Source organism: Xyrauchen texanus, chromosome 17 (genome assembly GCF_025860055.1).
Source record: "Xyrauchen texanus isolate HMW12.3.18 chromosome 17, RBS_HiC_50CHRs, whole genome shotgun sequence".
NCBI lineage: Eukaryota > Metazoa > Chordata > Actinopteri > Cypriniformes > Catostomidae > Xyrauchen > Xyrauchen texanus.
This window is the reverse complement of record NC_068292.1, coordinates 16,884,049-17,172,406: the sequence shown is the minus strand read 5'-3', so window position 1 is coordinate 17,172,406 and position 288,358 is coordinate 16,884,049. Positions and strand designations below refer to the sequence as shown.

Below are 288,358 nucleotides of genomic sequence, written 5' to 3'. Positions count from 1 at the left end.
AGACTGAGAGAAAGAGACAGACGGAGAGCAAAAGAAGAAGTTTAATAATTCTGTCTCCTCATGAGCTACTGACACCAAATTCAGCTTCACACCGCCTGCCAACACACACACATCTACAAGAGAGATGCCAAGGCCAACATATCTGCACATCCAGCACACTACAGCCAACACACACCACTGACACACTTAAACTTAACACTAACACTGAACACCCGATATCTTCAACACTCAAACACATCTAATCAATAGAGTATGGAGAGTATGTGTGAAGTTGACTGCAGGAGACCATACAGCACCCAGTGGCCGGATCATCACAGCAGTCTGTTGTGTCTGCCTCATGAAATTGCCGCCAGGTTTTAATTTTTCAATACACTTCTGTTTTGCTGTGACCGCAGTAAGTAAAATGAGTTAAACTTGCGATATCTGCGACTCGGAAATATTCAGAACAACTCGTTTATGTGAATTATTGTTGGACTGCTAGACTTTCCAAGATATTTTTCATGGAACCTTGGAGCTTAAAAAGTGTCAAATCACACCTAACAGAGAAGTTCAGTCCAAAACGGATATTGTAACATTATTGGTGAGATCAATCAAAAAGGCGTTGAGTAGTTTTAATAATGTACTGTGTAGTCAAGTTGTGTGAAATATATGCAACGGCACTGCAATCGGTCAATGTTTTTTTAATGGACTGAAATATGGTGTGGTGTAACACTAGCTCATAGGTCAACAAATAAGCGTTAAAACACTAGTGACTTTCATTTTACTGAACAACAACTTTCAAAATTAAAAGAGTAGTTTACCTAAACATTATTTTACTCACCCTCATTCGTTCCAAACATGTATGCTGTTTCCTTGGAACACAAAACAAGAAATTCTGATGTATATTTCTGCTGCTCTTTAGTTGATATAGTGACCACATCTGCCATGCTCCAGAAATGGTGAAAAAGACCATAAAAGCATGAAAACATATTGCAAGTGTTTTTTTATGGAATCATTCAATACTTTTGTGTTACAAACAGACTAATTTTTTTTAACTATTATTCACTGATAATCTTTTTAGTGCCGGATTCAGATAAAAAAAAAATTAAGAAGTTCAATTTCAGATTTTAAATATGCCGCCAAACGGAATTGGTTCTCATGTGTGTCATAACCAAACATGGTGCACCAGCTTGAACTGCAACATGATCACAAGAAAATCAACATATTGCTTTCATGTAAACTGAAACTGACCCCATTCTGCCAAAATACAGATAAGTGGCATCCCCATCAGACAATTTTGCATCCATTCAGAGGTGATTAAATTTTGCCTCTGGATCTCTGATAGTGTGTTGGGTCAGCATCCTGTAAGCTATGGTTGCTGGTGCAATTGAAACCAAAAAGTAATTGCATTCACATAAACAATAGTGAGCGTGATTCTGAGGTTGACTTTCCCTCTAAAAATACATTTTTACTGCACTGACGATTAGGTTTAGGAGTGGGGTTTGGGTTAGGGCTTATGGTTAATGAATTGTGCATTCCTGTTGACTGTATTATGTCATTTACAACTCAAAATGCAACTCACTGTTGATGCCACTCTGTGGACATTTCACTCAGAGACAGGCGCTCACACGTGCCCACATGCACAACAACACTTTCAGCTTCAGCCACTGGGGCCAGAGCTTCAAATTTCGGTAAGCACAGATTGATTTTAGCTGCTGGACTTTTGACCTACTGTCTCCGAATTCACAGTGCGATCAATTTACCAAATGACATTTAAGAGTTCTATTGGAGAGGAAGATTTTCAGCGAGTAACTCACACTTCAGTCTGTTCCTCAAACAATGCTGTTGCATGGCTTCAGAAGACATGGAATATTGTGCAGTAGTCATATAGAGTTTTATTTAATTTTTCTTGATCTTTTTGGAGCTTGACAGACGTACTCACTATGACCTGTCATTGTATGAACTAGAGCTGCATCAAGCTTCTACAAAATTTCTCTTTTTGTGTTCCACAGAAAAAAATAACATCATACAGGTTTGGAACAACACAAGGGCGATTAAATAATTACAGAATTTTCATTTTTGGGTAAGCTATTCCTTTAGCACTTTATTTCATGCTCATTGTGTCTGTAAAGGGATCAGCACTGTTGGCCTATGATGTTTTATAACTCTAGTGTGAAGTCTGCAGGGTTTAGAGAGGTGATCTGGGCTTAGCATGTCCCACGCATGTGCTGTATATTTGAGAACACAAGATGGACAGAGACAGGCACCAGAGCCAAGATGAGAAGAAGGGCAACATACCTCTCCCTGCGGGGTGTGTGGAATTTCAACAAATACCTGGCACAGGCCTGCCAAAATAGGCAAAGGAGAGAGAGAGAGAGAGAGAGAGAGAGAGAGAGAGAGAGAGAGAGAGAGAGATCGAGAGAGAGAGTGCAAAAGAAAGAGATTAATAGAAGGAGAGACAGGCGAGACAGAGACAAAAAGAAAGAGAGAGACAGAAAGGGACACAGAGTGACTGACAAATACATAATGGAAAAAAGAGATCTTTAAAGTATGTTCCAGGTTCAGTATAAGTTAAGCTCAATGGACAGCATTTGTGGGATAATGTTGATTACTACAAAAATTAATTAAACTCAGTCCTGGTTTATTAAAAAAAAAAGAAGCAAAACTTGCGGTTACAGTAAGACATTTACATTGGAAGTGAATGGGGACTACCAATAAACGGTAAAATACTCATAGTTTCAAAAGTATATATGTAATTGTTATACATGTTAACATGATTTTAGTGTGATAAAATCACTTACTAACATAAAATATAGCATCTACGTAAACATTCAAGTTATAATGTTAACATCTTTGTAAAGTTATATCTATACAACTTCGTTGCCATGGCGACATAGTGCCAGTTTACCTGTTCTACCTGATTTTTATGACACTAAAATCAAGTAGAACAGAGATTTTATATATGTTAACTTGAGATTTATATATTGACATTTTTTCATTCCCTGTTAAAAGAAAAAGCATAGGCCTATGTTGTGTTTTGGATTCCAGTCCCCAGCATGGGAAGTTTACGGCTGGTGACCCTACCAGGCTTCTTAATCAGCTTAAAGGGATAGTTCACCCAAAAATGTGGAGAGTTGAGATGAAAGTGGAGTTTGATAGTAAAAAAGGACTTCTATATTGAACTGTTTCTCACCCACACCTATCATATCGCTTCAGAAGACATGGATGTAACCACTGGAGTCTCATGGATTACTTTTATGCTTTGTTTATGTGCATTATGGAGCTTCAAATGTTGGCACCCATTCACTTGCATTGTATGGGCCTACAGTGCATAAATATTCTTCTAAAAATCTTCATTTGAGTTCAGCAGATTAAAGAACGATATGCAAGCTAGACGCACTGCAGTTTGCTTATCGTCCAAACCATTCAACAGACGATGCCATCGCCACCACCCTCCATCTGGCCCTCACCCACCTAGATATAAAGGACTCATACGTTAGAATGCTGTTCATAGACTTCAGCTCAGCATTCAACACAATCATTCCCCAGCACCTGATTGGAAAGCTGAACCTGCTGAGCCTGGACATCTCCCTCTGCAACTGGATCCTGGAACTCCTGACTGGGAGACCTCAGTCAGTCCGGACCGGGAACAGCATCTCCACCACCACACTGAGCACTGGGGCCCCCCAGGGCTGTGTGCTCAGTCCACTCTGGTGACTCACGACTGTGCAGCAATGCACAGCTCGAATCACATCATCAAGTTCGCTGTTGACATGACCGTGGTGGGTCTCATCAGCAAGAACGACGAGTCAGCATACAGAGAGGAGGTGCAGCGGCTAACGGATTGGTGTAGAGCCAACAACCTATCTCTGAATGTCGACAAAACAAAAGAGATGGTTGTTCACTTTAGGAGAGCACAAGGTGAACACTCCGCTGAACATCGACGGCTCCTCTGTGGAGATCGTCAAGAGCAGCAAATTCCTTGGTGTTCACCTGGCGGAGAACCTCACCTGGTCCCTCAACACCAGCTCTATCACCAAGAAAGCCCAGCAGCGTCTCTACTGCCTGGTTTGGGACTTGCACCGTTTCAGACCGCAAAGCCCTGCAGAGGATAATGAGGACAGCTGAGAAGATCATCGGGGTCTCTCTTCCCTCCATCAAAGACATTTACAAAAAACACTGCATCCGCAAAGCAACCAGCATTGTGGACGACCCCACACACCCCTCACACAAATTCTTTACCCTCCTGCCATCTGGCAAGAGGTACCAAAGCATTCGGGCCCACATGGCCAGACTGTGTGACAGCTTCTTCCCACAAGCCATCAGACCCCTCAATACTCAGAGACTGGTTTGACACACACACACACACACACACACACACACACACACACACACACACACACACACACACATGTTTGGTTTCCATGTTTTATGGGGACTTTCCATAGACATAATTGTTTTTATACTGTACAAACTTTATATTCTATCCCCTAAACCCAACCCTACCCCTAAACCTAACCCTCACAGGAAACATTTTTACATTTTCAAAAAACATAATTTAGTATGATTTATAAGCTGTTTTCCTCATGGGGACCAACAAAATGTCCCCACAAGATAAAATATTTCGGATTTTACTATCCTTATGGGGACATTTGGTCCCCACAAAGTGATAAATACACGCTCACACATACACACACACACACACACACACGCACACACACACACACAAGTGTCCTGAGTTGCACTTTAACTTGTGTCATTTTATAACTGGCTGCTACCTCAATAACTGCTATGTGCATAGAACACAATCTCATAGTATGTTATGTTACATTTGGAATTTTTAGAAACTGTCATCTTTTGCACTACTGTGTACTGGTCGGCGCTGCACTGTCTCTTACTGTGTCTATTGTCCTGTTAATTATTAGTAATTTATTGTACTGTCCCGTACTTTTTGCACACATTTGCACGTGCACTTTATATAGGTATGTTATTTAGTTGTGTAGTCTCATGTGGTCCTGTGTTTGTCCTATGTTGTTTTTATGTAGCACCATGGTCCTAGAGGAACGTTGTCTCGTTTCACTGTGTACTGTACTAACTGTATATGGTTGAAACGACAATAAAAACCACTTGACTTGACTTGACTTGAAAGTCATACACAACTGGGATGGCATGAGGGTGAGTATATGATGAGAGAATTTACATTTTTGGGTGAACTAATCATTTAACCAGCAAGCATCCCATGATCAACAAGATTCATCTGTGCTGGTTGACCAGAATGTTTTGCTGTTGAACAAAGTGGCCAGGCTGCTAGACCAGCTCCAAACCAGCTTGGACCAGCATGAAAATTCATGCTTTTACATTTCAGGTAAACATTTGCCCTTTCAAACAGAACAGACCAATCAGCTTGACTTCTCGCCATGACTACCCACCTACACGAGGCCTCTGTGTAGATTAACACATCAGATTTCATGGTGCCTGGTTGTTTTGAGACTAAAACTTAAGCTTAAGGTCCTGCCCTCCCCAGGGTGTCTCCCATACCATCAAAGGGGTCATAATTGTCAGACACACTTAACCAGCCAGCCTCACAGAGACCCCTGGCTAAGCCTGTGTGTGTTTCGGTGCTGTGGCACTGAACAAGGGTTTCAAACTAAAACAATCTGATTATGGCACCACAGCATAAATAATCACAGACCCTTTAAATAGCTTTAAACCGCCCTTGTGCCTTGCTTACATTATGCTAATTAATTCTCCAAAGCATTCGTCTGGCCACTGACAGATCGCCCACTTGTTTGACTGCTCCTTACAGCAGATTTAATTAAATGGGCGGACGTTTTTGTGTGTAACAAACGGTTTGTTTCCCTGCAGACTGATTAGTGGAGTTCAAGATGAAATATTGATCTTCAATATCTGGTACTGATGTTTATATTCACGTCACTTTCAGAAGTCCTCTGTAGTAAAGACAGAGGGCTGACATTCCTCCAACACAAAGCCTGATTATTAGATGACTTAACCGTAAATTACAGTAGATGCATTGAAAATCTTTAAACTTTTTGCTGTTCCCTGCACTGGCACACATGTGTCCACACACATAGATAAGCAAACTCTGCAGATATCTTGCTCTCTTCTCCTTTGCTTGGTTTTTGTCAAGGCATTTTTTAAACCTTAAAGGTATGGTTCACCCAAAAGCTCTCATGCTTTCCCAGATGTGTATGACTCTCTTCTGGCCTTTTGAAGAACATCTTTACACGTCACATCAAGTTAAGTTCACAATGCAATAAGCCTACATATTTTTTCAAACCAGCATTACAGAAAGTCATGCCTTAATGCCCCCAGTGAGCAAGCCAAAAGTGACTGGGGAAAAGGAGAAAAAAAACAACTCAAAAGATATTTAGGTAGTAGAGGGAGAAAAAGCCTGGAAAGAATCAGACTGTGGAAGCCCATCCTCTTTTAGTAAGGAGCACATTGCAATAAATGTAAATATGCCTTATATAGTAACATAGTATGTGTAATCCATGTGTGCATTGAATAAAGCATTTATACACATTTATAAATCTTTGTTAAAGTTAGTTAATAAAAATACAATTGTTCATTGTTAGTTCATGTTACTTCATAGTGCATTAACTAATGTTAACAAATACAACTTTTGATTTTCAAAATGTATTGGTATATGTTGAAATGAAAATGAACTAAGATTCATAAATTCTTAATAAGTATTGTTCATTGCTAGTTAATGTTGTTAACTTATGTTAACGAATGGAACCTCATTGTAAAGTGTTACCATAACATGTTATGTTATACAAATATACAAAATAGAGCATGCAAAAACAAAACAAAAATAACATTTTGATGTTAAGAAATTGGTTGACGGTTAAAGGTAATTGTACACTTGTATTTGACTGTAATCTGTCTCTTTTTTGGCCCAAAACTGTGTAGTTTTGGAAGTGTGTTCCACTGCATGAGCACTAGTGATAAAAAGCCAAACCCTTTGTAAACCTGACTTTCAGTTCAGCGTTTTACAGATCTGGCAACCCAAGTATACAGCCAGTGGATCAGACTCCAGTTGAGATTGGCATTTGTTCAGTTGGATGTTTATCTCCAGGACCACACTGAACATGTGTGCTGAAAGGTAACAGGATTAACTCTGCATTCATGAAAGTTAAATTATATTGTAGTTTCCATGAATATTAACAATCATGCTTCCAAAGAACTGACACGTATGTTGCAACACATGATTGATAGAGTATAAAACTGGTCTTTTGTTGAACACTAAATGTGTAATTCCTCTCTGATTTATTTCAGTAATTGGTTATTTTAGAATTGTGTATTGATTTGTATCCTTGCTTTGACATTAGAGACATAATACCCAAAAGCAATCTGTATGTGTGCCCTTGTCTGACATCACTGTACTTTAGCCCATACAGAAAGAACAAAGTGTTCAGACAATCCTGAGTAGGAAGGATGCTTTGTTCAATGCCCCTTCAGGGATGAAAAATAGTATTGTGATATCATTATACTTTATTCTTTTAAACACTTATTTAATATAATCTTCCATATATTAAATTGATATATAAAATGATTCCAAAGCTTTCCAATCAGGAAGAATTCATTAGATTGATGAGACCACAAAGATAAACATCAAGCTGAAAATGGTAGAAAATTAGAAGGAGAGAATTTCCTAGCTAATAAAAAGTTCTCAAATTCAACAACAACGCCAGATGTCTTAAGGTTTAAAAAGCTAATCAAAATGACAGTGTGTGGTTACATTATAAATTGGTGATTAAATCTGCACGAGAAGGTTAATAAGGCCTCCTTTGAATCTAAGCCAGTCACAGCACGAGCATAACCATCTCCATGCGAGTTTCTTTTCACGCTTATATGATGAGACACTTTTTTCCCCTTTGCATTGGAACGTGTAAGCTGTCAACATTTACATCGGTTCATTTGAGTGGCCAACTCTCTGTAGGAAAAAAGAATCAGAACCCAAACAATGCTTCCAGTGTGATCAAATAGAAACATTCTGCCATCTAGTGGTTGATTTGTTCAGTGATATGAAAATTAATGAAGCTGACTTTAGGGTGAGTTAACCCAGACTTGATTTAATTAATTTAATTTAATGAAACTTAATTAAATTCAACTTATCTAATCTTCATAAATATGAGCAATACATGTGGACCATACTATAATAACCACATATGTTATCAGTCATCAATATACATTATGCAAAGGTGAAATATTACAGAACATATGGTAACCAATCTCTCTCTCTCTCTCTCTCTCTCTCTCTCTCTCTCTCTCTCTCTCTCTCTCTCTCTCTCTCTGTTTCCGTGCCTGGAGAGCATTTTCCATTGATCAATCAAATTTTTTTTTTGTCACATGTAAGATAAAGGGCAAAGGGCATCTCACTACTCATTTCAAGCGAAGTTAATTATTATTATTGTATTATTATTATTATTATTATTATTATTATTATTATTATTATTATTATTATTCACTTACACATTTCCACTTGCTGTTATACTTTGTACAGGTGCTGCATATGTCAGATCCATTTGCCAGTTTTAAAGCACTAATTCTGAAACTTATCATGGTATTTTTTATGCATTTCAGAATACATGCTTCGTTAAATTATTTCTGTTCAAATATAGGTTTGAGTGCTGCAATGACATGAACCCGAGTAAAGCAGCACACAGAGTGAGAGTCAGATTGAGCGGATGCAGAGGGAGAGAGGATGATGCATCTCTCGCGCATCATCACGCAGCTCTCACTGAAGTTTGTTCATGCCTGCTGGTGGTGAGCGCGCGTGGAGCAGAGCACGCGGAACGCACCCACGCAAGTCCACTTTCACTTGCCGCTTAGCGTTTTAATGCGACGCAGCCTCAACAGCATTTGATCGGAGTTGTGTTTTAAAAATTAATGGAGGTAAAACATTTTAGTGGAATGAAACTAACATGGAGTATAAACCACTTTCAGCCGGACTATAATGTGATGACAGTTGTGCACGAGCCGGTGAGTGTTTTGTTTTTGGTTCTTTAAACTTCAAATTTGACTTCATATGGTTTAATGTCAGTGCTTTTCATGCAACAACACATATGTTTGCCATATGGACTAATTTGTTCTGAAAATCTGATGTAGTTAATTACAGCACAAAACTAACAAGATATATCTATGATTATCGACTGGCCTAAATAAACGGTCTGATATCACGAACGTTAAATACACAAAACAGTATTTGACTATGACTAACTCAAAATGAAGGCAAATCTAAAACACTTGTGTGATATTAAATAGTAGACAAGATATCAAATGAATATAGACACTTTTTAGTTTAGATTCCATTATGGTCTTTATTAGATCACAAAGGTAAATGATTTATGTGAATATTGATAACATTTGTTAAACATCAGCTGTTACTAAATTGACCTGTAATCAGGTCAAGGTGATACATGACATTTCAATCAGGCCTCATGCCCAGCAACTAATGTCAGAGCAAAACAACAAGACTTGATAACACTTTATAACAACTAACATACACCGATCAGCCACAACATTAAATCCACCTGCCTAATATTGTGTAGGTCCCGCTTATGACGCCAAACAGCGCCAACCCGCATCTCAGAATAACATTCTGAGATTATATTCTTCTCACCACAATTGTACAGACTACAGAGCCGTTACCTGAGTTACCATAAACTTTGTCAGTTCTGGCCATTCCCTGTTGAACTCTCTCATCAACAAAGCGTTCCCGTCCTCAGAACTGCTGCTCTCTGGATGTTTTTTGTTTTTGGCACCATTCTGAGTAAATTCTAGAGACTGTTGTGTGTGAAAATCCCAGGAGATCAACAGTTACAGAAATACTCAAACCAGCCCATCTGGCACCAACAATCATCCATTTGATTATCTAATCAGCCAATCGTGTGGCAGCAGTGCATAAAATCATACAGATACAGGTCAGGAGCGTCAATGAATGTTCACATCAACCATCAGAATGGGGAGCGGCATGATTGTTGGTGCCAGACTGCTGGTTTGAACGGACAAATTGTACGATAACTCTGATAACCGCTCTGTACAATTGTGTTGAGAAAAATATCTCAGAATGCTTTACTTAATTGTGTTTTGGAGGCACGAGGGGGACCTACACAATATTAGGCAGGTGTTTTTAATGGTGTGCCTGATCGGCGTATAGGCCTAAGTGATGTAACTATAATATAATACATTATTAACAAAAAAACAAAATATGTGTGATAGTTTAGCAGCAGGCACTGAAAATGTTTTATAATTGTATTGTTTATAATTATTTATTGTTTATCATTTTAAATACAGAATGAACCTGAATACAAAAACTCATTTTAAGGGTTAGATCAGTTAGAAATAGCTACAATCGCAGGTTACCATTTAACAGTGTATGTCATTACATTACAGTACAGACATTTCAATGTCCTTCAGTGGTGGGTTAAAAAAATAAACAACCCAAAGCAGCTGCCTTAATTTCTTAGCAAACCACAAGGAGAGGCGATTGTATGCTAAATTTGTATTTTTTTTGTGATAAGATCAATGTAATAGTCCATCTTTCATCATCGCAAAGAGGATTTTCATTTCATTTCTCTTTCTTTCATCTAGTGCTGTTTAGAGTATTACTATTTTGTAGTTGAGTGAGATTATCCTTGGGGTCATTAGTTCAGCTCTTTTTTCACAAGATGAGAGTGAATAGGTTGGTTTAATGCAGTTATTTCTGTATAAATGACACTACAGCAACATCATGATCACTTTCTTTAGGAATATCATTGTTTAAGTAAATGTAGTGATGTGCAAATGAACAGTTAATCTCAAACTGAAAGAGTGTCTTTTGAATTTTCATCCTCCATGTGATGAATTGGAGAGACAGAGAGAGAGAGAGAGAGAGAGAGAGAGAGAGAGAGAGAGAGAGAGAGAGAGAGAGATCCCGTTAAATCTAAAGGGTTATATTTTTCAAAATTATTATTAAATTATAGCTATTATGTACCAGTTTAACTTTGGATGCATCATTGGAAAGTAAATCTTTCATATGTGTCTGATAAATGACATTTTATTTATTTTTCTTGAGTGCAGAGGTTGAAAGGGGGAAAGATTGAAGGAGAGAAAAGGGAGACATAACAATGAGATGAAAAGATTTATGCATTATTCCAGTCCAGTGATTAATCTTCAAGAAAGAGAGAGAGGCAGTGCTGTAGGAGGTATAGAGAAAATTGAGTCACAAATGATGGATATTGAAAAAGAGATATTTCCATTAAAACTTGCTTGAGGAGACTCAGCAAATTATCTCAGATGTCTGGACTGTGGAGAGATATTATCCACTCCAAATATCATCAAACAAATCTAGAGGGTAGTTGCCATAAAATACTGAGGGAAAAGTTGATGGCCTGTGTTAACCTTAAAAATGTGCTTCATGTCACATCTAAATTAACTGGTTTGATTTAAGTCAAAAATTTTATTTAATATAACTGAATGTTATTTAACAACATGAATACAATAGGTTACACCAACAAAAAATCTTTAAGGGGACATTGATGAAATAGAAATAGCTCCTTAAAGTAGCTAACAATTGCAGGTTGTCACGTTTTGCTGTGTACTGTAATCTTAAACTATTTATAACAGCATTTTGCTTATTTCTTTATTATGATTAGAAATGGTTGGAAAACTGCATATAAATATAAACTTTCCCTGACAAGCACTTAAAAGAACATACATCCCCCCCCAGTGTTTTTGCAGAAAGCTGCATTCTGAAACTTCATGTAAATGACAATGCCAATTTCCTTACACTGTTTAAGGGATTAAAAGAAAGTGGTTTAACACACCTAGGTTTCTCTTGGAGAATGCAGCTTATGTGGTCATGTAAATGCAAAAGTGGCCTTCTTATAGGTTTTTGAGGAGCGTGCATGTGCGTGAACAGACTGGATAACAAAAGTCAAAGGATGGAGTCAATAAGTCATCACAGCAAAAATAATTAAACATTTATGGGAGTTGAGTGGGAGAAGCACATAAAATATTGGCTAAACTATACCATTTACATGAATGTAAAATATTGACAGTCCCTCACGCTCGACTATATGCTGGTACTTCAGGGGAATCACAGATTTTTATATAAGAAGGAAATTCCACTATTGCAGTGCAATTCCGCTGCAGGTTGCGATAGAAAGATAAAGAAACAAGCACAGCAACAACACTGGAATATCTGGAAATAAAGCAAATAGTGCCCAACCAATATATCAGTTGGCTGATATTAGACTTTCACCAACATATCGGTATCGCCGTATATGTTTACTGATATGCGCAGATATGAAAACTTTTTTCTAGAACATATAATGAAGAAAACAATACTTTAGAATTGGTGTCATAACATAGTTTGCCCAGCAGAGCGCACTCCGACTCATTGTTTAGAGAGCTGACTCTGAACTGACCATGGCTCTGCAAACAAGGCGGCGTTAAGCGGTGCGGAGTTGAGCAGTGTCTTTGCGGTAAGTTGCTAACTAGTTTGTGAAATTCATACTGGAATAAACAATGACCCCATCATTTTCCCTTTTCATGTCTGTTTGCTGTTAGCCAGCTATAGTTTGTCAGAGCATCTTTTTGCAGCTCAGCAGACAACGGTGCAGTGGTGGATCGTGTATGCTGAGTATAGATTTCATGCTACTTTGTTAGTTGGAGAGACGCAATGCTGGAAAGTAAATAAAGTCCATCTTTTACTCCGTGACAACAAGCTTATAGCTAAATAGCTTACCACATAGCTTCTTTCATTGCTTGTCAGCTGAGGAAGTTAATGTGTAAACATGTATTCATCAAACTGTTTTGTTCAGGATTCACAGTTTGGTGCCCCCTTCAACCGAACAATTCCAGTCATTGCATTTATAAAATGTAATATTTAAAAGTCTGTTTTTCCACCGTTTTAAAGTTTAAAGGTGTAACACCGCTGCCGCTGTTTTTCTCTTGACTCGGCAGGTGTAAATGCTTCTTGTTTTACAACCTGCCAATAATTGACTGGCAGTATTACAGTCAGAATTTGACTTATACTAAACATACAGTACTGATGTTTCTTTAGCTATTTATTTTATTTGTATTTATTCTTTATTTTAATGGTCAGTATTTGACTGATACTAAACATACAGTACTGATGTTTCTTTAGCTATTTATTTTATTTGTATTTATTCTTTATTTTAATGGTCAGTATTTGACTGATACTAAACAGTACTGATGTTTATTTAGCTATTTATTGTATTTTTATTTATTCTTTATTTTCTCAGTGTTCATTTCTAGAATTTGTTTACAATGTATAATAATAATGTCAAATATTCTTTGATAAAAATATTTGTATAAGAAAGCAGCCTTCTGAATACCTTTGCATAGTCATATCATATCATAGCAAAATCTTATCAATAAAACTGATTTATCAATCTACCTCTATTTTTTATACATTCTCATTGGCAGAGAGAGAGAGTCACATGTTCCTATCATTAGGGTACAACAGGGCCCAAGACCCCACTTTAATAAAAAGTGTTTTATAGTGACCTTTAGCCCCTGCAATAGGGGTGCTTTTTACCCCCAAAACTATCCTCAATCTTACTGGACAGTTATTGAAAAGATTTTAATTTAACAACCTTATACAAAACTGAAAATGACAAATGAGTGTTTAATCTCTAAAGAAATATATTAATTTCAGGGATTTTCACATAAATTTACAACATTTTAAAAAATAATATATTTTTTTGTTTTCAAATTGCCTTAAAATCAACCTATAGACACCACATGCAAAGATCTCATGGATCAGTTTTGCAGTGTATAGTGACAAACAGGGTTTTTGAAAAGTGCTGTGGTAGTTTTTGCAGCTATTTAGTGTTTTTGGAGAAAATGAAATCAATGGAGCCTTTTTGTATTCAGTATGTTGCTTAATCTTTACATGTGCCAAGTTCTGAAAACCATACTGAAGTGAAGTTATGTATACCATAGACAGATGCTATAGATCAATCTACTCTGACCCTGTCATAAATTATGCACTTTATGTGGAATTAATGTGGTCTTGTAGACTTCACGAGACCGTATATGGTCTCAAAGCCCGCACAAAGTGGACTTCACCATGGACCACTACCCAACATTATTGAGCTTATAACCCATAAATGGTCAAAGAGTCATTATAGTGTCCTATAGAAAAGGACAGGATCAGGGTGAATAGAACAAGTTCTATACAGTAAGTGAATACTAATTTCTGGAAATGCTGGCTCATCAATGGTACCACAACAACAGGTAGTTTCAAACAAATACAGCACTCCCACGCATGTTAATAAAACACTTTATTAGCTCTTGAGGTTGAAGTGTTGCTGTCTCCGTAGTGACAAACTGCAGCATAGAAACCAGTGATTCTTAAGAGTATGGGGCTGAGCGTGATATTATTTTCATAATTTGTACTTCCTACGTACTTCCTTTATTTAAATAGTCTGGTGTCACATGGAGGATGAAGGTTAACTCTTTAAACCCTGTTATGTAGATTGACAATGTTGATGTTTTGTTTCATCTTGTTGTGTAACCTTGAGCCTGATTTGGATAGACTTCGATAGTTGTCTGTTAATTGCAGTCTGTGAGATGTACACCCTTAAATAAGCCTGGCACTGCTGCTCTGGCTCTTTCCCAGCAATTATTCTAGAGCGTCCCCATATCACACTGACCTTGAATCTGTGGCGGTCTCTTATCTCACAACTCTGAATACTGCACACGCTGGAGAAGATCAGCAGTGTTTGAGTAGCACTCAGTTCTCATAAGCACCATGGGAGCTTTCACCTGACACCTCCAACATGAAGACAAGAAAGAGATAAGGAGGGAGAATTTAAGAGAGAGGGAGTGAGAGACATGTACACAATGTCAATACACGTGAATTCCACGGTTGATAACTCCAACAAGTTTTATAGGTGGTTGACAAATAACATGGACATTAACTTTTTTGCTTCATAACTGTAACGGTTACCCTGTCTTGTCTCACTGTTGCCCTTTGTTTGTAATTTTGTCACTTTTGTTATTCCTTAGTTTTCACGTTTGTCACCCTTGTACCTCCATAGTCTTGTTTTCCCTCGTGTTCACTGTTCATTGTTTTCACCTGCCCTTGTTAATTTGCCTTTGGTTTCTGTTAATCACCTTGTCACCTAGTTTGTGTTCTGTTTGTTCATTGGCCCCTTTTTCCCATGTTTTTGTATTTATATCCTGGTTTTTGGTTTAGTCCTTGAATGCTGTTGTACGTAGTTTGTGCTCGCTCCCATGCCTGTGTTCCTGTGTTTTGTTTTCATTTGCCCATCGTGGTAGTTTTGTTTATTCATGCCTGTTTGTTTCCTTCAATCAAATAAACCCGCATTTGGATCCTCATCCCTTGTCTGACTCCGACCTCATTCATTACAATAACATTTGTAGGTGTAAATTTACAGTTTTTATTACATCCATTAGTGTTGTCTCAATACCTACATTTCAGCATTCTGTACCAATACCAGTGAAATTTCACTGTTCTCGATACCTATTTCAATACCACAGCAAAAATATGCTAATATGGTAATGGGCTATTGAACTCACTCAATAAAATGTTATTTAAATAAAATAATAAATGAATAGAAATGCATGTTTGCTTCAAATGTTTCTCAATTAAGAATGCATTGCTTAAGTATAAGTTAAAAAGAGAACTAATGAAATTTGTTTTATTATTTCCCAAATCCTTTTTCCCTTTTAAAGTTTTATGTTAATTTCATCATCAAAATGGTGTTTAATCAAATTAATTCTTAAAACTTTTAAAATAGAACAATTAAAGCATACCATTGCATTTTTATCAAACTTTAATTTCGTACAAAAGCACGCTTGTGATACAGGTGAAACTCGGAAAATGTGAATATCGTGCAAAAGTTCATTAATTTCAGTAATTCAACTTAAAAGGTGAAACTAATATATTATATAGACTCATTACAAGCAAAGTAAGATATTTCAAGCCTTTATTTGATATAATTTTGATGATTATGGCTTACAGCTTATGAAAACCCCAAATTCAGAATCTCAGAAAATTAGAATATTACATGAAATCAATAAAAAAAAAAGGATTTTAAATACAGAAATGTCGGCCCTCTGAAAAGTATAATCATGCATATGTACTCAGTACTTGGTTTGGGCCCCTTTTGCATTAATTACTGCCTCAATGAGGCGTGGCATGGATGCTATCAGCCTGCGGCACTGCTGAGGTGTTATGGAAGACCAAGATGCTTCAATAGCGGCCTTCAGCTCTTCTGCATTGTTTGGTCTCATGTCTCTCATCTTTCTCTTGGCAATGCCCCATAGATTCTCTATGGGGTTCAGGTCAGGTGAGTTTGCTGGCCAATCAAGCACAGTAATACCATGGTCATTGAACCAGGTTTTGGTACTTTTGGAAGTGTGGGCAGGTGCCAAGTCCTGCTGGAAAATGAAGTCAGCATCTCCATAAAGCTTGTCTGCTGAAGGAAGCATGAAGTGCTCTAAAATGTCCCGGTAGACGGCTGCGTTGACTCTGGACTTAATAAAGCACAGTGGACCAACACCAGCCGATGACATGGATCCCCAAACCAACACAGACTGTGGAAACTTCACACTGGACTTCAAACATCTTGGATTGTGTGCCTCTCCATTCTTCCTCCAGACTCTGGGACCTTGGTTTCCAAATGAGATGCAAAATTTGCTCTCATCAGAAAAGAGGACTTTGGACCACTGAGCAACAGACCAGTTCTTTTTTCTTTAGCCCAGGTAAGACGCTTCTGACGTTGTTTGTTGTTCAGGAGCGGCTTGACAAGAGGAATACGACATTTGAAGCCTCAGTCCACTCCTTGTGAAGCTCCCCACACATTTGAATGGCCTTTTCCTGACAATCCTCTCCAGGCTACTGTCATCCCTGCTGCTTGTGCACCTTTTTCTTCCACACTTTTCCCTTCCACTTAACTTTCTATTAATGTGCTTTGATACAGCACTTTGAGAACATCCAACTTCTTTTGCAATTACCTTTTGAGGCTTTCCCTCCTTGTGGAGGGTGTCAATGATGGTTTTCTGCACAACTGTCAGGTCAGCAGTCTTCCCCATGATTATGAATTCAACTGAACCAGACTGAGAGACCATTTAAAGGCTCAGGAACCCTTTGCAGGTGTTTAGCTGATTAGAGTGTGACACTTTGAGCCTACAATACTGAACCTTTTCACAATATTCTAATTTTCTGAGATTCTGAATTTGGGGTTTTCATAAGCTGTAAGCCATAATCATCAAAATTATATCAAATAAAGGCTTGAAATATCTTACTTTGCTTGTAATGAGTCTATATAATATATTAGTTTCACCTTTTAAGTTGAATTACTGAAATTAATGAACTTTTGCACGATATTCAAATTTTTCGAGTTTCATCTGTATATTGCTTATTTCTTTTAAAAATGTATTATTATTCATTAATCATTATTATTTGTTATTATTAATATTACTAAATTGACTACTATATTTTACTATACAGTTGTAATATATTTCTGTTGCAATATCTTAAATTTTAGGCATCTAGCTTTTATTTTGACATGTGGTTTGGATGGAAGCTTTACTTCTTCTGATGGATAAACTGTTTGCTCTATGGCCCAGTCAGTGTGATCATTAAAGCTCAAACGCTGTGATTTAATTATATACATTTACTACATGTCTTCGTGTAATATGCGCTTCACAGTGAATGAGTGCTCTGCTTTGTCATTTCATACAACGCAAATTATTCTCAGTGTCTGTGGAGTTTCCAGGGTATCAGTGGTTTGCTTCACACATTCATTGAAAGCACACAGCTTGAATGCAGGCGAAGATTGCAGCCTTTCGCAGTTAAATAATTACACTAGGAGATATCACTATGTTAATTTGATTAATTGTCCATTTCAATGTTAAAAGAGTAATAGAACGCAAATAAGCATTTGAGCAGTTGAAAGCGGTCGTGTGTCAGTCAGACAATGTGCGGGTACTGGATTAAGTTTGTTCTTTGTACTACCAGTACTGTAGAAACACACTGGTATCGTGACATCTTTTTTATTTTAATACAGACTCGGTACCAAAGGTACTTTTGACAACACTACAGCCAAATATAGCTGAAGTGTGTCATTTCTACACTACTAAACAGATGAAAAAAAAATGAAACCTATTCCAGAAAACTCCCAATCTTCCATTTCTTGTACAAACAGGTAGTCCCACTGCACTGTACAATTTCTGTGCCACTGTACAATTTCTGTGCCACTTGTGTGACCAAACAGAATTTTTTTAATTATTTTCAAACAAGTTTCCTGAACACTCCATTCCATCAACCTACAAATGACTTATAATTGTCTCTGCATATTATTGTCTCTGCTTTTTATTGGGGTCTGATCTATGGAGTTGTTTTATTACAAGAAATATGAAATGGTGATAACTGATGATAAATATAGAATCATGACAGCTGCTTTTGAAAAAAAAAAAAAAAAAAAAAACAAGAGCATACAACACAAGGGAAATGAGGGAAATATGAATGTTGTCATTCAGCTGAATGGCTCCTAGTCAGTGGTGTATTTACAGCAGTGCAGGTTTATGTGTTAATCAATAAGGTCAGTGCTCCAATGAGACCCAGGCAGACATAGATAAACAGAAGATTTATACACGACAGTCCTGCATTAGTTTTATTGTATGTTGAGGTTAAAGTCAGAGGCCATAGGCTGGTGGTGAAGTATGATACAAAAAATACTTGTGTCCAGATCACTCAGTAAGGAACACAATTTCTGACTTCTAAGCTTCTGAAAAGCTTTTAATTTTTGGTTTAGTGAGCATAATATGTATTTCACTCTATTTAAATACCTTATTATTAATTGTTCAAGGCAAAAGCCAGTGCAGGCTGCAAATGGAAAAAGAAATTAATAAAATATTAAGGGCAATGAGATTTTCATAGGTTCTTGCTATCGGTCTTTCTTAGTTTTGGAAACTGTGTTGCTCGTTGATGTTAACTGTTTCCAACAGAGAAAATGTCTTTGAATTAATTTAATAGTTTTACATTTAGCAGCATTTTACCATTATGCTTCCATAACTTTCTCAGCTTAATAATTTTTAAAGCTTTATCCCTCACACAATTCTGTTGGGTTACTGTGTATTTGGACAAGCACAGAGGACATTACAGAAACTTAACAGAATACTAACATTTACTTTATTCACATGAAAAATGTATACATTTAAATTACTAGAGCTTGCAGACCCCCCATTCATGTTAATTTATTCCTTTAAACAGAAAATAGATATCTGGTTCATGATGACGTCAGTTTGTTGTCTAATTCTTCAAGGGTTCCCTCAGGAAAGTGTTTACAAGAGAGAGGTTTTCAAGATATGATTGTATGAAGTTTGATTTACTGCTCTTCCACTGTATGGCTACATGGATGGGTAGCAAGTTTGCCCAGAACAGAACCACATTGCTTAAATAGTCAGTTGTGAATATAGTTAAACATTTGACAAAAGTCATCCTGACTGAACTTTTATTGATCTCTTTTGTAGCAGAATTCTGCTGACTAAAAGGGGAAAGACAGAAGGTGACCTGTGCCTTTCGTTAACTGCCAGGATTGGTAATTACCCATATGTCTAAATTAGAGGTTGACCGATAGTGGATTTTGCTGATACCGATAACTAAGGTGGTGGGAAAGACCAATAACCGATTAATTGGCCATAGTTTTTAAAATCGATTTACAGAATGCCAAAAAAAAAACCTTCTATGGCGGGAACAGAAAAAGAGTTAAAAATGAATAAAATCCTAGATGCGGTTTATTATTAACCAAAATCCCAATAATAACCAGACACAATTAAGATTTGGTGCAGAAAGCGGGACTTTTGTGTATATGCAAGCCCGAAACACACCAGGGACTCTTATTGTGAAATGACTAAATTATGAAAAAACAAGCAGCTTTTGGTATAGATTTATGAACGATAACTAATAATTCCAAAAAAGCAACTCTTGGCACTGACTAATCGGTAAAACCAATATATCGGTCTACCTCTAGTCTAAATATCCATCTTATTTTCTCTTCTCATCCTTTGCATCTATTCCTTTGAAAGTGGACTTTTCTCAGTACAAACCACTTTCTGAAAAAGATTCTCTTTTTTCATTCATTCAGTGAGCTTCAAGCAGCAGGTTTCCAAAAGGAGATACATGAAAAGGTAACATCATATATCCGGCTTGAGCTTTAGTTTCCTCTCCCATATCACTATTTTTAATCCTGATATATTCCTATTACATGCATACATGAAAATGTAGTATCCTTTAAAGATCTTCTTGAGTACAGTTGAGAAAATACAGAACTAAATACTGTTTATAAATCTGTAAACTTAATGATTTGTACATCAGCTAACACTTGTCTGGCCTAATGTTCACTTTTAGAGATATTTCAAAACCATGTTTTGTTGACATCCAAACTGGACTTGGACTTGAGGAAAATCTTAAATGCCATGAAGACAGCCAATGAAAATCACCACATTGGTTCTGTTTTCTTAAGGTCAAGGTTCATCTAAATATCATAACTCAAACTCACTCTAAACCTCTTCCCACTGTAAAGTATGCACAGAGTCTTGCACGTCATTATTCCTTTAGCACTTCAATCAGAAGTGCTTTCTAAAGCAAAAATACCCTTTTATGGGGAGAACTAAGCTCATGCTATGAGACTGGGAAATCTGTTTAAACCACCTGAACGAGGACAGTAATCCTTTGGACATGAAATCGAGACTGTGACAGAATGTCACTTGAGACTGCTTGCATTGTTTTCTAAGCATGTTAATGGATCATTTGATTATTGAAAATGGACCTTTCTTGTGTTCCAGGGTTATATTTGGTCTATCATGAAGACAAATACATGCAAGACACAGTTGTGGACATTTTTTAAATGTTGGCACATACAGTCAAGAAGGGTTTTCCTATTAACGGCATGTCTCTCTTGTGTCTTCAAACATCCCTCCATTTAAATAAGGAAATGTGAAGAGGTCCTAAAGGGAAAGATTGGTCTGTATATGCATGCTATTATTTTCATTTGCTTCATAATTTGCAATAGATGTGTAATAGACTGTTTTTAAGCATGTCAAACATTTGCTCTAGTCAATTACTTTGACTTTACCCTACATGTTCTAAAACTTAAAACTAATTTCTGCATTTGCTTATGTTTTTCCTTTATGTTATATAGGTTTTCAGCTAAACTTTTCCCCTGCATTCTAGACTCTCTGCACTCTAAGCTTTTCCTGTTTTTTATTTTTTTTTTATTTTGTGCCTATTAGTTGCTTGCTTTCTTATTTAGATATAAGTTACACATAACTTAAAAATAAAAGCAGGTATAAAGCAGTCTCTACGACTTTCCTCTCTCAGCATTGAAAATCCTCACACCCCTTCCCATCATGTGATCTCAACAAAACTGTTGCTAAAGCTAAGAAAATGCATTGAGACTGATAATGATCGATAATTTTTTCTTCATTTTCTGCATCTAACAATTCTGGAAATGTATGTTTCATAAAATCAGTCAAGGACTGACAACTGGTTAATCTTTATTGATAGTTGGACAGTTATCTATCAAGTAGAGACACTACTCGAATCTTCAAAAGAGGCACAATTATCGTCATTGCTACATTACAGATGATGTCAGAGATGATCTCTATTGCGATTGTGTTCCGTTTCTGGGCAATGATTGGCTGCCGGGATTTGAATGACAAACAGGACACTTTCGGGCCACAAGGCTTGCTGTGGAACAGAAGTTAAGACTCATATTAAACATATATCACTGGAGCATTCTCACAAAAGCATATTTTCATCATACAGTTTTTGTATAATTTCTACACTGGATTTATCAGACAGTGTCTCTGTCTGGCAAACTGTTGAACTGAGCTCTTTTTGACACCAACTCTAAGAAGTGTTTGCATTACACAGCTGCTAAACACTCAAACACGGACGTCTGTAGTCACCAGTTATGGGCGCTGCTCGGGTGAAGCGACGCTTCAGTGCAGTTGTGGACACCCCCCTGGATGAGGAGGAAGTCATGAGTCTGGCCCAAAGCGATGAAGTTACTTTCTCCCATGCAGGAGAGCTTCCCTCTCCCAGCTGCAATGGCGAAGTGCTTAACTTTCACCATAGCAATGGAGGAAGGAGTGAAGAGAGGGATGAGGAAGATGGTGATGATGAGGAGGATGATGATGGAGAAGGGGGAGGAAGGAGTGGAGGAGGAAAACGTGGCTCAGTACTCAGGGGTGAGGTTGGGGCAGAAGGGAGATGGGAGAGGAGCAAGGGAGCACCCTCTCCTTCTCTCTTGCCCTCACCACCCCGTGATCGCCGTGGCCAGGGCTGCCGGCCCCGACGGCATTTGTAGGCAAGGATGGGCGCTGCAACGTCACCTTTGTCAACATGAGCGAGAGGGGCCAGCGCTACCTCACCGATTTCTTTACCACCTGCGTGGACATCCGCTGGCGCTGGATGCTAGTGGTCTTCACCCTCTCCTTCTTGCTATCCTGGCTTCTCTTTGGCTTCACTTTCTGGCTCATCGCCGCTGCTCATGGGGATCTAGCTCTCCCACCATCATCCTCTTCCCCTTCATATATTCCTTCTTCTCTGGCTCCTATGGAACCTGCAGAGGATTCTGTCCCAGTGCAGACTGTAGTAGAGACAGAGGAACGCTGCTTTCAGCAGGTGAACAGCTTCATGGCAGCCTTCCTCTTCTCTCTGGAGACGCAAACATCTATAGGCTATGGCTTCCGGAGCGTTACCGAAGCCTGCCCCCTGGCGGTGCTGGCTGTCGTCTTGCAGTGCATTGTGGGCTGCATTATCGACGCTTTCATCATCGGGGCGGTAATGGCTAAGATCGCCAAGCCCAAGAAGCGCAATGAGACACTGGTGTTCTCCGACGTGGCCATAGTGGCAATGAGGGACGGGAAGCTCTGTATGATGTGGCGAGTGGGAAACCTGCGCAAGAGCCACCTGGTGGAGGCCCATGTACGAGCACAGCTACTGAAGGTGAGCAATATTGACAGTGTGTTTGTGTCTTGTTAATGTTGAGCTGATATAGCAGTTGTTACTTATATTGACACCTTGGGTTGTGGATGCAGTATCACGCTAAAGCAAAGGTTTTCACTTAGTGATGCGATTGTAGATATGCACTTTGTGCTGTGAGCCATGATTCATTTATTCCACAAGTCCAGTAACAGTGTAATAACATACAATAAATACAGTGATCTAACTAAGATTAAGGGCCCTTTTTTTGTTTCTGTGGTAGGCAGAGGGCTATGCGCTATGACAGCGTGCTACGTCCATTCCAATATTCATGAAAAACACAAAATCAAAGTGCATTTTTCAAGCATGGGAAACACACAGTTGGGTGGAAGTAGTTGCTGCTGTCTGTGAGCAAACATTTGGTGTGTTCATAAAAATATATAGGAGGTCCATATGAATGAAGTGGCGTAAGGCTTTATTTGCTATTTATTTATTTTTGAATAAGTCAAAGTGCTTATGATGTTTGAAAACCACATCAGTTTTCAGCCTAAACGTATCTTTGTGTTTGTGTAAAATTTGTGTATTTGCAGTTTGGGAATTTTACCAGCAGGTGCTATCAAAGTGCATGTCCAAACTCTGGAATTAGAGTGGAACATAAAATGATGTCCTGACAATTACAGTTAAAGGAATTGTTCACCCAAAAATGAAAATCCTCTGAACATTTATTCACCCTTATGCCATCCCAGATGTGTATGACTTTCTTTCATCTGCTGAACTCAAATGAAGAGTTTTTAGAAGAATTTCTCAGATCTTTTGGTCCATACAATGCAAGTTAATGGGTGCCAAGATTTTGAAGCTCCAAAAATCACAGACGTCAGCATAAAAGTAATCCATACAACTCCAGTAGTTAAATCCATGTCTTCAGAAGTGATATGATGTGTGGGTGAGAAACAGATAAATGTTTAAGTCCTTTTTTACTATAAATTCTCCTCCCTGCTCATTCAGTCTCCACTTTAACTTTCACATTCTTCTTCTTGTGTTTTTGGTGATTCACATTCTTCATGCATGTTGCCCCCTACTGGGCAGAGAGAAGAATTTCTATAGAAAAAGGACTTGAATATGTATCTGTTTCTCACCCACACATATTATATCACCTCTGAAGATATGGATTAAAACACTGGAGTAATGTGTATTACTTTGAATGAAATGATGAGAGAATGTAACATTTTTGGTGAACTAACCCTTTAATACTTGCCATGTTGTTGTGTGTCAGTGGATCAGTATGATTCAACTTTTTAAAATTTAACAGAGCCAAATTTAAGTAGTCCTGATGAGCACCACCATTTCAATGCATATATTAAGAGTATGTCATAGAGATTTACCTGACATTCTAAATAACAGTTACTTTTCAAAATAAAATGTTTCTATTGTCACCTAATGTATTGGATACAGCCCATTTAGCACCAGCTACCAACTTCTTGTAAACGGTCTATATTTATTTATATCGCTTGCACTTTGTGCGCACAATTTCGCCAACCCACTTACACCTAGACTAAGTGCATGCTTACATTAAAATATGTATATATTTTTAAATGGCGATGCTCACTGACTTTGCACATGTGGTGTATTGCATAACGCTATGCTTAAAACATAATGGTCTTTAAGTAGGGCCCAAAGTGAGTAGTACTTGGCTGGTCATATGATCTCAACATGTTGGCTCCATGTGAAATAATTAGCTTTTATTAGGCTATTAAAGTAACTGGAGTCTCATATGTACATGCTTTTATACTGTACATGTTTTTCTGTTTAATAATACATATTTATATACAAATTTACTGAGTGCCCTTTTATTTGAGGGATTTTAGAGATAAAATGGACAGGAGACTGGTTGTTTCATTGAAATTAAGAGCATGTTAGCAGTTTATTTTAGTAACATGCTTAACTTACCACAATTCTAAAGGAAATGTTATGATAGCTGTTCATTTTGCCTTTATATCAGAATGATTGGAAAGATCAGAAAAATTAAAAGAGGAACAGAGAGGGCCTAAGTAGCTCAGTGAGTAAAGACGCTGACTACCACCCCTGGAGTCACATGTTTGAATCCAGAGTGTGCTGAGTGACTCCTGCCAGGTCTCCTAATCAACCAAATTGGCCCGGAGTCAAATGGGTTAACCTCCTTGTGGTCACTATAATGTGGTTGTCGCTCTTGGTGGGGTGTGTGGTGAGTTGTGCGTGGATGCCGCGGGTGAATGGCGTGAAGCCTCCACACGCACTATGTCTCCGCGGTAACGCACTCAACAAGCCACGTGATAAGATGCGCTGATTGAAGGTCTCAGACGCGGAGACAACTGAGATTCGTCCTCTGCCACCTGGATTGAGGCGAGTCACTACACCACCACGAGGACCTAGAGCGCATTGTGAATTGGGCATTCCAAATTGGGGAGAAAAGGGGAGAGAGAAAAAGAAGAGGAACAGAGAAGTCTTTAAAAAAGGACAGTACCATGGTACAGTGATTGCACCAGATGGTAATACTATGGTATTTTGATATATACAGTATATTATGGTGAATGATTAACATATTCATGTACCATGCTATACGCTATGCACATAGTTCTTCCATGGTACTACCACTTTCCGTTGTACATGTTCTAAAAAAATACCATGGTACCATGAAAATAAATACCAGGCATAAAGGTAGAATACATAACATGATGGGAGGGAGGGGGAGAGAGAGAGAGAGTATTTGAGTAAATTCTAGAAAGCTGGACATCTGGACAGTTGGTTTGGTAAATGAGGGCTTGTTTTGTTCTGCTTCATATCGAAGGTTTATAAGATTTGCTGAGAGGATTAATTTTACCAGGGCAAACCATTGTCTTTCTAAGCTTTCCTGTGCATGTGTGTTTATTTGACTTACTTTAATGGTCTGATTATATTTATTTGTGTCATTATGTTTTTACTCAACAGTCACTGAAATTCTTTTGTCTTAAACATGGATGAGTGATCTGTATGTTTCTCAGTGTGATGTGCATGAAAGTCTCTAACTCTCTATGGCGGCTGTAGGAATGGAAGTCCCACCTTGCAGTTAAAAAAACCGATCACCCTTTTATACAGAAAAAATAACTTCTCTTACCTTGATCTGATCTAAAGAAGCACAATTTATGATCCGAATGCTGTATTTTATTGGTGATTTAATATGTTATTTGCTCATTATCTTGACCAACTGTACTGAGGCTTTACATACACGGTCGCCTAGTGCAATAACTTGCCTTAAGGGGCCAATGGATATGTGTGTGCTTGTCTGAAAATCCATCTGATCAAAATAAATTGTTTTATGAAATGACACGCTATAGTTGTGTTACAAGTTCAGTCTTGATAAATTGTTTCATCATTGAAAAGATGTTATGTTATTTTTAAAAAGTAGTGGGCTAGTACTGTAGGCACTGGTCAGGTTGAAAACCACAGTGGTAGGTTAGTCAGGGGCTGAAAATGGATATTAAGAGTTATCCATTTCCCATGTTATTGCTGGGTTTAGTTAAAATACTGGAGACAAAAGACATAAAGACATGTCATGTCACACAACCATAAACATATTGTTATATATAAAGACTTGGCTTAAAGCAGTGTTTCTACTATGAATTAATGTCTCTCAATCTCCAATAAGATAATTTGTTGTCAATGTCATTTTACTGATATTTGAAACAATAGAATTCAAAAGAATGAAACCAGGAGCAAAATGACAAGATTTCAGCAACAAGTCTGCCGTCACTGATAATCAAATTACAGCAAATAAGCAATATTTTATGTTTAAAACATAGATATTTGGAGGTGGATTTTGGACCAATGAGATTTCACTGTGGGTGGGGATACCCTGCACCTGCTACCCTGGTAAAAAAAACAACAACTGACAAATCAGTTGGTTGCTCATCACTTATCACAACAATGCCCTTAATAACTTTTCTAGTTAGGACATAAAGTGAGAATTACATTGAAGAAATTTTATCATAAGGCGTTTTATCACGTCATCAAAAGAGTTCTATTACTATGACAGCTACCTGAAACTGCTATGAATAAATAACCTTTCTTGCAGCCACGGTTGACCCCTGAGGGTGAGTTCCTGCCATTGGACAACGAGGACATCAACGTCGGCTTTGACACAGGAACAGATCGCATCTTCTTGGTGTCACCTGTGACTATTGTGCACGAGATCAATGAAGAGAGTCCGTTCTTTGAGATGGACAAATGCACACTAGAAGGAGACAAAGAACTGGAGGTGGTGGTGATTCTGGAGGGCATGGTGGAGGCCACTGCCATGACAACCCAATGTCGGTCTTCATACCTGGCCTCTGAGATCCTCTGGGGTCACCGCTTTGAGCCTGTGCTCTTCAAAAGGAAGAACTGCTACCAGGTGAGAGACAGGGAGGTAAGGAAAGGGAAATAGGACTATTGAGAGGAAATACAGAGGTTGTATTGTAATGTCTGTTGAATTTCCATTACCTGAACCTTTAACACTATTCTTTTGCTTTCTTTCTAACACTGTTATTTCATTCAGAAAATGCAAATGTATTAATGCTTGGCACTTGTCATGTCCTCCCTCCCCCACCTCTAGGTGGACTACTCCTTCTTCAACAGGACATATGAGATCACGGACACGCCCACTTGCAGCGCTAAGGAATTAGCAGAGAAAAAATACATCCAGGGGTCCCGTTCCTCCTTTTGTTATGAGAATGAGGTGGCTCTGCAGCTCTCCTCCTCTGTCCCTTCCTGTCCTGACCGATTCTCTCCATCCCCCTCTACTTGCCCATCTCCCTCACCCTCTTTTGTATGCCCGACACCTCTGCCACGACGAGAGTCCTGTAGTGAACACCCGCACATACACTGAGCCATGCATCTGGCATTAAAGAGCATAAGAAAGCAGTGGTCAAAGAAAGAAAGAGGGAAAGAGAAAGACAAAATGGAAAGGGGTCAGGATGGAGGGAGGCTTTTGAAAAGGGGGTAGGGAGAGAGAGAGAGAGAACGATGGTGTGGACAAAGGGCTGGAAAGAGAGACTTGGACAGTGGACTAGGGTAAAGAGGACCATAAAGGGACAATGTAAGACATTGGACTGATTAATGGCAAGAGGTCATGCTTAAGATAGGGAGTGCTGAGAAAAGAAAGAAAGCACAAAATTTGGAGAGTAGGGGAGGGAGAGGGGCCTCTCGCTGCCTGGGACACAGAGAACGAAAAAGAAAGACAGAGGGGCGAATTCACTAAACAGTTGCGGCACTTTTGTATGCAGTGTAAGATGCAATCACCTGCGTCTTATGCACTAACCACCCGCAATCCAGTTGCACTGCATGGTTTAGTGCCATGCCATGCATATTTAAATGAAGTCATTGTCATTCTTTTCAGAGCAAACACCTCCTTTCTATGTAAATTAGGCTTGTTGTAAATTGTGGCTTATTCACAAAAGTCAGCACTATTTCTCTACTACTCCCCATGGAAAGCAGGCGGTAAGTGGAATTTTATTTAAAAGAGATGTCGTGGACATTTTTATAATAATCATAGCAGAAGTAATTTATCAAATGATGATGGAGAAGAGCGTTATAAACTGCACATGTGATATGATTCTGGTACCTGGATCACAGTGGGGAAGTGATGTTGTACAATCCCAGTAATGTACACCAGATCACAGTAGTCTGCTGCATCACTGACAACCTAGCACTAAAAACGCAAATGTGAATGTCATTCAGCACTAAGTTATTGGCCGAATTTGCGCCGTTACCAGATTTGCACAATTACTTTTATAAAGATGGGAACTAAAACAACACAGACAGCACTTGCAAATAAATGACGATCTCATTGTTAGTGAATTCCCCCTATAAACTTAAAAACTAGAAGCTTTGTGGAGAAGGAAATGTTTAGAATGGGGAAAACAAAAGGTAAAGATATGCTTAGGAAGCTAAAGTTCGAGTTGTTGAAGTTTGAGTCAGAGCCAGAGATTATTTAGCAGAGATGGGTCACTTCTATTTAAATGAATGTGAGAAATTGGAATGCCCAACCAAGAAGATCTAGCTCCCAATGGATGTAGACGCCAGGCTTACAGGTAAAAGAGCCAATCACCTTTTAGATACAGACATCGCCTGTCAATCAACTCAGGGATGGGCATGCGCATGTGCTCTACAAACCAAGACAATTTAGTTTTTCAGCATAATATGAGGTAAATAAGCACAATTTATGATACCAGCGTTGTCATATTGTATAGCTGATTTGAAATATGTTCTTTGATTGTAATCTTGACCAACCGTTTTTGAGATTTTGGTCTTTCCCCATTCAAGTAGATAGGAGCTGCACTGTCTGGCTGGAAATAGCCTCCCGAGAGCGTTTCAAAGATGGCCGACAGTGGACTGACTTGCTAGAAAGACTTTGGTCACAGCGCAGGGGAATGTAGTGGCACAGGAGATTCAGGTCAAATGCATTGAATACAGGTCGAAGACCCACTGACCAAAACACAAAGTGAATTAGACATTGGGGAGAGGATCGAACAGAGAAACTGACAGAAAAGCACATTTTGACACGAGGAGGGCTGCAGCACTGATCCAGTGAGCTGATTGGACCTGGCAATCTTTTTGAATCATCCCTGATCTGCAGTTGCTCCAGCATGTACCTGACAGAGACACAACAGTGGTCCCTAGTGGCTGCAACAAGTATGAGTGATTTCAGAGTTTAGAATTCAGAGAACGTAGATAGAAACAACAATTAAACATTATGTACTATGGCAATATCATGCGCAAGTAGTAATTTTTGTCAGTGATTATGAATTTTCTCTCTCAAAAAAAATCTAATTACTTGTTGCAAGAATGTTTGTCTTGAATTGAATGTCAGAGTAACTGCTAGAGTCACTGCAAAACAAGAAACAACTGAAAAGTTGCAGCGTTTTCAAGTTGTTTCTCTCATGTACTATATTTTTAATAGTCAATTTATTCAAGTCACATTTTGTATCATGGTACACACAGAAGTCAGGTGACTTCAAATTGTGTGAAGCACTTTGTAACATATGACAAATTTGTCACAATTACACAAAAAGGAATTGCTTAGTTTTTTGTTGTATGTATGGAATATTACATTGCACTGAAGAATACATATATATATATATATATATATATATATATATATATATATATATATATATATATATATATATATATATATATATATATTTTTTTTTTTTTTTTTTTTTGAAGGGTGTGGCTTGAAAATAAGAGAAAATACTGTCTGATCTGGCTAGTTCAACTCATTGGGCAGCATGTTAAAGGGAATGTTCACCCTAAAATTACAATTCTGTCATCATTTACTCAGGTTATTCCAAACCTGTAAGACTTTCTTCCATGGAACATAGAGATATTAGGCACCATTAATACTTTTTTCTCCATACAATGAAAATGAATGGTGACTGAAGCTGTCATTCCACCAAACATTTACTTTTGTTGCATGGAATAATGAAACATGAGGATGAGTAAATGGTGACCGAATTTTCATTTTTGGGTGAACTATCCCTTTCAAGTCCTGAAAACTGATGAAATGTAGGCTACTGATTCTGTGTTGATATTGACAGAACACCTGTAATAGTGCAGTTATGCTTAGATAAATTGCATGGTATTAGTATTAGAGACACAGTTTTGTTGTTAGCTCAGAGGTGTGTATATGGCCAAATTAAAATGCATATTCTGGGCAGAAGATGAAACGTGTTCTGTAACAGTTCAAGATTGTATAAAACTTTCCTATCTGTCCAGTCAAACTGATGGTAGTATTTTGGTGTTGACTAAAATAAACATGCACTGGATTGAACTCTATTCAGATATCAGGATACATTTAAGGCTACATACTGTATAGTTGTTACTATAATAGGAAAGTCTTAGATATGTAGTATCTGAACTCTATTGGAATAAATTATTATTTTAAATTATCCTCTCAATTTGCTATTGACATCTGTTTTATGCATTTATCTATTTCTATCTTATGTGTGTGTGTGTGTGTGTGTGTGTGTGTGGGCAGGTTTAAGAGGTTTACGAGGACTTTCTTTAGGTAACAAACTGGTAATTGCAAGGGTATTATGCTATAAATGTGGTTTATGAGGACATTTCTTGTGTCCCCATAATTCAAATCGTTTAAAAAAAATACTAAACTATGTTTTTTTGAAAATGTAATTGTGAGGGTCAGGGTTGGGGATAGAATCTATAGTTTGTACAGTATAAAAATCATTACATATATGGAGAGTCCTCATAATGATAGCTGCACCAACATATTTGTGCATATGTGTGTGTGTGTGTGTGTGTGAGAGAGAGAGAGAGAGTGTTACTGGTTACCCCAGATTGTCATCTCTGCCATAACTCCACCTCAATCACATGCACTTTGACCTCACCTTTGTTTTTAAACACTTAAGAAAACCCATTACCCAACTAATTATCAGACACTTTCAGCACTCCATCATTTGGTAATGCCTGAGATCACCCTGGCATCCAGTGGTTGTATTTTTGTTTTATTTTCTGAATGCAATGAAGTTATTGGTGAATCAGTGCCCAGACCTCAGTGCTGTTCCATTTCTCACATTACTGTGTAAGAAAAAACTTTCTTTATAAACATTTGTAGAATAAACGTGTTTTCTTGACTAGTCTCTTCATTTCTGTTGCATTGCCATATTTTTCTTATTTGAGCTTGAAAAGGTAAGATATTTAAGCAATGATAATTATGGAAGAGTAGTAATAACTGTAATAATAATAGTAAGTAGTAATAAATATAATTACTGTTTCATATTAATAATAAAAATACGTTTCCATTTTACAAATAATATTAACAGTAAGTAGTAGTAGTAATATAGTTTTCATTTAAAAATAATAATAATGATAATATAAGTAGTAGTAGTATATTTTTTTCAATAATAATAAGTAGTATTTGTATAGTAATTACAATAATAAAAGTATTTATAATAATAATAACAATTTCATTAACAGAAAAATAATATATCTTTTTTATTAATAATAATAATTATTGCCCGTTCTCTATCTTTTTTTCTTTTCTTTTTTTTTTTTGGTCTTAAGCCAAGAACGGTAATCCCCTGGTATCCTGTTCTAATTCTGGCCGTTATTGTGGGGAGCGGCCATCCAGGCCTCGATCTTCAGATTTCTCGGCATTAATGCTGAATCTGGGGCGTCCAGCTTCAGGCGTCAATCTCGCGTCAATCTCGCGTCAGACAGACTGCGCTGCTGTCAACAAAGAGCGCGCAGTCTCGCTACCCCACCGCGCGACAGTCCTGTAGCCGCACCTGCTACTTTTCTTCGATTGGCCTCAATCCACGTCCATTTGACCAAGCCTCGCCCATTGCACTTGCTTCATTGGTCATTCTGTCCTGTCTATCTTATTATCACGAAAATGATTGGCTGTCAAGTGAGACTCTGCCAGCACAAAGGCGTTTCCTTTCTGCCCTATTCACTGGGCGGGTTTAAAGGGATTCTCCGGACTTTGATTGGCTTCCATTTTCTTTAAGGCGGGACTTTGCGCGTCAGTCCCAAACGCTATTGGTCAATAGTGAGGAAGCTTCTGTGCTGCGGTGAAGTCCGCCGCGTGCCCTCACTTCGCTATACTGTCTATTTTATTCCCAGTGTGAATGAGTTTGCGGCTTCACGAGAGCGCTGTAATGTGAAAAGCCGCATTTGCACTATTTATACTCACACACTGAAAAGAAAAACAAGAGGGCACCCTTCCTTTAATTTCACTGCTCTAGTCATATCCAGAGTGTGGATTAACACATTTAAGGTAAGACACGCGTTGTCTTGTATTATGTCCATTATTCTGCGCCGTGCGCGTGATCGTGTTTCAGCGGCTTTAAAAGGCCTCGAAATAAAGCCGAAAATGACACCGGAGAGGGAAAGTCCACCTAAAAGCGTGTAGGCTACAGGAGACCTGCATAAAAATGCATTATAGAAAACAGTTACGTGCTGGACTATTGACAGGCATATGCTGTAATACAACGTTTTATAAATTATGCATTAAGTGTTTCCTTACTGCACGCTCTTTAGGATGTCGTACCGCAGTTATATTCCTTTATTTAGTTGTTCTTTATTAACTACATCGACGTCTCATCTTAGAAATATTGTAATCACCGTTAAAGGGTGTTTCCCTGAGCCATCTTAAGTATGTATAGCTAAACGGTGCATGCGGTCTACACCTTTAACCTATTGTATGGGATATTAGCCGCTCATATCACAGCTGCTGCTGCTCTACGTGTTTGTCACAATCTTTTACTACTGCATTAAGTCTTCTATTATGGAAATAGATACGCTTTGAAAACACCGCGTTACGCAGAGCAGATGCAGACAGTCACCCTCTGCCCGGCCACCGGCACTATGACACACGATGTGTCTCAAACCCTAGTGAACTGGCTTACTAGGCTGCATTTTGAGGCATCATATGCGCGTTCTCATCGAGTCAGCTCGGAACGCGCTTATAATACCCAATACGTACAGGCAGTATTAATAATGTTACCATGGTAACAGAAGAAGAAAACGGGCTTTGTTTTTTCCGCTTAAGGGGTCGTTTAGACCGAATGTGTTCTTGCGCTAAAATACGAATGGAAAACAACACAAGTGTCTCGAGACGCTTTTTAAAAAAAAAAAAAAAATAGCTGAAGTTCTTTTTAGCTAGGTCAAATTCGTCCGTCTTGCGCATGATTACGTATGAAAGCGATTTAAAACAGCGCGATAGGACGCTGGAACGCGTCGGTGTGAACGACCCCTAAAGTGGTGTTCCTCGAAATTATGGGCTGCAGGAGTCATGGTAAAAATCAAGACATACACTATGTTAATTCCTTTTCATTTAGCATTTTCTGTTCATGCGTATGATAATTTCACTATTTAGAGAGAAAAAAATCCCTTATTTGTCTGTGAGAGAGGACGAAAGATAATAGACCCTCAATTCCTGTCATATTTCTCAAACACAAGCCCCCACACACTCAAGACAGGTTCAACTCTTCACAGTAATTTGAGTCACTGAGTGTGTATCTCGTAATCACTGTGACAGTGAAGTTGTTGATGGGTAAGGTGTGCCACCTGTGTCCCCCTTGTTTTAATGAACACACTCACATGCATACCATCATCGCATACAATGTAAATACTACACTGTAAAAAGAGGTAACCTGCAATTGTTACATCAATTACTTATTTTTAATTGATCTAATCCAACCCATTAAATAGCTTTCGTTAATGTAACCTACGTTGTCAAGTTGATTTAGACAGATTAAATAAAATGTTTGACTTGAATTAAACCAGTTAATTTTATGCCACATGGTCAGAAATGTACTTTTCCATTAAGGGGCAATATTTGCCCTCTCGATTTGAGGCATTTTTTACCACTTTATTGGACATTTTTCCAATAATAATAATAAAAATATATACATTTATATGGTTAGAATGTATTACCTCTAGCCCATAAAATTAAATCAGGTTGTTCAGTCTGTCCTGAGACATTACTGCTGTCAAGTAGTTTTAGCACTTCTTAACTTGCTAACTGACATTTACACAGGGTCTAAAATTAATTAAAATATTATTAAACTCATTATAGTATTAATAATTATAAAAATATTTATTACAAAAATCTTGCCATAACACTGAGTTTTGCATTAGTTTTATTCAAATGTATTTTTCCCTATTACTGTGGAATTATTTTGCCGTTTTTCCTTGTATTTCAGAGACAAACATCACAGTTTATTCATTCTCAGAAGATACATTGTCATCATTTTGTTCCACACATTTCTTTTGATGTCTTAATGTGAGGAATATTTCACATGTATCTCATGGAATGCTGGAGGCAAAAAAAAACTTTAGGCATCAGAGATAAATATCTGATGGTATAAAAATGGTAAACTGTAAATGGTAAATCCAAAATGAATTTACCAAAGTGGTACATTTTCCACTGAGGTAAAATATGTTTAGTTGCTCGAGTCGTGGCAGATGTTTCCTTTAACAAACAGTTTGATTTGAATCGTGCACATCACGTTTACTTAGCAAGGGTCAGATTGTTGTTCTCACTATTCAGTGTGAAGCCTGTAATTATGCAGTTGCTAATAATGTTTCCGGCTAACTGGTGAATATTTCCGTTTTTATTTACTTGCCAAAGGAAATTTGTTCTCGCATTTGTCGCACGTCGTGTTAATTTTGGACCCTGTTTACATTGATACAGTATCTAATGAATATATAACTAAGTAGCTATGATGACACATATGGCTGACTTTTCTTCTGAAACTCTTTCTCCGTTCCTTTCTTTTTTGAACATCCATTCTTAGGTTAATTTCCGTAGATAAATTAATGGACTAAGTAGTAACATCCATAACGTGCACTTAGTTTGCACCGTGCACTGGCTGATGGACCAGACCACTTTTGTTGTGTTGAGGGTGGGGAGGGAGCCGCTAACACCAGAGGAGACAAGGCAGATTATTGGGGGAACTCCCCATCTTTATGAATGGAAAAGAGAGTCTTACAAAGTTTTATTCCTACCAATAGCATGTTATTACTAAATATAAAGTTTTCATGAGAATAACATGGGATAGTCTTTGTGGGCCCCCCTCCAGTGAGGGCCCACGATACTCAGGTCCACCATTACCCCCGATGCCCTTGATGTTACCACATGAACCACATCTTTAAGTTATCTAACAGACACTTTTTTACAGTGTATTGCAGGCATTTATGCCTAATACATCTTACCAGTGATGTATTCGAGATTGGGTTCTTTTTTTTCTTCTTTTTTTTTCTCATGAGTCTCATGAGGTTATAGTGAGATATAGTTAGACAGTAGTTTGTAATGTAATCTAAAATTAAATGTTTTACAATGACAAAGTAGGTTAAATATACAGTATACAGCCTGATCTTGTTTGCAAAATGAAATTACGTGCCTTGCAGTGGTGGTTCTAGCTTACATCGCCCTGGGCGAACCTCCCCTTTAGCTGCCCCATGCCTAAATCCGCCACTGGTGTCTTGTTACACGTTTGTCTGCAGTTTCCCAGTGAAATGTCCAACGGTGGCCTTGAAACAGCGTATTTCAGAGTCCAAGCTCCAACACTCCATCAGGTTAGCTACTGTGGAAGCTAATCACATTATAATAAGTGTGAAAATGGTGGTTAGTCTGTAATACAATTGTTCAAATGGATAATTTTTCAAATAATGCTTTATAGTAAATGTTTTGATAACATAGCAGTTTGTGAGTAAAAGTGTGAAAAATAAATGTTTTTAAAGTCATAATTGGCCGTTGTAGTCATGATTTGTGTGAAAGTGATTAAAAAGCACAGCTGTCGTAGCGCCTAGTGTTAATGTCACCCAAAATTTGCAGCGAAATTTGCAGCGAAACGTAGCATTCTGTATGTGAATGTCAGTTTGCAAAAATTTATTTATAGTAACGTTCATTCTATGAGACTAGGTTGATATATAAAAAATGCTGTAGGCCTATATATAAAAATATAAAGTTCTCACTGTGTTTTATATTGTGGTGGGCATGAAAATAATGGAATGATGATTGAGCGATATCTCAAATGTCTGTTGTATCATATTTGATTCAGTTGGTCAGAAGTTTACACACACTTAGGTTGAAGACATTAAAACAAATTTTTTTAAGCACTCCACAGATTTCATATTAGCAAACTATAGTTTTGGCAAGTCGTTTAGGACATCTACTTTGTGCATGACATGAGTAATTTTTCCAACAATTATTTACAGACAGATTGTTTCACTTTTAATTGAATCACAATTCCAGTGGGTCAGAAGTTTACATATATACAAAGTCAACTGTGCCTTTAAGCAGCTTGGAAAATTCCAGAAAATGATGTCAAGACTTTTGACAATTAACCAGTTAGCTTCTGATAGAAGGTGTGCTGAATTGGATGTGTACCTGCACCTGTGTATGTATTTAAGGCCTTCCTTCAAACTCAGTGCCTCTATGCTTGAATAAAAAGAAATCAAAAAAAATTGTGGACCTCCTCAGATTTGGTTCATCATTGGGAGCAATTTCCAAACACCCGAAGGCACCACGTTCATCTGTACAAACAATTGTACACAAGTATAAACACCATGGGACCATGCAGCCATCATTCCGCTCAGGAAGGAGACACATTCTGTCTCCTAGAGATTAACATTGTTTGGTCTGAAAAGTGCAAATCAATCCTAGAACAACAGCAAAGGACCTTGTGAAGTATCTATATCCACAGTGAAACAAGTCCTATATCAACATAACCTGAAAGGCTGCTCAACAAGGAAGAAGCCACTGCCCCAATACTGCCTTTAAAAAGCCAGACTACAGTTTGCAAGTGCACATGGGGAAAAATATCTTACTTTTTGGAGAAATTTCCTCTGTTCTGATAAAACAAATATGGAACTTTTTGGCAATAATGACCCTCGTTATGTTATGGAAGAAAAAGGGTGAGGCTTGCGAGCCAAAGAACACCATCACAACTGTGAAGCATGAGGGTGGCAGCATCATGTTGTGGGGGGTGCTTTGCTGCAGGAGGGACTGGTGCACTTCACAAAATAGATGGCATCATGTGGATGGAAATGTATGTGGATATTTTGAAGCACAATCTCAAGACATCAGCCAGGAAGTTCAAGCTTGGTCACAAATGGTTCTTCCAAATGGACAATGACCCCAAGCATACCTCCAAAGTTGTGGCAAAATGGCTCAAGGACAACAAAGTCATGGAGTGGTCATCACAAAGCCCTGACCTCAATACAATAGACTATTTGCGGGCAGAACTGAAAAAGCAAACAAAGAGGCCAACAAACCTGACTCAGTTACACCAGTTCTGTCTTGAGGAATGGGCAAAATTCCAGCCACTTATTGTGAGAAGCTTATGGAAGGTTACCCAAAACGTTTGACCCAAGTTAAACCATTTAAGCGCAATACTACCAAATATTAGTACATTGTATGTAAACTTCTGACCCACTGGGAATGTTATGAAAGAAATAAAAGCTGAAATAAATCATTCTCTGTAATATTATTCTGACATTTCACATTCTTAATATAAAGTAGTGATCCTAACTGACCTAAGACAGGGAATGTTTTCTACAATTAAATGTCAGGACTTGTGAAAAACTGAGTTTAAATGTATTTGGATAAGGTATATGTACATTTCTGACTTCAACTGTACATGCATTTTAACATAATTTTTCTAAAAATAATGAACGGAATTTTAACCAGGCGCATGTCACTTCAGTTCACCAAATGCTAATTTTTAAATATCAGTAACATTATAAATTGTATAGTTACTGTTACTTTATCAAAATCAGCAATGATTTCTCAGCAAAAAGACGTTTATCATTGGGAGGACTTGTCCTCTTTTATGATGTTATGACTTTGAATCTTACACAGGGATAGTTTACCTAGTATCTTAATGGGACCGTTTACCAGAAATGTTCAAATGTACAGGGATAGTTTTTCCTCATGTTGTTCCATTGTTGATCACTTGGATAAAAGTCAGCAAATTTACGTAAAGTTGATTCCAACATGCAATTGTAATGGAAAAATACACCTGAGTGATTGACATGCAAAGAGTAAACCTGCTCACATTAGAATAGAGCTCTGGAAACCTGTGGGAATTTTTAGGACATGAACTAAGAGCAGATGACATCAAGAGATCAGCTAGTTCATACACAATCCCTGTGTGTTACTCAATTTGTCAAAAAACTTGGATGATGTCCCTTGATTTTTATTTGTTGATGTTCTTGCTTTCATAATGAAAGCTCTTAAAATGTAGATTGGTGAGGTTACTGCTCCTGCCTCCAGTCAAGCGGGATGTATTGCCCAGAGACAGTCAGTTCCAGCTTTCGCCAACTCCTGGACCTCACACTGCGGCAGAGTGTATTAATGTGTAGAAGCCTAATTGATTTGAAAATGGATTTACACTGAGTATAACAATCCTTCTTTAATCACAGGGAGCCTGTTTATGTGATTGGCCAGATATTCTGTGGACCAGAATGAGATTAATATGAAGGTTTATGCGATTATTGGGATAACAATAAGAATTTGTTTAATTTCAGCAATTTTGTGAACATCTCAATTGCTGTCATTAAATTGTATAATGTAAATATCTCTATTAAATCAGAAATCAGCCAACTTGCTCTATATATATTGACATCTGCCATTGATATCCCAATAACCCATATTGGCCAACCACTACTTGGCTTGTCTGACTGTTAAGCAGGTTTAGTGTTCAGCTAGCGTTAGAATGTATTATTCACCTCCCCATAATTCAATAATGTAGAACGGCCCGTCTGACAGTATGTATACCACTTTAGTCTAAGGCATAAAGTAGAATGGCCTGTTTTTCCATGTAAGATTATGTGTGTAGACCTCATTCCCACTCTTTTCTTTCTGGCCTGGTTGTCACTTCACTGATCCATCAAATTCAGAACATGTACATTGTCCTTCTATCCTCCCCAGAAATACATTACATGCATACACTGAAGCACATATACAGAGAAACACAGATGCATCAAACACATAGATAATAGTGTGCTTACTTTATCTATTATTCACACAGTCAGATTTGAACAGCTTATACACATATGCTTACACACTCTCTCTCATCTACATACTGTTTGCTGAGGTTGACTTGCTCAATTTGGCAATTCTTTAGTATAACTGCAGTATTAAATGTCACATTACCGTAATCCTCTCCCGATTTCGCTCTCTAATGCTCTCTTTCTGTCGATTTGTCTCTCACAATCACTCTTATTTCCCTATTGCACCTCTGTGATTGATGGACTGCCTGAATGCCTCAGTTGTTTGATATTATTCTAATAATATTGAGAACATTATGATAATGGTTATGATTATATTAAGGTTAATGATCTGTCTCTTGCTGCGTTTTCTCCTTGAACAGTTACAAAATAGAGCCTGAAACTCTCATAAAATGAAGATGTTTTTCTTTTTCAACAAATAGTCAGCAAAAGGTTGTGCTTAAAGGAATAGTTCACCCAAAAAGGACAATTCTCTCATCATTTACTCACCCTTATTACTTATATTACCTAGTGAAAAAGAGTTTGTCTGTTTCTCACTTCAAACCGATCGTATCTCTTTAGAAGGCATGGATTACACCACTCAAGTATTATGCTGTCATTTTTGGAGCTTGAAAGTTTGGACACCATTGACTGATATCTCCTCCAAAATATCTTAGAAAGTCAAACGAGTTTGAGATAATTTGCTCACCTTTTGCTTAAAGGTGAGCAAATGATAAAACAGTTAAAATTTTTGGGTAAACAATTCCTTAGTTCATTAATGCATAGTTCTGCCAAAAATAAAAATTCTGACATTGTTAATTCACTTTCATGTTGTTCCAAAGCTGTTATGTCTGTCTTTCTTCCGTGGAACACAAGACAAGATTTAGCAGAATGTTTAGGACTAACTGCCTCAGTCCCCTTTCACTTTCACTGTATGGAAAAAAAGATCTGAGTCAGCATTTCAAAATTTCTCCTTTTGCGTTCCATGGAAGAAAGTCAATATGACAGTGAGCAAATGATGGCAGAATTCTTATTTAGCGTGAACTATCCCTTACCCTCAGGATGTCAAACTAGTTATTATGAGTTATTTTATATTCTATTAATTTTCTATGATGTTTGCTGTTTTTTAACCCTGTTTTTGTATTTATTTGTTATTTTCTAGCAATAAGTTAGATAGAAAAAATGTAAGACTAAAATAAAAATAGAGCATTTGAATAAATTATCCTAAACTAAACTGTCACACAGTAGAGGACAGCCACCAATTACCACCAATCGCATATTTCACATAAATTAAAGTATTTGATTGAATTTTTCTATAATCTACAATAAATTCAGTAACATGGTTGAATCTTAATAATGACAAATGTAGTCAACACTACTAGGACGTTTTTTTATTATTTACATGTCATTACATTTTTATTACTTCCTGCCATGTTGTAAAAAGGATCCATGCTTGTTATTTTTGGGAGTCAAAATTTCAAGGAATGTTACATTTTTGGGTAATTGAGGGAAAACCATGCAGTAACAGAGTTGTTCTTAAATTATGGGACACTAATAAATATATTGTGTTCGGTAATTAAAATGAGTTATTAAATGTCAAATAAATGGTTTATGACAAAATTATGACATTGTTGCACAATATGATTTTAAATGTTGTATGATTGTAATAGTTCAATTGAGAATGTAAAAACCTATGAGTTGGGCCGTATATCACTATCTTAAGGGGGGGAGGGTGTTGGGTGAATGTGCCAGCTACAACTTCTCTCTCTTTCTCCTACACAGTGCTACAACCATGTCCAAGCCAGCAGGGGGCGGTGTTAATGATGTCACCCACTTCCTCTCTACGGGGGCGGGGCCTGGGTCACCAATCTCTGCGTTCTCTGCCTCCAGTCAAGCTGATTGGGCAGTTAAGAGGCTTGTCTGGGTGCCTTCAGAGAAACATGGGTTTGAGGTAAGAAGGGCAGTGAGAGGGAATTTTCTGTCTAACTGGAGTATTTGTCCACCTTTTTTATTTTCGTTGTGTTCTTGTATTTTTTCACCCAAGGTTCTTACTTGTAAAGTAAAATCATTGGGGTAGTTTGACATATTAGATGCCATGACAGAAGGCTCTACTCTGGGGTTCACCATTTGACTTTGTTAGGTGTTCCTTGCGTCACTGTTTCTATTGCTCATAGTTAAGGTCAGGAGTTTGAAGAAACCCATAACTATTTAACTTTCACACAAAACTCATCCTGCACGTTTAGCAATGTCCTGGCAACCACCGGAACACCCGGAACACCCTTGCAACCACAGTGATATCCATCCAGAGCAGCCCAACATCATTAAGTCATGTGCACCCCACCCACCCAACACGTGGCTGAATCAGGCCTTGAGTACTTTGATATGACACACTATGAATAGCACAATACACTTGTTGCTGCAGTGGTTGATAAATGCTAAACGGCATTGCAATGCAAAATTTGGCCTCGTTATAATGTGTCCCATGTTGAGATTCAGAATGTGACTGGCAGCAAGACAGAGTAAGAGAGAGAGAGATCTCAGTACTTCCTGTTAGAGGTCATTCTCTCTCTCTCTCTCTCTATCTATCTCTCTCTTTCTCAATGTCTCAGAATATCTATTTCTGTTTCTCAACCCTGACACACTCCCCCTCAGACTCTCAGTCTCCATCAATCATGAATGTATTCTCTGTTTCCTGCAAAGCAAGTGTGTTTGGGTGTGTGTGTGTGTGTGTGTGTGTGTGTATGTGTGTGTGAATGAGAGAGTGAGAGAGGGAGTCAGTGCCCTGTCGAAGAACATTAAAGACCCCAATGAAATCTGTTAAAGGGACATTCAAATTTCAACATGTGACCTGCAGTGTCAAAGCAACCAGAAGTAAAAATTTTTCAAAAAGAGTTGCCGATTACTGGCGACATGAGCGACAGCAACCATTGACGAATGAAACAGAGTTGAGCCAAGTTCAACTTTATGCAAATGAGTAGTGAGAAAATGCAGCAACTACAAATCGAAGTGCAGACAGGTAGGAATGCCAACTCGAAACCAACAGCACTTGGAGACCTCCAGCATTTTAATAGCTAAATCGTTTTAATCTTTATGCTAGTTTATTCCTAAACGCTAACAAAATTTGTTTGACTTTGAGCCAGTCACGCCAGACACAAATTCACGGATGGGCATTACATTTTTTTCAGAGGGGCACAACTGAGATACACCTAGTTCCCTAATTGCATAATAACATTAAATGATATGACCGATTATGAACTGGATATGTATGATACAATGATAATGATCGATAGTAGCCTGTTACATAATGTACTGACGCTATTCAAATTCATAACTGACGCTAAAGATTTGTGCTGTTTAGTCTCGCGCAGCCTCTCGATGAAACAAATAGGCCTAACTGCAGCTCACACAAAGAAACTCAGTTAGCATACTGCGGTAAAAAATTCAAAATGTGTAAGTTAGTTTTTATATTTATAACATGAAGCAACACCATACAACCAAGTGCTGAATACCATCACGATTGAAAATGTAACACTGATTTCGACAGTTCAATAAACAAGTAATTCATATTAAGTCACTTACATTTTAGATGCAATATTGACTTTTTGTTCTATTTTAAAACAAAGATCCCAGCAGAAACAGAACGCATCTCACAGTCAACCGTGTTTTCAGTACTAAATGATTCAGTGTTTTAAACGAATCGGTTGAGTCAAAGATTCAATGACCCATTCATGAACGACTACTTTATTCTTGATGAATCAGCTGTTTGAACGAATCGTTTGAACAAATGGCTCAATGACTCGCTTAACACCGCAGCCGCTTATCCCTTACCCACCTGTGGCCGTGATGTCCCTTGCTTGAGGCTATGGCTTTGGCAGGTAACGTTAGACCAAATAGTATCGCTGGAATGGCTAGCCTCTGCAGTGTTGGGAGTTGGATCGACCTCTTGTGAACTGCTACACCCTGGGTCTTCTCCCCTTACCTCGCTGCGCTCTTCTGCCAACTTTGGTGGTCTTTGATTAAAGAAACGCCGTATATCCATGGTAACTGTCACACGAAATAGCTCAGCATAGTTGTTTAAAAAAAAATAACAGCTATCGTTATTAAGCGCTACTATGCTTAGGACACAAACAAACATTCCCGCGCTCACTATCGACAAACCAATCAAATATTATTTTTTAAATCAGACCAAACACATTTTTATTTTTATTCAGGAGTTTATTCATCATGTATATACAAAACGACAACTTACCAACTTGTAACGAAAGTTACAGTAGCCTATTGATAAAAAAATATAAATAAAAGTGCAAACAAGCAAGGACTGGTGGTTGGTCGACTCCCGCGGGACTACTAACATTCACGACTAGATTTGATGGTCGAGTGCGGGCGCGGGCGGTAATGGGTTGTGGGAGAATAAAACGATTCGTGGGACTCCCTATCTAAATAAAACATCCAAAAACAAATACATTGTTATTCATCTATTGCACAAAAGTAATAAGAACATCTAAACAAAATACGCAATGGCCAATCAGATGCATTTCATATAAAATCCACTCATCGCTCAAAACGTTGGAGTTTTTGTTCAGTGCTGAATTCTGCATGCTGCATAATAAAAGAGCTTTGTGAGATCGCGATGAAATGAGATGTGAGATGTGACGTAGAGTTGATGAAGGGAGACAGGATCGTCCAGGGCGGGCACTAGTGACTCACAGGGCGGGCCAGGCCCCCCAATGCCCGCCCATGGCGCCGGGACTGCTTTGAGCAGAAATGTAAAATGTACAATGTTTCCAGGAAAATGGACCAAAAATATTGATGACTCATCTTTGCACTCATTACATTTTGTCCGTTTCGAGCTTAAAATGTCTACGTTCACATTGAGGTGAACAACACCACCCTCGTGGAGAGAGCTTGCACGGCCAACACAGCAGAGGTTAGTTCACTTACTGTCTCTGTACTGCGGATGCAACCCGATCACTCAAAAGGTGAACATTTGCAAGGTCCAGATGGCATCCCGGGTCATGTCCTCAGAGCATGCACGTGCCAACTAGTGGGTGTTTTCACAGACATTTTGAACCTCTACCTATCCCTGTCTGCAGTTCTCTCATCCTTCAAAATGTCCACCATTGTGCCTGTATCGAAGCAAATTAAAATCACCTGCTTAAATGACTGGCATCTGGTTGCTCTGACTCCCATAATCAGCAAATGCTTTGAGAGACTAATCAGAAATCACATTTGCTCTTTGCTGCCTGCCTCTCTGGATCCACTACAGTTTGCTTACTGTGGCAACCGTTCCACTGATCCACTGATGCCATCGCTTTCACTCTACACACTGCTCTCTCCCAACTTGACAAAAGGAACACATGTGTGAGAATGCTGTTTGTGGACTATAGTTCAGCATTCAACACCATAGTGCCCTCCAAGCTTGACAATAAGCTACGGGCTCTGGGCTTGAACAACCTGCTGGTATTCTGGACTTCCTGTCTGGCAGATTCCAGGTGGTCAGAATAAGCAGCAACATCTCTACTCCACTGACCCTCAACACTGGAGCTCTGCAGGGCTGCATTCTCAGCCCACTCCTGTACTCTCTCTACACCCACGACTGTGTGGACAAACACAGCTCCAACATCATCGTCAAGTGAGCAGATGACACGACGGTGGTATGCCTGATCACTGATGACGACAAAATGGCCTACAGAGTGGAGGTTCGTTAACTAACACGCTGGTGCCAGGAAAACAACCTCTCTCAACGTCGACAAGACCAAGGAGCTTGTGGTGGACTTCAGGAGACTGGACAAAGAACACAGCCCATCACTATTGATGGAACACCGGTGGAGAGGGTCAGCAGCTTCAAATTCCTCAGAGTTCACAACTCTGACAACTTCACATGGTCCGTCCACACAGAGGCCGTAGTGGAGAAGATGAATGAGGAAGTTTGGGATGAGTCATAACATCCTCAGATCGGTCGACACTTGCATGGTGGAGAGCATTCTGACTGGCTGCATCACCGTCTGGTATGGGAACATATTGCTGTCAACCGCAAAGCGCTGCAGAGGGTAGTACGAACATCCCAGCACATCATTGGAGGTGAGCTTCCCTCCCTCCAGGACATCTATACCAGGCGATGTGTAAGGAAAGCACAGAGGATCATCAGAGATGCCAGCCAGATGGACTGCTATTACTGCTACCACCTCGCAGGTGGTACCGCAGCATCAGAGCATGACTGCTGAACTGCTAACAGCTCCATACCCTAGGACCTTAACACTAATTTCACTGGACTCTCTCTCTCTCTATATATATATATATATTACGTCTAGCATTATTAATTTCTACCCCATCATGCACACCTGAGAATGAATGGCAACACAATATTATATGCCAAACATCGCGGCATGTTATGTATACTATGTATTCTGTGCATGAATACTGTGCTTAATTCAATTCAGTGCAATTGCCTCTAACTTGTTCAGTTTGTGTATTGTGTACTATGTATTGTGTAACTTGAAAACTGTGTAAACATATGTGTATTGTTATTCTGTATAGTGTTACAGTATATTGTTATACTGTACATTGTTATTCTTTTGAGTGTACTTATACTTATTATATTTGCATGTATGTCTGAACTATCTAAAACACCCTAGGCGAACGAAGCCGGCATTTACACTACGCCCAACGTCGTTTTAAAATGAGTTTGTTTAGGTGGATGTCTCTGTGTTTAATGTACTGTTCCTGCCACAAGTAAAGCCAGTAATGCAGGTTTACCACCTGCCTCTAACTAGCAAAAGCACTCACAATATGGCTTGAGTACTGCTAGAGTTTTTTTCATACTGACGTCAGACATTTGACATCAGGTAATATGACTGCAGTAATGGATTACTAGTCAGACGTATGCAAGATGAGTTCACAGTGACACATTGGCTGTGGAGTTGATACTATGTGTTTCATTAAAGGCACTAGACAATGAATGCTTTCATTCTGTCTCCATCTTTCATGTTTCTCTCTGTCTCTCCTGCCATCAGTCTGCAAGCGTGCGTGAGGAGCGGGGTGACGAGGTGGATGTGGAGCTAACGGACAGTGGGCGTAAACTGACACTTTCGAGGGAGGAGCTCCAGCGGATGAACCCGCCCCGTTTCAGTAAAGTTGAAGACATGGCCGATCTCACATGCCTCAACGAGGCCTCTGTTTTACACAACCTACGAGAAAGATACTATTCAGGACTGATATATGTGAGTGTGTTTTCCCCTCTGGTCAAGCTTTGGTTTTGAGTTCTTCCCCACATGTATTAAAGGAATAGGTCACCATAAAATGAATATTTTTTAATTATTTACCCACTCTCATGTCATTGCAAACCTGTATGACTTACTTTCTTCTATTGAACACAAGAGCTGTATTTTTGAAGAATATCTTGGCCACTCTTTTCCATAGAATGAAAGTGAATGAGGACTGGGAGTGTCAAACTCCAAATTGACAAAAAAAAAAAAAAAGCACCACATATGACACAAGTCTTCTGAAGCCATTTTATGTTTAATTTTTCTTTGTGAGGAACAGACTAAAATTTAAGTCGTTATTTACTGAAAATCTTGAAATCTGCCTTGACCCGCCTTTCATGAAAGAATTGCTCTTTTGAGTCAGGTTGTTTCAATTAATTGATTTATTAATTAAAAATGATCAAAGTTCAAGAAAACAATTTGAATATATCTTTATAAATATGACTGATTCATGGAGGTTCTTGAGTTCTCTGGTTCAGCTCACTGAATCAGTGATCATATTGGCGAACATGGAGGGTATTATTATCAGTAAATAATGATTTAAATTTCTGTCTGTTCCTCACACAATGCAACTGCATGTCTTGAGAAGACTTAGAATATAGTGCACAAGTTGTTTAGACTACTTTTATGATACTCTAACGTTGTTGTTTTTTATCAGTTTGGAACTTAACAGCCCCAGCTCTCATTCACTTTCATTACATGGAAAACACTGGCCAGGATATTTTTCAGAAACTCACCTTTTCTGTTCCATGGAAGAAAGAAAGTCATATCGTTTTTGAATGATATGAAGGTGAGTAAATAATTGTAGAACTTTATTTTTTGGGTGATCTATTCCTTTAAGAAATCAGCATTTTCTGCACTGAATTTTAAGGAAAACCCTTCGGAACTCTGCAGGTGGTTTTAAACATAACAAAATGTATTAAACAGACCTCAGAATATGACACACTTATTGATAGCTAAAAGCATAATGAAATAAACAAAACTATTTCATAAACAAACATACAAAGGACAGGGAATGTGTAGAACTTTCATGATTGACAGATGTCACAATTCTGCAGAAATCTGCAGTTTTCTGCGGATTTCTGCCCACGCAGATTCCGTCTTGGCCTGAAACACACGACTATGCCCTGCCATCACATGTGAGTGTGTGTGTGGTTCTTTCTGAGTAAGCGAGAAGTGTAGTGTTACACACGCGCGCACATGTTTGTTCATCACATGCTCACGGTTCAAGTTTCTGCTCAGGTTTCATGCAGAATGCAGCCAAGCAAGTACAAATACACATGCACAGCTACAATCATATACACAAACTCACACACACAGAAGATTAAGGGCCATTATTCATCGCATCTGTCAATCATCTGAGTGATTTGAGTCCAGTTGTTTAGTCTGTTTACTACTCTCGACAAGAGTTGTCAAGTATGTATCAACTTATAAGATCATTTGTATGTAAATGTTTGCGTGAAAATATGTTACATGATTTTCAGTTTTTGTAAATTTCTTAAGAATTTTTAAAACCAGCAGGGGTTCTTAATTGGTAAGTTGTGACCCAAAAATGTTTCCAGATATGCTTGCAACAGGATGGAAAAAACAACACTAAATGCAAATAATAAAATGCAACTATAGTCATGTACATTTAAGATAGTTTGATGGAACTAATCCCTCCCTTGTCGTTTGGAGGAAAGCGTGTGCTTCCTCCCGACCCTGTCGATTATCTAGACCAAACCCTCTGAAACTCTTCTACCTTCACCTTCGCTCACCCCACCAAATAGCAAAATAAATAGCTTAATCAACTTTTAAAGACAACATTGCTCAAACTCATGTGTCTGTTGGTAGACACATGGCAGCCCTTGCTGGCTAGCCAAATTAGTCAGATGCCAACACTAGGAGGTAACATGACATAGCATACAGGTTTGGTATTGTTTTAAGTCGCCACTTGGTGTTAAATGTAAAATTTAGGTCCATGCAGGAATCATTGTTCTGGAAAGCTCTAGTTTTTCAAAGCCAGGCTTTTAACAATTGGCATAACATCTGGTCCACTTTGTAGCTTATTCTGAGTAAGAACCAGCGACTTAGACATGTAAAGGGACCAACAAATATTTTTTGGTTTTATGCGCTGTTTAGAGGCAGGTAAATCTGAAATCAGTGACATCTCAATAACATGCCTCTGTGGAAAAAAAACAACAACATTCTAATAAAGCCGCAGTAGCCTATGGATGCCGTCACAGAGACAATTAGCAGAAATATTTGTATGCTTTTTTATTTGTCTATGCAAAAGTAATAAGTAGCAATTAATTCACTGGCATTACTCCGGAAAATACAACAAAATATACATATATAAGAAGACGAGTGGAAAATCCACTGATTAGTTATTTCTTAAAAGAGCTCATTGAGCCGCCCATTTCCTTTGTTTCGAAAGATTATGTGGTGCTTTGTGTTCAAGTGAACTAATAAAATTGTGTGCACCACACTCCCAGAAGTTGTGTGAAGGCAGCCAATTAATTTGAAACTTGTGATTTTGGCAAGTGCTTGCCAGTTAAGTGTACAAAATGTGACTGTCAGTGATCAGACTGTGGGCATGCTTCTGAAGCTGAAACTAGGGCAGCTATTTCATGAAAAGGAAAATTTTTCTATCCGTGTGAATTCTTGTGTTTGTGTGTGATGTCCCACAGACGTACTCTGGGCTGTTTTGTGTGGTGATAAACCCCTATAAGAACCTGCCCATGTATACAGACTCCATCATAGAGATGTATCGTGGGAAAAAACGTCATGAGATGCCACCACATATCTATGCCATATCGGAGGCCGCCTACAGGAGCATGCTGCAAGGTACCATGGCAACCAACTAACCTGCTGTGGGCTGCTTCAGTTTTTGTGAATTTATTCATACACCTCTGCATCGAAATTTTGAAAAAGAGCCAGTTTCATGTTTGTGCTTGAAGATGGATCAGGTCTTTTATATACTAACTAAGAGTGAGCAACCCCAGGCACGACTGAGACAATGAGATTTAGCAATTTCACCCTCCATCCGACTCTTTAGGGTTTGTCAACCCAACCGGGGTGTGTGTGTGTGTGTGTGTGTGTGTGTGTTGGGGATTCAAGGAAAGAGGACCACACCAATTATGTCACTGGCATTTACTCATTTCTGATTAATGGCATAACGTTAATAACTGTGTCAGAGAGGTGATTCACTGTCCTTCTCTTTTGAGTTTTATTTAAAGACTTACTTAACTGACTTAGAAGCGAATTCGGTAAATAGTTGCGCCACCGCAGCGCACAGTATTTAAGCACACACACAAAAAAATAGTCTTACTAATGAAACACCCACAATCCAGTTTAACTAAGTGTTGAATGCGCTTGAATAGCACTGCATCATGAGTGTTCAGATTAAAGACATTTTAGTTACTGTATTTTCAGTCTATGCTGTACTATTACAGCTTGCTGGAAAAAAAACGAATTGTGGTGCAAACTGTGTTAACCACTAATTTTGTAGATGTATTTATATTATTACCTAATTTGCATAATTCCTTTAGCGAACTGATCACTGAAACCATGCATGTGCAAGTAAATTATGCTATTAGAAGCTGCAAATCATTCTAAGTGAGTTTGTTCTTTACCGCACAAATACTGGATACAGCAAACACACCAACTTAAGAAGTTTACAAACTTTATTTATTGAATTGAGATTTTAAGATTTTTAGACACTTACAATATGACATTATTTTGTAATTGCCTAAGGAAGTTTTCTCTCACTTAATGTACTTTGTACTTGGCATAATCATTGAAACTATTGTAATATTTAATTTGTCTTGCTAACATCCCTCTTCATGTGTTTTTGTTCCTCCCACAGACAGAGAAGATCAGTCCATCTTGTGCACGTGAGTTTCATGCTGTGTGTCAGTCTGTGTGTGACAGCATGTTTGCGTTTGATTGTGTATTAGTGGAATAATAACAAGATTTAAAGAGTAATATCACGTGAAATAGAATTTTCTCAGATCCTTCGAGATGTTTTCTGTTTTGTTTTTTTTTCTCCCCTTTTCTCCCCAATTTGGAATGCCCTATTCACAATGCGCTCTAAGTCCTTGTGGTAGCATAGTGACTTGCCTCAATCCGGGTGGTGGAGTGCGAATCTCAGTTGCCTTCCACGTCAGAGACCATTAATCTGCACATTTTATCACTTGGCTTGTTGAGCGCGTTACACCGGAGACATAGCTTCACACTATTCTCCGCGGCATCCATGCGCGAGAACCACATTATAGCGACCACGAGGAGGTTACCCCATGTGACTCTACCCTTCCTAGCAACCGGGCAAATTTTGGTTGCTTAGGAGACCTAGCTGGAGTCACTCCCTGGATTCAAACTCGTGACTCCAAGGGTGGTTGTCAGCATCAATACTCGCTAAGCTACCCAGGCCCCCTGAGATGTTCTATGTAAACATACTGTAACTTTTAGAAACCAAAGCGGCCTCCAAAATAGTCTAAACATACCATTTATTGAAAATAAGCTTTAAATTGTCTCCTTTTGTACGTCTTATCAATGTCTCTGAAATCACAAAGCTGAATACATTATCATAGATGAATGCCACCCACATTCACATATCAACAACACCTGATTGTTTTAACAAGATCCCTGACAATTTTGGTCTTCTAGGCACATTAAATTAGACTAAGACTAATATTAGAAGTGGACCTCATGGAAGAAAAAAAGTATGATATGACCCCTTTAAACTTCAGATCTATTTAGACACATTTTAGATCTTAAGCTCTTTCAGAGGACAAAAACCACTAGAGTGTATAAAACAATAATAGTTTAATATTTTAGTGTGGATATGTGACTACAGCTGTTTGAGATTGTGCTGTGGGTATTTTACCTGGCTATAAATCTTATTAGAAGCAGCAGATGCTTATAGGCCACAAAACGTGTTATGCAATAAAGGCTGGAGTTTTTGCCTGTTTAGTCCTTCAGAACTGATCAGAGCTCAACCATGAGAATTATTTTAGATTTGTACTTGCCTTATTTTCATTGTCAATATTTTCACTGACCCCACAATACTAATTATAAATGTTTTTTGTGTTTTGTTTTTTTTGCCATCAATTTTAAATGGATATTTCACCCAAAAATGATTTTTTTAAAAATAATTTACTCATGCTCGTGCCATCCCAGATGTGTATGACTTCTTTCTTCTGTGGAACACAAATGTTTTTTTGAAGAATATTTCAGCTCTGCGGGTTCATACAAAGTGAATGGTGGTCAGAATGTTGATTGTCCAAACAGGAAATAAAGGCAGCATAAAAGTAATCCATGACTCCAGCGGTTAAATCCATGTCTTCTGAAGCAATATGATACGTGAAAAATAGATCTATACAAATCTCCACCTTTGACCAGCCACAACCAGTAGGTGGCGATATGCACAAAGAATGTCAACTACAAAAAAAAAAGACAAAGAATTTGGAAGTGAAAGTGAAAATGGAGATTTATGTTATTAAATTACTTCAATATTGATCTTTTTCTCACCCATCATATCACCTCTGAAGAGCTGAGTCCTATGGATTACTTTTATGCTGCCTTTGTGTGCTTTTGGAGCTTCAAAGTTCTGGTCACCATTCACTTGTATGGACCAACAGAGCTGAAATTTTCTTCCAAAAATCTTTGTTTGTGTTCTGAGGAAGAAAGTCAAACACATCTGGGAAGGCATGAGGGTGAGTAAATGATGAGAGAATTTTCATTTTTGGGTGAATTATCCCTTTAATATGTGTCAGAAGGAAATACATTTAAATTTCATGAAACATGTTTGTTTTTTTATAAGAAAAGATAGAGAACGTAGTTTATAAGGTTTTACATTTTCAAAAATAGATGGAGATGATACAGCTGTAATGTAACTCCATAACAGCTATACATTCCTAAACACATTTGGCATTTGTATGGTGATTTATTAGTTTTTTCAGCCCATCTATCTGATGCTTTCAAGACTGTCACAAATCATGCATTCAGATCAGTTTAAAACAACAATGTTCAACAAAAAAACCACTCAAGTCTGCAACAAATTTAAGTACAGAATGCAACAAACATATGATGTTGAAACAACATACACTGGCTTGATAGGGCAAATGATGGATTTCTTCAACTGGATTGAAACACTCTCGCACCTGAATCATCCTTATTGTTGAGCTTTGCTGATATATACAGAATGAATACTTCATTCAGCTAGTGAACCTCATTATTTTTCCCTCTTTATTGGCATGTGTTGCTAATATTGTTCCAGCTTAAGTGTGTAGGGTTTGTGTTTACCTGTTTTAGAGGGGAAGGGATTACGGCGGAGTCATTTCATCTCCAGGCAGTCTAAACTTACTTTTACAGCAGAACATGGTTTATTTGTTCTGTTTGTGTTTGTGTTTGTTCAGAGGGGAGTCTGGTGCAGGAAAGACAGAGAACACTAAGAAAGTGATTCAGTATCTGGCACATGTGGCATCTTCACACAAGTCCGGCTCTCTGGGTCGGCCCAAAGACATACAGGTGAGGACAGAGGACTGAATATGTAACAGAAGGTATTACGTAATTCTCATCAGGCATGCTTAGTATTTTAAAGAGATAGTTTACCTAAACTTAAAATTAGTTAGAAGATCATATGGGTTGGGAATGACAAGAGGATGAATAAATGATGACAGAATTTTCATTTTTGGGTGAACTAACCTTTTAATGCTCACATCTGCTTACAACACAATGTTAGGAGAGAAAAAGCAATCATTTCTGCTTTTCTGATGCAACTCATGCTTACTTATCTATTCGTTTTTTCTCTCTGCTGTCACTGTTGCTGTCATAAGTCAAAACTTAAAAAAAAATTATCTTCATTGTTATACCTTGGTCTGTAATATTTCAAATTTCCCTCTTCTTGCTCACTCTATTCTCCCGGTCTCCTCTCTTTCCTGGGTCCTGCTGGTTCTTTCTTGTCTTTTATGTTCTCTCCCTCTCTGTCCTCTGCTCTGCTGAAGATGGAAGGTACACGCTCTCTGGGTCGTGGCAGTGGTGCTGTGAACAGGGTGAGTTGGGGGGGGCTTCTCAAGTCTCTGAATGACACATCGGCTTCACAGGGAGAAGTTTACAGCAATTCGAATCCACGTCCTGCCATGTTAACCTCATTATGTGTAAATACCATACAGTATGTCTAATAAATGTGTGTAGATTTATTTGCGTTAGTGCTTATGTTTTTTAACATGTTTTTTTATGTTTTCACTCACCTACATATTCTTTTCTTTTTTATACCCTGTGTGTCCTGTGCACCTGTTCGCCCACCTCATCTCTCTCTCTTTTTGTGGACTCTAACAGATTGTACAGTATGTGAGTATTGCCTGTAAATGAATTTGGAGATGGTAGTGCTCTAATACTTCCACTGTGGGCCTACAGAGGGCGCTGTATGCATATTAAAGCTTTGCATTGAAATTCGTTGACGTATATAGAACATATAAGTCCATATGGGGTGAGAGCAAAACCTCAGTGCTTACACTTTTTATTTGTTTCAGCTAAAGGCTTTTGCTGATTTGCATTTTTATGAGTTTGTTTTGTGTGTGTGTGTGAGGGTTTGTGCGGGTTCTAAGGGTATTATGCTATAAATGTGGTTTATGAAGATATTTCTAGTGTCCCATAATTCAAATCACTTAAAACAACATACTAAAAAACAATTTTTTTTAATGTAAAAATGCAGAAAGGTTTTTGTGAGGGTTAGGTTTAGGAGTTGTGTTGGGTTTAGGGGATAGAATATATAGTTTGTACAGTATAAAAATCATTATGTCTATGGAAAGTCCTCATAATGATAGGTAGACCAACACGTGTGTGTGTGTGTGTGTGTGTGTGTGTGTGCGCGCGCGCGAGTGTGTGTGTGCGCGCATGCGTGTGTGTGTGTGTGTTTTGGATCTACAGTAGCTAAAATTTGTGGACAAATTTGACAGTAAATGTTGCAAGAAGTTAGCTAAATCTGACAAAACCTAAAAAAGGGAAAACATGGTTCGTAATAAACAAAATCATGATTTGTTTATTGTGGTGACTATTTGCACCCTGTGTTTATATGTGTATTGCATTTGTTTTGATATTTTGTGTGGTGGCACTTATGTGTGGGCGACCTGTGTTTGTTTCCGGCTTGTGACATTTTTCAATACCACTCTCCCCATTGTTTCATGTCTCCATTCTCACTATCTATTAATAAGGGCAACAAGCCCAAAATAAAATAGAAATATATGCAAATTATAGAGAATGTTATTATCATACTATTACAAGTGTAGGCTATGTGTCATGTTAAATAATGTACTATACTATAAATGTTATTATATTATACGTTTACTAGTATATGTAGCAAGACAACGTGCTAATAGTATTGTATTATGCTATAGAATGTAATATAATGAATATAATTACAAATATTGTTATATTTTATGCTATTTTATAATAGGGTATGTTACAAGCTGAAAAACAAATACTTTTTACCTGGGGTGCAAATAACACCTGCAAAAATGTTTTGTTTTAGGGGTACAGGCACTGGCCTATCCACGGGTGGGCCAGTGCCACCCATTGGCATTCACCTGAGCATTGTCTTATGCCCTTGTTCCACACACAGCCAAAAGCTTGCTGGCCTCAAACCGCTAACGTCAGAGTCTGTTGTGCTGAAGAATGTCTGAATCAAAACTTTCAAAACTAGATCATTATAACAAAGCTATTCACTCTGTAAACACCCGATACGGCGATGAGACGCAAGATAATTTTTACGGGTATGCCGTGGTGTGCAGCGACTCCAACCTTTATTTTCCACTACTTTTAAAATATTTTTATATTTTAATTTATGTGAATTCATTGCAATTATTATTAATTAGACTATATATTTAATAACTTCTAACCTGTTAATCAAAACCAGATAGAGTGATAGAGACAAAAGATGCTGAAAACTATATTTTTTATGATAAAATAATGTTAATTACAAATATCATATGAATGAATTGATTATGCATTGCATTTTATTCGTTAGGCTACAATTAATTGCATCAAGAGCAGCTTGTTATGGTATAATCAAGCTACTTTGAAATAAATTATTTTGGATGATAAAAAAAATCCAGGCTCTTTTTTTCCCGTACGACTAAAATAAAAATTGTTATTTCCAAATATCATATGCAGGAATTTTTTGCTGTAAATTTTGTTGTCATAACTTTAGGATAAGTCAGGTGTAGAGAGCTTGAATATAATTTCTCTTCCTAGGAACCTGATTCCTTTATGCTTTTACTCTCTTACCTTGCTAACTCTGCAGCATCATCTCTTCCCCACTTAATGAGACACGATCAGAGACAAAAACTAATTTTAGTGCCAGTAAACCAGCAGAGACATAGTGACAATACCCATTTCCATCTTTTCATCCGCCCAAAGACATGCCAGGAAATTGTGCTGCAATGGGTAAAACTGTTTTAAAAATTAAAAATAAAAATGTAATGGTAAGCTAAATCCCCGAATCTCCATATAATAAATAATATCTGTTCTAAGCTACAAGGTGTCCTATCGTACCATTTGTTACACATATAAAAAATATAAAAAAAGAATGTACTCAAACATGAATATTTTTGATTAACATTTTAATATTCTTAAAGTAGGCAACCTTGGCTAAATATCCTAATTACGCCCCTGCAAACAATTAACTAATTATAAAAAAAATACAATAAATAAAAAGTTTACCGATCTCATGCAATCAATCACTTCTCTTGGCCCACTCAACAAAAAAGTTTCTGCCTACGCTCCTGGTTACATGGTTAGTGTTTGTGTTATGGTTTGTCAGCAGTAATAATAATTAGCTTAAAGGGTAACTAAACCCTAAACCAACTTTTTTTAGTTAATGATCTGTAAGCATGGGGCTTTATTAGTACTGGTCATTGATTCAAGTAATTTTTTGACATTTGTATATAAAGTGTTTTAATTCTACAATATATGGTGTAAAAACGTCTGAGTGCTGCCCTCTTCAGGTTGAACGGTGGCTACTGCAGTTGAATTTTCCTATTGGCTGTTTGCAGTACTTCGTGACGTAAGCGGTGACAGCTGACGTAAGCAGGTTCCAGCTCACCACGCCAGATTCATGTACATGTCGTCTTGCGACCGTGTGAGGAATAATAATAACATAGAGTCTGACAGCAGCTGTCAATTAATCCGTCACTACTAATCCGTCACAATTAACCCCCCCCGCTCAGCCCCACACTCGGTTCGTTCCCTCTATCCCCGCCGGGGTCTGCCCACTTTTCCTGCATTTTCAAATATTTCTTGTGGGTGGAGTCAGACTCTGAGCAGGTGTTTAGTTACCCTTTAATTTGAAAACAGTTGAAGTCAATGAAAAGTCCTCATTTAGATAGCAAAGTCAAACAAACCTAGTGTGTGTTTGTGAAAGAGCGAGTTTTTTTGGCTGCACCCCTTTCTTCTCTCTGTATCATTTCAAATGCTGGTGCTGGTTATGGGTTCTTTGATTGCAGTGCTTTCCTGTGGGCTTTTAGCTGTAGTGTGGGTAATATTCCAGCACTGATGTTCTATTCTTTCTTTCCAGGGGGAGCTGGAGAGACAGTTACTGCAGGCTAACCCCATTCTAGAGGCCTTTGGCAATGCAAAGACAGTCAAAAACGACAACTCTTCCAGATTTGTAAGCTCTACAACATTTGTCATCATAAAGACTCACTTGTAATCTCTTAGCACGGCTTGACATAATTTTTGTTTTGTATGTTTTTATTTTATTAGGGCAAATTCATCAGGATCAATTTTGATGTTGCTGGATATATTGTTGGTGCAAACATTGAGACCTGTATCCTTTAACAATGGTGAATCATGCATTTGCAGAGTTTTGAGCTTAGTAAGATTACACATAAGTCACCACAGATTAGAAAAATTCCCCATGCAATAGATCATTAAACAAGTGTAACACAGTTAAAGGATGGGCAAGGAGGAGGCGAGAACCGGCTTGTCAACATAAATAATATTTAATGAAAACTTAAACCAAAAGCACAAACATAAACACACACATGACGGACATGCCCGTAATTCTCTCTCTCTCGAACCATCGTCACCGGCCGCCTTTATCCCTCGCGCGCCTCATCAGGCCGATTGGGCATCCCTCCTCCTTCCCGGGTTTCAGCACCAATGTAACGCAGTTAAAGGATGGGCAAGGAGGAGGCGAGAACCAGCTTGTCAACATAAATAATATTTTATGAAAACTTAAACCAAAAGCACAAACATAAACACACATGACGGACATGCCCGTAATTCTCTGTCTCTCGAACCATCGTCACCGGCCGCCTTTATCCGCGCGATATTCCGACCCGGCCCCGCCCCCCTCCGCTCCACAACAAGGAATATGTATAAGGAGGAGGTGCATCCCATCTGGGTGTGTTGGTGCATTTTTCTTTAACCTGAGTGTGAATCAGATCTGCTCGAAAAGTCTCGAGCCATTCGCCAGGCAAAAGATGAGAGGACCTTCCATATCTTCTACCAGCTCCTTTCTGGTGCTACGGAGACCATGAGAAGTCAGTAGACTCATACAAACACACACATATACACAGAAAACACACACCTAATAAATTCTCACCTACATATTAAACCTTAAATACTGTAAGTGTTGACCTCCTCTGTCACACATATTGAAATTCCCATAGACACAGAAATCGTTCTCTATTAAGTTGAATTTTATTCTCTTAATTTATTTATGCTAACTTAATTATGCCCTTTCTGTAGAGGAGCTTCTGCTTAGCAGTGCGGATCAGTACCGTTTCCTTTGTGGGGGATCACTTCCTGTCCCGGGTCAGAGTGACTCAGAAAACTTCACTCAGACAATGGACTCTGTGACCATCATGGGCTTCACCCAGGATGAATCCACCTGTAAGAGAAAGGGGGGTTTAAACAATATGTTGACTCTTTTACTGTCCTTTCCATCCTTTGGTCCTTCCTGATTGCTCTCTCTCTCTCTCTCTCTCGCTCTCTCTCTCTCTCACTCTCTCTCTCTTCAGCTATGTTAAAAGTGATTTCTGCAGTGCTGCAGTTTGGGAACATCACGTTTCACAAAGAGAAGAACACAGATCAGGCCTCTATGCCCGACGACACGGCTGCACAGAAACTCTGCCACCTGCTGGGCATCAGTGTGCTGGAGTTCAGCCGAGCCATTCTTACTCCCCGTATTAAAGTGGGCCGCGAGTATGTCCAGAAGGCCCAGACCAAGCAGCAGGTGTGTGTGTGTGTGTGTGTGTGTGTGTGTGTGTGTGTTTGTGTGTCTAATTGGTCCAAATTCTCAGTCCTCATAGCTGTATATTATATTAAATATGATCTGGTTGACTGTGATTTTGTCACTTTATGCAACATTTTACTCTTAAAATGTTTTCTCGCACTCATTCCCACGGCTCGGCATCGCTTATGTGTAGATTGCATCACTGTATTACTATAGTAATATTGTAGTAACCATGTTTTTTTTTAGCAGACACCATAGTTTTAATGCAAAACCATGGTGTTACTACACTATTATTGTGGTTATATAGTAATCAGGGTTAATTTTTTGGGTTACTGTAAATTTACAACAAAATACCATGGTGCTAAGGGAAGGTTAAGGCTAGGTTTAGGGGTAGTGGTTAATATAGTGTGTCTGTGGGACTGGAAATAAACACAATAAACACACTGCAATGATGCCCATACTGTATGTTAATATTTAAATATAGGTGCAAATAGTAACTGACACTATTTGCACCAGGGAGCAATTAGAATCTACTATTATTTGCACCAAGTTTGGTGTCTTCTCTGATGAGAACATCTCTGATGCTGTGATTATGACGTGAAAATGAAACGCTTATCATTGAAGTGTGTTTTTTTTGGTCGGCGTGCACAGGCGGATTTTGCAGTGGAGGCTTTGGCAAAGGCCACTTATGAGCGTTTATTCCGCTGGTTGGTGCACCGGATCAACAGAGCCCTGGACCGCAGACAGCGACAGGGGGCCTCATTTATTGGGATCCTGGACATCGCAGGATTTGAGATCTTCCAGGTGGGCGAGGCGACTTTCTAGTCTTAATGACTGTTCATTATTCAGATTATAAATATAAATAACTCTTTCTCTCTCTTTCTGTTGTAGCTGAACTCATTTGAGCAGTTGTGTATTAATTACACTAATGAGAAGCTGCAGCAATTGTTCAATCACACCATGTTTGTTCTGGAGCAAGAGGAGTACCAGCGTGAGGGCATCGAGTGGAACTTTATCGACTTCGGTCTGGATCTTCAGCCCTGTATCGACCTCATTGAGAGACCGGTTAGTGAGTGTGTGTGTAGCTGTAGACCTTCATTCTAATCATGTAGGTTCAGATTGCAGTTTGGTTCAATATGTGGATGGGTTCTGTAGTATTTACATTGTGTTTTTGATTGGTTGGTTCCACAGGCCCATCCTCCTGGCGTGTTGGCATTATTGGACGAGGAGTGTTGGTTTCCGAGGGCAACAGATCGCTCATTTGTGGACAAGCTGTCAGCTGAGCAGGGGTCACACCCGAAGTTTATGCGGCCACGCCAGCTTAAAGCAGAGGCTGACTTCTCCATCATGCACTATGCTGGCAAGGTCAGAGAGACACTCATCTGTTTTACCTTTTTTTATCTACATTGCTCCTCATTCTCTGTTAAGGACAACAAAATATCATCATCCGTATTCTTTTTTTAAGGAACAGTTCATCAGAGATTGAAAATGTTCCCATTATTTACCCTTCATCATGTTGTTTCTTATACAAAGCTAAAAAGGAAGAATTGTGAGAATTCAGGGTCTTTGATTTTCATACATGTTGATATTCACTCACTTTAAAGCTTAAAAAAGTCAAAATAAGAACTCAAATGTACTATAAAACTAGTCCATGCAACTTATGCACTATATTCTATGTCTTCTGAAGGCACACGATAGATTTTGGTAAGAAATAACTCCAAATAATATTTTTTTTTAACTTAAGAATTATGTCTTCCTCCATAGATCTTTTTTGCACGTCTATAATTTGCATACTCTGGCTTTGTCTAACATTTAAATTTGCTCAGTTTGCAAAGAAGCCGGTTACAATGAGGCACGCTGCAAGTTTTCTCTAAAACCATCCACCTCCCAAGCACCACCTGTCTAGATCTGCAATATGGGGATTGTATATACTGTATGCTTATACATGCTCAATGCTGCATGTCTTGTGTTTTCTCTAATAGTGCAGCAGTAGCAGCAACAGCATGTTCACATGCCAACACAGAATGTCTATGTTCTAGCAGTAGCAAGTCTCCATAATTGCTGTGCAGTTGCAGCAGTTTTGCAGATCTAGTCTGCCAAGATCATAACTGTCATTACATCTTTCCGAGATTTGTCATAACTAAAATAACATTATATCAATGAAAATAATTTTAATGGGTTACATTAAATAAACATAGATCTTTGAGGTATCAATTGCAGGGTACCACCTTTTTCAGTGCACTAAACATAAATTTTTAAACTTTCTCATCAGGTTGATTATAAGGCAGATGAGTGGCTGGTGAAGAATATGGATCCATTAAATGATAATATTGCATCTCTTCTGCATCAGTCATCTGATCCCTTCATCTCTGAGCTCTGGAGAGAGGGTAAGAAGCAGTGATATTGTGTGTGTGGTTATTCAGGTTTTTGTTCTGGGAGGTGTTTAATTCACGCTATGTAATTATTTATCTAAAGATTAAGAAGTGGGGAGAATTGTTTTTTTTATTAAATGTTTTGGTTTTAAATAGCTTTAATCAAGCACATCAATCAAGCTATAATATTCACATTTTTTGTACTAAATCATCATTTAATTTTAATAGTTGTTTGTAATTGTATTACTAATGTTCAGCACTACTATGGACTAATCATTTGCTTTATGATCTCTCTATTTCTTTATCTCTCTATCTATCTATCTATCTATCTATCTATCTATCTATCTATCTATCTATCTGTCTGTCTGTCTGTCTGTCTGTCTGTCTGTCTGTCTGTCTCTCTCTCTCTCTCTCTCTCTCTCTCTCTCTCTCTCTCTCTCGCGACCTCTTTTGGTTCCCTACCTGGGATCTCTCCTCTCATCTTCTCTTCATCCTCTCCTCTCAGATATTCAAACGCTTCCTCGTGTGTACTTCTTTGATTCCTATGCCACGCTGCAAACCAATGGCACTGACAGCAGTAGGTTTTTCTTCCCTAACATCACGCACGAGTTACATACACTCCTTTCCTTTTAACCTCTCTATCCATCTCTCTGTCATTCTCTCCAACTCACCCCAACTGTTAAAGAGTAACAAAAGTGTGTCCATTAGAAAACTCACAACTGCCCCGCATTCCTTTCTTACAGTTATTTCTCTCTTTCATTGTATTTGGTGTGATGTGTGGGTTATAGTTTTGTGCAGTAGTTTATGTAGTTTGCCTTGTGTAGATCTGTATAGAGCTCATATTAGCTTTTTTTATTGTGGATGAAGTGATTGCTTGTTTGTGGTTTATACTTTTGAAAGTGTCTTTCTTAGTGTGCTTTGATTTGTACTAATGTTATCAGCACATACTGTATGTTAAATTTGTTTCTGTTTGGATAGTATTTAAGGAAAAATACCAATTTACTCTAAGACTGAGTCATAGCATTTGGATTCAACAGCTGGGAATTGATATTGACTTCTACCCAAACAGAAAAGAATCCTGTAGATTCTCTCATTTTTATGGTTTTAACAGCACTTAGATTAGATGTAATATACACGTAATACAGATGTTATGACTGTGTAATAACATCATTATTGTGAATAATCGTGTGTGTGTGTCAGTGGAGAGGATTGTGGGTCTGGATCAGGTGTCGTCTGGTGAGGGTAGTGGCACAGTGAGTTTTGGGGCAGCTGGATTGAAGACAAAGAAGGGCATGTTCCGCACGGTGGGGCAACTCTACAAAGAGTCCCTCACTAAACTAATGGCCACCCTCCGCAACACCAACCCCAACTTCCTGCGCTGCATCATCCCCAACCATGAGAAACGAGTAAGGAAGAAGTAAATTATAAATATTTTAAATGAAACATTGAGGGGTTTTTGCTGTTCTTTTCATTTCTGTTTGTCTGTCTCAGGCTGGGAAGTTGAGTCCTCATTTAGTTCTGGATCAACTGAGGTGTAATGGAGTTCTAGAGGGGATCAGGATCTGCAGACAGGGCTTCCCGAACCGCATCCAATTCCAGGAGTTCAGACAGAGGTCTGTGTGTGTGTGTGTGTGCATGTGCGTGCGTGCGTGTGTGACAATATATGTGTGAAAATTGTGTTTGGCACAATACATTGTTTTCAGTAGTGCTTACAGTAGTACATTTACACTTTACATGTAGCTATAAATTACATGCAATAAGTGTGAATACTTTCACTTTTTGAAAAAAAAAGCTGAAGATACACTTCTTCCTGGAGCACTTGACTAACTAATAAGCCTTTTTGGAAAAACGATAAACACTTTTTTCTGTACTTCATTCAACGACATATAATGATGTCTGAGATGATTCAAAATAAAAATAAAAAGTGGTATAACTATCAAATAAATAGTACTAAAATATTTCCATTGTACCTTGAATAAATGTGATAGTACATAACTTTTACATCACCTGGCGATCTTTTACTTTAAGCCCCAAAGGAAATATAAAAATTACTTGTAATTTGGAAACTGAAAATGTTTTTATCATAGAAAAAGTGTATTTAAATTGTAAATTATTTGCTTTTTTTGTGCAGTTTTGAAATTTTTAGCTAAATTGTAACATATTGAGTGTCATGTCTTTGACCCACTTACACTTTTAATCTAGTGTTGTACTGCTCATGTATTTGTAGAAATTTGTGTTGTGTTCTCCCTTGGATTAATTGCCTCTGCTTACATTATTCTCATTTGTAAGTTGTTTTGGATTAAAGTTTTTGCTAAATTTATAAATCTCAATGTTCCCTTTTTCGATCCATCTCAGGTATGAGATATTGACTCCAAATGCTATTCCTCGAACCTTTATGGATGGGAAACAGGCATGTGAGCTCATGGTAAGTGATGTCACTCAAACTCATTAACCAGGTCAGTGTTTGATGATCTATTTTCAGATATCTGATCTGTGGAATGGTTTCTGCTCTTCTTTGAGATCAGTCTTCTAGAATAATAAAATCAGTGCCATGTATCTGAGCCTGTAATGGTGTTTGTAGAATATGTGTTGTTACTGTATGGTAAATGTGATTGTGAGTATATGTTTCATTGCTGTTCTCAGATCAGTGCTTTAGAGCTGGACAAGAATCTTTTCCGGGTGGGACAGAGTAAAGTGTTCTTTCGGGCTGGAGTTCTGGCTCACTTGGAAGAAGAACGAGACCTGAAGATTACTGACACCATCATCCGATTCCAGAGTGCCGCACGTGGATACCTCGCCAGGAGGTACACATCTGCATGTGTATAGTGTGGTAGGCTAGTGGCTATGTATATGTTTGTGTGTATTAACTGGTTTGTGTTCTTTCAGGGCCTTCCATAAGAAACAGCAGCAGCTCAGTGCTCTACGTGTGATGCAGAGGAACTGTGCAGCGTACCTGAAGCTCAGAAACTGGCAGTGGTGGAGACTCTTCACCAAGGTAACACACAAGATAAACACACTCATGAGACATGACAACACTTTTTAATTTGTTATCTACTGGCAAATAAAGTTGTATTATATATATTTTCGCTTGGCGTAGAGGTCGTAGCTGTGTTTATCATGCATAAAGCATGGCTATTTACCAATCAGCATTCAGGACCGGAACTATCAATTTGTGGTGGCCAAACGTTTGGAATAATGTACAGATTTTGCTGTTTTGGAAGGAAATTGGTAATTTAATCTACAAAAGTGGCATTCAACTGATCACAAAGTATAATCAGGACATACTGATGTAAAAAAAAACAGCACCATCGATATTTGAATAAAAGTCATTTTTGCTCAAATCTAGTCAGGCCCCATTTCCATCAGCCTTCACTCCAACAACTTATCCTTGAGTAATCATGCTAAATTACTAATTTGGTACTAGAACATCACATGTCATTATTTCAAACACAGCTGAAAGTTATTTGGTTCATTAAATGAAGCTTAACATTGTCTTTGTGTTTGTTTTTGAGTTGCCACAGTATGCAATAGACTGGCATGTCTTAAGGTCAATATTAGGTCAAAAATGGCAAAAACATTTTTTTTGCCATTTTGTCAATGCTTGAAATTGCCAAAAGACTTAACTGAATTTCATACAAAGTGTACACTACAGGACATCTGGCTCTAACAAGGACAGAAAGAGATATGGAAGACCAGATGAACAACTAAACAAGAGGAGAAGTACATCAGAGTCCTCAGCTGATAGCTTCATTGAATTCTACCCACTCAACTGTTGTTTCATGTACAACAAAAATAAAAGTCTCAGGGGTGCAGGTCTTATAGGAATAATTGCAAAGAAAAAGCCACTTTTGAAACAGAAAACCTAAAAGAAAAGGATCGAGTGGGCAAAGAAACACAGACATTGGACAACAGATAATTGGAAAAGAGTGTTATGGATCTTAACCCCATTGAGCTTTTGTGGGATCAGCTAGACTGTAGGGTGTGTGAGAAGTGCCCAACAAGACAGACACATCTATGGCAAGTGCTACGAGAAGTGTGGGGTGAAATATCACCTGAGTATCTGGACAAACTGACAGCTAGAATGTAAAGGATCTGCAAAGCTGTCATTGCTGCACGTGGAGGATTTTTTGATCAGAACTCTTTGAAGTAGTTCCCAATTTTTTTTAAATTGTAATAGTAATTTTTCACGTTGTTAATGTCCTGACTATTCATTGAGATCAGTTGAATGCCTCTTTGGTGAATAAAAATGTATTTCCATAAGATCAAAATCTGTACATTATTCCAAACATTTGGCCGCAAGTATATACTGTATATGTATATATATATATACACACACAGAATACATGCATACTTATGTAATAATATTATATTACCCAACACCTGGCAGGTACCTACATTTAGTGCAAAGTAGAAGTATGTGAAATGGAATATAGTCACGTTTATTGTGTTCATTTGCCTTTTGAACTTTTACCACTCCTCCAGGTGAAGCCATTGCTACAGGTGACCCGTCAGGATGAGGAGATTCAAGCTCGTGAAGCTCAGCTACAGAAAGCCAAAGACCAGCTGAGCAAAATGGAGCTTGACTTGACTGAACTGGACAAAAAATCCCAACAGGTACAATTATTGATCTCTCTCCAAAATGTGTGTACTTACTTTTTATTTCCTTGTTTCCTTCAACTTTTGTTGCACATGATGGTATTTTAGTATCTGCATGTTGAAACTAATGCTGTAATTTAGAAAGTAATTTAATTATGAAAAATTCTTAAAAAATTATGTTACTCCATTAATATTCAGTATACACTCACTGGCCACTTTATTAGGTACATCTGTACACCTACATATTCATTATCTAATCAGCCAATTGTGTGACAGCATTGAAATGTATAAAATCATGCAGATATGGGTCAGGAGTTTCAGTAAATGTTCACATCATACATCAGAATGGGGAAAAAATGTGATCACAGTGATTTTGACCGTGGCATGATTGTTGGTGCCAGACGGGCTGGTTTGAGTATTTCTGTAACTGCTGATCTCCTGGGATTTTCACACACAACAGTCTCTAGAGTTTACAGAGAATGGTATGAAAAACAAAAAGCATCCATTGAGTGGCAGTTCTGCGGACAGAAACGTATTGTTGATGAGAGAGGATAATAGACAGACTGGTTCAAGCTCACAGAATGGCTACGGTAATTTAGATAACCCCTCTGTACAATTGTAGTGAGCAGAATAACATCTCAGAATGCACAACATGTCGAACCTTGAAGCGGATTGGCTACAACAGGAGAAAACCATGTTTGGTTTCACTTTTGTCAGCCAAGAACAGAAAACTGAGGTTGCAGTGGGTCTACCATTTGTAATGTGTGGTTATTTTGGTTACTGTCACCTTCCTGTCAGCTTGGACCAGTCTGGCCATTTTCCTCTGACCTTTGTCATTAACAATCCATTTTTGCCCACAGAACTGCCGCTCATTGGATGTTCTTTTTTTTTTGCAACATTCTCTGTAAACTCTAGAGACTGTTGTGTGTTAAAATCCCAGGAGATCAGCATTTACAGAAATACTCAAATCAACCCATCTGGAATCAACAATCATGCCACGTTCTAAATCACTGAGATAACATTTTTCCCCATTCTGGTGGTTGATATGACAATTAACTGAAGCTCCTGACCCGTATCTGCCATATCTGCCATCCCCTATATGATTTCATATATAATGTATATCTTTTCCCCCTATATCGATAAAGCCATATAATAGACCTTATTTACTGTAGCACCATCTTTGATTTTTAATGGGAAAATAAATGACAGAACTGAATCCAGTGGTATCGAGATGTTTTTAAAAGTTTAACTACTTTTAAATTGACACTGCATCTTAAAAGCGAGAACTCATTGCACAAGACATTAAAAAAATTGCATGATGCAATGCAACGACCAAAGACATCGCTCTGCGGGTGTATACACGTATACACCAACAATTAAAAAGTAATCCAAGAACAGAATCTGTGTGAACAGCCTTAGATAGATTGACAAACTCATTTGCATAATGGATTGCTCTGAAATGTAGGCCAATGATATGCTTCTGTTCAATGATATAGAAATAAACAATATATTTACTTCTAAAGCCTATTTTTCTTTAATGTATTTTCAGTGATATTTACTCAACTGCCACAACAATATAATGGTTTTAAATTATCTTCATTGTCTCTTACAAAAGGAAGGCAATGAATATGTAACTATTAGCAATTAATTTGATTAATGAATAAGATTGTTATGTACATAAATGACAGCCTTAAGGAAAATCAAGGCAAGAAACTGTTTGACTTGCGTATTCTTCTTCATACATGTCAGCTGATGGAGGAGAAGGCGGTGCTGACCGACCAACTGCAGGCGGAAGCGGAGTTATTCGCAGAAGCAGAGGAAATGAGAGTGCGGCTGGCCAATCGTAAACAGGAGCTTGAAGATGTGTTGGGAGAGCTTGAGAGCCGATTGGAGGAGGAAGAAGAGAGGGCTGTCCAGCTGACTAATGAGAAGAAGAAGATGCAGCAACATATGCAGGTGAGGAGGATGGTGTCACACACAGTCAGTCATTGTGGAGTGTCTCATGTCCAGGATGAATGCCTTCTGTCAACATCTCTGTGTTTCCTTCTCTCAGGATCTGGAAGAGCAGCTCGAGGAGGAGGAGGGGACACGCCAGCGCCTCCAGCTGGAGAAAGTCACTCTGGAAAGTAAAGTGAAGAGTCTGGAGGCTGAGAACTTGACTCTGGGAGAGCAGAGAGACAGATTAAGCAAGGTATTTAGAGAGAAAAGAGGGTTGATTACCATAAACCATTAGAGTAAATTCAGATAACCAGATTACAATACTACAGCAGTTCATGAATCTCTTTCTCTGTCACTTTCACAGGAGAAGAAGCAACTGGATGAGAGACTGAATGAAGTGACAGATCAACTCACAGAGGAAGAGGAGAAAGTGAAGAGTCTCAACAAGCTGAAAAACAAACAGGAAGCTGTTATTGCTGATTTAGAAGGTATGATGTTATCCTAGGAATTTGAGGAATAGTTCACCCAAAAATGTGTGGAAGCACAAAAGGTGATTTATTTATATTTTTAAGAATATGGCCACTCTTTTTCATATCATGAAAGTTAATTAGTACTGGATCTACCAAGCTCTGAAATTACAAAAAAGCACCATAAAAATATTGTAAATGTAGTCCTTTTGTGACTTGTGCATCATATTCCATCTTCCAAAGCCATACAATAGCTTTGAGTGAGGACCAGACCAAAACTGAAGTCATTCTTAGCTAAAAATCTTTTCCTTCTCTGTAGATCTCAAATAAAATATTGCGACAGTATGGTGTTTGTCTTCAATGGCATTGAGTGAATACAGCAGCAAGTCCAAATAGTGCATTTCAGATCATCAGTGTAGGGGAAGATTCAGTGAAGAATCAGTGAATTACAACTTTTAATTTTGGTCAGTTCCTCTCATAAAGATATGAAATGGCATTAGATTGTGTATGTGTCATATGGACTTCCTTAACCCTCCTATTGTCTTAAAAAACTGCACCCTCATCCTTCAGGTCATTTTTGACCTGTATTAAAAAACATTCAAAATGCATAAATCCTTAATTAGTGTACTAATTGCACTAAAGACTGCCCTTGATGAAAATCTGTTTTATTGTAGTCCTAAAGTATATAATAATATATACTTTAATTATTATTTTTTTCTGATGGTCTTGACAAAGTCACAATGTTTGGTTCCAGTTCCAACTATGCGGTATTTATAACATATTCTTTAACTATCCCGGGTCAAAAATGACCCTAAGACAATCGAAGGGTTAATAATACTTACTGTATATGGTGCAGTTTGGAGCTTAACAGATCCAGTCCCTATCCCAATACAGGTTTGGAATGATTCTGTTTCTCTCTGACACATTTATGAGAAAAGCTCAAACAGGTAATAATGTCATACATTGCTTTATCTTCCATTAGAGCGTCTGAAGAGGGAAGAGCAGGGTCGTCTGGAGCAGGAGAAGTGGAAGAGACGGATGGAGGGAGAAGCAGTGGATGCACAAGAGCAGCTGTCTGACCTCAGCTTACTTGTCACAGAGCTGAGAGGAAGCCTGAGCCAGAGAGAGAAAGAGATCACCACACTACAGACACGGTACAAATAAACCAACACAAGTCTATGCTGGAGTCAATATGGGCCAGTCACTTTACTTTGAGACAATACATTCAAAATTGCTCTTCCATTGTTTCTCTCTCAGCCTGGAGGAAGAGGGTGCCCGGCGTACAGAAGCTCAGAGGGCTCTGAGAGAGGCCATGTCTCAGGTGTCTGAGCTCAAGGAGGAGGTGGAGAATGAACGAGGGATGAGGGAAAGAGCTGAGAAGCAGAAGAGAGACCTGGGAGAAGAGTTAGAAGCCCTGAGGACTGAACTAGAAGATACACTGGACACCACAGCTGCTCAGCAAGAACTCAGGTGTGTACGTGTGCATGTGTGTGTGTGTGTGTGTGTGTGTATAATGTTTAGATAAGCATCTTACTTCACTCATGGCCTAAATAGGCATTTGATTCTGGTAAATGGCAATACTTTTAGTTCTGGTAAATCTTAAAAAATGTGACTTAATGTGATTAAAACTTATGATAGGGCAAAGGAGATTACTGTTTAAGAAAATTAGTGTTTTATCTATAAATGTATCTATTTATTTATTTATTAGGACCAACAGCTAAATATTTCTACAGAAACTATGCAACTTTATATCTGGAAAATGAGAGGAAAGTGGGGCTGGGCATCTGCTCTAATGTTCTTATTCAATTATGATCCATAAGGACTCAATACAGCATAAGTTGATTCTGATTCCAGATTCATTCTGATTCTGATTTTAATTTGATTTTGATTCAGTTAGGAATAGTTCAGATACAATGACAATTTTTAAGAGAACTAGTATGGGTAGTACGGATATTAAGTCTAAATTAATGTAAGCAGCTCCATTGTTCATTAATATATACAAAACATGCTTTTATTTGCATATAATGGCATAGTCGATATTGAATCACTCGACAGCTTTGTTTAACCAGTTTAAATGTGTGTGTGTGTGTGTGTGTGTGTGTGTGTGTGTGTGTGTGTGTGTAGGTCTCGCCGTGAGGCTGAATTAGGAGAGCTTCAGAGGTGTTTAGAGGAGGAGACACGTCGTCATGAAGCCCAGCTCTCAGAATTGCGCATCAAACACACCACTGCTATTGACTCCCTACAAGAGCAGCTGGACAACACCAAGAGAGTGAGTCTGTTTGTGTTTGTGTTGAATACATGTGCATATGCAAGTTATTGTTATACTGCAGGTTACATGGGTAGCATTTTCTGCACTGATGTTTAATCTGTGTGTATGTGTGTGTGTCCACAGTCCCGCCAGTCTCTAGAGAAGGCGAAGGCTATGCTGGAGGAGGAGCGCTTGAACCTGAGCGCTGAGCTGAAGACTCTGCAGGGAGGGAAGATGGAGAGCGAGAGGGGCAGGAAGAGAGCAGAGGGACAATTACAGGAACTCAACGCACGCCTCTCACAGGCCGAGAGAGAAAGAGAAGAGAGAGAGGAACGACTCAGTAAACTACAGGTAGAAACGGGGATGGGAAAAGAGAGAGGAAATGGGCTTACTTGATGTATGGCTTTATTTAGAAGACTTTGGGGTAAATTAGATTCTGGGAAAGTGTTCTTTATAAAATAAAATTTTAATCACACAAGAAAGAGTGCTGTTGTGCCGTATATATGTAATAACAGCATGATTGCAAGAGTGACACTGCTTTTATACAAGAAACAATCAAAAATTGGCCAGTGACAGTAGTTCATGCATTTCTTCTCTGCCATCTAAATAAGCTCTAAAGAAGCCAAAAGGCATTGTGCACAACTCCGCTCCCTGCACTCTTATTCTCTGGCCGCTAGGCTCCTTACAGGGTCTAGAAAGTTTGACCACATTACTCCAGTATTAGCATCCCTACACTGGCTCCCCATAAAATGGAGGATAGATTTAAAAATTCTGATATATGTATATAAAGCTCTATCTGGTCTCGCACCTCAATATCTAGAAGTGACCTTCTTGTCCCATATTCTCCTACTAGAACACTTAGGTCAGCTGACCAACTTCTGCTGAAAGTTCCTCGTTGTCGCTACAAATTGAAGGGCGATCACGCATTTGCTATTGTAGGCCCAAACTCTGGAACAAGCTTCCGCTTCATATCAGGACAGCTCAGATGCTCTGCCTTTTTAAATCTGCTTTAAAAACACATTTTTACTCATTTGCTTTTGAATACATTTTAATTATGGATATAGATTATAGGCTCATGTATTTATTATTATTTATATAAGGGTATATTATGCATATTAATTTGTGACTGAGATGTGTATTGTAAAGCACTTTGGGTCAACTCTTGATATAAATGTGCTCTTTAAATAAAGGTTGAGTTGAGTAGTTCCTAAACAAATCAGTGTTTTTGAAAAAACCTTTTTAGTGAGAAAATTGTTCTGATTAACTTCCATTGTTTCGGTGGTGAAAGACTCTTTTTTTTTAAAGAAACAGTTGAGTCAATGATTGACTCATCATAACATAAAAGATGCTCATTTGTCATTTACTGGCAGAAATATACAATCTCCAGAAACTAATCAGTGAACGAAATCAAAATGAACAATGAATTAAAATCAGCATTATTGGAATATCCCTTGTCCAGTCAGATATCAGGACCAGAACTAACTGTAGTATAAAGTGAATAACTGTATATACAAAATAAATAAAAAAATATTTTGATGGCATATCATTTTATGTTTTTGGAAACAACTCATTCTGTATGTCATGTGTATAGTAACATGTTTCTGATTAATTCATACTGAAAAATGAAATGTATTATTTTATTATTATAAAAACAATGCAGTTATATGAATATACCTCCTTATATATATATGCATATATATATATATATATATATATATATATATATATACCTGACTTTAAATTCTGTATCCAGGTGGGTTCCGTTTACTATCTCAAATTAAATTACATTTGAATTAAATTCTGAATGAGGCAAATCTTTCTCTAACTTCTCTCTCTTTCTCTTTCTCTCTCTCAGTCAGAGCTTGAGTCGTTATCCAGTTCTCTCTCCTCATCTGACTCAAAATCTCTTCGCTTGAAGAAGGAGGTCAGCAGTCTGGAGAGTCAACTACATGATGTACAGGTAACTGTGTGTGTGTGTGTGTGTGTGTGTCTGTATGTGTGTGTGTATTTATCTAATAGCTTCTGCTTTATATTAATAGGCTCACAGGGCTAACCTGAAGAGCTATTGAAGAAACTATTATGACATAGTGCATCATGCTTGGATGGATGTACAGAAAATGAAATCCTCCCGAGATTCTCCACCAACACTAATTGCTGTTCCGTTTAACAGCAGATCAGTGAGAGGCTCTGAATGTGATGGCTTAATATCTTAGCATACTTAATTTATGTGTGTGTGTGTGTGTGTGTGTGTGCGTGTGTTACAGGAGCTCCTGCAGGAAGAGACGCGGCAGAAGTTGGCGTTGGGCTCACGTGTTCGCTCTCTAGAAGAGGAGAAAGCTGGACTGATGGAGCGATTAGATGAGGAGGAAGAAAAGACCAGAGAACTCACACGGCAAATTCAGAACCATACACAACAGGTATTTTCAAATGAAGAATGTAAATTTAAAGTACCGTAATTTGCGGACTATAAGCCGCAACTTTTTTCCCACGCTTTGAACCTCGCGGCTTATACCATGACGCGGCTAATATATGGATTTTTCCCGCTTTCAAATTTTATAAAAAACCAAAAAAAAAACATTCTGTGACGTGCTCAGTTTTTTGGCAGCGTGAAGCTTTCATTAGACCAATGAAATTGCCGAACGGGTTAAGGTCAAAACAACTTTTTTGTTTACTGTTTAGATTAAATCGAAGCGCTCAAACTTCCCATCATTCTGATTACGGTAGTAATTTTGTCACCCTCACCATGGCAAAGACATGGAGAAACGCATATGATGCTGCTTTCAAGTTGAAGGCGATTGATCTGGCTGCTGCATGGGAGCTTGGTCTTAATGAGTCGATGATAAGACGCTGGAAACAGCAGCGTGAGGAATTGACTCAGTGCAAAAAGACAACTAAATCTGAGGCTATTTGTGGTTTCAGTGCACAGGACGAGGAAGATAGTGACCAATGACTTTATTGGTAGGCTACTGTTTACTGCAAATGTTTTATTACAAGCCGTGTGTGGCAGCGGGGGATTGGTCAAGCGCCCGTCCGGGAGAGAAAAGCTGTAAGGTTGCTTACACCTGCGCTAAATTATATCTAACACCGGTGTCTAATTTCAAGTGCCCTGCTTCACGTGTCCTCCTTGGGAAAACTGTCACACGGGCACCAGTGTGACAGTTTTCAGCAGGGCACTTGACGTTCCAGGTAAGGCTTTTAATGGCCACAGCAATGTTTACAATCAATTTTATAAAGTTTCTCAATTCTTCTATGCGCCAACACTACTGACATGTGTCACTCTCTCAGCTCTGTGGCTGCTGCATTTTATGCCGCTCTCCCCATGCTTACTGAAATCAGACACCGGTGTTAGACATAATTTAGCTCAGGTGTAAGCGCCCTTACCGCTTTTCTCTCCCGGACGGGCCCTTGACCACGCCCCCGCTGCCACACCGTGTTTCGTTAAAGCCTATTTATTTTTGTTACAAGCCGTGTTTCGTTAAAGCCTGAGTAAAGTTCATTTGTTTCAATGTACCGGTAGGCACCTGCAGCTAATAGACAGGTGCGGCTTATTTATGTTCAAAATAATATTTTATTTAAAAATCAGTGGGTGCGGCTTATATTCAGGTGCGCTCAATAGTCCGGAAATTACGGTAAGTGTAAAAACTATTCACTAAGGGAAAGATAACTTTTTGTTGTGTCTGCGCAGCTGGCTGATTTAAAAAGGCAGACAGAGGAAGTGAACACCGCTGTGGAGGCCGGGGAAGAGGCCAGGAGGAAGATGCAGAGAGAGCTGGAGAATGCTATACAGAGAGAGAGAGCCAAAGAGGAAGAGAAAGAACGCCTAGACAGACAGAAAGAGCGACTGAGAGAAGAGATAGAGGACATGACCATCGCTCTGCAGAGAGAGAGACAGAACTGCACTACTCTGGAGAAGAGACAGAAGAAATTTGATCAGGTGAGGAACAGACAGGAGGAACTGATGGATGGATGGAAGAGTGAAGAGTCCAATTATTTAAGTTCATCACTCTTTGTCTTTGATATTTGACCATCAGAGTTTAGCAGAGGAAAAGGCAGTGAGTGCTCGGCTGTTGGAGGAACGGGACCGTGCAGAAGCAGAGAGTCGAGAGAAAGAAACACGCTTCTTGTCTCTCTCTATAGCACTGCAGGAAGCCACAGAGCAGAGAGATGAGCTGGAGAGAACCAATAAGCAACTCCGCCTCGAGATGGAACAGCTTGTCAATGCCCAAGATGACGTGGGCAAAAATGTACAGCTTGTTTTTTACCAATGCTCTTATATATGTAATAACATGCTGATTATGTTTATTAATATGTAATAACATGTATATTGAGTTTATTAATATGTAATAATTAGGGCTGTCAATTGATTAATCGATTTTTTTTATAGTAATAATTATATGACATACCAAATAATTAATCGAATTAATCACAATTTATTACATACATCATTATTTGCTGATAAAGGCCCCCAAATATATACTGAGCCACATTATTAGGTATACCTGTACATCTACTGTACTTATTTATCTAATCAGCCAATCGTGTGGCAGTAATGTATTGAATTATGCAAAATGGGTCAGGTACTTTAGTCAATGTTGATACAGGAGCAACCATCAGAATGATGAAAAATTTGATCTCAGTGATTTAGACCTTGCCATGATTGATGGTGCCAGACGGGCTGGTTTGAGTATTTCTGTAAATGCTGATCTCGTTGGGTAATTTCACACACAACAGCCTCTAGAGTTTACAGAGAATGGTGCAAAAAACATCCAGAGAGTGGCAGTTCTGTTGGCGAAAGCGGCTTGTTAATGAGAGAGGTCAGTGGTGAATGGCCAGATTGTTCGAAGCTGACAGGAAGGCGACAGTAACCTAAATAACCACACGTTACAACAGTTCTACAGAAAAGCATTTCTGAACATACAACACATCGAACAGTAGGCGGATGGGCTACAGCAGCAGAAGACCCCTCCAGGTACCACTACTGTCAGCCTAGAACAGGAAACTGAGGCTGCAGTGGGCACAGGATCACCAAAACTGGACATTAGACGATGGGAAAAATATTGCCTGGTCTTACAAATCTGGATTTCTGCTGAGGTACACAGATGGTAGACCCACTGCAGCCTCAGTTTTCTGTTCTTGCCTGACAGAAGTGGAACCCAACGTGGTCTTCTCCTGTTGTAGCTCATCCACCTCAAGGTTCGACATGTTGTGCATTCTGAGAAGCTGAGTTACCGTAGCCTTTCTGTCAGCTCGAACAAGTCTGGCCATTCTCTGTTGACCTCTGTCATCAACAAGGCGTTTTTGTCCGCAGAACTGCCGCGCATTGGTTGCTTTATTGTTTTTCACACCATTCTCTGTAAACTCTAGAGACTGTTGTATGTGAAAATCCCAGGAAATCAGCAGTTACAGAAATACTCAAACCAGCCCATCTGGGACCAACAATCATGCCATAGTCTGAGATCACGTTTTTGAGATCCCCACATTAACTGAAACTCCTGACCCATATCTGCATGATTTTAGGCATTACACTGCTGCCACATGATTGGCTGATTTGAAAATCGCATAAATAAGATGATGAACAGATTAACCTAATAAAGTGGCTGGTAAGTGTATGTCATTCATATAATACATAATAATTCTAAGATTTATAAATGTAATATTTAAGGCCTATAATAAATATGTAATACGAATTAAAATTCAGTTTAAAATAAATTGCATTATTGTGGCAGATGAATAAAGCATTGATTAAACAATACAAATAGTGGCTTTAGAACTCAATATATTGTTTGTTTTATTCTCATATCATTCAAAAGCAGTCTCATCAATGTGTCCAGTTTAACTGTAGGTGTGAGAACTCAGTTCTTGTGTTCTGCTGACGCAGCTTTCAAAAACAGATGTGCTTCAAGCCTAATATATGTACACTTCAAGAGGCCGTTATTTTTTATATAATTGATCACACTAAATTAATGCATTCAATTTACAGCCCTAGTAATAATGCAATAATGTGTCTATTATTAAAAAATGATGCAATTGTCTTTGTCTTTCTTACTTTTTTTTCTCTGTCTCACCTCCTCAGGTTCTTGAGCTGGAGCGTTCTCGACGGGCTTTGGAAACAGAAGCCCAGTCTCTGAAAGAACAGACCCAGGAGCTGGAGGATGAGCTGACAGAGGCAGAGAATGCTCGTCTGAGACTGGAGGTTATGCTTCAAGCCCTCAGAGCTCAGTTTGAGAGAGAGATCAGCACCAAGGAGGAGAAAGGAGAAGAAAAGAGAAGAGCTCTCAACAAACAGGTACCTGTCCATTGAAAAACCGAGAATAAATAAAAAAAGATGCCAATGCTTCCTATTTCCTTTGTTCTCTCCATGATTTTACTCATTGTCTTATCTCTTGGGTCTTGTGCAGGTACGAGAGCTGGAAGTAATGCTTGAAGAGGAGAAGACTCAGAGAGCTCAGACTCTTACGTTCAAGAAACAACTAGAGACAGAGCTACAGGAGGCAGAGTCTCAGGTGGAAGCAGCCAATCGGGGCAGAGAGGAGGCAATGAGGCAGATGAAACGTCTCCAGGTTTGTCAGTTGAAATAATCAAGAATAAACTGCACCATATTTGTAGAATGCATGTTGCTGAGAGCTGTTTTGTAAGTAGTCACTTGTCAGGACTGATGCTTTGAAAATGTATAGATAAGTGAGGATGTTATGGAACCGCTATTACTTATGTCAGGATGCGAATTACACAATGACCTATGCCACTTTACCTTAAGGTTATATACGTTAACACATGCACATGTAACATGTATTACATTCCAAATTAGGTTGAAGAAATAAAAATGAATATTTTTTCACACATTTGTTCCTCTTGTTTTATGTTAATTTATAAATACAGTATTGTTCATTGCTAGTTCACGTTAGTTCTTGATGTTACATTACACATTTTTTATATTAAACTGTATTAGTGTATGTAGAAATTGACATATACCATTATTAAAAATGGTGTAAAAATATTGTTCACTCTTCATGTCAATTAATTGTGTAATGTTAATGTATACACCCAACCTTATTGTAAAGAGTTACCTTTATATTTATCAAAAAAATGAATCAAACAATACTTCATGGATAGACTGCCTAAATGTAAATATTATCAGGCACTTTCTCAACTACTCCTGAATGAACTTTTCTTCACTACATTTTTAAAAACTTCACTCTTTGTACTCTTTCTCTGGCCATCAGGATATTTAAAAAAGAAAAATGAGTTGATTTTATTTATTCGTTATTCTATCTGACGTGGGAACATTTATTTTATTTTCATTTCAAATTGAGCACTATAGTTAGACCCCCCAATTTGATGTCTTTTGGGAGGTTCAAACCTTGATTAGGGGGTGTCATCCCCCCCAAACCCCCTGTAATTCACACCCTGACTCATGTGTGTTTACAGGTTCAATTGAAGGAGCTTCTTCGTGAGCTGGATGAGACCAAACTGGCTCGAGAAGAGATTGTCGCCCAATCAAAGGACACCGAAAAACGGCTGCAGACGCTGGAGGCAGAACTTGTACAGCTAACAGAGGTGAGTATAAATATATCTCTGACAGACTGACAAATTAAATTGCAAATTGGATTGCTGTCCACTGTAGGCCAATGATAGGCTTATTATTAATAATGGAGTGGTGTTGGCGTAGTGGGCTAAAGCGCATTTGAAAACTGTTCGCTGGTTAGATCCCCACAGTCACCACCATTGTGTCCTTGAGCAAGGCACTTAACTCCAGGTTGCTCTGGGGGGATTGTCCCTGTAGTAAGTCGCTTTGGATAAAATGTAAATGTAAATGTAAATAAATATATTGCCTTCTAAAGCCACTTTCTGTCTTATCAATGCTTTAGTCGTCTGCCACAATAATGTAATGCATTTTAATTATGTGAATGATTATTTTGTAATATATATTATATTTATAACTGTAATATACTGGTATATATTATATTTATAATTATTTGATAATTATATATTGAATTATTGTTATTTTTTATTAAATTTTTTAGCGATTAATTGCCACATCATGTAATTAATTCTATTTAAAATGGTAATCTATTGACAGCTCTATTTTTAACTCTTTTTTTTTTTTTCACCCTCTTTAACAGGAACTGGCTGTTTCTGACAGGCAACGAAGGCAAGCTCAGCAGGAGCGAGACGAAATGGCGGATGAAATCGTCAACAGCTCAAGTGGAAAGTCAGTATCTGTGTGTTGAGGTGTAATGCTCCTGTAGAGCAACTCTGTTTTAGTGAGCGAGGGGATGGGTCTTTGTATACGCTTGAAAGCATTCACATTTGAACAAGAATTCACAATATATTTAACATCCGTAATATAATGTATTTCCGGGTAAAACATAAATTCTTCTGGAAATAATAGTGGGTGGAAAATCCATCAGAATATAATTGACTGGAAACATGCTAGGCTACGATTAGGGATTTGCAATATATTGAGTAGTCACGCTATATTTCCAAAGAGTTTGCTGGCAATGTAAAACAAGAACATCTTGTATATTGTGATAATTTTAAAGCGGCTATTAAGTTTCCTAAAGATTGTATCATTACACTGGTTTAATTTAATCAAAACTCTGATTACACAATTTGTTTGTGTCATCACTCAAACTGCTCAGAGAAGTTCCCATGTGGTATTTTTCATGTATTCATTTGTTTTAGAAAAAATAAATGTAGGTAAATATTGCTGTGCATAATTATTTATTGCTATATTGGTGCAAGTAAATGAAAAAAAAAAAAATGATATATATATATAAACATATATTCTATTATATTTATATATTTATAATTTATTATATTATATTAATAATATATTTGTATTTATAATATAGATGGAAATACAGTAAAGAAATATATGGAAGTATCTTATAAACATATATCATTTAAAATTAAATTGCTTATGTTCCTCATTTTGAAACTCACTTGACACTAAATGTAAATGTAATAATATTAAATATAAAAATCACCATTTTAAGCAATTTCTGAGCAAATACAAAAATAACAAGGTGTCGAATATTGTTAAAAGGCTAAAAAATAAAATTTGATTATTTTTATTTTATTATTTTTAGCTATATAGCCAAACCCTATCTATGGTAGTTTACATAAATTTTGCCTGCCCATGTGGAATTGTGTGTGTCAAAGAAAGAGTACATTGTGATTAAAAATTATGAAATAATTTTTATACTAATTGTGCACTGATGACATTTAGACTTAGGAAGGGAGTTAGTAGAGTCAGTTTTAATTTCATGTTGACTTTACCATGTTTTTTTCCCTGCAGATCTGCCCTGTTTGAGGAGAAACGGCGTCTGGAGGCCAGAATCACTCAGCTAGAGGAAGAATTAGAGGAGGAACAGATTAATGCTGAACTACTTGTTGAGAGACATAGGAAGAGCACCTTACAGGTAAACATAACAGCACACTCACACACACACACTATACTATTTTTTATTTCAACTTCACGTAGTTATTGTTGATTGTGATAATGGTTTTACATACAAAAAAATGTTATTATAAAAATAATAATATACAATAAAATACAAATAAAACAGAAAAAACATTCAACAATACAATAAAGGGATAGTTCACCCAAAAATGAAAATTCTCTCATTATTTATTCACCCTCATGCCATCCCAGATGTGTATGATTTTCTTCTTCTGCTGAACACAAACACATATGTTTAGAAGAATATCTCACTTCTGTAGGTCCCTACAAGTGAGATAAATGAATGGTGAACAAAATATTGAAGCTCTGAAAAGCACATAAAGGCAGCATAAAAGTAAGAGGTTAATTCCATGACCTCAAAAGTTATATAACATATGTGGGTGAGAAACAGATCAATATTTAATCCTTTTTTATTACAAGTCTCCACTTTCACTTCATATCGCCACCTACTGGTCGGTGCTGGTCAAAAGTGGAAATTTATAGTAATAAAGGACTTACATATTGATCTGGTTCTCACCCACACCTATCATATCACTTCTGAAGACATGGATTTAAACACTGGAGCCTTATGAATTAACTTTATGCTGCTTATTGAATTTACTTTTATGGTTTTTGAATATTTAAAGTTCATCAGAAGAATGAAAGTAATACACATCTGGGATGGCATGAGGGTGAGTAAATGATGAGACAATTTTCATTTTTAGGTGAACTATCCCTTTAATAAACATAAAGAATATTGTAATAAATATATTCACAGACACAGATATACACAGTACACAGAGTGTGCTGATCAAATATGAGTTTTGATAGTATGTATGCGCTTGTATACTATCTTACACAAATACACAGATACATCAATAGAGGACCATATCTATTTCTCTCTTTCGGTTAGGTTGAGACACTCACTGTCCAGTTGTCAGGAGAGAAGACACTGGCACAGAAGAGTGAGAGCGCACGTGAGATCCTTGAGAGGCAGAATAAAGAGCTGAAATCTCGTCTCAGCGAGCTGGAGGGAGCTGTGAAGGGCAAACATCGGCTCAGCGTTGCTGCTCTGGAGGCCAAGATAGAATCTATGGAGGAACAACTGGAGCAAGAAAGACAGTAAGACACAGGGAGTTTTGTGCTAAAGAAAAACAACAGAGGTCAAATGGATGGATAACATGTAAGGGATAATGTAAAGTCAGCTATTCATTATTAGAAGGGGTTTGTTTTGCAATAATAAACAGCTGGCTGTACATAATCCCACTTTTATACACATTGGCATGAAATATTGACTTGAGTATAAATTATTTTATTTTGTGAGAAGAAAGAAACTGAAGAGTGATATTAGAAACATGAATCTAGCAAAGCTTTGGATAAAAATCAGTTTTCTGGGGTAAGGATACATTTTTTATCAATTGAAGAGTTTAGTGGTCATTATACTAAAATAATTAAACACAGAATGATCAATTAAGCAAGCATTCCAGAGACCGTTGTTATAAGACATCAATATTAATTTTCTAATATTCTCTCCCATTTTTCTCCCAATTTGGAATACCCAATTCCCATTGTGCTTTTTAAGTCCTCGTGGTCACGTAGTGATTCCCAGCTGCCTCTGCGTCTGAGGCCGTCAACCCACACATTTTATCACATGGCTTGTTGAGCGCGTTGCCATGGTGCAGGCTTCACACCATCCACTGCGGCATCCACGCTCAACTCACCACGCACCCCACCGAGAATGAACCACATTATAGCGATCATGAAGAGGTTACCCCATGTGACTCTACCCTCACTAGCAACCGGGCCAATTTGGTTGCTTAGGAGACCTGTCTGGAATCACTCATCACACCCTGGGATTCGAATTAACAGACTAGCAAACTCCAGGGGTGGTAGCCAGTGTCTTTACCACTGAGCTACCCAGGCCCCCTATAAGATATCAATATTTAGACGGTGAATGTTAGCTGGGATAGGCTCCAGCCCCCCGCGACCCTGTACACAGGATAAGCGGTTGACGATGGATGGATGGATGGAAGATCAACAGATCAATCATCTGTTGAGTCTGATCTCACCCTCTCCCTTCTGTCTCTCCACAGAGAGCGCACCGTAGCCAGTAAACTGGTGAGAAAAACAGAGAAGAAACTGAAAGAGGTTTTGATGCAGGTGGAAGATGAAAGGAGACACGCAGATCAGTACCGAGAGCAGGTACTCCTCCACATCCCTCATTCCTCAACATCTCCAATGCTTTTCACTCTATGAAGCTCAACAGTCATCATCCTAGGTTTTGGAACTATATTTCCCATTCACTCGCTGCAAAAGTAATTCAGTAATGCTTTTCTCCTTAAGCAGTTCGTCAATAAAGAGTTCCAAAGTTTGAACCGAGTCAGCCAGCTTTGATATTAATCACATAATAACATTTGATTTGAAATCATAATGATTATTACCACAAAAAATGATTTTAACTAGTCCTTTCATTTCTTTAAAAAAGCACAAATCTGGGTTACAGTGAGGCACTTACAATGGAAGTGAATGGGGCCAATCTGTAAACATTAAAATAGTCACTGTTTCAAAATTATAACCACAGGACGTAAACAATATATGCATGTTAATTTGATTTTAGTGTGATAACATTGCTTTCCAACCTTTTTTGTGTGAAGTTATATCCAATTTTACAACTTTGTTGCAATGAGGACATAGTGCCATAAACCCTATGTAATGGTTACCCTGTCTTGTTTCACTGTTCCCTCTTGTTTGCCATTCTTTGTCATTTGTTGCATTCTTTAGTTTTCAATTTTGTCCCTAATGTAACGCCATAGTCTCTTTCTTAGCGTCCGTGTTTTCCGTCATTGCTTTCACCTGTCCCTCGTTTACTTGCCACTTGCCTCTGTTAATCACCTTGTTACCTTGTTTGAGTTCTGTCTGTTCATTGGTCCACTGTTCCCGTGTTCATGTATTTATATCCTGGGTTTTTGGTTCAGTCCTTGTCTTTCGTTGATTGTATGTGACGTTGTTTCCACTGTTGTGATGTCGCTGTATTCCCGTGCTGATTCCTGTCGCTGTATTCCCGTGCTGATTCCTGTCGCTGTATTCCCGTGCTGATTCCTGTCGCTGTATTCCCGTGCTGATTCCTGTCGCTGTATTCCCGTGTTGATTCCTGTCGCTGTATTCCCGTGTTGATTCCTGTCGCTGTATTCCCGTGTTGATTCCTGTCGCTGTATTCCCGTGTTGATTCCTGTCGCTGTATTCCCGTGTTCAGGTGTTTCGTGTTTTAGTTTCATTTTTACCCATCGTGGTTGTTTTCATTTGTGCCAGTCTGTTTATTTCCACTCCTGTTTAATAAACCCCGCACTTGGATCCACATTCCTTTGTCTGACTCCGTCCTCATTCGTGACACCCTAAACCCTAAATGACCATACAAATTACGATTTTAACAACTTCACATCTCATTTAATACATGAGTTTTAACAGAAGAATTAATGTAAGTGCGTTTGTAAAATTACAAGGTTCACATTTCTGCCTTTAAACCCTCCAAAAATTGTCCAAATTCACTTCCATTGTAAGTTTCTCACTGTAACCTCTTTTTTAAAGAAAAGGAGGGACGAGTCTAGATACGTTTTTGTGGTAATCAACATTATGCCACAAATTCTGTCGATTGAGCTTAACTTGTGTTGATACCGGAATATAATTTTTTATTTGTTTGCAATTGCTGTTGTAATCACACTGGCTTCTCCGTGATATTTTTAAATAATCCATTGTGATTGGTTGGACATGAGTGGGAGCTAAATTGCGCACATTCCCTGTTTCCATTTCCATGGTAACAGTGACTTCAGTATTGCGGGTAGTTTAGTACTTCACAAGAATTTCACCAATTATCACCAACTTTTTAAATCTCTCTCTGTAGTTGGATAAGTCTATGGGTCGCCTCCGTCAACTGAAGAGGCAGTTAGAGGAGGTGGAAGAGGAGAACTCTCGCTCCAATGCTCAGCGCAGGAAACTACAGCGAGAACTGGAGGAAATGAGTGACAGTATGCAAAGCATGAACCGCGAGCTCAACACTCTGCGCTCACAACTCAGGTAAATGTACAGAAAAAGCACAAGCTGTTATGACTGTGTTATGCAGTTTGCCTATTTGTTTATCAGGAGTGAGAGCCACACATTCATTTATTTTCTGTTGTCTAATTGCTTATACATAAATAGATTTGCATATGAACAATCCATTTCTTGAATTGTAAGTGTGTTTCATTCACCCATTGACTCTTCTAATGCGTCTGATTGTATGTGCATCCTTTTTGTTTGTTTGTCTCCTACACACATTCAGCGCCACAGAACGGCAGAAGTCAGAACAGTAGGTGTTTCATGTGTGTAAAGGGCTCAGACTGTGTGTTGTGTGGTCTTCTCTAAGCAATTCCCGTCCTCTCTTGATTCTGGTGGTGTGTAGAGTTGCCCTGGGAGATTAGAAACTGTTTCCTTGTTCTTTGCAGGTGGTTTAAGTAATCAAGATTCGATTTTGATTATCTCATGTTTATTGACAGTGTAATGTGAATAACAGTTTCTCTGTTCCACCAATCACAGTTCTTTCTCCTTCAGTTTCCTCTTTCTTCCAGTTCATAAATACTGTATATAGTGGGGTCCATAAGTCTTGAGACCACTAGTGAAAATGCTTCTGTTTAGCATTTTTCTAATTTAATAATAATAATAATAATAATAATAATAATAAATCATTCTAACTTATATTATCAACATAAAAACTGGAGTGAAAAAAATGTATGATATGTCCCTTATTTGCTTTAATTACAGCATGCGCTGGAGCTGGTGTGGACTCCACAAGTTTGTGTAAAACCTAATGATTCATGCTATCTAGCATGATTTGAAATTGTTCCAAATAGTATCTTGTGTGCTTCAGTGGAAGTAATTAACTCTATCCTTTTTTAAAAGGTGTTAAAGGAATTGTTCAGCCAAAAATGAAAATTCTATCATTATTTACTCGCCCTCATGTTGCTCCAAACCTGTATGCATTTTTTTCTTCTGCTGAACACAAAAGAAGATATTTTGAAGAATGTTTTTGTCCATACAATGAAAGTCAATGGGATGCTAAAACTAAATTGGACCTGATTGACTTTCATTGTATGAAAAACACTGAGACATTTTTTTTTAAATATCTTCTTTTGTGTTCTGCAGAAGAAATAAATGTATATAGGTTTGGAGTGACATGAGGGTGAATAAATTATAATATAATTTTAATTTCATTTAATTTCAATTATCACAAATTTGCTTGCATTTGATAAGTGACATAGAAGTAATGCAGAACCTATATTTTACATCATAAATTTTCAATGTTTGAAATTTTTCAAAATCCTAAAACTTCCCAAACTTCCCTCTTTAAAAAAAATCCCAGATTGTCAATGTGATCTTAGATTTCAGGACCCAACTTTGTATGTATATTTTATGTATGTTGTGTAAAAATCGCATATCAATACATTTTCTATTACTTTCCCATTCTCAGGCGAGCTCCACTGCCTATTTCCATGCGTGCTGGCCGTAGGGCTCTGGTGGATGATCTCTCTCAGGAGAACTCTGATTCGGAGGATCCAGGTGCTTCTCCCACCCCATCCAGTGGCCCGCCGGGGACCCCCACAACCTCAGAAAATGCCCTGGGCCCCCCGCCCCCCTACAGTCTTACAGACGCTGAATAAGAATGGGAGAGTGTGAAAGATGGACAGATTTAATCACATAGCTTTGCAATCGCACACTCAAGCTGCAGAACATCCGTGCAGTCACAGACAACAACAGAACTAGAACACAGAAAACTAGTTAATGAAACTAGTGATTGATTTATCAATGTATTATGAACAGAAGAATTAGCATGCAAGATGGAGAAAATCAGATTCAGTACTCTTACTTTTTAAACCAACTAATCAGTGAGCAGACACTGTGGTTTTTGTTTTAAGTGGGGGAGAATAAAACACTACTGTACTGTATATTGGCTGAGCCTCATATCAGTGCAGTATATATATATATATATATATATCGGGCTTGTTGTGGCACAATTGCGATGGCCACATTAAGCTCTCGATCAATTAATCATGAGCCATTTGTTTAAGGGAAATTTGCATGTTGATGGCAATCAAATGGAAAAGGCCATCAGGTATTGCACAGATGATCCGTATTAAAAGTTTCATGATCAGGCTAAAATTCATAAGCTTTGCTAGCACAAGCCATTGAACCTTCAAAGCACTGAGAACCTTTCTCTCTCTCACTCCTAAAGTCATGTTTCAAGAAACTGAGAATTGAACAGGTACAAGGTACTCTTTGGTATTTAAAAAAATCTTTGTTTAAAATGTTTAGCAGTGATAGCAGATTCAGATTAATAGAACATTACTTTTCATCAAACAGGAATTGGCAAAGCTGATGCTAATGTACATGCACCAAGCTATGATTGTATAAAACATAAGTGAGAAAGAGGGAAATGCGGTAACACTTTACAATAAGGTTCTATTCATTAACATTAGTTAATGCATAAGTGATCATGAACTAACAATAAACATTATATTTTTTAGTTACAATACAATTGTTCGTTGTTACTTCATGTTAGTTAGTGATTTAACTAATGTTAACAAATACAACTTTTGATTTAAAAATGGAGGCCTATGTTGAAATGAACATTAACTAACATTAACTATGCTGAAAAAGTAACTAATGTTGTTAACAAATGGAACCTCTTTGTAAAAGTGTTATCAGAAACGCTTTCTATTAGATGAGTATGTAACAAATTTGAGCCAAACATGCTAGCTTTTATATCTTAGCCATAAACTGTTATGAAAGGTCATAAGAAAAGAATTGACAATTAGAAACTAAAGTATAAATAAAATGAAAAACATACAGTGGTACACAAACAAATCCTGGATTTTAAGCAGAAATCAATGAAAAGCTGCCAGTGCTGACAGATTTCACTTCCATGTAGATTTAGCAGTAATAATTCTTAGATATTTCTAATTTACCTGCTATATAATCTCATCAAAGAATTAGTAGTATTCCACTCAATTCTTATTAAGTTTAGGGTGTCCTTACCTTATTAGATACTGTGCTTCGATAGTTACCTAGATAGCTAGGCTTTTGTTGGTATAGTGAAATATAAGTAGTTAGGATTTCTTAATTTATGTTTTAACACATCGGCTCCAGTTTCAAACTACTGACTTGTTGTAACTGTAATCAAATAAGAAAATTCCAGTATGCAGTCTATTTATTTTGTTTTGTATTCTTTTTGTGTCTGCACATAGACATGTCATGTTTGTTGTATAGTTTGCAATTTCTGTGAAAACAGGACTAAGTTAAAGGCAATAAAAGGTTAAGGATGGGTTTATATCTTAACAAGGTATAGTTTTAGTCAAGAACACTGGACAGAAAACTAACGAGAAGCGGCATCTGCTGAAAATCACACATCTGTAAATGCTTTAGAGACCGTTTTGAGACAATGGACACAAAAGTATTGAGTGAGAAATCTGTATTGAGATTTCAAGGAGTTTCTTTGTCGTGGTGTGAACGACATGGATGTGCAGTATGATTCTTATTACGTGTTTTTCACTAGGGTTGGAGGCTGCTAGTTATTTTACTCCTTAATTATCTAAACAATATCAATGTAACATTGTTTTTATAAAAATTATATTGTTTTCTATTTTCTTTTTTTGGAATGTGGTAAATACTGTATTTACGGAACAAAGCTTTCAACACAATCTAGGGAAAAGAGATGACTAAAGGCACATTATGTTAGTTGTATGCGTACAGTGCCTGTAGTTTAGGCTTAGAAAGGAGGACATACAGTACCTGCAAAATCTTCCAATGGATTCCATTGAAAACCATTGAATGAATTAAAGAACTAGAAGTGTTTCTGATAAATATACTGCATATTTACATCTCCCTAAACACAAACAATACAACTTTAGACTTCCTTATCATCGATCCTTTTTTCATACAGAAAGTAATTTTATGCATTTTAAATGGCAATTGGGCAATTATTATTATTTTAGAAATGATTAGGAGTTGTTGAATGGTTAACACAATGCTTGATATTTCAGCCATTGTTACAGGAGAGTAATTGTCTGGCTTACAATATTCAGCATACTGCAGTGTTTTCTTTTAATGAACAAATCAAGTGAAAATTTTGTCTTGATCGTTTGATCATTTTGATACATTGCTTCTGGCATACAAGCTAGTTTTTAACATGATACATTTTCTTAAACTTTTAACAGCGTTAAAGTGTGAATAATAATTGTGTACCAGCATTCAAATTTCTGCCCTTACCTTCAAAATGTTTTAGTAAATAATGGATTTGTTGACATCTTGTTAAGCCACAAAATGTGCTTATTCACTAATAAGGTTTACTGATTTACTGATGTGTTGAAAGGTTTATTATTACACTGTTATTACCGCAGTTATTACTTACTTTCTGGTCCAGACACAGTTTTTGTCCTCTACATAAATCAGTAAGCTGGGCTTCATATGATCAGATTCCACTGTACCTATGTAGATTGCACTTTACTTTTACTTTACTTGAATTGTTTGACTTGCACAAATAATCTTTGGTTTTAAATTTGGTGTGTTTTTGTTCGCCATTCTCTAAAATCAAGACAATGTTATGCAATTGTAAAATGTTGACTAAAAGGGAGGAAACCATGCTGTTAAAGACAAACTAATCTGAATTAATTGCATAAAGAAGCCAAAAGATCTCTCCTGAGCCTTGTACAAAAGATCTTTGGTTCTACATCTTTGTCCACGTTAGAACATTTTTCCTAAATTATAACAGCCTATCATTTTTCTGATATATCTGATTGTTTGTCTTTAAAGCGACTCAACATTGCTGCTATTTTTTATTTTTTTTATTTTGTCACTGACAAATGTTCACAGAAATTTCATTATAATTTATTTGTAGATTTAATATATGCATTTGCAGAGCTGTTCAAATCTCCAAAGCTCAGATTTGAAAAAATAATCCATTTGAAAAACATATAAATTCATAGACCACTCATATTTCTCTGAATACTAAATTCCAGTTTAATTAATGAGCCTTGTTATACTCAGCCTGTGATTTTTTTTTTAATGCAGCTTTTAACAAGTGTTAGAGAAGTGGATTATAGCATGTATGAAAAGGAATCAAAAACCCAGTGGAGATGCTTGTATGTAATTAAGGTTTGTTTCTGAAGAGGACTGTGTGCTTTTTTGCATCTGTGGAACTTGAATTTTTAACCATGTTGTTTATTTGATCTTATGGTTTACTTAATGATAAAATGACACTGGGGTGAATTTTAATATACCATTGGTTTTGATGTCATTGTGGTTTATTTTTAATTACTTGAAAAAGCACACACTATCAACCATTCACCTTTAACACAGTGTATATTCATATTCAAAAATATATTATGCAACACAACTTTACACATACATTTCCTTTCATTGCAGACACTCCATTTAACTTTAATTAAACATTAATTAAAAACTAATTTCACATCACAGACAAGAATATTTCACAGAAATTATCAATAAAATCACATCATGGTCTTTCAGTCGGCATTAGAATTAAACAACCCCAAATATAATTAAATTTAAGAATGCAGTTAACAATTACACTACTGTTCGTTTATCAGCAGCCTACTTTACAAATGTGTTAGTCATGCTATTTACCTCTTCATCTGACACAATATTACTGAACAACCAATCATCATCTAGAGGTGGAGTTGCAATTGGTGTGGGGTGGATCTTATGAAGTGTAGCAGGGAAAGATCTAGCCACACCCTCAAAGTTGTGCCTGCTCAGATTGCCCCTAAATTTAGAGTAAGAACAAAATTCTCCTTTATGGAAACAAAAACCTTCAAGGCAAGAGCCATGCATTATTGGGCACTGGAGACCTGATCCACTCCTGTTGCGATTCTCAATCTGTACAATATTTTTGTCCGCATTTCTGATATCTGCTTCTTGCAACATAAGAAACCGATCTGTTTCTTGACTATGCAAATGGCCTTGGTATGTGTCAAATAGAATCCTTTTTGACTGGGATTCCAGCTGATTCTCAAGCTCTGGGAATATGTGGTGGTCAAGAGGATTGTTTAATATGATACAATCTGTGACAGTTTGGCTGCTTACAGACAAACCTGTAGCTGAATAACAAGCCTCCTTTCCATTTGTCATCATGCTTGGTTCAAGCTGACCAAAATGGTCTTCTAGGTTATTGTTGTTACTCATAAAATAGTTTTTTTGATTCTGATGGAAACTGCACCCAAATGGCTCTTGATTATAGAGAAGATTAGCACTGAATCCTTGAGCGTTTTGGTCCAAACTGGACATGGAATTTTCTAGCAATGTAATAATTTGTGAGCAGTTTTGTAACTCTTCATTGTTAGTCCCACCATCAGAACTCGTTAGGTTGCCCATGTCATATCCTGATTCAAGAGAGCTTGGAAATATGTTGCCATGCTCTACACAGCTCTGAGCCTCTTCAATATGGATCATCAGATCTTGATTTTCACAGCAATCTAGTAGGTCAAATCTATCCACTGTATCCATTTGCAGAGCTTCTGCGATGGTGCTGTCAAGTGTACGGGCGCTGTGGTCAGCATCTATGAGCATTTGAACCTCGAAATCACATGAATCCAAAGACAATAGTGAAATCACTGGAGAAGGGGGTGACAGGTCTGGATCTTCAACTTCTGCATGGTGGAGCTTCATGTCAGAGTATTTGGGAGTGCATGGTTTTGAATTTGTTCTCATTCTTTCAATGCTTCCAAACCAGGTGGACTCGCTGTCTTCTGAGTGATTGCTGGTCATCTGTGTTAAGCTTTCTGAATCAGTGGATACTGGTTGCCTTTCAAAACTGAAGTCATTGTCCTTGTCCGTTGAGCTTCCAGGGTTGTGTTCCAGTTGATTCCTGTTTTTCAAAGACTTGTGGTCTTTTTCAGTTCTCAGAATAAAGTCTGTACAATTCAGTGACGTGCACTGTAGGAAACTTTTATCAGTTACTTGGGCCTCCATAAGACTTTCCAATGTCCAGAGGTCACACACATCTTCTTGTTGTTCTAGATGTGCTTTGGTTTTGTCAGCGTTTATAAAAGTGTCAATAGCTGCAGAAAACAGATGGATCAATAATCAGTACATTGGTATACACATTAACCTTATTAATTCTGATGAAGGCCTGTGTGCCAAAATGCATCGGTTTTATTTAAATAAACAATATCAATACTTGTTTTCAGGGGACAGACTTATCTTGACTTGTATTTATTTTTCTTTACTCAATAGCAAATTGATTTTCTTCTTTTAAGCAGAAATGTAAAACATTTTGGTGAGGTTCACATTTAAAAAAAGAAGAAAAAAAAATATTTGCCAAATTTTCATTTGTTTCTAAAGTAAATCTATCTAGTTTTCTGGTTACTTAGATATTTTGATTTCATAACACTAAAATATTTGTTTTTAAATATCTTTTATTTTTTTTAAACCTTTTTTTGAAGCTCTGGGTGATTTGTCGGTGACTTCTGTTGTGATCTGAGATGCTTCTTTTGGTAGATGATTTTGTGAATTGTCCGTTGAAAATAAAGCAGAGGCGAGCTGATGGTTGGCTGCCTCTATTTCAGCAAATTTCCTGTGTTGAGGCAGAGGTACGTGAATTATTATTAATTGAAGAAAACAATTGCAAATCTTCTTAACCAAATCTTCTCCTTAACTGTACATGATGGGATACATCTAAAAACCTACCTCTGTATCATGTTGTGCAGAAACCTGCGATGATTGACTTGACGTTTTGATGGCTTTTTTTTGCATGGTCTTTGCAAAGTCCTCATCATGTGACCGGCTGCTGAGGTCACAAAAGTAAAAAGATCACGACCCCATGGCACTCCATGCTCGAACTCCGGTTCAAAGGTCAAAATACTGGATGGGCGCATAGCTTAGGGGAAAAGATAAGAGCAAGACAAAAATATGAGTTTGGTAAAAAATGTCTTATACCACACCAGATGCAGTACAGCCATTAATAAGACACAGTAAAAATACAGTATTTGCAGGACACTACAGGTTTTGAAATTACATAATGATTTAGATCTCTGCAGCTTTCTGAATGAAAACACTATTACTCTTCACTTACCTTCTGCCACTGTGAATGAGTCCACTTTGAAAAGACACACAGAAAGGAACAGAAGGCTTTGCACAGGTGTCCTGTCATACACAAGAATATAAATGCACCCTCACTGACAGAGAGAGAGAGAGAGAGAGAGAGAGAGAGAGAGAGATGAAGAATGAGTCAGGGGAGGGTGGCATTGGTTCATTGATGATGCCACAGAAGGACCGATTCTTTGTCCTCTTTGATAAAGGGTGGCAAGACAGCACCATTAAAGAGGACAGAGAAGGGCAGTCCTCAGAGCGAGAAAGAAAAGCAATTACCTAGAAGTCAACTGGTTCTGGCCGTGTGGTCTCCTTGTGCATTGTCAAAAAGAGCGCTTGTTGAGTGTTAGCAAACAGAGCGCACCAGTTAAGCACTGAACGGACCTTTAATTGATCTCTTTAATCTCTGATCCTCATTAAAACATTCTCCTGTCTGAGAGCTCTGCTGGTTGCCACAGATAAATTGCTTTTACATGTCAGCCGTCAGATGTCAAAGTGTTGTTTTTACAAATCTATGGGGGCGTTCGACATAATAGAACATGGTCCAGAAATAAAGGACATAATGGTATTCAGAGCAACGAGTATATGAACTATAGCTTTAAATGGTTAATGGCTTTAATGGGGGAAAAAATACAAGGGTTGTTGACGCATAACATGTCCATGGACATTTTTTTAATCAACACCATTTTTTTTACTTTTGTTCAATATTTATGTTCAGCTGTTTATGGAAAGTGTATATTTTAGGTGCTGTCTCTGTATCATTTCTGGTTGATTTTAATTGTCCTGCATGGTGCAATATTCCATGTTGTCTCTAAAATAATATGGTCACAAAATTATCATGCATATTCAAATGTAAAAGATTAGCAAAATGTTCTTTAAAATTGTTTTAGATGTAGTAAATCATGTGTGTGGGTGTATGTATATACATGTAGGGAGACCGGGGCTAGTTCAGATTAGATTCATTTTTAAATTTCTGTCTGGCTACAAAAGAATTTATTCAAAAAAGGTTTAATAAACATTAAAGGAATATTACAGGTTCAATACAATTTAAGATTAATCAACAGCATTTGTAGTATAATGTTGATTACCACAAAAAAATATGTTTTACGTGTCCCTCCTTTTCTTTAAAAAAAGCTCAAATCTGGGTTACAGTGAGCACTTACAATGGAAGTGAATGGGGCCAATCTGTAAATGCTAAAATACTCACTCTTTCAAAAGTATGGCCACAAGATGTAAACAATATAAATGTTAACATGATTTTAATTTGATAAAAGATCGAGCCATGACAAGTAATGAATCAACAAAAATATCCAATTTAAAACATGTGACATTTTGCCCCAACCAGGTATTTATGAGCAACACTCTTATTCTGAGAACACCTGTTAATTATAATCCACTTTCATTATATTCTTTCATTATACTGTACATCTTTCATTAGTCTCTTGCCTGAATGTATGCTGTATGGTGAGGTTTTATTATGTTCATTTGTTTATCCAACAGCTATAGCAAAAATATGATGACATTGAAATTTTAGTTTGGAGGATGTGATTAGAAAAGAAGAAAATATTCTAATTTAAGGGGGTTTTGAACTTGGTGTTCAAACCAACACTGTACAAATCCAATGCTACATACAGTTTACATACTATACTATACCATCAATATCGCATGCAATTATACATCTAACTATATTTTGAAACTTTATACGTTTTAAACTGCCACTTGTTAGAATTTTTATTTAAATTCATTGTGAATATTAATTACCATTGGTCCGTTATCATTAAAGCACAGTGGTAACATAAGCTGTGAGGCACGGAGAGAAGAGTCATCACTATATTTAGTGCAGCTACACACATGTCCCTGTCATTGCAGCTCATGTTTCCTTGGGTTTTGAAGAATCTCTACTTGCAGCCCAATGTTAGATGTGAATATGTGAGTAAGTTCAAGAGTGTGCTAGCAAATACATCTCTATGTTATACTCTTGGGTTTATCATCTTTGAGCCTCATACTTCATGTTTGGTCAATATTTCAAATATGCTATACAGTATATATATATCTGTCAGGAATACATATTTCTTATTTCTGCATTTCAATTGATTGTCATGTGGATGGATTTCAACAAAAAGCTGCATTTCAATTGGGACTGAAATATTTTGGAGTACAGAATATTCTTGGATAATTTTATTAGCAAAACACATATTTTAATTTATACATTACCTCTTATATTCTCTTGTTCTAACCATGTGTTCTTTTCTCATGTTCTTGTATTGACTGATAAACTCTATCAAACACTCATTCTTGCTCCAAAGAACTTTGTACCATAGAACAAACCATTCTGATTGGCCTATGTTTGACCAATCAGCCTTATTTATTTTTTCAAGACTCAATCCATGGGAGTGAACCTTGTGATTTGACAGTCACACATAAAACAGGACAGCTACACGGTAAGTTATGTTTTTCATTGCACTCGTATAAACTTGAGATTAGTGAATATATATATATATATATATACTATATATTGTCATATCAGCATACCAATGTATACCTATATATATATATATATATACACTTTGATTGACATTTGTCAACATCAGGCAATACCAATGTGCATACCTCATTATTATAATAAAATTAGCTTTCTCGTCCCTGTCCAGGAGTCATCATGAACAGAGCCTGGGCTATGTTTAAATCTTATCCATACATCTGCAATGTGGTGGGATACACAACACTGTTTGCAACAGCAGACCTCATTCAGCAAAGCATGATGGGAACAGCATTGCACAAAGGGACTGTGCACAAGCAAGATGAGGTGGGATTTACTGTGACTGGAAAGGCAGAGACAGATGCTCTCACACTGTATAATTCAGAAATTGACTCAGATGGCAGGAAAAAGAGTTTGGAAGAAAAGGAAACTTTAGCTCCAGTACAACGTGTTACACAGCTTCACAGCATTGACTGGGCCCAGACTGCTCGGGTGGCACTGGTTGGGTTCTGTTTCCATGCCAACTTCAATTACCATTGGCTACGGGGACTGGAGAGGATATTTCCAGGGGGAGGGACCAAGAGAGTATTGCTTAAAGTGTTTCTGGACCAATTAATTGCAGCCCCCACAACAATAAGTGCTTTCTACATAGGTGAGAATCAGGATTTCTGCAGCTATGAACATATTTTTAGATGTGCACACAGAAGTGAATAACTAATGAATGTATACAGTTAAAATCAGTAGAGAAACATGCATGTATGACTGATTGATTGACTGACTGACTGCATGAACAAACAAATCAATCAATCAATCAGTCGATCAATGAATGAATGGCAACAACTTTTTTAACAATGCATTTATCAAAAAGGGCTGAGCACATTGGAAGGTGCAGATGATCCCCTTGAGGACTGGAGAAATAAATTCTGGACTTCTTATAAGGTAAGTTCTGGAGAGAACAACAGCCATTTGTGTACTTTAGTGTGTGTATTAAAGGTCTAAAATGATTTTGACGCATACTTAATTTAGTCTTTGTTTCCCCCTCCGGTAGACTGGAGTGGTGTACTGGTCAACAATGCAGGTAGGGCCATATTAGTCTATTCATCTGTCCATCCATCCATCTATTAGGCCTACCTGTTTTCTAAGATGTTTCCTAACTGTCTCCCATTTTTTTTTACCTCTCAGGCTGTGAATTTCTCTCTGGTCCCACCAGTGGCTCGTACGGTCTATGTTGGGGGAGTCTCTCTTGCCTGGACTGTCTTCCTGTGTCATTTCAGGCAGCAGAGGATTAACACTCTGAGTTAGGCTTTATACAGTTGCTTGCCATAGAAGTCAATATAAACATGGACTTGCTACAGTAACTTCTAAATTTGCAAAAGGACAAATGGATGTGCATGTACAAATATTACATATAAGATGTGCAGCAGAGCTGGCTGATGTTACAAACTGCTCTAAGAGATTTGACTAAACCCTTTTACTTTGTCTCCATTTTGGAATAAGTAAGATGCTAATTTTTACATCCACAAAATAAACCTTAACCCAGTTTTCATGCCTTATCTGTTTACTTTAATCTAAGAAGTAACCTTACAGCATTTTTTGTAATGACTTATTAGGTCTTTTAAATCATGTGAAAGTGTATTTCAGTCTAAGTGGCTCAAAAAACATAAAGCTTTTACTTGTGATATTTTACAATCACCTCTGCTACCAGCCCTTAAAGGTGCACTCAGCTATTTTGTTATTTATGTTCTCTTGGACTTAGACTGACACCTAGGGGCATGGATGCAGCATTCAAATGCAATAGTTTTCAGTTACCGAAGTCGTTGTAGACATTCACTATGCACAGTAAACTAGGATTCATTTAATCCATGAATGAAAGTGTCCAATAACAGGGCAGTTACTGAGATTAAGTGAGTAGTATTCAGCTGGTCATGTGATGCTAACATGGCTGCCCCCATGAGGCGCCCCTACCCCATAGAATAAAACAGCTTTCATAAGGTTACTGATATGACTAAAGTTCTCATCTCACGTGAGTGGCCATGAGTTTATACATATATTTCAAAATTACTATTAATTTCTTTAGAAGTAAAACTTTTAAATTGAGGGAAATTTTAAGGCAAACTATCTGTAAATGTAATAACATTTTCCAAATAGAAAAGACTAGATAAAACATCACAATGATGATTCCTATTCAAAAAATAAATCCTAAGGTGCTTCAATATAAACTTCATAATAGACCACTTTTAATCAGGATACACTTAAATTTAAAAGCCGATGAGGGTAATTCTAAAAAAAAAAATTTGTAGGGGAGTTCTCCAAGTAGGATTTCGCTTAGGGCCCCCAAAAACGGACCACCATTGATGATGACACCAAAATTCTCTTTAAAGATTTATTTTCTAAGATGGTGTTAATAGTGTCACAAAACACACATCACTGATTAGACTAAAATCTATAAATCATCCCATTAAATCAATTTATATTCCAATAAAAATCTTTCACATGGACAAATAACCAATGTAGCAACAATAACTTAAATCAAATGTGTGAAAAGATTACAGTCTTTTGTAAATTAATTAGAAATTAATCACTTTTTCAACATGGTGAGAAAATCACATAGGCTATATGCACATTTGAGCAGCCTCTATTTCCTCTGAAATTTGACCTTGTAATTTCCTTACCACAACATTTTGTATTTTCAAAATACAAAATTTTTACATTGATAACACCAATGTCATGAAATCAAGTAACACACGTTATTTTTTAATTATTTAAATTATGAATAACTTTTTTGTTTTGCTTTATTGCACACTTGTCAGCCCCTGCACTAATACTTGACCGAGTAAAAAAATAAACACATAAATGATGGTAAATGTTATAGAAGTGGTGCACCAGATGAAGGGAAAAGGGGGTTTAAATCATTACACAAAGCATTCCATATAATTTATTAAAAGCTTAGATAATAGATTGATGCCTTTTAAACAGGGTTGGGCAATTTTAAATCTTTTTCAGGACTGAATAGTCAAGGGACATATTTGTCACCATATCTTGATCATGATGAAAGACGTTCATTATTTAGGCTTCTTGCTTCAATCAAAAACCTGGTTTAGTACGATTATTTAGTATAGTCTATGAAAAGTGTTTTAGTTTGTTTTAAAATGTCTGCATGACAAAATCTTGCTTGGACTCTTGCTACCATAGTTCCTGGTAGCAGCAACTAATCACGCTACTACTAGAACACTATACTGTACAGTGTACACTACAGTACGTGGGGATCTTGAGCGACAGGAAGTCCGGACCTTCGAGTGACCAATCAGCGTGCATTTTAACAGTCACATGATTCAAAGTGTTTCATAATGTCGCTATACATATTCTCGCGAGGTTTGTTACCGCCCTTTTCACTTTGATTTCAAGATGGTAGGTGGCTTGTGTTTTTAGCGAATGAACCAGTGGCCAAAATCTCCCTCCATCGTCAGTCATTTCTGCAGTAATGTTGCCACAGATTATTTTTAGGAATAATAAATGTCGTTACGAGTTGATAAATATGTGTATTGTGTGGATTCAGTGTAAATTTATACGTAGTTGCAAGCTAACGCCCATCCGGCATCATAGCCAAGACTTCCATTCTTGTGTCATGTGTGGACAAATACTTAGGAATATCTGAACAACTTATGTATTTTCATTCGTTTTTGTATATCAAAGTATAGATACAAATGGATATCAGTTTTATTTAGGCGTCTGGGCAGAAGTACAAGTCTTCCAGTAGACTCGTGTTGGCTAAGCTAGCTGCAGTAGTTCTAGCTGTAAGAAGCCACGAGTTACAGCCTGAAATTATAAATATAGATGGTTTTAAAGAATATGGTTTCCCTTCACATTGTGTATTGGAACCATTGCTGTCCAAACATATGTAAACGTGGTCATGACACTTGATTCATTCTCTGGCTTGTAATGACACTTTTAGTGGGGTGTATTGATGAATATTTTCTTTGCGTGATCTTACAGGGAGTTGACATCAGACACAACAAGGATCGCAAGGTTCACAGGAAGCAGCCCAAAAGTCAGGATATTTACTTGAGGCTCCTGGTCAAGGTAAGGACCATAATGAAAACCACCAGTATTCACTTCTACAAGTTTTGTCCCTCCATTCCTTGACTTCTGTTGTGTGATATTAATGCAGTATTTGTGCATGTGGATGTAGTTGTACAGATTCCTGGCTCGTCGTTCTGATGCTCCCTTCAACAAGGTCATCCTGCGGAGACTCTTTATGAGCAAGACCAACCGCCCACCTCTGGCCCTGTCCCGTCTGGTGAGTCTGCATCCCAACATGTTTTTGCACACATCTCTTGCTTATATTGGACCCGTCTCTGTTTCTTTATATGTTGAGAAGGGCTGTCAATTTAATAATTGCGTTTTGTTTAAAACAAGGCATTTAATCATGCCATATGACCTGTATGTAAATTCTGTTATAAGGGATCCGATTTGTTCCGCTAGATCTTACATGGTGGTATTATTCACCTAAGATCATCATCTTAAATCATATTGTCCTCATATCTGTCACAGCGATTGCACTTTGGAAATTAAAAACAGACGTTTGTGCGATTTCTGAGTAAAACATTGAAATCTACCAACGCCAGCTGCAGGGCAAATGGGACTTAATAGAGTAGATGTAATGGGTACTAGATACTAGAAATACAAAATGCTTTAGCATTATCTGAGTTTGTTCTGAAAAATTTAAAGAAGCACAAATCACTCGTAATCTCTTGGAAATGGTGTGTTTTAGCCCCACGAACAACACTTAGGTTATTTGTTTTAGCAAAATTGGAATGAAGTGCGCATCGAAAGCTGTTTTCTGGGGTGCTAAAAAAAATCTGGAAGTGCTGTCATCAAGCATTTGTTTGTAAACGGTAACTTTATTTTCTACTAGACTCTATGTCTTTAAAATGCAATGATCATGACCAGATACGAGACAGCCAAAGACATCTATGTGCATACATAGTCCAATAATTAGAAAATAGAGCAGAAGATTCTCTCTCTCTCTATTTAAAAGTACTTTATTAGCATGATTGTGTTTCCATACAATATTGCCAAAGCATTAATACATGAATCGGATAATGACAAGACAAATAATAATGAGAGAGAATTAAAATAAGGTGCCAAGTAATGATTCAAATAAAAACTATAATAACAATATACACTATACAATATAAAATAAAATGTGCATCTCTCTCTCTCTCTCTCTCTCTATATATATATATATATATATATAATTAGTATATCAAGTAATTCAGCTATTGTTAAGCCTTGACATTTCAGAAAGTACAAACCTGCTTTTTTTACCATTTCTCTTTCTTGAGGTCTCATGCAAAGTTTTATTTGTATTGGCTCTGCAGATTCGTAAGATGAAACTTCCAGGCCGTGACAACCAGATCGCTGTTGTTGTGGGAAACATTACTGATGACATCAGGATTCAGGATGTTCCTAAACTGAAGGTAAGGACAAATGTTGAAAGTGTTCAATGCTCGTGCATAGTTGGAACTTGGGCTGGATGACTTTTGGCAAAATGTTTTGGCAGAAATTCTCTACTGCTAGAAATACTGTTCAAGAAAGTGTGTTCACACTTAAGTAATCTTTAAAAGAACCAGACTAAATAAATTAAAAATACAGTGAAATGTAGAGGGTAATAACAGATTCACATCATCTTCACATTGTCTATTGATCAGAATCAGCTTTATTGCCAAGTATATTTACACATACATGGAATTTGTCTTGTTGACAGGAGCTTCCAGTGCATAACAATACAAAAAGAGCAGCAAGACATAGATAATAAAAAATAAAAATAAATAATTATACATATACGTACATACACTCAGACACACACCTACATACATACCCACATACACACAGTGCAAATCTAATACAAATCCGTTATATAAAGAACAAAATACAGTATATTATGTACAGAGCAATATAAGTAATGGCAGAAGTGGATATGTTGGATAATATACAGGTGAAACTCGAAAAATTAGAATATCGTGCAAAAGTTCATTAATTTCAGTAATTCAACTTAAAAGGTGAAACTAATATATTATATAGACTCATTACAAGCAAAGTAAGATATTTCAAGCCTTTATTTGATATAATTTTGATGATTATGGCTTACAGCTTATGAAAACCCCAAATTCAGAATCTCAGAAAATTAGAATATTGTGAAAAGGTTCAGTATTGTAGGCTCAAAGTGTCACACTCTAATCAGCTAAACACCTGCAAAGGGTTCCTGAGCCTTTAAATGGTCTCTCAGTCTGGTTCAGTTGAATTCACAATCATGGGGAAGACTGCTGACCTGACAGTTGTGCAGAAAACCATCATTGACACCCTCCACAAGGAGGGAAAGCCTCAAAAGGTAATTGCAAAAGAAGTTGTATGTTCTCAAAGTGCTGTATCAAAGCACATTAATAGAAAGTTAAGTGGAAGGGAAAAGTGTGGAAGAAAAAGGTGCACAAGCAGCAGGGATGACCGTAGCCTGGAGAGGATTGTCAGGAAAAGGCCATTCAAATGTGTGGGGGAGCTTCACAAGGAGTGGACTGAGGCTGGAGTTACTGCATCAAGAGCCACCACACACAGACGGGTCCTGGACATGGGCTTCAAATGTCAAACGTCTTACCTGGGTTAAAGAAATAAGAACAGGTCTGTTGCTCAGTGGTCCAAAGTCCTCATTTCTGATGAGAGCAAATTTTGCATCTCATTTGGAAACCAAGGTCCCAGAGTCTGGAGGAAGAATGGAGAGGCACACAATCCAAGATGCTTTAAGTCCAGTGTGAAGTTTCCACAGTCTGTGTTGGTTTGGGGAGCCATGTCATCGGCTGGTGTTGGTCCACTGTGCTTTATTAAGTCCAGAGTCAACGCAGCCGTCTACCGGGACATTTTAGAGCACTTCATGCTTCCTTCAGCAGACAAGCTTTATGGAGATGCTGACTTCATTTTCCAGCAGGACTTGGCACCTGCCCACACTTCCAAAAGTACCAAAACCTGGTTCAATGACCATGGTATTACTGTGCTTGATTGGCCAGCAAACTCGCCTGACCTGAACCCCATAGAGAATCTATGGGGCATTGCCAAGAGAAAGATGAGAGACATGAGACCAAACAATGCAGAAGAGCTGAAGGCCGCTATTGAAGCATCTTGGTCTTCCATAACATCTCAGCAGTGCCACAGGCTGATAGCATCCATGCCACGCCGCATTGAGGCAGTAATTAATGCAAAAGGGGCCCAAACCAAGTACTGAGTACATATGCATGATTATACTTTTCAGAGGGCCGACATTTCTGTATTTAAAATCCTTTTTTTTTTTATTGATTTCATGCAATATTCTAATTTTCTGAGATTCTGAATTTGGGGTTTTCATAAGCTGTAAGCCATAATCATCAAAATTATATCAAATAAAGGCTTGAAATATCTTACTTTGCTTGTAATGAGTCTATATAATATATTAGTTTCACCTTTTAAGTTGAATTACTGAAATTAATGAACTTTTGCACGATATTCTAATTTTTCGAGTTTCACCTGTAAATAGACTTAACTGCATATTGCACATAATTATTGCTCAATGGGGCAATTTAACTGTTCATGTGATGGATAGCCTGAGGGAAAAAACTGTTCCTGTGTCTGACTGTTCTGGTGCTCAGAGCTCTGAAGTGTCGGCCAGAAGGCAACAGTTCAAAAAGGAAGTGGGCAGGGTGAATGGGGTCCAGAGTGATTTTTTACAGCCTTTTTCCTCACTCTGGAAGTGTATAGTTCTTGAAGGGGGGGCAGGGGGCAACCAATAATCTGCTCAGCAGTCCAAACTGCCCTCTGTAGTCTTATGATGTCTGTTTTCGTAGCTGCACCAAACCAGACAGTTATTGAAGTACAGAGGACCGACTCAATGACTGCTGAGTAGAACAGTTTCAGCAGCACCTGTGGCAGGTTTTAGGTACTGGTGAAAAATGTTGCATAGTGAGGATGTCTTCAAATATAATGCCATAAATTGTTTTATCAATTAATGTCATGCAAAGTCCAGTAAACATAAAAAAATCTAAATATCGCGCACGTGAGAAAGGCAGAGCTCTGTGACTGCGAGAAAAGGCAGTTTAATGCAAAAGCAATTATTGACAGATAAAAATAGCCGTGTCATAATTTTACTACTCACTTCTATCTGAATAACAGAAATCGTTTATTCGCCAGGCAACCCCTGACTGGAACCTGCGGTACAGTGAATTTTTGCCTAACTGTGACAAACAGTACTCAAAATTTTGCAATGGTTGACAAATCTTTACAGGTATATTATTTTAACAGCACACAAACATTGACTATGTTTACATGGACACCAAAAAGCGGCTTATTGCGAGAAAGAAGGTTATTATAAGAAAACTGTATTCCTGTTTACATTCTGTGTTGCTATATGTATTGGTTTGGTCAGTAAGCAGCTTTCTTCACAGCAAAGTAATTTTCCTCCAATGCTTGTGTAAATAACAAACATGGCATCTGAGGAAGACTTTTTAATAAAAGTTGCTTCACTTAATTTCTAGATATTCCAGAGTTGTTACTGTGTTTGTTTCCTTCACATTCTATCGCAACCTTCAGCCTAATTGCACTGCAATAGTTGATACCCCAAAAGTATGAGCGCATATAGACCTTTTTAACTCTAGTGCCATCTTTGGCAGTTAAAGCTACTTTCATTTTAAATTGGAATAACATAGAGGCTATGAGGGATAGACTTACCATCTCTTCAATGGCACAAACTGTATAAAAGCTCCTAGTTCACATCTGATTTTCCATAACTCGCGTTGTTTAGAGTTCTTTGTATACTGAATGTTCTTGAAAAGATATTTGATCAATGTTTTGTCAGCGGAAAAATTCAAAAGCACTTAAACTGCATTACAGCCCATTGAAGAGATGGTAAGTCTATCCCTCACAGACTTGTTGTCATTCCCATTAAAATTCAAAGATGGAGCTAGCTTGAATAAGGTCTATAGGTGAACATGAGACAATATTTTACATTGGTGTGTATAAATGGGTGTAGATGTTGGTGTATGTGGTTTAAAAAAATAAGTAAAAAATGTTTCCCTCTGTACTCCAAAAATATTGAATTCTTTCTGCTGTGTTAACATGTTGTTGGGCTCCATGATGCTATGATGTTTGTATCCGTTCTGTTCCACCCACGTGCACTGATCAGAACATGGCTAATGTGTTTACATAGCCCCATTAAGCCACCTTCTCTGAGAGAAAACTGTGTTAAACCACTTAAGCGGTGTAAGGAAATTAGCATTCTTTGTTACATGGTGTTTCAGAACGCAGCTTTCTGCGAAAGCCCTGGAATTACTTTTCTTATGTGCATGTATATTAGGGGTGGGTAAATGTATAGATTTTCTGGTTGAATGCAATTTTCATTTGGACAATCTTGGTATTGATTCTTTTAAATCCCAAGATCGATCATTTGCAATCTGTGCAACCCTCTACTACCATGAGAGGAAACAAGCATTTGCAACCAAATTTAGCACTGTGACAAATGTATATGCTTGGCAACTGGCTGGTTAATGTTTAGATTTCACTCGTCAGTAATTGTGTTTAGTTGAGAAATGTTCAGCAGTGAGATCCTTTCACAGCGATTGTAAATGTTGTTCCGTGTAATGTGCGTCCAAAGACGAGATCCACGCAACCCATTTGTCATTGAATACTGTCTCTTTTAATACCCTTCCTGTTCTTTACAGTCAGTTGATCAAAAAAAAAAAAACATTTAATTCTAATCGTGTATAGATAGCACAGATGAGATAAAGCCGTTCAGGTCTCGTTAACATGCACTCATATACAGACACTTTACAGAAATGCGTTTTTAAAGAGTGTTTGACAAATCAATGTAAATGCTTGTAAATAGTACAAATTATGCAATTAAACAATAAATATGTAACAAACAAAAAAACATATGAAATATAATCAAATTTATTGATTGAATACTTTTATTTATTTATTTTTAAACAAAAATTATAAAAAAAAAAAATGTCATTGAATTAGTCAAAATAATATTTTCCTAATGTAGTAGGTCCCATGTGTAATTAACAGCATTAGCTGGGAGATAATTTATTTCATATGTACCGGTAAGCAAAAAGGGCATTATAACTAAAACTCTAGAATACTAAAACTAAAAATCTAATCAAGAGCTTGTGAATCAGAATTGTAAGCATACCCTAATTTAAGCATAGTCATTGTGACCAATGAGGGGAAAGCATGCCCACATGTGACTTTTATTGACACCATATTGGTTATTTATGAAATAATGCCTTGTGAAATTGAATCAAAACAAGGGGGGGAAATGCATCATTGTAACAATTTTAGCCCGTTTCATCCGTGTTGCATCTTATTCTGGCATTATTTGTGTAAAAATGTTGCTGTCAAGAGCTGCACATATTGAACCTTATTTTTTGTCTTATGGTCAAAAAGAGCAATCGTTATTCTCCTGATAATTTAAAATTGTTTAATTTTCACACTTTACATTGCTCTAATTTTTATTTCAAAATTGAATCTGGATTCTGTCACGTTTTTGCGTTAATTCTGTTAATTAGTAAAAAGAGTGACCAAGAGGTGCAAAATGCATACTTGAACTCTAGAGCACCCTCCTCCAGGAGTGTCTACACTAGTTGTGGAAGCTGTTCTCTGATTGGTGTAGGAAACGAACAATGGTCCCAGAACTCTGCCCGCTTCTTGTTAATTCTTTTTGTCTCTCTGCTTTTTGTGGTTGTGGTTTGTGCTTGTCAGTATTATGTGAGAGCATAAAGATTAGAGTTAATAAGTTAAAGATGCAGCAAAAGATGAAAAAAAAAATAATTTTATGCAGTTTACTATGTAAATGACTGATGTACAGTGGTTATAAAATTGTCCATTTGCAGTAATAATTCAACCATGATGTTGATGCAAGGCTAGGAATGTTTAATGGGAATACTTAGACTTGTACAAAACATTTTTGTAGTTGATTTCTTTTGTGTAAATAAACACGCTTCACTCTCACAGGTGTGTGCCCTGAAGGTGACCGCTGGTGCTCGCTGCAGGATCTTGAAAGCCGGTGGACAGATCATGACCTTTGACCAGCTAGCCCTTACAGCCCCTAGAGGACAGGGCACAGTTCTGTTGTCAGGTGAGCATTTATGCACGAAAAAGAGGCGGTAGCAGGTTAAGTGATAGCATGAAAATATCTGAAAACGTTTTAAATCGTTGAGTTATATTATGATCTATACAAATGATTATTCTTCAGATAATTATCTTAATATAAATACATGGCACGTGCAAACAGTCTCACGTGTTCACAAAACAACCAACAAACATTTAAACTTGATTTTACAGCAGTTATCTTTCAACTATAAAATTGAACGTAAATGATTTGCTTAATTGTTAAGGAAAGGTTACAAAATGTTTTTTTTATTATTCCTTAGGGAATTTTCTGCGCAAGGCGTCACTCACATTAAATACGTAAACACAAACATAGTAACTCCTGCAAATAAGTGATAATAAATGCATATAAACCAATATAATAAAAACCAAAAAGAATAAAGTTATGTATTACACTTATGTTATTGCTCAAGAATGTGTGTAATAAAAGCAAATATATGACCAGCTATTCTGCCTGCAATAGGAGAATTATACAAGTTCAGGGCCACTGGTAAAAAAACTTCCTGTAACTTGAGTGATACATGGTCATATTTAGATTTTAAGTTTTAAGATTAACTTGGCTAAAGGTTATTAATCCCATTGTTCTGTTTGTATGCAGGACCCCGTAAGGCCAGAGAGGTGTACAGGCATTTCGGTAAAGCTCCTGGAACACCCCACAGCCACACCAAGTAAGACATCATCATGCACTTTTAATTTAAGCCAAGCTCTTGGATAAAAATGTTTTGATGTTTTACAGTTTAACTCAATCATCTCTTTCCTCCTCAGGCCCTATGTGCGTTCCAAAGGCAGGAAGTTCGAGCGTGCCCGTGGTCGCAGAGCCAGCCGAGGCTACAAGAACTAGACAGCTGTCTTTGTTTTGTATTCAATATTGTAATGCAAATAAAGATGGGATAATATTCTAATTCATCTCTTGTCACTTTTTCTTGATCTGAATGCATGCTTTGTCCAGGGGAATATACCTTTTCTCATTTGTCTATACTACTTTAGTAGTATTTGGAAGTACTTACAGGTGAAACTCGAAAATTAGAATATCGTGCAAAAGTTCATTAATTTCAGTAATTCAACTTAAAAGGTGAAACTAATATATTATATAGACTCATTACAAGCAAAGTAAGATATTTCAAGCCTTTATTTGATATAATTTTGATGATTATGGCTTACAGCTTATGAAAACCCCAAATTCAGAATCTCAGAAAATTAGAATATTGTGAAAAGGTTCAGTATTGTAGGCTCAAAGTGTCACACTCTAATCAGCTAAACACCTGCAAAGGGTTCCTGAGCCTTTAAATGGTCTCTCAGTCTGGTTCAGTTGAATTCACAATCATGGGGAAGACTGCTGACCTGACAGTTGTGCAGAAAACCATCATTGACACCCTCCACAAGGAGGGAAAGCCTCAAAAGGTAATTGCAAAAGAAGTTGTATGTTCTCAAAGTGCTGTATCAAAGCACATTAATAGAAAGTTAAGTGGAAGGGAAAAGTGTGGAAGAAAAAGGTGCACAAGCAGCAGGGATGACCGTAGCCTGGAGAGGATTGTCAGGAAAAGGCCATTCAAATGTGTGGGGAGCTTCACAAGGAGTGGACTGAGGCTGGAGTTACTGCATCAAGAGCCACCACACACAGACGGGTCCTGGACATGGGCTTCAAATGTCAAACGCCTTACCTGGGCTAAAGAAAAAAGAACTGGTCTGTTGCTCAGTGGTCCAAAGTCCTCTTTTCTGATGAGAGCAAATTTTGCATCTCATTTGGAAACCAAGGTCCCAGAGTCTGGAGGAAGAATGGAGAGGCACACAATCCAAGATGCTTGAAGTCCAGTGTGAAGTTTCCACAGTCTGTGTTGGTTTGGGGAGCCATGTCATTGGCTGGTGTTGGTCCACTGTGCTTTTTTAAGTCCAGAGTCAATGCAGCCGTCTACCGGGACATTTTAGAGCACTTCATGCTTCCTTCAGCAGACAAGCTTTATGGAGATGCTGACTTCCAGCAGGACTTGGCACCTGCCCACACTGCCAAAAGTACCAAAACCTGGTTCAATGACCATGGTATTACTGTGCTTGATTGGCCAGCAAACTCGCCTGACCTGAACCCCATAGAGAATCTATGGGGCATTGCCAAGAGAAAGATGAGAGACATGAGACCAAACAATGCAGAAGAGCTGAAGGCCGCTATTGAAGCATCTTGGTCTTCCATAACACCTCAGCAGTGCCACAGGCTGATAGCATCCATGCCACGCCGCATTGAGGCAGTAATTAATGCAAAAGGGGCCCAAACCAAGTACTGAGTACATATGCATGATTATACTTTTCAGAGGGCTGACATTTCTGTATTTAAAATCCTTTTTTTTTATTGATTTCATGTAATATTCTAATTTTCTGAGATTCTGAATTTGGGGTTTTCATAAGCTGTAAGCCATAATCATCAAAATTATATCAAATAAAGGCTTGAAATATCTTACTTTGCTTGTAATGAGTCTATATAATATATTAGTTTCACCTTTTAAGTTGAATTACTGAAATTAATGAACTTTTGCACGATATTCTAATTTTTCGAGTTTCACCTGTATACTCCTGTTTCGTTTTTACCACAAGCAGTTTATTTTCCAATGACCTACATTTTTAAAGTTTTTACATTTGTAGAAACTAAAAAATAGTATTATTTCAGCATTGTTTTTATAACCCCATTACTGCAATATTGTTACCTTATATGCACCTGATGCACAGAAATGAATGTGACTTACCACATCAAGTGGAAAATGAAACTCAATGTCAATTATGAATGTGTATTGTGTACAAATGTTGGGGCATGTGCAGACGTACATATTTCCAATACAGTTTCAGAATTAGCTCAAGTTCATTAACAATGAATTATAAAGCATTATAAACATCAAAATTAATAATTAAACTTGGATGGAATTTTCCACTATTTTTGCACAAGACAAACTTAACTCAATAGTTTTAAAATTGACGCTTATACATTCATTTTTTTAAAAGATCAAACTAAAATGTCTGGAGGTTGCAACCTGTTGATATACAGGTGTTGGTCATATAATTAGAATATCATCAAAAAGTTTATTTCAGTAATTCCATTAAAAAAGTGAAACTTGGATATTATATTTATTCATTACACACAGACCGATATATTTCAAATGTTTATTTCATTTAATTGTGATGATTAAAACTGACAACTAATGAAAATCCCAAATTCAGTATCTCCGAAAATTTGAATATTACTTAAGACCAATACAAAAAAAGGATTTTTAGAAATGTTGGCCAACTGAAAAGTATGAGCATGTACAGCACTCAATACATAGTTGGGGCTCCTTTTGCCTGAATTACTGCAGCAATGCGGCGTGGCATGGAGTCGATCAGTCTGTGGCACTGCTCGGTGTTATGAGAGCCCAGGTTGCTCTGATAGTGGCCTTCAGCTCTTCTGCATTGTTGCGTATCGCATCTTCCTCTTCAAAATACCCCATAGATTTTCTTTAGGGTTAAGGTCAGGCGAGTTTGCTGGCCAATTAAGAACAGGGATACCATGGTCCTTAAACCAGGTACTGGTAGCTTTGGCACTGTGTGCAGGTGCCAAGTCCTGTTGGAAGTATGTGCCATAAAGTTGGTCAGCAGCAGGAAGCATGAAGTGCTCTAAAACTTCCTGGTAGATGGCTGCGTTGACCTTGGACCTCAGAAAACACAGTGGACCAACACCAGCAGATGACATGGCACCCCAAACCATCACTGACTGTGGAAACGTTACACTGGACTTCAAGCAACGTGGATTCTGTGCCTCTCCTCTCTTCCTCCAGACTCTGGGACCTTGATTTCCAAAGGAAATGCAAAATGTACTTTCATCAGAGAACATAACTTTGGACCACTCAGCAGCAGTCCAGTCCTTTTTGTCTTTAGCCCAGGCGAGACGCTTCTGACGCTGTGTCTTGTTCAAGAGTGGCTTGACACAAGGAATGCGACAGCTGAAACCCATGTCTTGCATACGTCTGTGCGTGGTGGTTCTTGAAGCACTGACTCCAGCTGCAGTCCACTCTTTGTGAATCTCCCCCACATTTTTGAATGGGTTTTGTTTCACAATCCTCTCCAGGGTGCAGTTATCCCTATTGCATGTACACTTTTTTTCTACCACATATTTTCCTTCCCTTCGCCTCTCTGTTAATGTGCTTGGACACAGAGCTCTGTGAACAGCCAGCCTCTTTAGCAATGACCTTTTGTGTCTTGCCCTCCTTGTGCAAGGTGTCAATGGTCGTCTTTTGGACAGCTGTCAAGTCAGCAGTCTTCCCCATGATTGTGTAGCCTACAGAACTAGACTGAGAGACCATTTAAAGGCCTTTGCAGGTGTTTTGAGTTAATTAGCTGATTAGAGTGTGGCACCCAGTGTCTTCAATATTGAACCTTTTCACAATATTCAAATTTTCTGAGATACTGATTTTGGGGTTTTTCATTAGTTGTCAGTTATAATCATCAAAATTAAAAGGAATTTAACACTTGATATATATAAGACTGTGTGGAATGAATGTTTACATTATCCAAGTTTCACTTTTTGAATGGAATTACTGAAATAAATAAACTTTTTGATGATATTCTAATTATATGACCAGCACCTGTATATGGTTCTGATCATTTGTATAAATGTAGTATTTTTTGTAGTATTGCTTGATATATTAATGAACTATTTTATATACAAATTCAAAGTTAAATGAGAGTTATGCATGTAGCCTGCTATATGAGTTCTGGATGACCACCAGAGGCAGTGCTTCACACTGGATATTCTCTCTCTTTGCTCATGCTCAGTTCGAGTCTAGTATCAACAAAGTCACCTTGTGGGGGCCTTGGGTAGCTCAGTGATAAAGAGGCTGGCTATCACCGCTGGTGTTTGCAAGTTCAAATTTCCAGGTTGTGTTGAGTGACTCCAGCCAGGTCTCCTAAGCAACCAAATTGTCTCGGTTGCTAGGGAGGGTAGAATCACATGGGGTAACCTCCTCGTGGTCTCCATAATGTGGTTCGTTCTCGGTGGGTCACGCGAGTCGATAGCGTGAAGCCTGCACGCGCTATCTGATAAGATGTGTGGCTTGGGCGTGGATGCCGCGGTCGATAGCGTGAAGCCTGCACGCGCTATCTGATAAGATGTGTGGTTTTGACGGTATCAGACGCGGAGGTAGTTGGGATTCCTCCACTGGGATTCCTCCGCCGCCACCCGGATTGAGGCAAATCACTACATGACCACGAGGACTTGGGAATGTCAAATTGGGAGAAAAAGGGGGGAGAAAAAACAGGATGTCATGGGGTTCTCCCCTATTTAACCCTGTGACTTCCAGCAAATTGTCCCTACTGCCCTAGAGTACAGTTACATAGGTAAACCTTGTTCTGTTTGATCATACTGACCACCAGAGGAAGTGCTTCACACTGGCTGAGGCCCCAATAGAACGGCTGTTTCAAAAGCACCCAAGGCAAACACATTAACTACAGTATAATATCTTGAGAAAGTATCTGTAGATGACCAAATGCCGCACAAATGTCACTTAGGGGGATGTCCCTCAGTGCTACCCAAGATGTGGTGATAGATTTAGTCAAGTGGCATATTACACCAGTTGGCATTGGATGGTGGTTAATCTTATAAGTCTGGGTGATTACCTCAACCACCCAGTGCAACAACCTCTGCTTCAAAAGAGGCTGACCATTTTTGACCCACTGTAGCAAAGATAAAGTGCAGGGTCAGCCATGATACAGCCTTGCTCAAGGGCCCAACAGTGGTGTCTTGGTGGTGTTGGGGCTTGAACCCTTGACCTTCTGGTCAGTAACCCAGAGCCTTAACCGCTGAGCCACCACTGCCCTACACTACCCTAATATACCCATTTGTCTGAGGAAACATCTGAATTGAAGCCTGACCTGTTTCTGAGATTGTTGAAGGAGGAGCAAGATGCCTTCATTGACTGTGAGTCCAGAGTGATGCCTATGAACTTCACCGATTGACTCGGAGTTAGCTGACATTTGCTGAAATTTACTGTGAGGCCCAGCTGGGAAATCAGCAGGTTGGTTTCCTCTGCTGCGAGCTCTTGAGATGGAGAGCAGAGGAGCCAGTCATCCAGGAATGGAAGAACCTGCACCCTGCTGGATAGGATTGGAGACAGTGCTGCATCCATACACCTGGTAAAGACCCGAGGGGATAGGGAAAGGCCAAATGGGAGGACTCAAATCTCATAGATCTGATCCTGGAATGCAAAGCGGAGGAATTGCCTGTGTTGTGGAGTGATTGGGACATAAAAGTTAGCATCCTTGAGATCTATCATGCTGAAACCACTGCTGCTGCCTGACTACCTAAAGAGCATCAGTTGTGCACAGCAACACCTTGAGGAATTGGTCGAGGCTGCATAGGTCGAGTATGGGCCGCAAACCCCCGTCTTTCTTTGGAATTATGTAGTATACTTAATAAAACCTATTTAGCCATGCTGACCATTTTACTGGTTCTATAGCATCTTTTTCTAGGAGCACAACTATTTGTTGTGCTAGGGCCATTGAACTGTTGGGGTCTTTACTGTGGTCATCTTTACCCCATTGAAAGCAAGGTGCCTTTGTCGGAATTACAGCTTGTACCCTTGAGATAGCATTACTATGACCCAAGGATCTGAGGTGGTTGTTCTCCAGTAACTGAGCTGCTGATGTGATAAGCATCCGGCAGCCAGCCCCAGACCTTCAGGCCCTGGCCTTTAACCTCCCAGGGAGGATGCTGGCCAGGTGCTCTACCCCTTGATGTCTGAAATAATTGTTGTCCCTGTGCCCAAGTTCGTTGAAAGTATTGATCTACGTGCTGTGGCTGGTTCCAGTGAACAGCACCTGAATGTGTTAAAGGCTGAGAGCAAGTCAGATACCACCCCCCAGGGGGCTGTCGATATTGAAATTGAGATGATGGAACTCCTCTTAAGTCAGCCATCTAAACTCTGCATTCTGGTGTTTGTTGTGCCGCTGGACCAAACAGTTGGCCTGGAACTACTGGGAGGTTGCATCGTGTCCTCCAAGTTTCAGACAGTGGTGATTGTGCGAGCCAGACTTAACAAAGTGCCTGTGTAAGTGTTAACATAAGTCTACCAAGCTTTCTCGACATGAATGCCTGCAGTGAAGGGGCCAGCGGTTTTGGGCTGAAGGATCCCCCCCAGGGACTGGAGAGAGTGAGATAGAGCTAACATAATATGGGAGAGTGAATTCCCAATACGACCCATGCATGCTGCTATATTGTATGCCTGGATGAGAAGATCATCAGTAATTCTGCATTGAGGTCCCATGCAGCAAGCATTAGGCCTCAAGGCCTCCTCTGGCAAGAGAACAGAAGCGGCAATAAGCGAGTCAACTTCAGGTATCTGTCCCAAGCCATAAGAATCCGCCTCCTACATTGCAGCCAAGGCCCTGCTCACGCTGGTATGGTGTGTAAGAGATTTGGGATTCACCCACCACTTCTGTAGCTCATCAATGTAGTCCTTAGATGGGGGAACACTAAGAGCAGAAGGTTGCAAGGCTCTTCTGAATAAGACACTGGTGGGGCTGCCACCGTAGGGGCTATGTCTATGCTTAAACATTCTAATGCAACACGGAGAGCTTGTCCTGATCTGACTCTAGTCCTTCAGCAGACCTGTGCATGGTGTCTTGGGAAACATCATGGGAGAGGTGAGAGTGAAGTTCAGATAAGACATCCTCCTTTTCCTCCTTATGAAACTGGCTATGAGAGGCCACCATCGATAGGACATTATCCTCCGAGATGGAAGGTTCCATTTTGGGGTTTTCCACTACCGATGCTAGTGCATCGCCATGTCGTAGATTTATTATCAGAGACTTAATCTGAGCAAACTCAGAAGTAAGCACATGAACTTTCTTGGTTAATCGTCCTCTTTAAGTCTCTTGCTAGTGGAGGCACTCATTTCTTCCGCACTCCTGCACTTATTCACTGTTTTACGCGGCAGGGACAATGCTTCCGTCAAGAGTCCTTCTTCTGAAGCTAACCTAAAAGCCCTATGCTCCCATGATATGGTGGTACAGTTCATGCAGTCCTCTTCTGTAAGACCCTGTTTCAGGTGCTCTAAGCCTAAGCAGGTGGGACAGCAGTCATGCCCATCATCCTTCTGGAGAGTGGCTCTGCACATGGTGCAGTCGTGGATGAATTGTTCCATTCTGACACGTACAGCACTTCCTGGGGGCTGAGTGAAAACACTTTGTGACTCCTTCAAAAGCCCAAAACCAGGATGTCCTACACAAATATATATAATCTAAATAGCTTATGTAGTAATAGTATGAATAAAATGTGATTTATTTTTCTTTTTTGCAATGCTAACTAATATGCTACTTACCCAAATGTTTGTTGAGTTAAGTCACACAAGCTTATCAAGACCGCTACACAGTGCGCAAATACTCTACATCAGTATTGTACAGCTGATTGAATCTAGTATGCTAGAAAACAGGCTGTTAGCAAACTCATGGCTGTTCCATGGAGTGAAAACACACACTAGCCACTACAGTTCTATTCCAGAAGAATGAGAACGAATTCTGACTCACCAGCCAAGCCATTTTTTTCCATATACCGTCTCCGGAATACACACAGATGAATGTAGCATGGTTACTCACTTGGTTTCCCAGCTGTATCAAATCACTAAACGTATGCAAGTTGTTCCTAATGAATTCAACCTGCAGTCCGCCGCAGCCTCTGGAGGATGCTTTTGCATGTCAGTGCTTGCAATCACAACTACCCATTTCCTGATGATAAATGCATGTAGTGAAATTCAACAATTCAGATTTTATTCACTGATAGAGTTTAGCTAAATAAACCAACAGTTTTGGGTACTGAACTTCTCATTCAAAATATAAGCTTTGACACATGCAGATTGCTTCAGAGTTGTCCTCAATTAAAATGCAAAAATGCCATCAAATGTCATAATAACTTGAGGCACATTTAACCGATGACCATGCAAATGTTGAAGGGAAGCATCACAATTGAAATGTGTACAGTGGAAACACTGAAAAGAAGCATTCATTTCTAGTGCTTGGCAGGTATTCAAAGAAGCATTGTTATTGATGAATACACTTTTCAGAAACCTTCTGCCTTTGATGTCATATCTGTGGTTTTTATTTCCAGTACACAGAGGACAGATTTAATTGGTAGTTAGGAGCAGTTTCAACCACATGTGATGGTGTCATGATCAAATTTATGTATATTAATTTCTGCATAATTTCTAATTGAAGGTTTAAATAACGCAGTCTGAAAACCTTGAGTATGGCAGGTTTTCATGCTCTGTAAAGTCCTCTGTGAAATGACATTTAGGAGCGCTATCAATTTAGGCTTTATCTTGGTTTGATAAATTTTTCTATATGACAAAACTCTCTAAATGAAACAGATCTATGCCATGATGTAAAAGTGGTTGACAAAACTAGCTGACAGAGTATGTCTGCACAGGGACATACACCCATATAGGTAATGTTGGTATATTCTTCTATTTATGAAACACCCCATTTTTTGACTCATTTCAATAGAGTAACAATGTGTGTGGTGAAATGTTTCGACTGACACAAGAACATTTTGTCGTCCCACCACTAAGTTTCATGGAACTATATGGTCACTTGAAGGGAATAAGATGTAATGAACTGAACAACTCAAATTCAAACGAATCCTGTTTTGAATTGTATTCAGAATAAATGGTACTGGTGGGTTTTGAACACCAGTTGTGGTCCCAAAAAGTATTTGGACACTTGAGTCACATTTAAAAATGAATACATTTTTTATTGAAATAAAAAATATCAAATTAAGTGGAATCTGAAATGTTAAGCATTTTTGCAAGTATAGTTTTAACCAAGTGGTCTCAATGTGATTTTTAGTGAACATACAGCAGTGGCGTCGCGAGGCAGGTCTTTCATAGTTACCCCTGGACCGATAGCAAACACCCAGGGGACCCCCAACCCCCTCCAAACAAAGGCAGTTAATTGTTCATAATTTATTGAACCCTCTATTTGTTTTTCTCTTTGTCTATTTAACATTTTTATTCTAAAGCAGCCTACAGCTGACCTTCAGGGAGTCTTCAAGTGTTTTTGACACATACACACACAAACACAAAACCTGTGTTTACACACGCAAACCTGATATAGGTTTACACCACTGAAGCGGTAATCGATTGCATTAGTGAGTTAAAGTTAGGTTTAGCTTCACAAATCACTTCTGTACCCTGCTTTAAAATACTTTTTTTACTCTTTTGCTTTTGTGATTGTAACTTTTTAGTGATATAGATCATTTTTTTGGTCAGAAGTAATCCAAATTTAACCAAAAAGCAACCAGATTAGATTACATAAAATATTTAATCCAAGAGATTACGTTACTGACTGACCACAATTTTAATAATGTATTTTGTAATCAGCACAGCATAAAATATTAATATAAATAAATAAATAAAAACATACAGTATATGTCTATATACACAAATATACACTTATAGGCCTCTTTTTATTCATCATGTAAGTGAGAGCTAATAGTAAAACAAATGTCTGAGGAGTAATTATTAATTTAAAAGAACAATTTTTAATAGAAGAAAAGGATATGAGAACCAGATGATGCTTTTGGTCTCTAATGAAGAACTCTGTGTGTCTCTGTGCATAAAAAACAATGACTGATGGTGTCAGCAGGAAAGGAATAAATTATTTCTCAGTCAAAAACCCTCATAATCTGTTAATATGTTCCATCCTCTCCACTATCTGCATGCATATGATATTCCTACTCACGACAGTCTCTTTTTTCCACATCAGGGGCTTGTGTATGTCTTCCCCAGCTCTCTTGTTATTCAAATCAGCTGTATCAGCCACTTACAATGGGTAGGAAAGACCCCATCACAATCTCTCACACACACGCCCCCTCTGATCTGAGGCCAGAGGTATAGAGGGGGAAAGAGTGAAAGTGAACTCTGATATCAGTAATATGAATGTGACCACAACTTGTCCCAGATACATAACAGGGGCTCATGTCAACTGAGGTTAATAGCTTGATGTTTTTGTGTATGATGAGGGGCTTACGGAAGTGTATCATCAAACAAGACCTCTCAGGGTGTCAAAAGGAACAATATGAAAAACATCAAATATAAAGAAATGATGAGCATCTAAGACTCCTATCTGTGAAAGCATCTCAAGATCTGTGGTTATCCTCCCATAACATACATCCTGAAGACATTCATACATATTTCCATTTACACAAATCCAGCTTTTTGCTAATTTACATATTCAAAAGCCAGCTTACTCTTTCCATTTGGCTGTTACTGCTTCACATTACATACAATCACTAACAAGCACCTTGTTTATCTAGACCTGTTGGTTATAAGTAAACAAATTTTAAAGAAATGACTAAGAAATTTTAAACTCGTTCTAAGAAAAGGTTTAGCATTATTTGTTTGCAGATGACACTTATTTTGATACTTTGTTATATGTGCAATTCACACATTGTTTAAGTTTGACTAACATATTTGAATACTTTTTGGGGTCACTGTATGCAGTCTTTGTTTTAAAAAGTGGTGAGGACAGTGGGACAGTTTAGAGGGGTGTTTGTGAAGTCTTGAAACTCATGAATGTTAATTAGGTAATGCACAGATGATTTCAAATAATGTTGACCAGTGCTGATGAAGTAATCCAAAGTATTTAGAATACGTTACTGACCTTGAGTAATCTAATGGAATACTTTACAAATCTACAACTGCTGTTCCTAGAATGTTGTTAGTCTGTGGATAAATTCATGGATCAACAAATTTCTACACATTATGATTGATTGGACTTGGGGTTAAGTTTTTGCCTTTAGGACAAGGTGTTCCCGGTTCTTATCCACCCTTATATAACTTTTTTATTGTAATAAAGCACAATTACATCTGTACATCTTTGGATGTATATCCTGAATCGGAAAACATGTATTTGCATTTCGCTTGCCGATGTAACTGGACAAGAGCTGCAGAAAAGTGTAGTGAGAGGAGCACATGTCACATCGCCGCTGTCACATGTCACTCTTCCTCATTTATAACAGCCACAATGAGCAATTATCTTAACATTCAAAATAACACATTCCAGTGTTGGATCGCTACTTCTCGTACACACAATCTAAATAGAAACTCCTGCTGAATAACTGGCAATATTTCTTCTGCAATAGACACTGACCTGGTGAAAGCTATTTCAAAAAGTGGTAGGGACGAAATTGCCAAGGCAAAAAGTTAAAGGGACATGTCCCACCCATGAAACTTTGAGAATTATTACACAAAGTATTCACTTTGCATTGTAAAACGGTGGCATGGACAACATGTACTGTATCTACTGCTGCTTGCTGGTGTGTCACAGGAAGACAAGATGAGATAGGAGTAAAGAAAAAAGAAAAAATGGGAGGGGAATGATTGAGTCAGCCACAGCATCTTTGCTCTCTTTTGTTCATCAAAACAACTCCAACCCCCATATTCATGTCACCCGCTCTCAGTCTCTCTGCCCTTACTGGAAGTGGCGCCATTTTAGAATATGCTGATTGCACATCCGCACATCAACGGCTCAGTCAAATGGGTTCTGAATTATCGCACATCTGACACTAAGCTGACATAACAGAAAGCAACACTTGGCCACGTAAATAAACAACCAATAACGCCATGGAGCAGGGCTAAAATTAGCCCACTGTTTGAGGGTGTGTTTGTGTCAGTCATCAAAAATCACATCTTACAGATTTCTAGTGCCATAGAGACATAGATATTAACTGACCAGACGTAAGATGCTAATTCGATTTTGCATCTGTAAATACAAAGGTGCTGAAAAAAAAAGAATTTTCTTCAGTATTTTGTATTGTTTTCCAGTCAAAATCCTTAAAACAAGATAAACTGTCTTGAGATGCATATTTGTGCAAGATAATAAGATTTGTTTTCAGAGAAAATATTTTGAATTGCATACATTTTTTTTACCCCATTGTTTTAAGCATAAACCTAAAAAAGTTTGTTAGACTTACCAAATAAATAAATTAGATAAATTGCCAATAGGCAAAGAAAAATAAACATAAAAAGATACATTTCTCTCACTTAATTGCTCACTTAAAAAAAACATTTTATTTTTATTTTATTTGAATTCTTTTTATTTTGCAGTGTTCTGGTTTTACTGTGGTTTGTGCATATTTTGCATCCTTTATCCACTGGCTATGAAATAGATTGCATGCAGAGACAGCATACATTTTCCCCTTTGCTTTTTGTTGTATATAAACACATTTGTTTCCATTCCCTCAAGTTGATGGCATACCTTCTGATAAACTTTTTCACGTTGTGAGAGAAAATTCAAGAAAGACCTGGTGAATCCGTGGGAGAATAAACCCTCAAGTATTGCTTCTCTTATTTGATTTTCTCACTTTTTCTTACTTTTTCCAATTTACGTCACTCAGACCACATATTAACAGTTTCAAGATAAGTAGTTTCTGAAGTTATGTGACAATGAGAGGCAGAGAGGGAGAGGAACTACCTACAGCGAACAACTCCTCCCAACCACACTGCAAACCTACAAAACCACCCACGACAATACATATTCAAGAACAGAGACCAGAGACAGCAGACAGAGGCCGACAGAGATTAGACACATGACATTCTTTGTGAAAGTGACGACAAGTAGATAAAAGGACCCAAAAGAAAATAAAGAAGATTTGTTTGGAAGAATTAAACATGTATTTGGAGAGGAAAGCACAGTTGCTGGTTGTTCTGGGGTTAGCGCTGGTTTTTGAAGGTGAGCTTTCATGATGGAGTTGTGTGAATCATGGAGGTATTGCTTTATTTCTCTCTGATTGCATTTGATGTTTTCTCCCTCAGAGGTGCAGGTGCATTACTTGTGGATTTTACATGGGAGATGTTTTCTGCATGCTTTACAGGTGGTGAGAGTCGGAATCATGAAGTGTTTGTGGCGTATGGGTCTGTAGCTGTGCTGCCATGTGTGGATGAGCCCTCTGTGCTATCACGTCCTACTGCAGTCTACTGGAGCAGGATAGTTGACAAGTAAGATCTATGCTTCCATCCATCCTTCCTTCTATCCATCCATCCATCCATCCATCCATCCATCCATCCATCCAACTTATTCTAGAGACTATCCAAACAACCAATGCTGATGACAATGTTATTTAGAGGTTGGGATCTGTCATCCTATTTTATGAAACAAAAGCATATGTGTAAATCTAATGAAGACATGCACAGTATGTACTGTTCACCTTTCACCTCGTTATTCATGTATTGCATGAAGAACCTGATTTTTAGGACCATTCAATATTTTACATAATTCTTTTCATTTATTTTCACAACCATTGAGCACATTTCTCCTCCAAATATTCATTAATGTAATGCATTCAGAAATTGTATTATTTATTTATTTTGTTTTTGTGTTTTGTATTTTCCATTATTCTCAATGGCGATTCTCATTCATTAAAAAAAGAAAGTGACAATCTATTAAGACATTTTAACATAAGCGCATTTAGGATGGGCATTTAAAAAATTATCTCTCTGTGTTCTTTGTACTCTTTCTGTCTTTCCTAGTGTGCGGAAGTCAGTCTGGCGGCGAGAGAAGAGTGGGTTAGAGTTTCGACCAGTGACAGACCCATCACGTGCTTACTGCCCCTATCCAAACTTTGGAAAGGGGGATTACAGCCTTCACATCACTGGAATGACAGATAAAGACGGAGGAAAGTATGTCTGTGAGGTGGAGGGAAATACTCGGATGGTAAAGAACATCATGCTCAGAGTTATTAAAGGTAATACTCACACACATTCACTTCCCTTGTGACAAGCCCCTGGCTATGTTCTTTCTTTGGAATTAATCAAATCAATGAAAGTTAAGAAGTATCCTCATGAATGTCTTTCTGTCTCTTCACAGTGTCCTTTTCTCCTGCCATTGCGGTGGAGGGCTCGGTAATGGAGGTGACGTGCCGTATCAGTCCTGAGCCAGAATTGGGAAGACAGCAAGTACGCATGAACTTAAATGGCAAATCAACTAGTAAAAAGATCCTGTATAACGTGTCTCAAAGAGATGCAGGAAACTGGACCTGCCAAGTTTCATACAAAGGTGTATCAGGAGAGGCAACTGCATCCCTACAGGTCAACGGTGAGTGATTATATAAAACTGAGGTCTTGGGATTATTAAAACTGGGATTATCATATCTCCAATAAATGTTTGAGAACAAATTAAACTGCAATAAAAGCTATTAGCCAACAATGGATTAAGAAAAATAAGCCTAAATGAATGGTGAATCAAATTTTTCCTTACCCCATAAATAGTTATTCGTGTTTTAAGCTATTTTGTTTTTTAAATTTACTGAAAACAAGACTTAAAATGTTATGTCAAGTTCACTAATCTTGCTTTAAGGATGTTTAGATATAATTACTGGAAAACAAGTCAAACATACTGAGTAAGAAAGTCATAACCCTAACCCTAACCTTCAAAAATGTTGAAGACTCAGATTTTAAAAAATGCCATTGTGCGCATGATTAAAATGAACTTCTGCTGTTACTCAATTTATAAATCCACCCCTCTGCAGGAATCATCACCCCGCAGAATGACTCTTCAGTGGTGTATGCCGCAGTGGGCACCTCTGTCTCCTTACCCTGTGTCTTTACCGAGGGTCCAATCCCAAACTCTGTGACCTGGGCGAGAACTTCCAAAACAAAACCCTCCTCTCTTCTACTGCCTTCATCTTTCAACCAGTCTCTTGGGTCTTCAGTGTCCCTCCCTTCTTGGGAAAGATCATCTTGGATAAAAAGTGTGGAGTATGGAGATGAAGGGATATATACATGCTCAGGAATGATGGAGGGATTGAATGGAGTGAGAATTAAAGTGCAACGAAGGATGCAGCTGGTTGTTACTCAAGGTGAGTGGAATCATGCATCACTTCAAGCTCAGAATACCCCAAGATGGACTATAAGAATATGTGACTTTATAAAAGCACAGACAAAAGGCCTGTTCACAGATGTGGCTAAACTCTATTTAAGCTCAATTTATTTTTAATAAAAAAGAATATTTGCAAAGAAATCTGTGCAACACAACGCTTCCTTAATTCTCTAAACAAATAAAAAATAGAAGAAAGATATAATACCTTTAATGAGTTGTTCAGCATTCCACAATTAAAAATCAAATTAGTCTTTGAAAATGTGACAAATTATTACAATAGGCTGCAACATTTCAGATTCAATTCATTTATAAAAGAGAAAATAAAGAAACTGGAGCACTGCAAGAAATGCTATATTTACTGAAACAGTTATGTTTCGGACACATTATTGAATTATAAATAATATTGGATTTCTGGCAAGAGCAATGTGTTTTTTTCTTCTCTGTTCATGAAATGACATTTTTCAAAAATGACAATAATTTTTCGGATTCTGAACAACTAATGCAAGGTATTCAAACTTGTATCGTTTATTTCCTGTGTCCACAACCTGCAAGCATTCAGGTGTGTGAGGGTTATTTATTGTAGAATCATAAAATGACTGAACTCATATCCTGTGTTGTGTGAAAGTTTGAAAATCTGAATTTCTCTCTTGTTTTACTTTAGTTCAGAGTTCCTCTGCATCGAGCAGTTATGGACCTGTGACTCTGACCTGCCACCTCAGCGACTCCAGCGGCATCACTTATTATGAATGGCTCCGTGTAACCTATGGAGTAAACAACACTCAAACGGTGACCTTTGTTAAAAAGTCAAAGGACCTCAGGATTCAAAAAGTGACAGAAAAAGACATTGGTGAATGGGTGTGTCGGTACTATGGGATGCAAGGTGTTCTGGGCAACATAACTTATCAACTTCACATGACGGGTAGGTTAAACACTTAAATAGAGAACCGTTATGCATAACAGACCAATAAATTAAAGAGTTCCTTTGGAATCAGTATATTCATGGATTAATAAAACACATTGCTCTGTTTTGTTGTTTTGTACAGGTGCTCTAATGGGTGAAAGGGAGTCTATGTCTGGAAAAAATGTGGCTATGGTGATGGGATTAGGATTTTTGTTCTTGGTGATATTCCTGATTTTGCTCCAGATGTACAGAAACTATCGCAGGGTAAGTTCAAATATTCTTTAAACTTGCACGCTATCATCTGTTGATTAAATGACAACATTTACATTCACTTATGAAAGTTACTTTATATATATACATATCTATATATTTCTATTAAAGTTTTATTGAAGAGATATTTTATTCTTTCTAAAGGCATGTCTATTTGATCCATATAAAAGCACAGCAATGGCCATTTATTTTTAATTATTTAACCAGTTAATTGAAAAAAATTAGCAACCAGAACAACAACCTCATGTTCCTCTAGAATGCATTTTCAAAAGTCTGGTTTTCACTCTCATTCTACATTGTAAAAACATGTTTAGTCAGGTAACCTAAAAATGTGGGTAACATCTAAGTGGTATTGATCAAGATTATTAGACTAAATAAACCTAAAAATGTGTTTACACCAACAAAAGTAATTATGTATGAGCAAAATCAAGTATAAATAGATCATTGAGGTAACAATTGCAGGTTACTACTTTTTACAGAGTATCTGTTTCATCTTCTGTCTATCTATTCCTCCTTGCAGAAGAAGATGATCCTTCTTTACCCAGCAATGGAAACCATCGTCCATCAAGCTGCTACTGAACAAGAGAGGAGAGAAAAGTGCAAAGCAAAAATAAATGAAGCTTGCGGTGGGGAGACAAAATCAGAGAGTGTGTGAATGTGTTGGTTTTCTTTTCATACAGGTTGTGTGAGTGGCAGAAACCTTTGTGCGTAACTCTATATGCGATTGTATGTGGATGTTTGTAATGCAGACAACTGTAGCAGTCCACTTAACTGTAAATATGTCATGTGCATATAAATGTAGACATGTTGTATAAACTCATTTCTGTACAAATATAATTGCAAATAATAATGTTTTTCTACATATGTAACTAAAGCAATAAAGTGAAAACATATTTAATCAATATTATTTTAATTTAAGTCTTTTTTGTGTACATACAAGTTATGAACATAAAATGCAAGTCTTTTAAATTGCTATATGTGGTCGAATAATATATAAAGAGAGAAAACATTCTGTACACAAATACATTTAAGTGCACATATTTCTAACTATAGATAACATTTAGTTAAAATAAAATGCAAGCTTTAGATATTTGAATATATGCATAATGAATACATACAGTATATTGCTATTTAACTATGACAGTCATGCAACAATCATTAAAGAACATTACAGAACATACATTATATATTATATTTATACACTGCTTTACACACAACTCTGCTCCCCTCTATACATGTACAAGACAAAAGAGTTGAATACACTAGATCTCTCCACACTTATCTACAACTCACTGCATATCTACACCTCACTGCATTCTCCATAGTCCTGTCTATCGGATCTCTTTGGCTCTGATCTCAGAGGGTCATTTGTGGTCAGTGTCTGATCAAACCAGTCTTCTTCATCAAAGTCCTGAAAGTCAAAAACCTCCTCATCATCAAAACACCAGCCAGGCCAGTCCACACTGATTCCCTCTGGGACATTATTGCTGCAAGAGAAAGAACAGGGGATAATAGATACAATTCTTAAGAGAGGAGTGTGTGTGTGTGTGTGTGTGTGTGTGTGTGTGGGGGGGTAGAAGTTTAGAAGAAGTTTAGTTAACTATAATAACATTCATTCATAACATTAAGAAACATAATAAAATAATTAAAATAATAACATAATGTTCATTACACACGTTATTATAAAGTGTTACCTTGTGGTCGGTGTAACTCTTGGCATGACTACATACAGTTCATGCTGCGTACATATTTTTCAGGCACTTTAGAGAAAGCCTGACCCCTATTGGTCCTCATGGAGAACTTTATTTACAAGACTAAAAAATGTATATGTAATAGATAATGCAGCAATAAAGCTTTATAACAATGATGCGATTTTCATACAGTTTCCAGGCAAGATGTAATTTAATAATTTACAGAGAATTGTTCGAGACTGTACACAGATGAATTGTGTGTGGGTAGAGAATAGAAATAAAGCACATGAAACTGTCATGTTTCCCAGCACAGAGAGAGACCTCTCATTTTACAGTCATATCTCACAAATGTAACAAATATAATTGCTTAAAATGAAAATGATAGATTTACAATAGGCAGTAAGGGTTATTTTGGGGTATAACTTAAGATGGGAAAAAATTATATCTTAAGTAAAAAAAAAAAGTGCCAAGCAACAAGACTCAATATAATATTTAAAACAAATTTTTTTTGCTGATGTTTCTTCAAAACGATAATGTAAATTACTTTTCATATGTTAAATAAGTAACAGCACTTTGGTGCACTTACACACAGGCAGGACTGGTCAAATATGTTTTTTAAAGGTGAAGAGTGTCATTTTTGCACTACTAGTGGAACGGAATTACAAAAGTGAAGTATGTTTTTAGACAACCTTTGCCAATACCCCTTAGACTAATCACACCCTTTCACACTCTCAATGGACAAATAGGCCATACTAAATAAAAGGTTTTAAATGTCGTAATGAACAACACCACTTTAACAAACACAGAGATATCTGGTTGTCCGATAACATCACCTCATGTGCTGGGGGATCCAGCACATGAGGTAGAATGGTTTTTCTGGTAACTAGTAAGCGTAACAATACAAATTCCAAGTATCTTGCAAATTTATCTGAAGCTCGACAGTAATGAGCTAACTTGAGTGTTCCAATTCCAAGCATCTTGGCAATTTGGCATCTCCATTGAACCCCACAAATTCCCCCAAAATCCTCCAGCTTGTAAATCCAATATTCACCCTTGTTTCCATCTCTGTGTCTTTCAAGAAGTCATAAAATTTTGCCGAAACTACATTTCTTTTCCTCAATAACACATCTGCCATGGATGTTTATATTCGCCTGGCTGAACAAATAGCCACGATCCAAACTCATGTTATAGGTTGAGTTAGAAAGGTATGCGTGGAGCAGAGTGGGCTACTTAAAATAAAAACATCCATGTTTTATATTGCCTGGGAGGCTCAGTGTTTATACTTGGGTGAGCTAATCCCATGAATGGCTTACTAATACGGTGAAACTCGAAAAATTAGAATATCGTGCAAAAGTTCATTAATTTCAGTAATTCAACTTAAAAGGTGAAACCAATATATTATATAGACTCATTACAAGCAAAGTAAGATATTTCAAGCCTTTATTTGATATAATTTTGATGATTATGGCTTACAGCTTATGAAAACCCCAAATTCAGAATCTCAGAAAATTAGAATATTACATGAAATCAATAAAAAAAGGATTTTAAATACAGAAATGTCGGCCCTCTGAAAAGTATAATCATGCATATGTACTCAGTACTTGGTTTGGGCCCCTTTTGCATTAATTACTGCCTCAATGCGGCGTGGCATGGATGCTATCAGCCTGTGGCACTGCTGAGGTGTTATGGAAGACCAAGATGCTTCAATAGCGGCCTTCAGCTCTTCTGCATTGTTTGGTCTCATGTCTCTCATCTTTCTCTTGGCAATGCCCCATAGATTCTCTATAGGGTTCAGGTCAGGCGAGTTTGCTGGCCAATCAAGCACAATAATACCATGGTCATTGAACCAGGTTTTGGTATTTTTGGCAGTGTGGGCATGTGCCAAGTCCTGCTGGAAAATGAAGTCAGCATCTCCATAAAGCTTGTCTGCTGAAGGAAGCATGAAGTGCTCTAAAATGTCCCGGTAGACGGCTGCGTTGACTCTGGACTTAATAAAGCACAGTGGACCAACACCAGCCGATGACATGGCTCCCCAAACCAACACAGACTGTGGAAACTTCACACTGGACTTCAAGCATCTTGGATTGTGTGCCTCTCCATTCTTCCTCCAGACTCTGGGACCTTGGTTTCCAAATGAGATGCAAAATTTGCTCTCATCAGAAATGAGGACTTTGGACCACTGAGCAACAGACCAGTTCTTTTTTTCTTTAGCCCAGGTAAGACGTTTGACATTTGAAGCCCATGTCCAGGACCCGTCTGTGTGTGGTGGCTCTTGATGCAGTAACTCCAGCCTCAGTCCACTCCTTGTGAAGCTCCCCACACATTTGAATGGCCTTTTCCTGACAATCCTCTCCAGGCTACGGTCATCCCTGCTGCTTGTGCACCTTTTTCTTCCACACTTTTCCCTTCCACTTAACTTTCTATTAATGTGCTTTGATACAGCACTTTGAGAACATACAACTTCTTTTGCAATTACCTTTTGAGGCTTTCCCTCCTTGTGGAGGGTGTCAATGATGGTTTTCTGCACAACTGTCAGGTCAGCAGTCTTCCCCATGATTGTGAATTCAACTGAACCAGACTGAGAGACCATTTAAAGGCTCAGGAACCCTTTGCAGGTGTTTAGCTGATTAGAGTGTGACACTTTGAGCCTACAATACTGAACCTTTTCACAATATTCTAATTTTCTGAGATTCTGAATTTGGGGGTTTCATAAGCTGTAAGCCATAATCATCAAAATTATATCAAATAAAGGCTTGAAATATCTTACTTTGCTTGTAATGAGTCTATATAATATATTAGTTTCACCTTTTAAGTTGAATTACTGAAATTAATGAACTTTTGCACGATATTCTAATTTTTCGAGTTTCACCTGTAGTTGTCAATGAACAACAAACTGGGATAGTAGAACATAGTTTGACATCAAAAAGGTTACATACTTCCCCTTTTAACTGCCACATCCTTTAATAACAGCCTCTTTGCAAAGCCTGCATTACATTGCGAAAGATTTACAATTTACCACAAAAACCGTTAAAGGGATTCTTCACCAAGAAATTTACATTTTGTCATCATTCACTCACATTAGTCAGATAACTTTCTTCAAAGGGACACAAAAGAAGATGTTAGGCAGAATGACATCCTCAGTCACCGTTCACTTTCATTGTATGGAAAAAGAAAGATGTAATGAAAGTGAATGGTGACTGAGGGTAACATTCTAACTTCTTTTGTGTGCCATGGAAGAAAAAAGTTGTACGGTTTGAAACAAAATGAGGGTGAGGAACATTACCCATTTATTGCAGTGTAGCAGAACTCATTCACCATCTCAGTGGTGAAGAACGTAGACTCACCTCTCGTTCGTTACATCCTCATATCTGTCCACGTTTCCCTCTCTCCAGCTCCATGCATAAATCATACTGCGTACTCCTGATTCCTCTTCCTCTACCTCTCTCTCGCCATCACTGGCTGATGGTATTGGAGAGGCTGAGAGTGTTGGAGAATTTTGGAGAGAAAAAGTACTCCCTTTTGCCTTTCCCTCACGTTTTCCAAATCCACGTTCCTTTTCGCGCTCCTTTGCTCTCTGCAGCAAATCCTGGAGGGGAGAAGGGTGAAGTTGGTGGTCCAGACCAGGTGGAGGCGAGGGGCTGAGTCTGTGGTCAGGCAGAAAGGAAGAGGGGTTTTGGATGGACGTCCATCTCTGTCCCTTCAGTTTGGGTTTCGTTTGAAGGTTCCCATCATCTGTTTGCTCATGCTTAAAAGGAGTCTGTAGATCTGGTGATGGTCTCACTTCAGGAACTTGCCAGAGGACACTTTGGTTGTTCTTTAAAGATCCCAGCTTTAACACTCTGTAAGTATCCTGGGGTTTAATGGAAGGGTTGGAATCCCTTGGCTGGTTGACATCAGAGTTTGTTTTGGGAGCAAAGTCCAATGATCCATCCTCACCTGAATCCATCCTGGAGCTATCAGGTGAGACAGAAGGTTGTGAATTATTGGGACGCTTTCTACGTAACCGGGGAGACTTCATCTTCCTGGAGAACATGCCGGATTCTGTGAGAAATCCATCATCCTCCTCTGATTGGCTATACAAAGATTTCCTCTTGGTTTCTTCATCTTGCAAATGTAGGTCTATTTCTGCAATTACACCATACTGTGTTTGATATTTATTTGATAAAGAAGTGCTTGGTGTGGGTTGGCTAAAAGTGTCATTTATTTCAGTATGTCCACTGGTCAACAAAGATTGTGGTATATTTGACTGGTTTTTCACAAGTAAGTCCCGCTGTGTAATGTTCTTAGAATTCCATGTAACTCGCCTCTCTGTAATCTTCTTAAATGGGGCATCTCCGTCTTCCCATTGCTTCCCATTACTATTACTTCTCTTTCTCCCTTCAGTTTTTGAATCCTCTAAAGCAGTCAGTACACTTTCATCCTTTTTTGCAACCCTTCCATGAGCTGAATGGTTCAGACCATTCTGTTGATCAATAAGTGGAGAGCTCTTACCCTCCACCACCTGTTGAACATTACTTTTTTCCACTTCCTTTAATGTTTGTGTTCCATTCTCAGAGATGCTTTCCATTTGCTTCAATGGGTGAAAATCACTGTAAGAATCAGATTGGCTAGTAGAATCAGCTTTGACTTTAGTAGCCAGTTCGCACTCAGTGAGAGTTCTTTCTAATCCATTTAACTCAGTCTCATCTGTTGTCTTCAGTGTTTTGTTGGCCTCATCTGTTTTCCTCAGGGTGTATAAGGCCATCTATTAATATCAGGAAAAACAGTTTATAATACAAACCTTCAAGTATGTCTGAGAATTTTGAGAGATTCTGATCAAAACATTAAAGTAATTAACATTTCCTGTGCCACTATTGTGACCAGACAGAATTGCAACAATAAAACATAAAATAATGTTTTCAAACAGGTAATTTCCAGATCATTACCCCCATTGCCATTTGTCGATACAAACAAACAGTCCCATCCCAAACTCACAAATGGCTAACTTATTAAGGTGTCTTAAGCTGGCGTAGGAGAAATTCTCCACTGTAAATGGTCCTGCTTGACCCGCTCCAAACGGGATTTGAACCAGAGTCTCCGGCATGGAAGGCGGGTGCGCTAACAAGGAGGCTAAAGGCTACAGCCCCTAGCATTAGTCGCTAGTGGACCTCTTGAGGTCAAGGGACATATCGCACAGCTATCACGTACCAGCAGGCTCCCAATACATACGCATTCACAAGAGCGCTGAGTTCACATGGTCTCTCGTGTGACGTATTTGCGCTGATATACATACTGATACATAATATACAGATCTAAACCAAAACCAACAAAGCTTCTGTATAGCATTCCTCATTCTCAGTTGAAAACAGCGCTGTTCTTTCGGGTGTGTCACACGTATGTTAGTTCTAACGCGAACATGTCAAAGCGATTACTTCACGTTCATACCGCTGCTGACTGAAAGCAATGGATAATAGTTCAAAAGTATTTAAATATATTTAGCTTCAAAGGTCGGATCACCATCCACTTGCATTTTAAGTACCTAATGATCTAAGACATTTTTCATATTTTCTTCAAATGTGTTCAGGTGAAGAAAGAAAGTCATACACACCTGGGATATCATGAGGGCGAGTAAATGATGAGAAATGTTTCATTTGTGGGTGATCTAACCATTACACAATTTTTATTCTCAAGTAAATTGATTTTGTTTTAAGGATGTTTAGATATTTGCACTGGAAGGCATGACAAATATTGATTATGAAAATATTTTTGTTTTGTTTTTTGTAGTGCACCTCACCTTTAAATGCCACATGAAAGTCTTTTCATTGTTTATAAAAGTAGAATGTTATGCATTCATGTAGGGATGATAAATGGCAGCTTGTCAAGGTGGGGCATGGACTTCTTTTTGCCATGATATCTCTTATAAGATTTGTGTTTTAAGCTTGCAGTACCTGAGCCTCACGCAGAGCAGACAACCATGACGAGCAGCTGTCTGGGCTGGGTGTGGACAGACAGTATACACTGACAGCACAACCCAGATCACCAACCTCCACCAGCACAAATGAATCTGCCACACAGAGCAAGAGAGAGGGAAAGAAAGAGCGTATGAGAGTCAATTTTGCATATACACTTATTCATGCGATTATCTAATCAGCAAATCAGCAGTGCAATGTATAAAATCATGCAGATATGAGTCAGGAGTTTCAGTTAATGTTCACATCTGCTGCCACACTTTTGGCTGATTAGATCATTGCATAAGTAGATGAACAGGTGTACCTAATAGAGTGGCCGGGGAGTGTACATAATAAATCTTGCTAAAGCTTTTCTCAGAACAACCTGCACTTTTCTGCACATTTTGTAATTACTTTTAACCAACTTATGTCGAAGTGATTTTTAGTGGATGTATGAAGTCAATTCCTGTGAAATTCACACAGGTGTCCTAGCATAGCATCCACAGTTGTAGTTTATCTCATTAACTAAGTACATGTTTCACATGTTTGACAACCAGAAAGTGTCCATATCCCTATTGCCTTCATTTTTAATTCAATATATGCTATACTGTGTTTTGTGTTATATATTATAAAGTGTGTTTGCGGTACCTTTCTTTTAAAAACAGTTCCACTTGGTTTGGTATTTTATTATATAATGCAATGCCATTTATACATTTGTATGTGTGGCTAAAGTGTCCAAATAATTGTTGTATATACTAATTCCATGTTTAGGTGATTTGCATGTATGAATTCACAATTGAGATGATATGTTGTGACAATGAATTAAGACTTGTGTGTGCAGATCAGTGAGGCAACATGGGTAAAGTCATATTGTGATCCAAAATGCCAAGTGAGGAACCTTCTTATCAAGTGTGCAAAACAGAACTCTATGTTTGCATATCATGCATTTCAAATCTACTACTGAGACTTAAACAAAACAATTTACAAATTAAACAATAACAAATACAAACATAATAATATCCATATAGTGCATTAACCTATGGTGCATTAACCTATAATGTTAAGCACATAGTGCATCAATTAATATTAACCATAAAACGATAGACCAAATGCTTGTTATCATAGGCTGATGCACAAAGTGAATATCATCATCATTATCAGCATCACCACCACCCTAATATGCAACCTATGACAATATGCATCTGGTGCTTCAAGCTATGATAATATTTATATGGAGTATCAATCTATGAAAATATGCATAGATTAAATTCATCTGGTGCATTAATCTATGACAATATGCATAGATAATAATAAGAATCTGCCCTTGCATACTGATCTGAGACCACTTAAAATCTCTACTTCAGATATATGAGCTAAGGATTGTGGCATTATTCTATATATAGAGTTTTCTGAAGGACAAAGTGTTCATCACACTCACTGCCATCTTTCAGCTCAATGCAGTGGATTTTCTCCAGAGGCAGAGGGGGGCGCACTACTTTCAGCTTGTCAGATTTCTTCTGAGTTTTAGTCATCAACAGCACATCAGTAAAGAGCAGGACCACAAGCTCCTAACATAAACATAAATTAATGTTAGCTCTGTTAACATTAAGACTACAATAATCATCAATAGACATAATATCCTAATTTGTCTTGCTACTTGCCTTATTGTCCTTCCTTCCTCTGACCTTCAAAGTTTCTTCTAATAACTGTTTCCGTATTACCTTTGGCCCCACCCCCCTCAACGGGGTCATCAAATCAAAGTAGCAGTACTCTCGAACATGCTGTCGATGACAACATCTCCCTGTTAGCTAGCTGTTTGAGACCATTTCAGCATTTTATGGTCTGATGTGCTTGTGTTTTAGTGGTTAGGATCTATTTTTACCTTGTCTATTTCTTCACTCAAACCTTCAATCTTGTATCCCTCTATTCTTTGAGCAGCAACAGAGAGGGCGAGTTCATCCTCTTTAACTTGTAGGTAGTCATTGATAGATTCCAGAAAATTATTTACACTGTTCAACTAAAGAAAAAGAGAAACAGAGAGTGAGAAATTGTGTTCAAAATCTTTATTTTTAGCTTCAAGGATAGAATAAAGGCAGTACAAGTGGCAATTCAGTGATATTTAAGAATAGAAAGACAACCTATTCAAAGTATCCAGCTCAAGAATCTTTGCATTCCTTATACATTTTCCTTATACTCGCCATTTCTTTGTGGGAAATTTCACACATAATACATGTGTAATCATACACAGGCCCCAAAAAGCATTGAATTCAGCCACATTAAAACTTCAAGTGGAATATGCAAATAAATTATTGATTTATACTTTACATTTTTAGAGGATGTAAGACACTAAAGTCGGCAATACAGGTAGTTCATCACATTAACCATGAACATGTTCTACTAAGCTGGACAACCTGAAAGTTTCCATATGGTTTTTATATTGTTCAATTGTGGTGCTTGTGCCATCTCTCTTTCAAATGAATGCCATTTGGTTTGATATTTTGTTAACTAAAGCAATGACATTCATATATTTTTTTTACAATAGATAGAGTTTCACATATCTCAGCATGAACAGTACAGTATATGCTTTGATTCATGCCCATTGTAACTCACCATTCTGTGAAGTGCATTTTGGGTGGGGAGGTCTTCTGTGGTCTTCAGAACAGCTTTTAGCAGAAGGGGGTATTTGGTAATTCTTTGGTGAGGTTTAGCCTGAATATCGCCGAGCCGCATTCGCCCACATTGTGGATGATTTTCCACCCACTGCAAGACAGATTTCATGAGGATATGTATGAAGAAAATCATGCAGAAAGTTATTTTCATGCATCACATCAGATTGCAATCTAAGTTCATGTGCATCGGCGGTTCGACCTGTGCATCTGAACTCACGCATTGCTGAGCTGTTTGTTCTGCTACATCACAAATGTAGCATGTATGATCACTTTCACAGTGTTCACAGTCTTTTCACTATCAACAATCTTCTACACTTATAAAAAGAGAATTTTATTGTGGTGCTACTGTACAGTATATCTTATATTATTAACTTGCAAAATTACAAAAATAATGACTTTTCATGTCTTGAACATGCTCCTTATCTGCCACTGATGGGATAAACATAATCCCAAACTCATGCCATTCCTTGAGCCAATGTTGCAGCATCGTGCATGTCGAGATGCTGAATCAAAGAGAGCAATATTTCGGTAGCACCAAAGAGCCACAGAGTTTACCCTTTTCTGGGAAAACAGCAGGGCTGACACTTGGATGCTTTCTTCGGTGGTTGACTTGGTCGCTTGCTATCAGTCCAGGGGTTGGAGATCCCCTTGATCGTTTCACTATTAGTCAGGGCAGGGGGTATAAGTAGTTTCTGGCTTATAATTTTATAAAACACTTACATTAATTCTTCTGTTAAACTTGTGTATTATTTGAGCTGTAAAGTTGTTTAAATCATAATTTTTACAGTCACTTTAGGGTGTGAGGATTTGCTGATATTACATCATCATGGTAATGAAGTTGTAAAAGTGGCAATATCTTTACACAGAAAAGGTTACTAAGTGATTTTATCACACTAAAATCATGTGAACATGCATATTGTTAGTCTTCTGGCTATACTTTTGAAACAGTGAGTATTTTAATGTTCAAAATTTGGCCCCCTTTCACTTCCTTTCTAAGTGCCTCACTTTAACCTCAATTTTTGCTTTTTGTTTTTAAGAAAAGGAGGGACGAGTCTAAATTAATTTTTGTGGTAATCAACATTATTCCACAAATGCTATTAATTGAGCTTAACTTGTATTGCACCCGGAATATTCCTTTAAGACCAGAATGAAGTCTATATCTCCCCTGATATGAAGTTATTTCGAGTGTGCCCTTCAGGAAACCGTTCACCCCTATAATCTACCACTACAGTCAACAATCACAAAGAGCTGATCTGACAGTAATTTCCACCCTGCACACTTTGCATACTGGTCACTGGTGCAAAAACACAAGCTGGGGAACTTGATGTTGAAAACAGTTCATTTGAAAAGTGGAAAACAAGCTCACACCTCACTATCCATTTCTATATTTGGCAGCCATATACAATAATTGTTCCATTTGTATCTTAGCTTCAAGAAAAAAAGAAGAAGGTATTTTTAGAACAAAATTGCTTCATTAGCTAGTTTCTGCTCAACTACTTTTTTGCACAACATATTACCATTCATTATCTATCTCCTGTTAATGGTTTTTCAAACAATAATTTTTTTTTGCACAATTTTTTAAGCACAAATTTTTTTAACCATGCATTAAATCTTTTATATCATATACATGAAAAACAATCTATGATGATCAAACAAGAATTAAACCGTACTTCAGTACAATCACTCTTCACTCAAACTTACTGTTTGCAGTCTTAGGAAGTAGCAATACTCATTTACAGTTATAGATATGGGTTTACCATAAGATATGTGTGAAATTGTGGGTTTGTGTCAAGCTGTCTGCGTGTAAACTCCAAATTGATCTCCTCTTCCCAACAGTATTTAAAGTAAGCAGAGAAACGTTCAGGAAACTGTAAGAGATGAAAATCAGACAAAGAAATATTGAAAAAAGAAAAGAGGTCCAATTATCTGGATGGCTAATGTAATTTGGATATTTTGAATAATTAACTGAACAGCAGTTGTATCATACCTGCAAACATCCACCTTCAAGTCTCATGGGGTCAAAAGGTTGTCCAGTGAGACGGACCTCTTGTAATATTGGATACATCACTTCTTGCCAAAATAGTTGATGTGCATAAAGGATAGAGGGAAGATTGGAAAAGAGCATTGTGGGTGTAACCTGAGAAAGAAAGAAAGAAAGAAAGAAAGAAAGAAAGAAAGAAAGAAAGAAAGAAAGAAAGAAATGGAAAAAGAGTAATTGATACAGGTGATTGCAAGCATGGGTGCTGTCACCCACACACACTACGTACAGAGCAAAATTATTTTCCACTTTGTCCACTCAAAATTAACATCTGTTTCCACTGTGACATCACTAGTCAGGGTTCATCAGAATATTGCAGATTATATTAAATGAACAGACTGAGTGATCTCTTTGACTAAAATTGGTAGTGAACGGCACACTATTTGACCACATTTCTGCTGTCACACACAGCTGTGCCATTAAAGTCTGCCTGCCATTTAGATATGCTGAGTATGTAACTGTAGAAAGTCATTTGAGAAGAGAGAAGTTCCATGGAAACATGTGAAATGTGAGACCAAATGCACATACTTCTTGAAGAAATCCATTTCCATGACAGTGTGACAGTGCAGCCAGCACGAGCTATGAAGAAATGGAGATGTGCATTAGCTTAATTAACCATGTTAAATGCAAAATTTATAAAAAACAAAAACATTACAGGTTGTATAATTGTTCAATGTAAAAGGACAAATGCATATCTATTATTACTGTAAACTGATTGTATATATGTTCGACATATTAATAATTATAATACAATTGAAAAATGAAACAAAACTATAATCAAACCAGTGTAACGTTATGCATACGTCTTTGGCAATTTTGAGTTTATTGATGTAGGTGAGCTCAGTATTCAGCAGTTCCCACAGCGCCTCCTGCTGGTGTCTCTGGGTTTTCAACATAGACTAAACATGAAGACAGAAATAGAGAACGTTCTTAATTTTCATATATTCTGCATACAGTAAACATACTTCTACTGTCCTCTTTGCTCTGCTCTCAGAATTTTTAATAATTTCATTTTAAAGTCATCAACATGAAAACAAAATCGGCTTTACTTATTGTATTTAACACACGTTCCTGGTCTTATTGTGCATGATTTCTCAATGTTTGCGCAATATTCAATGTGACAAAAACAAAAACAAACGTGTGTATAGACAGAGATTATTTAGCAAAGACGGACCACTTTTATTTAAAATTAATGGGAGAAATTGGAGAAGCCAACCAAGAAGCTCTAGTGCCCACCGGTCAACGGATGTAAAGAAAGGAAATCTCGCCTAACAGGTAAAAAGAACAATCGCCTTTTAGATAGACGTTGCCTGTCAATCAACTCTAGAACGCGCATGCGCACTAGCTTTACAAGCCGAGAAAATTGCTTTTTTTTTTTTTAGGGTAATCTGAGGTAAAGAAGCACAGTTTATGATACCAGCATTTTCAGATTGTATTGCTGATTTGAAATATGTTCTTTGATCGTAATCTTGTCCAACCATTTTTGAGATACTCCCCTCATACAAGTAGATAGGAGCTGCAATGCCATGATTGGAAAAAGTTCACGTCTCGAGTCAACACCGATCCACAAGATACAATATCTTAACCTGTCTCTCAGATGTGCCTGACACTCTGGATCGAATTGAGCATATGACCGGGAGTAATCCTAGAATTGGTGATATCTGCTTTTGCAAACTTCTTTGCAATGAACCGCTCCAACTAGTTCACAAATCGGACTTGATTGAGGGGGGCGAAACGTTTCAGTCGAAGATGTAAACAGATTTTACTATTGATTATTGTGCATGCAGATTATATATGAAGTGATCTATGATAAGCTGGATCATGGTTCTGTAAAAAAGGGTGAGTTGATTAAGACTAGTTGAATCACTTTATATGCTTTAGACATGTGTAGAACATCCGCGTTTGTAGGCCTATATCAATGTCAGTAATGGGTGCTTTAGGTGCAAAACTTTAATGTAGGATCTGTGTAAGATCACTGAATGAAACACTGATGACGACACCCTAACTGTTATAAATTAATAATGTAATAATCAGCAATATGCCCTTACATATGGCTTTATTGAATATGTTTGTACGCTGGCGTATTAGCATTATTTATAGTGACGTCATTACGTGATAACGTAAATTAACTGGTGAATCGTTTTTTTTTAAGCAGTTAATTGAAACAAACCATCCCAAAGAACCGGTTCGCGGAAAATAATCTGACTCAATTATTAGAAGAATGCCACTGTTCCTGAAGCACTTCCGGTATCATTAACGGGTCCCTTAATTAAGGATCCGAGTTATTTTCCTCAAATAACGTCAAACCTTTACCTGAAGTGACAGATGTGTTATTGATACTGAGCGTCTATGTTATAAAGGCTATGAAATTGTATCGTAGTTTCTCACTATTTTTTCCACTGGGAGAGCTTTGAGAGGCTAAAATGTGTGGGACTCAAAAATAAGGGTAATTCTGAACTCACTTTTTAAGTCATTTGTATATGAAATTCTGTTTGATGCGATCTTACAGCACGACTATTATGATTATTCTCTCTTCAAAGGGCCCTTCGGAGGGTGATTTATGCTGTTTGGAATGTAGTTTGAGTTAGAAAACTAGCAGGAATTGTTCAAGGAACAAAAAGAAGTCACTTTCTTAAACTGTCTTGAAATGGTCTATACACATTTATGCATAAATGTACATAACATTTGATCAAAATTAAAAAATTTGCTCTGCCTCTAAACTTTCTTCTTCTTTTGGCGTTTTGTGGCAGTAGGCAAACAAACGATAGGTGCATTCCCGCCACCTACTGGGCTGGAGTGTGGACCATTGATGGAATGGGGGGGAAAATCCTGGTAATGATGAAGTCTGGTAATGATTGTGTCTTCTCTTCTACTACCAAAATTCCCTCTTTCGCCGCCTCCTTGATTTTGAATATGATTAAGATGTCTTCCTCTTCCCTCCTCATTCCAAAGTTCTTGCCATTTCCCTTTTATAGCTAGTCTGATTTTGGCATTAACTACTTCTTTAATTAATGGGATGTCAATTTCTATATATGGTAATTTTAGCACCTGCTTAGCTTAAATTATCAACCACCTCATTTCCTACTCCCACGTGTGCTGGAACCAACAGGAAACACATCTTAATTCCTAACTTATTTACTCTATACATACCAAAAAGAATTTCATTTAAAATGTCTTGTCTTGAGGATCTCCCACTAATAAGGCTTGATAAAGCAGAGAATGAATCTGAGCATATCACCACATTCAAGCCAAGCGTCCTCCATCCACCTGATAGCTAATAATATTGCTACCATCTCTGTTGAATACACTTCTACTTGGTCTGATGCTCTTTTACCAATTTAACTTGAAAATGTGGGGCATATACAGCTGCTGATGCTTGACCTGTTTCAGGATCTTTAGAGCCATCAGTGAAAACTGTAACCATTGAGTAGTAATTCTGCTCTAGGTACTGTTTATCCATTGCATCCTTTGCTATTACTCTATTTTTTATCATTAAACATTTCTTGCAGATTAAAATCCATTAATGGTAAAGTGAACAGCCAAATAGAAATAGGTTACACTACTACTGTGGGGCTCACTTCTACATTTATTATTCCACATGATTGGGCTTCTTCTGCAATCCATCCAAAACGTCTTAGCTTGGCTGACTCATATTCCCAGTATTTTACCAATGGGATGAGCTTCATAGTGACCTTTTACCATTATCCAGTAAGTCAACATTAACTTTAGTCTTCTAATATCAAGAGGCATTTCACACATTTCTACCTGTAATGCAGGAATAGAAGATCTGTGAGAACCACAACATATACGTAATGCCTGTGACTGAATTATTTCTACTTTCTGCAGCAAAGATTTAGACGCAGACCCATATGCTATACATCCATAATCTATAGTCGACTTAATTAATACACAATATTTTCTCTTCAATGAGTGCCACCCCACCCCAGCTAAACATCTAAGATATTTAAAACTTTTTGCATTTATCAACTATTTTTGTATGTGAATTTCAAATGTCAGTTCCCCTTCTGTCGCTCTCTCCACGTTGTGTCGGAGAAGCGACACTAGGGGTCTCTCTTGAGCGCCGATATTCACCTCTGACCTATTGAAAAGGGCCAATGAGAGTTGGCAGTCAGTATTTGCATACCCCGCCCCCACATACGGGTATTTAAGTGGGGCAAATACGGAAGTTTAGTCAGAAAATTTCTTCGGAGCCGATGGTCTGTCTGCAGTTTGCTGCGAGTTACACGCCATTAAAACGTTCCTGTTTCCTCTGACGATCTGCATGCTGTTGGATCTTGACGGCGCACAACAGCGGCTTTCTCTTCTCATTGCACGGCATGCATTGTTGCCCCTGAGCGCTTCGACAGCGCAGACACACACACACACTGTGTACTAAAAGAGTAATTTCCCTAAAAGAGTAATTTCTCTAAAAGAGCAAACACAGCAGCGTTGAACGTCCTTTTGAGGACGCGTCTTTTTCAAGATGCCCTTCCGCCCCTGTGTCGTTCCTGGATGCGGTAGAAGCCTCTCTGCTTCAGACGGCCACAGACGCTGTCTCGTGTGTTTGGGCCGCGATCACACCGAGGCGGCGTTTGTGGATGGTTCATGTTCTCACTGCGAGAACATGACCATGACCACGTTGCGGTCGTGGCTTGCTTTCAACAGAAAGCAAGACACCCCAGCCGCACCCCGCATTGCTCCTTCTTCCCACGGGATTGAGGACGATGCGGTTGGCGCTGGGGGCGATTTGGGGGCGGGTGCAGTTTCGCCGGGTAGCCCCCCGCGAACCTCCCATTCCCCGACACGCTCGCTGGTCCCCGTCCACGCTCGCGGCGATAGCGGCTCGCCTCACGGCCTGGCTGTCTATCCTCCCGAGCCCGAAGCAGATGAGCTCGCCACTGCATCGGATAGTGCGGTGTCTGATGCCGAGGACTCCCCTGGACTGCCACCTTCGGGCCAGCAGGCCCAGGCTGAGGCTGACGCTCAGATGTCCGACATGCTTTCCCGGGCCGCCGTGAGCATGGGGTTGGATTGGAACCCTCCGTCCTCCCCACAGCCTTCACGGTTGGATGATTGGTTCCTGGGGGCAGCCTCGCATCCCCCCGGTCCCGTTTTTCCCGGAGGTGCATGATGAGCTGCCGTCTACGTGGAGAGCCCTGCTCTCCGCTCGTCTAGGTGCCACCCGCTCCACTCTCTCCACCCTCAACGGCGGAGAGCGCCACGGATACGAGGCGATTCCCCAGGTCGATAGGGTAGTTGCGCACCATCTATGCCCCGGTAGCCCTACCTCCTGGCGTGGTCGCCCCGTACTCCCATCCAAGCCCTGTAGGACAACATCCTCGCTCAACGCGAGAGCCTACAGTGCGGCTGGACGCGCTGCCTCCGCCCTGCATGCGATGGCCCTCCTGCAAGTCCACCAGGCCAAAGCTCTCAGAAGCATGCACGGGGTGGACCTGATCCTGATGTGCTGCAGGAACTGCGCTCAGCGACCAACCTCGCCCTGAGAGCGACGAAGGCCTCAGCGCAGGCACTCGGACAGACGATGGCCACCCTAGTGGTCCAGGAACGCCATCTTTGGCTCAATCTGGTCGAGATGCGTGAGGCCGACAAAAACCGCTTCCTGGACGCACCTGTCTCCCAGATTGGCCTTTTCGGCGACACCGTCGAGGACTTCGCCCAACAGTTCTCCGCGGTGAAGAAGCAGACGGAGGCCATCTCCCACATCATGCCCCGCCACAGACCTGCCGCTATGGGCCCTGCCCCGTCTGCCCGCCGAGGGCGTCCCCCTGCGAAGAAACCAACTCCTGCTCCGCCACAACCCGGGCCCAGCTCTCAGCCCCAGCGTCGAGCACCCCGCAGGCGGCGCACGCCCCCTGTCTCACGAACCCCCTCTAGGACCCGGAAGGCTCCCAAGCGTTCCTGAGACAGCCGACCCAGAGCCCAAGACGTTAGCTCCGGAGGTGGTAAGACCGCTTTGTCCCCCGGTGGAGGGCCGGGAGGAGAATCCTTTGACGGGGGCTGTGGTACCCACATTCTCAATAAAAGAGCTATTTCCTTTGCCTCTGGGTCACCTGGCCCGCAAATGCCGTTCTCACTGCAATCTACTTTCAGATTACGACAGTCCCGATACACCGGACGCGGCGATCCCGCCTTCTGCCTGCCTACGACTGCCCCCCGGCCGGCCGGTTCAGACGAGTCCAGAGGACCCCGGCACAGTGGTCCCTCTAAAACTTTTCCAGAGGCTCCTGGGGCATATGGCGTCCTCCGCGGCGGTCGCGCCGCTGGGGTTGATGCATATGAGACCACTCCAGCACTGGCTCCAGACTCGAGTCCCGAGACAAGCATGGCACCACGGCACGCATCGGGTAATGATCACCCCCGCCTGCCTCAAAACACTCCGACCCTGGACAGACCTCTGCTTTTTACGGGCAGGAGTGCCCCTGCAGCAGGTGTCCCGACGCGTTCTGGTCACAACCGACGCCTCCCGGTCCGGGTGGGTTGCCGTGTGCAGCGGGCACGCAGCAGCGGGCCGTTGGAAAGGGGCCCCGCTGCGTTGGCACATCAACTGCCTGGAGTTGCTGACCGTCCTTCTTGCTCTCAGGAAGTTCCTCCCGTTAGTTCGGGACAAACACGTCCTCGTGAGATCGGACAGCACCACGGTGGTGGCGTACATAAATCGCCAAGGCGGCGTACGCTCCTGCCACATGTCACAACTTCGCCCGCCGTCTCCTCCTATGGAGCCAGCAGCAACTCAAGTCGCTGCGTGCCACTCACATCCCGGCAAGCTCAGCGTCGTAGCGGACGCGCTAGCACGACAACGCCTGCCCGGCGGGAGTGGAGGCTTCACCCCCAGTCGGTCCAGCTGATTTGGGAGCGGTTTGGCAAGGCCCAGGTAGACCTGTTCGCCTCCCAGGAAACCTCCCACTGCCCGCTCTGGTACGCCCTAACAGAGGCTCCCCTCGGGACAGACGCACTGGCACACAGCTGGCCCTCGGGGCTGCGCAAGTACGCATTTCCCCAGTGAGCCTTCTTGCACCGGTGCTGTGCAAGGTCAGGGAGGACGAGGAGCAAGTCACGCTAGTGGCCCCCTACTGGCCCACTCGGACTTGGTTCTCGGAACTCAGGCTTCTCGCGACAGCTCCTCCCTGGCGAATTCTCCTGACAAAGGACCTCCTCTCTCAGGGACGGGGCACGCTCTGGCACCCGCGCCCAGACCTCTGGAACCTCCACGTCTGGTCCCTGGGCGGGATGTGGAAGAGCTAGCCGGCTTACCGGCGACCGTTGTGAATACAATCAACCAAGCCAGAGCCCCTCTACCAGGCACCTTTACGCCCTAAAGTGGCGCTTGTTAGCAGATTGGTGTTCTTCCCGAACTGAAGACCCGCAGAGATGCGCGATCAAGTCAGTGCTCCTGTTCCTACAGGAGAGGCTGGACAGGAGGCTGTCCCCGTCCACCCTCAAGGTGTATGTTGCCGCCCACCACGACCCTGTAGACGGCAAGTCTTTGGGTAAGCACGACCTGATCCTCAGGTTCCTGAGAGGCGCCCGGAGGTTGAATCCCTCCCGGCCAGGCCTAGTTCCCTCCTGGGATCTCTCGGTAGTCTTGGCAGGACTCCAGAGACCTCCCTTCGAGCCGCTTGAATCAATTGGACTCAGGGCCCTCTCTCTTAAGACGGCCCTGCTGATCACGCTCGCCTCTATCAAGAGGGTCGGGGACCTGCAAGCGTTCTCCGTCAGCGACACTTGCCTGGAGTTCGGTCCGGCGGATACATCTGTGATCCTAAGACCGCGACCGGGCTATGTGCCCAAGGTTCCTACCACACCATTCTGAGATCCGGTAGTGAACCTGCAAGAGCTGCCCCGGGAGGAGGCAGACCCAGCCCTTTCATTGCTATGTCCAGTGCACGCCCTGCGCATTTACCTGGACCGCACACAGAGCACCAGACGCTCTGAGCAGCTCTTTGTCTGCTTTGGGGGATGGCAGAAAGGGAATGCCGTCTCCAAACAGAGGCTCGCCCACTGGGTTGTTGACGCCATCACACTGGCTTATCACACCCAGGCCGTGCCCCTACCCTTGCGGGTCCGAGCTCACTCAACAAGGGGTGTTGCGTCCTCCTGGGCACTGGCCAAGGGCACCTCCCTAGCAGACATCTGTAGAGCCGCGGGTTGGGCAACACCCAACACCTTCGCGAGGTTTTACAACCACCGCGTTGAGTCGGTTGTGTCTCGTGTTTTGTCAGGTCCGAGCCCGTAGAACTCGGTAACACGTAGACTGACCGGCCGGGTGGATCGCTTGCACCCAGCGCCCTTTTCCTGACGTCAAGGTAAAGTAGTGCGCCTTCTTCCCAGGGCGCCCCACTCCGAGTCGGGACCCTGGTCGATTCCTCCCCAGCCCTCCGGGTCCGCGGTTCAGCGGAGGAACTCGCCGACCCAAGCCACTGCGGGTACCCTGATGGCTACCCTGTACTGGTATAGGTGCTCCACAGGTAAGTCCTCCTGCTCGGACTCCCCCTGTGTGTAATTCCACGGTTCTGTCCCCTTACGAGCGGACCCCCGTGTCTCCCTTAGGCAGTTACAGCTGCCTCGGTCGCCGTGCTGTAGCAACTCCCCCCTTGCAAGGCTGGATCTACCACCGCACCATACTTTCCACACGAGCCCTAAGACGGCCGTGTGACGTGTCTACCACTTTTCCTCCCCAAGAAAAAGGGCAGGTGTGGTCTCCGCAGGGTCTGGGTAAGACCCCCTTCCCTATATGCGTGTAAGGGCCCCGGCCGTGATTGCTCTATGCGAGAAACATTGAGAGAAAAGAGGCCCAGCCAGGCTGGCCCGTTCCCATGTTGGAAACATCGCCTTGTTCCCCTCTCAGGGTAACTAGAAGGATCCCGATGTTCGTATGTGGCATTGGGGAAGGGTACGTGCAGCCAGGTACAGACGATGCGCGGCACTGGATGAATCCCTACCCGCCTCTGTATCGGCAGTTCACGTACACGGTTCAGCACATGGCAAGATTGGAATGGGTCCCCTAGTGTCGCTTCTCCGACACAACGTGGAGAGAGCGACAGAAGGGGAACGTTCGGTTACGTATGTAACCTCCGTTCCCCGAGGGAGGGAACGACACGTTGTGTCTTTCCTCCGCCATGTCGCTGAACCGAGCCACTGTTGTGGCCGGACCATTTCCGGCTCCTCAGAAAAATCCTGACGAAACTTCCGTATTTGCCCCGCTTAAATACCCGTATGCGGGGGCGGGGTATGCAAATACTGACTGCCAACTCTCATTGGCCCTTTTCAATAGGTCAGAGGTGAATATCGACGCTCAAGAGAGACCCCTAGTGTCGCTTCTCCGACACAACGTGTCATTCCCTCCCTCGGGGAACGGAGGTTACATACGTAACCGAACGTTTTGTGTCTAGCCAAACCCCCAGATATCTTATCACATTCACTTGCTCTAAGGGTTTGCCTTATAGCTGCAATCTCACACTAGGACATTCTCTCTTTTTTGAAAAACAAATAACCTGTGTTTTCGACACTGATAAATGTAGACCCCATTTATCAGTCCATTTTTCCATCTCATTAATTGCACTCTGCATACTTTTAGCCACATATGAAACATTCCTCCCTCTCTTCCACAGTGCTCCATCATCCGCAGACAGAGACTTTTCAACTCCTGCACCAACTTGGGAAAAGATGTCATTAATCATTATATTAAATAGGATGGGGCAACACACACTACCTTGTGGTGTACCATTTTCGATATAGTATGTTTTGGAATACGATGATCCCACCCTGACATGAATAGATCTGTCAAAAAGGAAACTATGAAACCAGTCAAACATTCTCCCTCCAATACCCATCTTATCCAGTTTAATTAGAAACCCCACTTTCCATATCATATCGTAGGCTTTCTCCATGTCGAGAAATGCCCTACTAAAACTTCCTTGTTAACTAGAGCCTTCCTGATGTCACACTCTAGACAGAAAACCGCATCCATAGTGTTCCAACCTTTTCTCTAAACCAACTCTCTCTATACCTTCTCATATTGACTGAAATATTATCATTACTATGCACTGTTACAAAAGCTTTGGCTAAAGCTTCAGCTTTTTCAGTGTCCAAAACAGCTGGTTTGTTTTAATTTATAATTACCGGAATGCTATTATTTCTTTGTAACCCATTCATTTTCTTGATCATACCCCACACTGAACTGATTTTGGTTTCTTCCCCAATACTTTCACAATATTGTCTCCAATAATTTCTTTTTGCATCTTTAATTACTTTCCTAACTATTGCTTGTTTCCTCTTGTACTCAATAAAGTCATCAAAAGCATATGTTTTCCTAACCTTTTCAAGTCCTTTATTTCAAAGTTTTATTGCTTTGCTACAGTCATCATTCCACCAAGGGACTGCCTTCTTCCTACTACTTATTTTACCTTTACCAATTACTTCCTCTGCTGCCTTACAAAGACTATTATTTATTATATTTTTTAGTTCTTCTTCTACAGATTCTCCTATTTCTCTCATCAAAAATCTCACTATCTCCTTAAATTTATCCCAGTCAGTTGACTTCAATTTCCACCTAGGCATTCTTTCCTCTACATTCACAACCAAATCAATTCCTATTTTGCATGTAATTGGAAAATGATCACTACCTATTAAAATTTTATCCAATGAATCCCACCCACACCTCCTTGCCAGGTTTCCAGAAACAATAGTTAAATATAAGGCAGAAAACTTCCCTTTTACTAAATCAACTCTTGTTGCCCTTCAATCATATACACAAACTAAATCACATCCATCTAACTTATCTTCTATGATAATTCCATTAAAATAATTTTTTCACTTCCCCATAATGTACTATGCCCATTAAAATCTCCACACCATACCAGTCTATGATGGTAGACCATAGACCATACCAGTCTATGATATGACCCACACCTGTACAACTACTTCAAATTCATTTCTTACTTCTACTGTTCTAAATGCTATTCCTTCCATTACAAATGTAGCCACTCCTCCTCCTACTACAGAAATGTGGTCCCTTCGCACATTATTATAACCCTCCAATTTAAAATCCAAATGAGGCTAAAGCCAAGTTTCCTGAATACAAATTACATGTGGTTTGATATTTTGTTCTGCAATAAATTTGTTAAATTCTTGACCATTCTCAATTAAGCTCATTGCATTCCACTGCAAGAGCAATAGCACCATTAGGATCCACCACATGGTGCCTGAAAACTTGCCATTTGCATCTTTAATTTATCATTTATCTGTTCATCTGATACCCCCTCAACATCCAGGAATTTTTCTGCTGCCCTAATAATAATTTTAATCCACTCTGTTCTACTTTCAGTTTGCGTTGAGCAATTAATTACCTCAGCCATAAATGAAACCAATGCAATCTTGTCAACTACCATGAGTTTTCCATTCATATTTACTCTGCTATGGTCTGATTCGTCAACTGGAAGACTCAATTCCAATCTGCTGTCACTCTTAGGTTTTGACATCTGAACCTTTTTAAGAACCTCTGCATATGTCAGACCTTCTGACGCTCTCACAGTCTGAACTTTCACAGCTTCTTTCCTGTACTGGGAGCCCCCATAGCCTGCACTGTGCTCTCCACCACAATTACAACACTTTGGCTTCACATCTTTTTCATATTTACTGTACTCATGATTTCCTCCATATCTGGCACATCTTTGTATGTAGGCCTCTACATACAGCAGCAACGTGTCCATATTTCTGAAACTTATAGCATCTCAGTGGCAGCGGAACATATGGTCTAACTGCATAGCTTAGAAATCCAATATATACTCTTTCGGGCAGTTTGTCTTCCTCAAAGTGCAGCATAACCGAAAGGTTGTCAACCCTTTCTTTGTCACTAATACACTCCAACCGTCTCACCTCTTTTACCACTGCTCCATTTTTGCCTTTTTGGATTTTTTCAACCGAAATATCAGTCGGAACGCCAGATATTACTCCTCTTACCCACTTCTTTCTTTCTAAAACTGTGCATATTACCTTCTGACCTAGCAATGTTTTTAATCCAAGTACTGCCTTTTTTTTTACTACAATCCTTATATATTATAAGTAATTTACCATCCCTCAAATTATTCGCACAGTCAATCTTTCCAATCGATTCCATAATAGCTTTGGTAATTTTCAATGGATTGATTATACCAACAACATCAGATGAAAACTTCAACAGTAACTTATACACTTCCTTCCTTAGTCTTGAAGAGCTCTGCTCCTTATCACTATCTGTTGGCGAGATCTCTCTCCAGCTCTTCTTCCTTTTTCGTTTTTCCACCACTGACCATTTAAAATTTCTCCCACCTCTACCTTCCATGCCATACGCTTTACCTTCCATCTCCGAATCACTTCTGGATACTAAGCTAATTCCTTACATCAACGAACCAGTCACAGCCCAGTGTAGCCAATCCACCCTTTTCGGTTGACGTCATAAAGCCCTCTTATTTCCCAACCCCTCCCCTTCAGTCACCTGGCTCCATTCTGTAAAGTAACGCCCACTTCTCATGACCCAATCAATTTGTTGTCTTTTAATATCCTTTTTCACCTGCAAATTCATCAGATTACAGATGTAAAATTTATTGCAAATTCATGCGGATTCATGTTCAATGTTTACCCATGAAAATAATCTAACTTTTCCTCCCTTTATTCACACTTTTCTTTCTCTTTCTTCCTCATCCATCCATCCATCCATCCATACCTCATGAGAGCGCACTATATCAGTCCAAGTCTGTTCCAGTGCTGTTTCAGTACCTCCCTCCCCCCACATCCACCTCAGGTCAGCAGGTACAGTGAAAGAGTCCAGAACCTGCTTCAGTGCATCCACCTGTATGCCACCTGATCGATCCTGAGAGAGAGAGAGTATGAGTGAAAAAAAGGGAGGAAACATTTGAAGATGGGTTTAGAGATGTGTAAAGAGAGACAACAAAGTCAAAGCACCCAGCTAAAAAAAATAAAAATTATAATTCTTCTACATTTACTCTTAAATTATGAATTTCATTATATTTTAAATAAAATATCACAACCAAGTAGGACAGAAAGAGAGAGGAAAAAGTAGTAAAAAAAATGTGAGTAAATATATTAATATATTGTATTTCATAAATTGCTGCTTAGTATTAATACCATAAAAATCACACAGACAGAAAAAGTGCCCCAGCATATTACTATGAAAACAGCAAGGACATGTTCACTTGTCTCGTCAATAATTACCCCCTGTGTGGCATTTTTGTCAGACACTCCCTGGCTGAAAAACACTTGCATTAATGCACCTCTGGTCTTGACACCGGTAGATGTTGTCTTGCTCAATGTAGAAAAGTCCAGAGCTGCCCTCTGCTTCTTTTTCTGAAAAGGCAAATACTGTGTATGAATCTAACACATAGAATTTAACTGACTCAACCAAAGCCATATCAGCCCAAGTTATCCATATCCAAGATAGGCTATTCTAGGCATTCTGGGCCCACTGACAGAGTATTACTCTGGACCCCTTACATCAAAACTACTGGAATTTTTGTGGGCCCTTATAAACATTTGCATCTCTTACCCCATTAGCTAAGTGCCTTGACCCTAACCCTAACCCCGACCTTAACCCTAACTAACCATAAAATCAGAGTAAATGGTTGATAAGAATGTTGTCCTAGGATCCAACTCTAGGGCATTGATTGGTTGAAGGATGTTGATCCAGGTTACTTAAGTCACATAAAGCCACGTATAAGGCTGTTTTGAACACGTGAGCACCACTAAGTTGCAGATGCATATGATGTGGTAAATGTTACATTAGTGGAAACTGGTATTGCATTTAAAGAGTTCCTTTTAATCTTAGCAGTTGAGTACCTGATAGCCTACAGTATTGTGTTTCTCTTGTGCCCTCCGTTGGCTGGCTGATATAACTGGAAGGAATCCATCTGTGGTGTCATTGTCTGTTTCCTTCTCTTCCTCTCGCTGTCTATCATTCATGTCACCTGGGGCAGTTTCCTCAGGGGCCATGACACTGCTTGGTTCCGGTTCTCTTGATGGATGAATGATAGTCAGAGATAAGGTTACAATGAGATGACTAATAGCCTAATGATTAATTATTAACACTTCTGGAAGAAAGAAAGACAAAGACAGAGAAAGAATACATGAGGAAAATAGACCAGAAAGCATAACTCAGAGGGGGACCAGGGACAGTTTGTGAACTGGGCAAATGGGGCGAGTGCTCTGGGGCCATATATAGAGAATCAGAACAAGCCACTATAGATAGACAAACAATGTTTAAAAGCATGCCAGTGACTGGCGACACAATGTTAAATAACATAATAACAATACTAAATTAAGTTAATGAGTAATGTTATCTGTTCCTGAACCCTCCTCTGCACCAACACACTCTGAACACCTTATTGCAGCTGTCATGTCGTATAGGCCACAAGTCATAGTACATTTTCATCTTTTTTGCAGAAAAGTGGTAACCTACAAGTGTTTCCTCAAGGATCTACTGTAAATGTACTTGGTTCAACCCATAAAAATTACTTTTGTTGGTGTGACCTGATTTGTCAGGTTAATTTAGTCAGATTAAATAACATTTTAATAAAAACAATTAATTTAGATCTCACAATTGTGACAAAAGGGCACCTCCAACATGGCTGTTTGAGGGGGGCAAATTGAAGGGGGCAAATAACAGCATTGAGAGATAAGAGAATCCTTGTGCTATGCTTCATTGATTAATGTGCATTATAGGGCTGGACATTGATAAAGATTTCCCAATTCAATTCTGATTCACAAGCTCTCAATTCAATTAGATTCGTATTAATTTGGGAATATTTCAGTTATAATTTTCATTTTGCTGGCATGGGAAAGAAATTCTCTCTCAGTGCTGTTAATGTTGTTGTTTATACAGGGGATCTTCTAACTTGGTACATTAGGACTTTTTTTTTTTTTAATCATTAAATTTTTTTAAACGTACAAATTCTATGTATTCCATCAATAAATGTTATCTCTTGAAATTGCATTTATGCTTCAACAAATGCAAAGCCGCATTTACATGATTTGCGTCAGAGTCGCCAATGCACCTCTCAAAGCCAGCATCAAGCTCTGCTTTGAAGTTTGATCTCCATATGAAAAGCGCTGCATAGAATGGCCGAGTTCGCAATGACATACTGCTCATTCTACTACTGCTTCTGCCATATCAATTATTTACATTTATTTGTAAAACACATGCTAAAACAGTACTTTCTCTTTAAGGATGGTGGCAGTTTAATGAGCGTCTCCAGTCAGGCTTCCTAAGCAACCAATTGGCCCATTTGCTAGGGTGGGAAGAGTCACACTGGGATAACCTCCTCGTGGTTGCTATAATGTGGTTCTCGCTCTCAGTGGGACGCATGGTGAGATGTGTGTGGATGCCGCGGAGAATAGCGTGAGCCTCCACACGTGCTAGGTCTCCGCAGTAACGTGCTTAACAAGCCACGTGATAAAATGTGCAGATTGACTGTATCGGCAACTGAGATTCGTCCTCCGCCACCCGGATTGAGGCGAGTCACTACGCCACCATGAGGTCTTAGAGTGCATTGGGAATTGGGCATGCCAAATTGTGGAGAAAAATCCCCAAAAATAAAATAAAAATAATCCTCCTAGAATCAATTAATTAATCAATCAATTACTGGATGCACTAAAATTCATATTTTCAGTATTTGGATTTCTTTTATTTATTTTTCTCCAGAATTTCATTTCAAGAGGATTTTTCATCAAATTAGGATTGGATTGAAATTATGATAGAAATTCCATTAGCGTTAATTTAACATTTTATGGCAATAGCTAGATGAAAAATACCAGAAATCCTACTGAAAATTTGTGTGGAACCAGAGTTAGACTGAACACATGAACGCAGACTTGAAAGCAGTTTTTTGAGTCAGACTTTGGTTGGGAGACTGAATTACATGAAACACGTCACATAACAGAAGCTCTTTTTTTTAAAAAAAAAAGACTTCTATAACACATTGTTATTAGCGGTTGGCTATAATCTGAAGCATGAAACACTAATTAGGATTAATTAACTGACTCACCCACACACCTCTGACAATGTGCCCATAGTGTTTTTAATTAAATACATTGTTTTGGCCTGAATATTTCCATTATCTCATACTAACAGATTTATATGGCCATTGTGGACTTACTGCAATGTTTGCTCAGTATGCTGCAATGTTAGGAGAGAAAAAACATAAAAACATTTACCAGCCAGTGGTTAATCACAGACATTTTTAGTTGCATAGTGGTGGTGGCGTAGTGGGCTAAAGCACATAACTGTTAATCATACAACCATCATTGTGTCCTTGAGCAAGGCACTTAACTCCAGGTTGCTCCGGGGGGATTGTCCCTGTAATAAGTGCACTGTAAGTCGCTTTGGTAAAAGCGTCTGCCAAATGCATAAATGTAAATGCATAGCACAACATTTTGTAGCATATGCAATTGATTTACTTACATTGTAAAAGGTTGTGCAAATGATTTTAAGAATCGATATTGGAACGTTCAAATGTACTAATCTTGATTAATCTGAAAATAGATATTTTTACCCAACCCTAGTGCATAACACATAAGACTTTCAACAACTCCAAACCTCAACAAAAGGAAGTGATACCACTTATCACAAGACCAACGGTGACCTTAAACTTCGAAAAATCTCATCTCTCATGACAACATACCCGCCCCCCACCCCCATTCTTTTATATAAAGCTATTAATAATTACTATAGACTGACCTTAACCCAGACCCTTACCCTTAAAAAAACCCTTTGAATTTTTATAATAATTAAATGGATATTGTAATTTGTTTTGGTTATTTTTTTTAAAACAAACAAAAATAAATTCAAATGAAGAAGACACAAAATGTGTAGATTTTGTCACATACAGTAGCAAAATGGTTAATTTCTGAGGACAAAAATGTCGGCAAACTATAGCTAAGTTTGTAAACACAAGTCTCACATGAGGAAAAAGCCGGGACAGCACTGAGGACTTAATATACAAGAGACAAATGGTGACAAGTTGAAGCGTATATACACACACATACCTGTACACACCATATCTGATTCACACAATTCATGTTCCATCTATTCTAAACTACAGCACATGTGATTCACATTTACCCAGACATTAATTGAATTAGTATATGATTCACGCACACACATATTCTGAGAAAGATTTGAAAAACCACCCATGTTTGACATCACTTTTTGGCAAAGCACCAGTACCGTTCAGACTTGTCTCGTCAACATAACTATCATCAGTCATTAATGAGGGTAAAATACTTTGCACTTGGCAGACACAAACACACATGCACGCGTAACCATAGACACACTCCAACATACAAGTAGCCAATAGACAGAAAATGCACATTTATACTTAACATAAATTAAAAATCCATACACATGTAATTTAAATTAAAGTACAGAACATCAGTGATTCAGTTGTGGAGGTAAGATTAGATGTTAAAAACGTATGCATGAAATTAAGATTAACATGAAAGATTAAAAAATACTGTTATGTTTAATGTTAGTTCATTTTAACTATTGCGTTAGTTAATACAGGCTAATTGTAAAGTGTTACTGTTGTAGATTTAGTTGTCATTTATATGAAGAAGCTACACAAAACCTGTACCTTGATTTGGCAGTGTCCATTTTCCTCAGACAGACATTCTGTTCAGGTCCCAATGCATTTTCTCTCCATCCTGGCTTCCTGGGTATGTCTTTCTCAAGCCTTATCTTTTCTCTTTCTTTCTTAACCCTTCCTTTAACAGGTTAAACAACCAGATTTTCTGGAGAGACCGGATTTCTCAGCCTCTGCCCCTTAGATCTCCGACATATTTGTGCATGGGGAGGATAAACCTGATTGGTCCATTAGTGCTTTCTGATGTGATTGATGGCAAACCAGCTATTTGATCACAGGTATATGACGTATATGACAACATGTAAAGCTATAGTTGTTTAGGTAGGGATGATAGGTTTGTGGTTTAGCCCCACACTGACAAACATGCATGTCGGTAATACAGACAGTATGGGATTATTTACTTAAGGGGTTTGTTTAAATCCATATATTCAAAATATCAGCAATATAGCAATGGGCCTAAAATAATTGTTTTATGTGTGATCAGAACATTAGTTTAGAGAGTAATATCATATGGGAATTCATTTAGTGGATAGGAATCCAGAAAAGCAACATGCATAAGTTGATAACAGCCATGCATACATGTACACACACAAACATACAGTAATTGCACAAGCACCTTCATCAAAGGAAGGTATGACTGGGTGGTGCTTACCTAATTATTAAGGGTCTGCTGACAAAACTGCTGTAGGTTTAGTGCTGCTGAATCAGGAAGTGTTGACAATATTGCTGTTTTGCTAATGAAACTGTTTCAGTGATTATTTCAGTGAAATCAAAATCACTTTGGATGAAAGAGTAAATCATTAATTTGACCTGAAAATATAAGCAGTTAATTTGTAGACCTGGTAAACACATACAGAAACAAGTGACCCAATAATGTGGTTTGCAATCATTTATATACAAATAAAATTAATATAATTTTATACAAAAGGGCACATGATGCATATCACTGTAAACCTAAACAGCAACCTTCATTTAAAAACAATGTTCGTTTAACTCAAAACATGTAAAAAATGTCCACTAACTTACATTTTTTAGTCTATTCAACATTTGACATTGATTTAAGTAGACATACATTTTATTTTTAAGTTGTTTCCAACTAAAAGTAAGGTTTTGAGTTAAGTTACTTTAAATTATAGATTCACTAATAATATTTTTCAATTTGTAGCAAGCGCCCTCTAGTGGCGGTTTTTGTAATTAGTGACGTCATGACAACACTTTCTGAGTCATTAAGGACCTGCTGCAGCCTGCAGAATGAGGCGGGGCTACATATGGGGCGGAGCTATAAGTGTCGTCGTTGCTGGTATTATCATTGTTTGAGAGATATTGTTTGGTTGAGCCAAACCATTTTATTACTTGTATGTGACATTCAATCCTAAATTCCATGGATTTTATCCTGCGTTAAAAGTGAGGAACAAATTGGGATTTATAAAGGCTGAAACTGCCATGAAAATGTTCTTAAACAAATTCCAACTCAAAATGAAATGTGGTGTTTTTTTGTGTGTCTGGTGCTCATGCCTGTGTGCCTCATGCAATATTCTTTATTTTCCGCTGTAACTGACAATTTATTGACTGGGGTTGTTTTCTGTGTGCATGTCAATTAGAAAGTATATTTTAGGCCAATGAGATAACAGCACACATTTGTGAAGTGAGGAGGACAGATAATCCTTTACAATCCTTCAAAAATAATTAATATACAAATCAATATAATTTACAATATGAGTAAAAGCATCGCAACCATTTCAAGAATGGCATGACAATTTTTATCAGTTCATCAGCCTCTTTTTGATTTACAGACTTGAATGACAGCAGACACATCAACACAATTTGTTCATCAGTCCATGTGACTTAGTCCTACTACATTTATTTGAAATGACACATGAGGTACAACACAAAGACACTTACGAGTCATAGCACTAAAATCAAAATTATCTTTCCCAATTATTTCAACACTGACTAGGACCGCATTAGAGTTGAATCTTCACCATAAAGTAGGATTAGTAATTTTGCTCTCTCAACATGACTAAAACAACAACAGGCTGCTCAGTCAGACTCCTACTACATCTGTTTTCAGTGAAGCATGAGGTACAACACAATTTCATTACACTTACGAGCCACAGCACTAGGGATGTGTGGCTTGATCCTGAAGTATCCATACTTCCGAAATTGATGTATCAAACATATCAATCCTCACACAAATATATTGATTCAAATTTGTTTTTTGTTTTTTTGAGTAGTGATATTATTATTTGGTTACCATGAACATGAACAATAATCATAAGCTTCAAAGTGAATAAAAAATGTTTAGGCTATATTAGCAAATACTTGTGCAGGACAGGAACTGTTTCTTCCTCCGGTCGTCTTAACATGCATAAATGCTGAAAGACACAAGCAGACAAGCACTTCAAACTAGAGGAATCAGTGCCTTGTGGAGGTAATGAGAGAAAATCAAACAGCTTCTGGACAGTAGTGTAGTCTAGGGCATGCGCCCCACATATCTTTCTTAGGATTTCGCGTATGCCCACCTGAAATAAGTGATGATACACGTGGCCTCCAGAACAATGAGAAGTCTTTTAAACCAGAACTTTTTCAATCTGATAACGCAATGCCGCAGCAACGTTGAGTGAATTGTGTGTGTGTAAATAAATACACACACACACAGAGTCCACCTGTGGCAAATTCAGTTGGTTGGACATTATTTGTAAATATATAATAAATACTATATTAGTTCTCACAGCTGAAAATTCATATCAGAGCAAAAGCCAAGCCATGAGGTCAAAGGAACTGCCTGCAGAGCTCAGAGACAGGATTGTGTCAAGGCACAGATCTGGGGAAGGCTACACATTTTTTTTAGCTGCATTGAAGGTTCCCAAGAGCACAGTGGCCTCCATAATTCTATAAAGGAAGAAAAATGGAACAACCAGGACTCTTCCTAGAGCTGGCCGTCCAGACAAACTGAGCAATCGGGGGAGAAGGGCCTCTGTAAGAGAGGTGAACAAGAACCCAGTGGTCACTCTGGTTGAGCTCCAGAGATTATGTGTGGAGATGGGAGAAACTTGCAGAAGGACAACCATCACTGCAACACTGTACTGATTTGGGCCAGATATAATGTGTGAGTGGCCAGACTGAAGCCTCTCCACAAGACATGCAAAAAAGCACATAAAGACTCTCAGAATGAGAAACAAATATATCTTGTCTGGTGTAACATAGATTGAACTATTTGGCCTCAATTCCAAGAGTCATGTTAGTAGAAAACCAGGCACCACTCATCACCTGCGCAACACCTTCCCAACAGTGAAGCATGGTGGTTGTATCATCATGCTGTGGGGGTGTTTTTCAGCACAGGGACTGGAGGACTGGTCAAGGTTGAAGGAAATCTGAACACAGCAAAATAGAGAGATATCCTTAATCAAAACCTGGTCCAGCACGCTCAGGACCTCAGACTGGGCCGAAGGTTCACCTTGCCCTGACCACACAGCCAAGACAAAGCAAAAGTGGTTTAGAGACAACTCTGTGAATGCCATTGAGTGACCCAGTTAGAGCCTGGACTTGAACCCAATTTAACTTCACTTCAGTCTATTACGATGGACTTCAGAGGGTGAACTGATGCCAACTCCCAAGTCAAGTATATTTTTATTTGTATAGCACTTTTTACAACACACATCACAAGAAGCTTTACAGAAAATCATGCACTAATTTCTTTTTTAAATGTAATATCTAACTGTAAGTGTGATCATTGTATATCATGCTTTTTATTATTAGATTGTAAATTGTGTCTAAAAATCTAATAACTAAATTATAATTGTATTTAGAACCCCAGTGAGCAAGCTGAAGGTGACTGTGGCAAGGAACAGAAAACTCCATAAGATGTTTGTTAATGGGAGAAAAATAACCTTGGAAGAAACCAGGATCACTGTGGGAGCCCTCTGGCTAACATCATGAATATAATGACAATATTAGTTATTTATGTGCAGTGCAGTTCATGGTTTAAGATTAGTAAATTAAGTAAGCGTTAATGTCCAATGTTTAATAAAAATATTTTTTTATGAACTAAGATTAATGACTAATGTCTTTGAAGTCCACCCTGGATTAACTGCTGAAGTTCACATTGGCAGATGAAGGCTTTTGTTGTCAATTAAATGATAGTTCATATACTCCATTTCTAGAGTGTAGTCCATCAGTAGACAAAGGTGATTCAGGTAGAGATCAGTGAGGTGTTCAACCGGCAGGTCAATTCGGTGAGGTTTGTTGGGGTCAACCACAAGTTCAAGGTTCAGACAATGGCATATTAAGTATCCGATGTCTTACAGATGGGGTGGGCATCAGTTCATCCTCTGAAGTCCATTGAAAAAGACTGAAGTGATGTCTGGCTAGCACCGGCAGGGAATCCCTCTTTTAAGAGCTTAGTTGGTATTGGATCTAACATACATGTTGTGGCTTTTGATTTTTGTATAAATTTTGTTAGCTCTTCATGACCTATGACAGCGAAGGATTGAGGTTTCTCATGAGTAAAATTACGAGACACTGTTTTCTGAGGTGCAGTGACAGTTGTTGCATAGTTCCAATTTTATTTCTGATTATTCAATTTTATCATTAAAGAAATTCATGAAGTAATTTCTATTGTGCTGTTATGGAATATCTTTAGCAGGTCAGGTCTACTCCAGAAACTCTGTCTATGAATAATATAATGGAATACATAGACTTTCAATTATTTGCCAACAAAGGACAATGCATCAATGTCAACTTTTGCAGTTAATCCAGGCTGAAAATCAAAGACATTAGACATGAATCTTATATGAAATCTTTGTATAAACACTGGCCCTTAACACTTACTTGGTTTACCAATTTTAATCCATGACTTTCACTATACATAAATAAATAATATTGGCATTATATTCAGCAGGAAACCGATGGAGTGCGTACTCCAGGTAGGGAAGGAGGTATTGCCCCAAGTGAAGGAGTTCAAGTACCTTGGGGTCTTGTTCACGAGTGAGGGGACAATGGAGCGGGAGGTTGGCCGGAGAATCGGGGCAGTGGGGGCGGTATTGCACTCGCTCTATCACACCGTTGTCACGAAAAGAGAGCTGAGCCAAAAGGAGCGGGAGGTTGGCCGGAGAATCGGGGCAGCGGGGGCGGTATTGCACTCGCTCTATCGCACAAGTTGTCACGAAAAGAGAGCTGAGCCGATAGGCAAAGCTCTCGATCTACCGGTCAATTTTTGTTCCTACCCTCACCTATGGTCATGAAGGCTGGGTCATGACCGAAAGAACTAGGTTGCGAGTACAAGCGGCCGAAATGGGCTTCCTCAGAAGGGTGGCGGGCTTCTCCCTTAGAGATAGGGTGAGGAGCTCAGTCATCCGTGAGGAGCTCGGAGTAGAGCCGCTGCTCCTTTGCGTCGAAAGGAGTCAGTTGAGGTGGTTTGGGCATCTGGTAAGGATGCCTCCTGGCCGCCTCCCTAGGGAGGTGTTTCAGGTACGTCCAGCTGGGAGGAGGCCTCGGGGAAGACCCAGGATTAGGTGGAGAGATTACATCTCCAAACTGGCCTGGGAATGCCTCGGGGTCCCCCAGTCAGAGCTGGTTAATGTGGCTCAGGATAGGGAAGTTTGGGGCCCCCTGCTGGAGCAGCTGCCCCCGCGACCCGACTTCGGATAAGCGGTTGAAGATGGATGGATGGCATTATATTCATGATGTTAGTTAGAGGGGAACTGGCTCCCACAGTTATTTCTCTCCATTAACCAACATCTTACGGAGTTTTGTGTTCTTTGCCACAATCACCTTCATCTTGATCACTGGGGATCTAAATACAATTATAATTTAATTATTTATTTTTATATCAAACTAAACAATGATGACTAAGACTATAGATATTACAGTTTCATTTTCATTTTGTAAAGCTGCTTTGAAATTATGTGTGTTGTGAAAAGCGCTATACAAGTAAAAATGACTTGAGTGATGTACAAAAAAAATATTTAAAGCATTTTAGCATAACAAAATGTGGAAAAAAAGAGGACTGAATACTTTCTAAATGCACTGTAGGCAGCATAAATCCACATGACTCCAGTCAATCAATCAATTAATGTAGCAAACTGATAGGTTGGAGTAAGAAAAAAAATAAATAAATAAAAAGTTTTTAACTTTAAGTCGTTGCTTCGGGCGAGCGCTGGCATGCTGTTTGAAATTAACTCTTCCTATGTTGTATACAAAGCATGAGCTTCCGACTTCTCACGTGAACGGGGCATTGCACTTACATCACTGATGCGGCGACTGCTGGCAGGAAGCGATTTTCTTAGTTAACAAAATTTGAATCATCTATTTGTTTTTTACACAAACCTATCGGTTTGCTAAAGAAGACATTAAATGATTGGCTGGAGTCGTGTGGATTACTTGTTATTTATTTTTATTTTCTTATGTTTTTAATTTTGGAATGCCCAAGTCCCACTACTTACTAGGTCCTCGTGGTGGCGCGGTTACTCAACTCAATCCAGGTGGTGGAGGACAAAGTCTCAGTTTCTGTCAATCCATGCATCTTATCACGGGGCTCGTGCACGACACCGCAGAGGCTCACATCATGTGGAGGCTCATGCTATTCTCCGAGATCCACACACAAATTACCACACACCCCAATGAGAGCGAGAACCACTTAATCACGACCATGAGGAGGTTACCCCTTGTGACTCTATCCTCCCTAGCATCCGGGCCAATTTGGTTGCTTAGGAGACCTGGCTGGAGTCATTCAGCACACCCTATATTCGAACTCGCGACTCCAGGGATGGTAGGCAGCGTTAATACTCACTGAGCTACCCAGGCCCTCTATGTGGATTACTTTTATGCAGCCTTTTGGACAGTCAAACAGCCTGATGGCACCTATTTACGTACATACATTTTATGGACAAACTGAGCTGAAATCTGCTTATAAAAATCACTTTGGATCTGCAGAAGAAATAAAGACATACTCATCTGGGATGGCTTAAAAGTAAATCATAAGAGGATTTTCATTTTTGGTTGAACTAACCCTTTAATAGTTAGGGTACTGAAAAGTTGCATTCACAGTTTAACTTTGGTTAGGTGTGTTATAAGCCTAGACTGAATCTTCACACTCTTCGCAGCAAAATTCACAGCAGAATTGCAACAATTCTCATTTATGAATGCTCTTCAAATTCGCCAGCACTTTTATGTTGTTTATTAAATATTTTGGCAAATTTTGTGATGCTTTTAGCAACCAATTAGTATAGTACTCTTAGTTTAATTTAGGACATTTTAAAATGTTTCAATACCATCTGCAAAAATTCTGCAGATTTTCCCAAAACATCTGAGCAGAATTCTATATCAGAATCTACCATCTGGGCCTAAGCTATCCTATCTTTAGACTATTGTGAAGGTTACTAAATCTATGAATTTGGGTGGGAACTGAAGGGTTTTAGATGATTCACAATGTTTTGGCTGAATAACACATTCAACATGTTCGATATTTAACACTAGATTAAAAATGTACTTTCAGGATCAATATAGTGTCCATACAAGTTGAACCACTGTGCTTTGTGAACTTCCTGTGCTGCTGAGAGAAGACACCTCAAGATTCTTCAAAACATGCAGGTAAATAAATGTATTCCCACATTTCTAAATCATACAGATTTTAAACTTAAACTTCACCCCAAAATTGTCATTATTTACTAGGGATGCACAATATGTTGATATATTCTTGTTACGATGTTTTAGCGCTAGAGCGGGTAGTAACATGCTACATTTACTCCATTAAATTTACTTGAGTAACTTTTTGAAAAAATTTTTTTACTTTTACCTATTTACAATGGGTGGCATTCCTGTCGTTACATTACTGGGTTTAATTTTAGTTCATGTGTAATTTAATGAGAGATTATTGAATGAGACTTTTAAGAGAACAGAAGTTCACACAACTGCACACGCTGTCACAGACTGTCACTCAAGTCATCACTGCTGCAGCATCAAACTCTTCAAAGTGAAACACATTCTTTGCTCCGCACATTGTTAAAAAGAATAGTTTCGTCATGCAATGCCTTCATTTAACACCAAGACAAGTGGATATTTCAAGATTAAAATCTCAGCTTCAATTTAAAGCGGCATGCTGAAGTAAGTTTTGGCTCTAATTCTAACACAGGCTTTTCTGTGTGAATGTGATGGTCATTTTCAGGGTGATAATGTAATTGGGCTCTTATGACATCTGTTTTTAATTGTAAATTTTTAAATCAGTGCAGCAATATATTAGTGCGCTTTGTCCCGTGTCCCGCATGTCATGAGCAGTATTTACGCATTTACTGGAAACTATTACAGCTACTTCGGGCGGATTAACTGTATAAATACATGTAAACATCCAAGTTAAGTGTAAATGCCTTTTGCTCACGTAATTGACAACTGGAGAGAGAACGGACAGCATTTCTGCGCGTGCACAGCGAGATGTGCGGGCACAAGGCGATGGTATGGCGAAGAGAGTGGCTGAGTCCGAAATAGTTCACTCATTCCCTATTTCCAATATCGTGAATGGCAGTTTGTGCACTATATTTCAGCAGTGAGTGAGTGAATGAAATAAGTGAGTGAATCTCTGGGGCTGTCGCAGAAACAACATTACATATGAACTTTTAAAACTTACTTTTTATTCTTATTAAATAATATATTAATTAAATAAATCTTCATTCTGTTTGTCATGTTTAATGTATACTTTTTGTTAATATAAAGAGGAAACACATTTGATCAAATAAAGAGTACATTTCAAAATGTGTCTGTATGTTTTGTCTCTCTATATTTTATTATGTTATTTTAATCAAGTAATGATTTGTCCAAAAGTAATTGACTACATTCTGCATGAAATAAAACATTGCAGGAGTGAAGGAAGCAGTAAATTCCCAGCTCGTATGTCTTCCCCATGGTGGGTTGTGGGCAATTAACCGTTGTTGAGTGCACATCAAATGTACCCTCGATATTAGAGTGCATTGTGGGTAAGAATGAATGAACAAAAGTAAGGAATGGGTGGCTCATTCAGAATCAGGCTGCGTACTTTGCGTTTAGTGTGCGGCGGTACTGCTGTACAGAACTAACGATCTAAATACTTACGACACTGAAAACTGTAACTACACTGAAAGAAAATCCACACAGGACTTTAAAAGCTATGAAATAGCGAAAGAAGGCATTAATAAAATGTGATCTTGCTTTGGTTTATATTTCAGCATTATATATAATGTCCTTGTGGGACATTTTCATGTTTTCACTGTAATAATTTTTAGAAATGTTTCCAAACCTCTCTTCTTATTTACAAATTCATCCAAGTCTGATAAAAGCCCTTAAAGGGAGAGTTCACCCAAAAATTTAAATTATCATTATTTATTCACCCTCATGCCACCCCAGATTTGTATGACTTTCATCTGCTGACCTCAAATGAAGATTTTTAGGAGAATTTCTCAATTCTGTAGGTCCATACAATGCAAGTGAATGGGTGGCATAATTTTCAAGCTCCAACATCTACATAAGGGCAACATAAAAGTAATCCATAAGACTCCAGTGGTTAACTCAGTATCTTCAGAAACAATGTGATAGGTGTGGATGAGAAACAGATCACCTTCACATTCTTCTTCATGTGTTTTTGGTGATTCAAAATCTTCTCTGCATAGCCCTACCCTCATGTTGGTCCAAACCAGTGTGACCCTTTGTATTATGTGAAACACAAAAGATGTTAGACAGAATGTTAGAGACTGATAGTCTCGATCACCATTCACTTTCAAAATATGGAGGGAAAAAAGAATTCTCTGAAAGAAAATAGTGACTCGGGCAAACATTCTGTCTAATATCTCCTTATTGTGTTGCATGGAAGAAAGACATATGGGTTTGGAACAACATGATGGTGAACGCTGACAGAATTTTCATTAATAATAATTCTAGAATACATGCTCAATGTGTATTATGTAATGGAATATAAGGGAGTTAACATCTATTATGTCATTTGTGAAAGTAACGAGTTACTCACTACTGAGTATTCTTTTAAATGGATGCATTCTTACTCTTACGTCTACTTGAGTAATTATATTTTTCAAAGTAATTATACTTTAATTTACTTGAGTACAGTTTTTTCTATTCTACCCACCTCTGGGTTTTAGTCAGTTGCTGTAAGAAATTATGGTATTTCCATATTATGTTTGTTTCATGAGGCAAAAAACCGAAACGTGTCAAAAACATGTATGTATGTTACATGAGGCTAGCGTTTTCGGTTATTATGTCACTTATCTCATCGGGCTTTAATATAAACAGTGAATTCTTGATACTCTTCACCCCAACAAGTGTCATGCATGAAGCAAATGCTGCTATAGCGCTATAAATGTTGCATTTTTAGGCACGTGCCATGACTCACAAGTGAGAAGATGCGCTGCTTCCAGCCTGCTCGCAGCATGCGCAAGAAAATGTCCTCTCACAAGAGAAGCAAAGTATCAATGGGTATCACTTGTCATGCTGCGGGATGCGGAGTTATAAATTGTTCCTTAATTTTGCCACTCTTTTTCTACTTCTGCATTTCAGGACTAAAGATTCAGAAGAGCATTTCATTTCAGTGTTGTGTCTCATCTTTTGATAACAATTGTACTTTATCTTTTAATGTTAAAATATTTTTACTGCATGCTGTTTGCTTATTTTTTTTTATTATAATTAAGTTGCAAAATTTTCACATTTAATTTAAAGAACTCTCCTGAAGAGAGGAAAAGAAATTTTGGTGGTATTCTGTTGTTGTAGCCCATCCCCCCTTATGGTTCGACGTGTTGTGCATTCTGAGATGCTATTCTTCTCACCACAATTGTACAGAGTGGTTATCTGAGTTATCATAGCCTTTCTGTCAGCTCGAACCCATCTGGCCATTCTCCTCTGTCCTCTGTCCTCTGTCATGAACAAGGCATTTCTGTCCACAGAACTGTCGCTCACTGGATGTTTTTTTTTTGTGTTTTTTTTTGGTTGTAAACTCTAGAGACTGTTGTGTGTGAAAATCCCAGGAGATCAGCAGTTACAGAAATACTCAAACCAGCCCGTCTGGGACCAACAATCATGCCATGGTCAAAATCACTGAGATCACATATTTTACCCATTCTGATGGTTGATGTGAACATTAACTGAACCTCCTGACCCATATCCGCTAGATTAGATAATCATATGAATAAGTAGATGTGCAGATGTACCTAATAAAGTGCACAGTGAGCGTATATGTGCACGTGTTATAATTGAAAACACCTTTTTCAGCTATAGAGTAGGGAGAGACTTCAATTTTAACATGACTGAAGAAGCAGTCTGTATTAGCAATCTGTGCACAAACAATCTTTATTGCACAAATATAGATTTGAACTTTTGATTAATTTCTTTGAAGCACCATATTACTGCAATAGCCCATGTGAAGCTGATATGAATGATACACAGTAAACTTACAGCTATACAAAAGTGCTGCTATAGACAACACTTTGTGGTGAAAATAGTCTTAGCACTACAACATGAGCAGACAGAAACATTATTGGGTAAATCTCATGAACATGTCTATAGATTATATTTCACCCCACATTCAATGCAAAAAATAAAAAAAGATGATTATATTTTGTTTATTTTTGGTCATTAAGATTTTATAAAAAAAGTGTTTTTTATGTATTTTCATACACCCCTGCTCAATTTCCATAATACAAAAATGATCTAATTCTAATTACTGAAATGTAAAAAAAACTATGATATATTATATAAAATGTTAATTATACATCATGGAAGTATTTGTTGCACTGCCTTTAATTTTTTTTTTTTTTTTTTTTTTTTTAATCTTTGTATTTGCATTGTACAGTGCCATTAATAATCAAATATCACCATTGAAAATAATGGGAATGACAAAAACCTAAAATTTAAATGTCCTGATTAAATATAATTTCTTTTTTTAATTTACCCTATTATATTCGAAGGGGAACTGGAAAACAGTACACATATGAGGAACATATGCAGAAACTTTCAAGAGTCAGACATCTATTCCTACAATCAAACCAACAGAAATCTGCACAGCACCACCCTCATTCATATATACAAGCAATTACCACACTCAAGCCTTTACACTATTGCATCAACGCATAACACAGAACTATGGTATGTTCATAAACAATATAAAAAAAAGGAAAAACTTTAGTGTGAAATCTCTGACGAAACTGGAAATATGACCGGTGTTATAATACAACTATAATTACACCTCCACTCTAAAAAAAATGTAATGGTATTTAGTGAACATTTAAAGAAATACTTAAACCTAAGATTAAGCCTCATGTGGTAAAACCTGTATGACTGTCTTTGGTCTAAGGAACACAAAAGGAACATTTTTAAAGTATATCCTGGTTTCTTCTTTTTTTTTTTATAATGGCCGTGGAAGGTGATTCCACTTTTCACTGAATAATGCTGACTGAATAAAGTCACATGGACTACTTTTATGATCCTTTGGGGTCCTTTTTGAAGCTCAAAAGTGGAATCACTTTCCACTGTCATTGCAAAAAAAAAAATAGAAAAAAAAGAAGAAACCCGGATATACTTTCATAATTTTCCTTTTGTGTTCTGCAGATGAAAGAAAGTCATACAGGTTTGGAGTGACATGAGGGTGAGTAAATGCAGACAGAATTTTCATATTTGAATGAAATATTTCTTTAAAATCTCTTTTAATGCCCTTTTCTCCTTTCATCTTCAATGGCCTTCAGTGTGAACCACTTCTGTCCTGTGAAAGGAACTTGTTCTCAATGCTATCTGCACAGCCAGCTAAATACATGGTTTTCAGTATGTCTAAAAATATCTGGATGAGGTGACATGACAAAATGTTGTTCCCTCCTCCATTCCCACTGTCACCCCAAACCTTCAGCATCTGGTACTGGGCATCTTTGAAGGACCGGTGGTCTCGTTCTGCCCTTTCAATTTCCTGCTCAGAAACACCAAGCCTCCTTACAAGTTCTCTAAATCGTCCAACAGGGACCTCGTCCAACACAAAATAGAAGAACTCGTGAGCTAAAAATGTGAAAGTCAGAGAGAGAACAGACAAGAATTACTCATCATTTACTATGTGTAAACAGTAAACAGAAATATACAGCCTTATCTCATAAAAAAAACATAACTATTCATACATTTTTGCAAAACCCCAAAACATACCGCTGCATACGTTCCAATGTACTGATGATGCTTTAAAAATGTTATAAAGGCGATCATAATCACAACCAACATAAACCTAACACCAAGCCATATCTCTTGCTGAATTTAAAAATGATTTGTGATCCATTGTTATCAGAGAAGCCATTATTTAAACTTAGCATGTTTCCTCATTCTCTAATGACATATTATGGTCATTTTATGATTTAGTACATTCAAAATATTACATACTGTATAGCACATTTAAAAGGCAAAATAAAAGTGTTTTATCTGCTCACCCTTAGGTTGCGCTTTTCCATTTAACTTATCAAAATCAAATCCCTTTATTGTCACTCAACCATATACAGTGCAATTGCAACAGTGGGTGAAAATCTTGGGTGCAGTTCTGAGCAACACAGCAGTCATGACAGTGATGAGACATATACCAATTTACAATAAACATCAGATTTACACAACAAAATGTACATATCTAATATACACATAATTACACGCAACACAATATACAAATAATAATATACAATGTACAGTATACAATGCACACACTTCAGTAGGTTGTATTGTGCTGTATTGACATTCAGGCTGTCGGTTGATAGTCAGTTGCCAGTGTGTTGTTAAGAGAGAATATAATTTTTTGACAGTCCAGTGTGAGATTAATAAAGTGCAGTTCTGATATATTTTGATCGTGAGAGATCAAGAGTTCAAAAGTCTGATTGCTTGGGGAAGAAGCTGTCATGTAGTCGGCTGGTGCCGGTCCTGATGCTGCGATACTGCCTGCCTGATGGTAGCAGTGAGAACAGACCATGACTCAGGTGGCTGGAGTCTCTGATGATCCTCCAAGCTTTTTTCACACACAGCCTGGTATAGATGTCCTGGAGGGAGGGAAGCTCACCTCCGATGATGTGTCTGGCAGTTCGCACCACACTTTGCAGGGCTTTGCGGTTGAGGGCGTTGCTGTTGCCATACAAAGCAGTGATGCAGCCAGTCAGGATGCTCTCTACAGTGCTGGTGTAGAACCGTGTGAGGATGTGGTGGTTCATTCCAAACTTCCTCAGACATCTCAGGAAGAAGAGGCACAAGTGAGCCTTCTTCACAACGACCTCAGTGTGAATGGACCATGTGAGTTCCTCTGTGATGTGAACACAGAGGAACTTGAAGCTACTGACTCTCTCCACTGGTGCTCTATTGATGGTGATGGGGCTGTGTTCTCTGTCTTTTCTCCTGAAGAGAGGTTGTGGTCCTAACACCAGCATGTCTGAGTGTGCACCTCTTCTCTGTAGGCTGTTTCATCATTGTCAGTGATCAGACCTACCACTGTTGAATCATCAGCAAACTTAATGATGGCATTGGAGCTATGTGTTGCCACACAGTCATGTGTGTTCACGGAATACAGGAGTAGGCTGAGAAACACAGATCTGCGGGGCTCCAGTGTTGAGGGTCAGTGAGGAGGAGATGTTGCTGCCCATTCTAACCACCTGCTTGACAGGAAGTCCAGGATCCAGCTGCACAGCGAGCTGTTTAAGCCCAGATTCCGGAGTTTCTACAAACAGCATTCTCACATATATGTACCCTTTTTCCAGGTGGGAGAGAGCAGTGTGTTGTGTAGATGCAATGGCATCATCAGTGGAGCAGTTGTTGCGGTAGGCAAACTGCAGTGAGTCCAGTGAGGCAGGCAGCACAGAGCAGATGTGATCTCTGATTAGTCTCTTAAAGCATTTGCTGATGATGGGTCAGAGCAACAGGACACCAGTCATTTAAGCAAGTGATTTTGGATTGCTTTGGAACTGGCACAATGGTTGATGTTTTAAAGCATGTGGGAACCACAGGAAATGTCCATAAAAACACACTCTGATGATGCGGCTGTGAATGACGTTTGGACCTGTGAATTTGCAGATATTCACCCGTTGGAAGGATCGGGTTACTTCAGCTACAGAGACGGCATGCTACTTATGTACATTTATACATACTACTCCAAGTGTTCTGAAGCTGTACAGTAGCTTAAAGTTTAAAATGTAATTTATTATTAACTAATAACCTTCCCTTCTAATCTTGACTTGTTTTAATGGGTGGAATATCCAAGGCAGCACTTTTTTGGCTTTTGCAAAGTGTATGCGTTGGCATATTTGTCTCATGAGACCAAGTAGGAATATACACAATGCAATGCATTAGGGATGACAAAAGTACTGGTACTTCGGTAACCTAAAAAACATTTGTCATGATGATAGCAGTCTTTGTGCTGAATCGGTAGCACTGAGCAATGACTCAGACAGCTGCTTTCGAATGCTAATGTGTATTTACACCCATGAGTGCTCACGCCTCAATGCAACTGAGCACATCAATGATCAAAGTGTTTCTTGGTCAAAATGCCATCACCTTGATCCTTTTTTGTTTTTCCTTTGACTATTTATTAGAATAATTACTAGAAAAACTTGAGGCAATGTTTATTAAACTGAGAAAAACTTGAAGGCTACATGACATGGTTTTTATTTATTATACTGTAATTAAATAATTATAATTCTTAAACAGTAATTAATTTTTGTATTTTTAATATTTATATTCATATTTAACTTTTTAAATAAAAGATGTGTTCATTTTGCTGTGGTTTCAAAATTGGTACCGAGAACTGTGAAATTCCACTGGTAGTGGAAGATATGTTAGTATTGTGACAACCCATCTGAACAATGCATGGCAAAAAACCTACAGAGATTTGTGCATAGAAAAAAATACACACACAAACATACTTTTGATTTCTCTTGGGACACAGTCTGGAAGTTCTCTGCACAGTTCAGTTTTACACGGTTGGTTTGTGAATGGGACGCTCTCTGTGTCTGGTGATATCGTGACAATCATCGGCTGTGGAGAATATTCATAAAATATAACATTTACAAAATAACATGCAACAAATAGCACAATAATCACAACAACACCAAATGATTAGCATGTAACACAACATTACATGTTCTTGAAATGGTAAATAAATGCTCTGGAATGAGGATTTTCAATCAATGGGCTGTGAAGGAAGTGCAGGGGATGCATGGACTGATACACATATATATACATTTCTAAAAAGTAAATAAATAAAAAACAAACTTTTTTAAAAACTTTTTGTTATGTTTTTCTATAGCTTTATTTAAAATGTACTGTCAGAAGAAACAATCTCTTTACTAATATTTAGTTGGTACAGTTGATTCTACATTAAAGCATTTAGCACACAAAGGTAAGCTAGTTAAATCAACTGGTCAACACTTATCTGACAGAATGTAATAATGATTGTTAATGTTATTGCAGAAATGTATACAGTGTCATAACAAAATGTCTATATTTTTAGATTATTTTTATAAATATTATTATATATCCTGTATTTTATATTTTATGCTATTATAATATGTTTTATATTTACTGTAAATTAGAGAGTCTGGTTGGGGTGTCCCTGGTTTAGAAAAAGCTGACAACACCTGCTCTAGAACATTAGTGTGAATTTATCATCAAACATGAATCATCTTCTATGAACAAAAACACAAATTATGTGTTTAGCGTCAAGCATGAATCATTCGCAACGAGAAGAAGGATGGTGTGGTGCTTTTGTCATAGGTCAATCGAGCATTTTACCTTGTCTTCAAACTTCACCTCAGAATGAGGTAATGATAACTGGGGTGACAAAGCCAGTTGTCTCTTCCTCCAAAGCCTGATGCCCTCGTATACCATAAACAATCCCACTCCTAGAACCGTGATACACGCGCAAACGGGGACCAGTACCTCAGGCAACGTGTCTGAAACATCAATGTAATCAGGAACAAAAATTACAACATTAAAATAACTAGAAATTATTAAATTTACCTCTAATATGACCAGTGATTGCCTGAAGCACATGTGTTGTTTTAAGACAAAGTGGAGACACTGCTTAGTCATGGCAGAGCAAATTCAAACAAACATGATGAAACAGAGACTGTTATGACAAACTAAATGATAGATGGGAACTTCCTAAGATTAATCATGTTTTGTTCAAGATTGCAGCCCTATACAGGTACACTGTAAAAAGCGGTAACCTGCATGTTACCTTAAGAAGCTATTTTTAACCCTTAAAATGAGTATTGTTGGTGTAACATAATGGAGTCAGGTTGATTCAGGCATTTTTAACCTAGTTAATTTAGTTGTTACATTAAAAGTTAACGTGCATGTGGTAAAATCTAAATTAACTGGTTTTATTCAACTCAAAAACACTTAACATGGGATGGTCAATTAGAAATAGTTCCATATAGTAACAATTGCAGGTTACCACAGTTTACCTTTTGATATTCTGAAGCCAAAGTTGGTCAATTATTAAAATGCTGAATGCACGCACCCCGTTTTAAATGGATGTTAATCAGTACTCACTAGTAGGTTTAGTTGGGTTGTCAGATCTAAGAACATTAGGTGGAGTGCTGGAGGTGCACAAGTATTCACAGCCATCTGTACGACATCTGTAAGGCATTAAGTACATTTAATAAATTGATTTCGTTTTTGGTGTCAAATCAAAAACAATCTGTTAAAGGTGAAGTGTATGATTTCTGGGCCACTATCATCACCAAATTGAATTGCAAAAATAATGACTGATTTCAGACGAGTTTTCAATATTTATTTGTCGGACAAACAGATCTGTGGCCCCAAACTGAAGCTCACTATTGGAGGAATCAACCTGAAAATGGTGTACTTATCTTTCCAATATCTTATCTTATATACAGTAATGTCTTTGCATATTAAGCTGGCAAAAGGAAAAATATATTTTAACTTAAGAAAACGTACACATATCTCCTTAACTTAATCATTGCTACAGTATAAGGGACCAACACCAAGTGCTAATTCACATCAGTGTTTAAAGATCTATGTATTGGCAGGTGTTATGAGCAGCAAAATCTGAAGATAGATCAAGTAGAAATTGCAATAGGATGCTTCATGTTACAAAACATTAGCAAACATTCTCACTATATAACACTTGCATGTCTTAAAGTGTTATTCATTTAGACTTTGATAAAATAGTTTGCATGAAATAAAACTTCCCATGACAGCAGAAATTACAGGCTTGTCAATGTCTAAAGAAACGTGTTGGTACATTCATTAACTTGTGGCTCCTCACAATAATGCGTATTGATGAATACTGTGACACTCACTCAACACATGGCTCGCAGTTGTTTTTGTCCACAGGGTAATGTTTTTCTTTGCATTGGCACTTGGTATTATTTTGCCCAACACCTGATGGAAATGAAAACATTAACATCTGCAATGTGAACACATGATTAATAAATAGCTTCATTTAATTAAATGAATTATGCTTGAAGGACTTACATTCTCCAGTTTTCAACTGATTATATCCACACTTGCTACAGGGAGAACATTTCCATGTCAAAGAAACAGGCTTGTCTATTATATTCATGTAGTATCCAGACTCACACTCGCACACACTATTGCTGTGCCTCTTACATTGTGATTTCACCACTGCATTTTCTGTGAGTGATTGATAAACAGATAATTAACTTAGAAACAACAAAAACCAAAAAGGTGATGGTACACAGAATGTTAGACTCAATCATCATTCACTTCAAAATGATGAAAACAAGATGAAGAAAGTAAGTCATAGGTTTGAAACAACATATAGGTGAGTAATCGATGACAGAATTATCCCTTTTTTCTCCCACCTATTAAAAAAGGTTAATAACAATAAATAAATTATTAAATTACATTACTTTTTTTGCAGTTCTCACAAGAGGAGCAATTTTCAGAATAGTTTGATGAATCGATGTATGTCCCATTCTCGCAAGGCACACATTTGGACCGTGTGCCCGATTTAGGGCATACTTTTTCCAGCTTAAATCCTAAAGAAATGAGTGTAAAGAGGAGGAAAGAGAAATGTTGTTCAGTTTTCAGTGGAAAATGCACCCTGTTGAAACCTCATCTGTGAGTAAGGTGTTGTAACAGCTTTCATGAGCTGTTTCACACACTCTGCCACCATTCATTGAACTCTATTGCTGTCAAATGAAAGATTTGGTCATTATAATAGTAAATTCATTTTGCTATACCTGGATGACATTTATCACAACAGAAGCCCGCAGGATTCCAGTATTCACTGTCAGAACAATTCCTCTGCACAGACCCAACTCTACTTATTGCAGGATCTAATGCTCCAAATGATTGGCTGATTAGAACCTAGTGGGGAACACATGATCATTGGGTTATAAATGCCTGGGGAGTTCAGATTTGCATACTACACTACTCTTTCTATTTCTGCAGTATATAGAATGTATACTGTGTATAGTTTGCACATTTTCTGTATGCATGGAATATCTGGATGACCTATTACAAAATTTTCAGTATACAACAAAGCACAATGCATGGCATATTGAACCACCCAATACAACGTGCTCGACCTTTAATGTCCAATGTGAAAAATGAAGAGTCACAAACTTTAACAACTCCTTGACTACTTGATCATTTAGCATGGGACATGATGAGCTCATTTGACCATTGAAATGTTTATCATTACATACTGCATACTGTTTAACATACAATTAAATAAAATAGTATACAACATAGAGTCTATACTACGTAGTACACAGTAAGCAAGTTTTCATTCAGGGATTTAAAAAAAAAAAAAAAATCTTGAAGAATTATTAGCTCAATCATTACAACATAACAAACTTTGATTTGAAGCAAAAATATTTGGAAAAAGTATGACGGTACAACTTAAATTCTTTAATAAGGGAATAAAGTACTCATCCCACGAAGCATTGTAAAATTATGTAATTGAAACAATGGCACGTTTACACATTAGATTATTGTCATCGAGACTTGATAACATCATTCGCAATGCCTCATGGGAGTGGGCGGTTGCTGCTGAGCTCTTGCAGTTTACATGATAACAGCGACGTGTATCCTTCTTCAGGATTATGGGGAGAGCAGTTCTTCACCAGGAATTAGTTAATTAAACAGGATTTTTACATTTTATTAGCGTTAAAAATAAATTTCTACACGGAGAAATTGAAGGGGATGTTTACTTCTGAAGCCCTTAATGTCACCATAATTGATCAACCAACACATATGCAACTATATGATATGTATAATGTTGACTGCATAGTCAGCCTCAAGGTGAAAAACAAACAGATATAATCTTCTGCAGATAAATTCAACTTTATGACCCGATACTTTAATGATAGCCTTTTGAAAATGACGTCTCATTGTTGATATAAATGCTTTGAAAATACTGTCTTACCATCAAAAAATTAGCGCTCAGCTGACATTTCCTCCAGTGCCTCATGGCCACTCTAGAGTGCGCTCAAGCAGTCCGTCTCACTTCATCAAAACACAATGGCCGGACGCGGGGGTGGACTGGTGAGAAGAGAGGGGGAAGTGTGGGAAAGACGAAAGAGTAATTAACTTCAATATCTATGAACATAATTCTTCTGAGAAAAAGCTGGAGTTTTGATTAACTCTGACTTTACGCAAGGCACCTTCCTGGCATCAACCTTACTGTAACCTGTGCCAGCATGACGAAACTGAAAATGAACGATATCTAAACCGCACATCAGCACAAAGCATTTCAAATACAGATTTTAGTAATAGCCTAATGCCAGAAGTGATCCAAGACAACTATATCACAACAGACGGCAAAGACGTTACTAAAATCTTTCCACTCTTCAACCTACTGTGGGTTAAAACGCCCACGGCCGATCCGAGCGGAGACTTCACACGTGAGCGCGCGTGAGCTTACCTCTATTCATGGCGATCCTCCTTTATTGCTCTAATCGAACTTTTATCATGCCAGATTAACTCAAAAATATAAACCACAAAAAAAAAAAAAAAGCTTTTTAAAAAATGTGAAGTCTGCGAAGTATCGGTATCGTCCGTTGACTCGGGGAGCAGCGAAAAGGGCAGTCTTTAACTAGAAATGGTATGCGTCACAACAATCCGCTCCTCCTCGTGTGCCATTTTCAGACGCAGGAATTCTGCGAGCGTCAGGATGAAACCGAAACTTCTCAAACTTTAGCTGCAAGCGGTCTATTAATGTAACATACGATGAACGAGGTGCAAAGGATAAAGGCTTACCAGTATTTACAGGGGCACACAACAAGACCCCAAAAGCAACGTATTTTAGGAATATAGACGTTGCAATGTTGTGACTGCTTGAGAATATAGGCTTGGCTTTAATCAAAATTATTTGACCTGCCACAAACACGATTTAGTGGAACATTAAAGACAAATGAAATGTATGTCGCGAAACATTCGTTTTTATAAAGGTAGCCTACATGGATCCAACCAAACAAGTCATATATAATAAATGCATGTCTCATGGATAACAATTGCTGTAATGTTCAAAAATAATGTAATTTACGTTCTGTTTATATTTATTCATTTATCTATAGATAGAACATAGGCTTCGTAAATCCTTTAAATTCTTCACTGCTTAGTTGAGGAAAAAGTTAGCAGATATTTTGGTTATGAAAGCAGACAGAATTGTTTTAGGTGCACTGAGGCAAAGAAATAACTTCCTCGCCTCAGAAACCACATCCTGTCTCCACTTCCCCTGTGATCTGCCATGTAACCATGGAGATTATACCAAAACCCACGGGTCGTACTGAGAATAACTAAAAACATAAACAAAACACTTCGTGAGGGTAATTGCCATTGGATATTTAAAATAATAATAAAAAAAGCCATTGTTTGAGGGTCTTTATGCAATTTGCATATTATGGTTCGGTACTCTGTTAATCACTCAACAGTGTATTTTGTTGAGCTTTTCTTTCAGTTCTCGGTATGTGGCAGTTGAGACACTCTGTCTGAGGTCAACTGAGGCCATTTGTGACCTTTGAGACTTCGTAAATCTCTAATAATCTTGATTCTCTATTGCTTTTAATAAGGAATGAGAGATGTATCTCTTTACTAGTGGCTCTCATTATTGAAGATAGTGAATACTGGGGAGTTTTAACATGGGGTGACACTATCATTGGAGGGTGATCTTTGTACTTTACTCTAATTTACACAATTGAACAGATTTTTAAACAGCTTTCATTTCTAACAGATACATTTGACAATATTGTAGGACCTGAGACCAAAGTTTGAGACTCAAAAAAGACTAAAAATGTGTTACAACACTCCCTGGTTTCCCCTATTTAGAAAGGTAAGCATGTAAATGTGATAATAATGCAATTACTAAAACCAATATTGTAATATAGGCCTGCATGTGGTTGGATTCTTGTGGTCTAATATGAAAATTTCAGGGATCTCCGAAAGTACAAGTGTCAGCAAAGAGAGGGAAAGTAGGTATAAATGTATTTATACTCTAACAATAGAATGACCTCAGATTCACTAATAAATCGTTCTTTTAAATAATGTGTTGTCAATGATTCACACAAATCATTTCACTAATCAAACTGGAGCTCCTGAGAAACTCTAGCATCCAGTTAAGGCAAGTTACAGTTGGTTACTTGTGAGTAAAACTTGTATAGCTAAAAGAGAAAAGTCAGAAATCTGCTGATCAAAAGTATGTCCAAATAACACATTTAAAATCATCAGTAAATTCTTACAAAAGTATATTGTGCTTCTTTAGCTAAACAGACAATGTGTCTATCAAATAGCATTTGCCGATTGGCACTTTTAACTGTATGGCACAACTTCCATTCCACTTCCTTGCCCCCGCCAGAGTCCCCTGTTGCCTAGCCCTTGAGTCCTCTGGTCTATGGCCACCACTGGGTCTCCAGATCTACCATCGCCTATTTGGTCTCTAGCTCACCCACAAATGCCCATGTGTTCTCCAGCTTGCCCGTCTCTTGGTCGTCTGCAGATTCCCCTGTGATCTCCTAATCGCCCAGAGGCACCTCCAGGTTGTCTCCCACACTACTGGTCTTAGAGCCTGCTCCTTGCCTGCTCTCACCCTCTTTGAATTCGTTTTTGTTGTTATTTGTTTTTTTCATTGTTCGGGCATCTGTAGCCGCCCATTGAAAGAGGGTAACATCTGGGACTTCCCTTGTGGCCAGTAAGGGGAACTATGTTGGACTTTTATTTAGATGTTTTGTATTGTCTCCCTTCCCAGTTCCTTTCCTGATTGTTTCCAGCTGTCTCCTTTTCCTCTCTCTCTCTCTCTCTCTCTCTAAAAAGATTTGACTCCTTTCTACAGATCTGTGATGGAAGCCTGGAAAGCTTTCTCTGTCTCAAGACCTGCTGGAATACATGCAGGTTTTTGGCTGATGGAAGAGCCATCGTTCCAGAACCCCTTTTTGCCTTCCAGACACTTGGTTTCTGTCATTTTGTCATCACGGCTGATAGCTGCTGGATGTGTAAAACTGGGACATATTCTAAGCATCAGTACGGAGACCCTGAGTGAGAGAACTGGGATAAAATCTTATCGACTTTTGAAACAACTTACTGATGAGGTGCTTGGAGAGCTGAATTACGATCAGACACTTTTTATCAATAACTCCAGTCATATTAAAGAGTGGATGGCTGGACGTGATTATGATTTTCCATCCTTGGTGATAGCTGCTGGTGTAAGGGAATGGCATGAGGAGGAAAACCTTATATTGTCTTTCAAAACTCCCCAGCTGGATACTTTTGAGTCTGTTGGGAAAAAAGCTCTGTATGTGACTTGTGTGAAAGTGACCAATGCACATCTTCTCTCCGGAGTAAAGTCGTCTAAATGGACTGATTTTTTGGAGTGAACATCTCCCCCAAAGGTAGCTGGCGGTCACTGTACAAACGCCCCATTGATAAACGGACTGGTGATTTACAGTGGAGGATAGTACCCAGTGCAATAGCTACGAACAGACATGTGGTGCACCTCAATCCAAATGTAGAAGTGGGTTGTTTATTTTGTTCTGAAAACGAAAATATTTTTCATCTCTTCGTGCAATGTGTACGGTTGGGTAATTTGTTCTCCTTTTTATCTCAATGGGTATCATCTTTAGGTGAAGATTTATCTCCTCAATTGTTTATCTTTGGGCCGAAGTATTTCGCAAGTCGTAAACATGTTTTGGTTTTACTAAATTTTGTGTTTGGAACTGCCAAACTCACTATTTGGAAAACAAGAAAAAATAAGATGCTTGGTAAAGACACATTAGATCCTTTGCCGATGTTCAAGGGTTTGGTAGCATCAAGACTCAGGATAGAATATGCATACTATAAATTGGTTGGGTGCTTACCAGTGTTTGTGAATACTTGGGCCATAAATGGAGTGTTATGCACAGTTAATGAAAATGATGATTTACTGCTGAGTTTTTAAGTCATTGTGTTGTTTTTAAAATATATATATATATATATATATATTTGGATGCATCTTTCGTAATTGAGACTTTGTAACGCAGATTGTTAGTGGTAACAGACTTGGTGTTACCTAAATGTTGTAAATAAAGGTGATTTCAATCTCTCTCTCTCTCTCTCTCTCTCTCTCTCTCTCTCTCTCTCTCTCTCTCTCTCTCTCTCTCTCTCTCTGTGTGTGTACAGTACACAGCAGGGGTGCCCAACGCTGCTCCTGGAGAGCCACCTTCCTGTAGAGTTTAGATCCAACCCTAATCAAACACACCTGAACCAGCTTATCAAGGTCTTCAGGATTACTTGAAAATGACAAGCAGGTGTGTTGGAGCTAAACTCTGCAGGAAGGTAGCTCTCCAGGAGCAGGGTTGGTCACCCCTGGCATACAGTATACCCCAGTGCTCATGTTTCTTTGTTAAGCTTTGGCTGTCTGTAATATGCTTATTTCATGGTGAGTTTTATTTTGATTTTCTTGTTTCTTTAGTGGTTATCATACACATTTGCAACAGGGTGTTATAAACTAAAGGATTTTAAACAAAATATTGCAAATAAAATACTGCACTTCTGTAACTGTGAATGTATTGCACAATACAAACAGAATGGTGATGTGGTATTTAACACATACTGATTTGCCAGTTTGGGTTCAGAGAACAAGTCATCATAAAAGAAACGTGTGTCATTTTAAGACCTGCAAATGTTTTTACCGAAATATGTAAATTCTAAGAAACAATAAAATGGGTTTTGGCAGTTTTCGTGAGCTGGGAAAGCACTTACTATAAGGAATTTTGTTGTCTTATTTGCTGTCAAAACTTAACATAAATTAAGGATGTGACAAAAAGTATTGGCAGAATCAGAAATGTCTCATGCAGCCAACACCGTGTCACTGATTCTCAATTAAAATGCCACTTGTCTAATCAGATTTTTGGAGGGCTGGGACTAACTGTTGTATAATTAAAGCTGAAATGTAATTTCCATGTCAATAGTGTCACCAAATGGAATTGCAAAAATAATCACTGTTTTCAAACACAAAAAAACTCCCCGTCTTTCATTGGTTGTGCTAACAAATATTCCCACCGCAAACTCACACCATTGGTCAAGCCAAATGGGCTGTTCAAACAGAGGAATGTTCTTATAGTGCCACATTTTTACACTTTAAGTTAAAACGAACATGCAAAATATCAAAATGACTTTGAACTCAAAAATGGGAAAAAAAATGTAATCATAGTAAAGGTGTATTCATGTAATTGTTTCATGTGACTTGCATTTTTAATGTATTTTTGAATAACTTTATAGATCCAGACAAAAAATTGCATCATGTCATTGACTTACTTGAAGACCGGAGCCCTGTAACGTTATAAGCATGTCAGCACATGATGTTATCGCTGTATGAGTGAGCTAATGTCACAATTCCTGTAGCTTAGGGCTTGTAGTGAGGTTGTGGCAAGACCTTTTACAGTAAACATGAAATGCACTCACGCTTGTGTGCTCTGTGGTGGGATGTCTATCTGAAGGACATACCGCTGCACTATAGGTATCAGTTCCACAGAATATAACAGATGAGTTGCAGTGACATCTCACTGGTTTGAGAATCAGTTGGAGAGTCCGTTAAGATAAACCAAAGATGTATACAGGATAATAATATTAATGATAATAATAATAATGTAATTATTATAAATAGAACCTACATACATTTCATAGAAACATAGTAAGTAAGAAAAATGCAATGTGAACAAGGGAAAAAATAAAAATTAGAAATATTTTTGTTCTGGCCAAAAAGAAAACAAAAATGTGCACAGCTTACAGTGATCATGTGTTTTGTGCTGTGCAAAATCTTCATTAAACTGAGCCAAGAATACAATTTTAAGCTTTGTGGATTCTGTCCTTTGGGGCATTGACCACAATGGCCAGCATATCTGCTGATGAATCACTCATCTCAGAATGAGTCAATTCTTTTTTTTTTGTCACCTTTTTACTCAGAATGAAAGACAAGACCGTTTTCATCTGAGAGTTTGTGCTCATGTGTTTTTTTCAAAGATAGACAGAGAAAAAGAGTTTGTTTTGGAACTAGTTAAAAGTTAAAAATGACAGAAAATGTCTTATGGAAAGTTTGGGGTAGAGGAAAAAGAGAGATGTTGACAGACAGTGAGATGCTGTAGATATCAGGGGGTCCTATAAGACAGAGTTAAGTCATCAAAAACGTTGGTTTAAGAATGACTCATATGACATTTATGATAAACTGATTGAATACTGAAGTCTTGTCCCCTCACCTTCAAAGTCTCAGAGGGGCCCGACTCACTCACATCTCTTGGCTCTTTCTCGCTGACTTCCATCTTATACACAGACTTACGGTAAGACTTTGCTCGTCTCGGTACACACTAGAAGGTTGTGTTGTTTAAATGGTTTGGGGAAATGATGCCAGCATGTTGAAATGAACTGTCTATGTGATGCTGACAGGCAGTACTGACTTTTGAGATGTTATGTTATGCTAATTAAAAGTTATATTGAATTTAAATTATAGCTTGAAATCTGTGTGCTTAAGCAGACCTAGCTGAATCTTTAGTTTAATCTTTGAATCAACTGACCTAAAGGATGCATTCATTCATTTCTACTGTAAACTAAAACTAAGAAATGCAAAAATGGAAAATTATTGTCAACGTCTCTGTACCACCTTAATCAGCTCTTAAAACCAGCTCTTATAAACAGGTTAATCTAGCCTAAGTTGGTTTTCTGGTGTTAGCTGGTCTCCCAGCGTGGTCAGGCTGGGCTAACAGCTGTTTTTAGAGGGGTTTCAGTTAGGAGACTAGCTGAAAACCTGCTTGGCCAGGCTTGGAGACCTATTTGACGATCCTGGTCAGGCTGGCAAGACTATCAAACCAGTTTAGGTTCAATACGGTGGCTATTTAACTGTTTAGCCATTCATCTTAAAGTTTTGCCATTGATTTCAATCTTAATGACTTAATGAGTAACATTAACATGCATTTCATGCATAATTACAATTTATAATAATATTCTTTAAAATACTATTTGGCCATAAATAGATATGAAAACTATTTATATAAATCATTTAACTGGAAGTATTTTTTTATCTGCTGCCAAATAATATATACATTTATATCCATGCTCAAATGTTCTAAAAATGAAAACATACTTACATGGTACGTTGTTCTTTTTTCTCTTCCTATCAGATGTTTACCTTGCTCAGTATCCTCCTGCTCTCATCACATGCCCTCTCTCTCGTCCAATCACAGAACTGCAATGAAAAAACAGAATATATAGAAAATAGTCAGTGCTGCAAGAAATGTAAACAAGGTAAATGAAATCCACTGCCTCGTTGCTTTGAATAGAATCATAGGGAATTTAAGAAGAGTTTAATGTAATATGCACTTAAGCTGCACTTGAGATAATGAAATTGAATTGAGGAGTTGAGTTGAATTCAGAGAAATTATTTTACCTTTGAGCTAAATGATCTCAAGATAGTTACAGAAAAAGCAGTAGGCTACATGTATAATGTCTACACACAGTACAATTTCAGATAAATCTTGACTAGCCAAGATTAGGCATGTAAACAATAAAAAGATGCTAATATTAATGAGAAAGAAATCTTCACAGCATTAATTGCACGCTGTCTATACAGATTGTTAAGTTGGAGATTCTTTGAGGCAAATTTTTAATTGAAACATTATAGTCCCCTAGCCTATAAGAAAAATGTCTCTGTTTGGTTGTATGGTTTGATGACATTTGCCGAAGGTCTTAAAATGACACACATTTCTTGTAAGATGACTTGTTCTCTGAACACAAACTGACAAATCAGTATGTGATAAATGCCACATCATTCTGTTTGTATTTTGCAATACATTCACAGTGTGTGTTTGCCGTCATTTGTGTATGTGTTCACAGGAGAAATGATGAGTATGAGATGCAAACCAGGATTGCACGATACTCAGTGCGAGCCATGCCACAATGGTTACTTCACAGACAACTTCAATAATTTATACATGAGGTGCTTTCAGTGCACAAAGTGCACCAAGGAACGTACGTCCACTCCAATTCTTTATCTTTAATGTCATAATGGAGGTCAGGTCCTCTCAGTTCCCTTTGTTACGATGATACCTTTGGTCTGTTAACTGAATCCTCAGATGAATCAGTTCAATAATATGAAATGTCATAAACTAGAAATGGTAAACATGACTGTAAAACATGATGGGGGCTTTCCCTTTTTTGGGGTCTTGGTGGGTTTTTCATTACATTGGGTGGGTGGGGGTCTGGGAAATGTCTCAGTCTTTGGTAACAAACAAGAAGTCATGAAGCAAGTGATGAAAATACAAGCAGAAATTTGGAAAATTCTGCACCTGAGAGATAGAATATGATAATTAGACAGGAAAGGAAATAGCTACTTGCTAACAAGTGTTGGATATCTTGATATGCACATCTCATGCTAAATAGAGTCAATTTGAAGATTAAAAAACAAATAGAAGTAAAACAAAATTGAGCAAAAGACTTCAAAGATCATCAAGCAATGGAATTTTGGAAATAAAGAAGTGATGAACAAAAATAAGTTGAGATGCAAAGTGAAATTCTTGAGATGGTGAAAGAATTTAGGTAATTCTGCAGATAAATTAAACCGTGTATGAGTTTATTTTATTTTGACACTTCCACCCAAGTTGGTGAAATGACTGTGCTTAGGTTATTGCTCACACATACACCACTTAGTAACACCTTATCACACCATGATTTTGTAGATATGAAGTATGCGAAGAACTGCACGCTGACACATGATGCCGAATGTAAATGTGATGAGGGATACCAATGCAGGGATGCCAAATGCCAAATGTGTGTGAAAATCATCCAGACTACTACTACTACTACTACTACTGCTACAATGATCACTAGGCCTACTCCACCCACAGGTGAGTGTCTGAATCCCTCATAAACAAACTGAAGTGCTGCTGTTAATCTGTTTAAGGGTGATTCTTCAAATAGAGGCACTTTTGGCTACTTAAAATCTTGAAAAATGAAACTTGTTTCATCTGTTAAAACCTTTATCTGGAATTTTGTGTGTGTGATTGTAATGATGTGTGATGGTAATTACATTTTTCCAACACAATCTCATCACAACTCATACTAATTAGTAAGAATTAATTAACTAATTAAAAATAATAATTCGTACAAAATGGCAAAATCATAAGATATAATACGACTTAGCTTAAACGAAAAGGGATGACTTTTATTTCCATAGATACCAACCAATCAACTAACATAATTTCTAATCAATACAATACAGGCATCAAATTTTATACAACACTTTATCTTAAAGGAATATTCCGGGTTCAATACAAGTTAAGACAAAGTCTTTCTAGCAAGTCGGTCCACTGTCGGCCATCTCTGGACCGTTCCCGGGAGGCTTTTTCCTGTCATGCCAGTTCAGCTCCTATCTACTTGAATGGGGGAATACCGAAATCTCAAAAACGGTTGGACAACATTATGATCAAAGAACATATTTCAAATCAGCAGTAAAATCTGACAACACTGATATCATAAATTGTGCTACTTTACCTCATATTATGCTAAAAACAAAATTTTCTTGGCTTGTATAGCAAATGTGCATGCACGTTCTTGAGATGATTGACTATGTCTGTATCTAAAATGTGATTGGCTCTTATACCTGTAAGATAGGACTTCCTGTCTACATTCATTGACCGTTGGGCGCTAGAGCTTCATGGTTGGGCATTCCACTTTCTCCCATTCATATTAATAGAAGTGACCCATCTCAGCTAAATAGACTCTGGTTAAGCTCATTCAACAGCATTTGTGGCATAATGTTGATTACCACAAACATTAGTTTCGACTCATCCCTTATTTTCTTTAAAAAAATCTCAAATCTGAGTTACAGTGAGGCACTTACAATGGAAGTGAATAGGGACAATTTTTGGAGGGTGTAAAGGCAGAAATGTGAAGCTTATAATTTTATAAAAGCACTTTCCTTAATTCTTCTGTTAAAACTCATGTATTATTTGAGTTGTTTTAAATTGTAATTTAAAATTTAAAAACAGTCATTTTTGGGTTTTAGGTTTTTTTTGTTTTTATTCCTCCCTTTTTTTCTCCTCAATTTGGAATGCCCAAATCCCAATGAGCTCCAAGTCCTCGTGGTGGCGTAGTGACTCCGGAGGACGAATCTCAGTTGCATCTGCTTCTGAGACTGTCAATCCACACATTTTATTATGTGGCTTGTTGAGCGTTTTACCGCGGAGACATAGGCATAGTGTGGAAGCTTCACGCTATTCTCTGTTGTATCCACGCACAACACACCGTACGCACCACCGAGAGCGAACCACATAACGACCACGAGGAGGTTACCCTATGTGACTCTACCCTTCCTAGCAACCGGCCAATTAGGTTGCTTTGGAGACCTGGCTGGAGTCACTCAGCATGTCCTGGATTCGAACTCATGACTCCAGGGGTGGTAGTAAGCGTCATTACTCGCTGAGATGCATCATCATGGCATCATAAAATTGGCTATAACTTTACACAGAAAAGGTTAGTAGGCCATTTTATCACTTTAAAATTATGTTTACATGAATATTATTTATTTCTTGTGGCTAAAGGTTTTGAAATAGTGAGTATTTTAACAGTTTAGGATTGGCCCCCATTCACTTGCGTTGTAAGTGCCTCACTGTAACCCAGATTTGTGCTTTTTTTAAAGGAAAGGAGGGGCAAGTCAAAATAATTTTTGGGGTAATCAGTATTATGCCACAAATGCTGTCGATTGAGCTTAACTTGTATTGAACCAGGAATATTCCTTTAAGAAAGGAAACATCAGTGAACAAATGTGGTTGCTCATTCCATATGTATTAATGCGTTACAAATGACTGATGTCTGTCGATAACCTCTGATACGCTCCTACGATCTCATTCCAAATCCCCATGTTTTCTTTTTTCCATGTTACACAACAGTTATTTTCCTGTTAAAATATAATTATTTTCCTATTAAAATCATTAGACTTTATGGTTAGGTTCATGTTTGGGTTCGGAGTTTAACTTAGGAAATATAAAAACGGTCATTCAAAACCAAGATGCTTTCTTCTTCCACGGTACACAACAGTGATTTTCCTATTAAAATCATGGTTCGGTTTAGGGTTTGTGTAATAATGGGTAAAACTTTACAAATCGTCATTAAAATGTTGTTCATTAATTTGATTGTTTTTCTTTATTTAAGAAAAAGTCTTCCATTTTTTTACGAGTCAACTCAAGGGATTTTTTTATGATTTTCTCGTACTATCATTACGACTTTTATAAGCGTTAAAAAAAGTAGTCAATTTCTTGACTACTAAGTTATTTGGAAATGACTAATAAAGTTACTCCCAGATCATGATGTATTAATCTTAAAATTAATCACACTTCTGATCATCAAACTGTGACTCTCATACCCTGGTAAACCCTGTCACTTCTCATTTCCATCTTAACCATATCTAGCATTTTTGGGAAAAACGCAATTGTACTCTAAAATGCTTGGTGTGACGGTAATGACAACAATATAGGCAATTCTCTTTTATATTTATATATATATATATGTACAACACAAATTTTACACACAGTAAATGCCAAATGAATTGAAAATATGATATTTAAGTTCTTAGAAAAAGGAAAATATTCCTGATTTTAACTTTTCATAAATGCGTTAAAGAGAAAGTTCATGTAAACTTTAAGATTCTCTCATCATTTACTCACCCTCATGCCATCCCAGTATGACATTCTTTCTTCTGCAGAACATAAATGAAGATTTTAAGAAGAATATCTCTTTAGGTCCTCACAATGCAAGTGGATGGGTGCCAATAGTTTAAAGCTCCAAAAAGCACATTAAGGCAGCATAAAATAATCCATATGACTCCCGTGGTTTAATCCATGTCTTCTGAAGCGATATGATAGGTGTGGGTGAGAAACAAATCAATGTTTAAGTCCTTTTTTTACTATCACTGTCCACTTTTACTTTTAAATTTAAAATGTTCGTCTTTTTTTTTTTTGGTGATTTGCAAGCTTTGTGCATATCACCCCTACTGGGCAGGGAGGAAAATTTATGGTAAAAACAGACTTAAATATTGATCTGTTTCTCACCCACACTTATATCACTTCTGAAGACATGAATTTAACCACTGGTGTCATATGGATTACTTTTATGCTGCCTGTAGGTGCATTTTAGATATTCAAAATCTTGGCATCCATTCACTTGCATTGTATGGATCTACAGAGCTGAAATATTCTTCCAAAAGTCATTTTTGGGTGAACTATCCCTTTAAAAAGTCTGGTAGGGAACAAGCCCAAAATATTGAAATTCGTGCAAATGTAACATTTCAAGATTTCAATAGTAATGAAAGAGACCGGATAAAAATGCTATTATAGGTGTTTTTCTTTCAAAACATCTTTGGGGACAGAAATATTGCCCTAATTGAAAAATCACTCTAAAATAGTTGCTGTCGAATTACTGTCAAATATCAGAAAGCTAGAAGACAAACACACACAGATAGTATATCAGGTTTATTCGCTATTGACCTGTTCACTCTTTCTCTTTCCTTTTCTCCATCCATTTGCTCCCTTTCTATCATCCTCTTCCAGACAAAGTGTGGATCTTGGTGAGTCTGTGTTTTGCGTGTGTGTGTGTGTGCACTCTGTTCATCTGTTTCCTTCTCATCAGCAGACATGCACGACCATATGATCGGATCATGTCCACATCAACCTGTGAGTGCCACTCATCACTGAACAACCCATCAATGCCCTAATTCAGTGGTTCTCAACTGATGTGTTGCAGGTCTGATCTGATAGTGTTGCGGACAGCAGGTTGAAAACAAAGCAAAATGCAAATGATAAATTGATCACATAGGATTGCAAAATAAGTAGGCTTTTTATTGAACTTTTGGAAGGATGAGAAAATACTTCTCGTATCTTTTATTGTTGACATCGAAGGCCATGCAGCAAATCAAACACTACAGGATTTCAAATGTATCTATCGTTGCATGATATATTTAACAAATATTAACATATCTACAAAAGAAAAAAGAAAATATGACCAAAAATACATTAAATGTGTGTTCATTTGGGATAAAATCTCACTGCACTTCAAAAGCAACAGGATCACAACAAATAAACCATTTCAATAAGTAAATCACATTTATTTTGCATTCACAAAATTGTCACAATTTTGCATATTTTTTTAGCCTATTAACTTTTTTTGCACTTGAATTCAGTGTTTGATTTTCAAGACATTTAACTTTACTTTTGTATCATAAACTATTTCGACTTACACTTTACATTAATGTTCCCTTTGTTAAGGGCATAAAGGGATTCATGAATCACTAATAAGTAATTTATATATGCATCATAAATTGATATGTGGTTATAACAAGATTAATAAAAAGGGCAACATTCATGCAATACTTGCCAAACACTAAGCCTTTTAAGTTACATGTTATAAAGGTTTAAAAAACCACTTAAATACCTAATAAACACCTAAATATTTCCTATTAATCAAAAGCATAAAGTCCCCTAATTCAAGATATATGCTGTCACAATTCAGAAAATGAGATTATAAAGAGGGATTATGGCACTTTGCTAAAATCCACATTATGATTAGATTAATGACTGTAGAGGGAATGGTGTTGTGGTGTGAGGAACGGCAGCTGGTGGATAGTTTGGTGCCCTCCTACCTTGTGGATTTTTTGCCCCTAGGGTAAGATGGTGGGGCGACAGTAGGGAGCGACAGTACCGGCCAGAAATACTACATTGAAGATGAATAATACCAAGAAATTGACCCTGTATTCAGATTGTCCCTTACCACATCCTTCACAGTTTAAGCAATAAATGGTGTTTTGTGTTATTAATAATAAAATGTGTATATCCTTTCTTATATGCTGAGAACTGTTCTGACCCATGACTTCTAAAAAATATTTTCTTCGATTATTTATCTCCTTTATCTTATTTATGTATACCACTGTGTTGGTTTATGTTATGTTATGTAAGTCCCTTACCACACCCTCAGTATTAGCATGTTTTACCACAATGTGTGGATTTTTTACACGAACCCTTACCCACTGTTTAAAACATTACCAATTTATATCAATGTTAAGTTAACGATCTGAAATGATTTCGTCCTGATGCCATCTGACCAACTTATGGGATGTTGTTACCACATATCAATGATTTATAATGCATTTGTAAATGGCTCATTAGTCATAAATAAATAAAAACAAACCTCTTTATAATTTCTTAACAAAGGGAAAATTAAGGTAAAGTGTTACACAATTTTGGTAGGCTACTATACTGGATCGTCAATTGATGTCAATTAATACAAATTTGTGTCCCAAAGCAAAACCAGTTGAGAACCACTTCCTAAATTCACAAATAACAGCTCTTTATACTCTTGTGTGACTGCTTCATACACTGACATACATCATTGCTTAAATGCATCTATTAAAGTATGTAATTTGCTTTTTAATATTGTCTGTCCTTTTGGGTCATCAGGTTTCAGGTCCTCCCAAAAGAGTGACTCTTGCTCCAGCCAGTGCACAGAGGAAGAGGAAGTACCAATGCCAGTGCAGGAGGTGTGTGGGAAGACAGAGAAACTGGAGGAAGTCTGAGAAGGGAGGAAGAAGACAGCTGATGCATCTGTGGATCGAGTATTTGCTCTATTACAAACCTGCTGCTGCCATTATCTCAAGAGGAGAAGAGCATCGGCACTCAGGCGGCCTATCTGAAGGTTCTGTGAGAATGACTGTCTGTGCACACCATCCTGAGAAATGCTAAGACAGAGAACTACTTTACAATTAACATTGTACATTTTCTTCTCTGTGCGATTGTTTGTATTTATAATTGGGTGGTTGATGCATATTGTTTTTTATCAACATAAAGATTTTAGGTTAAAATGTATTTGAATGTACCATATAAGGTAAAGCGTATCTGGTCACCATTTCTTTACACACCATGTAGTCTCTCAAACAATTAAAGCTGCATGCAAAAGTATTTATATATTATATATACTTCACATTTACTGTATATTTATGTTTTCTGTATTACTATTATATATATATATATATATATATATATATATATATATATATATATATATATATATATATATATATATATATATATATATATGTTTTGTTTATACATTATATATGTAATAATAGAAAAATAGAAACAGCTAAATGCTGTTTAAAATGATTTCAGATGAAATATTGCATGTCACACATTTTCCCAAAAGTATTTCATGTCAACTACCCGATTGCATAAAATAAAATGACTCCTGGAAAAAATATGAAAAAATAAACTTTTATTGATGCTATTGCACTTTACAATCAATACCAGCTGTAAGAATTTGTATTCCTGTGAATATAAAACATATTAACATGATAACACATATAGCTTTGTGTGTTCCTGAGTTGTGCTTGAGTTGCTTGTGTATTGAACTCAATAAGGAACAATGTTGACATTTCCAGACCACCATCAAAATGTCATCAAATGTTTTTTTGATGGCATATTTCAAAAGTGTACCACAGAAATAACAAAGAAAAGAGGAAGAACCCTGACATCATTAACCATCAGGGACTTAACGTGATAAAAGACTGAGAAACTGCGTGAGAGCAAAAAACTGTCAGTACAATGATAACAAATTATTATAATTTTAATAACGGCTTAGAATAAATAAAAACATACTATTTAATAACAGCAAATGTTAAATCTCAAGATGCTGTCCTAAGCTTTTCAGCAGGGTGCAGTTATTGACATCACTATTGTATTGGACTTTATTTAACATAAATAGCTAATACATGTTACAGTATATACAGTATCTCTTAGGTCTTCCAAGTGTCTTATGCCTGATCTTTGCCTTCAAACTCTTCAACAAATATTTATATTTGGCTGAGATATAGATTTGGGCCCGTGGGTTATTAAGTCATCATGACGTGAAAGACCAGAAGCAACCTGGAAGCTTTGATCTTGATTCTTCATGTTATCATCAACAACATCCAATAAGGTCAAGCCTGCAAGTCTGGTCTTTTAGAAACAGTTAAGCATGAAGTTATGGGTGATATTTCAAAGTTGCATGAATGCAAGTCTCATCCATACTGTCTGTGTTACCTAATCCAGCCTCCTGCTCTCTAGATTAAATCCCCTGCCAGGGTTAGAGTTTTAATACTGGCTACTCATGAAGCATCAGTTAAAAATAAAACACACACACAGTAGTTCACCAGTTCAGAAGGAACTTCCATAATCTCTCACAGCACCTCTTCTTTAGAAATATGGCACTCTTTCCCTTGCTCTTGAGAAGGGAAGATGAAGAAATCATTCTCTCTACTTCCTTCCTCCTCAGATAGATGGGCTGGGGGAGACTGAGGGTGATTTATAGTTTCTTTCTGGAGTTCATGTGTTTTTTTCTCTCCTCCATCCCATCCAAACTGGTTGAGCAAACTAACAAAAACTGTCTGGGGACCGTAGATGTGGAGAGGGCCTATGAGAGAGGGACAAGTTTGAGTCTTTTCATACAATTTGTGCATTTCACAGACATTTAGGAATTAAGATCTGTCATAATACTTTTGCACTTTTTTCTATTCTTCTTGGCCTATCTAGTTATGGGTTCAATACAGTTTAGTGGCTCTGCAGAAACATTAGAGTGACCTTTATCTGTCAGTATAGTTCTGTATTCACTTTCTCAGAGTGCGAGTGAATGTGTAACTAATATGAAATCAACTCTAAAAACAATGAAACAGTGATTTTATCAAAAGAGACCAGCCTAAATAATGTAATAGCACAATAAACATATGCTAGAATACATACAGTAGGCTATGATATATGGAGGGTTATTTACTGCTACTTTTTTTACTTGATCTTGATATAATTTACTCTCGTCGACAAGAAAAATTGCAGATGAAGTAAGGCACTTACAATGAAAGTGAATGGGGCCAGTCCATAAACATATAACCACAAGATGTGAATATTAAATGCGTTAATATGACTTCAGTGTAATAAAATTGCTTTAAAAAGTTATATCCAAAATTAAAATTTTGTTGTCATGGCGACATACAGTTCCGCTGTAACCTCAGTAATCTGGCAAATGCTGTAATGCTGGTAAATCCCTGATTTTACAACACTAAAATCAAGTAAACATGTATAATGTTTATGTTCTGTAGTCATAATTTAGAAACCGATTCTATTTCAATGTTTATGTAATGGCCCCATTCACCTGTATTTTTAGTTCCTTATTGAAACCGCAATTTTTCCCTTTTTTAAAAACAAGCGGAAGACGAGACAAAATTGTATTTTGTGGTTATCAAAATTATGCCACAATTGAGCATTCCTTACAAAATGTTAAATGCATTTATGACACTGCAACTGTTTTGCTTCTTAAAGGAGAAGTGTTTTATTAAATATAGAAAATCATAAGAGAATGAAGAAATAACTCTTTATAGCACCTAAATTGCCAGGTCGAGGCACAGCCTGTTCAGAGCTGGTTGGTTGATGAAAAGAGCCATCTGTGTTATGGGCATGAGGCTGCTCAATTGGTTGGTTTGGAGGAGGCGTGGTCTCACTCTGCATCTTAAAAAATACAGGGACAGTCAGAAACTAAGATAACTGGGATAACTCATGACTTGTATAGTGTTATTTTACTGCACAAATGTGCTCTCACTCACTGCTTACCTCTAGATTAACCAATGAGCATTTTCTGACAACTACAGAAGAAGACAGACAGTTTCTTAGACAATTTCTAAGCAGTCAGCCAACAATCCAGCAAAATAACTGAGAAGAAATTTGTTTGTGTTCATGCGTGAGTGTGTTACTCACATTGCTTAAAGCATTCCTTCTCTTTCTTTCTGCAGAGTCGGAGGAAGATGGCAAGGAAAACGATGGATAACATTACTGATATAAGTCCAAATAAAATCCAAACCAAAACTCCTAAAAAATACATGAGGGAAGTGATTTAGAAACAGCAATGCAAGAGAGGGAGAAAGTAATAGGAAGAAAGAAAGAAAGTTACAGAATAAAGAGAAAGATACATAGAGAAATAGCCATGTCTAGATGGTAGCCCTCTTTCTACAAAAGGTCTCACAAGACTCACATTCGTCAATCCCAGGAACCCTACCCCTAACCTTAAAGTTAGTCTCATATCTTGCAGGAGTTTTGCAGAATGACATTTAGCATCTAGACACGAGAGAGACAGAGAGATACTTTTGACAATGTTGCGTTGGTGGAAATAAGCATTTAAGCACAGCCTTCCTTACATCGGGTAGAACCAAAATAATATTTAGATCACTGGTTCTCAACTGGTTTTGCTTCATGACCCAGATTTTATATAGACAAATTGTTTCTTGTACAAAAATAAACAAAAATGTCCTTAAAATAAAAAATTAAACTCTATTATTGTTATTTATTAAAGGAATAGTTCACCCTAGAAGAATATCTCAGCTCTGTAGGTCCATACAATGCCATACAAAGTGAATGGTGACAAGAACTTTGAAGATAAAAAAAGAGCATATAAAGGCAGCATAAAACTAATCCATATGACTTCTGTGGTTTAATCCATTTCTTCTGAAGCGATATGATAGTTAAGTCCTTTTTTACTATAAATTTTCCTCTGTGCACAGTAGGTGGTGTTATGCCCGAAGAATTGCCAAAAACAATGTGAAAGTGGAGATTGATAGGAAATAAGTTACTAAAAAAGTTTCTCACCCACACTAATCATATCGCTTCTGTAAGTAATCCATATGACTCCAGTGGTTTAATCCATGTCTTCTGAAGCGATATGATAGGTGTGGGTGAGAAACCACTGGTATCATATGGATTACTTTTTTGCTGCCTTTATTTGCATTTTGGAGCTTCAAAGTTCTGGCCAGCATTTACTTTGCATTGTATGGACCTACAGAGCTGAACTATTCTTCTAAAAATCTTAATTTGTGTTCTGAAGAGGAAAGAAAGTCAAACACATTTGGGATGGTATGAGGGTGAGTAAATGACGAGATAATTTTCAGTGTTGGTTGATCTATTCCATTAAGACATTAATTAACCACACAAAACAACACAATCATTGCCTATCCTCATTTCAAGTGAACCCATTTATCATGAAGTCTGGGTCATATTTTTTATATGATGATTTCTATCAAGTGATGAATTTGCACCAAAATACTGTAGAGTTTTACTGGACTGTGCGCACAGTCTTTGGATATGAGAAGCACTTTCTTCACCCTTGTAAAGTTGATAAGTATATGTTGCTATCCTAATTGGACCAAATTTTGGATATGGCCCTCCAGAGGTTTATAATATTACCACTAAATAGAAGACAAACAGTGCTCTTACCCAGCCGTCTCTTTGGGTCATGTGGGCGAGTGGTTGAAATGGTGACAGAGGGGAATTTAACGGAGGTGGAGGACTGGTCTGGGGTGGATGCTGTGATCGGCTCACAAGTGCGACAGTGGCCTGTGAATATATCTTGGCCTGTACAAATGAAACCATCCCGGCAGCGACACTGTACATCTGATGTGTTTGTGCACTCCTTTACCACCTCCTTATTGAAGTCTAACACACACAAATGCACACACACACACACACACACACACACACACACACTTATTTAGAAAATGAAGCACGTTTTTGCTATACTTCCTGTTTATAATCTTAGTTCATCTTGTTTATGTGCAATGATGGTTCAGTAGGTATCTTAAGCATTCATACGAGGTTTGCAGCTCTGTAAACAGCGGTGGCAGCTGTTTTCTCTGTTCTTCTGACTGGTGAAGAATCCCGGGGAACATGGAACACACCTGTGTTTTGATAGGTAATATCCTGAGAGATTGACAGACAGGAAGACAAAGAGGAAAATAGGAAGTGGAGAACAAGAAGATGAAATAAGACAAGAATGAATGAACAATTAGTAAAAATGTAATGTTTTAATTCAACTTACGCACACACACACACACACACACACGCACACACGCACGCACACACACACACACACACACACACACACTCACACACACATTTGTGTGTATGTTTTATGGGGACTTTCCATAGACATGATGATTTTTATACTGTACAAACTATATATCTATCCCATCCTAAACTTAACCCTCACAGAAAACTTTCTGCATTTTTACATTTTCAAAAAACATAATTTAGTATGACTTATAAGCTTTTGTCTGTCCCCCCTCATGGGGACAGACAAAATGTCCCCACAAAGTCAAAAATGTCAGCTTTTACTATCCTTATGGGGACATTTGTTCCCCACAAAGTGCTAAATACATGCGCACACACACACACACACACACACACACACACACACACACACACACACACACACACACACACACACACACACACACACACACAGAAGAAATACAGTACCCCCAAAACATGACAGAAATATCCAAAACTAGCTCCATAAGACTGAGAGTATGCGCAAACTGTTTCTATCAACTGTTTCTGTTTGTTATAGTTTATAATCAGATTTATAATCACGGCTTTGAAGTTTAATAAATTATTTTGCCATTTCTTTTCCTCTATAATGGGCCAGTAACTTAACAATACTGAGAATTACCTTAAAGGCTCTTGAAAATCGAGACCTCACAATTCATGCATGTTAATAATTTTATGTCATGACAACATAACAGGGGCCACAAAAAGATGCTTTGTGGGCCGGATGCAGCCCATTGGCCGCTTGTTGAATACCATGGCTCTAGAGCTATTGAAAGTGCATTGTACAAACAGTCTCAGACACACAGGTTCTGGACCAATGGGAAACTAGGAAGTAATTGTGTGTACATAAACAATGTTGACTGCGTTTCGCGGGTTGCATTTTTGCTCTAAAATTAATTTTATTTCTCTACTGGCGGTTAGGTTTAGGGTTGGGGTTTAGGTTTGGAAGAACAGTTAAATTCACCATGAATTAAAAATGGACAATTTCTTATTTTCTTATTGGATGTTGCCGTTTTTTTATTATAATTGATTAATCCGTGAAAGTAATTTTTTTAAAGGATTTCCCTCTTAATCTTTAATAAAGAACAACAACTTGCCCCCCCACTCGCAACAACTTCACTTCTCTTACGACGTTACTCCTGCCCTGAGGGCTGAGCAATTTGATTGACCAATAGCCAGGCAAGTTTCAACCCATCCCCTCCAGCCCCCATCATTCACATGAAAAGATAGCAAAAATGGAATGAGTCTTTTGACATGTCCCGCCCCCAATTCCTGTTTCAGTATGAAATACGTCAAAATAGCTAATCGAACAGCACTCGTCAAGGCACTTCAATGCAACTTTGTTCAGTATGTTTTGCCGTTTACAGCTAAAAATACAATTTGCTTTCTTTTCAATAACACTTCCAGCTTCAGCCACTGGGGGCATTGGTTCGAATTTTGGTAAGCAATCTTTCAACCTACTGTTGCCAAATTTACAATGAGATCACCAAAAAGAACTACAAAACTATGCCACATAATCAATATTCATGAGTCAAGCTGAAAAGTTTTATAAAGTTCACCCTTTTCAGATTGACAAAAATAACTGTTTTAAAAGGAAGTTGTTATGTTCAAACAAACATAGCAATGCTTTGAAAGTGCCACAGAGCCAGAGTGTTCACACTTTTCAGGGAATCAACCAACCAATGGGTTAATTATAGCTGTTTTTGCATACTGAAATGGGACAGGAGAAAATATTCTAACAAAAATTACACACTTCATCTTTAAAATGTACAACAATTTGCAACTTTGCACAAACACAGACACACTTTTCCCAGCAAACATGATTGCTCAACATCTAGTCGAAACTACATTGATTGGCATAACCTATATAAAAGTGTAATAGCTACATTTTCTTTTGACTGTACCCAGACTTCAGCTTAAAGGGCATATGCTTAATTTCTGCGTGTGTCAGTGCTTAAAGGCGGATGTGAGAGCTCGCACACACACTCACGTACATGCACACACTCGTGCACATAGTTGCTGACTGATGTCTCTCGAGGGGAGAGATGAGAATCTGCATCAAAAACAGGACGTTAGAAGTTCAGACAGGCAGTAGCATTCTAATGAAGGAAGTGGTTTATTCTTCTGTGTCAAAGACACACCATTTCCCATCACGAGATATGAGAGAAAGAGAGAGAAAGGAAGAAGAGCGCACGATGTAGAGAAACATCATAAAAAACATTGATTTCTTGGGCAATTTCGTCAGACCACATGCGTAATCCTGGGAAGTGTTCTGCCAGAAATACGCGCGCCAAACAGGGACGGTTTCAGAGAAAGTGATGCTAGATATAAGATACTGACTCTGAGAATAACTGCCTCAAACAGGCTCTGTCTCACCTGCTGGACACAAAGATGTATCTCCTGGCAAGGCTCTCGGATATCTGATTCTACCATCCTGCACAAAGCAAAAAACAAAGAGTGGGTGATTGTGTTAGCTTGCCATGGTAACAGAGTCGACACAATAAAAAATATATGTAGCAAGTAATGGATGCAACCAATAAACAGTGTTATTATAGTTTGGGATTTTTAATTTAGTTTTATATTCAATTTGTCATTACAATTTAGTTTAGTTTTCACAGTTTGTCTGTTAGCTTCAGTTTAGTTTTTGTTTTCTCAGTGTTTTTTAGTTTCAATTTAGTTAGTTTTAACATTAGTTTTAGTATTTTATATGGCTACAAAAGCTGAGGGTTTACAGGGGTAATTTAAAAAGTCAAACATCTATTCTAGTTATATTTATAAACAAGTTAACTTAATGTTATGATGTAAAATTGTAGAAGAAAATGAATTTATATATATATATATCCCACTTTACCAGTAGTCCCTGCAGTTTAAACACATCTGGGATTTGGTCAAAAGAGGATCTTCAAAGAGATTCAGTTTTTAATATTTCTTAATTTTGGTTTTTGACTATGGTAGAAGACATCCTAAGCTTTCTTCAAAGGTATAAATGTTACTGTAGGTTATATGGCATTTGGATCATAATCACAAGTGTCAAGAAAAGATCATTTTCCAAAATGGTCCCACTTTGCCCATATTCACCAAATTGTGTCAAAAACTTAAATGAATTCGAGATTATTTTATTTTAGTTAGTTTTGGAGTTATGAAAAAGTATTTTAGTTTAGTTTCAGTTATTTCCATTAATTTCAGTTTTTATTTGTTTTTATACAAAATATATTTTAGTTAGTTTTCGTTTTCATTGACTAAAATAACACTGCCAATAAAGTCACGCTTTAAGCACAAGAACACATTTACACTTGGGTCCTGTGCTAAAAGTCGACCAAGATCATAGTCTGATGATTCATTTTGAATCCAGATTTGTTTATTAATTTGAACACAGAGATCTTCTAAATGTCTGTGTAACTCACTGTCTTAGCATATGTAGAATGTTCAAAACAATTCATTTACCATAGGGAGGCCATACATCAGATGACCTGTCAGCATCACCATGCATACAATTAACACTGTAACAACCATCTGTAAAAAATACAATTATATCAGGAAAATTGTCATCAGCATAAACAGCAAACATACATGTTATTATCACACCCTCTTTATCGATCAAAACACTTAAAAGTGCTGACTGTTTGTGATATGCAATCAAACTACTGAAAGAATGAACTTATTTCAGCACAGAAATATTTCAAGTTCCACAAGATCATCTTTTGCACCGCAAAAAGAGGTAAGCTGAGTGTTCCTAAATAGGGGGTTAGATTGATGGATCAGATGCAAAATTGTACATTAATAAGATGTTTATTTTCTTTATGCATCGCATCTTATGTTATTGCTGAAAGTTAATAAAATGCAGCAATAAACAAGCAAAAAATCTGAATGACTAAAACATGAAGGTAAAAATAATCAGTACCTCACAAGGATCCAGATTGTCTTCAAATGCTTTCCAACTCAATTACTACCACTTCTGCCAGTCTGTCTTACTGTATGTTCAACTTTTCTCATTGTTTCCTCACCTGCTGTCTCTTCCTGTCATTCTCCTCCCTCTCTTTCTCACACTGCCCTTCTCCTGCTTACTATTTTGGAGAGAGAGAAAGAGAAAGAGGCAAGTGCAGCAATAGATAATCGCTTTATACTCTGCATCTCCGTGGCACAGTTTCATTTGTTTCATTATTACTATTTTGATTAAGACCCCAAGATACATTCACAATATGAGTGTATTTAAAATTGTGTTAGTTTTGGATTGTCTCATGACAATATACAGTCATGAGACAATCCATATACATGCATGAATGAATACACAGAACTCATCTGCAATTTATGGTTTTATGTCCAGCAAACTCCCTTTGAATTATGCTCTCAGTCAGACTTAATGTCACAATCATGAAGCATTTTAAAGACAAAAGGTCACATCTAACTATTTAAACTCAAACATCCACATGCACACAAATGTCTGTGGGGGTTTTTTCTTTTCATTTTCTGCCATTTCAATGCTTTTTTCCAGTATTACCTTATTAAGTGAGTGCGTGACAGAGTGACAGAGAAACAGATACTAGAGGAAAAAAACAGAATGAAATAGAAAAACATGAATCAAACACTATGACACAAAAACTCCACCGCTCAAAGTGTGTTTGTTCAGCAGTAACCTTTATTTTGAAATATTTTTAAAGCTCCAGTCTTGAGTGCACTTGCAATGAAGTGAGCAATTCCTGTTTGGCTTTGAGTTACATACATAAGTATTTATATATACGCCGATCAGCCACAACATTAAAACCACCTGCCTTATATTGTGTAGGTCCCTCTCGTGCCACCAAAACAGCACCAACCCACATCTCAGAATATAATTCTGAGATTATATTCTTCTCACCACAATTGTACAGAGTGGTTATCTGAGTTATCGTAGACTTTGTCAGTTCAAACCAATCTGGCCATTCTCTGTTGACCTCATTAACCAGGTATTTCCATCCGCAGAACTGCCGATCACTGGACGTTTTTTGTTTTAGGCACCATTCTGAGTAAATTCTAGAGACTGTTGCGTGTGAAATTCCCAGGAGATCAACAGTTGCAGAAATACTCAAACCAGTCCATCTTGCACCAACAATCATACATGCGATTATCCAATCAGCCAATCGTATGGTAGCAGTGCACTGTTTTGGCGGCATGAGGGGGACCTACTCAATATTAGGCAGGTGGTTTTAATGTTGTGGCTGATTGGTGTACATATAGTCCTGTTACTCTTTCAAAGGAACTCTTTCAATCAAGCCACACATATTCCATTGTCGCAGTCTTTTTAATTTGTTTGGACACTTCGTAAAATGTCCACTTGGACACAGTTGGGTCCTAGGGTACTTTTCAACTGTTTAGTTACTCTGTAAACTATATCTACATTTAATAGAACCAGACAGAATTTTATTGGAGCATTTTGTTGGGACACGGAGGCACATGTGTAAATTCAAAGAGAACCCTTGGAAGAATTTAACTTAAAATTGAGTTCATTCTCTTGTCCAGGACCAGCATTTGAGCATACACTACTCAGCTGCAACCTAGACTCATAGAATGAACATTACTAATGTTTACGAGACCAGTCTGCTACTCTCCCCCTACACTCTCCTCTGTATTACAGTATCATAACATTCATACTCTTATTGCATATAAGCATTCTTTCTAAGCATTTTCTCTTCTTTTTCAAATTCCGTTATTATTTCAGTGAAGAGATTTTGTGTGGATTTTATGCTTTCTTTGCAACCAAGGCAAATCTGAGGCATCCAAAAGCCCTTTAAGATATAGAAACATGGTGAATTCAGTTAGTTCCAATGAGTCATTTTTCCTGGCTGCGTACTATTGTCATTTTCATACAAGACCAGATTTGTGGTTATGCTGCAAATTGAATTGTTTACAGAATTCTCATAAGAGACTTTTACCTTAAGGTCATATAACAACAAACATCAAGTAAATTGCTGTGGCAACAACTTAATCATTGCAGAAATCTTGAGCACACACTATACATTTACACATGCATACATAGTCTTACACAGTTTAGCAGAGTGCTCCAAAACAAGTAAAATCTAATTTTCTGTGGATGAACAATGGCTCAGTTATTTACAATGCATTTTATTTGGAAATTCTGAGGAAAAATCTGATTAGCAATATTCAGTTCACAAAGAAACAAACCCTCTTCCCCAAAATCTCATTTTAACATTCTAAATTAACAACTGAAAGGTCACCTGAGATCTCTCTCATAAATTAATTTAGTTGACTAACTGTTCGAGTTACTTTTTTTCTATATCAAACTAAGATTTTTACAGACACCAAAATCGTAAGGCTGTGATTAAATCGGCACTTCCATATAACCCCTTTATACAGTAAACACAAAATGTGTTTTAAAGGGAAGTTGTCTTATATGATCATTAGAAGAAGAAAAAAATAAATAAAACAAAATTAATCTGCAAATACACGACAGAAATTCAGTGTGCTCAAGGGAAACACCTAAGGAAAACATACAATGCCGTTATCAGTCAGTATGCAAATAACAGAACGAGATAAAAAGAAAAATAACCTGAGGATGGTTCATAACATATTGTTCATAAGATGAAGTTCTGTTCTGGCTCATCATAGAAAGTGATATGTACTGTAAACATAAATGTTTTAAAGCTTTCCCCCTTTGCTTTGTTTTTCTGCAACGGAAATTTACACACTGGATATACAGCACCATGTATTCAAAACCATGAGGTTTTCATTTTCACTGTGTGAAGTTTCTTTCATTTATTTCACATTTGGCACTTCAAAAGTCTCTGTCAGACTTACTCAAAGAGTTTTTCTCTCTATTTCTGAAGTCAGCCTGTGGCTTACATTCAAACTCTTTCTTTGACTACAGATATAAATGACCATCAAAGCCAACGGGATGTCAGTTTGTCAGTTTCTTTTAAAACTATTAGACTGAGTGGGCGTTTGATTAGAATTAGACAAGACTCTCCCAAAAGGCAGAGAGGAGCTGATTATTACAAATTTAGTGATGTTGCTGAAAACATTAACTCAGAATCAGATAATTAGCAGGAAATAATGCTCAAGAAAATTCAATCTTCATTAGATCTAACCCTCAGCATCTCACTCTCCAGATCCTTCTTCAGTAGGTATAACCCATCTGGATCTTGCTCTAAAGACCCCCTGAAATCAAATAAGCAAAAGTTTGGTGGATTTTAGTCAAAAACATTGATCATTCTAATACAAAAGGGCATATAATTTGTCCAATAAAATGCTTCTGAGAATGAAAATGTCCTTTCCATAATACCAAAAAGCAAACTATACTTTTTGCTGGGCCAGGGAATAGATTTATAGTAATGTGCAAAAGATTTAGGCAGTTGTGAAAAATGTTGCATAGTGAGGATGTCTTCAAAAATAATACCAGAACTATTTTTCATTTATTAATTAACATAATAAAAAGTCAATATAAAAAAGATAATTCATTATTTGGTGTGATAACCTTCGCACTCAAAAACAGCATCAATTCTCCTAGGTACACTGGGACACGTTTTCTTGGTTGTTGGCAGATATGATGTTCCAAGCTTCTTGGAGAACTTGCCACAGTTCTTCTGTCTATTTAAGCTGCCTTAATTGCTTCTGTCTCTTCATGTAATCCCAGACTTATTAAATGATTATATAATTTACATTCTATAAAGAACAAAATACAGTATATTACTCTGTACATAATATACTGTATTTTTGTTCTTTATATGACGGATTTGTATTAGATTTGCACTACGTCTGAGTGTATGTACGTATATGTATAATTATTTATTTGTATTATTCTATGTTTTTCTTTAATTATCTATGTCTTGCTGCTGTTTTTGTATTGTTATGCACTGGAAGCCAAATCAAATTCCTTGTATGAGTAAGCATACTTGGCAATAAAGCTGATTCTGATGTTGAGATCTGGGCTCTGTAGGGGGCACACCATCTGTTTTAGGACTCTTTGTTCTTCTGATCAATTCTATTTGCAAAGGAAATGCTGAAATCTAAAACTGATATTTCCTACTGATACACTAATAGCAGAATATATACAGATTTAATATAAAATATGTCGACGCAGGGAAGAAAATTGCATTCGTCAGGCCATTTCAGGGGGTCTTTAAGAAGATCGTCTTTCTTCAATAGATCTAACCCATCAAGAATTCACTCTCAACAAAATAATTCTCCAGTTGACCAACCATCCCCATAGTGATACATCCCTATAGCAACTTTTTGCCTGACAACTATTTATTCACCACTCAGTCAAGTGCCTTAAACATGTTTTATATTGCTGATAAGTGGTTAAAATTAGGAATGGGTTTAGGTTAGGGGATCTGAAATATCGATATGATAGTATAATGTAACTAAAATAATATATTTATAAGTATAATGAAATGCGATTAAACACGTGATAAATCCGAAGATTGAAGGGCACATGACTGAATTCTCCGAACAGAGGCAGGGGCGGTTCTAGGGTCACACCCTGTCAACACCGGGCTCGTCGGTTGATGTGACCCAAAGGCTTGAGGATGTCTACACTACACATCGACGCAAATGTTCTAAACTGTTTAATTTGCAAGTGTAGCGCAAAATGGAACGGGACACCCGTTCATTGTCGGTGCATCCACTTCCAGTATAGACAGCATCACTGGTTAAAATAGGGTTCTGTTGCTTTTGACGAGACCCGACACACCACTCACGTCCGGTGTAGACAGGTTTGTCTGTGTATATTTGGGGCTTAGCCTAAACCTTTGTGGATATGTGGAATATAAATACACTTTATAATAAAAGTTGAAATGACATCTGTGAGATGTCATTTATATAGTAAATCTCTAAAACACTTTTTTGACACTTTCACCTTTCCATAATTAAATGCACATTGTACACAATTGATAGCCTATTGTTAATTCGTTGGGTGCTTTAAGTTTTTTAGGAGATAGCAGGCTGTAAATAGGCTAAAATAGTTGCTTATGTGGAAAAAGAGTTGCTAATTTTGCCAAAGTTTGCTAGGCATTATGGTGACTTGAGATGTTTGGCAAAAATGCAAACATCCTGGCTTGTGACTTAAATTTAGCAAATTCCTGAAGCACCTCTGCATACTGTATTACCCTTTTATTAGGGTTTTACTGTATATCTAAATATTTGGTACTTACTGCATCTGGATAGACCAACTCTACACAGTTTCACTTATCTCACCAAGACAAGGCATTTAGTCATTGGAGCTCTTCTTGCATGCATGCACATACACAACATCCACAAACAAGTCAGCGTGAGGGTGCTGAATTGAGTTAGTATTTGCTGTTATCGATAATAAAGAAAGACTGGTCTCATTCATTTATAAACATATTACTTAATTTTCTAATACTTTTATATTTCAGAATGAATTGTAACAAAGCACTGGTACTTTTGACATCACTACATGATGATAAAAGCATTTGCGGCTCTACTGAAAACAATCGTGGCTTAAGTCCTGGTAACCCAGCCCTAAAATAGGAAAGACAAGAATGTTTTTATGATGCAGGCAAAAAGTCTTCCTAAGTAGACCAATCGATAAATCATTTTGTTTTAAAGGAAACAACTTTCTAGTATCAAGGAGACCTCTCACATGAATCACTCTTCAGCATATCTGCAATGACAGATTTCATGCTCTGTTGTCTTGATCGACAGTAGTGGTGTGTTCTTTTAAGAACAGCAGAGACATTCCCAATGATAACTACAGGTCAGACAAACAGAATGATTTTTACATCAACACAAGCCATCAGAGTCACCAGCAAGGTCTCAGAAAAGCTCAAAGAATAGTAAAAGGTGAACTATAGATGCATGGAAAGGTGAAATATGGATTGAATATGGGGTTGCACATCTAGAGTAGTGTTACACATACAGCAATTTATATGAACGTCCTATGAATCATGGGTGGGAATCAGCAGGGACCTAGAAATACATTATTTTATTGATATCTCGGTCCCAATACAATAATATTAATTCTTTATGCTTAGTGTATATTTATTTCAAACTGATATATATTGCTATCTTTTACTCACTTGTTTCTCTTTCATCTGCACTGGACTTCTGTGCTTTGCGCAGTTATTCTTAGTTCATTCTGAGTTTGGTGTTTTTGTTACGACTACTCACACGATTCTTTTTTCCACAGACTTTTGAAATCATTTGAAATATTGAGCTATTCAAACTATCTCAATATTTTCCCCACCCTTAAGAGAACTACTATCATAATTTCTCTCCTACAGCAGAAATAAACGTTCCTACAAATGCTCAATATAATTTAGCTCGATAGCAAATGAAAGGAGCGGAATTGTGAGAAGGAAATAATGAAGTGGTTAACATGCTCAATTCTCTAACACATACTTTGAGCCATAACATTCTCAAGCCTCACTCGTATGACCTCACCCACCATCACTCATGTTTTCCACCAGCAAGAGTGGAAGAAAGAGTTCATTAATCTAAGAGCACATAGAACTGAGACTCTAAAGCTGCCTGTCAACAGCCCAATGCCATTTGCATGAAATGTCACATATTTCATGTGAATTCGGGGTTTGAGCAGCAGGAAGACAGCACAGAAATGGGGGACGTGCAGGCTACAGTTACCTCCACCCTTCATTAGCATCAACAGCCCAGTATATAAAACAGCTCAGACAGGAAGCATAACACCCCGATCAACCCACGGCTTACAGCAGTGCGTAATGGTTCTTGCAGCAGTAATAAGTGAGCGAATGTCCCCTCGCTGCTCAAAGTCTCTAGGAAATGGAAACTTGGTGAAAATTTTTTCAGTGAATCTCTACCAGACGTATGAAATCAAAAGTGATTGTATTCAGTGCTGAAAATCTGATGACTCAGACAGTTGGAGGACAAGATCAGAAAACATGATTGATACCCGTTTGCAGATGGACTCGCAAATAATCTTGTGAGGACTCGGTTAACGGCCATTAAGATGACATGGTGTAGGAGTGAAAACAGCATAGCTGCTCTGCACAAGCACAAGGGAAAATCTCACATAGAGTATTTGTTCTCCTTTGGGCATTGAGCACAGTATGATGTAATTGCATTTACCACCACTAGAGGCAGTGACTGGATTCACTAAAAAAACGTGACTCTTGTTGGTTAACTTTTGATGATGGTTGCCATGAATCATGATGTTAGATTCTTGTCTTCATGCCAACACTATCTTCAGTCCTGTTTCAACATCATTATCTCCCTCCCTCTTCAGATTTATCCCGTTCTGTGTCTCTGTTTACATCTGCACCTCCTCCAGGTATGGGAGAAGTGGATTTACTGCAAGGAGGGTTGAAATGATGTTTAACCAAATAATAAAATAGACAAAAAAACACTTTTCTTGTGCTTCATAAAACAGAAACATGACAAATCTAATTTAAAGCTGAAGTGTGTAATTTTTTATGTTAAAATTCTTTCTCTTATCCCAGATCAATGTGCAGTGCAAAATATTAGTAAACCATTCGTATGTCGATTCCAATGAAATGTGTAAAAGTTAACATTACATCTACATGAAAATCCGACAATAAGAAAAAGGTACAAGACTGTGTGCTTACTGTCTTAATTGAGAGCTTCGTACAATCCTATGAAGCACTGCGAATGACGCAATCAAATTAAAATCAATGTAAAAAAGAAACCTATTTATTTTAAGATGTGTTCAAATAAGAAACAATATGTTTAGAATGGACATCTCGATTGTGTCATTCAGAGCGTGTAATTTGAGAGAGTGGTAGCTGCAGAGATTGTTAGGCTGGCTTTGTTTGTCATGATTCTCTGATTGGTCTAGAATTTCTCCTCAGGATCATGGGTAATATAGTTCTACACCAGTAATTCTGCTATAAAACACAATTTTTATGAGCTCAATTTCTCTTAACTCAAGATAAGTCAGTCTTTAAAAGTTTAGAACTTATAGTTAAAAAATGTCTCGCCTATGGAGAAAACGGATGGGTTTTTTACTTCTGGAACACAACTGTTATGCTCTATTTTGGTCAAATTAACGTGTAAACATGCTGGAAGTAGCCAATCTACAATTGCATTAACTAGGTCTATTAGTCCGACTTAAAAGTGGATGATTTTAGTTGGATTACATGACCAAAGTTCAGCCATGAAAACGCTTTATTAGGTAACCAATCACCTTGCGTCTCTGTCTTTATGTAACATTTAAATTGCTCAGTTTCACAGACAAGACAGTTTCACTCCAGTGTGCAGCAAGAGTTTATCCCTGAAACCCACCTCCACCCCAGCACCAATTGTCTATATCTGCTACATTGAGATAGTTTGTAATGTCTAATTGTGCAGCAGCATGTTCATACATGCTCGATACAATATGTCTCGCATTTTGTCGAATTGTGAAGCAGCAGCATGTTCACATGCTTAACTCAGAAAGTCTGTCGATGTTCTAGCAGTAGCAAGTCTCAATATTTGATCTGCAGCAACGTAATAGATCTAGTCGACCAAGAACAATATCCTTTCAATATGTCATACCAACATTATCATGCAAAATCTTTCTGAGAATATTGTTAACGTAACATATTAAAAAGACAAAATTAATATAGAAGTACTGTCTGAGGTGCAATCAAAATATACTTATGATTGTTTGAGCATTCCGACCAGCCTGAAACAGTAACATTGGCTCAACCTTTGGTCTGAGTTTGGGGTGGGGCTATCTGCTTGATTCTGTGTTTGGGAAACCTGTTTGAAAACAATTATAATTTTTTTTTTCAAATCGTTATTTTGTTAATAAATAAAATAATTACACTAGTTTGGTGACAGTAGGGGAGCAGAAATTACACACTTCAGCACTAACTGGCACAGAATGTGTATGTGGAAATTTGCATACTTGTTTCCACTCTGGGTGATGAGTCTCCTGCAGGTCTCCATCTGCACGTCCAGTCCTCTCTTCATACTGCATATCTCCATGTACTCATGCAGGTGTCGGTTCATGTCCGACTTTGCTGTGGCCAACTCCAACTATAGAGAAACAGACTGAGTCAAATGGGTCTGATGGGACATAGCTTTAAAGTCTTAATATTTTATTTGCATTTATTTACACTTTTAAACACTGCATCTTACTAATCAAGAAATGACTTACAGTAGTCTTTATGTGTAAAATATGTTAAACAGGGCTGTATGAATAGGATAATGCACAGTCAGTCATTATTGAAAATAAATCTCAACAGGGTGAACAGGACACAGAACAGAACAAGGCTGTGCAACAAAAATAACAAACCATTATGAGGACTGGGTTTCGTGTCACAGATCTTAATATACTGCATATTTTAGCACAGCTGGAACATTGTATTGAGCAATGAGTATCAAGGACCAGAATTTCCCTCTTTATAATTAGTGATAATGACTGGCTGACTGTACATTATCCTGCTTATTACACAGCAACTCACCAAATATTGATTTGAGCTGAAATTACTTTATTATGTTATAAGAACGACCACAGAGTGATACAAGAGACATACAACTAACTAAAGTCATTGGCAGTCTAGGTCAATTCTACAATTCTACAGGTCAATTATACAGTTCCCCTTCTGTCGCTCTCTCCACGTTGTGTCAGAGAAGCGACACTAGGGGTCTCTCTTGAGCGCCGATATTCACCTCTGGACTATGAAAAATGGCCAATGAGAGTTGACAACCAGTATTTGCATGTCCCGCCCCCAGACATACGGGTATTTAAGCGGCGCAAATACGGGAGTTCATTCAGAAAATTTCTTCGGAGCCGATGGTCGTGTCTGCAACTGCTGCGTGTACACACGTGTTCCTGTTATCCCTCTGCTGCATGCTGTTGGATTCTACGGCGCACAACAGTGGCTTTCTCCTGTTTGCACGGCTGTGCATTCTGATGTTATCTGATGCTGAGGACTCCCCTGGGCTGCCGCTTTTGGGCCTGCACGCCCAGGCTGAGGCTGACGCACAGATGACGGACATGCTTTCCCGGGCAGCCGACAGCGTGGGCTTGGATTGGAACCCTCCATCCTCCCCACAACCATCACGGCTCGACGACTGGTTCCTGGGGTCTGGGCGCCGCTCACAGCCTCGCCCCCCCCCGGTCCCGTTTTTCCCAGAAGTGGACAACGAGCTGACGTCTTCGTGGAGAGCACCCCTCTCCACTCGTCACATCGCTACAGGCTCGTCCTCCCTCGCCACCCTCGATGGCGGAGCGCCATGGGTACGAGGCGATTCCCCAGGTGGATAGGGCGGTTGCGATCCATCTATGCCCCGGTACCCCTACCACCTGGCGAGGTCGCCCCGTACTCTCTTCCCGGACCTGTAGAACAACCTCCTCGCTGACAACAAAGGCCTACAGCGCCACCGGACGCGCCGCTTCCGCCCTGCATGCCATGGCTCTCCTGCAGGTCCACCAAGCCAAGGCACTACGCGACATGCACAGGGGTGGCCCTGATCCCGACACGCTGCAGGAACTGCGCTCAGCGACCGACCTCGCCCTGAGAGCGGCGAAGGTCACAGCGCAAGCGCTCGGGCAGGCGATGGCCACGCTAGTGGTCCAGGAACGTCAACTGTGGCTGAACATGGTCGAGATGCGTGAAGCCGTCAAGACTCGCTTCCTCAACGCCTCTGTCTCCCAGTTCGGCCTCTTCGGCGACACCGTCGAGGACTTTGCCCAGCAGTTCTCCATGGTGAAGAAGCAGACGGAGGCCATCTCTCACATCATGCCTCACCGCAAGCCTGCCGCCACGGCCCATGCCCCGTCTGCTCGCCGAGGGCGTCCTCCCGCGGCCAGAGGGCAAGCCCCTGCTCCGCCTCAACCCGGGGGAAGCTCACGCCCCCTGTCTCACGGACCCCCTCGAGGACCCGGAAGGCTCCCAGGTGCTCCTGAGAGAATGCACCCAGAGCCCAAGACGTTAGCTCCGGAGGTGGTAAGACCGCTCCGTCCCCCGGTGGAGGGCCGGGAGGAGAATCCTTTGTTTTTTCATTTGCCGCACCCCCTAACACGGGCTGCGGTACCCAAATTCTCAATAAAAGAGCTATTTCCTTTGTCTCTGGGGCACATGGCCCGCAAATGGCATTCTCACGGCACACGGCACTCATGGGGCTCCATGGACGCGGTGTCCCCGCCACGACTGTTCCCCGGCCGGCCGGTTCAGACGAGTCCAGAGGACGCCAACACCAGACCTCCTCCTCAGTCACGAACCCGCCCCCCGCCGGGTGCACGGAGCAAGGTAAGTGCTTTGAGTTTATTCTCAGCACCAGAGCCTCGGGACGCCACGTTGCCTCCCGACGCCGCGTTACCTGTTCCGCACCGCTGCGAAGCCCCGCCGGGTATGTCCAAAAAAACCCGTCCCTTTGGTGCCCCTAGCACGGAGTTTAGACACGTGGCTTTCACTGCCCAACCCGTCACGCTGGCTGCACCGGACCATTCGACTCGGTTACGCAATTCAGTTTACCAGGTCTCCGCCCCCCTTCGTGGGCGTACATTTTTCCGCAGTACATGGCCAACATGCCCTCTTCCTGCGCGAAGAAATCGCCTCCCTTCTATTAAAGGACGCGATATAGCCTGTCCCTCCAACTGAAACGAAGAAGGGTTTCTACAGCCCTTACTTCGTTGTACTCAAGAAAGGCGGCGGCTTACGACCAATCTTGGACCTACGATTCTCAATCGGACCCTGTCCAAACTCCCACCCAGAAACAAATTCAATCTGGCGTCCGGCATCTAGATTGGTTCGCAGTGGTAGACCTGAAGGACGCGTACTTCCACGTCTCAATTCGCCCTCGACACCGTCCCTTTCTAAGGTTCGCGGTCGACGGCCAGGCGTATCAGTACAAAGTCCTCCCCTTCGGCCTGTCTCTGTCCCCTCACATCTTCACCAAAGTCGCAGAGGCAGCTCTTGCCCCGCTCCGAGAAGACGGCATACGCATACTCAATTACCTCGACAACTGGCTCATACTGGCCCACTCCCGAGAGTTACTATGCCCACACAGCGACCAGGTGCTCAGCCACCTCAGCCGTTTGGGGTTTCAGGTCAACTGGGAAAAGAGCAAGCTCTCCCCGGTCCAGAGCATCTCTTTTCTCGGTCTGGAGTTAGACTCAGTCCCAATGACAGCATGTCTCTCCAACGAGTGTGCTCAGTCAGTGCTGAAATGCCTCTCTTCCTTCAAGCCAGGTGCCATGGTCCCGCTAAAACATTTCCAACAGCTCCTGGGGCATATGGCATCCTCCGCGGCGGCCGCGCCGCTGGGGTTGATGCATATGAGACCACTTCAGCACTGGCTCCGGACTCGAGTCCCGAGACGAGCATGGCGCCGCGGCACGCACAACATAAAAATTACCTCTGCCTGCCGCCAGACCTTCAAACCCTGAACAGACCTCTGCTTCCTAAGGGCAGGAGTACCCTTGCAGCAGGTGTCCCGACGCGTTCCTCCAAATTGGGTTGGGGCGCCGTATGCAACGGGCGCGCAGCCGCAGGCCGGTGGAACCGAGGCCCGCTGCGCTGGCACATCAACTGCCTAGAGCTGCTGGCTGTTTTTCTGGCCCTGCAGAAGTTTCTTCCGTTAATTCGGAACAAACACGTCCTAGTCAGGACAGACAGCACCACGGTCGTAGCCTACATAAACCACCAAGGCGGAGTACGCTCCCTCCACATGTCACAGCTCGCCCGTCGTCTCCTCCTTTGGAGTCAGCAGCGACTGGAGTCACTGCGCGCCACTCACATCCCCGGCAACCTCAATGTGATAGCGGACGCGCTGTCAAGACAAAGCTTGCCTGGCGGAGAGTGGAGGCTCCACCCCCAGCCAGTCCAGCTGATTTGGGACCGGTTCGGCAAGGCTCAGGTAGACCTGTTTGCCTCCCAAGAAACCTCCCACTCTGGTATGCCCGGACAGAGGCTCCCCTCGGGGCAGATGCGTTGGCACACAGCTGGCCTGCGGGGCTGCGCTAGTACGCATTCCCCCCAGTGAGCCTTCTTGCACAGGTGCTATGCAAGGTCAGGGAGGACGAGGAGCAAGTCATTCTGGTAGCCCCTTACTGGCCTACCCGGACTTGGTTTTCGGACCTCACGCTCCTCACGACAGCCCCTCGCTGGCGAATTCCCCTGAGGAAGGACCTTCTTTCTCAGGGACGGGGCAGGCTCTGGCACCTGCACCCAGACCTCTGGAACCTCCACGTCTGGCCCTTGGACGGGATGCGGAAGATCTAGCCGGCCTACCACCGACCGTCATAGATACAATCAATCAAGCCAGAGCCCCCTCTACCAGGCATCTCTACGCTCTAAAGTGGCGTCTGTTCGCGGACTGGTGTTCTTCCCGAGCCGAAGACCCGCAGAAGTGCGCAGTTAGGTCAGTGCTCCTGTTTCTTCAGGAGAGGCTGGAGAGGAGGCTGTCCCCCTCCACCCTCAAGGTGTATGTCGCCGCTATCACGGCCCACCACGACACGGTAGACGGCAAGTCTCTTAGTAAGCACGACTTAATCGTCAGGTTCCTAAAAGGTGCCCAGAGGATAACTCCTCCCGGCCTAACCTGTTCCCTCCTGGGATCTCTCGGTCGTCCTTACGGGACTCCAGAGACCCCCCTTCGAGCCGCTTGACTCAGCTGGACTCAGGGCCCTCTCTCTCAAGACTGCCCTGCTGATCGCGCTCGCTTCCATCAAGAGGGTCGGGGACCTGCATGCATTCTCTGTTAGCGATGCTTGCCTGGAGTTCGGTCTAGCAGATACTTTCGTGATCCTAAGACCGCGACCGGGCTATGTGCCCAAGGTTCCTACCACGCCCTTCAGGGATCAGGTAGTGAACCTGCAAGCGCTGCCCCGGGAGGAGGCAGACCCAGCCCTTTCACTGCTGTGTCCAGTACGTGCTTTACGTATTTATCTGGACCGCACACAGAGCACCAGACGCTCTGAGCAGCTCTTCGTCTGCTTTGGGGGACAGCAGAAAGGGAATGCTGTCTCCAAGCAGAGACTCGCCCACTGGGTTGTCGACGCCATTTCCCTGGCTTATCACACCCAGGCCGTGCCCCCCCCTTGCGGGTCCGAGCTCACTCCACCAGGAGTGTTGCGTCCTCATGGGCACTGGCTAGGGGCACTGCCCTAGCAGACATTTGTAGAGCAGCGGGCTGGGCAACACCTAACACTTTTGCGAGATTCTACAATCTCCGAGTTGAGTCAGTATCGTCCCGTGTTTTCTCAGGTACCGAGCCAGTAGAACTCGGTGGCACGCCCACGATCTGACCGGGTGAATCGCTTGCACCTAGTGCCCTTCCCCCTAACCAGGGGAAACAGTGTGCCTTCATTCCCAGGAGATCTCAGGTTTGGGACACTGGTCGATTCCTCCCTAGCCCTCGTGGGTCGCAGTTCAGCGGAGGAACTCGCTGACCCAAGCCACTGCGGGTACCGCAAGCTACCCTGTACTGGTATAGGTGCTCCACAGGTAAGGCCTCCTTCGGACTCCCCTGTGTGTAACACCACGGTTCTGTCCCTCTGGCGAGCTGACTCCGTGTTTCCCTTAGGCAGTCATGGCTGCCTCGGCTGCCGTGCTGTATGTTCCCCCTCTATGAGGCTGGATCCACCACCGCACCGACTTTTCCACATAGGCCCTAAGCAGGCCTCTGATGGTTTTGCCACTTAAACTTGCCTCCCCTCTCGGGTAGGCGTGGCCTCTGCAGGGTCTTCTCCGCCCTGGATAAGGGCTAAGACCCCCTTCCCTCAATGCGTGTAAGGGCCCCGGCCTTAGTTGCTCTATGCGAGAAACATAGAGAGAAAAGAGGCCCTGCCAGGCTTGGCCCGTTCCCAGGTTGGCGGCCAGCACCTTGTTCCCCTCCAGGGTAACGATAAGGAATCCTGACGGCTTAAATGGGGCACTGGGGAAGGGTACGTGCAGCCTGATACAGTTGGTCGTCCTGCACATAAGAATACCTGCTCGCTCCTGTATCAGCAGTTCACGTACACGGCTCAGCGCATGGCACTTTTATAATTGGACCCCTAGTGTCGCTTCTCTGACACAACGTGATTTGCCACGTGCCACGTCGCTGATTTCCGGCTCCTCAGAAAAATCCTGAATGAACTCCCGTATTTGCGCCGCTTAAATACCCGTATGTCCGGGGGCCGTACATGCAAATACTGGTTGCCAACTCTCATTGGCCTTTTTTCATAGTCCAGAGGTGAATATCGGCGCTCAAGAGAGACCCCTAGTGTCGCTTCTCTTACACAACGTCTCGTTCCCTCCAGCAGGGAACGGAGGTTACATACGTAACCTAGACGTTTTGCTGTCATTATGCAAAAAATTTTGATCACAGAATGCCTCAATTGACCAATCAGAATCAAGTTTTCCATGAAAGCTGTGAAATAATAATCTGATAACACATGTATGAAAAGTAAAATTCAGGTTAATGTAAAAAAAACTCAATTCATCTGTACTTAAATCATCTCACCTCTATCTGGTCTATAGTCTCCTGATATTCCTTCTCCCTAGACTTAAATAGACACTCAGTGTCCTTAATCACCTCCTCCAAACACTCTTCCTGCTCAGACAGAGAGTGAGAGAGAGAGAGAGAGAGAGAGAGAGAGAGAGAGAGAGAGAGAGAGAGAGATACAGATAAATTTTCTTAGTGCTAAAGCACAAGCACTCAGCAGCAGATGAGATTTTACCAGAGGGAAAATAAAATACTAGATTAATGACCCCGCTGATGGCAAACTCTAAACACTTTGAATCCTTTGAGCTTTCCATGAAACGCAACACAATTCCAGCCAACATCGCATGAACAAATGTCAGTAATGTTTGGTATTGAACTGCCCCTCAGCAAGAGTAGCCTGACCTAAATCTGTGTATGTCTGCCTGTGTCTTATGCCCAAAACTCATGACTCAACATGACTGGATGAACAGTAGCATGCTATCCTATCTGGACAACCTCTTTCACACTCAGAGTGAGCAGGTGAACATGAGATTCAACCTATATCACATTTTATAATGTTGTTACTGTTTCTTAAAAATACAGCACTCATGGTGCAAGATGCTAAAAATAGCCCAACCATTCAAAAACAGCACATTCAGAATTAAAGTCCTATGTGAATGTGTGACACACTCGCTTGCTAAATGAATTGGTATGGACTGTAGGCAAGTGACAGGTTTATGTTTAATGAAATGTAGATATAAAACAATCAATATAAATATTTAAACTATTGATATTGTCTATTCAATTATTGAATAGCCTTCCACAATTATGTAATATCTTTGAAATATGTTAATTTAGCCAATTTTCTCAGCAAATATTGCAATTTACGATTAATTGTGATTAATTTGATTAATCAGCATATCATGCAATTAATTAAATTAAAACATTTAATTGAGTGTTACAATCTTGGATATTAAAAAAGAATAAAAGTTGTTCAACTCAAACTCAAAACTCTTAGTCTGAGTTCATCATCCACAGTGCTAAACACAGGCTTCAACTTCATAACACTACAACAACACAACAAGAACACCCTCTGCCCAGTGTAAACAATTACAAAAACGGCTATTGTTAAGCTTGCTTTTAAAGCACTCTTTAATCTTGAAAACAGTATTTAGGAACATCAGGTTGCAGGAGAGTATGTGTATGATAAAAAGACAAGAAATACTGCACTTTGTGGATATTTTCAGAAGCACTAAATGTCAGAAAAAGGACATGAACAGAGCTAGACATTAACGTTTTGGCGAACCAGACACTGCGGCTTGTGGTTTTCACTTGACACTAGCCATTCTGCATATTCACAAGCCAAAATCCCAACAAAAAATTACATTCCCTTTATGAAGTCAGTGCAGTAAATCTGATAATCAATGTAATGTGTTATTTTTTCACATTGATTTAATTTGATTATTTCTGATCCTTTATGTAAACAATTTTTTTCTAGAAAATGCTACCAAATTGGTGAATGGAAGGGGCAGTGCCAACTATATTGGACCAGACAGCAAACCCACATTTCAAGTATAGTTATTAATTTCACATGCAAAGAGGTTAACCACTCATAAAAGTGGTAATTTACATATGGTATGTCTATATGGAAGTCTTACTGGAAATGGTTTGTGAAATGCTAAATTATGAGCAGTTTTAATGCTAGAAACTTGGCTAACATTGTGGTCGGATCTCAGAGAAAAAAAAATGATATGAAGTGTAGGATATTGCCCCTTCAATTCATTAATGATGGTGAAGAATCCATGTATGCAAAAATGTGATTATTGGATAAGGAAGTAGTAAGCAATATGTCTTATGTCTATACAAGCTTTTCACACACAAATCAGATGAAGGAAAACATCACTCAACAAAATTTAAAAATCTGTCCAAGAATGCAATGCACGTACCTCGCCCTGACTGGTGTCGGCTGTTAAAGTGCATCCTGGGAAATCCTCCCACAGCAGCAGCGTCTCCTCTGTCTCTTCCCAAGCCAGAGAATCACAGTCATCCTCAAACTCACATTCACGCCTAATAAACACACATACACACGTCAAGTCATTATGTTAGTACAAATATTCACAATACATTTTGCTCCCAATATAAAATTAAGCACAATCGAAAATGGTTTTGATGCACCTTTTATTTACCATTAAAATGTCCTAAAATGTTTATCATTAGCCTAGGTTTACAATTCACAACTCTAAAGTATGAGAGCATTAAGAAAGATGTTTTAATAGAGCCTCTAATTTAAACATCAGTAGCAAAAATAATTATAAAAAAAATTATTAAATAGTTAAGTTAAGTTTTGATTCATTTCTGTAAATCAGTTCCCGGACCATAGCCCCCGGACATATGGGTATTTAAGCGGGAGTTCATTCAGGATTTTTCTGAGGAGCCGGAAATGGTCCGGCCACAACAGTGGCTCGGCTCAGTGACGTGGCAGGGGAGACACAACGTCTCGTTCCCTCCATCAGGGAACGGAGGTTACATACATAACCTAGACGTTCCCCTTCTGTCGCTCTCTCCACGTTATGTCAGAGAAGCGACACTAGGGGTCCACTTATAAAAGCGCCACGCTGAGCCGTGTACGTGAACTGCTGATACAGGAGCGAGCAGGTATTCTTACGTGCAGGACGACCAACTGTATCAGGCTGCACGTACCCTTCCCCAATGCCCCATTTAAGCCATCAGGATTCCTTATCGTTACCCTGGAGGGGGAACAAGGTGCTGGCCGCCAACCTGGGAACGGGCCAAGCCTGGCCGGGCCTCTTTTCTCTCTATGTTTCTCGCATAGAGCAACTTAGGCCGGGGCCCTTACACGCATTGAGGGAAGGGGGTCTTAGCCCTTATTCAGGGCGGAGAAGACAAAAGTGTTCGGTGTTGCCCAGCCTGCTGCTCTACAAATGTCTGCTAGGGCAGTGCCCCTAGCCAGTGCCCATGAGGACGCAACACTCCTGGTGGAGTGGGCTCGGACCCGCAAAGGAGGGGGCACGGCCTGGGTGTGATAAGCCAGGAAATGGCATCGACAACCCAGTGGGCGAGTCTCTGCTTGGAGACAGCATTCCCTTTCTGCTGTCCCCCAAAGCAGACGAAGAGCTGCTCAGAGCGTCTAGTGCTCTGTGTGCAGTCCAGGTAGATACGTAAGGCACGTACTGGACACAGCAGTGAAAGGGCTGGATCTGCCTCCTCCCGAGGCAGCGCTTGCAGGTTCACTACCTGATCCCTGAAGGGCGTGGTAGGAACCTTGGGCACAAAGCCCGGTCGCGGTCTTAGGATCACGAACGTGTCTGCCGGACCGAACTCCAGGCAAGCGTCGCTAACAGAGAACGCATGCAGGTCCCCGACCCTCTTGATGGAAGCGAGCACGATCAGCAGGGCGGTCTTGAGAGAGAGGGCCCTGAGTCCAACTGAGTCAAGCGGCTCGAAGGGGGGGTCTCTGGATTCCCAGGACGACCGAGAGATCCCAGGAGGGGAACAGGTTAGCCGGGAGGGAGCTATCCTCCGGGCACCTTTTAGGAACCTGACGATTAAGTCGTGCTTACCAAGAGACTTTCCGTCTACCGTGTTGTGGTGGGCCGCGATAGCGGCGACATACACCTTGAGGGTGGAGGGGGACAGCCTCCTCTCCAGCCTCTCCTGAAGAAACACGAGCACTGACCTAACTGCGCACTTCTGCGGGTCTTCGGCTCGGGAAGAACACCAGTCCGTGAACAGACGCCACTTTAGGGCGTAAAGATGCCTGGTAGAGGGGGCTCTGGCTTGATTGATCGCATCCCGTCCAGGGGCCAGACGTGGAGGTTCCAGAGGTCTGGGTGCGGGTGCCAGAGCGTGCCCCGTCCCTGAGAAAGAAGGTCCTTCCTCAGGGGAATTCGCCAGGGAGGGGCTGTCGTGAGGAGTGTGAGGTCCGAAAACCAAGTCCAGGTAGGCCAGTAGGGGGCTACCAGAGTGACTTGCTCCTCGTCCTCCTTGACCTTGCATAGCACCTGTGCAAGAAGGCTCACTGGGGAAAATGCGTACTTGCGCAGCCCCATGGGCCAGCTGTGTGCCAGCGCATCTGCCCTGAGGGGAGCCTCTGTCCAGGCATACCAGAGCGGGCAGTGGGAGGTTTCTTGGGAGGCAAACAGGTCTACCTGGGCCTTGCCGAACCGGTCCCAAATCAGCTGGACCGACTGGGGGTGGAGTCTCCACTCTCCGCCGGGTAAGCTTTGTCTTGACAGCGCGTCCGCCATCACATTGAGGTTGCCGGGGATGTGAGTGGCGCGCAGTGACTCCAGTCGCTGCTGACTCCATAGGAGGAGACGACGGGCGAGCTGGGACATGTGGAGGGAGCGTACTCCACCTTGGCGGTTTATGTAGGCTACGACCGTGGTGCTGTCTGTCCTGACTAAGACGTGTTTGTGCCGAATTAACGGAAGAAACTTCTGCAGGGCCAGAAAAACAGCCAGCAGCTCTAGGCAGTTGATGTGCCAGCGCAGCGGGCCTCGGTTCCACCGGCCTGCAGCTGCGCGCCCGTTGCACACGGTGCCCCAACCCAATTTGGCGGCGTCAGTCGTGACCAGAACAGCGTCGGGACACCTGCTGCAAGGGTACTCCAGCCCTTACAAAAGCAAAGGTCTGTCCAGGGTTTGAAGGTCTGGCGGCAGGCAGAGGTAACTTTTATGTTGTGTGTGCCGCGGCGCCATGCTCGTCTCGGGACTCGAGTCCGAAGCCAGTGCTGAAGTGGTCTCATATGCATCAACCCCAGCGCGCCGCGCGGAGGATGCCATATGCCCCAGGAGCTGTTGGAAACGTTTTAGCGGGACAACGGCGCCTGGCTTGAAGGAAGCGAGGCATTTCAGCACTGACTGAGCAAGCTCGTTGGAGAGACGTGCTGTCATTGAGACTGAGTCTAACTCCAAACCGAGAAAAGAGATGCTCTGGACCGGGGAGAGCTTGCTCTTTTCCCAGTTGACCTGAAGCCCCAAACGGCTGAGGTGCCTGAGCACCTGGTCTCTGTATGCGCATAGTAACTCTCGAGAGTGAGCCAGTATGAGCCAGTCGTCGAGGTAATTGAGTATGCGTATGCCGGCTACTCGGAGCGGGGCAAGAGCTGCCTCTGCAACTTTCGTGGAGACGCGAGGGGACAGAGACAGGCCGAAGGGGAGGACTTTGTACTGATACGCCTGACCGTCGAACGTGAACCGTAGGAAGGGTCGATGTCGAGGGCAAATTGAGACGTGGAAGTACGCGTCCTTCAGGTCTACCGCTGTGAACCAATCTAGATGCTGGACGCCAGATAGAATTTGTTTCTGGGTGAGCATTTTGAACGGGAGTTTGGACAAGGTCCGATTGAAAACTCGCAGGTCCTTTCTTGGGTACAACGAAGTAAGGGCTGTAGAAACCCTTCTTCGTTTCGGTTGGAGGGACAGGCTATATCGCGTCCTTTAATAGAAGGGAGGCAATTTCTTCGCGCAGGAAGAGGGCATGTTGGCCGTGTACTGCGGAAAAATGTACACCCACGAAGGGGGGGCGGAGACCTGACAAACTGAATTGCATGACCGAGTCGAATGGTCCGGTGCAGCCAGCGTGACGGGTTGGGCAGTGAAAGCCACGCCTCTAAACTCCGTGCTAGGGGCACCAAAGGGACGGGTTTATTGGACATACCCGGCAGGGCTTCGCAGCGGTGCGGAACAGGTAACGTGGCGTCGGGAGGCAACGTGGCGTCCTGAGGCTCTGGTGCTGAGAATAAACTCAAAGCACTTACCTTGCTCCGTGCACCCGGCAGGGGGCGGGTTCGTGACTGAGGAGGAGGTCTGATGCTGGCATCCTCTGGACTCGTCTGAACCAGCTGGCCGGGGAACAGTCGTGGGGCTGAAGGAGGGGACACCGCGTCCATGGAGCCGGGACTGTTGAGGCCTGAAAGCAGAGTGCCGTGAGAACGGCATTTGCGGGCCATATGCCCCAGACAAAGGAAATAGCTCTTTTATTGAGAATTTGGGTACCGCAGCCCCCGTTAAGGGGTGCGGCAAATGAAAAAACAACAGATTCTCCTCCCGGCCCTCCACCGGGGGACGAAGCGGTCTTACCACCTCCGGAGCTAACTTCTTGGACTCTGGGTGCGTTGTCTCAGGAGCGCCTGGGAGCCTTCCAGGTCCTGAGCGCAGTTCCTGCAGCGTGTCGGGATCAGGGCCACCCCCGTGCATGTTGCGAAGTGCCTTGGCTTGGTGGACCTGCAGGAGAGCCATGGCATGCAGGGCGGAAGCGGCGCGTCCGGTGGCGCTGTAGGCCTTCGCTGTCAGTGAGGAGGTTGCTCTACAGGTCCGGGAAGGGAGTACGGGGTGACCTCGCCAGGTGGTAGGGGTACCGGGGCATAGATGGATCGCAACCGCCCTATCCACCTGGGGAATCGGCACGTTCCGCCGTCGAGGGTGGCGAGGGCGGACGAGCCTGTGGCGGTGTGACGAGTGGAGAGGGTGCTCTCCACGAAGACGTCAGCTCGTCATGCACTTCTGGGAAAAACGGAACCGGGGCGAGGCTGTGAGCGGCGCGCAGACCCCAGGAACCAGTCATCCAGCCGTGATGGCTGTGGGGAGAATGGAGGGTTCCAATCCAAGCCCACGCTGTTGGCTGCCCGGGAAAGCATGTCGGACATCTGTGCGTCAGCCTCAGCCTGGGCGTGCAAGCCCGAAAGCGGCAGCCCAGGGGAGTCCTCTGCATCAGATGCCGCACCCTCTGATGTCGCGGCGAGCTCATCGGCTTCCATCGCAAGAGGGTCGGCTGACTGGCTGTGAGGCAAGTCGCCGCCGCCTCGAGTACGGACGGGAATCAACGAGCGTGCTGGGGCGCGGGTGGTCCGAGGGGGCGTACCTGGCGGAGCTGCACCCGCAGCCATCCCCAAATCGCCTCCATCGCCAGCCGCATCGTCCTCAATCCCGTCGGAAGAAGGAGCAATACGGGGGGCGGCTGGAGTGGCTTGCTCACGGTTGTAAGCAAGCCGCGACCGCAACGTTGTCATGGTCATGTTCTCGCAGTGAGAACATGAACCATCCACAAACGCAGCCTCGGTGTGATCGCTACCCAGACACATGAGACAGCGCCTGTGGCCGTCGGAAGCGGAGAGCACTCTACCGCATCCAGAAACAACACAGGGGCGGAAGGGGATCTTTATAAAGACGCGTCCTTAAAAGGTTAAAAAGTTTTGCTCTTTTAGAGGAAATTACTCTTTTAAATAAAATCACTCTTTTAGGGAAAAAGCTTGTGAGAGTTTTTAAATCTGCACTGTTGATGCGCCCAGGGGCAGGAATGCACAGCTGTGCAAACAGGAGAAAGCCGCTGTTGTGCGCCGTGGAATCCAACAGTTATGCAGCAGAGGGATGACAGGAACTCGGTGTGTAGTATGCAGCAGTTGCAGACACGACCATCGGCTCCGAAGAAATTTTCTGAATGAACTCCCGTATTTGCGCCGCTTAAATACCTGTATGTCCGGGGGTGGGACATGCAAATACTGGTTGCCAACTCTCATTGGCCTTTTTTCATAGTTCAGAGGTGAATATCGGCGCTCAAGAGAGACCCCTAGTGTCGCTTCTCTGACACAACGTGGAGAGAGCGACAGAAGGGGAATGCTAATTTCCTTACACCACTTAAGGGAATAAGAGACAGTGGTTTAACATTGGTATCTCTCAGAGAACACAGCTATAACGTGGTCATGTAAACGCATAAGCAGCATTCTAACCAGTTTTTGAGGAGTGCTCATGTGCGTAAAGAGACTGGAAAACAAACGTCATAGGATCATAGAGCCCAACAACAGAGAATTGAACATTTCTGGGAGTACAATGGGAAAAGCAAATACAATATAAACTATACCCATTTATGCACATCGATGTAAAATATTGACTATCCCTCAAGTTTGCCTTTATGGTTGTACATTCAGGGAAACCCAGAGTTTTATGTAAGAGGGAATCCCACAATAATGCATCGCAACTTAGCTGCAGTTCGTGATATTAAGTTAAAGAAACAAACATAGCAACAAATCTGGAATATCTGGAAATAAAACAAAGCAACAGAGAATCAAATATTGAAGTCTTCCTCGAGTAGTATGAGCCTCCGCATGCAGAGTCTTCGCAGTGTAATGGAAAATGAGCCACGTGATAAGATGTGCAGATTGACGGTCTCAGAAGCGGAGGCAAATGAGACTTGTCCTCTGCCACCTGAATTAAGGTGAGTAACCGCGCCACCACGAGGACCTGCTAAGTAGTGGGAATTGGGCATTGCAAATTGGGAGAAAAGGGGATAAAATAAATAAATAAATAAAGGAGGGGGAAAGGAATGGGAACTTGGGCACCCACAAGGCTATGGCTCAAACTACATTAAACATTACCTTGAATCTGAAAACAATAACCCTTTAAACCATTTCAAAGCAAATACATATGTCCATTCATTTTTATAAATTATCTTTATTACCCAGTCCTAGACAAAATATAAGGTGGAAAAGAACAGCCAAGATGCAGTTCACAGTTTGGAACCGCAGCTCTGACCAAATATTGAACTGCTTATGAAAGTGCTCACAGTTGGGTTAACATCCTCTGCATCTCTTCATTGATCTGCAGGGCTGAAGGGGTGCACACGTCCTCCTCTCTCGCACCACCTCCATCACTCTCAGAGGTGCTGACTGGCTCATCTGTCTCACTGCCATTGACAGGCTGAGATGCTTTTTTACGGGCACGAGAGGTGATGGCATTCTGAGGGCTGGGAACCTGAAACAGAAAGAGAGGGAAGGTAATACCACTGAACTTAACTTAAAGGAGTAGTTCACCCAACAATGAAAATTCTGTCATCATTTACTCAGCCTCAGATTATTCCAAACCTGTATCAGAGCTTATACAAGGATGGCCAGGGGACAAAACCTGGTGTGCCAGTTGATGAAACTGGTGTGCCAGTGCTGCGTTGTCACTACTTCTTACGGTTGTTCAGTATGTACAGTTCATGTTTTTATGCCTTGCAAACTTAAGCATTTGGTTTTCTGTGAAATATTGATCAAAACTGTTCCAAATTCTGCTGATTTCACCAAGATTGTTAGAATGGCTTGATAAGAATAAACTTGATAAGTAGTTTGGCTTGAGAGAGCCGTGTCTGAAAGTTTAAATAGTTTTGAAGTTTGATTGGTTAACTATTGGTTGGTTATACAGACATTACTGAGACAAACAGCCAGTTGGCTAGCTAGATGAGAGAGAGAGAAATAGTGAGAGCAACTTAAAGGAATATTCCAGGTTCAATACAAGTTAAGATCAATCGACCACATTTGTGGCATAATATTGATGACTACAAAAATTTATTTTGACTCATTCCTCCTTTTCTTCATAAAAAGCAAAAATGTAGGTTACAGTTAGGCACTTAAAATGGAAGTGAATGGGTTTAAAGGCAGAAATATGAAGCTTATTTTATAAAAACACTTACATTAATTCTTTTGTGTATATTTTGAGCTGTAAAGTGGTTTAATTCATAATTTTTTAGGCCGTTTTAGGGTTTTCGGCATTACATCATCATGGCAATGAAGTTGTAAAATTGGATATTTCGACTGTCTTGTTTTGTGTGCTCCGGATTTGCTTCACATTTGTCTGCCATTTCAGAAAAGCAATAGGGTACTCTGAATGCAGCCTTCGAATGCATCCTTCTTTCACAGGAATTCAGAGGATGCAAGAGATGCATCCTTCATTGGCACTCACAACCCACTATTTCTCAAAAAAATGACGTTGATTTATCCAAAATATGATGTTCAAATGCAAGTAATGTTAATTCCCATGTTGAAGTACCTCGGTAGAGGGGAGTGAAATATACAGTATATTGGCCCCATTAACTTTCATTTTAAGTGCCTTACTGTAACCCAGATTTATTTATTTATTTTAAAAGAGGGACATGTAGAGATTAAGTTTTTAAGTTATCAACATAATACCACAAATGCTGCCAGTTGAGCTTAACTTGTATTGAACATATTGAACAACATCTCCAAATATTCAAAATAAATCTCTCTCTCTCTCTCTATTCCTTGTCCATTTTATTTTAGTTTTTTTGACAGCTTTAATAGGCCCATTTGAACCTTCCATCAATGTAAATCTATGTGATTTTCAAATTTTTTGATAGTCCACTCTATGAAAACTGTTATTTGGTTCAGTTAGAAGTTTTAGCAACCCTTGTCAAAAGCAGTCTGAAGGTCTGTGCCGAGTTAGGTTGCTTGAAATCTCTAGGAGGAGTCACTGTCAACAGCAATGGAATGGCATCCGTGAATGTCATTTATAAACGTTACTAGGCAACCAGTAATGGGAACGCCCACTAGCGCCCTAACCGCCAGCCACTGGCGTCCTGCAGCGACAAAGTCGCTGGCAGTGTGTTCGCAGCTTGAGAAACATTTCAGTCAAGTGTTTCGAAACCTTTGACCGGTAGTGTATATCTGATTTTCTTTCTTCTGTTGAACACAAAAGGAGAAGTTCAGCATAATGCTGACATCTCTGTTTGTGGTCTACAGAAGAAAGAACATATTTGGAACAACTGAGGGTGAGAAAATATTGACAAAATTAAACTTTAAAGTGAGCCATCCCTTTAATTGTTTTCTTGAACCAAATATAGTGCTAGACCAAACATATGAAGAGGTTGAACCGCTCCCTTGTCCACACATCATGCAATACGGATCAGTTCTCAGAGCCATTAGTGCACGCATCAGCAGAAAAAACACTGCAGCTGAATCAGAGAGTGAGCCAGATACACAGAGAGGCTCTTTATACATATGAATTGTAAGGGTGCAAGATAACAGGATAAATTACATCCATATAAACAGATAAAACCATCTTATAGGGGTGAAACATGTAGCATAATATTTAAGGCAAAATCTAAATGTGAAAGGGAGTTCAGGTGTTGAGTTTATGCCATAAACATGTCCAATGTTTTTTTTATTTTTTATTATCAACATCATCATTTCAGTTTAAAATGTATATGATATACGAAGGAAATGGTATTTTAGATGACGTCACAGGTCAAATAAAAATGTTGACCATTTTAATCACGTTTCCTTCAATATATCCTTTTTATATCAACCACCCAGATGTCTGTGTGTGAGAGAATACCTTATAGATCTTGATCGGATCTTCACAGTTTCTTTGTTGGGCAACGTCACACAGGCGAGCTGTGATATCAATGCGTCTGCAGATGTCCATGTCCACCTTCATGGCTTTCTCCTGGATTTTACTGTCCAGCTCTGACAGGTTCTGTATGTGTACAGATATGTGTGGGTATTTTGTGTCATTTGAAGCAAATGTAATTACATTACTGATAGTCTCTTCCTGTTAATAACATAAGTAAATTCCTATAAAGCCTTCCTTTTAGTATTGATGACAATGGATCTCATCACAGTTTCAGATGTAGCCTACTACTGTGAAACTGAAACTGCAGTGACACTCAATAAGGCAAACCGTGATGTTTGTATCATTCCTTGGACAAACAGCTAGCAGCAAATGTGTGTACTAATTGTCATTTACAAAAACAAGCTATTTTTAGCTCTTTGAACTTTATGATAAATCATTTCTGGGAAGGATATTTGATAAAAGGTAGGGTATTGTCTCATTGTCAGAAAATGAATTCAATGAAACACTTTCAGAAGCTTCAAATAAACAAAGTGCAAATTATGTTTGTATTAATTATATAAAAAAAGGGTGGGCAATTCTAACTATATTCTGAGCATGTGTGTGTTTGCGTGTGAGCATTTATGTGAACATTCATAACACAAACTTGTATCCTTCTCTGAGTTATTCCTTCAGAAAATGTTATGATTGTGGTGGTGCTCTCAAAAATGAATCTAGCAGCTATGAATGCACATTACAGTTCTTTTCAGAAACAAACTGACTTTGTGTTTATTTAAATGCTACATGAGCGATGCAATTAAATCAAATGGCTGCTGCAAAATAAATAAAAAAACAGCTTAGAGCAGCATGAATTTCCATGTTTGGTTCAGGCTGGTTAATGCTGGTTAGTGCTACTCCGATGCTGGTCAACCAGTGTGGTTCTGATGATCCAGTTGGCAATCTGTGGTTAAAGACCTCATTAAAGCAAAATTGTAATTTTGTAGTTTTAGTCCATGCCTGTTAGCTGTGAGGTCATGTATATGCTTGTGTACTCCTAAAAGTTGACAAAATTAACTTTTAGCACATATACATGGACAACAGACAAATATTGATGACTCATCTTGCACTCATGGGCATGTCAACATTTTTATCCAATAAAATGCTGTCTAGAATTAGAATGTCCCTCCCCCTTCCCATACTAACTCCTTCTGACTAGCAATAACAAGGAGCAAATCATGTCACTGTAATGTAAATTAAAGGCTATTGTTTTTAAAAAAGGCACTTTGTTTCAATAGGAAATGTGTCACAGGAAAGAAAACTGCACTTGCCATTTCATGGGGACTTTAACAACTGAATCAATCATGGAACAAAATATAACATATCCTGTAGGGATCAGCTATTCTGTTTTTGGGTTTTTTCCATCATGGAAGTCTTTATTAAAGGTGTATTGTATATTAAGGTGTTGCATTGTATTTGATGAATGTGCGGTTTGGTATATCTGGAGCATATTTACAGGAGGTTTGACTGAGTGTTTTGCCTCTCACACTCACATTAATCATGAGTCCTTTAAAGAGCACAAGTTCGGCTTTCAGCTGTTGCACATTGAGGGCCAACTCATCCTGACAAACCTCGCTCTCCTGGAGGTCCTATACATTGAAACGTATATCCAAAAACATTCTTGTTAGTACACAATTATCTGGCCATACAGAGAAACACATTTCATACTTCCTACAACCCAGGTAAACCTAACTCATAATGTCCAATAGTCTTAGAGTCCACCTACTTAGCCACAATGAGCAAATAAAGGGTCAGGACTCAGGATAAGTTGTAATTAACATCTTAGATGCACACTTAACATCTACAAACAGCACATTAGTTAAAAGAAAGACCTTCTCTTTTCTTTGAACTGATGTGATGTTTGCAGATGGCTTTAAAAGGTGTTCCTCACCTCCTGTAGATCATTGACTCTCTGCTCCATGTCCATTCTGATGGTGTATTCATCTTCCCATCTGAGAGCAGAAAACCAGAAAAAAAAGAACCAAACTCAGAGCATGTGTGCCAACAACAACATGAACTTTAGCTGTTTTTGATTTGACCAACTAAAGATTTGAATAAATCATGCCTTACGTATCCAGAACATTTTAAAGGGATAGTTCACCCAAAAATGCATTGTATGGACCTACAGTGCTGAGATGTTCTTCTAAAAATCTTCTTTTGTGTTCTGCAGAAGAAAGAAAGTCATGCACATCTGGAATGGCATGAGGATGAGTAAATACTGAGATAATTATAATTTTTTTTGGTGAACAATCCTATTTTAAGTGACTTTTTTATAGCATAAGTCTAAAAACGAAAAAAAGAAAAAAACAAACATTGACCTGGTGATATTAGCCCAAGTTAGTTTATCCCACCCACCGCAGAGGTCTTGACGTTCCCGCCTTATCCAACAATTAAAAAAATGCAATAATGTTAGAATTTTTTACATAATAAATTGAATTGACATTCAATTCACTGTGGTAAAGAACCATTTTTAGTGACTAATTTTAATTAAAAAAAAAAAACATACTAGTGCAATCGTAACACATGATTTGCCCTCCTATTAAAAAAACTTAACATTCCATAGAATTGACACCAAATTTTTGTAAAAGCGTTGCAAATCTCATATAAAATGAATACAATATAAAACAGCATATAATATTTAATTATAGACCTCCTGCAGTTGTCAAACAATATGTCCTGGTGATCAAGATTGCCTTGACCATTTGTAAAATACAAATTGTCATATTTGACAACAACTAGCAGTAAAGTGCAGCTGAAAAGTGTTTATGTAGTCTTCATGTGTAATTATTTTTTTCTGTGACTGTGCTAGCTCAACTTAAGTGTAATGACTGCATACTTTCAGTCCTTTAAATGATCCATCCGTTCAGTCAGGGCTAATTTAATGTGTAGTTGTTCAACAGTAATATTGTCCAGTGCAGTAGTACAGTGAAATGAGGTGGAACAGAACAAGCCCCGGTCTTATGTAAGAGCAGTTTAACATTCAGAGCACTGCAGCAGCCTCTACATTTATTAAACATCCTCGCTGGATTGTAAGGTTGGTCTCAGGCTATGCATTACTGCCAATTCATGGTGCACACACACAGTTACTGAGGGGAGTGACAGATCATAAGAGCGAGGGGGGAGAAAGGGTGGAGAGAGAGAGAGAGAGAGAGAGAGAGAGAGATGCTTCTTCTCTGCAGCCTGAGTCCTTATGTATGTACTGCAATGCAGAAACAACATAGATCACTGCATGCTGCTTGATGTTCTGGTTCAGATGGAGTGGTTGAGAGAGAGACAGAGACTTGCATGAGTCTAAATAAGACTAATGACACGAATAGCATGTGTTAAAGAGTTAGAAAGATCCAATAAATGGTACTTTCCATGAATAGAGTACAAAACAGGACCTGAAACTCTGAAAAGGGTATTTTGTCCTTTTTCAATAAATGGTCAGTAAAAGGAGGTGCTTAACCTTCAGCAAACATTGTTTGTCAACCTCAGGAGGTCAAACCAAATATTATGTGAGCTGATATATTTCTATTCATTTTTCAATGCAATTTTTGCAATCCTGTTACCCAAATTTGGGACATGTCTACATACTTTTTAAAATACTTTGTGATTGTATTATTTTCTGGCAATAAATATTAAACAAACATAATAATTAAATAGACCAAATGTATTTAATAAAAAAAAAATGCTTGAATGTTTTGTAGCCTAAATTATACTATTAATCGGTATAGCCAAGCAAGATTTAGACCAAATGTAGTGTATCGTTATCGATGAACTTATATTTCCCAAAAATTACAGAAAAATATTATTTTGATAATAACAACAAGCATAACAAGGTGTAACAAGGTTGCATGCTGAGCTATTTTTGCAATAGAGTGAGAATTAAAATGTGGGTAAAATGTTGAGTTTTGGCATTATCGGACAATTTGAATTGTTGGATAAAGTTAAACAGGTCCAGAGGGATATAGACATTTGATGTGTTGAAAACCAACTACCATACTTCTCATGCTAGCTAATAGCTCATTTTATAGACATTAGTTTATCTATCCAATAGTTCTCAAAACAAATGTAATGGAATTTGTCCCTCTAATGCCATTAAAAATGTCATGGGACACCAAAATGTAACGTATACGTGGAATGTACCAGATAGATCAAAACAGACTTTCTAGGATGATTGCCACAGATACCGAAAGTCTGCTTACTAAATTAGCAAGCCAGAAAATAAATAGAAATGAAAAACAGAAAGCCATGAGAAGAGGTGAAACCAGAGTAAATGGCAAAGCAGCCAGAGAGAAAGATGCTGAAAACGCGATAACATCTGCTATGAAGACCGAGAGTGAAAATGACTTTTCTGCTTTTCAAAAGTGTCTTCACCTGTCCTGATGAGTCAACACACATACAGTAATGAGTGTGTGTGCTGACTGTCCATTCAGCCCTAAATTAATGACTGACAGCAGGTGGAATGTGGCGCTCTGGCTGCTGCAGGTCTGGACATAAACAGCCGTTGGCTTTCCTAATGGTTTGAATACCTCTGCTTATGAGAACACTGAGCCATTATGAGTAGAACTTCTATATTTCCATTTTGCTGGAATTTTGAACACCGGTAAAGGTGTTTACAAACAACACAAAATCGGCATAATGGGTAAAAATGTACCTGTGTGAATCTTATGCTGCTAAAGACCTTGCACCAATAAAAGAATGCCTTTTAATGCGTTTACATGACCACACATGTTGTCGGCTTATTAGGTGCTCACTGTGAATTTGCTTGATATATTTCCCTTTGAAACAGGCCGTTTGAGCAGGATTTTGTAACATGATCACATAGGAAGTCGGCATGTTGTTTTCCGACAGTTCCAGTACACTAGGATCGGCCACATAATGCAGACTCACTGACGAGCTTTGATTTGCTACTTGCTATATGGTTGCAGGTGGTATTAGGGGATGTGACGTTCTTAATCTAGAGAACATTTGATTGGACAAAAAATAATTGTTGTGTAGGAAGGACATAACATTTTTGTCTGTTTCCCAGAAGACAACGTTTTAAACACATATCTATCTGCTAATAGTGAATTTTGTCTACATTTAGGAGTAAACTAACAAATAGACAACCTCAAAGCTAAAAAACATGGACTAAAAGCCTCAAAACTTTCATTTTGATTAAAGGTGACCCAGTATATTTACCTCCACATAATTTGAACACAAGAGTTTTACTAATGAAGGACAAAATTTGCCACTTTAAAATCTTGTATTAGATAACGACAGTTTCTGTGACCCTCCATTTAAAAATCTCAGAGAATATTTAGTCCCACGTGATGCTTATAACCTCAGTAGCCTTGAGAAATAAAGATCATGTCTACTTCATGTCTCTGCACATGACTGCCAGCAAATGATAAATGCACATGTGCTCCATTTCATCATACAAATGTTGCAAGTCACAACTCGTTTTTTCTTAACAGATTCCAGCCACAGGATCACTAATATTTTGTTGTTGTCATTAAGACCTATTTTAAGGCACTAAAAAGTAAAAAATAAATAAAAATAAACCAATTCATATTAGCAGCAACAGTTTTAATTAATGCCTGAATTAAAGCTAGATAATGTATTCGCTGAGCATTCACTTCAATTAATGCAGCCTACTCTGCATTACCAAAGTGTAATGCACGGTTCCATTATATAAGAGAGAGAAAGCTTTCCTCTCAGTACCAGGAAGTGGACAGAGCATTAGAACATGCTAAAATAATCCAGTGTGCAGGTGACATATCCTCCTGAGACCCAGCATTTGGCATTTATTTATTTTTAACATTATTATAGTGTTTACTGCTAAAGCAAAATATTGCAAAGACATTTATTATAAAGAATAACATTAACAATAATTGTATAGTATTATGATGTTAATATTGTAATTATATTATAATTGTATTATTTTTATAATCACATACTGTCAGTATAATAAAATTGTTTATCTCATTACCTTGGCCACACCCCCAAACATTTGGTATAATAGAAAAGTCCTGAATGTCCTCTTAAAGATACACCATAAATGCCACTGATTTAAAAACAGTGACATGCAATGTCTCAGAAATATTAACTAAAACGTATAAACACTAGACTGGGCAAAAATTATTTGCTGGATTTCATGAGGATATTCAAATTGATTTGGCTATGATTTTTCATTAAGTGCCATCATCGCTCACATTAAACAGAAAGGTTGGGGGCTTTGCAGAAAAGGCCTGAAATAAGCGCCCAACACTGAACCTTTCTTATAAACAAACATTTCAGCCTGTCAAATATACAACACATATCCTATTCTCCATATTCACCTTCGCTTGTACTCATCCCTCTCCCTTTTGATTTTAGCCAGGACGTTATAAAGTGCTCTGATCTCTGGGGTGATGGTATCTATCTGGACGCCCACTCCATCCGGGTGGACCCATGAAACTCCTGGACTGGTGACCTGAGTCTCTGACCCGCTTCCCAGTTTACAGGTGTGGCTGAAGGACCAGATAGTGCCTGGGAGGAACCGTGGAGGAGGGTTAGGCGATGTCCCGGTGCCAACACTGCTGACATGAGGAGTGTTATTGGAGTTGTTGGTGTTGGCCGAAGCGGCTTCGGTGGTGGGTGTAGAGAGACTAACCGTGATGGTCGGGTTTCTGTTGGAGTTTGGGTCTGTTCTGCTTTCATCATCAGCTTTACTGGGCTCAAGTTTGAGGACAGTTGTGAGAGAAGGCACAAACAAACTAGTGGGTCGTTTAGCAGAGTTGTTGGTGTTTTGGAAGGGCAGAGACCCAGGCCAGACAGGAAAAGGCCCAATAAACTCAGTCTGGACCCCAATGTCTTTGGTCTTTCCATCCTCCAAGCACCCACCTGCATTATTGCTGCCTAAAGCCTGCTGCAGCTGTAACTCCAATATCTTATTGCGTCTCTCGAGTTCATGCACTTTGGCAAGAAAGCATCGGAACCGCAGATTGAGGGTCTTCAGGACACTGATGTTGGAGCCCAGGTCGTTTCTCAATGCCATGGCTATAGGAGGAGGAGGTTGGGACCAGTGGAGGGATGGGTTGAAATTTAGGTAAGGCAGCCCAGTCTGGGACGATGCTGGAAGGTCAAGTGCGGTTTGGGGGACGCCAGCTGGGCCCAGTCCCAGTCCGGAATGCTCTCCAAGGAAAAAAGCGGTTGGGTCAGGAACTCCGAGGACGGCAGCCTCGGGGAGTAAGCCGGAGGGTGAATCGGGATGGCCAAGTCCTCCTGGGTTCTGATGCTGCTGGTACTGCTGATAATTGTGATAATGATGGTGATGATGGTGATGGAGAGGAGAATTCATGCTACGGTACGGGAAACTGAAGCGCTGCAGATCGGGCATGAACACCAGCTTTACCTGACACTCTAAACACTAAACAGCTTGATTTCAAAAGTTAATGATGCTCGCCGTCACAATGATGTAACGACGTAATGTCCACATTTAACCAGCTAAAGCCTTATATAACGAGTTAAGAGTATTACTGATTGCGCGTGAATGCCGAGTAAGAAGGATGAATACACGCTGATGGAGATCTTCACTGCAGCAACACGGATAAAAGAGCAAAATATGGACACATTTTGGATGTAAAATGGATACTAAAATCAAATAAAGCACTATTCTAACAAGCTAATTAAACTTAAATGACTATTCTAAACAGAAATACGTTTAAAAAAGGTCCAAACGCAGGTATTGCGGCATCCCAACCTGAAACCTGAATCCACTTGAGCGCGTCTCTCTGCAGGGCTTCAGCACGCGCACTAGCGCAATATCAGCAGTAGCCTGGTCTTCAAACTGCTTAACTTCAATATTCCACAGCTGTAATGTGGTGTTTGTTAGATGACATCGCACAATTGTCCTGTTGTATACAAGCCATCACTGGTCAAAAGCAAACACTAGCGCCTTTTGTCTTCTTCCTCCTTGTGGGTTTGTGTCTGAGGAGAGGTACTTAACGGTAAACACAACTATTACGTCATGCATCATAATAACAAGGCAAATCTGACATCACAGATCTACAACAAATAAACCTTTTACTTCAGTGTAAACACGTGCAATCCCTTAGGATAATTTGTCTCCCTTTATATTTCATATTTGAATATATCTTTGTACATCTCCTTATTTGGACATACCTTTATTTATCGTTTTGTCTTCCTTTATAAACTGTGAGTTTTAATTGGAATATATATATTTTTTCTTTCTTTTTTCCCCAAATAGGCTAATAACTATGCAGTTAATCATGTTTTATTTTTTTATTTATTTTTTTACAGTGTAAATATATTATTCATGAGAACAAATTTGTTGAATCTTTGCCTAGATTCAATATCCTTTTGAAATATTTTACCTTGTACAATCTCTAAAACTCATTAATAATGGCAATGACTAAACGTTTCTAAAATATTATTATCTTGTTTTTATTTTTGGCTGAGATTTTATTTTATTTTTATTTGTTTTCTTGATTCTTTGTCTTTTCCCCTCTTTTCCCCCTGTAATTCTCTTACACAGTACAAATGTTCTTAATTAATTATTAATGTGTTATAAATCTACTTTACTGAATCCTATTGGCTTCTGAGGTCTTTTTGGAAAGTGCTAATTAAGAATATGAAAGGTGTTTTTTTTAATAAATAATTATAGTAAACTTTATTTACATTTCACATTTATTCAGAAATAGTGTTTTAAAATACTTTAGACTGAAAGGGGTCATGACATGGTTTTTTTTTATTGTATTATTATGTTCCCTTAGGTGCAATTATAGTATTAATATATTTTTTTTTAAGAAAAACTTTTAAAATCTAGTGATTTATGACCTTTTCCCACCCTGTTTCTCATCCTCTGATTCAAACAGTCTGTTTTGGGGGCGTTTTCCATTTAAGACTTCAGTGTTAACGCCCACTGTTATGATTGGCTAACGTCAGTGCCTATGTATCAATTATTGACGCCCCAGCCAGAACAATATGCAAGTAAACTAAGTAAAAACACTGTGATTATTCATAATGAATGAAATTGCGCTTTAAAAAGTAGTTTAAAGTTTAAAATAGATTACTTACAGTTTGCGTCGTCGTTGTTCCCAGAATAGTCGGCACGGACTTATCTTTGAGCAACAGTTTTCTGGCAAAGCCAGCATCATATTGAGATTTGTTCTCAAAACAGTCATCCTTAAAATGTACAGAACAAACGCTTAAGTTAACACTGCCGTGACTGGGACGTCCGCAAAAAATAAACTGCATCCATTTTTCCCTGACGTCTGGATCTTTCGGCAGCTTATTCAGAGGTTTTGTTTGACCACAGCCAGGAACAGCACATCTGTGTGGCATCGTAATTTTCCTGTGCACAAGTAGTCTCTGTCAGAGCTCGCTGTCCATCGACTGAACACTTGTGAGGCGCACGGCGATACGAAATCAGCGTAGTTGTCTTGCGCTTAAAGCGTAGTTATCTTGTGCTGGAGGCGGTCATATGCAAACGCTGGTACGTCACTTCTAACCGTCACGTCACTTCTAACCATGAATCCAGAACGAGCTGTATTTTGAGCTTGATTAAATAAATGATTCGTTTAGAATGGGGAGGACGTCTTAAAATATTAAACTTGCAGGACGTTTTAATGATACAAAGACCTCTTATATACCAAAAGATCAAGGCAAATTTGGTTTCTCATGTCATGACCCCTTGAATAGAAAGCTTGAAACATGTAGAAACTGTTTTATAAAATATAATAACACACAAGACATTAATGAATTAATACATGGGATTCAATAATAAACATACATAGGACAAAACAAATAAGACAATGTATTAAATGTTGAGCACCTATGACAGCATAAAGATTACGTGGATGCAAAATTATTTATGAAATTGTGTGTAACATTGCATACTGAACAACACTTATGGAAAAAACATTTGACTTCACATTGTATTTTAACTACAAACATATACTTTGAGTTAAATAACTTTGAGTTAACTAATTGCATTAAAGAGATCTTTTTACAAACAATAAAAGTGAATGGAGACAGAAGCTAACATTCTGCTTAACATCTCCTTTTCTGTTCCAAGGAAGATAAAAAACATAATGTGAGTATTGAAAGTTAATGATAACAGATTTTTCATTTTTGAGTGAACTATCCCTTTATGAAGTACATGCCATTTATCTGTAAAACTGCATTTGTTTGGTATAGTAGACATGGCTCAGCATCACTCCTCACATGTCACCAAGCTGCTAGAAGTGGATCCTCCAAATTCTTTCTTTGTCTCTTTCTCCCCTTCCTTCTCTTTCTCTCTTTCTAAATTGGCCTGTATATCTAAGGTTGCAGTATCCAATGATGCCCACACGGCTGATGCATTGCCCTGACCGGACCCTCTCTTCCCTCTACTCTTTCGTGAAGACTCATTTTTCACGCGCTCCCCAGATGGCTGACTAGTAGGTGTGCTTCTTCTTCTCCAGCTGTGAATATAAGACAGACTGATGCTCCCACGATGCCCTGTGTTAAAGAAGGGGATAAGAATGGAGGGAAAGAACAAGAAACAGGCAGACATACATATGAAATAAATATAAGGATATGAACAATTGTTTGCTACCTTGTATCTAATTGCATCAGTGGTTTTATGGGGGAATGAATAGAATAGCCACTTTTCCACCATCAAGCAGAACAGTTCTGAGTACAGTGAGGAATGGTACCAGTAGCATTTCCACTTGAGCATGGTTCAGCATGGCCCGGATTTCTCAGCAGTCCTAAAAACTGGAACATGCAATCATCCTCCATAGCGCACTCACTCTAACATTGATCTTTCTGGTGGAAAAGCGGCTATTGTGATTACTGAACTCCTCACCATCAGAATCGCTCCCCTCTCTGCTCCTTCCTCTCCTCCTCTCTCCATCTTTCCCTCTAAAGAACAGCAGATCATAGACATCCTCTCTGAAGTCGCGGTTCATGATCTGATAGATGAAGGGGTTTATCATGCAGTGTGACTTAGCAAAAATGGCAGGTATCAGTGTGACCTCTGGCCTCAGGCTGGACACAGGATGTGACATATGTTCTTCCACTCCTCCATGCACTGAACCCACAGCTGAACTCGGTGAATTCCCTACTGAATGAGAATGATGATGATCTGATGTAATATTCCTCCAGGAACCAAAAGCATCTGGAAAGTGTTCTGGAGAGGTCCAGTTGATTAGGAAGGGAAACCCATAGACATCAGGGAACCCTCCACCGTGCCCGATCACAGTTCCTGACATTCCAGCCAAGAGGGCCGTTCCTCCATCTTCTCCAGGGTGCTCCTCTCGAGCAGTTAGAGCGGAGTAAAGTGAAACAATCGCATAGGGAGTCCAGGCAATCAGAAATGAGGAACACACCACTGCTGCTATCTGAAAGTTTCAGAAAAAAATTGTCGTATTTGAAACTTTAGTACACAAGAATGAGGCTTAAAGTTACATTTGAGCCATATAAAGAGAGATTTGAATAAAAATGTGAAGGCTAAAAGTGCACTCAGAAATACAGTTTTAGAATTACTTAAACTATCATGTCAAGTGGTTTATGGCTGTTTACATCATAACTATGCAGTGTAATGGCACTCTCTGGCTCATCTGTCAACCCTGGAGGGACACTTTGTTGAACCAGTAGCCTTTTTATTTTTGTTTTGTTTTGTCCACTACACCGCTTTTACATCATTTGGCTCTTGGTTGGGTGAAAGGCAGGTTGTGACGTGTTCAGTGCATGTCGAGGGACAAAAATATTAGCGTTTTATGGAATAGTTAAGTTAATGTTTTGTTGAGCTTAAAAGCACTCAGTTAAATCTAATGAGACAAAGCAGCTAACTTAGTCTCACCATGTAACACGTATTTGGTAGTCATTTCAGTAAAAAGGTATTTAATAATCTTAACAAAATGTATATTTGGATCATTTCCAAAATGTTATGGATGATCGATTAGAGTGGTACCTTTGTCAGCCGGAGATCTTTGCTGCTGTGAGTGACATTAGATGAAGGAATTGAGGCCAATAGACGACCAGACCGATACACCTGAGATGATACAACATCGTGAATGAAAATTAAAAATGAATTTCATAGCCTCAAATGTGTCAGTTCATCTGCACACAAGTATGTGTTAAATATTTTTTAAGCTTGATTAAATATAGTTTTATAATTTTAGTATCATTAAAAATATAGATTTTTTTTAACTTTATTATGTATTTTTTTATTTAATTATTTCTGATCCTATATACTGTATAACTAAAGTCAAATTTTAGAAAGGGATTTATAGTGCAGTTCTAATAATGTCATGTCAGTTGTTGTTGTTTACCTGTTATAATCATTTGTAGTAATCACAATTTATAATACCAACATCTTTTTCTCCATTTCTGCTTTTCTCTTACCGTGATGAGGATAGCAAAGTATGAGGCGATGATGGTGCAGGTTGGTATTCCAAAGCAGAGTGTCAGGATAGCAAAAATATAGACTCTGTCATTCAGAGAAGACTTCATTCGCCACCTGTAGACATGGTGGCAATATATAAATGCATCAACACAGGGAAAAATATATGAATGCATAACCACCAGGGAGAAATGTTTGAATACATCAACACATGTTTCTGTGCTGTGGACATGTTCTAATTGGTTTTTATTTTGTTTGTTGGTAAAATTATGCTTTCAGCTGCACAGAAGTAAAACTCAATTGTACTGGCCCCTTGATCATGCATTCTAAAAATATACTGCAAGTATACAACAGCAAATAATTTGGGAATAGGTTTACAACCTTATATAGGATTACTTTTCACTAAGTTAATGGTACAGTTACCAGTTTATGGTACAGCTGGTCCCAAACGGTTCAGGTCCATAACTACCAAAGCCAAATGCAGGGAGTGAGGCCCAGAACATTGTATAGATCCACACCAGAGCAATAGACAAAGAGGCATGTCTTCTCTCAATCCACTGACCTGAGTCACAGGAAAAGAGACATAAATAAACATAAACAAGCTTGATTGATGACTCCATAGTTGCTAAAAGAATTGAAATATACTGGTATTACTGCCATAATCTGATTGTGTTAGCTCAGAGGAGAAAACACAATATCAGAATCAGAGATTTATATTTTGCATTGGATATGCTTAAACGTCAACTGTAACAGGGAACAATTGTAACGCTATATTTCTTAAATCAGCAACAAGTAAAAATTGGCAATTGGTTACAAATGAAAAATAAATTGTATGACTGAATTGAGAGGCTGAATCTTTAAAACATGCAATGGACATTATTTCATTAAAGTATCCCATTGAATACTGTTCTTGATTTATAAGATGATCAAGATATTAAAAAAGATTAAACTCGTTGCAAATAATTATAACTTAGGTTCCACTTAGACGTTTGCTTAAACTCATATTAGCTAAAAGAATTAGAACAAGTAAAGGCTATTTAGTAATATTAATAAGTTCTAAGGGAAGTAATATTTTTACTTTGATGTGTGCACTTATTTTAGATTATTTGAGAATATTTTTTCAAGTGCTTCCAGCCATTGATCCAATCACATCTCTGATAGAGTAACTGTAACATTTTGATGCCACATACACACTGCAGCAAAATTTGGTTGTCAGGTCACCTTTTCTCCTGTTGTGTGTATACAGTTTGATAAAATACGGGAGTGACAACCGCATTCTACAAATTAAAATGGTAGTTCACCCTCAAAAATTTAAATTCTCTCATAATTTTCTCACCCTCCTGGCATCCCAGATGTGTGACTTTCTTTATTTTGCAGAACACAAATGAAGATTTTTAGAAGAATTTCTCAGCTTTGTAGGTACATACAATGCAAGTGAATGGGTGCCAAAATTTGAAGCTCCAAAAGCCACATAAAGGCAGCATAAAAGTAATCCATATGACTCCAGTAGTAAAATCCATGTCTTCTGAAGAAATATGATAGGTGTGGGTGAGAAATAGATCAATATTTAAGTAATTGTTCATCATAAATTCTTCTCCCTGCCGAGTAGGGGGCGATATGTACGAAGAATGTGATTCAGCAAAAACAGATGGAGAAAGTGAAAGAAAAGGGAATTATATATTGATCTGTTTCTCACCCACACCTATCATTTGGAGTCTTATGGATTACTTTTATGTTGACCTTATGTGGATTTTGGAGCTTAAAAGTTTTGGCACCCATTCACTTGCATTATATGCACCCACAGAGCTGAAATATTCTTCTAAAAAAATGTATTTGAGTTCAGCAGAAAAAAATAAAGTCATAAACATCTGGGATGGCATGAGGGTGAATAAATGATGAGAGTAATTGTTTATCCAATATTGTGCATAAACACAATTAAACCTGTTCTTCCATCAATAATTAAAAAAAACAAAATGAGATGTGCACAGCCATTCAAACTGGACTGGACAAACCGCAGCATCTCATTTGATGCGCAATATAAAAAAATAAAATGTCACTGTATACATAAGAACATTAGGGACAATTACCATACTGAATGCTACAGATCTTGAAGCAGCGGTCGAGGGAGATAAGGCAGGTGGTTATGAGGGATCCAATGCCAAAAACAAAGCCCTGAAACCCATACCACAAACATCCTGTTTCACCAAAAATCCATGCATGGGACAGACTAAAAGTGAGGAAAAAAGAGAGAAGCAGTTTCAGTAACAGTACCAGTTACAAAATCCAGAGAACAGCAAATCCCCCCCCAAAAAATTTATACAAAATATCCAGAAGAACTATTTAAAATGTTCAAATTCCCCAAAAAAATAATAATAATCTAAACAGCTCATGCCACTCTCTCTTATCCATTCTAAACTCTGGTTACATTTTAATAGTAAGCATGTGAACCAAAAACACAATCCAAAAAGCCAGACAGAGTGACTCTTTATCCATTTGTCCTGTAAGCTCTATAATGTCTGTTTTACTGACCCAAAATGTCCAATGAATATACAGCACTGTAAAGTTAATAAATTATGAGCTGCAACCTGGAAGCACATGAGAAGTATCGACCTAAGATTTTAGAGAATTTTTATTTTCTTTCTCCTAACAAGTGTATTTGTAATTTAATAACATAAAATTATAGCCTAAATTAAAGACACAAAGAAATGGCTTAATATGCACCACTTTCTTTCCTGTGCCTTAAACAGAAAGTTGGAGCGAGACATTTCAAAAGGCTTTTTGTTGTTGAGGTGGTTTTTAAATAGCCAATGGCTTTTAGTTTACATCACAGCCATAACACGACTTGCTACTTGCTATATTGCTATATTGCTAGTCTGACAGAGACAGGATGTATTAGGGTAGGGACATGCTCATCCTAGAGAGCATTTGACTCTACAAAATTTGTACTTGCCCCTCAGTACAAGATGAATCTTAGATATTTTGTGTTCATTTTCCTGGAAGGTCGTAAATATGTGTTGGCCTATGTCTGCTAAAATTTTGTTTTGTCAAAGTTTTGTGAACGAGTGAGCTAGCATTTAGGTGATCTTAAAGCTAATACACATGGACTATAAAGCCAAAAAACTCCAGTTTGGAGTCCATGCAGTTCAAGTCAAAGTGATATAGGCTATAATATGAAACAATGAAAAAAATTCCTGTTAAATGTTTAATTGTCTCTCAAGTCAATTCAGTTCAAAATTATTCCTTGCTTAGATGGTATACACCCAGATCACAAGAACCTTTGGGCCAAATGTGGAACCTAGCCATCACACATCTGGCCCAGATCTGGCATTGCTAAACCCATTTGGGCCAAACTTTCACCATATATTTTATGCCAAAGCTTGAGAATTGGAGGGAATTTTCTCTTGAGTCACAACTGATTTTGAGGTATATGGCCCATATGACAACAAATAGCTGAGAGCCATGTGTGGCTTGGCTATGGGAAATGTTAACTTGTGGTTGACATTTGGTTATCTACTGGCGGAGTAATGACATTGTTTTGGCTCAGATATGGCAAAAAAGGTATGTACCAGATTTGGGCCGTCATTCACTTTCTGAGTTGGGCCACATTCCAGCTGTTCATTTGGGCCAAAGCTGTGTCAATTGAAATTGGCTGACTAGGAAATTATGTAATAGCATCATTAATGGCTTTCATATGTACTGCCAAGCTTCTTTCTTAACCACACTTTCCTCGTCTGATACTCGTACTCTAAAAGTGAGACTAATACCCTGACAGGCTTTGGCAAACATAAACAGAGCTTTTCTGTACTTGTAATGAAGAATATGCTCATACGAAAGTAAACAAATTAGTGTTACCCTTTAAACGTTTTATTAAAACCTCATGCCTCATCTAGATATTGTGATACCTCGAGATGATGAGACATGGTGCCCCCAGCAAGCTGTAGCCGAAATCACACACAGCCAGATTGATGGTCATGAGCTCATGCACTCTGAGCTTCTTTCTCCTCTGACCATACACCAACAACACCAGGCCATTTCCAACCACAGACACCACACCTGAGACATACACACACAGAATATACAGCAATATTAAGGATATGTGAGTGCAGGTTAGTTTTAAACATCTAAAAACACTTTACAATAAGGTTCCATCCATTAACATTAGTTTATAATCCAGGTTCAATACAAGTTAAACTCAATCAACAGCATTTTTGACAATGTTGATTACCACAAAATAATTTTGATCATCCCTCCTTTTCTTAAAATATAAAAAAATAAAAAGCAAAAATCGAGGTGACAGTGAGGCACTTGCAAAGGAAGTGAATGGGGGTAAATTTTTGGAGGGTTTAAAAGCAGAAATATGAAGTTTATAATTTTCTAAATGCACTTACATTAATTCTTTTGTCGAAACTCATGTATTATTTGAGCTGTAAAGTTGTTTAAATTGTCAATTTTACAGTAATTTTAGGGTTTGTCAATATTAAATCATCATGTCAACAAAGTTGTAAAATTGGCTATAACGTTACACAGAAAAGGTTAGTTAGTGATTTGATCACCCTAAAATCATGTTGGCACATATTGTTTGTCTTGTGGCTATACTTTTAAAACAGTGAGTACTTTAACATTCAAATATCGGCCCCTGTTCACTTTCATTTTACGTGTCTCACTGTAACACAGATTTGTGCTTTTTTTTTTAGAAAATGAGGACAAGTCAAAATAATTTTTTGTGGTAATCAATATAATGCCACAAATGCTGTTGATTGAGCTTAACTTGTATTGAACCTGGAATATTCCTTTAATACATTATGTGTCATGAACAAACAATGAACAATATAATAATGTAAATATGTTTTTACAGAATATATTAATCTTAGTTAATGTTTGTTAGTAAAAAAAATGTTCATTGTTTGTTCAAGTTAGTTCATAATGCATTAACTAATGTTAACATATATAACATTTGATTTTAAATATTTATTAGTATGTACAGAAATTAACATGAACAAATATTAATAAATACTGTAAAAGTATTGTTCATTGTAAGTTCATGTTAACAAATGGAACCTCGTTGTAAAGTGTTACCAGCAATTCAAACATCTGTGTTGAGTGGTGAACTGAAACAACCAAACTAAATATATTGATCTGGCCTTGACTACATTGTAGATTATTTTTCCATCTGACATAGTCTATAATGTATTGATTCATAAATATAGCCTATACAGTGGTGTTCAAAGGTCTGTGTCCATTGTATAATTGCAATACATATTTTAATACAAATTATATTATCAGCATAATTTCAATGACCTCAGATTTTTGCACCCCACTGTAGATAAAGCAATGTACAGACCATTAAAGCAATGCAATAGTGTGTGGCCGTCATGGTGACACTGTGACTGACCTGTGATGATGAGGAAGATTGCTATGCTGAGATCAGCAGATGAAGAAAGGTGAGAGTGGAAGGCAGGAGGGATGGAGGACGGGACAGAGACAGACCCCATCCATGACCCATTCAATCCTTTAGACATTAACTACTGAGAGAGAGAGAGAGAGACAGAGAGAGAGAGAAAATTGTTGTCATAAAGTCCAGGAAGAATTCATTGGTTTTAAAATCCCTAACTAATTTGTAATAATTAATCTTTTAATTAATGAATTAATGCTGAACTTAAACATTAAACAGGAATGGAAAAAATACAGCTGCATATTCAAAAAGTATTAAATTACCATGATAGCACTTTACAATGAGGTTTTAAATGTTAATGTTAGTTAACACAATAGTGAACATGAGCTAAATACTACATATACTCTTTCAGAACTTATTCATCTTTGACAATGTACATTTCTACAAAAATACAGTTTTTTCATATCAGTTGTTTAAGTTTAAATAGGTTAATATATTGATCTATTATGAACTAACATTAAACACTAGTATGCAATAAAATATTGATTAAAATCTACTGAGAAAAATGATTTTAAAACATAACAATTATTAAAAAAAAACCTTCTATTTATAACCCAAGATAAAAGACAAATATCTATTGCATTCCAGAGTGATTGCGATTGTTTCACTGTAGTGAGCTCTACGCACAGGCTTTAGACAAGACTATGGAAAAGCATTAAAAGTTAGAAGTAGAAGCACAGCTGATAAAAGCAGAAAGAGAAAGTTTTACTCACCTTCCTCTTTGCCAGTCCTTTCCCTCCTGTGATTGTCTCTCTCAGTGTTTCTCAGTCTGCCACTGTCCGTTAATCTCAAAGTGAAATGCTTGCTTTTCAATCTTTAGCCTCTTTTGTTCTTGTTGCTCTCTGTTTATATGAAAGGAGTGAATCAATTTGGTTGTGGTCAGTCTGGCAGAGGACCTTTTGATCCTCCCTCTATTATTTTCACTCTTTCTGTATTTGCACCTCTACCTACCTCTTATCCCTTCCTCTCAATCCTTTGCATTTTAACTTTGAAAGTAGGGGATCCCACCAATGAAAGTTTGTTAGATAAGCTATTAATGATGTTTAAGTGAGAAACATCAGTCCACGACAATGGGAGAAGTGACTCTTGGCAGACTCAGCACAAGATTAATAGAGCACTACGACATCATCTGTGTATGTGGTTAAGAGAGAGAGGAGGGGACGGCAGTGGTGTGGGCATCACATATTGAAGAGTAAATGTGCATAAGTAATAGCCGTCTGAACTGAGCAACGAAAGTCTCTAATCCTTGAGCCCCATTTTTATCAATAGAATTGGACAGCTTAAAACAGTAAAAGTACATGCAAACACACACACACACATACATTTAAGGACAAGCTGTCCCATAAATCCCGGAATCCTTGAATGTTCAAAGCAATAATCAGATTCAGAGCCATATGCAAGTATTCATTCATTTTTCTACAAGATGATTGTTGGGACCCTTGCATTGTAAATAACCATTGCAAATGGCATTATTCAAAAAAAAAAGAATTCAACTTCCTTCATAAATGACACAAGGTCAAAAATGTTATGCACTCTTCAGTGAAAGCATTTATATTTACTCATCCCCATGCTGTTCCCAACCTAAATTAATTTATTTCTTAAGTGAAAAACAAAAGGAGGCTTTAGGCAGAATCTTACTCTCGGTCACCATTCACTTTCATTGTATGGAAAAAGATGCATTGAAAGTGAATGGTGACCAAGAGTAACATTCTGCCTAACATCTAATTTTGTGTTCCACATAAGAAAGTCACACGGGTGTGGAACAATGCAAGTTTACGGTCTTTCTGTGAACTATACCTTTAAAATTGGAAAAGAAAAATCAATTCAATCAATATATATATATATATATATATATATATATATATATATATATATATATATATATATATAAACATAAATTAATAAAATAAAGTTCAGTTATTCCATAGGTGACCTATTAAATGATTTATTTTTGTTTGCCCCCAGTGCACCATGCTTGTCATTGTCAAAGTGTCCTTCTAATGCAATACATTAATGGTATGTTGAAACGGAGGGAGATAGTTGAGTCCAATGTACTGCTCTTATTCCCACATCAATAACATTGATAGACATATTTTATAAAGTCCATCAGGTAAAATAATGGCCTGCCTATGTCAGGTTGCATTATTCATGGAAAACTACCCCCTGATCTACAAATGGAAAGAGTATTGAACTAAAAGAGAGTGTCATGGAGCAAAAGATAATGTGAGAGAGAGCTTAGATGAGTGCACACTGTACAAGCAACAGAAAAGGGAATGTGAATTCAGTTGAAACAGTTGGAGGTTAAAAAATATAAAAAATGACTTAAACGGCCATTATAAATTGTTGGGAACTACAATAAGAAACCAGGTCCAGTAAAATATGGGAATTTATTCTCAGGAACAGTGATCACGTTCACATGCATATTTTCTGATTGAGGTCTGTATTCTGGTTTAGCCTTTACTATAAATACTTTTACACGCTTTGTACAGCTAATGGAATATACCTGCATGCATGGTAATCAGCATATTCTTAATTATTAACATTCTTTTCCTGCTTTGTGGAAACCCTGGAGATCCTTGCTTTAGCCATTAATTTGAATTAAGTTTTGGCAAATCTGCATAGAGATATGACCACAATATTATTCATGTCCTTGACAACAGCTCACGAGAACAATGAATTGCAAAAGCCTGAATGTTATATTCCACTTGTCTATCTGCATAATGATTTATGTCCATTTCTAGTAATGTTTGTGAACAATCCATCTCACACTAAAAAAAAGTGTTTTCTTCAATAGCATGACCTTTGACAACAGCCCACTTTAACTACCCATTTTATGAATTTCATTTGGACATGCATACAATGTAAATTCAACGTAAAGTCAATATTCCATTGTTAAGTCACAGAATTTTGATTAAAACGGTCTATTAATGGCCTTACTCAAGAGTTCTCAAATCCAGAATAATGGCTAAATCAGGTTATGGAAAACAGGTTGTTTAAATGATGAGTATAATCAGAATAGAACCAAATTCCACTATCAAATCATAATTGTTATGCATACATAAACACTGTCACTGAGCACATGTACATACATGGTCTTACACTCAAACATCCCCTACTTTCAAACATGTCAATCCTCAAGTGATTGACATGTTTCTAAAGAAAGCAGTTTCTTTTTTGCCATTGACCTAATATTGACCTTAAGACATGCCAGTCTATTACATACTGTGGCGACTCAAGACATTAAGCTTCATTTAACAAAGCTAGTAACTTTCAACAGTGTTTTATAATGGCAAGTGGTGTTCTAGTACCAAATTAGCATGATTACTCTGGGATAAGGTGTGCTGGAGGCATGATGGCTGCTGGAAATGGGGCCCCATCAAGAATTTATCAAAATTTACTTCAATAGTGATGGTGCTGTTTTTTTACATCAGTAATGTCCTGACTATACTTGGATCAGTTGAATGCCACACTGTGTGACTCAACATACCAATTTCCTTCCAAAACAGCCAAATCTGTACATTATTCCAAACTTTTGGCTGCCAGTGCATGTTGCCATGAAAAAAAAAAAAAAGCTCTGGCACACTGTAATGAACAGGGGGAGAACACGAGTGTTTTTGGAACAAGCGCTCCCATCCAACAGAGCATTATACTGGATATAAAATTACAGACAACAGATTTTTTTTTTTTTCTCCAATTCTCACAAACAGAGGACTTTATTCCATCACAGGTTGTAAGCAGACAGAAATGCCTTTTGAAGTCAACGTCCATTTTAATTCTCACACAAACAGAACAGAGCGTTTACATATAAAAATAACATTGGTCTTCAAATAAAGCATGTAACTTCCTTCCAGGCATATGTGAGGCAGGCATTCAATCAGATGGGAGACTGGTGGATCACGTATCAAAAGGTGAAAAAGGTCACATTTACTCCTTCGAGGCCATGTGTGCCATCAGGTCACAGACACGGTTGCTGTAACCAAACTCATTGTCGTACCTATGGGAGAAAGTGGAATAATCAGTGCCCTTTTGAAACTACATAAAAGGCTTGAGAAGGATATGATAGATAAATAATATATATATATATATATTTTACACACACACACCAACAATTTGTGCAGTATATAGCATGTATACGTTGCATACATAGTATGCAAGGACCTACTACTACATCAAAATGCGCAGCAAATGGAGCAGTCTGTCAGGTTCTGCATTACAGAATGCAACGCACTTAACCTTCCATTTCCAGTGCCATACATTAACCCGAAGTAATGACGATTAATGTCTTTAAACTCATCCTGAAGGTAAAGACACTTTGCATATCATTCATAACCTACAAAATACCTTCCATTTCAGAAATAACTGGACTTTGCAGGATAGAAGCGATTATTCCAGGATCGAGTTAAGCTCAAATCAACAGCATTTGTGGCAGAATACTATAAAAACAAATTTTTACTTGCCCCTCATATTCTTAGAAAGACTCTGGGTTACAGTGAGGCATTACAATGGAAGTGAATTGGGGGCAATGTTTTATTAAAATATAATGTATAAAAGTCTAGCCATCTTTTCAGTGTAAAGTTATAGCCAATTTTACAACCTCATTGCCATGACGTAATGTCAACAAATCCTAAAATTACTGTAAAACTACAATTTAAAACAACTTGTTCAAATACTACATGAGTTAACAACTTATTTGATAAAAGCTTCACTTTTCGGCATTTAAACCCTCCAAGAAATTTCTATTGCAAGTACCTCACAATAACACTGATGAAGAACTGGAGCGGCAAGTCAAAATTAATATGCCAAAAATGCAGTTTGAGCTTAACTTGTACTGAATCCGGAAAATTCATTTAAATATGCAATGTAGGGAGTTCATGTGCCATGTTGCACACACCTGCATGAAATATTTCATTTAGAATGCAGAACTACAGCAGAGTAAAACTTCAAGATGGGAATAGGAATGACATAATGCGTTTATACACATATTATATGTATTCAGTATGCAATCACACCATTCCAAAATTCTCAAAGACAACTCAGCCTTACCACGTGACCAGTTTGACAAAGTGATCATTGAGGGCGATGCCAGCACCAGCATCAAAGATGGAGGAGCGACAATCTCCATTGAAGTCACTGGACACCACCTGCAGACAACAGAAATGGCTAAACTGTACTTGAAAATGTAAGTGTCAAAAGACTACATAAAAGGCATTGCAAAAATTGCTTGGCACAACTAGGAGCATTCATTCCATTAGAATAGTACACACCTGGTGATCTGTGTATCCAAGAATGCCCTTCATGGGTCCATCAGCTGCAGCCTTGACCACTTTCTTGATGTCATCATACTTGGCCTATAATTACAGAGAGCAGAGGGGAAACATGAAAAACCAAAAAGGAGTCAAATCATTCAATTTAAAATTTCAATTCTTTATGAAATTTAAGCATGTGGATTAAAGCCTCATTACAGAAGATCAGAAGTAGAAAAGGTACAGGAACACTTCAGGACATACATTAAAAAGGTTTTATTCTCAATTGATTCATGTAGGTTTTGGCAAAGAAAATGAATTCTCAATCCTGCAATGGATGAACAGAACTTAATTCAAAAACGTACTGGTTTCTCAAGGCGGACGGTCAGATCCACCACGGAGACATTGGGGGTTGGGACGCGGAAGGCCATACCAGTAAGCTTTCTGAAACATGAAGCAGAAAGTATTAGGCTAGGTTCAGATGGCCGAAAATGGGAAGCAAGAATTAAAGAGAATAAACATTTTCAATTTCCCACAGAATTTCTCTTGACTGGAAAAAGTGGCTAAAGACAATCCACTGTGCTCAAGTTGTTTTTAAAGTTCAAATCAAGTCTGACCTTTAAAGTGGCCATGTGATGGACTCATGAAAGGGAGCATTTTTTTTTTATTTGTGTGTGTTGGGGGGGATGCTAGTACTAACCCGTTGAGCTCAGGAATGACTTTTCCCACAGCCTTGGCAGCCCCAGTGGAAGCTGGGATAATGTTCTGACTGGCACCACGGCCGTCCCTCCAGAGCTTTCCAGAGGGCCCATCAACAGTCTTCTGTGTGGCAGTGATAGCATGAACAGTGCTCTGAAAGAGAATGCAGGCATAGGTGTTATTGTTCTGGGAACGCAAATAAAATGTGGTTTTATAACCATCTCATTTATTTATATCATTTGATGCGCTTCAATAAGTCAAGTGCAGAGCTTGACAAAGAAAATGAAACAGAATGGGGACAAATCACATCAGGTCACAAAATCGCTTTTAGGTCAAAAGGCTTTTGGCGAGATTGAAAAGAGCGATTAATCTTACCATAAGACCCTCAACGATGACAAAGTTATCATTGATGACCTTGGCCAAGGGAGCCAGACAGTTGGTAGTGCATGAGGCATTGCTAGAATAAACAAAAGACAAAAGGAGTCAGTCATACAAAAAGACTTCCAAAAAAACAACAAGGTCACAGTCAGTCAATTTGTTTTACAATGCTCCCTACAGGACATTGACCATCATAACAAATCTTAGCAGCACATGGGCACTGTCAATTGCATTTCACAAAATGACTGGTAGGGGGTCTAAACTCAAGTGTTTGTCATCCAGATCTATATCCTTACCTGACAACTTTAAGGGAATTATCATATTTCTCATGGTTGACACCCATGACGAACATGGGGGCATCAGCACTGGGGGCAGAGATGATGACCCTCTTAGCACCACCCTTAAGGTGAGCCTAATGAGAAAGAGCAAAGTTTTTAGAGGTTTAGTCATAAGAATCCCTTTGAGCATTTCTTCATGGTTGACAGCCTATTGGGATACATACAGAAGCCTTCTCAATGGTGGTGAAGACACCGGTGGACTCCACAACATAGTCGGCACCTGCATCACCCCATTTGATGTTGGCTGGGTCTCTCCTGCATGGAGACAAATGGAGGATAAGGGCCTTTCCTGGTGGTATTAAAGCCCATTTTAGGTACTTTTTCACCCACACTAGTGCTTTTCGTTGCTTAAGGAACTACAGTTCCCCAAAGCAGTTTTTGCCATTTTACTCTGGGGTTGATACTTTTGGGTCATACAGGGACTGTGGGAGGTTCTGCAGCCTGTGATTGGTTTATAAAAAAAATTAATAAAAAAAAAACCCTGCATTGAAAGGAGCAGCTCCACAGCCACCATAAACTAGCAGCTAGTCTACTATGGAGAGAATTGCACAAAGATTACAATTCCCTTAAGAGAAATAACAAAGTATCTAAAGAGAATCACCAATTTGAAATGTGCACACATGTGATTTCATCGGAAGACATGCTTTTATACAAAAAAAAAAAAAGACATTCTGTATGGTCACACAGTACAGATTTCTAAGTGAATTCTGGAATACTACATCCAATTTTTCCTGGGATGACAGATATAAATAAACTGATGTTTATCAAGGGTGGGTAATTGAACTTCATTATACACTAAACTCATAAAATCTAGTTTCCATGAGTGAAACGCACATGCAAATAATAGGGCTGTGTATTGATACAGATTTCCTGATTCAATTAGATTCCAATTCAAAAGCCCTCTATTCAATTCATATGGGTTTATTTTGGTTAAATTGTCCCGTTTACTTGCATATAAAAAGAAACTCTCTCCCAGCTAATGCCATTTATTATACAGGGGACCTTGTAACTAGGTAAATTAATAAAATATTATCCCAATGATATTTTATTACCCTTTCATCAGGTCACATTTTGGCTTTTTAAAAATAAATGCATTCAAATCAAGATATATTTCATATATTATTTTGTTATGCATTTGTCAAATTGCATAATCTGTACTATTTACGTAGATTTGTTGAACATGCTAAAACCAGTACAAATGAGATATAGATATATATAGATAGAGATATATAGATAGAGATAGAGAGATATATGCATGATTTATTATGCATGATTAGAAAAAAAAAAAAGTTGATCAACAACTTACTAATGAACAGGAAGGGTATTAAGAGCCCATGTTCAAATGACAAATGGGTTGCAGGGATCTTCTCTTTGGATGCACATTACGGAACAACTTTTACCCATCAACTCACTGTGAAAGGATCATGGCTATACTACACATTTACCGAAGAGTGAAATGTACAAATTTACAAGCTAATGGCCAAATATATTCACTTAAGTCAGTGTGAAATTGTTGCAAATGAGTGATTTCCTCTCATTGAAGTAGCGGGTTGCGCACTGAGTGAAAGATCGACCTTGGGATTTAAGAATATTGTGTTTTTCTGATTAAACGTGATCTTTGATCAATCGTTACCCACCCTCTAGCAAATAACATCACAAGAAAAATGGTTGATACTAGATGACATTACTGCAAATGCAACGGGAAAATTCTCCTTGTGTATTCAGTTCCTCTTAAGAGGACTCATCTAAAAGGATACTAAGGGAAAGTACCAGGACTGTAGGTGGGAAAGGGCCTATAGATAACGAGGGTCTCTCCAGGTGCAGCACTTAATACAGCATTTGTATAGAAAGTACTTACTCGCTAAAGACTGTGATAGAATGACCATCGATGATTAACTTGCCTCCTTCAGCCTTAACCTCACCCTTGTATTTTCCATGGGTAGAGTCATACAAAAACATGTAAACCTTTGAAAAGAGAGAATCAGACTGAAGATGTATACAAATGCATATTCATGCAAGATGTCGGTTTTCAGGAAGTCAAACTCAAATCACTCAATTAGGAATCAAGACTCACCATGTAATCAAGGTCAATGAATGGGTCATTGATGGCCACAATCTCCACTTTCTTGGATTGGAAAGCAGCACGGGTCACCAGACGCCCAATGCGGCCGAATCTAAAACAAACAGGACTCATTTTAAACCATTTGCTGCAACAGCTGAAATTATAAAATAGTTTTTTTTTTTTTTTTTTTTATGCCGACATGGTATTAAAAGACTAAACAATGGCTATTTTCATGGAAAGATCAAGCAAATAAAATACACCATTTAACACACGTCAGTTCTTGCATTGGGGAAGACCTAGGTTTCAGGCAAACGGTAGTACAACCAAAGTTGTTAAAGGAGCTCAAAACCTCAGGACTAATCTTCGCATTGCCAGGGTTTATCCATATTTTTCCACTCTTGCTCAACATTGAAACAGCTTTCAAGTAATTTGCTGCATCTCATCCACTAGATGGCACAGGTGCCCCATTTCTGAGCACCCCCCAAAGCCCCATGACTGGCCCCGCCCGCATATGACAGTCAAAATATGGTAAGTAGGCGCACTCTTTGCCCAATCCAGAATGCCCTTTCAACATAACTTAAGCACTTTATGCAATAATGGTTATAGCTAAACTTTAATAAAATAAGTTTAGAGGTTTTCCCAGATGCCGTTGCACTAGACGGTGGCAAACAAGTAACGTAGTTTGTCAAATTCAAAATGACTGCATTCCAGACTCAAGTTTACACCTCCAGCGGTCATTGTGGGCTATTGAGGCATAGAACACCAGAGCTTTACAAACAGCAGATACGAAGACACAAATCTTCCAAATCCCTACTCTGGTGTAATCTTTTACCCTTAAAAACTGGTACACAGTAAACTTTGTTTTCCACTGATAAGACATATACTGATATGGTAAAGATACAATCACCTAAATTTTTTTTGCATGAAGTCAGTAAAAGGTTGAGTAAGAGGACAAAGGTCTCAACATTTGACCAGTGGAGTTACCTTTTAAACCTTTAGTTTAACCAGAAAGCAAACACTTCATTGAGGGACATGGTACCAACATAGTACACTTAACCAACAGCAGACTTCCATGAAACGCACTTATATAAAATATAATTTGTAGGGGGGGAAAAGGGGGTTTAAAAAACCCTTACCAACAACAGCTGCAAGTATTGCTACACAAAAGCCCCATACATTTAAAGCTCAAAAGCAAAGGCAAGGATGCAAAAAGCACTAATAAAGGGTGCTCATTTTACTCAGCAGGATGGTACCTCTCAAAGAGCAGGGATGAGTTCCAAAGGAACACAAAGACCTTGCCCAGCTGGTTTTAAGCTGGACCCAAACCCTGCAGGACCAAAGATCAATAAGCAACAACCCACCCAGATAAGGACTAAAAGGGTGCTTGTGCCCTGTATGAGTCACCCAAGGATCAGATTTCCTATTGCATAACAGCACAAGCCTTTGAAAGGTTACAGCTGGTGCTGGGGGTCTTCTATGGCAGGAAGGAATCAGACAGTTATTTAGACGTGCACTTGTGTCATTGGGGTGTCGCACTGCAGTGCCCCTAAATGTAACAGGCAGCCAGACTTGAAAACAAATTCTGACTTTAGAGTAAAGTGGAGGCGAAGAGGCAAAGTACAAAAGATAAAACATGCCATTATTTGCATTTGATGATATCATTAACGCATGCAGAGCAATGGCACAATCTCAATAAGAGTGGCGCGACTGGCTAACACAGCCTACGCCCCCTCTTCAACCATTCATCGGATTCTGGATCAATGAGTGGGCCAATAAACACACCCTGAATGATTCTCTTTTGAGGAGATGAATTGCAATGTTGGATTACTTTTTAAAGTACTCCACTTCAGAACATTGAATTACTTTTTGATAAACTAAAATAATCACCTTGCTAGAAAAGACCTTATTCAGAGTAACACCATATATAATATTTGACTGTAAACATTTCCTAACTCAAATTGAGATTTCATAACTAATTTTCAGAAAGTGGTTTCACCAAATTAAAAGGAGCCAACCCATTGAAGAGACTGGAAGTCCTCACTTTTGTTCCTGTCAAATTAAATATGGCGATACTCTAAAGAAGGTCAAAGTAACTTGGATTTCTGGATAATTGTGTCACTTGGATTAAAAAAAAAAAAAAAAAACCCCTTACCCGTTGATACCAACTTTAACCATGATGCCTGATTTGGTCTTGACCTCTGAAAAAAGAATTTTACAAAATAAAAGCTTGATCATGCTCTATGACAATGCTTTAATATTTGTTGTATTTTGAAACAATGCAGGTGATATAGCAAAGAGCCTCATTCAACAACAACAAGTGAATATATAAACAAATAAATATAAAAGCACATTAGGTTACAATACAAACATACGCTTTGAATATACAGAGATATGATGCGACTGTCACTACGAGATCAGAGAACAAAGTACAACAGATTGAATACGTGCAAAGTTGAGATCTACACATACGGAGTGAGTGGAAGTACACCAAGTTAATGTATTTTAACACATTGTTTAAGTGTATACACAACTTGCATATTAATAGATGTCCAAAGCTCGCTTAAAGTAACTCCATTAGTGTTTCAGGATAACTTCATCGGCTCTCAATGCAACGTCGTGGCAACAATACATTCCACACATTGTGGGAGCGGTGCATTCCATGCACGCATAGTAAAATCAATTATATTAATTCGGTGAATAAAATTTATTTATTTATTATTTAGTCTAAAGTCTAAATTATGAACACGTTTTCATTCAAGAATCTGAAGTTAAATTAACGCTTCTATGAATGCTGGTTTACCGTTTGTGAGAATCTTCTGTCCGTCTTGACACTTGGTGTGAGTAGAGCAGACAACTGGCACGAGGTTCAATTATATCTGGTGCGATAAGTGTCGGCCATGCCCCCATTGGAGTTTAGAACCTAATTGCCACGCCCCCTCATAATGTCAAGGTCGTGTTGAGGTAAAGTTGGAGAAATCAACTGCATCCTTTAAATAATCATAACATATGCAGTCAAGCTAACAGCAAGTGTCTTATATAAAAAATATACATTATATTTATTAATATCTGTTGTCTTTTGTATGGTTGTTGTTGAAAGCTACAGTGGTTAGAATCAGGCATTGAAATTCAGAAATGGGCTCGACCTAAGTTGTGAAAACTCTTTAGTAGGCTATTAATTTATTCCTGAGTTCGCAACCCTCTGCTGGGTTTTGCAGGTGCACCGACTGTGCAATTAATGCAGTTAGTAGAGTCATTTTAGATAAAACACTCTTGTGAATGCTGTGAAAGTAACTAACTAGGACACTCTTAAAAGCAAGAAATTGATGTGAGCATGTTGATCCACCCTGACCTTCTAACAGTAACTGGCCCTGACTGAGAGAGGGATGGAGCAGGGGATCATATCGCTCTCATAGTGAGTGTGACATTTACAGGAAAGACCATGACCCTTCCCTTGTATTCAGCTGTCTCTCCATCCCTGAATTCATATAATTCAAACCCTCACACTGATAGGAACTCTATTGCCTTTGATCCTACAGCATCTCTTACCAGCGCATGCAAATAGGAGATTAGGCGGAATGTTTATTACAACTCTTTTTTTTATTTTGCATCTTCCACACAATGAACGTGAATGTTGAATAAGGCTGTTGTTCTGTTAACCCCCCACCCCCTCCAGAAACTTCTGGCACCCCCTCTCAGACACAACCACTTGCCCTGACTAAAGATCAAAATGAGTGTAGATAAGTTTGGACTGTCATGACCACTCTTGCAAACTCTCAGTCTTTAGGCTGTCTTTGATAGTTCTGAGGTCACCGAGATGATGAGAAGGTCAAACTGCATTGTGGTTGTTGAAATTGGATGGGAGAACTTGTAAGGTTACTATAACACATTTCAAGCATTCTGCACAGACAGCTCAGTAACCGGCACTCTGTAAAGTGGATGTATCCCTGCTATCTTTTGCCCCACCGGCAGAGAGAATGTGCTGGAGTGTCGCCAGGGTCAGGCTAAAAATACACAAACACTCGAGGGCTGACTGAGCACCCTTTCCTCTGTAGCTACTTTGTGCACCTGTGGAGTGACCTGCACAAAGCCACTTTGCACTGTGAAGACTGCCTCACATGATTCAGACCGAATCAGGCAAGCTTTTAAACGTAGCACTTACACACAAACAGCACGTCTGTCACGTCACATTACTAAGTTCACCGCAGATAGCTCAGCTTCTTGAGCTGGAAGATGTTGCCCTCTCTTCTGAGGAAGTTTAAACTCTGTTCTCTTGTGTGTATCATACTTAACTAACCCCGTTCATAGGTATTTGAGTGTGTTATACATTAACTGCTGACCATAAAGCTGCCTAGCTGGACAGCTCAGAGTCCAGGATCCCATACGCACTGATGTGCACACTACACAGACAAGTCTAGTGCCTTGAGTTTCATGATATAGTGCTATCTTGTGGTTAAATGCAAAACATGCAGCTAAAACAGTTTAACTTTCTTTAATAAGCCAGCGCTCCTCCAGCCCTTTAAAAGTCGATTGGTAGAAGATTAAAAGTCACACCCAAGTCTGATTTGCACCTCTTTTGACCCATGATAATCAAATGCCCATCCTTATCATCATTAATCATCTTTGCTTTAGTTTTTTAACTTCAGCACATTGATCGAAGAGCAGAAGCTTAAAAGCATTCTCACAATTTTACATAGAACACAAAACATTTCAAACAAATGTTTGAGGTCAATCATTTTGTTTCATTAATTGTCAGGAGAAAAACTAAAGAAATCTCCATTCATTCAAACTTTTTTAAGAAAAATCTTTTTTAGGATTTGTTGTAGTAAAAGGGTTAAGACTGTACCTAAGAATACTAAAACATTTCTATGGGCATTTCTATGGATAATTGACATTCATGATTTGTGGAAACAGTATGTAAGTACAGAACACCATTACAAAACTCTATATACTGTAGATTATTTATCAATTATTGTAAATGTCAATTTAAGGATATAGTACATTGTTTACGGTTTCTATAGGTAAAGGGATAGTTCACCAAAATATTTAAATTCTCTCATAATTTACTCACTTTCATGCCATTGAAGATGTTTAAGACTTTATTTCTCTGCTGATCATAAATGAAGATTTTTAGAAGAATATTTCAGCTCTGTAGGTCCTTACAATGCAAGTGAATGGTGACCAGAACTTTGAAGCTCCAAAAAGCATTTAAATGCAGCATAAAAGTAATCCAGTGGTCTAATCCATGCCTTCAGAAGCGATATATGAGTGGGTGATATATTTGAATATTTCAGCTCTGCATGTCCATACAGTGCTAAAATGTTGACACTCCAAAAAGTACATAAAGGCATCATAAAATGAATCCATAAAACTCCAGTGGTATAATCCATAACTTCAGAAGTGATATGATAGGTGTGATGAGAAACAGATCAATATTTAAGTCTTCTCCCTGTCCAGTAGGGGGAAATATGTTTGAATAATGTGAATTGCCAAAAACACAATAAGAAGAATGTGAACGTTAAAGTGGATATTGACTGAGTAGGGAGGAGAATTTATAGTAAAAAAGAACTTAAATAATAATCTGTTTCTCAACCAACACCAGTCATATCAATTTTATAGACATTGATTTAACCACTGGAGACTTATGGATTACTTTTATGCTGATTTATGTGATTATGTGATACCTATCATAGCACTGAATCTGCCCTTAAAAGTTTTTAATTATATTTTTTAACTATTAATTCAGGAAATTTGGTGATTCTGGTCTTATTAGATCTTTGCGCAGCTTTTGCCCACAGTATCCTTATCTCACGCCTTGAGCAATGTGTGGGTATTTATGGTAATGCACTCAGTTGGTTTAAATCCTATTTTACAGATATACGTTTCTCAGTTCATCTTCTGGAGTTCTCATCTGTGTCAGCTCCTTTTCCTTTTGGCGTTCCTCAGGGCTCTATCTTGTCCCTTATCTTGCTTATATAAGCATATATAAATATGCTTATATCACTTCTGAAGATATGGATTTAACAACTAGAGTTATATTTATTACTTTTATGCTGCCTTTATATGCTTTTGGACCTTCACAGTTCAGGCACCCATTCACTTGTATGGACCTACAGAGCTGAAACATTCTTCTAAAATCTTCATTTGTGTTCTGCAGAAGAAAGAAAGTCAAACACATCTGGGAAAGTATGAGGGGGAGTAAATGATGAGAGAATATTCATTTTTTTAGTGAACTATCCCTTTAAGTGTGAGACTTATTTTTAAGAACAGAGGACAGGGTTGCTCTTATCTGCTCTTTGTTTATCTGATTAGTTGCATCGTTACAGTCTAAATTATCTTTACAGTCTATCTCAACTTGTAGTTCTCATCGAAGAGAATTTTTGTACATAAGATCAGTGGCGTAACTACACACAGTGCAGTGTGGGCAACTGTCGTGGGGCCCAGGGTAAAAGGGGCGATGAAAATAATCGAGGGGGACCGAATCCCCTGCCAGAAGGCAAAAATGACCGGAGGGTTCACACCACCTCTCCCGAAGGAGAACAATATTGGGGCTGACAGGTGTATGTAACACAACAGATAACATCTCAGTGTCAGAAGAGGAAAAATATCACAATTGAAAAGACATGCAGTTTTTATTCTATAATCATTGGGTATTGTTGGCACATCATATTTATGTTAGCCTGACCTCAATGTGAGAAACTCTCTTAGGTCCCTTGCAAATAATGCATCACCTTTCATGTAATGTGTGTCAGCAGCTAACTGATACTGTGAAAATTCTGTGGGTTGAATCTTTGCCTCAGGTTTAGAGATTAACTTGATGGGTAGAAGTAGATCATGAAAAAATATATAAAAAATAGGCTTGTAGAAATTGGTGGAACTCCCTGATTTGCAGTGTGTGGGGGTAGATGAGGAAGACACCATGGGTTTAAAAATTGTGTCAGCTCTGCAGGACAGAAGTTCTCCGCATAAAAGCAATTAAGACACATGCAGGGTGCAAAAAGAAACACGTAATTTTATTCATGCAAAATGTACAGAAATATAAGGTGAGCAGTACTACATTATGTTCTGTAAATCATGCATTTCCCTTAAAACTATTAGAAACAAACATTTATAACTAATAGTTTTAAATCAAAACGCAGGTAATTATAACTTATCTACTAAGTTGAACACTTAATTTTTTCTAGCCTCCTCATTAAATAAATATACATATACATTGAAACAACATGTCACTCCAAATCCAATGTAGAGATACAGCAGGTAATGAACTTGTCCACCTAGTTTGTACAACTCTTTTTACGGGGTCCGAGTCCCAGAGCAGACCAGAGTTTGGTGATGACCTCTACCTAAAGCTAAGCAGGACAACAGTCATCTCATCTTCTTGGTTCAACTCTCAGTCCATTATTAGCACCCGAGGCCACTCATAGAGCCAATCCGGTCCAATTTCAGGCCAAAACATCCTCGGTTCCAACCCCTCCGCAGCCGGTCTGGTTGAGCTCGCTTCTGATTGGCCAAAGCCCCTTTTAAGAGGCGGAGCCAGGCATTCTCGCTCTGCACCGGTATGCCAATCCACTTGGGGTACTCTGCGACCTTCAACCCAGAAATGAAGGTCTGCATGGGTTCTTCTGATTGGTCACTTGTGAGGTTCTCAAGATCATCAAGGGTCAAAAGGTCATTGTAGCGCTCAAGGAACTGCTCGATGACCTTTGAAACGGCATTGTGGAGACAGGAAATTTGTTTCAATGACAGGTAACAGTCTATTTACTTAAAATGTAAGAACACACACTGTGAGAATTGGAAGCCCACCTGCATGGCTTTGTCAGGGGTGTGCAGGGCTCGGGCATGTCCGGGAACTGGATGAGCTAGCAGGACTAGAAGTACCACAAATACAGAGGAGCACAGCATGGTGCAAATGATTCTGGCCCCAGATACACCACTAATGCAAGACAGTATGGACAGATTTAGACGAACAGATTTAGATGAACAGACTAGAGAGAAATACAAACACAAAAATATTCTGCATAAAATACAGACACAAATACACAGTGCACACAAAGAAACACAAAACACAGAGAGTTAGTTGCACTGTGGAATCGGAATCGGAACTATTTTGAACACATTTAGGTACATATACAGTAAACTATTTAGATTTTCAAAAATTATGTATATGAGCATCTTGTGTCTTAGAATACACTAAAACACTGCATGGGGGATTCTAATAAAATTTAATCCTATTTTTAGGACCATTAAGATTAAGATATTTTATTGTGGCATCTCATCTTGAAAAAAAAAAATCGAATAAATATAACAGGCCTGTGTTTGGTGATTGTGTACAGATTTTTTATTTATTTTTTTACTGTAAAAAATAAAACTGAATTTTTGCATGAATTACAACAAAGATAGTACATCAAATATAAGCATGGTGTATAAATACTTTATAATTTCAATTATCTTAATTTTTTTTCCATTGCAGTAATGAGAATTAATTTTATTTGGATATTTATTTGCATAAAGGAGAGAAATATTATATTGGTTCAATCTTGCCTAATTTTCATGAAAATCTTAATGGTTAAAAAATAGCTTTCATTTTCTGTTAGCAGAATATCATTTCTTATATTCTTCTTTTGATTTCAGGATGAAATATTACCATAACAGATTGAATGTTCTTGACAGGTTTCTTTAGATTTTTACCATGCTAAACAAAACAAATTTCAAATTAAAAAATAAAGTTTATGCAAAAATATCTAAAATATTGCATATTTATTAAATAATGGAGTTTTTAAATAATTATATTTGAATATATATCTTGTAATGAATATGTAACAGTATATACAAAGGATCATTGGATATTAATTAGAAGGCATTAGATTTTTTTATAGTAAAATCTGTCCTGTTGGACCTATTTCAAAAATATAAAACATAAAAATTTAAAACAAGAAGTTTTAAAAGAGAAGAGAGTTTACTTACCAAGGATAGTTTGAGTGTCTTCTATAACGCTACTAAGTGTTTTAGTCTTGCTTCATCCCTATGTCTCTCTCTTGTCTCACTCAGTTTTTGGCACCTGCTATGAGCATCCCTGTTTTTTCCTTTCCTCTCTGAGTGCAGGAATTTGATTTAATGGTGTTTGTATGCCAGTGTGTGTTTGCATGAGCTTGGTGAGTATGGTAATCATACCTCATGTGTTAGGATGAGGTGTCTATATATGCTTTACTTCCCCCACCCCTCCACTATATGGTACACACACACACACCTCTTTTCCCTCCCAATCTGTTTCTCTCTCCCTCACACACCAATGTACTTTTATTATCTTGATGTCTCTTGGATGATGTCAGAGGTATCATAGGGGTGTTTGACGATGTTGGGGTGATCAGGCAGGGGGATGCCACCTTCTGCATGGAATATGACATCATACGCACACACAGCACAAAATTAAAGTCGTGAAATGAAACCAGGACACCACAACAAGGTGCTGTCTTCCTTCACCCTGTACTTTAAATGATCTCATTCCTTTCTTCATTCCTCATCCATCTATCCCTTGACTCCTAACATCCTTCTGTTTGCAAGGTGCAACTTAGGCTGCCAAAAGCACCACAGGCTGGAAGAATCCTGTGTCTGTTTAATGGATGCCAACATGTCTTCAGTGGACTTAACTCAAGGAGATATTTGAGTAAAGAGATATTTCCTGCTTTTCCTGTGTCATACGCATATGTTTTGAAAGCCACATGTTACGCATACACTTTTGCTTTGAATGCTAATTATTGTGTATGAAACCTTGAAGTTGTTTGCACATAATCCAAAAGATTTCTTTCTTCTTGTCATTAATCCTCTTCTGTGGGTCACTGTATGAAGTATCTTCACATATTTTTTTTTTCTGTGAGTGCCATCACTGTCTGCCAGTACCATCTGCTTACTGCCCCCCCCCCCCCTTGTTTTTCTATCAAGATAGGAATTCTCAATTGACTTTTATATTTGTGTTAAATAGTCTATTTACATAATATTGTATATATTTGAATATATATACATATATTCAGTCTCCAACAACTAAGCTTAACACTCACACAAAACCTTTTGCATTTTTAGGTGTAAAATTAAGTATTTAGTATGTTTATTAATCTGATTACTTCATGAGGATTGGTTGGTAGACACAAAGTAGGTTTTCAGGTTTTATTAAATTTGAGGGGACACACAACCACAGTAGTACATGAACACAGATTCTTAATGCAACGCTCTGTAGGATTCAGTGATTTATTGTGTCACGACGTAAATTACAATATTTGTAATTATTTATTATAATAAAAGCTACATTTAGTTTTTTTTTTTAAATAACCCATGAAAACATATTTGAATAAATGGGAACATGCAAATTGCATGATTTTTAGTTATACAAATAACTACATTTTAAATGTTTTATTTCAGAAGCTCTTTGGCATTCCAGGGTACAACTTATCAATAGTTATCAATAAAATAAAATGAATATAATAAAATAATTTTGGAAATATGTTCAGAATCAGTAGTAAATCATGGGCACGCAAAGCACACTTATTGCATGGCTTCCTGAGAATGACCCATAAAGAAAATATGGAAAGAACCTGACTACAGGTTCAAGATTAATGTGATGAATCAGGACGAGATGGATTCAAATGCAGAAGAGGTTTTAATGGTAGACTTAATCAAAAGGGCAAATCCAGAGAAGCGTCAAAAACAGGGTACAGGTCAACAAGCCAGGAGATCAGGTAATATAACAAACAGGGGGAAACAGGGCTGGGCAAACAAACACGAGAGTAAACAGGGTGATAACTAGACGAGAATACGGGAGCTGGTAAAGAACGCTAATGTGCAAACAATAACCAACAAACTAAACGTGAACAAGGCAGGTATAAATAGAGTCCAGAAACAGCGCAGGTGAAACTAATATTCAGGGGATTGTGAGCGAGTGTGGGAACTGGAAGACGTGGGGTGGATTATGGAACTGGACTCCATGACAGTACTTCCCCCTCTTCTGCGGACGGCTCCAGATGACCGCGCTCGGTGACGAGGAGTTCGGCCCCTAGGAAGCGGTGCAGGTCGATCCGGATGCTGAAGGTGGAAATTTTCCTTCAACTCATGGTCTAGGACGTCCCTCGACAGCACCCAAGATTGCTCCTCGGGTCCGTAGCCCTCCCAGTCAACCAAGTACTGTAACTGGCCGCCGCGACGTCTGGAGTCTAGCAGTGCCCGGACAGCATAGGCTGGTTGACCCTCTATGTCTAGTGGAGGAGGTGGTATTTGAGGGGCCGTAGGAGGAACCAACGGGCTGTAGAATACTGGCTTGAGCAGGGAAACATGGAACACAGGACAAAGTTTAAAGCGGGATGGAAGCAAAAGTTTATAGGTAACAGGGTTAATTCTTTTGACTATCTTAAATGGACCGATATACCTGGGACTTAATTTTCTGGAAGGGAGCCGGAGACGGATGTCACGGGTAGATAACCAGACCCGCTGGCCCGGATGGAAGATGGGTGTGGGTCTGTGTCACCTGTCAGCTTTGGTTTTCTGGGTTTGAGTGGCCTGATGCAGGCGATCATGGGTTTCTCTCCATACTCGAGTACATTTTTGGGCCCAGGTATCCACGGCAGGAACGTCACTTGGTTCGGCCTCCCACGGGAACAGAGGGGGTTGATAACCCAAGACACATTGAAACGGGGTGAGTCGGGTGGACGAACTGACGAGAGAGTTTTGGGCGTACTCAGCCCAAGGGAGGTAGGCATTCCAGGTGGTCTGGTTCTGTGAGCAATGGGCTCTGAGATATTTGCCAATTTCTTGGTTCAGCCGTTCTGTTTGTCCGTTCGTTTGTGGGTGGTATCCAGAAGAGAACTTGAGCTGGATTCCTAGTCGATCACAAAAGGCGCGCCAGAATCTGGATGTGAACTGTGTTCCCCTGTCGGAGGTAATCTCTTCAGGAATGCCAAAGTTTCGGAATATGTGGTTAACTATGATATCTGCAAGTTGGGTGGCGTTGGGCAGTCCGGGCAAAGGAACCAAACGGCTCATTTTGGAAAATCTGTCGATCACTACCAGGATGGTAGTGCAATCGTCTGAAGGCGGCAGATCAGTAATGAAGTCCATGGAGATGTGTGACCATGGTCGGTTAGGGATGGGTAATGGCTGAAGGAGTCCAGCAGGCAGGCTGCGAGGCATTTTGGATTGGGCACAGATAGGACAAGACAGAATATAGTCACGCACATCTTCAGCCACAGAGGGCCACCAGAATTTTCTAGAGAGCAGTTCTAGAGTACGAGTGATGCCCGGATGACCAGAACAAAGTGATGTATGCACCCATTGCATCAACTGGGGACGAACCACTGCTGGCACATACGTCTTGTCCGGGGGGGTCTGAGGTGGTGCCGGTTCATTCCTTTGGGCACGTTGTATAGTCTCCAATAGTTCCCATCTAACTGGGGCCACAAGGCATGAAGCAGAAAGGATCGTATCAGGCTCTGTAGGTTGAGAGTCATTATAATAAAGCCTGGAGAGGGCATCGGCCTTGGTATTCTTGGACCCTGTGCGGTAGGTGACTGAAAAGTTGAAACGAGCAAAGAACATTGCCCATCAGGCCTGTCTGGAATTTAACCTTTTAGCAGAGTGAAGATATTCTAGGTTCTTGTGATCGGTAAAAACGACAAAAGGATACCTAGAGCCCTCCAACCAGTGACACCACTCTTCTAAGGCCAACTTGATGGCCAGCAGCTCTCGGTTACCAACATCATAATTTTGTTCGGGGGGAGACAGCTTATGGGAGTAAAATGTACAGGGGTATAACTTAGCAGGCTCACCGTGCCTTTGTGAGAGAACGGCTCCCACGCCAGATTCTGAGGCGTCGACCTCTACAACGAAGGGCAGAGAAGGATCAGGCTGTTTCAACACCGGGGAACAGGTAAATGCATCCTTGAGGGCCTGAAAAGATTGTTGGGCTGAAGGGGTCCACAATAAAGTTTTGGGTTTACCACGTGTCAGAGTCGTGAGGAGCGGCTATCGTTCGAAGTTTCTGATGAAAGCGTCTATAGTAGTTTGCAAACCCCAGGAAGCGTTGAAGCTCTTTCAGCGTCTTGGGTTCAGGCCAGGACTGGACCGCTGAGACCTTGTTGGTCTCCATTTTCATGGTGCCGGCAGACAAGACATAGCCCAGAAAAGAGACAGACGCATGATGAAACTCACATTTTTCAGCTTTAACGAACAAGGAATGCTCCCTGAGCCTTTGTAGCACCCAAGACACATGATCCATGTGTTCAGACAGGTTAGAGGAGAAAATTAGTAGGTCATCAATGTATATGATCAGGAACCGATCGATCATGTCTCGAAAAATCTCATTCATGAAGGATTGGAATACTGAGGGGGCGTTAGCGAGGCCGTATGGCATAACCAAGTATTCATAGTGCCCCCTAGTGGTGACGAAAGCAGTTTTCCATTCGTCTCCTCTCCTGACGCGAATGAGGTTGTAAGCACTCCTGAGGTCAAGTTTAGAGAAAATCTGGGCTTTACTGACAAGTTCTAGCGTCGGGTGGATAAGAGGCAAGGGATACGTGAATTTCACTGTGACATCATTTAAGGCACGGTAGTCAATACAAGGACGGAGTCCGCCGTCCTTTTTCTCTACAAAGAAAAACCCTGATGCTACAGGGGAAGTCGAAGGACGAATTATACCAAGATTTAGTGCCTCTTCAATGTAGTCCTCCATCGCCTTAGATTCTGGAAGTGACAAGGGGTACACTCTGCTTTTAGGAAAGGGAGACCCCGGAAGAAGAATAATGGCGCAATCCCAGCTACGATGTGGAGGAAGGGCAACCAGAGTTTTAGCAAAAACATCAGCATATGCAGAATACTCAGAGGGGACGGATACAGGAAACTTAATTTCTGGACTTTCCACGGAGGTTGAACGAACAGGTAAACCCAGACAGTGTGAGAAGCAGTAATCATTCCAGCTTGACAGCTCCCCTGTGCGCCAGGAAATATGGGGGTCATGGAGGTTAAGCCAAGGATGGCCTAAAACTACAGAGTCTCTGGGAGAACGAACAATGAAAAACTGAATAATTTCCTCATGGAAAAGGCCCACCTGGAGCGTCAGTGGTACAGTACGGTGGGTGACGAACCCGGATCCAAGTGGCGCTCCATCCAATGCATTAATCTTGAGGGGGCGGCTCAACTGAACAGAGGGGAATACCTAAACTCAGAACCAAATGTTCATCAATGAAATTCCCGGCCGCTCCGGAATCGACTAAGGCTGGAGTGGAGAAACAGACATCGTTAACTGACAACATGACGGGAAGCGTAACTTGCTTTTGAGTAATGCCCAAAATGACAGAGGTTCTGACCTGGCTCATGGAGGATGAAGACGGGGGCCGCAGAGGGCATGAAACAATACGATGTCCTGGCTGACCACAGTATAAGCAGAGGTGCTGCGTTAAACGTCTCCTTCGCTCAGTGGGAGTTAGAGGAGAGCGACCAAGTTGCATGGGTTCAAGTGGAGCAACATCTTCCACAGGTGAGGCTTGTAATGGGTAAGGGCGCACGGTTCGTTCGGAACCACTGGAAGGATGTCTGTATGTGCGATCGCGCAACAGGTTATCAACCGAGATTGAAAGCTGGATAAACTCCTCCAAAATCAACGATTCTCCGCGGCAGGCAAGTTCCATTTGTAACTGCGGTTTTAAACCACGGCGATAAACAGTTAATAGTGCTGGTTCGCTCCATCCACTCCCTGCGGAAAGGGTGCGAAAGTCTAAAGCATAGTCAGCTGCAGTACGCGACCCCTGCTTGATATCCATAAGGCGGCTACCAATATCTCTCCCGGCTGCCGGGTGATCGAATACCCTGGCAATTTGATCACAGAACTGAACATACGAGGATAGAACAGGGCTATTAGCCGTCCATAGAGCAGTGGCCCACTGTCTAGCTCTGCCAACAAGCAGGGAGATCAAAAAATGAACCTTCTCACTGTCTGAATGTAGATGGGGATGATATTGCAAAAAGACGCTACACTGCATGAGAAAGCCCCGGCAATTATCTGAAGAGCCATCAAACCTCTCCGGAGGTAAAAAACTAACAGCGCTCGGCAGCGTGTCAGGAATTTCTACAGGTACTGGGATAGATTCATGTTGAACAGGTGCGGGGTTTAATTGATCAGATAAAGCACGTACCGTCTGTAATATCTCCTGGATTTGCTGTCCTTGAGCGGTCAATGCCTGGTCATGCCTTCCAACTGTAGATCCTTGAGCTGAAATCGCTGTACACATCCGTTCAAGGGAGCTTTGTAGGTTTTCCGCTGAATCCATAATGAAGGGTTGGTTATTCTGTGATGAATCAGGACGAGATGGATTCAAATGCAGAAGAGGTTTTAATGGTAGACTTAATCAAAAGGGCAAATCCAGAGAAGCGTCAAAAACAGGGTACAGGTCAACAAGCCAGGAGATCAGGTAATATAACAAACAGGGGGAAACAGGGCTGGGCAAACAAACACGAGAGTAAACAGGGTGATAACTAGATGAGAATACGGGAGCTGGTAAAGAACGCTAATGTGCAAACAATAACCAACAAACTAAACGTGAACAAGGCAGGTATAAATAGAGTCCAGAAACAGCGCAGGTGAAACTAATATTCAGGGGATTGTGAGCGAGTGTGGGAACTGGAAGACGTGGGGTGGATTGTGGAACTGGATAGTGAGCGAGTGGGGGGACTGGAAGACGTGGGGTGGATTATGGAACTGGACTCCATGACAATTAATATACCACCCATTTATAATCTAACTCACAAAAACAGGCACATCAGTGCAGTTTAAAATAATAATAGTCTAAGATGATTTTTTTTATAAAACCACACACACATAAGCATCGGAGTTGAGAGAGGGACTTTTGTGTTTGATCAAGTTTGACCAATGTTTTTATGGTTGTGTACCCTGCCTGAGTTTTTCACACAGTAAAGGATCACAGGTTTGTCCCGCCAGCTGCTGCCACTAGCAACCCATCCAGCAGGAGCCAGGAGACAGAGCCAGTTACAAAGATCGAATTACTTACATTACAGATATCAGTCAAAATAAAATTTCCATTTTTTAATATCATTTGATAGTCAGAGCTCAAAATAAATGTTTCTTTTAAATAATAACAACAAATAATATTTTGTTTTATAATTTTGCATCTCTCTGATTACAGTAAAATATCCCTTTTAAGGAATGCTACAAGTTAAGCTCAATTAATAATGTCTATTACTACACAATATCTTTTAGACATGTTGCTCCTTTAAAATCACAGTTAATATGAAGTGTGAAAATTGCAGTAACTACAAAATCCACACTAAAGGCTAGGGCAGTATTTATGCATTTAGGTTTCTGAGGTTGGAAAGCTGCAAATGTTTGGAACGAGCCCTTTTTGGAGATAATGGTCTTTTAATGCTCTGAAATTTTAGCACATTTTGTTGTAATAGTCCAATGAACTCTTCATTTGAAAAATAATGTAATTTTAAATTCTCATCTAACCTTTTGTAAAATCTTACCATAACAAGTGGATACATTGAAATATTACAGGCATTACAGAATTATTAGAAAAGGTTTGCCATGTTGTGAATACATGCACAGAAGGCAAACGAAATGCTTGCCTGTTGCAGACAGCGGAATGTGCTCTTATTTTATATAACACACTCACCAAAACAGCAGAAGTGTAATTGGCCTCTACAGTCCTCTCTGCCTGTCATTTAAGAGACAGTGAGAAAGAGCAGAAGAGAATGTCTGCAAGAGCGAGAGAGAGAGGGTGTGTAGGAGGATGAGTGGGCGAAAAAAGAGGGATGAGACGAGGAAGAACGATGAGGATATGGTAGATAAGGCTAGAACCCACAAGCGTGTCACCTCGGAGCATGCACATGAGACGAAGGTGGTGCGTGTGTGAGGAATGTGTGTTTTCTGTAGTTCTGTAGGAAGGCCGTCTGGTAGTGTGTTTGTATATATGCATGGTGAGAAATAAAAGTGGGCAGAGAAGCGTGTGTAGGCTTTTGTGTGGGTGAGAGGACAACAGACCGTGAGAAGATCACTGAATTGAAAAAAAAATGTTATAAAGTTCAGAAAGTTTTGCATTATATGAAGAATGTGAAAGAGGACGCGATGGCCTGAGATGGGTAGTGATTGTCAAATCCACCTGTGACAGACCTCAAGATATCACCTTACAATGCGTCAGGGCTAGATTTTGAACTGGGCCAGTGGAGCCAGTGCCCAGGGGCCTCGAACTGCCAGGGGCATTCAAATCTTCAGACTAAAGCCATCAATGCATACAGTGAGCTCACCACTAAGGCCCTGGGTGCACACAGCATGAGCTGACCTCTAGGGCCCCTGGCTTCTTGGTGCATAGTAAGAGCTGACCACTACAGCCCCACTGTGCATACAATAGGAGCTGACCAATAGGGCCCTGTGGCACTTCAGTGTAGACAGTGCAAGCTGACCACTAGGCTCCTCAGTGCATACAGTATGAGCTGACTACTAGGGGCCCAATGCTCTTTGGTGTATACAATATGACCTGACCACTAGGGCCCCTGGGATTTAGTGTTCATACAGTGAGAGATGACCACTAGGGCCCCCGGGATCTTCACTGCATAAAGAGCAATCTGACCACTAGGCTCTTCAGTGCATACAATACAAGCTGAATACTAGGGCTCCCAGACTCCTTGGTGCATATAATATGAGCTAAACACAAGGGTCCCCAGGATTTTTGGTGTATATAGTGAGAGCTGACCACTAGGCTCAAAGGCTCATTGGTGCATACAGCATGAGCTGACCACTAGGGTCCCCTAGCTTCTTGGTGCATAGTGAGAGCTGACCACTAGGGCCCCTAGGCTCCTCGATGCATACAGCATGAGCTGACCACTAGGTTCCCAGAGCCCCTCAGTGAATACAGTGCAAGCTGATATCTGAGCCCCTGAGCCCTTTAGCGCATATTGCGAGAGGTAACCACTGGGGTCCCTAAGCCCCTCTGTGCACACAGTGCAAGCTGATCACTTGGGACCCTGTGCCAGACACCTCTTTGCATACAAACTGAGCTGACAACTAGGGTCCCCAAGCCACACGGTGCATACAGCACAAGCTGACCACTAGGGCCCCCAGGCCCCTCTTTGCAAACAACGTGAGCAGGCCACTAGGGTGGCCTGTGGTAATGGGTGCATTTAGGGAGATCTGACTACTAGAGCCCCCACGCCCCTCTTTGCATAGGATGTGAGCTGGCCAGAGGTCCCTTGGCACCTCGGTGCATATACTGAGAGCTGACCACTTAGGCTTTGGGGCCCTTTGGTGCACATAGCAAGAGCTGACAACTAGGGCCCCTAGGCCCCTCTTTGTGTACAATGTGAGCCATATACAGTGCAAGTTGACACTAGGGACTCCGGGCTTCTTGGAAATGCAGCAAAAACTGAGCACTAGCAACCTCAGGCATCTCTGTGTATACAGGGCGAGTTGATTACCCGGGGCCCCTCAACACAGCTGTATGGTTCATCACTAGGACCCTTGAGCACCTGGCTAAAAATGTATTGTTCAAATAGTCTTTACATTTACAAAATATTACTGAAAAAATATCCCAAGTTGGAATGCTTAAGATTTGTCTTCTAATTTAAGTGTTTTTCTTATATTTCTTTTCAAAAGACAGATTTCTTATTTTTCTTTTTTTATTATATGAAATCGCTCCAAATTTCTCAATGCAGGATCAGGGGAGAGGGGCGGCCTCTGAAGTCATGTATCAAGGGGCCATCATTTGGACCAGATTGAGCAAACAAACAGTTCAACTAATCATGCTGTACATTTTAAGGGCTGCAGACAGCAAATAGAAACTTGGGAAACTCTTGGGAAAATCTTTCATGGTATGTTACTCAAGACATTTTGCATTAATGGCACAAACAGAGCGGTAAGATTCAGTTCAATTTGACAGCTGACATCTTCCAAGTACAGACAATAGTGAAGGCCTACACGTTTGTGCCGTCAATCCTGATATGGGCAAATGGAGGATATATATTCAAGACTCTGGCTCATTTCTCAGCTGTGAGAGGATTAACTACACAATCAAAGTATGCAGTCACGACAAGATACAAACATAAACACACAAGCAGAGGTACTCTACAGAGACACTGAAGTAATGAGAAATATAGCGGAACATAAATTAAAGGGTTGGATAAGAGGACACATTTACATATAGGCAACACCCCCATGCTGACAGGAATGCTCTTAATTGAATATCTGTCTTGTGTGCTAAATCATTCATCTGATTCCTGTTCTTTCTTCCAAACAAACAACACTGAGTGGGTTTACGTTCATACGAACACGCAATACCAAAAAATCAGCTCATTAAAAAAATCTGTCAACTAAAAAAAAAAAAAACTGTTTAAATTAGTTTTTACATTTTAGATTTATTTTATGCTTCTAATGTCAAAACAAACCCAACACAACATGCGCATATTGGATATGCCGCTAAAGGTGTTTAAATGTTGAGCGAATTGGGGTAATGGGCAAAAACCAATGGTGCCAATTGTTTTTTCCTCCCCTTGTAAACATGTTCACTGTTATTAGAAAATCAAGAAGCTATAGCATAAAAAGCACACATTAATTAGATTTTTACATTTTCTGAAGAAACTGTTTTGACCAAAAGTGCTGCCACAATGCTGCGGGTGGATGGTTGCCAGGGCATTGCCATGTGGTTGCTTACTGGCCCAAGCCAAAAGAGCCCGTCTCTTTAATATTCTGCATGGTACAGAGATAATGTCTTGAATCACTCCTTTAATGTAAGCCTATGTAATTTCTTCACTTGCTTTATTGTCCACCAATCAAAAATCATTAAATTGCTAAGAAAACACCATATCTGTGCTCAACAAGAATCATGATTTTAGGCATTATTTGTGTTCATAGCACAGATGGTGTTAAACAAGCTACATTCAAACCTACTTTTAGCAACTAGCTTACATACTAGACTACTTTCTAACTAATCTAAAAACTCAAGTATGGAACTGGTATGACAGTATTAAGTAATAAAGTACCAAACTCATTTGTACAATTGAACAAATTGGGGGATGTAGTTTGCATCAAAGATGTACCTGACACTCGTACCTCTGCAATCATGTGTACAGGTAATCATTATAATTACCCCTCTACAATAGCAGTTAATCAGTAAGGTGTCAAAAGAGGCTGATCTATACTTTACCCACAGGCCAACTGAAGGGTTTCGTTTACCCTTCAGGCACAACCTTAAATTATCTCTGTGCATGTAATCACTGCAGTGTGATTAAAATAAACCATTGCCTACACATGCACTACATTTCAACAGAATTAACAGTTTTGGGAGGAACAAGCGGTGATAATTATGCCATTCTGGGCTATCTTTTGTGGAGAAAGAAGGATTTAAGCAAGCATGGAGAAACCATTGCAGTTCAGAGGGTATGAGTTCTGGGCTTTGCAGCGCAGAACTAGATAAGTGTGTTACCATGGTTACACGGCACAGGGCCAAAAGGGTGGGAAGGAAGAGGTGATTGCGCATAGCTGAGTTTCATGCAGTGAGTGCTTTAGCCGTTTGAACTTGAAGAAATCTTTTTATTGTGTTATGTGGTGGCAGCTACGCGATATGAAATGTGAAGTCAATAGGTTTTGTTGAATAGCAGTCGTGATGAACTCAGGCTCAAAGGAACATTTAACTTCTACCTCAATAGTTTTTGATTCGATTTCTGAGGTGACATTCTGAAAGACTGAAAGAAAAGGTCAGGTTGGTTTAGTCACTCTCTACTCAAAGAAGGCGATAGCCACAATGTTAAAAGGTTTTAGACAGTTTCACTTTTTCAGAATGACACCATATCTTTCTTTTGAAACTTTCTTTTTAATCAGTGTGAGAAAAAAACAAATGCTTCCAGGAATCTACCAGCAAAACAAACTGTTTACTTGCATTCCTTTGCAACATTTCAGTTAAATGTTTCCAAGACAAAATACATACAATGAAATATACATTAATAAATGTTATAACCACAACGCTGGGGTGCAATCCAGGTAAAGTCATAAGGTAGACAAAAGTCTTTAGAGCAATACACAATATCTTTGTGTAGAACATCTGTGTACGTTTCTTTCTGATTGTGGATTGTCTAAAGGACTCGAGATCTTGGGATTCCTCAACAGCAGTGTGGTATTGGCTTACATTTTCTGTTTAAATTTTCAGTCATTCACGTTGATACACAACTGAATTTCACTGTCCACTCTCCTGTTGTCCGAGCTTATTTTTTAACTTGCTAAATTTGTTTTTCCCCGTTCTGTTCTTCTTCTTCAACAAGTTCTTCCTTTTAATTACACGTTTCTTCTCAAAATGGCTCTCCTCTTTCTTCTCCTTCACTACCTCCTTCTTTGCACCTCTGTTAACTACTTTGACCTTCTACTTTTTGTTGAATTTATCACTCTTTGAAGCTTATCCATCTAAATTGACAATTTTGGCCTTTTGGGGTCCCTCTGATTTTTCCATGATGTGTGGTAAAAAAAATTCGGTTTTAATTTCTGCATTTTGTTCATGGGGAGTTTCTCTACAGTTGAAGTGGGCTTCTGCTCCTTAGACTAAGAATCCTGGATCTTCTCTAATGAGGTTGTGGTTTCCATTTTTGTAGATTCTACTTCATCCTCTACAGAAAAAAACAATAAAGAATTAAAAATGGATACAAAATCACCTCCACAACAAACTTCAGGTCATAGGTGGGAAAAAAGGATGAGAAATTAGAGGGGAAGAACCGTGGAAGCTATTTTTACATTTTAGCCTGCCAAGCTAAAAGCTACTTTCAATTTAAAGTAGTTAAAACATGACGAGTTGTCAAAAGTTGGTACAAAAATAAAAAAGATGTCAAGATACCAGTGTTTCTGCAGTACCGGTAGTACCGAGAACCAATTTAATTTGGTACCCGCACAATGTCTGACAGACACACGACTGCTTTCAAATGCTCACACGCTTACAGTGCTGTGAAAAAGAATTTGCCCCATCCTGATCTCTTCTGTTTTTGTGTACATCACATTCCAAATATTTTCAAAAATTCAATCTGACATAAAACTGAGGTAATCTGAGTAAACACAAAATACAGTTTTTAAATGATACTGTTATTTATCGAAGCAAAAAGTTATCCAATACCAACTGGGCCTGTGTGAATTAAAAAAAAAAAGCCAAGAACAACATCAAAGGAACTGCAGGCCTCTCTCGCATCAATAAATGTCACTGTTCATGACTCCACTATCAGAAAGACACAGGCCAAAAATGGCATCCATGGAAGTATGGCGAGGCGAAAACAACAGTTAACCCAGAAGAACTTTAAGACTTGTCTAAAGTTTGCTAAAACACACCTTGATGATCCTCAAACTTTTGGGAGAATGTTTTGTGGACTGATGAGTCAAAAGTGGAACTATTTGGAAGACAGGAGTTCCATTACATCTGGCTTAAATCAAACACAGAATTCCACAAAAAGAGCATCATGCCTACATTCAAGCATGGTGGTGGTAAGGAGAACGTCCTGTCATCAATCCGTGAGTTGAAGCTCAAGCGCAACTGGATTATGTAGCAAGATATTTATCCAAAGCAGAGGAGTAAGTCCACCTCTGAATGGATCAAAATAAGCTAAATTAAAGTTTTGGAGTGGCCTAGTCAAAGTCCTGACTTGAACCCGACTAAGATGCAGTGGCAGGACCTTAAATGGGCAGTTCATACTCGAAAACCCTCTAGTATGGCTGAACTAAAGCAGTTCTGCAAAGAAGAGTGAGCCAAAATTACACTACAGCATTGTGAAAGACAGATCTCCAGTTATCGGAAGTGTTTGGTTGCAGTTGTTGCTGCTAAAGGTGGCACAACCAGCTATTAAGTTTAAGGAGGCAGTTAGTTTTACACATGAGTGATATAGGTGTTGATAACTTTTTTGCTTAAAAAAAAAACTGTATTTTGTTAATTCAGGTTGCCTTTGTTTTATGATATCTCGTTTGAAGATCTAAAACAATTAGTATGAAAAATACACAATAATAGAAGAAATGTATTTGAGCATGTGCTCTATTACTCCTTTAACACTGAAATGGACAATTTAATAAAATTTAAATCGTGATATGTCCTAGTGTGAATATTAAACCACAAAAGGCTTCAATCTTAGTCTGCATGAGCTGTGTGCTTAAAATGATTGTGATGAATGTATAAATCCAACCGCTCATATACTGGAAACTGCACAGACGTTGAGAATCTTTTGCATTGTATGAAATGACAAAGCAGAGCACTCATACAGCGTGAAGCACACAGCACATGTAGACTTTATATATTTACTGTATATAAATTAAATCACAGTATTTGCACTTTATTAATCACACTGGGCTATATAGCAGAAGAAGTGAAGTTTCTGTCAAAACCACACAACAAAATAAAAGCTCACATCAAAATAAAATCTAGATGCATGAAATTCAAGAAATTCCAACAGAAATAAATTACAACTGTATAGTAAAATGTGATTTTCACTCTAGTAATATTAATAATAAATAATAATTAAATTGTAATAATAATTAAGCAATATATCATAAGCAAAAGTGATGTACTGAATAAAAAATTAAAAAAGCAATGTTTTAAAGTAATTGTTCTAATTGTTCTATGTTTTACTTGTTAAAAAGTTTTAAAATGTAGAATTTTGGAAAATGATTTTAAGAAAAGGATTTGGGGAAAAAATAAAACCAAATCCCTTTTAGTAGGGCCCGCTTAAGCAATGCATACTTAATTGAGAAACACTTGAAGTAAACATGCATTTTATCTAATTTATTATTCACATTGAAATGTACCTTTAAATAGGCTAAAGGTATGTGTTCAGTTGCACATTAGCATTTTAACATACAGCTCTGAAAAAAATTAAGAGATCGGTTTCTCTGGATTTGCTATTTATAGTTATGTGTTTGAGTAAAATGAAAAAAAAAAAACACTTGTTTTATTCTATAAAGTACTGACAACATTTCTCAAAATAAAAAATATTGTCATTTAGAGCATTTGCAGAAAATGGATGCAGTTTTCAGACTTCAAACAATCAAAAGAAAACAAGTTCATATACATTTTTTAAACAACACAATATTAATGTTTCAACTTAGTAGGAGTTCAGAAATCAGTTTTTGGTGGAATAACCCGTGTCTTGGCATGCTCTCTATCAGTCTTTCACATTGCTGTTGGGTAGCAAGTTTTCTTCCACGATAACCTTGTACATGGCTTAATTAATGTGTCCTTCACAAAGATGAAGGTGATGATCTGCAGGACAATGCTCTATGCCACACAGCCAGGCCAATCAAGGTGTGGATGGCGGATCAACACCCTGTCATGGCCAGCACAATCTCCAGACATGAAATGTTCACACCCCTTTCATAATTTATACAAATATTAAAGATAACAGATTTTTTATTTTTATTTAGTACTGCTCTTTAGAACCTACCTTACAGATATTTACATAAAATATAATGTGTATATAGTAGTGTGTTGTCTTCTTGAGAATCAATTAATGTTTGCAGCTTGTGTAACAGAAGTCCCTCAATTGTCCTATGTGTCAAAAGCTTGATTTTATACATACATACATATATATATATACCAAATATAATTGATATATATAAATTATATATATATATATATATATATATATATATATATATATATATATATATATATATTTATATATATCAATTATTTTTGGTCGCATTTGCGAACATTTTAATCACAGTCTAGAGCCCTGCCACATATAACAAAGAGGAGAGTTGAGTAGAGCCTCAGCTTGCTTAGCCGTAAAACTGCTTGTGCGATACAATGCAAAATTAAAAACAGTAAGGTAGTGGCAAAGTGCGACAAAATGCTTCTTGTTGGAAAAAGTAGTTAACTACTGTCATGCAGCTGGAAAAGTGTTCTTAAGCTAGATACATTACTAGTCTTAGTTAATTACTCTCAAACACTGGTGAAATGAGGACACACCTACTTCTCTTGGTGCAGTGGGGATTGTGTTTGATAACTTCTTTTGCTTGGCAACAAAAAAATCCATCCATGTTGTGGGAGTGAGGGTAGAATCAGCGAGAGAGTTTGAGAGAGGGATGGGAACGTCGCTCTTTGAATCTGTGGAGAGGGGAATTGTTTATTTTTCACTTTACAATTTCTTCCTCTGGCAATTCACTTGAACTCAATTTCAGGGAGAACCGCCTTTATTATTGAAGAGGTGTCTGAATAAGGCCTCATTACCTGGTGAATCCTTCCTTGCCAAAGTCCAGTCCTGTGGGGACCAGCTTAATATTTCTCTTTTTCAGAGCATAGTCTACCACCCACTCATTCTCCTCTACCTATGGAGAAGACAAAACAAATCTCCATAAGAAATACACTACACAATATATGAGCAAACTTTTGTGATGGCTGGTGGACAGAAACACAATCTTCCAGGCATTGCAACAGGTCTAAAACAGATTCAGACAATCCTCTAGCCATCTCTACCCTTTTTCCTCCAAACAGACTGTTGCATTTAAATTCAATATCTAGTAATTACTAGCTTAGTCATGAACATGTTTTGTTACACAGATACTCATCTCTAACACAGTGGTTCTCAAATGGTTTAGCACCCTGATTTTCCTTTTTATTGTTTTTACATTTTACATATTCCATCAGACTTTGAAATTTGTGTACACGGGTGATGGTAGCAGTGCATCTCAGCATGTGTCTCACCATAATAGAGCAGGTGCAGTAAACTAAGTATCCACCAGTCGGAGAGTCTTTAGAGATAACTCCCGTACCTGAGCAGGGCGCATCCAATAATACTCTGTCGAAACCTCCCATCACCTACCATTCAAGACATAAAAAGATTAGAGACATGTATAGGGTAGTTGACAAAAACCATTTGGGAAAATGTACATGTCCTGTGGTGTGACATGCAATACACCTTGAAAAACATTTCAGCATTTTGGCAATTATTTTATAATTATTATGCATGCTATTTTTATGACCCCAATTGAGAGATTACATGGAAATGGAAGGTGATTAAAATGGTGCAAGAAATGGAAGGAACCTCACGGACAAGTTATCAGATATCAGCTACCAAATAAATGATCACATCATGCTTATTTAATTGAGTCACAAAACTGATCTAGGACGATCTAGGTCAATATAAATTATTTTGGTGGAGAAATATAACGATATATGTGGAGTGGTGGTGGCGTAGTGAGCTAAAGCACATAACTGTTAATCAGAAGGTCACTGGTTCGATCCCCACGGCCACCAGCATTGTGTCCTTGAGCAAGACACTTAACTTTAGGTTGCTCCAGGTGGATTGTCCCTGTAATAAGTACACTGTAAGTCGCTTTGGATAAAAGTGTCTGCCAAATGCATAAATGTAAATGTAAATTATTCAAATATTTAATAACTCAAATTGCATAAAGTTGTCAAGGTGAAGACACATTTGGCTAAAATGTATTCATTAGCCAAAGTTTTGATGTAAACTATGATTGAATAATAATCAGTCAACAGACACCCAAAGCAGATCTGAAAAATGTATATAATTCAATCTGACAGAGTTTGGCTTCTCCAGGTGTGCCCAACTTTTATTTTTTAATGCAAGATCTGTTTGCACTAGTTCAACATGATCTAGACATTTCATTTTGGAACTCAAATATGTGAAAACAGGCCATGAAAATAAATATTTTATCTTTTCAGAAACAATGTTTGCCCACCAATATTGTTTATTGAGGATATATATTCATGTTAAACCTTTTTATTGGAGTTATAAAAGCCATTTTATTTGGTTGTTTTTTTTAACCATCACTTACATTGGTGGCCAAAAGTTTCGAACAATGTACAGATTTTGCTCTTATGGAAAGAAATTGGTACTTTTATTCACCAAAGTGGCATTCAACTGATCACAATGTATAGTCAGGACATTAATAATGTGAACAATTACTATTACAATTTTTTTTTTTTTCAGAACTTCTTCAACTACTTCAGAGTTCTCCTCAAAAAATCCTCCACGTGCAGCAATGACAGATCCTTGGCATTCTAGCTGTCAGTTTGTCCAGATACTCAGGTGACATTTCACCCCACACTTCCTGTAGCACTTGCCATAGATGTGACTGTCTTGTCTGCACTCATCCACCTTACAGTCTAGCTGATCACCCAAAATCTCAATGGGGTTAAGATCCATAACACTCTTTTCCAATTATCTGTTGTCCAATGTTTGTGCTTCTTTCCCACTCAAACCTTTTCTGTCTCAAAAGTGGCTTTTTCTTTGCAATTCTTCCCATAAGGCCTGCACCCCTGAGACTTCTCTTTTCTGTTGTACATGAAACTGGTTTTGAACAGGTAGAATTCAATGAAGCTGTCAGCTGAGGACACGTGAGGCATCTATTTCTCAAACTAGAGACTCTGATGTACTTATCCTCTTGTTTAGTTGTACATCTGAACCTTCCACATCTCTTTATGTCCTTGTTAGAGCCAGTTGTCTTTTGTCTTTGAAGACTGTAGTGTACACCTATAAAATCTTTTCAAGCATTGTATAGCATTCATTCCTCAAAACAATGATTGACTGACGAGTTTCTAGAGCAAACTGTTTCTTTTTTGCCATTTTTGGCCTTAAGACATGCCAGTCTATTGCATAATGTGGCAAGTCAAAAACAAACAGTAAGACATTGTTAAGCTTCATTTAACGAACCAAATTGCTTTTGTGTTTGATATAATGTCAAGTGATTTTCTAGTACCAAATTATACATTTTGCATGATTATTAAGAAATTGTAAACTAAGAAAAAGTACCAATGCTTACAGGATAAGGTGTTGGAGTGATGGCTGCTGGAAATGGGGCCTGTCTAGATTTGATCAAAAATGACTCTTCAAAGTGATGGTGTAATCAGTAATGTCCTGTAATGGATTCCCATATTGAGTTTTAACTGTAATGCCATAAACTATAAAACATTTATCAGAAGTGGGGCATTCCGATCTATTTTACACTTAATCATCATGAAATCTAATGAACAAGAGAAAGATCATCACGTTTACATTCAAATGGTAATTAATTTACCTAGAAAGGAACCCAAACTACAATCTGCAGATTGCACATCATCAAGTTCGAGGGACGTCTTTTCATAAATTTTTTAACGTTGCTTCATAAAAGCCTTCTATATTGCAAACAACTGTGTAGGTTGAGTGCATTCCATTGTCTTTTTTACTGAGTTCAGCGTGTCCCACGCGACAATGAGGCTCAACTTCTCTCGTGGTTCTGGAACACCGTGAAGTTGGCCCCCATATAATTAAATAATTACCAAAACTATTTAATTTGTTTGTGCAGTGTTAAAAATTAACGTTTGTGCTGGTTTGGTGTTTGAGATATTAAGCATTCTTTTTTGGGCTGTGTGACGTCACTCTCCATCCCATCTCGCTCAAATAAACCGGTGCTGGTTGTTTGTGCTATTAAAACAAACGTTGTAACTATTTCCCTTCCTTAGAGATAGCGAGAATGTTTTCGGGAGTTGTGATGTCTTTCTCCACCCCATGTCGTCCGAATCACTCCTAACCGGTGTCATTCGTTTGTGCTCGATTTGTGCCGTTAAAATGAACACTTTATCTATTTCCATTCCTTAAAAATAACAAATATGATTCGGGGCTGTGACGTCACTTTCCACCCCATGTTGTCCAAATCGATCCAAACTGGTGTCATTCGTTTGTGCTCGATTTGTGCTGTTGAAAGAAACAATATAACTAATTCCATTACAAAGAAATAACAAAATTATCTCCCGGATCTGTGACGTCAGTCATGCTTTTGCCTCATCTCGACCAATGCGCTCATTGTTTTTTATTTTTTAACATTGACAATTTGGTCATTGCAGTAACTTCAAGCTTCAAATCCAGATCACATATGCCCTGTATTTGTGAGTGCGGTAAAGTTAGTTTTATATTTGACATTCGTTTTACATTTGCGTCAATTCCACATTAAACTCTCCGTGCAAATCACATTTCCAAGCCAAACCAACCTGGACATGCATGAATAGCGTTTCTTTGCCTAGCACAACAAAAACAATGTTTTGTATTTTTTCATATACATTTTATTAGCCCTATAAATCATTTAAACAATTTAACCATTTGATATCAAAAAATACGAAATGTTCTTAAAAATATCCCTTTCGTGAAAGGGACATTCTATATGTTTTCAAATAAATATAGTGTAAATGTTTGTAATATTCTAACTCCATTAAACTCAATGACCGTTTGACCTAGAGACATGAAACCAACTGTAAAACACTCAGAATATTATTCTTCATATAGGAAAAGACTTGTTTTTGGGAGTACAGATTCAATCCTTTTTCACAGATTCAATTATCCCTAAAAATCTATTAAACTCAATAACTAGAATTATAATATCTGTATAAAAAGTACATTTTATTTTATTATACTTTTTATTATTTCATTTATTTTACAATTCTATATTCATATATAAATAAAATGAATTTTATGCACTGTCTGTAAAGACTAGGTTGTAATAGTGAGAATGGGAAGGACCTTTGGTATCTGTCTGCCATCATAGTTGCAGATGACAGTGTTGGTGACACCACACTCTTCAGTCTGTCTGCGTTTGCATCATTAGCCACAATCACACCAGTGTTCCTCATTAACTGAGCTACAACACAGAAATGACATGCATTCAGCTTGTACACACACTCTCAAAAAAGCTTAAGCAACATGCTATAAAAGCAAAATAATGTATTTTTTCCATATGAATTTCTTCCTTTGATGGGGAAAAGACGTAAACTTTTCTCTATGAAATAATTAAGTAGAGATTAATCGCATTACAGAAACCCAGTGGTTGGTATGATTTCTATAGAGAAGCATATGTTACCCTATGTATGTGGTTTTGCCCCCTAGAGCTGAACCCATATCTAGCACTGACTCCCCCTCCTGGGGAGCAAGCGGCATTACAGGCAGAAGGGATGATGCACCTTGCAGCATGTACTGGCCTGCTAAATATTCTGGAGTTGCTCCTGTTAGAAAGAGATAATTAAAATTAACATCAATGAACAGCAAAATAAATAAACATATATTGAAAGTGCATTGGTTCTGACCTATAGGAACAGAAGAGTCATATATAACCATCCCCACTTTGGACAATTTCCCTAATGGATCCAGGTTCACCCCTCTGTTAATCAGAGCCTATTTTAAAGAACAAACCATTTGATTTCACAATCCATCTGTGGACCAGATCTGTCTGACATCTGTGTGAATATTACTTCCTGACCTGTGCCAAATCTCTCCTCCTGGTCTTTAGGGTGTTGGTTCTGATGGTGACGGCCTCTGAATTTCATTGGCCTTGAGAAAATCAATCAGCTGAAATTCAAAGAACATATTCAGGTGTAGAACAATCAGCACATTAAGATGAAAACAATTTACAAAATCAGATTACTGCTTTCTGATTTAGATGTACTGTCAATTCATATAGAGGTGGAGGGGGTATGGCCATCCAACCCTTCGGACTTTGACAGACAGTTCCTCTATCCTGTTATCATAGCCACACACATTGGGGACGCAGAAGGGTGGTACTAAAACAGGAATTGTCTCTAGTTAAGGGATTGAAGAGGACGGGTTACTTATCAATGTTTAGCATTACAATAAAATTAGTTTAGGTTTAACAGACTTGTAATACAACCGAATGTGTCAAGTTATCTACAATGCAAAGCGAACACATCATCACAGACCTCTGAGAGAGAAGAGGTCCATAAGTTTGCCAATAAGAAACTGGTTGTAGCTTTAATAGGTGCAGATGTCAGAGCACAGTAGTATCTCTCCTTTCCCTCTCTCTTCTCACTGAAGTGAGACAGCACATCAACATTAACTTTAATCCTCTGATGGATGCTCTGCAGGTCTGTGGGCTGAAGACCTACAGGAGAAATGGAGGGAGAGGGGGTTATGAGACATTTTTAGATGCAAAAATTAAAAATACATGGCTGATGAATTTCCATGACCTTTCAAGTCGCTCATGATAAATAAAAAAAGGTTATTTAGAAGTAATTTTAAAGAGATTCCAGAGCAGATTTGCATATGTATACAACCAATATTTTCAAAGAAAATCCTCGACAGACAGACTGTTATCATCACACTGGCTTGTGGGCAAGTTTTACTATATTCTCTCATTCTAATATTTTAAATCAGAGCAAAAAATAAATGAATAAAAAAAATATTTCAATATTTCCTAAAATGTTCAGGGTTTCCATGACTGTGGGAGCCCTACCCTACCAGCAGGGAGTATGAATTTGTCCATCTCGTCAATATTTGCCTGTAGAGTATCCTCCTCTTCCTCCTCCCCTAGTTCTTAATCAGTCATTTCCTCCTCTTCATCATCACTCTCTGGTTTCATGGTTTGCTGTTGTTTTTTCTGTTTTCTGGCAGCTCTCTCTATAGGCAGAAGCTGTTGGAAGAATGATGGGGTCACAAAAAGGCATCCGATATGCTTGATATTTAATACTCAAACTATTGATTGATTTCAGCAAAATAAACTATATTCTGCCTACTATTTTTTTTAAACTGTATACAGTATTGATTACTAGTGGTCGACCAATATGGGTTTATTAATGGCCGATGCTGATATACAGAGAGCAGGGTGGCCGATACAATTCCGATATACAACACAATTTGATATAGTAAATAAAAAACATAAAATTGCTAATATATATATATATATATATATATATATATATATATATATATATATATACACTCTTATTTAGCACAATATTTACTCACTTTCAAACAAAGCTAAAAACCAATATTTTATTTTAAATGGTAGCAGCAGTTTCCTCTGATTTCTATTTAGTCATCAAATTTTAGTAATTTATTTGCACATGAAGAAATTGTTAATATATTAGGAAGGAGGAACTAACAGTACAACAGTAGTCCAGCAATCATGAATGGCATGTCCATGTTAGCAATCACATTTTCTTAAAAAAAAAAAAACACTGAATCAAACCAATTGTACATACAGTGTATAGTGAATTATTCATTTGCTTACAGCACACGTGAAGCGCTTTTACCTTGGGCTGCATCCGAAAACATAGGCAGCTGACTTGCTACTTAATCAGTTGATTGCTTAGCTGACAGCTGTTTTGAATTAACGGAACTCTAAAGGAAACTGGTCTCCGAACAGTTTGAAAAACACCTTATTTTCATCTTACCGCCGTTTACAGCCTCTGGAGGCAGCATTTCCCTGGTTTCGGACGCAGCCTTGAAGTTGCACTCATGTGCTCATGCGCATCCAGTTCAAGCAACAATCTCCTGACAGTTTTAATGGCCTGGATCACCTGCTTGTCGTGACTGACAGTCATGATTTGTGAATCAGAGGAACTTTTGATCCTGATCCTGAAGTTTTGATTCTGTCTGATAGAATACGTGAAGAATATATAATAGATGAGCGCCTGACAGGAAGAAAACGCTGGATTTTCATGAGGTTTGCGAATTACATCGGTTTAAACGAGATATTTGCAAAGGTATATAATAGAAGTTGTATTGATGTTTGCCTTTTATTAGTAGAAAAGTGACAGGGAACGGCTGAGGAGAGGCTAATAGAATACATGCTTCAGAGGATGATTTATGAGCGCTCCACAGGATGCTGGATCTGCTCAAGTTGTGTGAGGTTGGTTTATTACATCTGTTTAAATGAGACATGCGCATATATGCAAACGGTATATGTTTTATTGATATTTGCCTTTTTATCATTTGACAATACAGTTAAAAGTTACAGTGAATTGTAAAGGAGAGAGAGGGAGAATGAAACCAGCGAGCACTTTAACATGAGCTCAAACACGTCTGTCTCTGATTCGCGGACCATTTAAACGAGACGGTGTTGCACAGCGGTCTATTATTGTAGTAACATGATGGCATGTAACAACAAAACAAACCATGACTGGTCGTTTACATGTCTCAGTCGCTTCACATGCAAGCAGGCGATTCCCAGCGCCCCCAAGAAACATAATCCGACGCCAATAATGATTTTTTGGCTTCTGCAATATATTGGTTGACCAATAATGATTACCATTTCAAACAGTTGTTTTCTACATTGTTGTCTCATGACCTCTCAACGATGCATGGTTATTTGATGAGTGGAGCCCAATTATTTCATAAATATAGTTATTCTGTATTAAGTGTGTCTTACATTTCTTAAATCTTAAAGGAATAGTTCACCCAAGAATTAAAATTCTCTCATCATTTACTCGCCATCTCAGATGTGCATGACTTTGTCTCTGCAGGACACAAACAATGATTTCTAGAAGAAAATCTCAGCTCTGTAGGACCATACAATGCAAGTGAATGGTGTTCAGAACTTTGAAGCTCCAAAAAGCATATTAAGGCAGCACAAAAGTAATCCATAGGACTCCATTGGTTTAATCCATGTCATCTTAAAGGTGGAGTAAGCAATTTCTGGGAAAAACTGTTGATATTTGAACTCAACAGCCAAACAAACACACCCCTCCCTTCAGTGCTCCTTTGAAGCTCCGCCCCCCCAAATTCATGCACGTGCAATAGTGTTATAGTGCAATAGTGAAATGTCCGATCCACTTTGTTTATTTTCCCATTTACAGAGCCAGGGCTGTATACAAACACTGGATGTTTTTCAGCGCACACACAGAACAGACAACAAGCGGAATTTGACAAAAAGTGTACTGGATTAAAATGACTTACTCCACCTTTAAGTTATCTCTATGCACGGTCATGATTTCAAGTTTGATTACACTTCCTAGCACTCTGCGCATGCATCAAGCACTAGGAAGTGTAATCCAGCTTGAAATCATGATCGTGCCTAGAGCACATAAATGGCATGACACTAGTGTTGTCTAGGCTTGCAAAGGTATGAGATTTTCATGGTATGATAACCATCTCAGAAAATATCACGACTTCACAGTATACGGTATTACACAATTATTATTATCAGTTACAATGACCCTTAAAGAAGTGCAAAAAAAAATTTGGGGTTGAAAAAAAAGGCTTTATTATAACTGTAACTTGAAACCACTTTTTTTATGGAAGTATGTGTAAAAAAAAAAGTCTCCCTTTTGAAAATAAATCAAATAAACATGAAAGCTAACAGAATTATAATAAACCGAAATATAAACATGATAAAAGAAATAGCATGTAACTATAACATGTTATATAACTAAAGCATGTTAGTTTACATGTTTGCATAGCATGTCAAATTAACAACTAAATGAAAAATAACATCAGCTGTGTGAGCTTTTAAAGTAATGTCCTATGATTAGAAACAGTCAACATATACTGTAGGTGCACGACAGAGCCAGACTGCTCCTGTCTGTCCCTTTAATTCAGTGGTTCTCAACTGGTTTTGCTTCAGGACAGATTTTACATGGGAAATCATATGGTAACCCACCATAGTAAAAACTTGTATTTAATGTATCCTGGGTCACATTTCCTTTTATGTTGCATAGTTTTCATGGTTTTCAAGTACAAGGACATGCATCAAGTGACATTCACTTTGTTGACATCAACAACAAAAGCCACAGGAAGTTTTCTCTCCACCCTTTTAAATATTGAAGAGCATATTTACTTATTATGAGCCCATTATTATCCTGTTTGTTTCTTAATTTCATACATATTACACAGAAGGAAAGGCTCCTCATTACTATGGTCTAGTCTTGAGTAATAGTAATAATAATAATAAATAAAAAAATAAAAATTATAGTATTTATGAAAATAAGTACTAGCTGAAACGCATCTCGAAACTTTAACTGCATCTGCCACTGTTGATAAAAAATGAGATCTAATAGATTCTACCTTTAGATTATTTCATATGAAACTAGAATATTTTATAAAAATATAACAGTTAGTTTTACTCATAACCATGAAACAATTTTGTAAAGGTGATGTGTAATTATTATATTTTTTGGCGCATAGCACAGTGTTGCTCTTTTCCTCCTCAGTGCTGTTTGGCATGTCAGGGCTGCTTCTGTTTGACTTGACTTCCTCCGTAACACTTTAAACTAGAAAAGTCTCACTAAAATTGAAATCGGTCACATAATTTTTTTTCTCAATACCGTAGATAAGCAAATACCGTGGTATAACCAATTTTTGCGGCACAAATCGGCACAAACAAATTGAATAGTTTTGGTGATTATTTAATTTTATGGGGTGCCAACTTCACAGAGGTCGTGGTATATCATGAAAACTGTAACCCTAGTGTTGTCACGGTATAAAAGTTTCAGTAGTTGGTACCGTTACCAGAAATATTTCACGGTTCTCATTACCAATTTCGATACCACTGCATAAATATGCTACTATGAAAATGTGCTATTGAACACACCTCTTCAGCCTATTTAAAAAGTTAATTTTCAATGTAAATAATAAATGTATTATTTAAATAAAATAAATCAATGTTTCCTTCCAAGTGTTTCTCAATCAAGGATGCATTGCTTAAGGGTTTTTAAATAGCGCCCTACCGACATCTGTATTATTCTTTCCCAAATCATGTTTCCCTTTTTGTTTTTAATATTTTCCAGAACTCCATGTTTTATTTGTATTTAATTTAATCAAAATGGTGTCTAATCAATTCATTATTAAATCTTTTAACAAGTGAAAATATAACTTTTCAACATGTCATTATTGCATTTTTTCCATGAACTGTCATCAGGGCCCTGCCCACCTCCTTGCCACAGAGACATTGCATATTTCCATGAACTGCAAATATGCATTATCTTTTTGGGAGCCCACCTTTTTGTCATGGAGCAGCTGAATGAACTCTTTGCTTCAGGGAGAATTGTATTTGCTGTAATAAAGCAGTTGTACATGTAATGCTGCCAGGACACTACAGAATAAGTGTAATAGCTAATATGCAAATAATGAGGGCTCAAATGTCCATTCCCATTCACCAACAGCCTCTATATACCAGGGAGCACCAGCACTCAAAACAGTTCTGGTGGATTGTGAGGACCCACTTTAACAACGAACTGTGGGTGAAGCACTTTCAACTAACCAGGGCTACGTTTGAAAAAAATGTCAGGCCTTTCATTGAGCCAGTCACGTCAAGCTCTCACTACCATCTGACAAACACATTGCCATCGTGCTTTACAAATGGTCATCGTTCATGCAAATAAGCCATTTCCATCACTTTAATGCACATTTGCTCCAATTTGAAACCCTTTATAACTAATGCCCACTTCCTCCAAGCACATTTAGTTTATTTGCATACCAAGCATTTCCATTAATGATTTCTTATGCACATTTTGAAAATGCACATAAAAATAGTTGAATGGAAGTGAAATATTGAAAAAAACAATATTGGACTGTGAATAGACCTTCCATTGGAAGTTCGTCTCACAAAATCGCACCAAAAGGATTTGGTGGGAACAGGCCTTTAGAATGATATAAGAGCAATTAATAATGTTCTTTTTAAAATGGCATTACTCTGTTAAGGGTGGGTGAAATAACAATTGCAGTGTTCCCAGATCTTACAAGAGAAACAAGGCACCCGTTTTGGAAAAACAAGCTCAAAATTAGTGACTTATTTGGGGAGTTTTCAGGACAGAAATTATAACAATGTATACAGTAGCAAATATAAAGTAATGCCTAATTAAGATACAGTGTGTATTCTTAATATTAAATATCCCCCAAAATAATATTCATTTGGCCAACTAAAATCAATTAATAGCCAAAATCTCTCTCTCTTACACACATGCACACACTGCGTGAGCTTGTTTGGACTAAACGTCATCATTTGTGGGCTGAATGATTTGAAAAAAAATTTAACATTGGTTTTTGAACTTGCAGTTTCCTCAGAATCAAAATGCACGCTAATGTTCAACTAAAAAGAGAGAGGCCTAATTTTTTCAGGCAACAGGAAGTGGTGTAATGCCAAACATTTTATGTGATAAATTCACCTCTTAAATTGATGTGTAGTACAATACAAACATGAATGGTTGATAAGACTCTTGAATAGTCATATTAAAATATGAGTCCTCTGTTCTGTTTGTAAAAGCACTTTGAGTGGTGTCTATGAGCTATGATTGTAAAATTAATTCACTCAAAATAAGAATGTGTTTATCTTCATCAAAGCAAACTAATATTTCGGTTTGAAATGTTTAATAGAATAACATAATATCAACACGAAAAAAATCACATTATGACACCTGCTCTGTATATCTCCCAGTCACGATCACACACAGGCGATGTCCAGGTAAGCACAAACCATGAGATTAATCCACGAAGAAGAGCAGTCAAAACACAACTCGCGTAAAGTGTAAGTTTCAACATCCACAGATGTTGCTAGAGAGCACAAAGTTCGTAGTGCAGCTTTAAGAATTATTTAGTTCATTTTCATTCCTTGAACAGTTTAAAGTCCATGCAAAACAAAGTAAACTCATAATGCTACAGTATTTGTAATGGAAACCATTTAAATCTGTGAGTGTATTGCACGGAGTTAAAGAGGATTTTTTAAATTTCTATCAATGTGTTAAAATAAATACTTTTTTCTTTTTTAAATATGTGATGTTTGTTTTTCTATGGATATAGAATTTCCCACAAACTAGCAGTACAATATACGGTCCACAAAAAAGTTAATGTTTCTCTCACAAAAGTGGATTTCAAATCAATGTCTTTCCTAAATCTTACACTAACCTGTTCCAGGTGGGACGGTATCTGTTTGCCGGTGAAAAAGAATATGCCATCGGAAAATGTGTGATTTTTAAAGAAAAGTGCCAGGACGGTGCTTACTCGAAGCCAGTCCTTAAATACAAATGTCACACGATGAAGAAACTGATGCTGCAAAGCACATTCCTGTCAGTGAGGAAATAGGATGAGCCGGCCTCTAATCACTTTGAAGTGCTGGCCCTAAACGAGAGAGAAGTGTTTGGGGGTCGGGCAATTGCAGTTCGCAACTATTTGGATCCGTCAGAGACAGAGAAATCTGTGCTTGATAAATCTAAAGTTTGCGAGGGCTCTGAGATGAGCAATGAATCACCGGCTGAGATGGATGAGACCGAGGCAGGCATTTAGACAACATCACAGAGGAGACGATAGACACAACAATGCATCTGTTCTGTATAGGCATCTACACAAGGGGA

General features: G+C 38.8%; 12 protein-coding genes, 1 non-coding gene and 2 pseudogenes across 20 annotated transcripts; 6 read left to right on the top strand and 9 right to left on the bottom strand.

Annotated features, from left to right (window-relative positions):
- The first annotated feature begins 8,715 nt into the window (after positions 1 to 8,715).
- Positions 8,716 to 30,123, top strand: LOC127658387 (inward rectifier potassium channel 2-like; annotated as a pseudogene).
- Positions 30,124 to 32,620: 2,497 nt separating this feature from the next.
- Positions 32,621 to 89,332, top strand: LOC127657802 (myosin-10-like). Its single transcript, XM_052146716.1, has 44 exons — positions 32,621 to 32,765; positions 41,270 to 41,438; positions 46,501 to 46,707; positions 49,419 to 49,575; positions 50,597 to 50,624; positions 53,148 to 53,259; positions 53,736 to 53,783; positions 57,305 to 57,397; positions 57,493 to 57,556; positions 58,176 to 58,274; positions 58,483 to 58,626; positions 58,755 to 58,969; positions 59,621 to 59,773; positions 59,861 to 60,034; positions 60,161 to 60,334; positions 61,242 to 61,356; positions 61,847 to 61,918; positions 62,542 to 62,747; positions 62,833 to 62,954; positions 63,697 to 63,766; positions 63,985 to 64,145; positions 64,228 to 64,336; positions 65,824 to 65,955; positions 67,687 to 67,893; positions 67,991 to 68,128; positions 68,240 to 68,363; positions 69,325 to 69,496; positions 69,600 to 69,812; positions 70,467 to 70,611; positions 70,735 to 70,941; positions 72,446 to 72,550; positions 72,855 to 73,007; positions 74,276 to 74,524; positions 74,622 to 74,834; positions 76,664 to 76,876; positions 76,989 to 77,150; positions 78,016 to 78,144; positions 78,711 to 78,799; positions 79,889 to 80,012; positions 80,946 to 81,154; positions 82,126 to 82,234; positions 83,931 to 84,103; positions 84,348 to 84,374; positions 85,533 to 89,332. Exons 2-44 carry the CDS (start codon positions 41,280 to 41,282, stop codon positions 85,720 to 85,722), a joined length of 6,165 nt encoding a protein of 2,054 aa, XP_052002676.1. The 5' UTR covers positions 32,621 to 32,765; positions 41,270 to 41,279; the 3' UTR covers positions 85,723 to 89,332.
- Positions 89,333 to 94,586: 5,254 nt separating this feature from the next.
- Positions 94,587 to 96,181, top strand: LOC127658423 (mpv17-like protein). The gene is made up of 5 exons (XM_052147707.1): positions 94,587 to 94,608; positions 94,819 to 95,298; positions 95,515 to 95,585; positions 95,695 to 95,724; positions 95,829 to 96,181. Exons 2-5 carry the CDS (start codon positions 94,827 to 94,829, stop codon positions 95,946 to 95,948), a joined length of 693 nt encoding a protein of 230 aa, XP_052003667.1. The 5' UTR covers positions 94,587 to 94,608; positions 94,819 to 94,826; the 3' UTR covers positions 95,949 to 96,181.
- Positions 96,182 to 98,570: 2,389 nt separating this feature from the next.
- Positions 98,571 to 106,739, top strand: LOC127657512 (60S ribosomal protein L18-like). Its single transcript, XM_052146331.1, has 6 exons — positions 98,571 to 98,726; positions 98,836 to 98,943; positions 100,028 to 100,126; positions 105,678 to 105,801; positions 106,432 to 106,501; positions 106,599 to 106,739. Exons 1-6 carry the CDS (start codon positions 98,586 to 98,588, stop codon positions 106,672 to 106,674), a joined length of 618 nt encoding a protein of 205 aa, XP_052002291.1. The 5' UTR covers positions 98,571 to 98,585; the 3' UTR covers positions 106,675 to 106,739.
- Positions 106,740 to 119,398: 12,659 nt separating this feature from the next.
- LOC127658437 (lymphocyte activation gene 3 protein-like) lies at positions 119,399 to 123,689 on the top strand. Its single transcript, XM_052147730.1, has 8 exons — positions 119,399 to 119,570; positions 119,713 to 119,836; positions 120,368 to 120,582; positions 120,705 to 120,932; positions 121,366 to 121,695; positions 122,377 to 122,634; positions 122,759 to 122,880; positions 123,407 to 123,689. The coding sequence occupies exons 1-8, from the start codon at positions 119,510 to 119,512 to the stop codon at positions 123,539 to 123,541; spliced, it is 1,473 nt and encodes a 490-aa protein (XP_052003690.1). The 5' UTR covers positions 119,399 to 119,509; the 3' UTR covers positions 123,542 to 123,689.
- A 136-nt stretch (positions 123,690 to 123,825) lies between these two features.
- Positions 123,826 to 152,940, bottom strand: LOC127658224 (pleckstrin homology domain-containing family G member 5-like). Of its 2 annotated transcripts, XM_052147396.1 has the most exons (15): positions 152,854 to 152,940; positions 149,063 to 149,237; positions 148,442 to 148,573; positions 147,933 to 148,079; positions 136,015 to 136,110; positions 135,740 to 135,790; positions 135,161 to 135,310; positions 134,931 to 135,041; positions 133,115 to 133,264; positions 132,387 to 132,521; positions 132,166 to 132,285; positions 131,943 to 132,072; positions 130,505 to 130,620; positions 127,922 to 129,321; positions 123,826 to 124,373 (listed from the first exon to the last, which is right to left on the bottom strand). In XM_052147396.1, the coding sequence occupies exons 1-15, from the start codon at positions 152,871 to 152,873 to the stop codon at positions 124,187 to 124,189; spliced, it is 3,120 nt and encodes a 1,039-aa protein (XP_052003356.1). In that variant the 5' UTR covers positions 152,874 to 152,940; the 3' UTR covers positions 123,826 to 124,186. The 2 variants fall into 2 exon arrangements, with proteins under 2 accessions (XP_052003356.1, XP_052003357.1); XM_052147397.1 differs by lacking the exon at positions 152,854 to 152,940 and having other exon boundaries at positions 148,501 to 148,573; positions 149,063 to 149,086.
- An 11,206-nt stretch (positions 152,941 to 164,146) lies between these two features.
- On the bottom strand, positions 164,147 to 175,915 carry tnfrsf1a (tumor necrosis factor receptor superfamily, member 1a). 2 transcript variants are annotated; one of them, XM_052147575.1, is made up of 10 exons: positions 175,769 to 175,915; positions 173,252 to 173,367; positions 172,062 to 172,188; positions 171,729 to 171,857; positions 171,331 to 171,489; positions 171,156 to 171,237; positions 170,383 to 170,468; positions 169,618 to 169,778; positions 168,750 to 168,861; positions 164,147 to 165,873 (listed from the first exon to the last, which is right to left on the bottom strand). In XM_052147575.1, exons 2-10 carry the CDS (start codon positions 173,294 to 173,296, stop codon positions 165,569 to 165,571), a joined length of 1,206 nt encoding a protein of 401 aa, XP_052003535.1. In that variant the 5' UTR covers positions 173,297 to 173,367; positions 175,769 to 175,915; the 3' UTR covers positions 164,147 to 165,568. The 2 variants fall into 2 exon arrangements, with proteins under 2 accessions (XP_052003535.1, XP_052003534.1); XM_052147574.1 differs by lacking the exon at positions 175,769 to 175,915 and adding an exon at positions 173,750 to 173,924.
- Positions 175,916 to 179,424: 3,509 nt separating this feature from the next.
- Positions 179,425 to 188,243, top strand: cd27 (CD27 molecule). Of its 2 annotated transcripts, none has more exons than XM_052147720.1 (6): positions 179,425 to 179,630; positions 180,468 to 180,591; positions 181,180 to 181,314; positions 182,022 to 182,189; positions 185,971 to 186,011; positions 187,791 to 188,243. In XM_052147720.1, exons 2-6 carry the CDS (start codon positions 180,468 to 180,470, stop codon positions 188,070 to 188,072), a joined length of 750 nt encoding a protein of 249 aa, XP_052003680.1. In that variant the 5' UTR covers positions 179,425 to 179,630; the 3' UTR covers positions 188,073 to 188,243. The 2 variants fall into 2 exon arrangements, with proteins under 2 accessions (XP_052003680.1, XP_052003681.1); XM_052147721.1 differs by having other exon boundaries at positions 185,889 to 186,011.
- Positions 188,244 to 188,592: 349 nt separating this feature from the next.
- LOC127658232 (tumor necrosis factor receptor superfamily member 10B-like) lies at positions 188,593 to 197,243 on the bottom strand. The gene is made up of 9 exons (XM_052147416.1): positions 197,131 to 197,243; positions 196,674 to 196,742; positions 195,606 to 195,663; positions 192,993 to 193,100; positions 192,618 to 192,836; positions 191,109 to 191,219; positions 190,965 to 190,996; positions 190,739 to 190,862; positions 188,593 to 189,777 (listed from the first exon to the last, which is right to left on the bottom strand). Exons 2-9 carry the CDS (start codon positions 196,740 to 196,742, stop codon positions 189,545 to 189,547), a joined length of 954 nt encoding a protein of 317 aa, XP_052003376.1. The 5' UTR covers positions 197,131 to 197,243; the 3' UTR covers positions 188,593 to 189,544.
- A 7,181-nt stretch (positions 197,244 to 204,424) lies between these two features.
- On the bottom strand, positions 204,425 to 231,164 carry LOC127658182 (non-homologous end joining factor IFFO1-like). The gene is made up of 9 exons (XM_052147328.1): positions 230,065 to 231,164; positions 225,651 to 225,711; positions 225,253 to 225,348; positions 223,709 to 223,849; positions 221,160 to 221,347; positions 214,523 to 214,643; positions 212,616 to 212,708; positions 206,068 to 206,198; positions 204,425 to 204,509 (listed from the first exon to the last, which is right to left on the bottom strand). The coding sequence occupies exons 1-9, from the start codon at positions 231,102 to 231,104 to the stop codon at positions 204,425 to 204,427; spliced, it is 1,956 nt and encodes a 651-aa protein (XP_052003288.1). The 5' UTR covers positions 231,105 to 231,164.
- A 1,656-nt stretch (positions 231,165 to 232,820) lies between these two features.
- LOC127658183 (chemerin-like receptor 1) lies at positions 232,821 to 242,654 on the bottom strand. Of its 2 annotated transcripts, none has more exons than XM_052147329.1 (10): positions 242,521 to 242,654; positions 242,283 to 242,411; positions 241,510 to 241,642; positions 240,020 to 240,170; positions 238,205 to 238,344; positions 236,541 to 236,679; positions 236,120 to 236,234; positions 235,686 to 235,766; positions 234,579 to 235,113; positions 232,821 to 234,229 (listed from the first exon to the last, which is right to left on the bottom strand). In XM_052147329.1, exons 3-10 carry the CDS (start codon positions 241,634 to 241,636, stop codon positions 233,943 to 233,945), a joined length of 1,575 nt encoding a protein of 524 aa, XP_052003289.1. In that variant the 5' UTR covers positions 241,637 to 241,642; positions 242,283 to 242,411; positions 242,521 to 242,654; the 3' UTR covers positions 232,821 to 233,942. The 2 variants fall into 2 exon arrangements, with proteins under 2 accessions (XP_052003289.1, XP_052003290.1); XM_052147330.1 differs by having other exon boundaries at positions 241,510 to 241,639.
- Positions 242,655 to 245,228: 2,574 nt separating this feature from the next.
- LOC127657737 (glyceraldehyde-3-phosphate dehydrogenase) lies at positions 245,229 to 253,187 on the bottom strand. Of its 2 annotated transcripts, XM_052146610.1 has the most exons (12): positions 253,090 to 253,187; positions 252,442 to 252,487; positions 250,302 to 250,401; positions 250,086 to 250,192; positions 248,392 to 248,482; positions 248,186 to 248,301; positions 247,887 to 247,968; positions 247,513 to 247,664; positions 247,178 to 247,256; positions 246,834 to 246,917; positions 246,613 to 246,710; positions 245,230 to 245,563 (listed from the first exon to the last, which is right to left on the bottom strand). In XM_052146610.1, the coding sequence occupies exons 2-12, from the start codon at positions 252,462 to 252,464 to the stop codon at positions 245,494 to 245,496; spliced, it is 1,002 nt and encodes a 333-aa protein (XP_052002570.1). In that variant the 5' UTR covers positions 252,465 to 252,487; positions 253,090 to 253,187; the 3' UTR covers positions 245,230 to 245,493. The 2 variants fall into 2 exon arrangements, with proteins under 2 accessions (XP_052002571.1, XP_052002570.1); XM_052146611.1 differs by lacking the exon at positions 253,090 to 253,187 and having other exon boundaries at positions 245,229 to 245,563.
- A 4,092-nt stretch (positions 253,188 to 257,279) lies between these two features.
- On the bottom strand, positions 257,280 to 259,466 carry LOC127658316 (C-type natriuretic peptide-like). 3 transcript variants are annotated; one of them, XM_052147542.1, is made up of 3 exons: positions 259,251 to 259,466; positions 258,090 to 258,271; positions 257,280 to 257,987 (listed from the first exon to the last, which is right to left on the bottom strand). In XM_052147542.1, exons 2-3 carry the CDS (start codon positions 258,186 to 258,188, stop codon positions 257,688 to 257,690), a joined length of 399 nt encoding a protein of 132 aa, XP_052003502.1. In that variant the 5' UTR covers positions 258,189 to 258,271; positions 259,251 to 259,466; the 3' UTR covers positions 257,280 to 257,687. The 3 variants fall into 3 exon arrangements, with proteins under 3 accessions (XP_052003502.1, XP_052003501.1, XP_052003500.1); XM_052147541.1 differs by having other exon boundaries at positions 258,090 to 258,219; XM_052147540.1 differs by having other exon boundaries at positions 258,090 to 258,300; positions 259,251 to 259,465.
- A 12,035-nt stretch (positions 259,467 to 271,501) lies between these two features.
- On the bottom strand, positions 271,502 to 282,616 carry LOC127657625 (probable 28S rRNA (cytosine(4447)-C(5))-methyltransferase; annotated as a pseudogene).
- LOC127658491 (small nucleolar RNA SNORA29) lies at positions 280,711 to 280,850 on the bottom strand. The gene has a single exon (XR_007972395.1). It is a non-coding gene; the product is annotated as a small nucleolar RNA SNORA29 (small nucleolar RNA).
- Positions 282,617 to 288,358: the final 5,742 nt, after the last annotated feature.

What these genes read in the sequence shown, in the direction of transcription:
- LOC127657802 (XM_052146716.1), top strand. Translation starts at nt 41,280, where the DNA reads ATGTCCAAGCCAGCAGGGGGCGGTGTTAATGATGTCACCCACTTCCTC. An exon ending in ACTATTCAGGACTGATATAT is followed by an intron (nt 46,708 to 49,418) that starts GTGAGTGTGTTT and finishes GATGTCCCACAG; the next exon opens with ACGTACTCTGGGCTGTTTTG. An exon ending in AGGCCCAGACCAAGCAGCAG is followed by an intron (nt 58,970 to 59,620) that starts GTGTGTGTGTGT and finishes CGGCGTGCACAG; the next exon opens with GCGGATTTTGCAGTGGAGGC.
- LOC127658423 (XM_052147707.1), top strand. Translation starts at nt 94,827, where the DNA reads ATGAACAGAGCCTGGGCTATGTTTAAATCTTATCCATACATCTGCAAT. An exon ending in AATAAGTGCTTTCTACATAG is followed by an intron (nt 95,299 to 95,514) that starts GTGAGAATCAGG and finishes TTTATCAAAAAG; the next exon opens with GGCTGAGCACATTGGAAGGT. An exon ending in AATTCTGGACTTCTTATAAG is followed by an intron (nt 95,586 to 95,694) that starts GTAAGTTCTGGA and finishes CCCCTCCGGTAG; the next exon opens with ACTGGAGTGGTGTACTGGTC.
- LOC127657512 (XM_052146331.1), top strand. Translation starts at nt 98,586, where the DNA reads ATGACACTTTTAGTGGGGTGTATTGATGAATATTTTCTTTGCGTGATC. An exon ending in ACTTGAGGCTCCTGGTCAAG is followed by an intron (nt 98,727 to 98,835) that starts GTAAGGACCATA and finishes ATGTGGATGTAG; the next exon opens with TTGTACAGATTCCTGGCTCG. An exon ending in AGGATGTTCCTAAACTGAAG is followed by an intron (nt 100,127 to 105,677) that starts GTAAGGACAAAT and finishes TCACTCTCACAG; the next exon opens with GTGTGTGCCCTGAAGGTGAC.
- LOC127658437 (XM_052147730.1), top strand. Translation starts at nt 119,510, where the DNA reads ATGTATTTGGAGAGGAAAGCACAGTTGCTGGTTGTTCTGGGGTTAGCG. An exon ending in TGCATCCCTACAGGTCAACG is followed by an intron (nt 120,933 to 121,365) that starts GTGAGTGATTAT and finishes ACCCCTCTGCAG; the next exon opens with GAATCATCACCCCGCAGAAT. An exon ending in TGTACAGAAACTATCGCAGG is followed by an intron (nt 122,881 to 123,406) that starts GTAAGTTCAAAT and finishes TCCTCCTTGCAG; the next exon opens with AAGAAGATGATCCTTCTTTA.
- LOC127658224 (XM_052147396.1), bottom strand. Translation starts at nt 152,873, where the DNA reads ATGGACACTGCCAAATCAAG. An exon ending in GAAATGGATTTCTTCAAGAA is followed by an intron (nt 135,311 to 135,739) that starts GTATGTGCATTT and finishes TTTCTTTCTCAG; the next exon opens with GTTACACCCACAATGCTCTT. An exon ending in GAGGATGTAACGAACGAGAG is followed by an intron (nt 124,374 to 127,921) that starts GTGAGTCTACGT and finishes TTTCTCTTGCAG; the next exon opens with CAATAATGTCCCAGAGGGAA.
- tnfrsf1a (XM_052147575.1), bottom strand. Translation starts at nt 173,296, where the DNA reads ATGAGGCACTGGAGGAAATGTCAGCTGAGCGCTAATTTTTTGATG. An exon ending in TCAGTTGAAAACTGGAGAAT is followed by an intron (nt 171,238 to 171,330) that starts GTAAGTCCTTCA and finishes CATTTCCATCAG; the next exon opens with GTGTTGGGCAAAATAATACC. An exon ending in AGGTGAAGTTTGAAGACAAG is followed by an intron (nt 168,862 to 169,617) that starts GTAAAATGCTCG and finishes TATTCTCCACAG; the next exon opens with CCGATGATTGTCACGATATC.
- cd27 (XM_052147720.1), top strand. Translation starts at nt 180,468, where the DNA reads ATGTTTACCTTGCTCAGTATCCTCCTGCTCTCATCACATGCCCTCTCT. An exon ending in CTGCAAGAAATGTAAACAAG is followed by an intron (nt 180,592 to 181,179) that starts GTAAATGAAATC and finishes ATGTGTTCACAG; the next exon opens with GAGAAATGATGAGTATGAGA. An exon ending in GATCATGTCCACATCAACCT is followed by an intron (nt 186,012 to 187,790) that starts GTGAGTGCCACT and finishes TTGGGTCATCAG; the next exon opens with GTTTCAGGTCCTCCCAAAAG.
- LOC127658232 (XM_052147416.1), bottom strand. Translation starts at nt 196,742, where the DNA reads ATGGTTGTTACAGTGTTAATTGTATGCATGGTGATGCTGACAGGTCAT. An exon ending in TACATCTTTGTGTCCAGCAG is followed by an intron (nt 193,101 to 195,605) that starts GTGAGACAGAGC and finishes TCAATCTCTCAG; the next exon opens with GATATTACCTATCAAAACAC. An exon ending in TTTACAGAGCTGCAAACCTC is followed by an intron (nt 192,837 to 192,992) that starts GTATGAATGCTT and finishes TGTGTGTGTTAG; the next exon opens with ACTTCAATAAGGAGGTGGTA.
- LOC127658182 (XM_052147328.1), bottom strand. Translation starts at nt 231,104, where the DNA reads ATGCCCGATCTGCAGCGCTTCAGTTTCCCGTACCGTAGCATGAATTCT. An exon ending in ATCCGATCAAGATCTATAAG is followed by an intron (nt 221,348 to 223,708) that starts GTATTCTCTCAC and finishes TTTCTGTTTCAG; the next exon opens with GTTCCCAGCCCTCAGAATGC. An exon ending in AGACTATAGACCAGATAGAG is followed by an intron (nt 206,199 to 212,615) that starts GTGAGATGATTT and finishes GTTTCTCTATAG; the next exon opens with TTGGAGTTGGCCACAGCAAA.
- LOC127658183 (XM_052147329.1), bottom strand. Translation starts at nt 241,636, where the DNA reads ATGTCTAAAGGATTGAATGGGTCATGGATGGGGTCTGTCTCTGTCCCG. An exon ending in AATCTTCCTCATCATCACAG is followed by an intron (nt 240,171 to 241,509) that starts GTCAGTCACAGT and finishes TGTATGTCTCAG; the next exon opens with GTGTGGTGTCTGTGGTTGGA. An exon ending in ACTTTGCTATCCTCATCACG is followed by an intron (nt 235,767 to 236,119) that starts GTAAGAGAAAAG and finishes GTATCATCTCAG; the next exon opens with GTGTATCGGTCTGGTCGTCT.
- LOC127657737 (XM_052146610.1), bottom strand. Translation starts at nt 252,464, where the DNA reads ATGGTTAAAGTTGGTATCAACGG. An exon ending in GTTAAAGTTGGTATCAACGG is followed by an intron (nt 250,402 to 252,441) that starts GTAAGGGGTTTT and finishes TGTTTGTTTTAG; the next exon opens with ATTCGGCCGCATTGGGCGTC. An exon ending in TCATTGACCTTGATTACATG is followed by an intron (nt 250,193 to 250,301) that starts GTGAGTCTTGAT and finishes CTCTTTTCAAAG; the next exon opens with GTTTACATGTTTTTGTATGA.
- LOC127658316 (XM_052147542.1), bottom strand. Translation starts at nt 258,188, where the DNA reads ATGCTGTGCTCCTCTGTATTTGTGGTACTTCTAGTCCTGCTAGCTCAT. An exon ending in CCCCTGACAAAGCCATGCAG is followed by an intron (nt 257,988 to 258,089) that starts GTGGGCTTCCAA and finishes GCCGTTTCAAAG; the next exon opens with GTCATCGAGCAGTTCCTTGA.